General features: G+C 42.5%; 1 protein-coding gene across 1 annotated transcript; it reads right to left on the bottom strand.

Annotated features, from left to right (window-relative positions):
- Positions 1 to 46,175: 46,175 nt before the first annotated feature.
- Positions 46,176 to 268,431, bottom strand: LOC124722373. The gene is made up of 3 exons (XM_047247548.1): positions 268,333 to 268,431; positions 48,771 to 49,427; positions 46,176 to 48,737 (listed from the first exon to the last, which is right to left on the bottom strand). The coding sequence occupies exons 2-3, from the start codon at positions 49,401 to 49,403 to the stop codon at positions 46,176 to 46,178; spliced, it is 3,195 nt and encodes a 1,064-aa protein (XP_047103504.1). The 5' UTR covers positions 49,404 to 49,427; positions 268,333 to 268,431.
- Positions 268,432 to 288,358: the final 19,927 nt, after the last annotated feature.

Raw genomic sequence — 288,358 nt, 5'->3', positions numbered from 1 at the left:
TGTAATGAGTTGTACTCGCACAGCCTAACCTAAATGGTGTGAGAATGTCCAGACATATTTATGCTTTTGTGAAATATTACTTGGTATAAGAAAAACGGCAAGCGAAGTTAACGAAATTCGTTCAGGTCCTACCAAAATATAGCTCTAAAACATTACTGTATAACTGCTATACACCCATTGTCGCTATTCCAAATCAGACTGGGTACTCGGTCATTGTCTAACCTCCCGTTGCTTATCCTTCAACTCGTCCAGAAGAAATTCATTTCCCTTTATTAGTATTTGAATCATCCACTGCTGACTTCATTGCTACGAAGGAAAGGTGCCGGAAACAAACATCGTATTTGAAACAGACATGCTCCTCCATCGAGAAAAATTTATGATTTTGGAGACAGTTACTTCATGGGCTGTCTCAGGCTCCCAGTTTTAAAGAAAAGACTGCTTTTGATTGTAACGAAACCCGTACGCTAACGTCCATAAAATGAAATGTACCACATAAGTAACGCTAAATAATTACAGAATAGAAATATAGCGGAACTCTTTTGCCACTCACCTAGGCTAAGAAACATGGAAAAATATAGGAAATCGGCACACTGGACATAAACTGAATGTTTGGCAACTATAATGAAAGAGTATTAACAAACAATTCGAGACTGAAAAAATATTAGTCAAAAACTGAAAGAAATATACAAGCTAGAAGGTAAAGGATTATATACATTGCCAAACTTCTTAAAAAATGGAAGGCCAGCAAATGTTGGTCGTAGATTTGGACCGAATGTAGCAGAGGTGTTCATTGTTAAAAGAAATTAACCTACACCATTTTCGACCTTTGGCTCAACATTCTGTAGTTTTTGAAAATATCGAAATAGAATGTTTCGCTGTTGCGTAAGATCTAATGTGTGTAACCACTTAAAGAGTTGGTCCCGTGAGTTAATGGTGAACGTGCACTGTACCTTGCAGGACCAGATTAAAGTCCATTTGCCTAACTTGATCGAAATGTAAGACATGCCTTCTTTCGCAAACAACCAGGTTTTCAAACATCCCAAATAGTTTTATTCAGTCTGTATGGAGTAATACGGTTACCTTAACAAATTTCGCTTCATTGCGAAAAGTGCTCCAAATGAACGATCCGCATTCAAAGTTTTTCCACATTGCAAGGGAAAAAGTATTTATAATACTGAAATCTTTATTGTTTCGTGGAAAGGTTTATAATTGTTAAGAAAAAAATATTCTCTACGAAGAAGCAGACTGGAACCTGGCGTCGTGTTCTCGAATGATACACCCCATCGTCATGCCTCCCCAACGCCTCTCTCACCCATCCCATCTGACCATGTTCTTTGATCCCTTCTCAAACAGCTTCTCCATTTGACGAGTCTAGTTCCTTAACTCTCCAATTTACATTAAGAGCTCTTCTTGAAAACAAAACTCTTCTTCAAAAAACTGAAAAAGTCCTGGTCAAAAAACTAATAACTCACTTTTGTAATATAGAAATCTTCTTCGAAAAACTAAAGCTGCTCTTTGAAAAAAAAATTAAAGCTCTTCTTGGAATAGATTAAAACTCTCCGGTGGAAAAAATTACACTTTTATTTCAAATACTAGAAACTGTTCTTTAAAAAAAAGTATTTCCTCCCGAAAATTAAAAAACTTTGTCAAGAAATGCAACTGACTTTCGAAAAACATACAGCTCTTATTCGAGCAGTTTAAAACCATACGAGCAGTTGAAAAACGCAAAATTCTTCTTTGCACAACTGAAAATTCTTTTTCGAAAAGGTTAAATCTTTTCTCATTACAGCGGCTGTCAGACTGTTAGTGAGTAGGACAGGCAACACAGAAACCAGGAAGAGATGGGCCAAAAGCGGAAACAGTACAGATCATATTTTTTGGTGGAGAATATCTTTGCAGCTTAACTCACACCTGCGTCTACGATTGGCACATGAAGAAAACGACTATTAGAATCACAAAAAAGAGAAATTTCTTAAAAACGAAATATATGTTACAATCATAGGCCACGGGAAAGGAAATTAAGGACCTCGTGATAATTTCAAGGTGAAGAGAGGATGTGTTTCGTTTCACTGTAGGTAAACGTTTCTGCGTGGTCTGCAGAGGAAATTTTGAAAGAAATAGTTGGAAGTTGTATTTATTTTACCCCCGAGACTACTAGCACTAACAGTAACGGCAAGCTATTGAAATTGTGAAGATCTATGTTCTAGTGCATAGAGGTAACTATGAACGGTCAACCTGTAAACAAAGAAGACAGCGAATACGAGCAGCTGAGGGGTGGTCGATGGCGGCCGCGCCTCCAGTTGTACGCACGTCCCCAGGGCTCACGCATAAATTCCCCAGCCAGGGGGAGCGGACAATCGCCAATTCTCCCAGCTCTACTGAATTTCAATCAAACAATACATGCAAATCTTTTTTGTTTCTTTCCCTTCGTACAAGGGTCAGCGACGATCTCGCTCGCTGTTGCCGTTAGCAGGAAGCCACCGATTCTCCTCACGGTACCGTATTCACTGCCACATACTGGTGACGTCATTCTAATGGCATGACTTCTTGTTCGTACACAGATCGGAGGACCAGTTAAGTAACTATTCATTTCTGCTGTTGCGGGTTTTCGTATTCAACATTATGTATGAGTTGTCAGTAAAAAATTCAACTCAAGAATAACCAGCATGGGAAATGATTTTTGCATACAATGATGCAAGAGGACTAGAGGAGATGAAATCAGGATGGCAGAAATTAAGAGAATTTGGTAAAAACCTTTGTGATGCCATGAGACAATCAACTGTCATCGTAAGCTCATTTGAGATGACTACCGGAACGAAGGCTGCCACAAATAACGTGTTGTGTCGGTAGCTGGGCCGACACCGTGAAGTTGAGATGGCTGAAAAGGCAAGCTAGACTAACGCAGACGGGCGTGATGTACTGGAACAGGATACGTAAATTAATGTTAGGAAGAAAAGTACGGAGCAGGATTAATACTTATCTTTAATATCATTGTGGTACATCGATCTTGACGATACACAGGAGACTTTAAGTACAATCACTGTATGGCTAATGGCGCCTTGCTAGTTCGTAGCCATTAACTTAGCTGATGGCTATTCTGTCTCTCGGCTAATGAGAGAGAAAGGCTTCGTACATCTAGTCGGTAGCTAGGTTCTCGTACAACTGGGGCGAGTGCTCTCTCGTATCACGAGACCTGCCTTGGTGGTGGCGCTAGGTCTGCGATTACACAGTGGCGACACGCGGGTCCGACATGTACTAAATGGACCGCGGCCGATTTAAGCTACCACCTAGCAAGTGTGGTGTCTGGCGGTGACACCACATAACGTGTAACTAGATCCCTGTGTAGAGGAAGCGATGAGGAACACCAAAGAAAATTTGAATGCAGGGAATAAAAAGTGGCACGGTAAGAAGATGCCTACATGAGGTCTACTGGTAAAATAGGAATTCCTGGTACTTAGTGTTCGACGAATTTCCTTTGATGCTGTAACAAAACATCTGCCGATAGATATAGAGACAACATTGTACTGTGTGTGCAGTATGTGTATGAATGTCCAGTATATCGAAACAAAAGAAAATGAATAGCGCAGAAATATATTTTTTGGACACAATTTGGCCGGATGGCTTTAATAACTAACACCAGGATGAAAAAACTTATGACTGGAATTGGAATTGAAAAATTGCAATTCTCATGGTACGGTCACATGAGGGAGTCATCTGGGGAAAAGCTATCGCAGATGACGTAAAAATGGCGACCCGAGAAGAGAAAGAAATGCGAAACTCCAAGAAAAGGATGGAATAAAAGTTGCAATGTCGAGAAAAAGGTTACAAGAGGATGCGTGGCAGAATAGCAATATGTGCCGCTTAGGGTGTCGCTGATGGATAAAAGGCACCTCGTGAATAGATTGAGAGGATGGTGGCGCACACAGTCACCATCGAGTCAGATCGCTCAAGGCCTCAGGTAACACTGCTTATTCTCCGGAACTGGTCAATGGAAATAGTGCAGACAATGTCTCACTACTTTATCATTGTTCAGTTGGAGGGTTCTATGGAAAAAATAGCACATTTATCAGCCTTATACGGGTAGCAATATGTTAGCCAATCGAATTAGTAGCATCAGATGTGCATCTCATTATACTGCCTCTGTATATTGGTGTATTCGAGTCAAACGTTCCAGTTGTCAGTTGTGTTGTGCATGTATTCGCAAAAATGGTTTCGACATACATACGAGTCATTATCAGTTTTATTAAACGTTTCTGCCGAAGACAAGAGGGTGTTTTAATAAATATATACAAGTTTGGGCGAAACACGTCGCTGCCGGCAGGCGTAAAACGATGACAACAGCGCATGACGTCGAAACTTAAAGTATTTTATTACAATTTCAAGCTGCTGCGAGCATAAACAACTTAATAAAATTTAAAACAGCTCGTAGTTCTTTCTAAATCGGTTCTATGAATAAAAAAGTCACAACTGTAGCATTTGATTTCAATAAACATGTAATCGACAATTGCAGGAATCCGCCAACTCTGCCACTTCTTCCTACGCAAGACACGTTCATCGATGCCTAATTGTCAGGTGTATACACGTGTTAGTTAAAAAAAATGCATTACATAAAATCTACATTCAGTACCGGACTGCTAGTTTTCCCCGTCTACACCAATCACCAGTCACAGAATTTGGACTCTTTTCAATGTAAAATTTTAAATTATCGGTTCCACGAGCAGATTTCAGTATCAGGTATAATACAAAAAGGAAAATGTTTGCAGCTGTATGAGGACAGATATTTTTCGTGAAAGCCTTCTCGGATAATGAAGTTATGAAAGAAGATGTATTTTATACACTACTCTGAATGCTAAGGTGTATTAACTGCTGATTTTTTGACAGGAATTTTACAATCAACTAAATAGTTAAGCATTAACATTAACCATCTTTGGTAGACCAAGTCATTTCTATAGCTTCATAACGTTTTAACCAGAAAGAAAACACTCAGGGTAATCAGTGTTTCATTATCTTTATTAGTTAAGAAGCGATGAAATAAAAATAATGTATGTTTTCCTGTATCACAAATAAATTAGTTAACTCCTATTCCACTCTTTCAGTTTAAACAGAAGAATTCCGTTTAGTAACTTTCTGCAGTTTAATAGCAATAATATTCGATATCAGTAAATTCAACCACAGAAATAAATTAGCTATAATAAATAAAAGTATGTCTCAATGAATTAAATGTGTTTTGCAGAGTGATAGAGAGCATTACTACGGCCACGAGTACTTCAATTCAAAGTGAAGTACGTATTCATTAGTTTCCTTTTGCGTGAGTCCAAAGCTACAGTATACGTTTTGAAGACTGACATCATTTTGCCACCTTCGTCTGTTTAAACCCTTTAAAAGGTATTTTCCTGTACGTCATTGTTCACAAATGGATGATTAAGTAAAGAAACCGCTATTTCAAATATTTTAAACTTCCGAAGGTAACTAAATGGTTTTAATCTTCAAAAAATGAAATAATTACGTCATATACAAAGATGCCAGTCCACAGAGATTTATTTTCGTGGTGGAAAGTGAGAAGATATGTCCACAAAGATATCATTTCTCAGTTCTCGACGAATGGTTTCTCAAGTCTCATTATTTTCTTCGAACGTTTTTCATAAAAAAGTAGCCAAATTTTGGAATTTGTTTGGACAGCCGACCACTAAGCGATGCTAAATACTAAAGTAGCTACGTACGGAATAATATAGGCAAAAGCTGCATTTCCTTAAGGCAAAACGCCTACTATGATTTTCTTTGATGGAAAACATGTCACAATCTTCGCATCATAAGCTCCCACAAAAGACGTAGTTTTGGAGTATAGACTGGATGTTTCCATTTTACTGCACAATATTCGCAGACCCGAACTTGTGCTTTTCGTCATCGCTGGCAGCTCTTGGTGGAGACGACTACGTCAGTAGTCGAAATGACGTGCAAGGTAAAGGAATAATCAACTTAGCTGGATGCGTAATATGTATATTGCCAATTAACTACATCTAACATTTTCATAAACCTCTTACGTTTGTCTGGGTTTTCAGTATACAAAAATTCCCAAATAGCACGGAATTACAGTAGCCGTAAATCTGTGTAGCAACTGTAAACAGATGGACAGCAGACGAGTGAATTTAAATTATATCGTTCACCATTTGTCATGCCATTAGTCATCACTTCTTAACAATCGTTGAAGATGTTATTCGAGTGTTAGCAAGCGGTTGTTACGCCTAAAGTCAGCAATGCAACCAGCAGGGCAGATCTCGGAAGAGAGCTTCGCCGCACTGGTTGCGTCGCGCAGCGCTGCAAGGGGTTATTTACAAGCCTGAGAAGCTGTTTGCGGCGCGTAGGCTCACACAGACGCTTCAGAGTCAAGGGGGTGGTAGTAGTACCAGGGGAGTAAATTACGTGACATTTATCGGAGTTCAGCGTTCTGTCTCAACAGGGATGTCTTAAGACACGACTTGCTCTAATTTAACTAATTCACTCAAAAAAAAAAAAAGAAAGAAAAAAAATTAAACTGTGCTGTGTGAAATGGTTTAGAGAAATTCGACGCAAAATTAAAAAAAAAAAGATCTTTTGTATTATTGGAGATCGGCTTAATGCTTGTCCAGTTGTGGAAGTCGTTCCATTTCGTTCCGTAATTCGGAGGTTCGAGAAGCAGGTAGTCAGTTCATGGTGACGTGCGACTCTTATTTCCCTGTCCGATACCACCCCATAGAAACAAATACATGTTTGGTACAGTATGGCTTCAAGAATAATATTGGAAAACCTTCACCAGGTTGATGTTGCTGTGGTAGTAGAAGATTGTTTACAGCTAGGGGTAGGCTGAAGCTCGTACAACGACGTGTTTGCTGTTAGCATCCTGCTCTGGTACATGTAGCTTTGTAGGCCGTGATTTCTTTAAGTCAGTCATCGATATGATGTCAAAATTGTGAGTAAATCTGTTTAAAGTTTATCGTTTCAATAATTTTGCAATGTTTGAACGTGAAACAGTCGGAGAATCAAGATACTAGTATGTACAATCCGTGAAGAATCGGCGTAGAAGCTTTTTTATACACGTAGAAACACTTTCGGTATGAGCTGCTCCACAGATGTAACGTAGTTCTTGAAATACATGTTGGAAAACATATTACAAAGGCGCTAAGCTCTTTATTGCACTTCCAGTTTCAATCTACAAGGCCATCATCAGTCCACAAACCATCACCTTAGCGTATGTATGATTAACCCATCGTGATTTAAATAGTGAGCGTTGTTTTTCAATTTTAAAGGCTGTAATATCTATTCAGATAAAAACAAAATACAAGTTGAATATTTCTGATGGCTGCCAATAAACAGATACTGTTAAAATGCAAAAGCCAACACAGTAACTCCTCATAGACGTCTCTTTTGTGGTCAAAACCTGGAAATTATCAACGAGCGAGATTCACATGTTAAATGCATTGTTATTTGGAATGTATTAGCTTAAACTCTAATCACACACTTGACATGGACGTCGCATTCTTCGATAGTTTCTCCTGTTTGACAACGAGAAAGAAATATTTGAGCAGTTACGCAAATTAAACTGTTGCTGTTTAGTCGTATTCGTCAAATTCTCTCTACTTGTAACTTTATTTCTGACATTACAAAGATGGAAATATAGATGCAGATTCTTCCTTATGAGTTTGAAAATTGAGACAAAATTGCCATTTTCGAAAGCTTTATTTATTATACATACATATGTTGAGGTGATACTTTTTGACCTCATGATTATAGTGTATAATGAAATTGGTAGCTCAGTAAAGAGATTCACTTAGCAGCTTTAGCTACGTTTTCCGAGATGCCTTTCATAAAATAACTCAGATAATTGTCCCGACAGGCACTACGCAGTCTCTTAATGAAGTAGTGTGGCATGGAACGCTTTGGAACCGAACTGAAAGTTGTGTACAAAATTGTAGATTTCAATGCCCACAGACTGAGTTTAACAGAAACCGTGCTACAGCTTTATTCAGCCGAGAGCGTATTCTGAGGAACTTGGTAAAGTTATTGCGAAGGCCGTTGTGAGACAGGGAGGGACAGGGAGGAATTAAAAGGCAGATCGTGGCGCTGCAGTATATTTTAAGCTATCTGTGGGCGGGAGATAAGAGGGCGGCAGAACGCCAGTATCGCTGCCAGTGATACCACTCGCTGCAGGCACCGCACGTCTGGCGTTTCCAGAACACAACCATTTTTTCAAAAATAGGCACACAGAAACTTTGGCGCCAAACCCGGCCGTGGAATCTTTATTGACTCATCTGTACGATTTCTCTAAATGCATAAATTGTAGTACAGGGAGTCATTCGCTATCTCAAAATTCATTCATTGATTTCTTTTCTATACAATACCCAAAATTATCTTGTAGAGGCGACAAGAGATTGATGTTGCGCGACACAGAGCAGTAGAACTTTACAACTGGTGCTTTGCAGCTTGAATATGTTGAAAGAAGATCGGTTTTTATATTATTACATCGACTTAAATGGCATGATGTCAATATTTATTTAGAGTCTTGCTGAACCGTATCGGGCATTAAGCCAATCTTCAACGGAATGACTTAAACTATTCCTGTTGAATAAGGTACGCATTTGTAATGCACTGTATGCAATGCGAGTATTTTAACCGTGTCGCTGAAGATGGCCTTAACATCCGATATTAGATCGGCAAGACAGTAATTTCATATTCATTCTGCGAAGATTTCGTCGACATTACTACACCATAAAATGAGCTTCGTAGAACAAAGTGTCTTATCATCTTCTTGCCAAGATACTTACAAAATAAAAGCTTTCACGTGTCTAAACACAGAAGGCACAGAAAAGCGACTGGGAATGTAAAGCCGAGTGGAGCGGGAGCATAAGGTGTGATGATTGGAAACATGGTTAAATAGAAAATGAAAGACAGACGAGTACCAGAGGATGAAGCGCAGCCTCTCAACTGAAAACTACGTGCTGAGAAAGGAACAAACGTTCACACAAAAAAAGTGAAAGACATGTTCTGAAACATACAGAACAATGGCTGTAAATGAAAATAAACACTGAAGGTACTAGGCATACGACCTGTGACATGTTAACGCGGAAGAATGAACGATCAGCTACACTGTAGTTGGGGCTGCACTTGACGTGGTACTTGACCAGCTGTCAGTAGCTCTGGAAGTTGAACAATTTAAATGTAAGGTAGAGACTCCAAGTGAGATCTAGTCTATATTGAACTTGTTAGTTCGTCGTGTAACACAAGGCTGAAGAGTAATTTCATCACGGAGAGAAATTGGTCGTAGTGATGTTCGTTCAAAAATGGACGTAAACTAACAATACAAGACTCTGCACAGCTGTTGCTGTCAAGAAAACCTGGTCATCTAAGTTATCGGTATAGGAATCGAAGCACGGCATCCAAATAAAGAGCAGTCAGTAACAGTATTACTGAATACATTGTACATGGCCATGAAAAAGAAAGGAGAACAACGAAAATAAACATCCACGGATTAACTTTCGCCTGCAATAGCTGCTACCTTGTAAACAGCTTGACAGGCGCGACGTGTACTTGCGTATGTCTCCAGGTGGTCCTTGTATGCATCGATGTAAAGACAGTCAACTCCCTTGGTACTGGCAAACATGGTGATATCAAAAACAAGAAATGGACTGCGCTAGTATATTTTCTCCTTTTCGATACGTGGCGTGCTGCTCTTCTGGATACCATTGACAACGTGACATGACGCGAGTCACAAACTGATTCAGATATCTCGGAATATTTCGAAACACTTCTATAGCAGACCTCCAAGTGTTAGTGCTACCCATTTAACTTTCGGTATTTTGCCGAATGAGAGAGAGCATATAAATGGGTGGTGATGTTCTGAAGATCGAATGAAAAAGTAGAGCTACTTTTAAACACACTTATAGTCAACTAAGATGCAAAATTCTTGCTATCATTGGACCGAGTAAACACTTGTGTCTATTCATTCTAGCAAACGAAGAAAGAATTTTCAGAGGTTCCGTCTTTCCAAAACGTGGCATGCATTCCGTTTTCTTTTCATCGGTAAGGTCGGGCTATACTTTGCGGCGAAGACGAAATTTTTGACGAAGACGAATGAAGTCCACGCAAGGCTTTATTAAGCGCTCAGCTCAGAAATGCTCATATTGACTGCGGGACTTGTCAAGAGAGACCAGGAGAGACAATAAGACGTTTCCATACCACCTTTCTTCTTTATTACATTTGAGAGAAAGGTATCACGTTTGTGGAATTTGTAATAAAATCCGAGATTACAGTGTGAAAACATTTATCTGTGATCTGTATGTGGAGCTAGTTAACTTCAGGTACCGGCATAGTTTAAATATGCCATACTATTTTTTTACTGCATTGTCGTGTGTTGTACGGAACTGTGAGCGAAAGAACATCAATCTAATTAGTTCATCCATACGTGAACAATTTCATACTTACGTCCATACTTAAGACAGAAGCGCGTTACTAGGTTGTTCAAAAACAGTTCATTTACGTTATGAGTTATTAAGGGACCTTCAAAGCGATCACTATGTAATAACTGACAGTCGTTATAAGAGACACTGACTTGGAGCAAAATACGTAACTATCGACACCACATATGGTGCCAAGATGCAGAACAATGCGAACTATTTTGTAGAGCAAAGACATACTGAAAATGTTAAAAAAAATTTTAAACGATATTGCTTCTCTCTTTTACCTCGTTTCTCATTCATCTGTATTCAGTACTTTCTTGACTTCTCATGACGGCTATTGTTGACCTTTGTCAACATGTATGCTTGCTAAATGTTGATTTACATAAACTTTCAGTGTCTAGCTTCAGAATTATCTTTGTGCATTTCTAATTTGTGTTTTACTGTACTAAGGTGAACTTACTCTGCAATCCTCTATTGTATCTGTTGTTTTCATTGTTTTTTCTTCAACTTATCTCTTCGACAGTAATGTCAGTATGTTTCTGCATTCTGAAAACCGATTCCTGACGTCATTACAACAGAACATTCACTGTTGAGAATTTCATTACTAAATACGAAAAACGGACGACGTTCAAAAGCCGAAGTATTGGAGAGTGCTCCTACTCTAACAGATGGAACGTGTGCGCTTGATCTCTCAGGATTAGGATATCTGTGTGGGGGCTGAAAAATAAAATGTTGGAAGCTGCCTTCTGTCTCTGTCGTTTGTGTAGCACGTCGTACTTTTGTGACTCGTTATCTCATCCCTTAACCGTTTGTGCTAGATGAAACGACAGAAGTTAACAGAGGTTTCACTATAAATTTAAGTAAAAACTCTTCTTAAAACTGAATATATTGCGTTCTTTTAGTTTCCTCTTATATGTGAGAATATAAAAAGTGCAAATGCTATAAACATTCTTCCTCGGAATCTAATAGTCACAAGCTAACAGTAACTTGGGAACTGTCCTCTTCCAGAACTGTTCTGTCACAATCTAACAGTAACTTGGGAACGGTCCTCTTCCAGAACTGTTCTGTTGTATGACTTCTTGAGAAGGGAAGGAAGGGAAGGGAGAAAGGGAGGAAGATTGGGTTTAATATGCCGTCGACATCGAGATCATTAGAGACGGACCACAAGATCGGATTGTGTCAAGGATGGGGAAGGAAATAGGCCGCGCTCTAATCTGGGTGAGAGAACACTGGTTTGAACCGTCGTCCTCCCGAGTGCGCGTCCAGCGTCGTAACCACTGCACTACCTCGCTTACTGAGGATAAACTTGATATTTGGAAGAAATAGTGCAACGCTCAAAGGGTTTTTCACTGTATGACAACAACTACGGGAATCTACGGACGTAAACCTTCCGTTTTGTCAATTAAGAAGTGTAAAACAACCAAAACACAACAGCTTAGTGTTTAAAACTGATTTAAGCCAAGGAAGCTAATTAGATTGGAAAACAAGTATTATCAGCGTAAAATGTACGTATTAAACAATTTATGAACGGCAAATAGCGTGAAATATTTTCACTACTTGGATAAGATTGCTCTCTATGAAATAAGAATTACAAAACTCTTCCTGTACATCTAACTTCATCATGTAGTATAGAGTGCCATGAATTCTTATTGTACAAACGTCAGCAGCGTCTTGTCACGTTTGTAACAACTCTCTTTACTTGGAACCTCAGGAAATTCTGATTCACGAGAAATGTTGGCAAAAGAGTGCAGAGGCTCAAACTTCTAGGCACTTACTGAATAATGTAATCAAAACCAAAGTAATACTGAGAAGGTCCTCACCTATATCAGTTGGGATACACCAAATGCAACCAGAGGGCTAAAACCTCTGTGTTAAAAATGAATTAACTAAGGATGTAAATTTTTTATCAAGCTGTAAACCATCGGCACGAATGTAAAGACAAGATAACAACAATGAATATATAATTTTCTCGGTATTCAAGCAATGTCACTTTTGAGTTAAAACTCAAGATTTGGAAGATATTTATCATGTTCAAAGTGAGGAGGGACTGACTGCTCTGAAAGATGTACTCTTCTTGCATGGTAGCTATCTGGCTTACCACTTGTTGAGCGACGTCACCTGGGGCGGTATTTACATGAACGAACGTAGGAAGTAGGTAGTGTAGAAAAAACTGTTTCCGTGCCGACCTCCTCTTACTCTTCACCCCCCCCCCCTCCTCCCAGGCAAGTGATGGCATCCCATCAGGGAAGATATACCACTACTATATAAGAAGCACATATCAGCCTCAGCAAACCGTCATCTCCTGATGATGAAGGTGTTGAATATCTCCGAAAGCTCGAGTTTTATACTAAACTTGACGCGTAATGAACACCGAGAACATTTAGTGCGTAGATGCTGCTGTGAAGACAACAACAATATAACGTAAGTGTAACGAACATCACATACAAAGGAACATTCATAAATGATATTAATGAAAGTTCGCGGGTATGTAGAGAGGTTAAAGTAATGTAATACGTATTTTTTCATTTTTGTCCAATTTCACTTTTCAGGGGTAAAACAAACCCCGAAAGGTAACTCGGCGTATTAGGTTTAGAGGGAATATATTCTAAACCATGATATATAAAATATGTGTTTCATATAAAAGTTGAAATGTAATTAACGTTCTTGAAAACTGTATAATAAAATACCGTAATAATTTGAAATTTTTGCATAATACCCCACCACCATTCATTAATTTTGAAAAATGAAAACTTTTGTTACAATATAAATTAAAGGAGCCTTCACGCCACACATATTCACCTGTAATGACGCTGGTTTCTGAAGCACCATTTTTGGAAAATAAGCTGTACACAGTGAAATGTCTAAGCATTTTCAACATCTCCAACTGAATCATCTACACGTTCATTATTATTCTAATTATTTATTTCAATAATTATTGATTTATGTATTGAAATGTTATTCCACGTTTTACGTTCGCATTTGTTGCTTACCGTTTCATCTATGTGTATTTTGTTAACTGAAAATATTAAGTAACACATTAACATGATAAAAATTCATTACAATAATGACAGTCTATAAAGAAATACTTAAAACGTAACGTTTTTTACACCAAGCACATAGAATGAACGATATTTCTTCACATAATACATACGACGTGAAACACAATGTAAAACAAAATTTAAGTACACTTGAATATTTGACGAAGAGAGTTGATTATGTTCTACTGTCTGTAGTTTGATTATATTGTTTGTCGAGTGGAGACTGACATCACAGTCATTCAGCAGGACTAGATCTAAACATCTTCTCACAAAGTTCTTCCAGCCGTAAATGGCCAAAGGATATATGTGTCCCATCGAGGTACGATGCTCAAAATGGTTCCTTCACATTGATGAGCCAAAGAATCTTACGTAAATACAGATTTTTCTCTCACACTAAGAAAGAAATATTCTTTCAAATACGTTTTCACTTGATCAGACGTTAATTTATCAGTTTTAGATGCCGTCACAAGAGTATTTGGGGCTTCATAAAAATATTCTCGAATTCTCAGTCCAAAGACCCCCTATCTGTTTCTTTTATAACTGTAAAAATGGCGTTGGTCAGTGTGACAAAATGGTTTTAAGCGTCGTACCTCAGGACAAGGAACTTGTCCATCTGGTGATCCTAAAAGGCGCGATGGCACAGGTACAGGCGTGGGACGTATGCGTCTTTCGACGTTGAAAGGACTTTGAGAGATTTTCAGATCTAGTTCTCCTGAATGATTATTATGTTAATCTCCACTTGAGAAACAATATAATCAAACCATAGTCACTAACACATAATCAATTCTCCTCGCCAGGCTTTTCCAATGTACTGAAATACGCTTTGTACAAATCAGGATATTTAGATGATCACTGTTAGAGAATCTGAATTTTGTTTTATATTGCGCTGTCTACCATATGTTTTATCTGAAAAATTTCGTTCATTTTATGTACATGGAGCAAAAAACTTTATGTTTCAAGCATTTCTTTATACATTGTCACTATTGTAATGATTTTGTATCATAATAATGAGTTATTATTATTTTCAGTTAACGAAATACACATATGTGAAATCGTAAACTAAAAAAGTGAATATAAAACGTAAAATAATAATTTAAACAATAAGTAAAATAAACTGTCAGAATATAATGGATGTTTAGATATTTTAAATGAGTATGTCGAAAACCCTCCGGCAGCACGTTGTGTGCAGCTTATTTTTCAAAAACGGTATTTCAGAAACTAGCTTTATTACAAGTATGTGGAGGTGGCATGACGTTGTAACATAAGTTTTCATTTTTCAAAATTAACGAATAGTGGTGGGGTATTTTGCAAAATATAAAATTATTACGATATTTGGTTACACAGTTTACAAGAACGTTAATTACATTCAAACTTTTGCGTGAAACACATTTTTTATATATCATGGTTTCGAAAATATTCCCTTTAAAACTAATGTTACGAATCACCTTTCGGGGTGTGTTTTACCCCTTAAAATTGAAATTAGGCAAAAACAAGAAAATACGTATTCCATTATTTTGATCCCTCTACATACTCGAAAAGTTTAATCAAAATCGCTTATTTACATCTATAAATGTTCCATTGTTAGGTGGAATCACACGTTGTATAGGACATTATTTTCTATACCTGTTTTAAATGCATCACATTTTTCGACCGTTGCACTTAGACGCAAACGAGTCATGCGGCACTGGAACAACGACATCGACTGTGGTTCAGAGAATCTGGGAACTGGCAGCTTGTTCGCAGAATCTGCGGGTGATTGTGCAATTGGCACGCACCGGCGGTTTTCGGAGATCGGGAATCGATGGGCGGCCGACTTGCGGGTCTCCGTGTGCGTGAGTCATGGCCCGACGCACCTGCCAGACATCACATCGGCCCCTCCCTCGCTGCAGCCCCCTACCCAAGGAAGAAACTGTGGTGCTATGCAAAGACTGGAACGCACAGGTGGCATGATCTCCTTCACTGATAAATTAATGGAAGTTCCATCTTACACGTTAATAATCGAAAGAGATTCTAAAAGAGATAGATCAACATCTACAGTCTCTGATGTTTATACTGAATTGTATGTGACTACTCCCTGTTGCATCTCAATGAAACTACCGTCAGTAAAATATTTTGTAGATGTCATGTCATACAGCTAACAAATGCTTTTTGAAAGACACCTTTCCATTCCGATCTTCTGGGAAACATTCATCATGACAAACGTAGGTGTATCAGAATTATAAGGAATTACAACTCCAATACAGCAACCAGCCAAAAGTATGGAATCAGAAGTTTATTCACATATAAACACTACCGGCTTCGAATTTTTAAAAATCCCTCGTCAGATAGTTCTTACAAGATTTATTGCTACAGCGTCATTTTGTGTTCGTCAATTGTTTGATGCTCTTAAGATAAACCAAAAGATTTTTTAAAATTATTCAGTAGATGTATGATAATTTCAGAAAGCATAAAGAAATGACCTTATAGTTAATTAGCTTGTAACTTAGACAAGATTTCCGCATTGGATGTTTCTGAACAACGCAATAGAATTTTTCGACAAATGAGCGCTCAGGAGCAAGTCTTTCCTCTGTGTTTACAGAAATTTAAGGAATTTATTTTTGTTTATCATAGATTACCATACATTTAACCAGCACAAAGCGAGGTCCCAGCATGAGAGCTTGTAATAATCATATAATAACGAATTTGTAAAAAACCGACATAGTTTTTATATCATACTTTCAACTGGTGGCGGTACCCAAGTTATAACCCTTATGAGACTTCTTACTTATCTTGAACCTGAATCTGTGTTTTACTATCTACATACTAGACATGTTATGAAAATTCATTCTTTGACAACAGACATGTTGTTAGGGATGAAACCACACTTGAACACACATACAGAAGTGACATCGACGTACAAGAAACGAATTTGACGTATGTTAACATACTTGAACAAAAACCTGTTTATTATTTTCGACAGACGTAGGCAATATGCCTACTCCTATGGAAAATTTTTACCAGTTTTTGTTCAAATAAACTTACATACGGAATATTAGTTCTTCATAGTTGATACGCTTTAAGTGAATACCTAAACATGTTTTTATTATTCGACATCATAACTCTGTAAAACATAATGTATTTCCGAAACATAACTAGTAAGTGAATAATAACACACTGTCGCATCTTAAAGGCATTTTCTTCTCTGCCATATCCCAGAATACTGACCATTCATTCTGTGATACTCTGTGTATAACGCTAGAAAGTGTATTGAATTTGCTTTGATTTTTTTTTTTTTGTTCTTGTCTTTGAATTTAACCAAATATATAACACGCAGTAACGTAAAATAGGCTCTTTGCGTTAGTACTTTCTTCTGCTGACCCCCTTAATTTTTCTTTTTACATGAACTGATAGCGGTAATGAACTGTTGTGGCTAAAAGACTACGACACCTATGCTCTGTTATTTCAGTAGCGAATGGAGACTGTACAAATTATTATTACTGTTCAACAGCGAAACTATTTCCGCGGTCGAGGCCCTGAAGACCACCGTGCCACTATACGTCAGTGGCGTCATTTGAATGCGGTATGGTGGGCAATGTGGTCGGTGCACGGCTTCCCCAGCCGGTGTCAGCTTTCCGAACCTAGGGATCATAGCTCCGCATTCAAGTAGCTCCTCACTTGACCTCAAGAGACTAAGTGCAACCTGTTTTAATTCTCCATTTAAGGAAAACTCCTGAGCAGTCGAGGAAATTGAGCACTACTTCTCGACATAGCTGCCCTCACGCTGACGCATCTATTCCCCGTCACCTTCGCTTGTTTATGTTTTCGACATAATGAGGTCGGAGAGGAGCTGCTTCAGAGATGGTAACTGACAGCTCTCAGAATTCTACAAGCGCCCTTCCATAATAACAGCATCAGCTGTGCTATAGCGATTTCCACGTAATTTCACTAGACAGCGAATTAACAACGGACACTTCACTGATCAACGAAAAGAGCGTAAAACAATACAAAACTTCAATCGAACACTAAGAATCGGAGTAACCAAAATATGACCTAAATAAGCGCGTTTCGTACTTGTACCAAGTAATTCGGGTTTTTTGTGATATTTCTGTTATGAGCAAAAGATGTGGCTCAAGGCATATTTATCCGCCTAATGTTTCGTCTTCCAGTGCTGGAGACACCATCGGAGGCCGTAACAATTCATAACACTTAGACGTGACCTGTTTTGTTGCTAAAGAGACAGTATTGGTGTGTCTCAAAGATATAAGTGAGACAATGTCAATAATTTGCTCAATATAACTAAAGGTACCGACGAAATTATTAAGTTAATGAAGAAGAAGAAAATTTTACTTCCGGCCATAATTTATATCTAGCCAAGAACGGATTTTAGATTTTCTAGATGACCATTTTCATCAGTTAACTGCCTCAGCAGCCGGTAACCAGTCTGAGACCAAACAAAAGTAGTTGCAAAATACCAATACAAGCGGCTTTTTGTGGGTTCTGAAGAAACTCACTGATGGTATTTTTGCTAACCGATGACGATGGCATTTCAGCGTTTTCTGTTACATATATATGTGGCGGATCTGATACGCTGTGTAGCGAAATCGCTCCAAACTTAATACAGGAAGATTTAAGGTACTTCACTCTGGTCAGTATGTGAAAAACTTATGAAGCTACTTCCATAACAAAATTTATTGGTACTTCCATCACAGTAGCGATAAAAAAACACCATGAAAAAAAACTAATTCATATATTTCGATGAAAAACTACTCCCTTAATGCAATTGTCTTACAGAAATACTGATGCGTTTCCACCCTCCCTTCCCCTTCCAACATATTCCCTCGAGTGTAGTACAAAATGTATACAGCTTCTTCTGACACTGGAAACGCTGTTGACAGATTAAGTGTTTCTGTTCTATGCTATCGACATTGGACGTACTGGCGATACTCTCCAGCAACAAGTAACAGATTTAATGAGAAGCGCAGCTTAGGGCAGCAACTGAACGAGTACCACTTACATTTCTCGGTGCCTGGCTTACGACAACAGCGCGTTTAATGCTTCTCCTGGAGAAGTGTTTCGGAGACCTTCAGGCGCTTTCTGAGAATTTTTCCAGCGAGCGGAAGTGCTGCAGGATTTAACGAGTTGTTTTTGCTCGGGTATTACGCACTGATAAAGCGGCTTATAACGTCTTTTCGAAGTAAAAGAACTTCATGCGAGATGTTCGGAGAAGCAGCTATAAAATAATTACGTGATTGGAGATTCTGCACTTTAGAAAATTATTATAAAAAAGCAGCATTTTGTGTCCAGCTATCTGTACTTTTGTAATGTTTTAGAGAATTTACATTTTCCAATATACATCAACGCGCTTTTGTCCTTTCTTATCTGATAGAAAGCCAAATCTTTAAAAATGTTTTAAGTACAACAAATATCCGAAGTACATCGTCTACGGTACTCTGGAAGTTCATTCAAAAGAGTTTTTCATATAGAGGATACAGAATTAGTTCCCTGTTGCTACCCTCTAAGACACTATTTGAAGTGATGACACTACTTTCTTGATTTAATATTTAATATTTACTGTAAAAACCCTTATAAGCGATATATGTGCTTGTCCCACAGTTGCTAGCGCGACCATTTAATAGTGTTAAGATTTGTGATGTGCATCTCTATATGAATCAGAACAAAGGAAACGATAAGGATCTAGCACACAGTTGACACTTTCTTCTTGATAGCCGATAACAGAATACACAAAGATTTCGGTGTGGAATTTGCCAGTGACTAAACGTCATTCAGATACATCAACAGCAAACATTACAGCTTAAAATTAACAGCCGCAACAGTGTGAAAACTATGCTGGGATCTGTTTTTCAACGCCATCATCAGACAACTGTCAGTCGTCGCCAAAAGCGGCGATGTTCACAAAAACAAGCTGCGAAACTACACAGAAACTTAAATCACTTTAGAGAAATTATATATTAATTTATCATCAGCGAACTATGAGTAATGTCCGGCGAGAACTAAGCGCATTCAGTGTGGATGCGAAAATGACGAAAGTAACGTCTGAGAGGTACACGTAGGAAGACTACATGAGACCACGTACGATTTAATTTACACAGATTTGGCACTACACTCAAAAAGTGGCAAATGAATCCACGTGCCCTTCTAAGCAATATTTGGAAAACCATTTGTGGGAAAGATGGTATAATCAAAACAATAAACATCTGTGTTTTTCATTGTTATGCATGAAATTATTCCTGCACGGAGACTTCATCATTATGAAGGACTAGACCATTTATGATTTATTCTTTCCTGAAAACTCTTGCCCTAACAATCCCCTCTTCTTTACTGTAGCAATTTTTTACCCTATTTTGGCTTAACGCCGAGCATTGTCTTTGCAACTCTGACTCCATGCAATTTTGTCAGTTGTTCTTTCCAGTTTTTTTTTTTTCACTCATTCAGGTTACATACCTCTAGGTCTCGTCTGAAATACTTATTTGTCTTGCTGTCCAGTAATGTGTATCCCTTCAATTCTACAAGCTATCTCGTCGCTAAGCTCCCAGTTCTTCTGACCTGTTGCTTTGTTGTCCGATGTTTACATCAATTAACGCGACATTCACGCTACCATTCCTTTGTCCACAGGAGATTTCACTAACAAAAATTTTATGTTGGACCCCCAGGGACTGTATTTAGACAGAGAAGAAAAATTAACTTTAGCGTTGCTTTTAACTAAACGTAACTCTGTTAGCATGACACTTTTCGAGATTTTGTACTTCAAAAATGTAATTAACGGAAATATACGTGGTGATTTTTTCGACTGTGTACAAACTCTGGGGATTGATCAATGAGAGGATACAGAACAAAAAATGCCTACTGAACTGTCCAGATATACATGGTTTCCATGCTAGAGACCATTTATTCAATCATACTTCGCTACAGAGACTGTGGTCTAATACGCTCTGTACCATGCAGCCACAGTTACAGTATACATGATTTCCTTCCTAGAAGGTGGTACTGTTCCTCAAACGTCATACCCTATCTCCCTCTCCTGCCATAGTCATTTGTAGTGTTGTGTCCGATTCATTTCTATTGCTGACTCACCTTTTAGTGTATGTTATACGGCGTTGTAGACAGTGGTCCCGTATTAGAATCGAGGGCTTGTTGACATCGTGTTCACTTACGGAAAGGCAAGTGGCAACGAGCGGCGGGGTAGCAAGGTTGTATGAGGAGGGCTTTCCCCGCCAACAACCACAGAATTCAATGTTTGCAACAGTGTTTCGCCGTGCCAACAACCACAGAATTCAATGTTTGCAACAGTGTTTCGCCGTTGGTGTGAGGCATGCGCCATTTCAGGAAGCAAGAAATCACCAAGGACGTACCCGAAATGTTCGGACACCAGGACTGGCGGAAGATGTGACGAACGCTGTGGAAGGCGACCGGCGTGCCAGTATCAGGCAGTTGGCCGCCAGTACAGGGTGAGCCAGACGATTGTGTGGAACATTCTCGACGACAACTGTCACTACCCTTATCACTTGTGCGTGTAAAGAGCTTACTAGCGACAGACTTTCCACACCGGGAGCACTTTTATCACTGGTTTCTTCACCAGGCAACCACGATTCCGGGATTAGCGTCAGGCGTCCTATTCTCAGATGAGGCCACCTTTACGTGGAGTGGTACCTTCAACAGCGCACTCCTTTCATAACAATCATTTGTATGATAGTATGCAGATCCCCATGGTATTATGACAGCGAATCATCAGCATCGGTGCAGCCAGAATGTGTGGACCGGGTGAATTGGCGATGGAATTTTTTGGCTACTCTTCCTTCCACGTGGCCTATCAGGCCGGAACTGTCGGCTATTTTTGCGGATGACTTTGCCTCCCCTGCTGGAAGAAGTGCCATTGATGATTCGAAGGGTTATGTGTCTGCTACACGATGGTGCTCCAGCCCACTTCGCACTTAACGTCCGGACGCACCTCAATCGTGCCTTCCCTGGTCGATGGATCGGACGAGGGGGTCCAGTTGCATGGCTTGCTCGTTCACCGGATCTCAGCCCGTGCGATTTCTGGCTATGGAACCATCTCAAAAGCATCGTGTATGCGGAGTCCATTCCAGATGTGGAGACCCTGGAGCAGCGTATTCCTGCTGCCTTTGACAGTGTTCGGATGCAACCTGGCCGATGTGAACGTGTGAGACAGAACATGCTACATCGCGTACACGCATGCGTTGAAGCACATTGAAACCATTTTCAGCACATACTGTAACTATGGTTGCAAAACGGCGCGTATTAGACCGCAGTCCCTATAACAATGCGTGATTGAATAAATAGTCTCTAGCATGGAAACAATGCATTTCCGTACATAAGTTCGTTAGACCTTTTTTGTTCCGTGTCCTTTCGTCGATCAATTCCCATAGTTTATACATGGTGTAGAAAACACCCTGTGTATTTGAAGTAATACAAAAATATATTTCCATTTACATTATGTTATCGGTATCGGACTTATATACTGTAGCTCTGTCCTCAGATGTCCAAATGGGCGCCCATATCAGTCGATCATGGAGCACTTCGAGCAACTAAGAGCGCATACACGCAGGTGATCCATTGTGCAAACCAATTTTAGACGCAGACAGTTCGAGGAGACAGAAGCAATATTCGTACTGATCTAGACACACAATAATCTGTCTAACAGAAACATCTGAAACAAGTGAATCATCTATTGACAGAATTAGCTTGAGCAGTGGATATTCCCTCTAGATGTTATTTTAGCTACTCTAAGTATTCCACGGTTGTTTAATGAGGACAGCCGTATGGATGAAGTAATGTTACACCGAAACCTAGAACGTAGTGTAAATATGAACATCTAAACAATGACAGTATTCTAAACATATATTACTAGCAAATATAGCTGAATACCCGATATGTATACCTGGAAAGATGGACATATATGAAAAACGTTATGGTTAATATTTGATGAGTGTTTTGGCGTTCATAAGCAGAAAGTTAGAATAGGCTGAAACAAAAATTATTAACGAGCTGGAAATGTGTTGGTACATCACAGTATTGTTTCAGCCTTCTCGAAAACTTAACAACAGACACCTGAGAGAACATCATACAGGAACTGAAGCCTACTAATGAAGCATGATACAGTACAGAATGGTGGGTATAAGACATGGAAACCTGTTGTGGAAATGAGACTGATTACTGTACACTGAAGTATGTCTTGGGTATTAGTAGATAGATAGTAGTATAGAGCGACAGTAATTAGCAGAAATGCTCGCCAAGCCGGAGGAGACGCGTTTGACAGACGGCGGGAACACGCGGGTAGGGGCGGCTCGTGCTTCCCGCCCCCGCACACACATGTGACGTCACTCTAACGATCTGCGCGAGGGGTGCGGAGGCGGGAGCGGAATTCTCTGGCACAGCGTCCGGCTCTGTCTCCGTTTCTCCTCTCTTCGCGTCGCGTCCGGTGCCTCCACTGGATTTCCTCTCGCCGTATCTTCTCGTACGAAAATTTCCGCGCAGCACGCGCGCTGAGTGGATAAGCAGTTTGGCGACGCGCTCATGTCGCCTTGTACCAGAGCCCGTCGTACTACTGCACATCCCTCGTCACGAGCAAAAGACTCGCTACTTTCTCTGCTTGAAGCTGTGGCTTCTATTCTCTCTTGTGCTGCATGGGCTGATACAAAAGATTTTGCGTGACACGTCTTTTGAATCGAGCTCGTCGAGTCTCGGACACAATCATCGGAACAGAAATATTCACACGTTTCTCTTCACCATTTTAACCTATTTTAACCTTAGTTATGCTTGCTCTAGGAACTGAAATAATTCCAGAAAAGAAATCAGCACTGAGTGATCTTTTTTTTTTTTTTTGGTAGATAAAGTCACTAGTAAACTTCAATGTAGTGCTCGTTCGGGTAGTTTAATACTGTATGTATCACGTACACTCATATGAATTTTATTTTATCCATTAGAGTTGGTCGGTGAAGCCAGCGACTGTAATAATAACAGTTTCGTTTCATCATAAATAACTATTGCCGCTGCCAGTCAAGATTTTCTTTTATTTACTGTCTATAGGGCGAGTTTCGGGACATAATTTCCATTACGAAGTGTGTTTTTCGTTTACTGTGGCATTTATGCGTGCTATTTGCGATGTGTAAGCTTCTGCATTATTATGATGCCTTTACTGTCACACACCGGTGAACCAGAACTCCATCGAAAAACTTTCAGAAGTGGTAGAACGGACCAGACCAAGAAAAAAAAGTGTTTAGTAAATATTGGCACTTAACAGCTGTGAACACTTGTTCATCTTAGCTAGTGTGAAATATTTCTTCTCCTGAACAAGTGCTCGTAACTCTTAAGATATGCTCTTTGGAGTACATGTTTACAGACCATTTTTCTTGTTTTTGTCCATATTACCTTCTCTGAGAATATGGAAAGCAAAGAGCCTGCAGTAGAAGAGATATGCTTCACAGTATCGAAGATAGACAAGTGATCATAGCTCCTAAGTTACACATATTAGAGTCCATGCTTACTAGACTTTTTTTCTTGTTTTGGTCTTACATTTTCCGATGGAGTTTTGGTTCACCCTGTATAAGCACTAGGGCTGTTGATGAAACATCCATATATCTATATTTCTTCCAAAAGTTATCGATATATGTCGCAGATATTTCTTCGTCTGATATATCTATATATCGACATAAAACGAGTAGTCTCGAGTGCCGATATTTTTATTTTACATTATATTTTTTCTCAATTTTCGAAAAATATTTGAAGTTGTTCTTTTCAAATTCGTTGCAGTAGGACATAATTTTACTTTCATTGTGTGAAGGAGTCTTACAACTTTTTGAGCTTTCATCGTGTCCAGTCTTTCTCTTTGACTGTGTGAAGCAAATATATGTCGCACAGAAGAAGAACTCCGATTGCATGGCGGAGGGGGGGGGGAGGGGGGGAGGACGGTGGGAGGAGGGCGGTGTGAATGGAATAACAGGATTTCCGATGTGAAGAAAAGCACATCAGTTGCGTTAAAAAACAATTTTTAACGCATCTAGTGAGTTATCTGTTCACATCGACATTCTTCAAAAACACCTGTTGAAAATGATGAACAAAAATCTAAATGACGAAATTGGTCTTTGTGGTGGGCGGAGATGCGTGAGGGGAAATCCTGAAGTAATCGGCGCTCGGCGCTACCAACAGAAACTCCAACGTTCAGCTCCACCACGCTACAACCGCTAGGTCGCTGGCGTTTGCAGAAATGGAAAAACATGGAAGTCGACCTGAAGTGTTCCGGACAAAGCCGATGTGTGACGAAACCGGACGATGGATCCATCAGACACCTTTTATCGTGCCACTTACATGCAGTTAACATTGTTAGCAAAGTAGTTACGCCAAGCGTGGAAGTGCGTCAGTGTCCTTTCAGTTCTTGACCTAAAGGGGATAGGCACGCGGCTAGCTTGTCGATTTACAAAATAACTAATAATAAATCTATACGTAAATATACGTCTTCACAATTGGCAGTATATTTACGATGTGCAGCAGATATTTTTATAGGCAGGTACGTCCATATTTTTCCGCCGATATATCGTTACTTTTCCCGATATATTGATAGCCGAAAATGGTATATTTTTAAATATCGATATATCACCTTCCCGATATTTTTAAAAATATCAACAGTCATAATAAAATCGTGCAAATTATAATGAATGATTGATAATTTTCTGTAGATAAGGTCGAATTTGGGAAAAAAATTTACTTGCAGTACGGACTTATTGTTGTCCTCTCATACAAAAGCTTACAGATATTATACATCACTTAGACAATTGACAGTCCACAGTACGCGTCGAAAACTGAAACATACAATTACAAATAGCCGTAGGGGCATTGTTGTGACTGTTTGTTAGTGTATGTTTCTGTTTTGTATACATTTGTGACTGTTTGTTATAGCACGTTCCTGTTTTTAGCGTGTACTGTGAGCTGTAAATTGTATAAGTGATGTGTGAACTTGTATATAAGAGGACAACAATATTATAGAAAAGGTAACAGAATAATGCAGATGTACAAGCAGCGCAGATATTACACATAAATACCATAATACACTAAAAAAGAACTTAATAATTAGAATTAATAAATAAAACTTAATACGTTCACTGATGGCGATGGTGTGCTGCATGTATATCTGTGTGTAGGCTGTTCGCCCCTATTCCTCTGTATGTACGGATGGATATATAAGTAACCAAATACAGTGGCGTCTCCCCGTATGTCCTGGCGCACTGGAAGTAGTATAGTTCGTATGTTTCTTTTGTAATGGAGAAAACTAAAAATGGATGTAAAGTATCAAACATATGCTGTAACCGGAAGTAAAGATAAATAAGTTGCAGTGAAGGCGCAAAATGGATGATATACAGAAATACTTGGTTACAGTAGCTTTACATAAGCAAATTTGGACAAGTTATATGGTTAACAGAGATGTACCGTCTAAGTTGGAGACCGGGGATATTTAAGATGCCCTGTATTGGGGCAAAATACAAATTACACACATTCCTTCCACTCTACTGGCCAGAATTTTCCTTTTGACTTCGAGCTATAACGCAAGTTCTCTAACTCGAAATAGAAGCCCGTAAGGGAATCACACACCAGTCAATGAAACCGCAATTCAGCCCAGTGGTGACGTTGACTGCTTAATCTCAGCTAAATTTCGTAATTATTTATGTCTGGATACTGTTTCGCATGGATATTGTTCTCAACTAGGGACTTCTTCAAAACTTACGTTCCTGTTGGTACCATAGGTTTCAGTTACGTGAACAAAATCGCACTCGGATAGCTTAAAAATTTGTATAAAATTAACTATTACGTCAATATAGCATAAATCACAAAAGCAAGACTGCGTCTAACAAATACTGATTAGCGACACAAACAGTCGGGTAAGCATGGACGTAAAAAGAGCTGGATAGGGTACAAAAATCTTGGTGTAGACCTTGAGGGGCAAAAATAGTCAAGACCCTACAGGATTTTCCGATAATCAGTCCTACATGTCTCAAGTTTAAGAAAATGTTTGCTCTCTGGTCGCAGTAAGAGCGAAAATCATTACTGCCAGGGAACTTCTTCTGCGCTGAAGATATTTTGAAAGAGGTCAATGAGATGAGAAACCTCATAGCAACGATCCAAAAAATTAACGGAAATGTTTTTGAACACTGACTGAGGCACAATATCTGTTCAACAGACATGATGAGAGAAAAACTATTGGAAAAGAAAACCAAGGAGGGTCAAGGAAGAAAAGAGTCGATGGTCTATTGGAAGCAACCAAATACAGAAGTTGTCGAGAAATGAAGAAGAGAGCACGGGGGAAAATTGTTGTAGGAGAGGGGATATCCTTTAGAAGAAGATAATGACCTTATCCTACTAACATTTCCGTTAAAATTGTCATTATGAATGTACTGAATCCAGTAAATCTACCTGGGTAGTCTTTTCCCTTCAGTTCATCAATCAACTTTATGGTTTTCTCACTTAAATTCTCATTTTTATTTTTCCCCTTTAGGTGGTATACTTCTGATTGAAACTGACATTACCGCTTAATGCTTGACAAAGCATCCACGTTTCCACTAAATTGCTTCTGTTGTTCAGAAAAGCCTCGTACACTGTTCCTATCCACTATATACTTTCGATACACCTCTGCCGCAACTTTTAATTTAACTTTATAAGTGATACGTTGTATTCCAGTATTAGATGCTTATTAAAACAGGCTGTCAATGTGTACCCAAAAAAGTGTTTGCAGACATATTATACTGTATTTCGTCAAGGAAAGCTCAGTTTCATTTCTTTTTATGTGTTTGTTATTCCCAGTTGTACGACCTAAATTGGGGCAATGTAAATAAAATAGTATACTAAGAATCTAAAGCGAGAAAATCGAGTTTATCAGACACGTAGTAGGATACAAAAGACGCAAATGAAATCAAAATATAGAAATAACTGCAGAATATGGGACTAATTCCTCCAAATGTTAATAAAAAATTACAGAAGAATATAGAAGGACCATATCAATAGGATGCAGATTGGTTCATTAGCAAAAGTACTATACAAATACAAAAAATAAGACAGTGTAGGAGAATCCAAAACCGTACTGAAGGAATTAGATAAATTTCTATAAGTAGTAGTAACAGATTAAGCCTAAGGAGTGCAGAAAAAGTAAATAATCCACTTGAACAAGTCCTTTACTCAAATTTCCCATCTCACATGTGCTTCGGAAGAGACAATGAAATTGTCGAAGGAGTGAGCAGGAATCAAACTATCTCTGAAACAATAATATAGGCATTGAGAGAAACTGATATTTTAAGTAATTAGATCACAAGAAACTCTAACGAAAGGTTCTGGAACATGTTGCGTTTGCAAACTTGCCGAAAACAAACTTCAGGCAACAATCATGATAATGTTAAATAATGTCAAAACAGGTGATTTCCTAGATCACCACCTAAACAGCGATTTGAAACAAGAGTGAAATACGAAGCCACTGTCGAAACAAAAACTTCGTGAATAAGTGATACTGGATACTTCACGTAGAAATGAAGAAGGAAAGAATGGTGCCTAATGCAGTAACATCTTATCGATCCAACAGGACAAAAGTTGTAGGTAGACTGTGCGAGCGAAGACTGGCTCATGAAAGTAGACAACGTGGAAGCTTGATCCTGGATGCTAGATGATAATGTAGAGGAAAGCAGAAGTTGGATAATACGAACAAAAGTTGATGACAATGGCATAGTTGCCTGTACTTACGGATGGAGTCTAGTTACACAAGAAAGTGCAGTCAGTGGGATGGATAATGATAGATTACCAAAAATACTACTAAAATAATAAACAACAAGACAATGAAGTGACCCAGTGCCTGCTTGAAGGATTTAAACAAATTTCTATAAGTAGACCTAACATGCGAAGCCTAACACGCGTAAAGCAAAAGATGAAAGATCTGAGAAAATCTCGCACATCAAGTATTTGTGACGTCAAATACGCCACGAAATAGACACAGATATAATCGACAATGTGAATGGGAACCAAACTATCACCGAAACATAACATAAACATCGAAAGTAATACAAGTTATATGTACCTAAGTACAAACACTTTTGCAAGGTTCTGGAATATGGATGATTTTCCAGTTTTCTAGGAATGAAACTGAGGCAACAGCAATGTGATTCCTAAGGTAAAGAGACACAGTGTTTTAAGTAACACTCGAAGTAACGACCTAAAGGAAGTACTAAACGTGGAGCCACTGCAGAGAAAGCAAAAGCAGACCAGTATGTAGGCTACATCAGGTACGAAGGATGGAGGAAAGAAGACTGCCTAAAGCAATATCGGCGTATCGATCCAATTGGAAAAGAACTGCAGGTAGGTCGTGCGAGTGTTTGACTGACTCATGAAACTAGACAAGGTGAAAACTTAATCTTAAATTTTATACGACTAGGAAGAAGGAGTGGACGAACTGGATAAGACGAACAGGACAAGATGAGAATGGAATGATTTTCTAGAAAATTTCTTGGGAATGTAGTTGCGTCGGGATTGCTAGTGGTAAGCGAGGCAGATGGCAGCGGGCTGGGGAGCAGCGCTGCCCAAGATGGTGGCTATTGGTCATCCGTCGGCGGCGCGGCGCGGCGGGCGCGGGGCTGGGATGGGGATGTTCTTATCGATTGGGCGAGCGCCCAGTCAAGTTATGAGCGGAAGCTGGTAGAGCCTCCCTCGCAGCTCTTTAAAAGAAAGCCAGCCGAGGGGAGCTGCGAGCTACGAGCTGGACAGCGCTGACCGCCATCTTGCATCCGCCACAGCTCACACACCAGCTCGATATCCCACGTGTTCGCCTCCGATAAATGCGCGAGCCTGCCGCTGTCCACAGAGAGGCATCTCATTTCATCAGCCTCCAACTCTAGTCCGCATTGTCCACTGTCCGCGCTGTTCCACGCGCCACATGCGCATACATCGTATTACCCAAATAAGGAAATCGAAACGATGCTTTTGGGAAATGGTAGCCCGTGAATATGTAACTGTTTACCATATGGACAGTATTTGAAACTTTTTGCTCTAACGAGATACCAAAGGGACTGTATTTTTTTTACATGTTATAGCTTAGTCAATGAAGAGTACAGTGACATGACACGTTACATTATTTGTGAAGCCTTACTCCAGAATGTGTAAAATACGAGAGCGATATTTGTTGCCACTGTGCAAGTATAACTCATTTATGCTACGCTTAGTTATAAAACTGCGCAGTACGAGCACGCTTCATCCTCAAATTATGCACGTTTCGTCACTATTTGTGTCAAATCTGTGCGTTCCTCTGTTACCTTAAGTTTCACAAAACGAAAATCGTTCATTCAGAACAAACATATTTAATCCCCTTTGCACCTAATATAACCAGAGAACCATCACACGGTTTACTCGAACAGTTACCGGTGTCAAACGAAATCTAATCAACTTCAGATCCGATGTTGCTTCACGAAAAGCCACATAACACCTAGCTTCCTATCCTGCAACACCGGATCGGAACATGACTGTGTACTACGTTTGGAACCGGGACTTGTTGGAGTGGAAACTGTGACTGACATCTAGTACAAAATTAAAAAATAATTATTTCAATCAGGACGTTCTTCGAAACAACAATACTGTGGCAACTGCCTCTGTTAGCGTTTTGGGTTAGCATGCAGGAGGTCGAGGGTTCGATTCTGCGTCGAGTCTTATTTGTTTCTATTTGCTGTTGTGTTTCAGTACTATAGTTTAGTAAATAAAGCGTTATGAATTCTAAATGTACAACAATAATCTCGACCCTTACACACTCCCATTTGCTGAAAATCTTGATTTGTATATTTACTGGCAGTTTTTGAAATATTAAGGCTGTATGCGCTATGTGCGACCCCAGTCCTCAACAACGTTTATAGGTGAAAATTAAGAAACGTTAGCATAGGACGCCAATCTCTTAGTAGTCACTATATTTCGATCTGAGTCTCCATTATTCGCATTTAAGGATGTCAAATCTAAACAATAACATCTTATTTGTGCCCCAAACTAATTTTGAATAATCTCTATTGTAGTGTTAAAAACATACACAGAGTGAATAAAAATTCGTGCACTCGGACTTGCAGCGCGATTCCTCACATACTTGCAATACAAAATTGCCACTCACAAAATGTCATCCTGCTCATATTTCGGGCAGCAAATGGACGTTAAACATTGGCAATCTGGCAACTCTGTAATCACGTATACGGTAACTGCCTCTGTTAGCGTTTTGGGTTAGCATGCAGGAGGTCGAGGGTTCGATTCTGTGTAGAGCCTTATTTGTTTCTATTTGCTAAACGTAGTCTGCATGGTACGGTATCTGGCGTCTTAATCGTCATACAGCGATTACAATTGGTCTTCTACAAAACATTTGTAATTACGCACTATGAAAATAGAAATGGAAATACAACTGTTTTCATAGGTCATCTTTTAAAGAAGCCTTTTGAACGTCATGGACGCGAATTGTTCACGTCACTGGCTCTACTAGATTCTAAACCTGTTTCCTGCGTGCCCTCCCCCCAATGATCCCATTAAAATTAATTGCAAAGCAAGCAACTAGCCCTACTGGTAACGTAACGCCCTAACAAAATGTAATGGACCTGAACTGGTATTAATCTATGGGACCATTGGGGAGTGTACACACATAACAATTTTAGAATCCAGTAGATGCAGTGTTGTGGAGCAATTCGCATCCACGTCATACAAAATGTTTATTTAAAAGCTGACCAATGAAAACGACTGTATTTCCATTTCTGTGTTCATAGTACGTAACTGCAATTACTTTGTAGGAGAACCACTGTAATCGCTGTATGACGATTAAGACACCAGATACCATACCACGCAGACTACTTTTAGTAAATAAAACAAATAAGCCTCTACCCAGAATCGAAACGCTATACAGTGCACCAACTGCACAGCATTAGTGCTATCTCCTGACAGATATAGTTACTGTGCAATTCATTACAGTGTTGCTAGAATGCCAATCTTTAACGTCCATTTACTGACCGAAATATGCGCAGGACGAAATTTTGTGATAGAAGTTATTGTAGTGCCAGCAGGTGAGGAATCACGCTGCGAAGTCCGACAGCGCGAATTTTTCTTCACTAAGTATATTTGAGAAACTGTTACAGTCCACTCGTAACAGAAACTTCTAAATTTGTATCTGTGCGTGACATAATTACTATTTCTTCTGTTTCCAGTGCCAGAAGAGATCACAATATCTTGAAGTTTATTTTGTAGTATAAATAATCAAGAAAGTATGTAAATCTCAGCTGTGGTCTTGTATGTCAAAGAGGCTTGTTAAATGTCCTGAATAAAACATTAATGGTTTGTTCCAGATCTTTTCATATCTGCTAAATATTGAGCTCAATGAGCTCCATGAAAGAATTACAATTTTGATCTCCTCGGCTTTTCGTCTAGCAACATTGGCTCCTATCCGTCATCAGGCGTGCAGAAACGTCAGCAAGCCTACTTTGATTAAAAGCCACTAAGCTTTAGCATGTTTCCTATTTTTGACATATTATCATAGTTAAACAGTGATGGAGTCTTCTTAACAACAACCTAATTACACGCTGAATAGTATTCGTGTCAATATGATGCAGCTGTAAGTGCAAATGCATTTCAGACCAATGAAGAGTTAGAATAATTTTGGCATGTTTTATCAATAACAAATATTAAAGCGCCTGTTCTCGATTATTTTAGTAATCGTAACATCAGGTTAATAACAGACGTTGGAACGAGTGTTACTGTTCGTTTTCAGTGAAAGTAAATGGAAACGCTTGTGTCTTAATGTTCATGATTAGTGGAATTTCTTTTAGAAGATCTGCAGTTAAACTTTAGTTTTCCAACTCATAGAGTCTCGTTAAAGTTTTGGAAAAAAAATTATACCGTTTTAGTAGATCTTTTAAGAGTCTCACACAGAGAAAGATGAGCTCTACGACTGAACAACATGTTCCGGGTTCTTTAGCTTTTCAAACTGTAGAGTTCCTTCTTACCGGCTCATCAGGTGTCCAATACTCACGTTTTTCGTGTTCAACGGTTTAATTATCGATCTTAATCATCAATGTTTCTCCTTTCTGTTGGTAATTCAGAGCATGAATGGACCATTTGAACGATTAAGAAATTTTTCATAAATTCATTCTTTATTTTTTCCACTATTCCTACCTAGCAGTAATTTCATTTCTAATGTTGAAACCTGATAATGAGTAATTCATTGTTTGCTTTAGCAGCATACCTGCAACATTAATATTTTTCTTTGAGTCGTTTCCACTATTGCCTTTTTTTCTTTCAAAACCGACTTTATTCCTAAGATACAGTTACAAAACTATTCTGATTATCACTAAATTCATTTACAATTTTGTATTCTTTTTAAAAAGCTGTAACTCCGTGCTTCTTTTGTCTATTACTTGTTTTACATGCAAGTACCACTGATAACTACTAGAAAACACGTTGTTTCAATATTTTATACATATGATCTCAAGTTTACATTGTTCGAACATCTATCTTCTTCAGAATCCAGATATTTTAATTGTTTGCTATTAAAGCATATGCTTTCCAACCTACTGAGTTAATCATTGAACAATTTTTTATTTCTTCACTTCTCTCAAACATGTTAACAGCGCCTAATGCTCACATGGCTGTGATTTTTTGGCTAGGGTAATAAATGCGTGTAAAAATCCACGTATTTCTAATTCCAAAATATCAACCTACTCTTAACTTTTGCAATATTATGCCTTAATAACTGAAAAACTCAGAGGTCAAAAGATGATTCGATGACTTTTAACTCCAGTTTTATTTTTCAAACTTATGTTCGCTGATTACGCCAGTAAATTAATAAAAGAAATCAATTTCCTAATTGTGACAGGAATCATTGTGGATTTTTGTGGTAAAGCCATCTTGATCGCTTAATACATTTCTCTGTTTATAACGAGGTTTGCACTACTGTCATCATCTGATTTACGATTAAGATTAGAAGAACAGAAGAATGAGAAGTGTTTGTTAGGTATCAACTCGACTCAAAGTTTACAGAAATACAAGTGGTAATCGAACGTTGGGGCTAGTTTGAGACACTTTTCGCAGATTTTTTTTAGATGGTATACATATAAAATGACAGACAATCTTAAAAGTACAACTATTCTAAGATAATTTGTAAAACACGATTCAAATTAATTCACTTCGTCGAGATATGTCGAAAATTTGCTGAATTCGAGGGAGCAGTTACAAAATTCCACACTGTTGGTAGTTTCATTTCATACAACCCCAGGTTATTCTGTCACTGTTCTTTCTAAAAACATCAGTTTCTGTTTCGAATGGATAGAAAGTATAAACACGACTGCATACAGTAACGACTACCGTGCAGCACATTCACAAATATTAAAAGGCGATGGTAGAGAGTGTTTGCTCTCGGCTATTAGGCTGTCTATATAAATGCAGAGAGCTGGACTCTGCGTCAAATGAAGCAAAGATTCGCAATGGCGAATAGTTGATACATGTGTTTCCAGGGCCTGTGTGACAGCAGTTCAATTATTGAGCATCCGTTGTAGCAATTAAAGGGCAGATATACTCAAGATGACATCAGACCATCACCGTTGTCTTCCAATTTCGCTAGAGGATATTAATTTCGGGAATTTCGTGTTTTCGCTTGAATTACCACGCAATTAGACCCGAGTACAGAAGTTAAAATAGCCAAAAAAGTCATTGAGGTATTTGGACAACTCTCAACAGAAAATGGCCTGCTCAACCTCCGTTGCTGAGCAAATTATTTTAGGAAAAGAGCGCGCTAATGCCGAACGATGAATCATTTACTGAAGCTTTGGTAAAATGCCTTCTCCCTTACTGGATCTAAGTACCACATCTGTATTGAAGCGGAAAATCCTAAAAATCCAGTGGCCCATTTTACCGATGTTCTCACATTGCAACCTTCTTTTTTAGACCTTAGTACGTTACTTACAAAAAACTATTTTTAATGAAAGACACTTTGTGGATAGTTTTGTGAGATGAAGACAATTTGACCGGATAATGAACGAATTTTACTAAGAGTATCTGTTTAAACGGACGTTATATACATATGTAGTTTTTCTTCAATTATCGATTTATTTAGTTAGGAACCTTTGCACTAAGGCCGCAAATATCTAATCTGTGCCGCTTAAATATCAGCAGCTACATCTGATCTCATCTGCTGAAAATGGTCGCTTTGAATCATGACAACGAATGACGCCAAGGCTATTGCTAATTACTCAAAATGTTAAGTCATATTAATACAGAGAAAACGACGAAATACATTGGAAAGATAATAATACGACAGGGATAGAGATGTTTCGTATAGCTGTAGAAAAATATCACGCACAGGATTTGTGATACATTTAATTCTAAGTACAAGGTTTTGAGTCTAAAACCGTTTAAGTGTCCAGCGTACGCGGTCAAATTATGTATGCACGTGAACTTATTTCATCATTTATTACATTATATTACAGGCAGCAGGCCGAAGCTGCCCAGTAATGTAATGCGATACACGCTACAATACAGCTCATCTGTATTAAGAATTTGACAGCTCCCGCTGGACATTTAAATGGTTATTCAGAAACGTTGTCGAGGCTCTGGACAGTTGGAAATTAATGCACAATATTTAATTTCTGAGAACATATCCATATTAATAGCCTGCGAACCGGAAATCTGTACGATTTGATTCGCTAGTTTCGATAAAGCACTGTACCACCGACTCTGGTGTACAAACCTTAACGACGAAAATAAATTTTGCATGATGTGTCACTCCCAAGTAACACAATTCGATGAAATCTGGACATATGTTGAAAGAATATGTACAGTTCAGTACACTACAGAAGGTAACTTAAAGAAATACATAGTGAGACGAACACATAACGGGTGGCAGTGCGCGCTCTGCAGCGTTCTGGCCACAGGGTTGGTAAGGAGTTCTTATGGCAAGGTGTTCTAGTGATCCACCAGCGTGGTTGTCACTGCCAGATGGTAGTTGGTGCATGTGGTCATGCAGCAATACGTCTCCCCAACGCGTCCCATACGTGTCCTATGGGATTTATGTCGGGGGAACTGACTGGCCAATCCATTCGCCGAATATGATCTCGTACAGGAGCTTTTTCTGCGCTGTTCTATGCGGTCGCGCATTGTTATCCATAAGAATGAGGGCTGAATTTACCTCTGAAAAGACGCACATTGGGAAGGAGTACAGCGTCACAATAACGTGGACCTGTCAGTGTACCGTCTTCAAACATTTGGAGGTCAGTATTCCCATGCAACATTGTGCATCCCCGCCCCATAATATCTGTGCCACCAAAACGATCATGTTCCTGGCTACCTCACAAGTTCTCACCTCTCGCCATATGAGTGGACGTCTAGCACTGTTTAACATGATCGTTTTGGCAGTCCAAGTGTTATGGTGTGGGGAGGCATAATACTTTGAACACGGTACACTCACTGGTCAATCTGATTGTGACACTGTACTCTTTCCCCATGTGCGTCTTTTTGAGGTGCAGTCGACCTTCACTCCATTCTTATGGATGACGTGTGCGGCCGACTCTAACAGCGTAAGGTGGAAGAGCTCTTAGAACGAGAGGATATTCTGCGAATAGACTGGCTTGCCCGTTTCCCCGACTGAAACGCCACCGAACACGTATGGGATGCGTTGGGATATCGTATTGCAGTACGTCCGCATGCACCAACGACAATCCACCAGTTACCAATCTCGCTGACGGTGGAATGGAACGCCCTGCCACAAAAACTCCTTACCGATCTTGTGGTCAGTATGGGAGTATGTTGCGAAGCATGCATTTCTGTTCATGGTAATCATACATCCTATTAAGAACCAAGTCCCGCCTTTTGTAATGTCCGGGAGACCATCACGAATCGCGGGAACTTCAGTGTAATTATTGGCTTCAAATAAAAGTGCCATATCTCTTCGCCTCATTGCGCATTTCTTTCAGTTATCTTCTGTACTATACTGTAGGAATTCTTTGTATGTACTGACCCAGATTCTGTGGGCTATGTTACTTGGCAGTGACACATCATGCGGAAGTTACTTTCACCCTCAAGTTTTTTATGCCAGTCTATTTAGTTAAGGATACAGCTGATTACGTATCAGTAGAAACATAAAGGTTACACACACACAAGCATTTGTGAATGAAGCTCTTGTGAAATGCAGTGACGATCTTTATCACAACAAAACGTGGTTTTTCTCTAGTGTTCTGTTCCTTCGAGAGGTTTTTCCATCATACTCATTCAGGCACGCACGTAAAAGACAATAGTACGAGAAGACTGCGATCTGAGCAAACGTGTAAGCAGTGAAAAAATAATGTTCAGAGCAGGAATGTGGTGGCGACCTAAATAGCCTACACAAAACAGCATCGGATATCTGAAGAAACAGCAACGTCCAATATGCCACTAGCTCGCTCTGCTGTATTGTCCTAGAATTCCATTTGATGTCATAGGCGGGGACTTAGGTAGAGGATCGATTACGAGTAGTTCGATTCTTTACATTGATTTGAGTTCAAGGATTCGCTTTAGATGCATTTAATCATATATACACTCACACTGACTCAGTTCCTCAACATCCACGCTAACTTCATTGAAATAAGACTTCGTTCTTATCTTCTCGTCTTTCAGTAACGAATATATCTGTTGATTCTTATTTAGCGTCCAGCTGTCAATTCGTATGATTCAGAATCGCCAATATACGTTCCAGTCGTAACTGGCAAAAATTAATTTACTAATTTATTTTTGACTGTTACCACTGTTCCAGAACGTCCGCGCTATGAAGGCAACAAATTATGAAGTATCTCTTAGGGATTAAAAATGTAAACAGTGAATATTTCCAACTACTGCTTTTTCCCATTAACGCTTACTATGCTATCGTCAGAAAACAAACTGACTACCGTAGTCGAAGTCGATAGAATACCGGTGAGTAACTGTGTGAAGTAACTGGGGCAATTGAAAGAGGTGTTGAAGTAACAAAATAAAAAGAGTAAAAGTTATCCTTGATAGTAAGAAAATAACAACTGAAAAGTCACTGAATTAAACGCGGAGGAAAATAATTTTTTTTCCAAGTCCTCGGAATTAGTAAACATTTTGCGTATATTCAGCATCCGGCTGTGGATAATCAAAGTTAAGATTGTACCTCTGTCCTCCTAAGCTATACGCAAACTCCCCACGTACTGCCCAACACTTCCATACAGCCTGTCACACATATTCAGCAACTTTGCTTCGTTATTTTGTTTGTACATACAGTATAAACTCTCTCTCTCTCTCTCTCTCTCTCTCTCTCTCTCTCTCTCTCTCTCTCTCTGTCTCTCTCCGCAGCTATGCATTACCCCCAGTAAACCTCTCGTGAATTCTGAAACATCGAATAATAGGCATTTCTTTAAGAAAAGTTTAGCTACAGCAATGTTTGTATAATCGTGCCTATCACAACCGCGTTTCCCCTACATTCATTCCAGTACATAGGTTTACATTTTTTTGGCGTTGTTTTGATTACATCGCCAAATACAACTTTTATTCTGTATGTTTTCTAACATTTTTGTTTTGTTTTTTTGCCTGTTCTGTCTGTTTTCAGAAGTTTTCCCCCACGTTATCCGCTTTACAGTGTCGTCCATGTAAGCTGATGATCAGTTAACAGGAAAAATAAACATGGTACAATATTCGCCGTTAACATTTTTCACACTTAAATATCAAATTGTAACGACGTGTAGTAGTTCTTTTTTGTTAAACGTTACTTTTTTTTACAGATAACTGAGCATTGCTGAGCGTTTAAATAGATCTCGATACGTTTGTTGACGTGCAGAGTTTCTGGAGGGGAGGAATTAATCTGTGTTTACTATCAGAGAGCAGTATACTGTGGGTGTCCTGGATGGAACTGCGTCGTACGCTGATGGGAACATTGTTCACCGTTTCAAATCGTATGACACAGCAAAGGCCGAGGATGGGTTACGCTGAGTTCAGAGCATCGTGCATCCTTTTATTTTTCATGCAAGTACCGGCTGTATGCCATCATGGAGGGATGTCAGCGAAATTTTTTAAACGAAGAGAATGAAGTGTCACATCGAAACCTTGATTCGGCTCGTGAGGCATATTAGGATGGCTCGGTTGGACGCACACTCTTCGCACGGACAGAGATGTGAATTCGACTTATGGGCCCAAAACTCGTTCTGTACTAAAATTCAAGATTCTGTTCCGTTCTACAAAGCGGCTTCGAGAATGTTACTTACAATCACTGCATTACTGCATTCAGTAAATAGTATTTAGCACAATGTTGCAGATGTAATATCACTGAGACGAGTAGAATAGAACAAATAAATATAAATGTTGGTAAAGTTCGTGTACGCTGTAAGTCGGTTCCATTCTGTTGTGAAGAAACTATCAGTAGGTGGTTTCCAAGGAATTTTTCTTGAAGATATTCGTAAATATGTTGCATTCGTTTTTGGAAAGAAGGCTTCATGGCATCCGTAAATTTTTCATCCAAAGGCATGAATATCAGACTGCTCCTATCTCCTGACTCTATCAACCGGTGGTCGGCATAGCCTTTTTGTCGTTGCAGATAAATACTATTAGATTGTCGAATGGAAGTTGATCGCATATTTACATGACTTCAGTTCACTGATTTCTGGACACCATGCAGTAGTAACCACATCATGCGACTTCACAAATAATACATTACATGCAGTTATGATAAGTGGTCCAAAATTTAAATACAGAGTTCTCACTGTCATTTTTTGACATCCAGAGCTTTATACAACTGAACTCAAAATGCATTAAAAAAATAACAACTCATTATAAGTGCGTTGAGTCCGAAGTAAACTAGGCACCCTTAATAACACCTCATAAACTGTTCAGTATTAGGACTAATGATATCGGCAAGTCGTACTACGCAGAGCAGAACTATTTTTCTGTATGTTCATTGGTCATTACGGTTTCAGTAACAGGTACAGGCCGGGGTGTACTACCAGTGGGTCGTGCTACATTTTCCCACCGCTCGGCATGTACCATCGGCGATTCACGCTCAGCTCTACCAAATACGCTACCAGCAATACACTAAGTATGATATATTATCTAACAGCCAGGTGAAACGAACAGGTACGAATACAACAATTTAGTGTGACCTTTCAACGAGAGAGCTTTCTCAAGGAATTAGCTGTCACATAATTTGTGATTAATTCCGTGTAAAATTATTTTATGTGCACTCTCGTTGTATTAAAAGAATAGACTTTGAAAATAAAAGGTTAACATACTGAAATAGAATAATAGGACTTGTGAATTTGGCCTCTGCCCCATGGGAAGAAACAGGAAAAGCACCGCCGCCAGACGCAGGAAAGCATGAATACGCACCCCGCCCCCAAGCGAGAAACACAACTCTCAGTGTCGGGTGAACGTGTTAATCGATATCACTGAGCTGTAGAATTAAAGGATCACTTTTTCAAAACCCCGTAAATCCCACCCATTGCAACGCTTAAGTTTGAAATTTGGCTCGAAGGTGTGTAAACGTTCCTCTGTAATGGTGCAAAAGCGTGGCGCACTGCAACGTCGCCCTCGGACTCGACGACGTTTCAGACAGCAGGGTGTCGACAAATGCGAAAAAAAGATCTCAGCTCAGAAGTTCATGTGACGTGTAAGCTGGGTTAATGATATCACATTGACACCAGATTTCACCGTAAGTCTGCTCAATGCTATAGTGGACGTATCGCACTACGGGAAGGTCGTCGCATCCTCTCTTACCCACATTTCACGCTTTCTTTTGTGCGCCTCTGTGATGGAGGTCAGAACCGTGAGGCCCAGCGTTTCAATAGCCCAGTTTTCCTATCAGTGGCGGAGGAAAGCATTCCACACGCACCACCCCTCAGAACCGACACTAAAAGGCCTCAGGATGTGACATGAAGTGCGACAATCAAATCACTCCTTTCACTGGAGTGTTGATTCCCACACATGTCACGATCGAAAACGATAGTTCGCAGTGCGATGAGCAACAGAAAAAACCTTTGACACTGCTGACACTATCGGGCGTTTCAGCCCTTCTGTAAGGACACTATGGGGCTGCATCCCCATTGAACGTGAGCACACCAATTTAGAGTGCAGCGCACAGCTATTTTTGGTGTCATGTACAGGTTTGAACCACCAGGGACCTTTCAAAATCATTCGACGAAGTCTGAAAGTAACCTGAAGCAGAAAAGGGTGCTTATGCTTTTCCAGCGCTCCTACATTTTGTCCTACAGTGACGCGATCACAGGGGGATGCGAAATTGATACATGCGTGAATAAAATGGCAAGGGGTGCCTCTAAGCCCCCAGTTTGGCAAACCCTCAGAGGCACCCGCCCACCTTCATTGAGAATTTTAAAAATGTACCTGTACTGACAGAACCCATGGCAAAGTCCTAGGCGCTTGCAGACCGGCAACCTCTTCGGCACTCTCCGATGCCAGATGGCCTATTATAAGGCGTTAGAGCAGTAGCCTGGTGGCGAAAGAGCGGTAGCGAAGCCTGTCTGCAGGAGCCTGGGACTCTCGTCGCTGGTAGTGCCTGTACAGGTACATTTTTAAAATTCTCAATAAAAGTGGGCGGGCACCACTGAGGGTTTGCCAAATGGCGGGGGTTTATGGCCACCAGTCACCGTTTTATTCATGCGTTGTTAGTTAATGTCGCATCTTCCTTTGATCACACCGCAGAAGGACACAAAGTAGGAGAAATGAATAGGTATAAGCAACCTTTTCTCCTTCAATTCGCTATCAAATTTCACCGAATGGCTCTAAATGGTCACTAGTGGTTCCAGCCTGTGCACCAGAACGAAACATGCCGTCGCGCTGCGCTCCAAATGGATGCAATCACTTTCGATGGGGATGCAGTCTCACAATATCTTTAGTGAAGGTTTGAAACGCACGAGGGTCTCAGCAATGTCAAAGGGTGTGACGAACGTCTTCCTGCTGCTTATCACACTGTGAGCTGTGTTTTTCGATCGCCCTTCATGCTGAGAGGCAGTGTGTCTGGAATGTTTTCCCCGGCCACTGATAGGAAAACCGCGTGATTGCAACGCTGGGCGTCACGGTTCTGACTGCCATCGAAGAAGCGACAAAATAAGGGGTGAAATGTGGGTAACAGGGGTTGTGACGAAGTTCCCATCGTGTGGCACGCCCAGTATGGCACTGGGAAGACTTATGGTAAAATTTGGTGCCAATGCGAGATCAATAACCTCCCTTAAACGTGACATGAACTTCTGAGCCGTGATCTTTCTTTCGCATATGTCGACACCTTACTGTTCGAAGTGTCGCCGAGGCAGAAGGTGACGTTGCATGGCGGCACGCCGTTGCATCATTACAGGGGAAGGTTGTATGCACCTTGGAGCCAAATTTCAAACTCAAGCATCGCAATGGGTGGGAAATACAGTGCTTCGCAAAAGTGATTCTTTGATAATGTTGAGCAGTGTAACTAAGCAACCATCATTACAAATGATGAAAATGTGATAAAGAGCTATTTCAATAATAGTTCGAGTTTTACAAAAATCCAGAGAAATTAACTAAATATGGAAGTCCAGACCGCCGATACAACACTAGTTGCGCACCGCTACATGATGCTGGACTATGGTCGCGTAAGATCTTGGTAGGGATCGGGCCAATAGTATCTTGTTTAAGGCACTACCAACCCCAGCAAGTAATTTTGATAGCCATTACCGAATGCCTTGTGTACTCCACTTTGCTTTGTGTTGTGTGTTGCTCACTTTCTCTTTTTTAATCACAGGGTTTGAGTACGACACTTACGATCTCCAGAACAATGGGCGATTACTACCTCTATGAGTCAATTCTTTCACAGAAGCAGAAAGCAGTGGTATAGGTTGCTAACCGCCACCACTCCCCTCGCCCCGCTAGTCGAATATCTCGTTTGTTCATGTCCACGATCAACAGTCACGTTAAAGTGATCACGCTATAACTGAGACTACTGAGTAGCAGCAGTCTCGACCTTCATGTTCACCACGTTGGCAGACCCATTTTGCAAAAAGTGATATAACAAATAACTTTCATATCATTTACTATACCCTGAACAGTGAGACCGTCCTACCTGTACCTGATAGGACAGTTTCTCAAAGTGGCAGTGTGACGAATTTGAATATTGTACTTGGAGAAATGAGAAAATGAGGGCTATGCACAAGTTTCCCAAGTACAACAATCAATGGATCTAAGGGTGAACAAGAAGGAACCATCTAACATGAATGAAATTATAGAACGACAGCAAGTCCAGATTTTAAACTGTATGTCAATTAATATTTCAGTGTTATCAATTCGTACTTGCTTGTCAGCACAATTCAGTATATGTATTGCATATAATTTAGTATTAGATTTGAAGTAGAGGAAACCTGCACGGAATTAGGAAGACTAGATTAGTACAGAGAGATTTTATTTCTTTTCTTGGATAACTAAAGTTCTATTTCGAAAAAAAAGTACATATTACAGTTTTCGTCCTATAATGCTGGATACTGCAAGCATATATTGATCTTAACAAAAGTTTCAAATAAATTAAAATAACAGTAGTAGAACAAAGAAAATCAAGCAAATTATATGTTGTAAATAATAAATAGTAAATAACAAACAGCAAATAATAAATTTTAAATAATGATTTGTAAATAATAAATCGTAAATAATAAACTGTAAATAATAAGTTTAAAGTAACGAACTGAAAATTAAAAAATATGTCGAGACTTGAGGATTCCGAGTAAGTGAGATATAATCACTTAGGTTAGAACACCCGACAAAGGACTAGCAAGACTCGAAGTCCTTCCGAGACAGCCACGAATCTTTGAACCTGTCTAGAAAAAACTGCGTTTTTAGTTTCCTTTCTTTGGTTGATGGCGGCTTTATACTAATTTCAGTTTATTTTATCTTGTGTGCTGTGTCTTGCATTTTCTGTTACACTACTCTTTTCCAGGGTTCTCGAACGTTGATAAAAATTATATACTTCTATTTAAAGACATACAACTGATTCAATTCCTGGAAAAAGAAAAACAAGAAATTGATATACTGTGGAGTAGCTTTGCCCACTACAACTTACCACAGAACTTGTTTCTATATCGCGAACCATTTGTGAAATATTTCGTGTGGCATTCTCCTGTGAGATGGCAATGCAGCAAGGAGTATGAAAAGCATGTTGTTATCTGTCTGGCGATACAAATAAACCTTCGAAATACTGTGTTTTTGTTGCGTGCTGGAGTACGCGCCGTCTAGATCCCTTATCTAGTTGCAGCACGTTGCTAGCAAAATATGAGTTTACAGTGTGCAACAAGCAGTTGGAACACGTATAGATTTCTACAAACTTTCCATATCTACATAAAAGAACATCTAAACCTCTGTCGTGCAGAAAAACCTTAACAAGCTCCATTAAAAACTCTTTTTTCCCTCCCTGCCTACCACGACGACTTGTATAACTTCCTAGAAGCAGCGCTAATCAACGATTCGTAAATAAATCCAAATTTCTGTGGCTATCTTTTTAGTTAAAGGCACACACACTCATACAAAGATAATAAATATCGACTTTGTACTCTCGAGATCAGGAACTTTCGACATTTTTTGTTTAGGAATTACGTGGCTCGGATAAACGTTACAGTACCTCGGGAGCGGCGAACGGTGCAACTTGGACGTACAGTTCAGCAGCAAACAACAATAGCCTATACAGCAGGGTCTTGGCGGAAAAACACCAACTATTCTACATCACACACTCAGGTTAAAGACTTAGACCCAATTTAAATATAAGAATGAAGTAAACTTACACATTATATAAATAATACATTAGGCTATTTGTTTTTACACAAGTAGGCTATAAATTCTTCCCTGAATGTAGTGTGGGCGGAGGCTCGCCCCCGCCGCCGTGAGGTATGACGACCTGTAACATTACAAATGCCGGCGCCACTCCCACGCCTTGTATTCCTCTCGTCTATCCAAAATTCCTACAATTTTGAGCTGGCCGGGTAATGCCACTGACTCCTTCATCCGGTCCCCAGCGCGCAGAGAAGATCTAATAGGAACTTGAGAAACATCACCTTATAATTTTACAATTCAACAACTTTTTTTAAATTTTTGTATGCGATTCTTCCCCTACGCGCTGCGCTACCGGAAAAGAAAGGACCTAGACTCTCAGTCTTGTCAACGAAAGCGGCTCGCACGGTGTCAGAGTGAACCAGGAAATTCCAACCGTAGCGGAAAAAAAGTCACTTACGAACGTCGGTCGTAGGAGAAAAAGTAGGTAAAGTAAATTTCAGGACCGTAATGAAGGCTAAAATATCGACCTCGGCTGCACAGCAAGGTTTATTTAAAATTTGCTGTACTGGATCGGAATCGGAATCCTTACCCATCTCCAGGGACACAACTGTTTAAAGGTACATATTCATACATACAGTGTCTAATACAAGATTATCGGCACCATCGTAGTGTCTTTGAAGTTTCGCGTCTGAAAGTATGGTTTCGACACTTAAGCAGCCTAGAATCAATGTAGTACAGGCAATCTTTCGATGTGAACCAATCTTACAACAACGTCTGTTTGGCCTCAGTTGTTCTATTGACTTTCTTGTGGTAGGCCAGCTTATTAATGATGTCAGACACATACTGCAATTTATGTGCTCGCGACTGACTGTAGTAAATGTATTCGACACGAATTACGTGTGCAAACCATAATTACAGGTTATTAAAGTTTCATCATGCACGATTAAAACTACTTTGGTAGTAACTGTGTTTATGTTATATTTATTTTATACGCTGAACTTAGATACCAGACACGTTGAAACTAGGTAATTTGTAGTTCACTATGCTTCGAATTCCAGTGGATATGTCTGCTCGAGGTCCAGTTTCCAGTATTTTCTCTGGCTATCGTAGTTGAGTAGTGGTGGTTGCGTAACTAACTCATTACCATCGTGTAATGTATAACATCGTATGCGTTATACAAGGTGGTCAGAAACAGTCTGGAAAGCTTGTAAGTGTCTTGTAGTGTAAGTTGTGCTGAGGAATAACTGTTAAGAAAAAAATACGGTGCTCCGTTTCCGAGTTAACTGGCATTGAAGCTAGCGAATCAGAACGTGGAGTGCGCAAACGTAAGCAGCCCGCCAGAGACGATGTCATCAAACCTGTGCTTCGTTTGGTTTGCTAATGCCGAAAAAAGGAGGAATACAAAAATTCAACACGGGACAGTGGTAAGAATTGAAACCGAGCCAAAGGCTGCCCCGTGCGCTAAACTGACAATAATTGTATCTGGCGGGCCGCTTGAATTTGCCCGGGCAACGGCCTGATTGGCTAACTTCAATCGTAATTAACTCGGAAACGGTGCAACGTATTGAAGTTTTTTCTTGACGATTGTTTCTCAGCACGATCTGCCCTGCAAAACCCTTACAAACTTTTCATACCGTTTCTGACCTCCTCGTGTAGGTTGTAAAACAGCAGAACTGTTTATTAGTAGTGCAAACCTCTGTAGCAAGTACAGGTAGAGTCCCATTACGTACGTAAACATCTTAAAAATATGTTGCGTGTGGGTAACGTTGTGATTCGAAACCAGATCGGCGTAAAAAATTTTAAAGAAATTGTACTACGCAGCCGTTGTCGATATTTAAGACACGACGAGGTTACCGAAATTCGTGCGAGCTGCGGAGCACCGTGTGTATAAAAGATTTAAGGAAAAGTAAATCACAGTTGTAGCTTTCCTCCGAGGGGAACCGGGAGTGGCAGGCTAAGCCGGCGTCAGCGTGAAGGAAACGGTGAGCGGCTCGGAGAGGCGCTCCTTGACGGGCAGGAACACCACCGACGGCACGAACTTGGCGGCGTGCACGCGCACGCTGTGCAGCGGCTCCTCCAGCAGGAAGGGCTGCATGATGAAAGGTGCGCCCTCGGGGCCCTGCGGCGGCGCAGGCACGGCGTAGGACGCCGGCACCCGCGCAGCCGGCCCGCCCGCGCCCGCCTCGGGCTCGCGGTGGCTGCGGCGCACGTGTCTCTTGAGTGCCACGGCGCTGTCCGCCCGGAAGTCGCACTGCGCGCACCGCAGCTTGCCGTCCGCAGCGTCGCCAGCAGGCGCGCCGTGCTTCTTCTGGACGTGCGCCAGGTACAGCTCTCGAGTCTTGAAGCCGCGTGAGCACTGCGGGCACCGGAACTTCGTCTTGGCTTCGGCGTCGGCCGCGTCTCCGTCCGGCTGCTCGGGCTGCAGAGGCTGCACGGGTGGGAACGGCCTGGGCGCGGGGAAGGCGGCGGGCGCGAACGGATTGACCAGCCCTCCGAACTGGTGGGACAGGAGGTGCGTGTGCAGAGGCTCGCCCTGCAGCTCCTGCAGGCAGATGGGGCAGTGCTGCGGCGCCTTCCCGGGTTCCGGGTCGGGCTGCACGGTGGGGCCGGCCACGTGCGTGCGCTCGTGCACGAATAGTAGCGCCAGCACTGGCGTGCTGAAAGGGCAGTACGAGCAGTGGTATTCGGGCGAGTCGCTACCGGCGAATAGGTTGGACAGCACGTGACTGGCGACGGGCTCGGCCGCCTGCGACGCCCAGCTGGTGGGGATTTTGAGCGCGGGCGGCCGCTGTTGCTGCTGCTGTAGGGTCGGCTGCTCCGACGCTTTGGTCTGCTTAGCCCTGTAGCGCGACTCCAGCTCCTTCCACTTCTCGGCACCCGCGTCGCCGTGGTCGTTCACGAGGTGCGCGCGTAGCCACTTAGTGCTCCTGAAGCGCCGGCTGCAAACGGGACACGCCTCCGTGAAGTGGCTGAAGTACCGGTGGCTGAAGTCCTTCAGGTCACTCGGCTTGAGCGCGTGGTCGCCGTCGGGCGCGTACGTCGGCAGCGGCGCCGACGACGCCGCCGTCGACGAGGTCGCCGCCGTCGAGGCGCTGTCCTCCACGATCCCGTGAGTGTTCTGCTTGTGCACGCGCAGGAAGTACTTGCTGCACAGCTCCTTGTTGCAGATGTCGCAGACGACGCCACCGATCTGAGCGCCGTTCTCGATCTCGATGCCGTGCATGCGTTGCATGTGCGTTTTCATAAAGTACTTATTGCACAGCTCCTTGTTGCAGATCTCGCAGTAGCTGCTAGTGGGTGTGAGAGAGACCCTCTTCTCCGGTGCCGACGGCTGCGGCTGCTGTGCCACCTGGACGGCGTCCTTGGCCGGAGACTCTCGCGAATCGGTTTCTTCCTTGACGACACTCTGGGCCGGCGCGGCGATCGGCGGCGACGGCGCTGCCGGTGTCGAGTGGCACTCGTCGTCGTGCTGCTTGAGTAGGAAAGTCGTAAAGAAGTCCTTCTTGCACGGATGGCAAAAGGTGGGGGGTGCCGGCAGTGGCGATCCCTCCGCACTGCCGGCACTGTCCCGCTCCTTGTCTCCGGAAAGTACGCCGTGCTCCGTTATCATGTGAGCCCTGTGCGAATACACGTTCTCCGACTCCTTGTAACAGATATGGCAAGTCTTGACGGAGTCGACGTCGAGGGTGTTGAGCTGTAGGATCATAGTCTGGAGCTTCTGCAAGTCTTCGCTTATGTTGTCCTTGTTGTCGGAGAACGCGCGGTCCCCGTCGGCGTCGGCCGGCACGCCGCCGCTGTCGGTGGGTACGGTGGTGAGAGGTGTGCTCTGCCTGTTACTGCCGCCCTCGCCCTCCTGCTGTTCGGATTTCAACTCCGCGGGTGTTTCGCGCTTCTCGGCGTCCGAGTGCATGTAGGCTCTGTGCACTGTCATGAGGTAGCAGCTCTGGAATCGCCGGCCGCAGACGTCGCACTCGGCCTCTGCGCCGTCGGCCTGTTCCGAGAGCGAGTCGCTTTGCTCGTTGACGATCAAGTTGAGTGGCGAGGCCTGAGGGCCGCCCCACGCACCCGGTGCGGCTGCCGATCCGCTGCCGTCTTTGGACGGTTCGGAATCCGCGACGACGATGCCGTGTCGCTTGAGCTTGTGCGTCCGCAAGAAATACTTGTTGCAGTACTCTTTGCAGCAGATCTCGCAGAAGGCCTCGGCGTTGATGACGCCCAGCTTGCGCAGGTTGTCGACGGAGAGCGGCGGCTGGTGTCCGGCCGCGGCCGTGTCGGGCTGCTCGCGCGGCTCGTCCGCCGGCTGCTCGGCCAGCAGCTCCAGCAGGTCCTGCGCGGCGGGCGCGGGCAGCGACAGGTCGGTGGCGGACGCCGCGTCCGCGTCTCCCGGCTTCTTGGCCGCGGCCGCGTCTCCTGCGTCGTCCGCGATGCCGTGCACCTTGGCCTTGTGCCGCCGCAGGAAGTACTTGTTGCTGAAGCGCTTGTGGCACACGTCGCACGGCACCCGCGCTTCCGGGGACTTGGCGGCCACGCCCAGGTGCACGTGTGCTACTGACGCCTGCCCCGGCGTCAGGTGCGGAGGTGGCATCTGCTGTTGCTGAGGCGGCATCTGCTGTTGCTGAGACTGCGCCGGAGGCGGTGGTGGCGGGGGTGGTGGCGGCGGGGGTGGCGGGAGCGCCGCCTTGGCCGCAGGAGGAGCGCCGTCCGTGTAGATGCCGTGCTTGTTCGCTTTGTGCGTCTTGAGGAAGTACTTGTTGCAGAACTCCTTGTTGCACTGCTCGCAGTACGCGTCAGGGTTGAAGATGCGCACGGGCGCGGCCGCGGGCAGCAGAGGTGGGCCCGCCGCGAAAGCGAACGGGAAGAAGGCGGACACGTCCGGCCAGGCAGGGGCCACAGGGACGGCGGGGCCGGAGGGGGTGGGGCCCACAGACGGCGCGGAGGCGACGGGGGCGGGCGCGGCTGCGGGCGCGCACAGGTCTAGCGGGGGTGGCAGCGCCACGGCGGCGTCGGCGTCGGCGTCGGCGTCGGCCTCGTCCTCGCTGGTCGACGGTGTCGCCGAGGCGGCGTCCCATCGCAGCGGCGTCGTCTGCTTGCGGCGCTTCTTGGCGTGGCGCTGCTCGCCGTCCTGCTCGTGCTCCGGCGCCAGCCGCCGCTTGCCGCCCTCTTCCTGCTCGCTCGAAGACATCCTCTCTTACACTTGCGCCCACTCCTGCAACACAGCCACGCGACACACCCCCATTACAAACTCTTCTTCAAATAAACTCGTTTGGCTGGTGACAGCTCCAGACGACATCCGTGAGCTTTGGGCTTAGGTGGCAAAACGGAATTTAAATCAAGCATCGTGTCAGTATCTAAAGTTCTGCTGGTAGAAGAAGGAAAAGTTAACTTTGCATCACAAATCTGGAACACTGGAACGGTCGAAATGTTTGAAATATGAGATCGTTATCTTTTAACACCGAGATGCGACATTAACTCGAATTGTTTCTACGAACCTTCTGCCAAATACTTAAGTATAAACTGCAAAGTAATCGTGTCCATGTACAAGCAGATGTAATGCACAGTAATATGGCGGGAGGCCCTATTTGTCACAGAACTCCTTGCTACGAGTAAAAATGCTCTGATCGGTAAATTGAAATATGAGAAAAACAGATCTCTACAAAAATTTCACGTTCTGTCAAATAAAACTGTCTGTTCAGAAGACGACACAGCCGTGATCTCTACACACGCGTGCCGAAGACGTCACAGGCACATTTCGTAGTAGAAGGATAATTTTCAGATACTATTAACTGTGCTTTAACGCAACAAGATAAGTTTTCAGAGCAGTAAAACGGTAAATCGTGGAAACAGAACGGGCTTTTAGTACTGTGATATGTATGAAACGAAAAGGGAAAAGAATGGTAAAAGTCCCACCAAAGATGGCGTGTTATATTTCAGGGTGTTTGCTTCAGAGCGGACATATAGTTCCATGTTTGGTAAGCAATTAGGTTTCCTTTTGAACAGTTCTCGGGTATCCGACCGGGTAGCGTCGTAACTTCTCCACAATATTTCGGCAGACGTACACGCTGCCATCTTCAGGTGGTTCCTGACGAATGCTGTGCTGTTCCCCTCGGCGCCCTATATATACTAGCCGTTACCCCCTCCACCGTTCCTCTTCTGGTATCTTCGGTGCGGCCGGCGAGGCAGCTACTGGAGGTGGAGGGGGAAGCGGCGCCTGGGTCTGAACTGGGGTCTGCAGTCTCCCTGCTGCCGCCGTCGGGGGCGGTCCTCGATCTCTGGGACCGCATCTTTCTCTCCAGGCTGAGTGCACGGCTCCAAGCCTGACTAAGTTGAAGGCCGCTGTCTTTATTAATTAGAGAGTCCTGTAATCGGATTTCGATGGCCTCTTTAGTAATGCAGTCCCAGAAGTAGGAGGATTAACAGGGTATTTTTGTTTTTTTCATAGTCCATAGTATGGCCAGTCTTTATACAATGATCAGCCACGGCTGATTTAGTGGCCTGGCGTAATTCGGTATGGCGCTTGTGTTCGCGGCACCTCTCTTCTACAGTGCGGACTGCCTCCCCAATGTATGATTTTCTGCACTGACAGGGAACTTGATAAACGCCTGGTTTTCGAAGGCCTAGGTCATCTTTCACTGAACCCAGTAGATTAAAAGTTTTTGCAGTGGGTCGGAATACACATTTCACATTGTGTTTCCCCAGGAGTCTACCGATTTTTCTTGAGGTGTTTCCGACAAACGGAATGCACGCCAATGACTTCTGTTCTTCTGTCTCTTCTTCTTGTTCTCTTGGCAAAGTCTGAGTGCGTGTCTTGTTTGCTTCTGGTTGTACCCATTTTTCCGAAATGTTGTCTCGAGGTGCTGCAGTTCTGCTGGAAGGCTCTCCTGATCGCAGATCGATCGTGCCCTGTGAACAAGTGTGCGCAAAACGCCTTCACTCTGGGAGTTGTGGTGGCAACTGAAGGCATTTAGGTACAAATCGGTGTCTGTAGGTTTTCTGTATACACTGTGTCCCAGCTTGTCGTCAGGTTTCCGTTTCAGCAGGACGTCAAGGAACGGTAGGGCACCATCCTGCTCCACCTCCATCGTGAACTGTATGTTGGGGTGCAGCGAGTTGAGGTGTTGAAGAAATTCATTTAAGCTGTCCCGTCCATGTGGCCAAACAACGAACGTGTCATCCACGAAGCGGAAGTAACAAGTTGGTTTTTGTTTGGCTTGTTCTAGTGCCTTCTCTTCGAAATTCTTCATAAAAAACTTGGCTACAACCGGTGAAAGCGGGCATCCCATGACGACGCCATCTGTCTGTTCATAATAATTTCCGTCGAACAGGAAGCATGTTGAGGTGAGCACGAACTCGAAGAGCCTTGTTAGGTTGTTGTCGAATTTCTTGCTTATCAGATCGATGGAGTCTTTCAGTGGTATCCTAGTGAAGAGGGACACTACGTCGAAGCTCACTAACAAGTCGCTCTCCTGGAGCCGAAGTTCTTGTATACGTTGCACAAAGTGGATGGAATTGCGGACGTGGTGTTCGCATTTTCCCACAAATGGACTGCGGAGACCCGTCAGGTGTTGGGCCAGTTCATAGGTTGCTGCTCCTATGTTTCTGACTATTAGACGCATAGTGTTCCACCCTTGTGGACCTTTGGTAGCCCATACAGTCGTGGCGGTGCAGCCGCTCGTGGTCGAAGTTTCTTGACAGTTTTTCCATCGAAGGTATTGCGAAGAAGTTCAACGGTTCTTCTTTGAAGGCGACTTGTCGGGTCTCCTTCTATCCTTCTGTACGCTGCGTCATCGAGAAGTTCGTACATTTTTCTCTCATATTCTGAGTGCAGGAGCAGTACTGTAGCATTGCCTTTGTCAGCAGGCAAGACCACCAACTCAGGATCGCTGCGTAACTCGCGGATGGCCGCTCTCTCCGCCTTCGAGATGTTCTGTTTCAGTGGTGCGGCCCTGGTGAGCGCACGGCACGTCTCATGACGTATTTCTTCTGCTTCATTGGCTGGCAGAGTATAGGTGGCCTGCTCCACACTGCTTATAATGTCCACAATCGGTAGAGGTGTCGGGGTCGGGACGAAGTTGAATCCTTTCTCGAGCACCGACATTGCTGCGTCACTGATCGTTCTTCCTGTAAGGTTGATGACAGTAGCTTAGGTGGTTCTTGCGTAGTCGTCTGTCGTGCTACAAGGCGTTCAAACTTCGATGTCTGCTTACTGGTAGCTTTTCTTCGTACGCCGTCTGCTTGTGTCCCAGTGACAGCGTCAGCCCATTCCCATGATATAGGAGATAGAACTGAAGATATCCTGAGATGGACATCCAGCAGTTTCTTCGAAGTGTCATCCAGGCAGCGGCGAGTGTAATGAATTCTCTCTCTTACCAGCGCTAAGCTGGCTCGTCTCATGATGCGCCTGGCCGCTGCAGTCCTTATGTGGTAAGTTATCTCGGCGAAAGGCGGCACGGCAGTACCGTCTCGGCATCTAAGCAGGAACGCAAGTGAGCACAGCAGTCGCTCCTTCTTGTTCCGCAGCTTGTCCAGCATCTTCATCTGTTGAAGCATTTCCTCCCCGTAGAGGTACTTGATATGCGGTCTGAAGTTTTCCTGGCGTTTTAGGTTTCATATTTGTGAAAGTGTCAATAATATGTTTTACTGCACAGATCAAACGACAGTGCCACGGACGAAGACGGACAAACATAGAATAAGGACTATTAGTCACCGAAGTGTCACAAAAATAATTATTTATTGGACAGTAATATTAGAGTGTAAGGGAGATGTTAAAATAGAGGACTGTACACGCTGTCGTGTAGAGTAACCTAAATTCTTTTATATCTTCTCATCTTTCTATCTTGTTACTTTTAAACATTTCCGTTTCTCGAACAGTTTTATGATTAGAAGCATTTAAATCCGCAGAAGCATTTAAATCCGCAACATGGTTAACACTTCCTTAAAATAATAATAAATCAAATAAGCTCTATATTACGTACATGTACAATATAATATGGTGAAAACACGCTCTGTCTTAGTCACTAGGTGGTAGGTCGTCTGTAAATGACAGCAAATAAATAAATAAATAAGTATCTAAGGTAGAAAGTATTTTTTTAAAGAATTATTCGTGTTCCAACTCTCATTACGTGAAGTATAAATATGTACCAAACATCTCGATCGTAACTTTAACATTAACATGGATACAGTTCCCGGTATGCTACTCTTGCGTTCGATCTCATAGATATGTAACTAAAAACCTAGTGCCCTTCGATTAAATTTAAAAATAATATTTTTATCACAGTGCCCGTTCCTTCAAGCTGTGGAGACAAACAATAAACCTTTAAACTGAACTTTTGGTCTGTTTCTACTCGTTCTCTGATTATGTGTAATGGCTAACCTCCATGTCACGAATGCTGTATATACCATGTAAGTGCGCACCAGCGAAGCCATGCACAATGTGCAGTTCTTTGCGATTTTAATATTATCTTCGTACGCAATCTATACAAAACAATATGTCTTCGGTGTACGTAGAAGAGGAAACTACATAGCTATGTCAAATGCGCGTCCATCACATATACACTTTCGCATCCGACCGATATTCCCTCAGACTTAAGGTGAATCCCTGAATATGAAGCTGTTCTTATAAACTGCTTGGCCTGTTAATAACTACGCCATTTGAAAACAGTCGACGGAAGATGCTAACTTTTTATCACCTCGCCCAGGAAGAGAGGATACTTAGCAAACCAACTTGATTCAATGATGCTTATGCAATTTTACCTGAATTGTGAAGAGGTGAACTGCTGAACACTAGAAATGCACAAGAAATCATCTAAAACCCTAGAAGCCATACGTACCATAATATCACATAAAGTGAAGCAGTTGTGAATTCGATGACTAATTTAAACAAGAAACTGCTTTGCCTGCATCTTGCCTGTGATTTGCATGGTGCAGAACCAGAGTCATTTGGGACATTGAATGGCAGTCTTTCTGTGGGTTCAACGACGAATTTAGCTTCTGTTTGTGACTGACAATTTAACGCCAACGTGTCCGTAGACTATCTGATATAACGCCCCAGGAAGCAACAATGCTCGAGACCCATACCTCTTCAGCTCCTGGAATCATTATTAGTTTCTCTATTTATTTTTTAAAAAAATATAATGTACAAATTGAATATAAATCTCAACCGTTACTTTCACGCCTTGTAATACACGACATTAACACTACACATGACGTTTGCCAAAACAGTGACGTACACAAAACTCACTGCTCTAACTGTAAGGTGAGCTACATCGGGTAAACCGAAAGAAATATCAAAACACGATTTAAGGAATGCACGGAATTAAAAAGATAAGCCAAAGGTAGCAAATACACATTCGCAAATCAACTTACACAAGACAATCACAAGACACACAATATTGAAAACAACCTTGTAATCCTTCATGCAATGAAGAAGGGCTACTTTATGGACATATATGCACATTTATAAATTTACTTTGAAAGACAGCAGCCATTCATTTCTCCTATTGCGAATTCTCCTTACGATCGCCGTATAGTAACACTTCCACATAGACAATACCATCGTCAGTGATCATTCCGACAGAACTGCCGACCGTATTTGCTGAATTGCTGATGCATACTGAAAACAATAGCGCTCCGTTTATTTCCTTGAGGCACACTCGAAGTGCCTTTCGTTACTCTTAAACATTCAATATTCATTACAACGTATAGGATTCTACTAATCAAAAACTTATCGAGTCAGTCGCAAACCTGTGAAAATACACTGCACGATCGTTTTCTGTGTTATTATTCGACAGTGTGGTGAAGTGTTGAAAACTTTGGTTTTGGCTCTGAGCACTATGGGACTTAACATCGGAGGTCATCAGTCTCCTAGAAGTTAGAACTATTTAAACCTAACTAACCTAAGGACATCACACACATCCATGCCCGAGGCAAAATTCGAACCTACGACCGTAGCGGTCGCGCGGTTCCAGACTGAAGCGCCTAGAACCGCTCGGCCACTCTGGCCGGCTGTTGAAAACCTTTCAAATATACAGCAAAATGTATGGAATTGATACACACAGTAACAGTTGACTCTCAACATAAAAAAAAATGTAACGTCTATGCATAAATTGGCAGAAAGACAGTATTCTAGAATTGCAAGATCGCGCAACAGTCACTGCAAGAGTCACATCCATTAAATACGCATACGAAGCGATTTCAAGTGGAAAGACCACTTGCAGTTAATCGCAGGTGCCAGACAGATTCAACGGAAGAATTCTTAAGAAATGTAGTCCACCCACAGAAGTGTTAGCACACACAAACCTCGTTCGACCAGTACTCCAATTTTGCTCATCAGTCTGGGATCCGTATCAGATAGGATTCATAGAGGAAGTACAGATAATAGAAAGAAAAGCTGAACGATACAGGTGAATTTACCAAGTGCGGAGGCGCCACGGAGACGTTCAGTCAACCCCAGCACAGAGATTACAAGAGAGGCGTCTGCGTTGTAAGGGTTCTGCTTTATTTTTCCACTACATTTTTTTCCTCAAACTCATCAGATATGGCGCAGTACTGTTGAAGGATAGAAAGTCAGAAGTATTCGAGTATTTTACGAAGCTAACAAAGACAGAGCGGCGAATGTCACTAAGATAAAAACAACTGTTTTTGGAGGAAAACCTGAGAGCCAAGTACGAAGATAAAGCTTTTATGTTATTACGAGGACGTGCTGAAAAGTAATGCCTCTGAGTTTTTTATTCTGTTCTCAATATCGGTTGAGGTATTACGAGTTATACAGATTACTGGCTCGACTTTCCCGCTTCCCTGAAGCAAGATACAACCATCTGCCGCTAGAGAGTTCCGAACAGTAGCGTGTAGCATGGCGGTGTGCTACGTAACTACTTCGGTGCCTCAGTAACAGCATGTTATGATCGAGGTTCTAGCCGCAGAATCCGTCTCCAATTGAAATCCACAGAAAAATGAAAGCTGTGTACGATGATGATTGTATCGACATCAGAAACGTGCGACATTGCGTTGTTCGTGCTCGTAATGAAGGAAATGGTGTCGGTGACCTCAACGTGTGTGACGAAGCTTGCAGTGTTTCCAAAACTTAAGAAACAACTATGATTAATTTGATAGTGATGAAACGGTGCAACCAGAGGTGAGGTTGTGTCTCCGTCAACAAAATAGAATGATGGTATCAACAAACTGGTCTCTCGTTGGCAGAAATGTGTTCGTCGCTAAGGTGATTATGCTGAAAAACAAATATGTAGCCATGTAGAATGTAAATAAATTTTGTTTTATTTAAAAAGATTTAAGAGTTTTCACATAAAAAATTCGGAGGCATTATTTTTCCGTACCCCTTCGTATATATATTCTTATAGGGTTGTATTTATAACTAAATAAGAGTAACTTTGATTTTGTAAAAAAAGTAAATACTAAGTTTTTGTACTACTCTGAACCACACAAGAATCTAAAGTTCGAAGGTTAGAAGTTTAATAGTGGCAACTATTTATTTACAGCTCGTACAAAATAGATACGTGTTTCAAAGTTTTATTGACCTTCAAAGTAGTCACCAGCATTGTTTATAACCCGTTGCCGGCGATTTTAAAGTCGTAGGATACTCTTAGCAGTGCCAGTTGTGTTGAGACTTCGAACTCCGGCCGCGGTGGCCGAGCGGTTCTAGGTGCTACAGTCTGGAACCGCGCGACCGCTACGGTCGCAGGTTCGAATCCTGCTTCGGGCATGGAAGTGTGTGATGTCCTTAGGTTAGTTAGGTTTAAGTAGTTCTAAGTTCTAGGGGACTGATGACCTTAGATGTTAAGTCCCATAGTGCTCAGAGCCATTTGAACCATTTTTGACACTTCGAACGTCGCGGTCTATTGCCCGACGAATTTGTAGCAGTTCTGAAGTGAATGCCGTGAAGTGTTTCCTTTAGTTTAGAAATCGAGTTGAACTAACGAAGGCTTAAGTCAGGTGAGTGCAGTACGTGGTATAGCACATAGCAACCCCATCAGTCAAACAAATCAGTAACAGCTTGCACTGTACGTGCTTGAGCATTGTCCTGCAAAATGATGGTCAGGTCCTGCAGAAAGTGTCATCACTTCTGCCTCTATGCTGTTCATTTTTGGAACACATCCTACGACAAGATTAGAGACAAAAGTGATGACACTTTCTGCAGGAAATGACCATCATTTTGCAGGACAATGCTCAAGCACGTACAGTGCAAGCTGTCACTGATTTGCCGGCCGGTGTGGCCGAGCGGTTCTAGGCGCTTCAGTCTGGAACCGCGGGACCGCTACGGTCGCAGGTTCGAATCCTGCCTCGGGCATGGAAGTGTGTGATGTTCTTAGGTTAGTTAGGTTTAAGTAGTTCTAAGTTCTAGGGGACTGATGACCCTAGATGTTAAGTCCCATAGTGCTCAGAGCCATTTGAACCATTTTTGTTACTGATTTCTTTAAATGATGGGGCTGCTAAGTGCTATACCACCTACTGCACTCCCCGGACTTAAGCCCTCGTAAGTTCATCTCGCTTTCTAAACTGAAGGAAACACTTCACGGCATTTTCTTCAGAACTGCTACAAAGTCGTCGGGCAGTAGACCGCGCCGCTCGAACTGTCAACACAACTGGCACTGCTAAGAGTATCCTACGACTTCCACATCGCCGGCAACGTGTTATACACAATCCTGGTGACTACTTTGAATGTCAACAAAACTTTGAAACCCGTATCTATCTTGTACGAGCTGTAAATAAATAGTTGCCACCATTAAAGTTCAAACCCCCGTACTAACGTAAATAAGTAGTGTGAGAGCGTTTCTTGGTGGGGTAGCGAGTGAAGGAAGAGAAGCGAGAGTGGGTCCTTCATGAGGCAGAAGCAGGCAATCAGGAAGGCAGTAGCAGCCACGAAATGTTCTCCAGCGCGGCCCGGCGAAGGGGACCCGGCATCCGCCTCAACTGCTGTATCTGCTGCCGTTTTGGAGACTCCGTCCACGACTGCGGACTACTTCACCTAGCAACGTCTAAACTGCATACATTAGATGGGTACTACTCTCCAAAGTAAAGATTTTCAGCGCCACGTAAATTAAGGGGCCTCCACCATCACATCTACCATTTTAGTTTCAAAGACTTGGTGTATGAACATTTATTAACTGATCTTAACGTTGTAGCGATGGTTCAGAATTGTATTTACGTAAGCTATCATATTTTCCTGATATATATCATTCATAAAAGATGTATAAAGTAATCACTTTTATCAGAGCAGGTAGGAAGCTGCCTCCCATCGTCTTGCTGAAATAATTGCTGTGAAAACATGGCAGGTAAGTGAACTTTCAGCCCACCTAGAACTGTGTCCAGCATAATTGCAAACAACAGACTGAACTATCTCAAGTAAATTTCGCTCGATTAATTCTGTCACTGATCTGGCTTGGTGCTGGAACATCAACTACTAATTTCCCTCAGTTATATTTCAGTACTGAAATTAATAAGAGACTACTATTTTTCATCTAATTCATGGACTTCGGGTCTTATATTTGATAGTTGTCTTTCAGCGTTGTTGGCCAATGCGTTGTGTTCAGTGTGCAGGTTGATGTGGAGTAGTGGTACGAATTCAGCAAGTTATACTTTGCGACGTGTCCGCTAGACTATATACCACTATTACGAACAATAGCACGAACAAACTGCTGCTGAATATCATGCCGTGTCCTTACTTGCAACGCTCCCAGTAATATACCAATACACACAAACACAGTAAACATACATGAGCACAAACCATTTCAGATGAGAATAGCTCGAGTTTCTACCGAGACCTTCTCACTTGAAATAGATAGAAATAGGCCATTATCAGCCAACGTGCTACTTAGACTATATTACACATCCAAATACAGTATATCACTTCCCTTTACATACTGCAAATTATTATCACCACACTTATAGTATCACTTTTTTTTATTTTTTTATTTTTCTTAGACATTTGCATTATATAAATTATATTCTCATCAACTAAGCAGAAACAAATTATATAGAACTATATTAACAACTGTTAAGCATTCAATTTGCTGTAACCGTAGAGAAATTTTTTTATGTTACGTTCTTCATATTATTTAAAAAAGCATTAACAACTGTATACCAATAAGACTGTAACAATGAGACGTCTTTTCTGTTAGATTTAGAAGCATCCGACCCACCTTACATGTCAAGGCGGTGGGTTACTCTGTACTGTTAACTAACTAACTAAATAAATAAATAAATGTGAGGAAGAGCAGGTTAAGGGAAGAGAGTTAAAGCAGATGAACTCGAGGGTCTGCCAAAGATCAGGGGCAGAGAGCTTCTGTACTGCTTTTACAACCCCAGCGCAGCGGGAACAGAGAGCGCCGCCTGGTCACATGGATCGCGCTTTTTTGTCGTCAGTAACGTCTGCTTTCAACATGAAAATGTTATAATACAGAATCTGCCCGGTACCCTAACTGAAACGAAGTCCAGTAGCCAAAAACTTGTTACGAAATGAAGGAAGCGGCAGTTTTTAGGACAACTAGTGCTTGGTGCATTATAGATCGCAATTAAAATATCCCACGCGTTAGCGAACGTTGAAACACCGCTGCTTAGTTTGCTGTAATTCTAAGACCATATATTACCAGAAGAGTTAATCAACATATTGCTTGCTTTTACACATATCCTGCGAAAAGACAATGAAAGGAGCATTAGAGAGATGCGGGCTCACAGGATACTTACAAACAATCGTTCTTCTGGTGGATCACTTTCGACCGAAAAAAGAAAGGGAAAAAGTGGAAATGGTACCCCAAGAACCCACCGCCACACATCCGAACGTGGATTGTTGCATGTAGAGTATAAATGTAGATGCAGATATAGAATACAGGGAGACAGAGTGTACCTGAATGAATTTTCTCTCTACAGTGGAGTGTGTAAAATTTCCTAGCAGATTAAAACTTTGTGCTGGACCGAGACTCGAACTCCGAACCCTTGCATTTCGTGGGCAAGTGCTCTCCCAGCTGAGCTACCTAAGCACGACTCAGAATCCGTCCTCACAGCTTTAATTCACAGATGTACTCCTGCATACCTTGCGGGACTAGCACTCCTGGAACAAAGGATAATACGGAAACATGGTTTAGCAACAGTCTGGGGGTTTGTTTTCCCAATGAATTTTCACTCTGTAGCGACGTTTTCGCTGAATTTAAACTTCCCGGTAGTTTAAAACGATGAGCCGAACTGGAACTGTAACCTTTGCATAAGGTACTGACGGAAGTAAAGCTGTGGCGGCTGGTAGGGAGTCGCCCTTGGGTAGCTTATTCGGCAGAGCACTTGCCCGCGGGAGGTGAAGGTCCCAGGTTCGAGTCCCAGTCCAGCACACAGTTTTAAATTGCCAGGAAGTTTCATCATGTACCTGTTCACTTGCCTCTACTATTTGCGTGATATAGTGTGTGAATAAAGCGGATTATGTTTCACCCAAGTCGTTTTTCTAAACCAGCGTTTAATATTTGATTGGAAGTTGCTTTTTTTTCGGGATCGACATGATTTTTGAACTTAAAATATGCCTTCAGATTCAGGAACAGACGGAGGTAAGCGATATTGGTCTGTAATTCTGACGAGAAATATCTTACTCTTTGCATATTTTCGACAAATGTTAACATGCAATAGTTAAACGTAGAACTTCGGAATTACTAAAAATTATTCATTTCTGTAGCTTAAGTATTCTCAGATACCTGACAATGAATTTTGCCACTTTATTCGCCTAATAATTAGTTCAATTAAAGCTATAGCATAACTGATATGTGCAGCAAGTCGCCTTGGGATCACTTCAGAAGAAGAATTGTTTCTGCGGGATTTCTCCAAGTATTCGTACTCAAAGTTTGACCGTGAAGAAATCAGCATCCTTGCGACTTCTAGCACGATATGTAAGACTTGTCTAGCTCACGTGGTCTAGCGGCGTTCAAGTGCCCCGATCCAGAATGCGAAGGTGCCTTTTACAGTTTGATGACTTCACCCCCACGTACTCCACCAGTTATTCCGTTCGCCAAAGCTACATTTATTTATTTATTTAGCAGTACAGAGTAGCCCACCACCTTGAAATGTAAGGCTGGTCGGATGCTTCTAAATCCATCATCAAAGAATTCTTATTATTACAGTTTATTGGTATACAGTCGTTAATGCTTTTTTCAAAATAATACAAATGACGTAATATATAAAAATTTTCGCTAAAGGTACAGAGAATTGAATGCTTAATAGTACTCTCCATCCAACAAAACACTCGTTTGTAACCTAATTATTCAAGACTTCATATCACCCGCATTGCGAGATATCGTGGCTGAGGCGGTGTATAATGAGGTGACAAAAGTCATGGCATAGCGATATGCTCATTTACAGATGGCAGTGGTACGACGTACACATGGTATAAAAGGATAGTGCATCGGCGGAGCTGTCATTTGTACTCAGGTGACTCATGTAAAAAAGGTTTCCGACGTGATTATGGCCCCAAGATGGGAATTAACAGACTTTGACGACGGAATGGTAACTGGAGCTAGATTCATGGGACATTCCATTTCAAAAATTGTTAAGGGTAGAAGAAAGGAGCCCCCTCGAAGACTACGATAGCAATGACCAAGCCAAATAAGGTATAAAGAAAAGCAATCGGGCGTACCCTGGGCAACGTCACAAAATGAAAAACCTAACGGCTGATCCTTTCACACCATAAACATCCAAATCTGAGCCCTTTTCAGGGCTACAGTTAACCGTTATATCTGTTAACATAGAAGGCATAACAGCAGCCAAAGAAGAGCTGTTGCAAGATCTATGCAGTCCTGTACTGTGAGTACAGCAGACACACAGGTGTTGCGACATGCGCAGACCAAACAGAAACGGAATGCGCCTCGCCATTGAAAGACCGCATAATAAATATGGAAGTGCTATTTTTGTTCATCCGGACATTCAGATCCTATCCACAGCAATTACCGAGAAAAATGATATCGAAATTCTCACTGTAGAAAAAGAAAATTGTACCATTTCATCCTTTTACAAACCATCCAGTGCTGAATTTATGGTTCATCCAATTTTCATAATAAAAGAGAGCAGATTGTGATTGGTGATACCAGCCATAATAATGTGTGGGGCTATGGTCATGAAAGTGAGAATGGGGCGGCAGTATAAGAATGGGCAGATCAAAATCAGTTGTATTTAATCTACGATGCAAAATTACCAGCATCATTGAAAAGCGGCAGGTGGAAGCGAGGCGATAATCCGGACCTCATAATTAGTAGCAACAGTATCAGCCAACAATGTGTAAAATCTGTAGAGCCCTCAATACCCAATTCACAATACATCCCAATAACTAGTCACATATTTTCTGCTGTTGTATCTCTCAAAGTACCTTTTCGAAGAAGGTTTAATTTTAGAAAAGCAGACTGGTCGAGATTTGCAGAATTGCTCGACGTCGAAGGGACTTCTGTAGAACCAGCACCAGAACATTATGACACCTTCACCACTGGGAACCTACTAGTATGTTGATGATAGTATGGTCAAGAGTTGAGTTACAACATTGGTGCACTCCAAAACACCTAGGAGTGACGCTGGACATATCTCTTACTTTCAAAAGACACTGGATGAACTGCAAGTTGAAAGATTTCACCAGGAACAACCTGTTAAGAAAATTGGCTGGGTCACAGTGGGGCAGTCAACCTTAAACCATCCGAACCTCTGCACTTGCATGAGCCTATTTCGCAGCAGAGTACGCTTGTCCTAATTGATACATTTCATCATATGCCAAAAGAGGTAGACGTAGCTCTCAACACCTGCAGAATTGTAGCAGGTTGTTTGAAATCTACTCCTGTCGAATGGGCTTACCACCTTGCAGGAATAGCACCAACTCCCATTCGAAGAGAAATTGCAGCGAATAAGGAACGAACAAAAGTGGAACAATAATAAAACCCATCCACTATATGGCCATAAACCGCATTTGCAGCGATTGAAGTTCACAGAAGAGTTTCCTTAGACAATCAAAGATACTTACTACCACTGTTGAAAATGTCAGGGAGCAACTTTGGAGGGATAAGACTTCCCTTTCCCTGGTTGGAAAAGAGTTTCTGAAACTCTGCCTCTAGGACATGAGGAGAAATAGATGACATAGAAATCTTTGAATAGGCTGAGATCAGGAGTGGGTAGATTAAGATTCAATCTGGCAAGATGGGGCTGCAGTACAGGAAACGATATTAAGTGTGATTGTGGAGAAGTTCAAACTGTCCAGCACATGCAGCAGTGTCGACTGTGTCCAGCTTCCTGTATTGCAGAAGAGCGCAGAAAATGGACTCGAATTAGCCAAGTTTTGATCAATTACTATATGACATGTTAACTGTGCACCTATGTACGTTTCTGACACTAGAATAATAATAATCGATATTCCAAGCCCCATGGCGTCAAGGATGCGCCGAGGATAAAAAAATTCAGACATTATCTCTCACCACGGGCAAGGCATTGGCCAATGGCCTTCACTTAACGACCGAGAGCGGTGGTGTTTGCGCAAAGTTGTCTGTGCTAACAACAAGCAACACTGCGTGAAATAACCGCAGAAATCAATGTGGGACGTACGACTAACGTGTCCGTCAGGACAGCGCGGTGAAGTTTGGCGTTAATAGGCTATGGCTTCAGATGACCGACGACAGTGTCGTGGCAAATAGCTCGAAATTGTCAGCAGACTCTCTCGTGGGATCGTGACCTTGTTGGTTGGATCGTTGACGACTGGAAAACTGTGGCCTAGTCAGATGAGTCCCGACTTCGGAGCTGATGGAAAGGTTCGAGTGTGGCGCAGACCTCACAAAGCCACAGACCCAAGTTGTCAACAAGGTACTATGCAAACCGGTGGTGGATCCATAATGGTGCAGACTGTGTTTACGTATAATGTACTGGGCCCTTTGGTCAAAATCAAACGATCATGGACTGGAAATGGTTGTTTCCTGCTACTTGGACACCATTTTTTAGCACTTCAACAATGGAATTTTTATGGTTGACAATGATCCATGTAATGGCGATTAGTTTGAAGAGCATTCTGGAGAGTTCGGCAGAATGATTTGGCCATCCAGATCGCCCGACATGTATCTCATCGTACATTTATGGAACACATTCGAGAGGTCAGTTCGTGTACAGACTCCTGCACCGATAACACTTTCGAAATTACGTACTGCTATAGAGGCAGTTTGGCTCAATATTTCCGCAGGGATCTTCCAACGACTTGTTGAATCCATGAAATGTGGAGTTGTTGCACTACTCCGGGCATAAGTAGGTCCGACACGATATTAGGTGGTATCTCATGACTTCTGTCGTCGCACTGTGATTTTGACTAGAAATCTATGGCTTTAGAGTGTTGTACGTCATGGGTCCTAGGATTTTTTTTCTGACACTTAATGTTGTTTTCCCGTCTGACAACACAAGAAGAAAAATCAACTTTCATCAAATTTCAGATCCCTCGTGGAAGTATAGGTCCCAGTAAGACACCCTGGATTATCTGATATCTATATCTGTAAAAGACAGGGTTAAACAACCATCAATAAGAAAATGCATATTAAAGCATTGTACTGACCATCACAACCTGCATTTTGGTGAAAATTGTACTTTATAATATACATCTGTGTGATGGAACTTAATAGGTACGAAAGTGCGAGTTTACTGTCAATAGATCGACAAGATCTAATAATTTAGTTTTTCAAATATTCTTCGGTAGCGGTCTACATTTTGGAAAGCGACACTGGGGAAAATGTAGAGAACATTGTAAAATAATGAAACCCTTGTCCAAACAGGGGCAGATGTTAGATAGGTTATCAAACGACACGAGTGAAGTTTATGCGTTGACTACCGGGATACCAGCTCGTTCTGAGTGTCACGAAAAGCGATAAAGCAAGTTAAGCAGGCGTTTCATGTGTACTGATTTTTTTTTCCTTTCGAATAATTATAAAGTACGTTACCAAGCAAGGTATGTTCTGCGTGTACGCTTATACTTTTCAGCAGTTAACTATCCAAAATGAAACTGGAGATATTAATTTTCATGTTTTATTTTCAGATTATATGGACGTTTTAAATTTAAAAAAGAAATTTATGTTTAACACACTGACAATTACGAGGTTATTAGAGATAGAGCATTAGCTCGGACTGGTGATAGCTATTGAAAGAAGTGGAGCGTGAGTTTGTTTAAAGGACCACCCCTGAGCTAAAGGCGTATTTTCAGTCCATGGTACATAGGATTACTAATATTCTATTAGAAAGCCACGAGGTAGATAAAGAATTGGAAAATTTGCGACGAATAGTCGAAACAACGGTTTCAAACCACAAGTAGTGGATCCCTTGCAGAACCCCTCTATACATTCCTTCCACGTTTCAGCTTTCCCTTCTCTGCTTTGTACTGGCTTCCCATCTGAGCTCTTGGTACACGTGAGATGGAGAGGCGACTCCAGAAGGGCAGCCATAGTGTCATGGCGTATAGTTTGCAGAATACCTGTCGTAATCTGATGGAGAAGCAACTTGTGTGTCCCAACGTCAATGTGAGGGAGCGATGGTTACAGTCATTTTTTATTTTCAGATTATGTGACGTTTTAAATTTAAAAAAGAAATTAATATTCAACGCTCTGATAATTTCGAGGTCATTAGAGATGGAGCATTAGCTCGGACTGGTGACAGGTACTGAAAGAAATGGAGCGTGAGTTTGGTTAAAGGACCACCCCTTAAATCTGTTCTTGCAGAACTGGAGAATTTTGGCTTTAACACTGGGTTATGTCTCGCTGCTGCGAAGTAATGCTAACATGACGCTGTGAACGGGTGTGAATATTCATTTAGGTATTTTACAAAGCTGAATTGACTTTTACCGACAAAGCTCTTTGGTGATACTCATATTAAATTCTTCACACATGCGTAAATAGTGGGAAGAGACAGCGATATTGTGAAAAATCAAACTTTTTCGCGCACAATCAGTTGTCCAGCAACACGCCACTGATTGGATGATAATCGTAAACAGACATGCGTTTTGAGGCAGGCAGCCAAATAAACGTCATCTTATACTTACATTTTTGCTGGTAACGTTGCAGCCAATATCGAGGACTAAATAACGTTTGAGAGCAAATAAGCGCTAATTTACTTCTTGAACAGGTAGTCCATTTCAGTATCTGAAGATGCATGCGTGACATACAAACAAATGGCTGAATAGTGAGCACTTCACAGCTATCGCGACTTTACACTGATGGTCTCAAAGATGAAATAGCGAGCTTCTATCGCGCATATAACTAAGCACTACTCTACCCCGGCCGAAAACTGAGCAAGGCGAGTTGCTGCGCATATTTGTGACAGACGTCGGAAAGTCAATCGACGAAAATTCAGACTAGAATTGTGAAGCTACCGTAGCCTACGGTAAAATATCGTAAGTAAGCGCAGAATAAGGTAGTTCTCCTAGAAGCTTTGGTCAGTCAGAATCTCAATCGCATTACTTGTAGGTTAGGTGTGTTGCATATGTGCTGGGCGTTACCTCATTTCGATCGGTTTGTGTGCGTATGCGGTGTCTTACTAGATTCCCCTAGAATCCGGAAGCAGTAAACCGTCTGGAAACTAAATGAGAATATATAAAGGGCCGTGTAGCCCACGGTACATTACTTTCTAAATAGTTATCCTCCTGTTTGTTACTTAAAAACAAACAATATTTATAGTAAAATTGAAATTGTCAATGTTTAATTCAGCTGTTATTTGAAAATAGTTGATCCGTAATGTGAGACAGAGGTATGTTGTAAAAGTTAAAAAAAGCAATACATATTTATCATATAGCACTAGGCAACGCAATTTCCACAAAAACGGTAAAATTAAGAAAAACGCAAAACAAAAACATGTCAAACACCGCTTCAACACTTCATCGAGCTTATATAAAACATGCTTCTTTTATTTGTAAACAAATTTCGCGCTTGTCAATAATAACAGAAAACTCTGGTCTTTGATCATTATGAAGGTATTAATTATATAGATTTTTTGTGTTTATGGGTGTAAACTGTACGTGCATCAAAAGTACAATGGACTAACACTGAACGATGTGAGTGTCCACTTAAGTGCAAAACAAACAAACAAAACAAAAAGCAAAGAGAAGTCGTCGCCTATCAGTTCCATTCCTACATATTCATTTATGTTTCTTTCCCTACCAGTGCTATCAATACTACCGGTAATCCTACCATTCACTGCGTCATTTATGTACTGTCCCAAAACTACCGAACCGTAATTTTGCTAGAGCACAGCACTAACTCAGACCAAAATTGCTTTAGAACCAAAGACTAAAATAACAACATGTTATCTAAATCAAAACCTTCAATCCCATTGCTTAAGTATCTGCTAGTCATATTGGGACCAATTCCTTGACCACCAAATCCCAAAACAGAAGGGGCCGTTCTCAGTAGCTACAGGGTACTAACTTACGATGCAACATTTCTTTCATCCACTGATAGTGAATGCATGAGAGTGAAACCATACATGGATGACGTAGCAGACATGACTTTGCAGGAGATGATCCGTAGATGTTTTTCATTCAATTACACCCCTGAGCAAATAGTTAGGGAAATCAACCCAGTAGTGCGATATACCTCGTTTTGCTTTGATGAATGCAGTCACGCGAGGTAGTGTGGTCACCCCGGAACACGTTAGGGAGGCAAACTGAGCCACAACTGTTCATCCGTGGCTCACACCTTGTGGTGATTGGTCCGAGCAGCAGTAAATCGCAGTCATCTCGCTGGATACCACCCTAAATTTGATCCATACAGCTGAGGTCAGAAGATACACAAAATTCTCATGTCTGTCCAACGTTCCTCAAACAATTTTCATGCGACTGAGTAGAGGTGTAATAGTGCACATACATTTAGAGGAGACAAGTCACTTGTAAGGTGTTGTAAACAAGTAAACGGATGCATATAATCGGGAACGAAAAGGTTTATGTACCACTCCTCAATGAGAATTGATGGCCATCATATGATTGCCCGAAGTCTATTTGGTGTGAAGAGTCCCCGTGCAACATTATATCCTCCACCTGCGCGTACCAACATGTACGACGGCTCATCAACCCAGCTAACTTTTACACAAGTTTTGAGACCCTACTTTTTTTTAATTTATTTATTGAGTTATTAAAATTGGCTGGATTAGGGCCGCCAGGCCTTCTCTTACACCTAACCAGGCATTCAATATATTTTACTTTATATTAATGAAAACAAGTATAACTTACATATAATACATAACTCATCATTGATAAGCTACTATGACAAGCACAGCAGAAAAAGATTCTCGTACTAATCCATGACAGACACAACAATAAAGACAAAATACAGGCAGGTAGATTTAAGAGGGAAAAAGAAGAACGTGGTAAGAAAGAGCAATGAGATAGAAGAAAAGAAAGTGACGTGACTCCTGAGAAATAAGAGTAATTAGGACAGGAATGGGAGCATTCGTTTATATTCTTTACTGTTTGACAGAGGGGAATCTGACCACAAATGTTAAATTTTGGGGACAAGTTATGTGGTTAACAGAAGGAAGTGCTTCAGCGCGTTCCTAAAATCATCAGTCAGTGAAGTGTGCAGAGAGCGTTGTGTACCATGTACCAGAAGCGGTCAGCAGAACTCAGGAGTCCATAAATGCTAGGACACTAGGCAAATGAGGCACAGAGTTTCGATCACGATGACGTAACAGATACTTTAAACGATGTTTGATATGTTTTTGTTTCGTGTTTTTTTTTAATTTTACTTTTTTTGAGGAATTGCTTTTTCTAGTGCTATATGATAAATCTGTATCGCAAGGTACTGGAGTTCATGCATGCAAAGGATCTAATAAAATACACTGACGGAAAAAGTTGCAGGAAGGAGATGTACGACATAAACGAAAGTTGGTAGGTGTGTTTCTACAGCTGAAAGGTGATGTCTATTCAAAATTCGCGCCAGTACCATACGAGTGGAGCTAGTAGCGCCACTATGAGAATGTAAATCAGATTCGTTTTAAATACACGCTGTAACGGTCGCGAGCGTTATTTACCTTTGAGATTGGACGTTAGTGGATGTTAGTCAAGAACGATTTTAAGGCGATAAAAACGCCATTAGCGACACCTCATCGAGTTTGAACGAGCTCGTGTATTAGGGGTAGGAGAAGGTAAATGTTCCTTCTGCGATATTGCAGAAAGACTTGGCAGGAACGTGGTCACTATACATGACTGCTGGCTGCTATGGTCACAAGAATGTACGGTTGCAAGAAGACCGGGTTCCGGATGGACACGTGGCCCTACAGACAGGGAAGGCCATCGTGTTCGGCATCTGCAGCAGCAATAAAATGGCTCTAAGCACTATGGGACTTAACATCTGAGGTCATCAGTCCCCTAGACTTAGAACTACTTAAACCTAACTAACCTAAGGACATCGCATACTTCCATGCCCGAGGCAGGATTCGAACCTGCGAGCGTAGCAGACGCGTGGTTCCGGACTGAAGCGCCTAGAACCGCTCGGCCACAGGAGACGGCTTGCAGCAGCAATATGAGTGGCAGTTGCACCACGGTGACCTGCACCAGGCGAACGGTCTACCCGACGGGAGGCCCTAGCCACACGACATTTCCATTTACCACGGTGACAGGACGGACTTTTAAAAAGCGATTAATTCAAGGACAGCTCTGAACCGGATGTTCTCTAGGATGTGTTGCACTGACCCCAAACCACCACTATTTGCGACTTCAATGGTGTCAAGCTGGCACTCATTGGAGGGCAGGATGGAGGTCTGTTGTGTTTTCTGATGAAAGCTGGTTCTGCATCGATGCCAGTGATGGTCGATGGCCATGTGTTGGTAGACAAATTGGACCTGCACCTGGAGTTATGGTCTGGGCTGCGCCATTGGTTATTAATGTACTAGCATTTCACATTTCCAATGGCATATCTCACACTTACACTAACCTATGATCTTGCAGTTTTAATCACTGAAATGTGTTACCTAGACAAATGTATCCCCGAAATTTCATAACTCTACATTCCTAACACGAATTCTCTACAGACGAATTGAAAAACTGGTAGAAGCCGACCTCGGGGAAGATCAGTTTGGATTCCGTAGAAACATTGGAACACGTGAGGCAATACTGACCTTACGACTTATCTTAGAAGAAAGTTTAAGGAAAGGCAAATCTACGTTTCTAGCATTTGTAGACTTAGAGAAAGCTTTTGACAATGTTGACTGGAATACTCTCTTTCAAATTCTAACGGTGGCAGGGGTAAAATACAGGGAGCGAAAGGCTATTTACAATTTGTACAGAAACCAGGTGGCAGTTATAAGAATGGAGGGGCATGAAAGGAAAGCAGTGTTTGGGAAGGGAGTGAGACAGGGTTGTAGCCTCTCCCCGACGTTATTAAATCTGTATATTGAGCAAGCAGTAAAGGAAACAAAAGAAAAATTCGGAGTAGGTATTAAAATCCTGGGGGAAGAAATAAAATCTTTGAGGTTCGCCGATGACATTGTAATTCTGTCAGACAGCAAAGGACTTGGAAGAGCAGTTGAACGGAATGGACAGTGTCTTGAAAGGAGGATATAAGATGAACATCAACAGAAGCAAAACGAGGATAATGGAATGTAGTCGAATTAAGTCGGGTGATGCTGAGGGAATTAGATTAGGAAATGAGACACTTAAAGTAGTAAAGCAGATTTGCTATTTGGGGAGTAAAATAACTGATGATCTTCGAAGTAGAGAGTATATAAAATGTATACTGGAAATGGCAAGGAAGGCGTTTCTGAAGAAGAGAAATTTGTTTACATAGAGTATAGATTTAAGTGTCAGGAAGTCGTTTCTGAAAGCATTTGTATGGAGTGTAGCCATGTATGGAAGTGAAACATGGACGATAAATAGTTTGGACAAGAAGAGAATAGAAGCTTTCGAAATGTGGTGCTACAGAAGAATGCTGAAGATTGGATGGGTAGATCACATAACTAATGAGGTATTGAATAGAACTGGGGAGAAGAGGAGTTTGTGGCACAACTTGACTAGAAGAAGGGACCGGTTGGTAGGACATGTTCTGAAGCATCAAGGGATCACAAATTTAACATTGGAGGGCAGCGTGGAGGGTAAAAATCGTAGAGGGAGACCAAGAGATGAATACAGTAAACAGATTCAGGAGGATGTAGGTTGCAGTAGGTACTGCGAGATGAAGAAGCTTGGAGAGCTGTATCAAACCAGTCTCAGGACTGAAGACCACAACAAAAACTTTTTTTTTCCGTCAGTGAGTATATAGGGTTTGGTAGTCATGTAACTTGTCTGTCGACAACCATTCTAACTGGACGTGTGAGGCACTGATAGGTCAAACTGACGGACTTTTAGATGTACTGCAGTTGTAATAAAATGATGACTACTTTACCCACATCGAGAAGGTCGTTCTCGAGGGTGTCGCGCTTCATGGGTTGTTATTCACTGCATTGAATTGGCGGCTTATTTATTCCACCGCTGCTCATCTATCCGCGTTTACAATACGCGGCCGCTGTCATCTAAGCGTTGTTGTTCACAGAAGGTGACTGACGACTGCGATTTTCCCCGAACTGTGTCTGCTCGAACTCTGAAATGGAGTGTTCCACGCACTGGCATGCACGATCTAGGCGTGAAAAAATGTGCCAATATTGCGCGTCTTGTCCATCATGAACATTCCAGAGTCAGATGATACATTTACTTCAGCTTGCTATTGTCAGTTATAGAACAAAAGCCCTTGCTACTTGCATTGGAATAACGTGCCACAGGTTATTATAGCAAAAATAATTTTAAGTGTGAATTTATTATCTGATTTCAGCGACAGTATAATTTTCGTTCATATCACTGGTAAAATTCAGCTTCCACTTTGAATTTACCGATATGTGACATGTTTTGCAGTTTATGAGGAGGTATATGAGTTTTGCAAGGAACTGATTACACTGTAGCGTTCAAGTGAACCCTGAAATCAATGACATACTGTATGAAGCTCTGCAGTTTCCACGATGGTTGGATTTGCAAAAGTTCACTGATAATTTACGCTGATGAATGTAAAAGACAATTTAAATCAGAGTAGCCAATTTTTAGTTCCCAAAATATTTCATATTTATAGAAGAATCAATAGCTATAAAAGATGGAATTAATTTCGTGAGTCATGTACGATAACTCAATCTATTAATTACAATTGATTATAAGAGGATATTATAGTCAATATTCCAATACTAAAACAGCACCGTCGTACAAGAAAGTGTAAAATAATTGCAAAGGACGGGTAGTATTTCCGGCATGTCGCCGCTGTATGAAACATGTGAGAGCTGTTTAGCAGCCTGGGGAGTGATATTAGGGTAATCAATGATTTGTGGGTTCGAATTTCAATTGGGTATTTTGTTTTTTTTTCTATTTTTTTCTTTCAGTTACAATATCTACATCATTTAAATATAAAATTCATCAAATAGATACTAATTAGCACACATCTAATCACTTTTAAGGAATATACACGTTTTCGTGTTTCTAATTACGTATCACATGCAAAATTCCAGTTTTCATTGCAAATATGAATTCTTAATTATGTATTTTACACCAGATGATTATAATTAAACTGATGGTTTTCCTAGTTCAGGATATATACATCGCAGGACGCTGAAACATCGTAGGAGTATTCCCATTGGTGCGCTCCTGGAGTATGCTGAAAATGTATAGTTCTAGTTTTTGCCACCAGGTCAAAATATGGCGCTATAAGCAGTCAGAATGTGAAATTTTTCCTGTTTTGACGTCAGTATGTTGTTTGTCGCTTGGTGTCGCGTGTTGATTTCTTTTGTGAAGTGACTGGTGACGTAAAGGGTTAAAAAGGTTGAAATTTTCTGTGCGAACACAATGGCCATTGAGAAGAAAGGCCGTGCACTGCGGGTAAAGTTGCTTTATCGGAACGGCAGCAAGAGCAGTGCTGCATTACGGGAAGTCGACGACAGAAACAGCTGCAAAAATGCCGCATACCAATTAATGAGCTAAAGAATATGATCAAGGAATTTTAAGAGGAGGAGGGGGAGGAGGAGGAGATTAGTGTTTAACGTCCCACCGACAACGAGGTCATTAAGGACGGAGCACAAGCTGGGATAAGGGAAGGATGGGGAAGGAAATAGGCCGTGTCCTTTCAAAGGAACCATCCCGGCATTTGCTTGAAGCTATTTAGGGAAGTCATGGAAATCCTAGGCCAAGATGGCCGGACGGGGGTGTCAATCGTCATCCCCCCGAATGAAATTTGAAGAAATAGGTGAATGAGATGGTGCAGCAGAGAGAGGGAAGCGTCCTACCCATGACAGTTGTTGATGAAGATTCTGTAGCTATAGCCGACCGTGTAGTACAAGCTGAAGCCTCAGATTCTGAAACAAGTGATCGAGCTATGTCACCAGAATTGCCTCTCACCTGATCAACAGTTGAAAAGATTTTGCGGCGCATTTTACACTGATATCCCTACAAGATTCAGAATCTGCACCAAATGAAGCCCCAAGATAGACTACAATGCCGTGACTTTGCGATTTCTTCTTTGACACACGTGGAAATGTATAACATGTGGCCAGGAAATATTCTCTGGACGGACGAGGGACATTTTAGTCTCTATGGTGCTGTTAACGCACAGAACTGTCACATATGAGTTCTACTCCGCCATATTTTGTGCAGGAACATCAACTGCACTCAGCGCATGTGACTGCGCAGTGTGATTTGACGAGCTCCTTCATTCTCAAGCCGTTTTTCTTCGAGGAGATTATATCTTGCGGGCCAGTTAGGTGTACGTGCAGTGACATCTGCACATTATCAGGACCTCATTGTGCAACACGTGACTCCAGCTTTGCAAGAACACAACTGTGCCGCCACCTCATTTTCATGCGAGATGGGGTGACATCGCATGACGCTTGCAAATTGAAAGAATTGTTTCGAGAACCTTCAGTAACGACCGCTACATCTCTAGGCAGTTCCAAGATGTATGACCTTCCAGATACCCCGACTTAAATCCGTGTGTTCTCTGGTTGTGTGGAGATCTGAAAGATCATATCCACCAGGGATGTATCCGGACTCCTCTTGACCTCAAAGATAGCATACGACGACATCACTTTGATTACACCGGATATACTGCGAGCAACTGTCGGTCATGCTGTTTTACGGATGCAGCATGCTGTTGAGTCGGGAGACCATAGTGAGCACATGTTGTAACTTGTGACGATATCCTAAATAAGCGTGTCAGAACCAAAGCTGCCATGTGTGTGATCTTTCCTCTCTATTTCCTACACACACACCACATTCTGACTGCTTACAGCGCCGTATTTTCACCTGGAGACAGAAAGTGGAAAAATGAGAATGAGCACGGGGCATTGTTGGCCGGAAGGCCCCACCCCGAGAAATTCGACTGCCGAGTGCAAGTCTTATGTCAGTCGACGCCACATTGGGCTACTTGCGTGCCGCTGATAAGGACAACCCAACACCTCGCCCACAAGCAGATAAAATCTCCAAGCCGGCCTAGATTCGAACCCGGGCCCCCCGCATAGGAGGCAAACACATAACCACTCAGCCAAGTAGGCGGACAGGAAATTTTAGTTTTTCAGCATATTCTGCGAGCGCACTGATTAATGAATTTACCTACGATGTTTAAGCGACCTGCGATGCATACAGCCCAGATTGCAGCACTCTGAACATCGTCTGTGTAATATTAACCACACAGAGTAGAAGAGTGTTAATGAATGTATGATGTTTTTCCTTCAAATAATCTTTATTAACAATCTTTTATGTCATATTGATAATTAAGAGTTTATATTTGCAGTGAAATCTGGAATTTTCCGTGTGATATGTAGTTACGTAGAAACAAGATGATTTGCAATTTTCATAAAAATGGTTATTATTAGATACGTTAATTAGCACATATTTGACGAATTTTATATTTGAATGGCGAAGGTTCTCGAATTAAACGAAAAAAAATTGAACGAAAAGAATAGACCAAAGCAAAATTAGAACCAGCGAACCATTGATTAGCCGATTACTATTCTCCAACGCTATCAAGTGAGCCCTCCATTTACTAGGGAATTTTTGAGAGTTGCTTCTAACTACTTTTGGTGACTGATATTTGAGTTCTGAACTGCACTTACTATAAACATAAATTTCTCCCTATAAGAACTGTGGAGAGCTATTTTAGCACTACAAAGTTTTGGTATTTCTGAGCTTCTGTGACCTTTCTTTGGAACCTTCCTAACACTTAATGTGGGATGGTCGTCTCGAAAATAATGAAGCCCTCGAAATAATGTAGCCAGTCGTACTCTGCCGCCCCCTACATCTTTCTCTATTAAGGGAACTCCCTATCTAGCAGTACATTACATCGATCCGACTAGTCTTTGCCAAGATTTCCGGGTCACCAGTCTGCATGATGTCGGAGGTTTCTGTGATTAGCCTCGATGCAGAGTATTTCTTGGTGCGATGTATCTTTTCCCTGCCGTAGCAAGTGACTATTATTTTCTTTAACACATTATCTTGCTGCCGCCATACTCTATCTGTTTAACTGCCCAAGATTGCCCTTATATTTCAGCGTCACTTTCTATCTACAACAGAAGGTGATGTTACAGAAATACCCGACAATTTAAGTTACGGAAAAAACTTGACACTTGACGTAGTCTCTCTCAGTTAAATTAGTCCCAAATAGTACCATCAGCAGATATAGAAATTCTCTTTAAATTTTTAATAACTTCTTTCATTGCTAACCTAAAAACACAAGCAGATCTGGAATGACGTGGATGCAGACTCTGCTTCATGACTTGCAAAATATTATATTACGACCTTTCGAGATTTATTGAGCTTACCTGTACCCGTTAGATGATGTTTCTCGATTTATACAGTTAAATTCGAATATATCTGATGTTTCACAAACCGTTCACAGAGAACTGTCATGCGGAGTAGTAGGTCCAACACTAGAACGAAAGGTAACATGTAGTCTTCAGCTACTAATCATTCAAATGAAAGCCCACGACGAACACACTACTAACCGGGTGAAGAGAAACATTGAATCTGTTGACTATCTTGCATGCCTAAAAACCCCTCATCTGTCACATTCTCGCCTACGCAAATGTTGCATGTATCTCCGCCCCTCCCAGTTTTCCCGTAATTTCAAATTCTTGAGCGCCATGCTTTCCGTCCTGCCTTCCATAACTGTGTACCATCCCCCACGTGTATCCTGCGCCAGCTTATGAAGTTTCCGCGTATCCTCTAGCAACTGGAATGCCAGTGCTATGTCTTCCACAAAATCGAATACCAACACCCCAACTTTGGCCTACTGCCGCACCTTAATTACTACTTCCCATCTTTATTACATATCCACCGATTTCATATCCTTTCCCAGGGTAATTTAACCAACTTTCGTCCCCTCCCACCACCCTCTCAACTCCAGACTATGAAATATCAGAATATCCGGGCTCTACTCATCCTATCAACTACAAGCTAAATAATACATCTTCAACTGGCCACCCTATTACGATGTAGATGTGCTCCCGCCATCTACCACACGCAATCGGACCCACGTAGCATGCCGCCCAGCTCAGTGTGGAACGTTGGCCAGTGTAGGTGCGTACTGAAACAGTGCAGTTCTGTCGTATGCAAAGCGTTGCGGCTGTCCACCGCGCAATGCGTCGAAGAAGCTGCCGTTTCTGTGTTCCAGACAAAAAGACAATAGCCAGATGGATAAAAAAATGGCGTGAGGTGAGTTCTGTCAACAATGCGAGTCATAGTAGACCTGAAATAACAGTTCGACCGTCGGAAAACTAGACGAGTTCGGGCGCATCTGCAATGAAGCCCTCAGCGACCTGTCTGCCATCAGATCTAGCTAAGCCGCGACCAATGAACAGTACATAAATGACCGATAACGATCAGTGGGACGCAGAATATCGGAACGAGCACTGTACCACATTTTGCACTAGTTCCCAAAAAGAAAACTTATGGCTGCTTGAAAATACGTTGCAGACGCAGCACCTGCAACAGTCTAGGAATTCGTGCGCCGTGAGCTACTCTTCTTTTTACCGACGCCCCTACTCTTGTGATAGGTACGGGGCTCTTATTCCCACAGTAATTCTTTCCGCTCACTGCGTGATGTGTGTATCAAGTTTGGTTGGTATCGGTCCAGCGGTTTCGGAGGAGAAGTGGAATATACGTACATTTTTTGTACAACACATAAAGGGTGATTCAGCTGTCCTTTTATGCAAACATCAATGTTCTAGATGGTCTTCATAAAGACCGCACGAGATTTTCACATTCTCTCGCTTGCTACGTGCAAACTATTAGTCCAACAGAAAAATGATTAGGACCTTTTTCTAGGTTATTTAACGTCGTTACATTCTGTACTGGAATACTTTTTCGATGGAGACCATGGTTTTTGAGTTATTCAATAAAAACGTACATACCTCCGTTCCACACTCAACACTCACTAGTCAGCATTTCTTGTGTGTTGTTCGTCCTACTGCCGGTATACAAAAATTTCCGACTACATGAATTATTCCCGATAATCGACCTTTTTTCTTCTCTGTTGTTTGAGCTATTACGCCACCAATATAATCGGCAACTTCGTTAACATTATTAATTTAAACGTGCCTATGAGGGTAATGAACGGAAACGACTTTTGTAAACGTTACGCTAAAACTAATTACATTGACAGTTCGATCCAAACTTAACTCTTACAAGCACAGCTGCTTCATAGTCAGAGGGCCTGACGTACACGATGATGTAATTGTTTAGTTTTTGCTGTTAAAATTCACAAAACTGTTAGGTAAAATTTACACAAACGTCAGTTTTACAGCGTGAAAGTACTCAACTAAGCCGATGGCGTAATAAGGCCAGTCAGTGAAGACCAGATAAGGTCGAATGTGGGAAATAATTCTTGCAGTCGCAAATTTTTGGACAGTTGCAGCAGGGAGTGCCATGAACAACACACTAGAAATCCTGACCGATGGGGGCAGAGTGTGTAATTTGGGGTGCACTTGAAGGCTACTGTTCTATGTTTCCCTCGAATAACTCGAAAACTACGGCCTCTAGTGAAATGCACCCAAGTACGAATTTAACTGCATTAAATTTCCTACAGAAAGGTCCTCTAAGACTAATAGTTTGAGTGTAGCATGCTAGAGAATATGAAAACGTAATTTGGGGTTTGTGAGGGTCAGGTAAAACTTTGCGGGTTGCATAAAACGACTACGGTAGTGGCAGTGAAACCAATCCGTATACACATATAAAGTGAGGGAACAAATATTCCAACACCAAGAAGGAATTGTGTAACGTGAACGAAAGTTGTTAGATGTGTTTCCACACATGAAAGCTGACATCTGTCCAGATTTCGCGCCAGCTGCATAACGGTGACGCTAGTAACGCCACCATGAGAGTGCAAATCCGGTTTGCTTCAAATATGCGCTGTAGCGGTCGTGAGCGTTAGTTACCTTTGAGATAGAAGGTAGTGAGTTGATGTTAGTCAAGAATGCTTTCAAGACGACGAAGACGCCATTATCAACATTCCACAGAGTTTAAAGAGGATCGCGTTATAGGGCTACGAGGAGGTGGATGTGGTCACGGGAAAGTATGGTCGCCATAGGCCACACTGCGTTACCTACTATAGTACCTCTTCCTTTTCTTGTTCCAGTGACGGCTCCAGCCCAAAATTTCTCTACGTAACTGCAATCCTATCCACCAACTAACACCTCCGGAGGACCACGTTGCACTACCGAGGAGGAAAACTGTAGTGTTCAGCGTGTGGCTGTGGCATATCGTACCGCGACTGTAGCGATAATTCAAGCTGTAGTTGGCAGCACAGTGACACAACGAACTGTTACAAATGATTGAAGCGATTTCATAAATTCACTGTAGCTCCATTCATTGACATATGGTCACGACACACTACAGATACGTAGAAAAACTCATAAAGTTTTGTTCGGCTGAAGCCGCACTTCAGGTTTCTGCCGCCAGAGCGCTCGAGAGCGCAGTGAGACAAAATGGCGACAGGAGCCGAGAAAGCGTATGTCGTGCTTGAAATGCACTCACATCAGTCAGTCATAACAGTGCAACGACACTTCAGGACGAAGTTCAACAAAGATCCACCAACTGCTAACTTCATTCGCCGATGGTATGCGCAGTTTAAAGCTTCTGGATGCCTCTCTAAGGGGAAATCAACGGGTCGGCCTGCAGTGAGCGAAGAAACGGTTGAACGCGTGCGGGCAAGTTTCACGCGTAGCCCGCGGAAGTCGACGAATAAAGCAAGCAGGGAGCTATTTACATCTTTCAACAGGATGGTGCTCCACCGCACTTCCATCATGATGTTCGGCATTTCTTAAACAGGAGATTGGAAAACCGATGGATCGGTCACGGTGGAGATCATGATCAGCAATTCATGTCATGGCCTCCACGCTCTCCCGAATTAACCCCATGCGATTTCTTTCTGTGGGGTTATGTGAAAGATTCAGTGTTTAAACCTCCTCTACCAAGAAACGTGCCAGAACTGCGAGCTCGCATCAACGATGCTTTCGAACTCATTGATGGGGACATGCTGCGCCGAGTATGGGAGGAACTTGATTATCGGCTTGATGTCTGCCGAATCACTAAAGGGGCACATATCGAACATTTGTGAATGCCGAAAAAAACTTTTTGAGTTTTTGTATGTGTGTGCAAAGCATTGTGAAAATATCTCAAATAATACAGTTATTGTAGAGCTGTGAAAACGTTTCAATCATTTGTAATAACCCTATATATATATATATATATATATATATATATATATATATATATATATATGTGTGTGTGTGTGTGTGTGTGTGTGTGTGTGTGTGTTGTGTGTGTCTGTCCTTTTACTGCTTTTACTGTTTCACACTATCTTGAACAACGTAAAATATGTATTTGTAAACTATAATTATGTAAGCCATACCCTAAATAAATAAACATTACAAATCTCTCACACGTTTTTGCAGAAGGTTTGAAACTGGATTCAAAGTTTCGTACTTATAAACTACAAGTAACTAGGAGATAAAGTGAGCAGACACAATTTCTGCCAAAGATTACTGCACGCAATCGACCAACGTGGCACAGTTTTGACAAATCTTGTAATGTCAGATGAGGCAAACTTTCATCTGAATGGGTTTTGTTAATAAACAAAACTTACGATATTACTTGGACACAAACCTGCAGCTCATTCATGAAAAGGTCCAGAGTAGCCCAAAGGTCTTCGTCTGGTGTGCTTCCAGACTGTCCATTGGTATCGTTCGGCCATATTCTTTTGAAGGCAACAGCGGCCGCACAGTGAGTGTCGATTCCAGCTGTATGCGGCCAAAGGTATACGACTGCGATTAACAATTTCTTCATTTCACAGCTGTAGGAACATTATTTTCAGGAAACTGAGGCTACAGCCCCCGCGGCGTGTAATTCAAGAACTATACTGGGGCGTCATTTTCATAATCTATTTCTCTCACAATTCGGCAAGATCACGTGATCTTTCAGCTTCTGATTTTCTTTATTTTATTTTTTTGATTTGCTTTTTTTTCTTTTTTGTGGCGTTATCTCAAAAACAGTGTTTTCACGGCAATTCCACAATACTGATGAGTTGAACGCTGAAATCCGCAAAGAGAAGAGGCCATTGCTCAAGAAATGGTTGAGATCGAAATGAGAAGCTTTCGCGAACGTCTTCAGCAATGCATCGCGAATGATGGAAGTCATTTGTGTGTGCACATTTAAGAAATAAACGTCTGCTTGTCTTTTCAGTGTTCAAATGTGTGTGAATTCCTAAGGCACCAAACTGGTCCCTAGCCTTACATACTACTTAAACTAACTTATGTGAAGAACAACACACACACCCATGCCCGAGGGAGGAATCGAACCTCCGGCGGAGTGGCCAGAGTGGCCGAGCGGTTCTAGGCGCTCCAGTCTGGAACCGCGCGACCGCTACGGTCGCAGGTCTGAATCCTGCCTCTGGCATGGATGTGTGTGATGTCATTAGGTTAGTTAGGTTTAACTAGTTCTAAGTTCTAGGGGACTGATGACCTCAGATGTTAAGTCCCATAGTGCTTAGAGCCATTTGAACCATTCTTTTCAGTGAAGGCGATGCGTGTAGAACAGTTATCTGTCATTTATAGCGCTGTAAGCATACGATAAACATTGTAATAAACAAATGTAAATGTGCTGTACCCCATGGGCCCATCCTGCGTTGCCTACAATATTATCTCTTCCTTTTCCTGTCCCATTAACGGCTCCAGCCCAAGCTTTCTCTACGTAACTATAATCCTACCCACCAACTATCACCTATATTCTGTCTCCAGTGCCCATCGCACATCTTTTCACATCACAACATCTTCTCTTCATTCTCATCTGCATCCAAATCCCTTACACAGAGAATGTTGCTAACTGTATTCATCAAAGTCTGGAGGGTGAGAAATGGCCACTGCCAGCCTGCTCCCCGTTGTGGCGGAATGTGAATAACGGATGTGGAAATCAGAATATATGTGATAATACTTCTTTCGAAAGGAAGCTTGTCGTAATGTGACTTATTGTGAAACACAAACGTATATACTTTTAAATAACAGAGAATATATCTCGAAACGACGTAAAGATGCGAAATTTCCTGCTTTAAACAAATTTTAATCTCCCGGCCGTTTATTTAAGTTTTAAAACTATTTTACAGATGGGTGAAGCGTTTTCATTTAGTGTATCATGCTAAACATGCATGATCTGAAAAGATTATATAAATTCGTCTGCAAGGTGTATGTAAGCACAATTATCGGATGCAACTTTTTTGTGTTTGAGGTGAGGGATCTTGTGCTTTCCGTCTCCTCTTTTTCTTCCTTTCCTTCAGTGATTGTCGCGCAAGGGGAAAAATGGTTCAAATGGCTCTGAGCACTATGGGACTTAACATCTGTGGTCATCAGTCCCCTAGAACTTAGAACTACTTAAACCTAACTAACCTAAAGACATCGTACACATCCATGCCCGAGGCAGGATTCGAACTTGCGACCGTAGCAGTCGCGCGGTTCCGGACTGCGCGCCTAGAACCGCTAGACCAACGCGGCCGGCCGCAGGAGGAAAGTCTCATAATGATGAGTACTGCACTTAACTGTCTGTTATTTGTAAATCAGTTAATTTTAATTCTGTGGTGTGAAACTCTGGCTGTCGAGCAACAAACAGTTACCAAAACAGCTATATTTTGTATGCGATCTGTCTTTGAATCATGTAAACTTTAGTCGTTAACCTGGAGCACGGATTTGGCTCACAAGGTTCCGTGCTGCTCGTTAAACAACAGTAGTAGGTCATAAAGCTTCTCATCTGGTCGTGATATGATATGAGTTGACATACCAACCGTAGAGCTAACTAACTCACTCACGTCTCATCACTTGTGGCTCTAGAGCACAAGCACAGTTTGAATCGCGACAGTTATTTACATTAAAACTACCGATAATGATAACATTTAGTAGGCAAATTTCGTTTGAATACCATATACGGGAGAGCGTATTCAGCACAAGTAGTTTTTTTATCGCCAGTGACTTGATAAGTATTAAGTGTATCCCATAAATTTAACACCCATCTGAATTTTTCCTCCTATTTTTTTTTTTTTTCAGCACTACTCCCAATTTCTTGGATGAGGATTCCTGAGCCCTACCTGCGGACCTTAGGCGTAGGAAGCCCCAAAGCAACAGAGATGGATAGAAGGGTGAGACAGGGCGGCAGGGAGGTGAGCGAAATTTATGTCGTGTGCTTCTCCGACACCCTTCCAGATAGTTCAAAGGTCGCTACGCTGGTAGCTACAAAAAAAGAACACCGGACCTGGAATTTACGTCCATTGACTGAGATGGTCAAGAATCTGCCTGAAATAGCGAATATTTAGAATAGGCATGGTCATATCGTTAACCACAGGTTTCACGACTGAAGTTTGTGACAGGGAATTCACGTAACCCCGTTTGCAATTTTTGTTATAGAACTGGTTAAAACTAAAACTCTAATATAGTTTTTGTTGGTTGATCATGTTACCACAGTCGAACAGACGCTGCTCTGCGATAATTATTAACAATAAATTGCGTTAGTAACTATGTGCGTGTTGTAATTACTTGAAAAAAGAAGCCTTCGATTATTTGTAAACTAGATAGGCTATTGTAATTCTCTCCATCCACCAAGCTGCTGTGATATAATCGACTGCTTCTGACCAAAAGCTCTTGGTTTCCTTAACTTAAAGTTTCACATATTAATAATTACTTCTGGAGCAGCATAACGTGTACACTTTGGACCACAAAATCAGAGTGTGTGAATTTTTTTTTATTATTTTCATTTAAGTCATTTTTACATGTAATTATCCAGTCAATTTCAATCACATAATTCATGTTTTGCTTTTGGTTTCGTTTTTAGATATTGTGCCCAACGTTGCCAACATTTATTGACAGTAAGAGCCACCATTGTTTCGCAGAGAGATAATACCACCAAACTTAATTCGAAAACATGGTTTCAGAAACAGTCTATTGAAGTAACAGAACTGTGTCAACAGAAGCAGGAGCTCAGATACATTCGCAATAAATCTATCATAAACAGTGAAACAGTGCGTAATGTAAATACAGTCCATACAGTTGTGAAAACGTGGAAACTGCTACCACGAGCAACAAAACGATCTATTATATTAAAAAATCAGCTGTACTACAGAAGACAGACAGCGATATGGACAACAACATGTACTATGAAGTAAAGTTAAGGGAAACTCACTGATGGTGCAACGTCACCGTTCAGTTAAAATAAAAACAAATTTTAAGAAGGGGCAAGGCAAGAACAGATCATATATTAAACGAAACAGATAGATTGGCTTTGTTAGTGGAATTAACCAAATTCAAAGTAAGTAAATACCACATCACCAAATACTAACAATGCGGAGAATGGACAAAATACGTCTTACCAAATTAGCATTAACCTATACACCAGCCGGTAGAAGAAACAGACCGAGGTTTTGTAACGATATAAGAGATTTGACACTTCACCTTGTACTGCTCTGAAATTACTTTAGTATCTTTTGAGTGAGTGGTTTCCCTGAACTTAAATAAGTGTTTCTGTTAATTTATTTAATAAACAAAAAACAAAAAGTTACGAAGAGCACATGCCATCCTGCAGATTACAGTTCTTCTGTGAGCAACCGTATGTGTGCCAACTGGTGACAAGATACAGCGCTACAAAAATAGGCATCACCTGCTGTGCGTAGCCAGTAGATGACTTAGAACAACAATGCCAAGTGAAATGTATTGGTGGTGACTGAATGTTGGAAGCAAATGTACCTTGACAGCAATATTAGGTTACAGCCTTCTGCATGGAAAAAAATCACGTAATCATCTTAGCGGGGGAATTTAAGGTGGTAAATCACACGAATAATATAGTAGCACTTAAATTAAATTTTAAAATATCGTCTCGCCAGTTTAAACGCACTTTTCAGTTACCTACGTTACCTTACACATTTTACGAGCACGTCTTGGAGTACTTCATTTTAGCTGGCGCTGTTCATAACGCATCTCTTGTCATAACTTTCTTGTGTACACTTTCGTTTTCATTAGTGCCACTCAGACTGAAAGCTAATAGAGCAAGATACCGATACCTTGATAGCATGTCGATGAGCTCGATCACTGAATATTATATTAAGTAACAGCACGTGCTGAAAAGTGATGCCTTCGAATTTTTTATTCTGTTCTCAATATTGGCTGTGGTGTTACATGTCTTGCAAATCACTTTGTCGGCTTTCCTGCTTTGCTGTCACAAGTAGCAGCCCTCTGACGCCAGCGAGCTCCGAATTTTAGCGTGCAACATAGCGGTATATAACGGAACTGTGACGTCGCGTGAGAAACAGCGTGCTGTAATGTAGTTTCTGAAAGCATGAATTCGAGAAGTTCGTCCACACATGGAGCAAACTCTCCGACAGCATGACAATATCAGACCACACACGAGCGCTGTGACTTCTGCAACAATCCGACGCCTCTGGTTTTTGGTTCAGTGTCATCGATCATCTCCCATACAGTCCCGACTTGGCCACATCCGATTTTCATCTGTTTCGAAAACTTGGAGAACACCTTCGAGGACTTCACTTTGACAGTGATGAAGCGGTGCAAGTAGAGGTGACACTGAGGTTCCGTCACCAAGTCAAACATACTACAGCAGTTTGCTTAAGAGCCATTACTGACGTCGAGGGGCGGCACCTCGGCCCGCATATTACGATATTATTATTAATAGGTAACACACATAAATTAGTACGTTTTGCGCCCCTCGTAGATTAGCTATAGTAAGAGCGCGTTAAGGGGGGTAGGACGTCAAACGAGCCGACTTGGAACTTTAGAGGCACCACAGGACATTTTAATTTCCACTGTCTATACTTTTACAAGTAAATACATAAAACTTTGTCAGCATGACCAGGAAGGATTCAGGATTCACACTCGTAGCAGCGGAAGCTCAAAAACATAACAAAATAATTTTTTTACATGTGAAATTTCATCATTTTTTCACTTACTATTGGCTGCATTTGTTGCTATAGGTACACTTTTCTTCATAAGTAAGAGAGACTGTTTGATGAATTTTGCACAGCAAACAAACCATACTTACAGGTGTCTCAAACTTTAGAATCTATTTAATTTATGAAAAAATGAATGAGCTGTTACGTTTTAAACTTTATGTTTAGAAAAAAATCAAATTTTGTAGTTAATTATCTCAATTTTTACCACAGTTTTTAATAGATTTGGAAAATTCTGGAGTTTCATACACCTGTAAGTATGGTTTGTATGTTGTGCAAAATTCATTAAAGAATCTCTCTTACTTGTGAAGAAAAATGTACCTATAGCAACAAACGCATCCAACAGTAAGTGAGAAAATGATGAAATTTCATATCTAAAAAAAATTATTTTGTTATGTTTTTGCACTTCCACTGCTATGAGTGTGAATCCTGAATCATTCCTGGTCATGCTGACAAAGTTTTATGAATTCATTTCTAAAAGTATAGACAGTAGGGAAAAAAAATGTCCTGTGGTGCCTCTCCTGCTCCAAGTCGGCCCGTTTGACGTCCTACCCCCCTTAAGATGGCCGGCAAGTTCAAAGCACTGATCGTTATGAGGCGGCGCCACTCGGAGCGCTTCGTGTCGACTGTCCTCTGTTTCAGATTCCTGCCACCCTAAGCGACTCCACATTTGTGACAATGTAATTACCTGATAAAGTCTTGTTATTTTGTCTGCGTAAGCCGTTGATTAACTACTTGTACTTACACTTAAAGGCATTATGCAATACGCGATATGGTCACAAATGTTTACTAAATGTTGTGTATGTCAGTTTCCTTCTACTCACTGCGTTGAATTACAACAACAGTCTTCAGGCCACAAGAGGCCCATCGGGACCATCCGACCGCCGTGTCATCCTCATTGAGGATACGGATAGGAGGAGCGTGTGGTCAGCACACCGCTCTCCCGGTCGTTATGAAGGTATTCTTTGACCTATTCGGTCGAATAGCTCCTCAAATGGCATCGAGAGGCTGAGTGCACCCCGAAAAATGGCAACAGCGCATGGCGGCCAGGATGGTCACCCATCCAAGTGCCCGCCACGCCCAACAGCGCTTAACTTCGGTGCTCTCACTGGAACCAGTGTATTCACTGCGGCAAGGCCGTTGCCTGACTTACAACAGCTTTAATTTAATTCCATGCTACAATGAAGCACCGTATGTCCGTAGCTCGTGGTCGTGCGGTTGCGTTCTCGCTTCCCACGCCCGGGTTCCCGGGTTCGAGTCCCGGCGGGGTCAGGGATTTTCTCCGCCTCGTGATGACTGGGTTTTGTGTGATGTCCTTAGGTTAGTTAGATTTAACTAGTTCTAAGTTCTAGGGGACTGATGACCATAGATGTTAAGTCCCATAGTGCTCAGAGCCATTTGAACCATTTTGAAGCACCGTACTTGACAGATAACCGTCACTGTAATCGTCTTCACGAATCTAAGTTACTTCCGAATCAACATTTATACCGTAGAAGCCGATTGGTACGAGTCGAGTACGCCCGTGACGTACCAGTGGTGGAAGACAAACAATAAAACAATCCCTTTCGCATATCCTATAAATTCGCTTTGGCCGCTCTACTTACCCCTCTATCACTGAAGCAAACGGCGAACTGTACTTATGTCACGGATGAATTCACCGACATCAATGAAAATTAAGCACATCTTAAAATATTACTCTCTCCGCAAGGATTTTTGTTTGTCACTCAGCATGAAATCTACACTTTTAAGAAACTCTTAACGTTAGGATAGTTGACGTTTTTGGATTCTGCTGTTAGTTGCTAGATGCATATTATTACAAAATACGGCTGAGAGCCACGGGCTGCACGAATACTTCATTCGCGCTGCATGCGCGGTTTGATGACCACTGTTTTACAGTGACGGTATAAAGAAGCTGGTATTTGGTTGGGAGAAATGTGTTCGTCGCCAGGGTGAATACTTTGAGAAATATATATGTAGACATAGAGAATAAAGATGTGGAATGTCAATAAGATTAGTTTTATTTAAAAAGCTTTAAGAGTTTCGCATAAAAATTTGGGAGACATTACTTTCCAGCACGCCCTCGTATTCATTTCGTAAAGATTGACTCCTGTCTTCGAGCTCCTCTTAGGGCTTCATTGCACAACAAGAATCGATTAATCACTCCACTATGAAACTGGGGTCTAATCGTCTTTCATTTGATAAGTGAAAATTAAATTTTAGTAGGAAAGCCGGCGACACACGTGGAAATATGTAAGTGAAAACGTAATTTTTCGGTCGATTTTAAAGAGTCATAGATAACAACCGCTATTTTCGTGAACAGTTTGCTGTGCACTGTTTAAAGATATAACCTCTCTCTATTTATTGGTAGATATTGGTTGTTTCCTGGTCAGTTGTTTCGTTGAAATAATGGCGGATGTAGATTGTTGCGGATGTACATTGCGTTGAAACGAATGTAAAATGCAAAAAGAAGAAATGCAGTCTCTGCTGTCGTATTATATAAAATGTTGTGACACATATGTTACTTCTTTGTGCTCGTAATGAAACATAAAACGTTAATACCTCTGTTTGATTTATTTAGTTTCTATTCTCGTGCACCGTGTTCTCGTTGATGTTATGTTAGCATAAATCTCAGCTACTATTTTGCCTCTGATTGTCGTCGTGCGTACTTCAGAGTTTCTGTCTGATGGGTAACAAACGTGCTGCCATTCGTCGTCGTTCTCTCGTGTTAGACGGTCGTCTTGATACAATTTTTGTTGTCTTTTATTTGCGTCAAACCATACATCATTTACTGAAGTGTAGGATGTCCATAGTCTTCTATGCTCGCCCGTATTTTCAGGCCTAAGCAGAGCAGAGCGCGTTTTTTCCGTATCACAATCAGTAAAGAGAAATTCTGAATTTTTCGGCACACTCTAAAGTACGGTGAAACGAAGTTCAAGAGGATATCGAGGAATTTCAAGCTTTTTTTTCCCCCAGAAAAAGAATTCTTTCAGGCGACAGAAGTTTGTATTGAGCGAGTGTGCAGAGACTCCACGACTTCCGTCGTTTCAAACCGTAACAGGCATTTTGGAAAGTTGAAAATTGTGATGGAAGTCTTCCCTAATATGAGTTATGGCGTGTTATTCGGAAACTCAACTACAGATACAAAACGACCAGCAAAAAGCCCATGCTGATGTTAAATAAGCGAGTACCAGAGAAGAGAGATGAGTTCTCCCCGGAAATAAAACATTTGCAAAAGACTGCGTGGAGGATTTATAACACTGATGAGACTTAGTGTGTTAACAGGAACAAAAAATACTTTATGCAAATGGAGAGATGCAGAGAAAGTGTACAAGAACGGAGTGGCTGGAAAGATGAAATTCGAATATCACTCAGCTCTGGAAAGAGAATAATAATGCGCTACGTTCGCAACGAAAATGGGTTCGTGCAGAATGATGACTTCTGATTTATTGGGCAAAAGGCGGTGCAGACTCAGAGACGCTAGAAAATATGAAGGGTGGTTCAGGAACGTTCTCGGAAATTTAGTTACCCTGTAAATCTGACTTTGTTATATATCAGGCTAAATATGGATATCGCAAAAACATGGAACCAGGTTTCTACAACTGAATGGCTGGAAAAGAAGAGCGTAGACACTCCGTTTAATTTGTGGAATTCCAACACTGCTTAGGCGCAAGGACCAGCAACTTTATTCAATCTTACTTTTTGTTTAATTTTCTGTGTTAGTTGCGTTCACATTTTAGTAAATGGTGACTACTTTGAACGCATGTGTTCATTTTCAACAATTACCTATTTTAAAATTACATCTTTTTTCAATACGCAAATCACAAAATATTTAATTACATAAAAAGTTTTCTTGCATGATTCATTACAATGGTTATAACATACCGTTATTGGACGTCTTACTTGAAATTCACTAAAGAAGACCTATTGGAAAACGCAAGAATGCAAGAACAAAGGAAGATTAGGGTTTAACGTCCCGTCGACATCGAGGCCATTAGAGACAGAGCACAAACTCGAAATATATCACGGATGGGCAAGGGAGTCGGCTATGCCCTTTCAAATGAATCAGCCATGTATCTGCCTGGGGAGATTTAGGGAACGGAAAACCTTATTTAACGTGGGTTCATCACTTGGAACCGTAAAGAAAACGGCAATCCATGTAGTGTCACCACATCACCTCTCCTCCTAAGAAAAAGTTCAAATCCACACCATCTGCCACTCAAATCATGACGTCATCGTCTGGAACTCTGAAGGGGTTATTCTGTTTGATGTCCACCCTCATGGTGCAACGATCAACTCGGAAGTATATTGCGCTACCCTCAAGAAACTGAAGCATGTTCGTCACCACAAAAATGCAAACGAATTCTCCTTTTCAACGACAGCGCAAGGCCTCACAGAAGTCTGCGCACCCGAGAGCAGTTCACTAAACTTCACTGGACCGTTCTTCCTAATCTATCCCACAGCGCGGATCTCACGCGTTTCGACATCCATCTGCTTTGCCAAATGAAGAAAGCACTCCGCGGGAAGCAGTTCTTGGATGATGAGGAGATTATGCTGAAAAATATGGTTTTGGAACCAAAAGAGCGGTGTATTGAAATCTTGAATAAAACCAATCTGCTTTCAGAAAAAAGGATTGCATTACTTAGTGAATGCCCCTGGGTGTTACATTTCTATGGTTGCCTGAGCCGCGCTGCGGAATCGACTCGATTGAACTTAGCCGGACATAATATAAGGAACAACGAAGCGAAAGAGAACAGTATTTTTTAAGACAAACGATACTCCACCGCTGTGCCACCTCGCTCTCCAACGTGTCTGGAGAAGTCAGTGAGTCATGTGCACAAACTCGAAAACGTGCACAAATAGATCGTTGTCGATTCAAGCAAAAAATAATATTGCAGTGATATCTCGGTTAATAGCGAAAACGATTAAGGTGGTGCTATATAATTCTGTCCTTTAAAATGTATTCCAGCATATCATAGTTTGATTTCTCATTTGCTGTTACAAACACACAACACATTTCATAGTTCATTTATTGAGAGATCCTTGCCTGTAGAAGGTTCATTGAAAAATTTTCTATGTTACTGTTCCTTAACAGCTTAGATGCTTGTTCTGTAGATGTAACGGCCACTGAACGTTGCATTGCTGTACTGAGAATCTAAAACAAAGTTGCCATTCTTCGCGGTGGAAACAGCGCTTATCTTGGATCACAACGGTGGCTGGGAACTGGTATAACTGTGTCCGGAAACAGCTTCGCATAGAACTCACGTACTAAAAGTATGTGCTTTACAAACTCATAGCTCATAAACATATTAATTATTCACCTATAATTTCATGTGACACAGCCAATCAAGATTGAAGCTTAACAGCCCTGTTTACTCCACCGTAATAACCTTAATGGTAAGCTCAAACGCAGCGTCTTGCGTCTACCACTATTGCGATGAAGTGGCTTACAAAAAAATAAGGAACATTTTCTGTTAAACATTTTTAAATTTTGCACAGAAACTGTTCACGTAAGTAAAGTCTGGATACCGCTACACTTCAAACCTGACACTCTCAAAGACAGGCTCGAAAAATCACACTTTCTCGTAAATGTTTTCACTACTCCCTTTACAACAAAGAATAGTACTCACATAGTGGACAGTTATACAATGCCCGAAACGCTTAACAACGGTCATCATGGGAAGCAGCCGGAAGAGGAACTCTAAGAGAGGGAACAGTCATTACGAAATGGACAATTTATATTTGACCTCTGATGTGTGCAGGTGACCGGCGCTTTGAAACAACTCTCTTGGAGCCAAAGTAAGTTTCCCACTACAAGTGACAACCGACATTATAAATTTCTATACACGTGATCAGTGTAAGAAGACTTCCTTTGATAACAGACTCAATTACATTACGAAATCGTGATACACATATCGCATCGGTCTATGTGCAACATTATTCTTCTCTTTTTATGCTACCGCAGACAGTCAGCTCAACGCTGCAACCTCATTTGATAGATAAATCGTCTGTTTGCACTAACGGTCATTCATCTGAGCCGTACGTGCCAGCTTCAAGCAGCTGTATCTGCGAGCCCATCAGAATCGAGAACATTTTAGCTCTATGTTGTCCACACAGGCGCCGCCCGTAATACCTGTGAGGCTGTGATACTCATTCCTGGAGCTCCTAACACAAACAGTCAGTAAAACTGGTGCAAAGCAGTCATAAGTCACTGGCTATACTTAATGTATACATGCAACTGCATGGCCCTCAACATCAAAAAGTTCTCGTTAATGCACTTATTACACATGTCATGATACTTAAACAAAGCGAAAATTAACTGCTTTTTAAATATTTTTACTGACGTGTATATATTTTCCGTGTACTATTAGTCAAGAGAGAGTAGAAACAGCAGAATAATTTTTTTCACTTTATGTCGTGTTTTCAGTTCTGCATGCAGTACGTATATGACTTGAATCTCGAACACATGTGTAATGCTTTTCTGTAACATGTAAAATTCTGAAAGCCATCTCTAAGGCTGTTAGTTATATCAACTTTATTCTCTGTAAAAGAAGCAAGAAAGTAGAAGATAGTGGACAATCGGATTGTACTCATTCAGCTCAAGCTTCATAGAAGTTAAGACATGTACCAGTAATGTAAAATTATAATAAGGTCTAGAGTGGGTCCACACAAAATGGACTGTGTAAGAAATAGTATTAATGGACTGATAAGAGACAGCATACTGTACCTATAAGCAGGCAGGATTCAAGTCGCATACCTTTGATGTTAACTATATGATACAACAAAAATAATATAGCGTGCAGTTATGATGGGCATTATTAATGTAATAGAGTTGTTTTAGTTCCTCTAATTTCGAAAATTCCTTTTGTTTGCAGTAAATTAACAGTGTGAAATGGCGAAGAACGCTCGGGACTGTGACATATGCATGATTTTACATAAACCACAATGCTTCTCTTTAGTGGGACATTGATATTACTGTTTATATTTTAACTTTAAAGAATAGATGCAAATGTATGTATTAATCTTATGATACAGAAGTTCCGCATATGACGGACACCATATTCAAAATTAAATAATGGAGCGAACTCCTATGCGCGGCGTTAGAACTGCTTTCCATCACGTAGAGCAGCTGTTTGCAGGAAAGAGGTAGGAAATAAAAATCTTTAGTCTTCAAAAATTTCACGCTCTGACATCCAATCAAATTTTAAGACGCCTTCGAAAGCAGACAAACTAAATTAAACTGTGGGTTAATTAAAAACTGTGTTGCAAGCGAAATCAATCAACTGCTAAGTTCGTGTACAGTGAACAAGATTAGCATGTTTCTTTTTTAAATTTTTTTTCGAAGTCTCACTCGCAGCCACTTTACGTTTAATGAGACTGGGAATTAAGGAAAGTAAACTATTAAAAACAATTCACCCTGTTATCGACATATTCACAGCACTAAGTAAAATTGTCAGACTCAAGTATTGCCATAGGCAAGTGATAGGCACATCATTGAATTTATTATCTTCCTATCTGCGTTGTGTCTTTTGTGTTGTCGTCTACAGTTGTGTGCCGGTGTTATATGTGGTCGTCTTTAGATTCAGCATCCTTTACCAGAGTCTCTTTGATTTATGGCGCGACTGCTACGGTCGCAGGTTCGAATCCCGCCTCGGGCATGGATATGTGTGATGTCCTTAGGTTAGTTAGGTTTAAGTAGTTCTAAGTTCTAGGGGACTGATGACCACAGCTGTTAAGTCCCATAGTTCTCAGAGCCATTTGAACCATTTTTTTTATTTACGAATTTAAAACGGTAAGTCTTATTGTTAGCGCATCTCTACCTACAACGGATAATGAACAAGAATTTCAGGTAGGTGAAACATTACACGTGAAAATGGAAGTAAGACACGCAACATTTTTAAGTGCAGCTTCGCCAGCAGAAAATGTCAACATACATTCACAACATGACGGTGGACCATTAGTACTACACTCCTGGAAATTGAAATAAGAACACCGTGAATTCATTGTCCCAGGAAGGGAAAACTTTATTGACACATTCCTGGGGTCAGATACATCACATGATCACACTGACAGAACCACAGGCACATAGACACAGGCAACAGAGCATGCACAATGTCGGCACTAGTACAGTGTATATCCACCTTTCGCAGCAATGCAGGCTGCTATTCTCCCATGGAGACGATCGTAGAGATGCTGTATGTAGTCCTGTGGAACGGCTTGCCATCCCATTTCCACCTGGCGCCTCAGTTGGACCAGCGTTCGTGCTGGACGTGCAGACCGCGTGAGACGACGCTTCATCCAGTCCCAAACATGCTCAATGGGGGACAGATCCGGAGATCTTGCTGGCCAGGGTAGTTGACTTACACCTTCTAGAGCACGTTGGGTGGCACGGGATACATGCGGACGTGCATTGTCCTGTTGGAACAGCAAGTTCCCTTGCCGGTCTAGGAATGGTAGAACGATGGGTTCGATGACGGTTTGGATGTACCGTGCACTATTCAGTGTCCCCTCGACGATCACCAGTGGTGTACGGCCAGTGTAGGAGATCGCTCCCCACACCATGATGCCGGGTGTTGGCCCTGTGTGCCTCGGTCGTATGCAGTCCTGATTGTGGCGCTCACCTGCACGGCGCCAAACACGCATACGACCATCATTGGCACCAAGGCAGAAGCGACTCTCATCGCTGAAGACGACACGTCTCCATTCGTCCCTCCATTCACGCCTGTCGCGGCACCACTGGAGGCGGGCTGCACGATGTTGGGGCGTGAGCGGAAGACGGCCTAACGGTGTGCGGGACCGTAGCCCAGCTTCATGGAGACGGTTGCGAATGGTCCTCGCCGATACCCCAGGAGCAACAGTGTCCCTAATTTGCTGGGAAGTGGCGGTGCGGTCCCCTACGGCACTGCGTAGGATCCTACGGTCTTGGCGTGCATCCGTGCGTCGCTGCGGTCCGGTCCCAGGTCGACGGGCACGTGCACCTTCCGCCGACCACTGGCGACAACATCGATGTACTGTGGAGACCTCACGCCCCACGTGTTGAGCAATTCGGCGGTACGTCCACCCGGCCTCCCGCATGCCCACTATACGTCCTCGCTCAAAGTCCATCAACTGCACATACGGTTCACGTCCACGCTGTCGCGGCATGCTACCAGTGTTAAAGACTGCGATGGAGCTCCGTATGCCACGGCAAACTGGCTGACACTGACGGCGGCGGCGCACAAATGCTGCGCAGCTAGCGCCATTCGACGGCCAACACCGCGGTTCCTGGTGTGTCCACTGTGCCGTGCGTGTGATCATTGCTTGTACAGCCCTCTCGCAGTGTCCGGAGCAAGTATGGTGGGTCTGACACACCGGTGTCAATGTGTTCTTTTTTCCATTTCCAGGAGTGTATTTGTAGAAAGTAAGACAGAAAACTTATGCCTCATGTACGGTATACTGCAAGGAAAGCTGCTTTTTACTGAAAGTGAATCCTTGAGCAAACAAACTATCAACATTATGACACTGCGAAGGCGCCCGCAAATTGTGAACTTGCATATAGTAACATGTGAAATGCAATAATGTGTAACTTTAGCAGTTCGCATCCCTCGGGAATATATGGGGTAAATCGTATTGGTGATGGAACGGGTCACTACATAATCCACAGAAAGCTGGCAACAAAATTTAAAAACAGGGCAAATGTACCGATTTAAAAATTTAAAAAAAGTGCAAATAGATTTACAGCAGCATTAACACCAAGTAAAGCTCTACGGTACGAGGCTGTAAATTTCTGGAAAGAAACTCTCGTACACAATCAACAGAGTGTAGCACAAAGGGGTGTCTCGACTAATTTGAATATGTGGAATTTATCACTCAATTTGCTTTTTCTGTTTTATTGCAGGCCTACTGAAAGGATTAGCGTTCACTCAGTGAATGTGGCAGTTCATTTTCATTGAATCCATATTATTAACCATATTTCCAATGAGGAAATATACAGGTAGAGATGTAAGAGGCGCATTTCAAGAAGCTTGAATAACGGGTTGCACGACATTCGAAAATTGGTACCACAGATCGTAATGTGTTCACTGTAGAAGTTTCAACCAGATGAGGATAAAATCAGCCCACTGTCCCCAGGCGAAAGGATATTAATATAATGAGAACCACGAATATTTGTTGACACTGCCACAACCGCTTTTTCGTCCAATCTGTACACCACACCACCTTCATCTGAGTTCTGTGAAAGAACAACTGAAGCTAAACTGTTTTCGCACTGCAGTAATCATGTGCAAACCGAATAGCAACATACTGAAAACGTACAGCTCTTATAATAACAGGTGCCGCGCGACCAGTAAAAGATTTCCTCTCATAATAGTAGCAAATTGTCCTATGATTTACTCCAGTGGCATATAACCCGTAGTAGTACTTTAATATACGAAAAATTCTCTCAATTTTCGTTTCCAGAATAACGATACTAATATACAGCACGAGTAACCTAAGCACTTAACTTCAAATATTTCCGAAATAGTTTCAGATTTGTTTTTCAGCCAGAAGAATTATAATAAAGTCCTCATTAAGAAACTTATAATATGGAGAACTCGGTATCAGCATCATCTGTTAAAGTGGAACAGCGGTAACTTTTGCTGCTAATATCGTAGGTCTGAAAGGGAGAAATTCAACGACTTTCGCTCTCCGAAATCTAACAATTAATTTTGGAAAGATTGCAGAATTTAGGACGTACGAGTTCTTTGTTCAAACTAATTACGGTCTTATGCGGAAGTAGGTGATTTTGTTTCTCAATAGGTAAATAATTCTTCCATATTTTCTCGTAAGTGAGGACTCTCTTACGAGTAACTTAGTTGAAAACGCAATTACAATAAAATATAAATCTTAAACTGTTTCAAAAACATTTAAGGTTAACATATTACGTTTGTAATATGTTCTCAACCATCTATCTATATACCGTTCACCACTGAAAATCAACTAAGTGTAGTAACAAGTTTACAGGCGCGCATCATTTTATAGAATTCCCCATTAGACAGGAATCCGCAATCAACAAGCGAATATCAAACATCAGCACCTTTATTTACCAAGACGAGGCTACAACAATGACATAAGTTTAGCTGTAGAGGGTACGAAGTAATGCGGCATGCTAGGAAAGACGGACATGAGTTACATCATTAAAAAAAAAAAGTTATATACTGCACAAACCAGTCAGTCAAGATCTGAAAAATATCGATTTCCAAACCACAGCAGCCAACATACCCACATGAAAGGCAGAAAATAAATAGTGTAGTTCTACACGGATACTTATTTACGTGACTGTGGCGTAGAAAATCAACTAAAACTGTTCAGTAGGATAAAGGCACCCTTGCGACGTTGTTGCTATGCATTTAATGAGACGGAGGACCAAATGTATGGTTCTGAATAAAGCTTGGCTCGTAGAAGTCGTAGGGACGAGTCGTACACCGTCTGCTTTACGCCCTGTTTCTGTAGTAGCAAATAATTTACTAAACGGTGGACCTGCGATCGAATAAGTGAGGCTGGACATTTTATGCTAATTATAAATTAATGAACATAAACAAACAAAGGGACATTTGTAATAAACATAGGCAACACAGCAGGTGTAATTCTACACTCCTGGAAATGGAAAAAAGAACACATTGACACCGGTGTGTCAGACCCACCATACTTGCTCCGGACACTGCGAGAGGGCTGTACAAGCAATGATCACACGCACGGCACAGCGGACACAACAGGAACCGCGGTGTTGGCCGTCGAATGGCGCTAGCTGCGCAGCATTTGTGCACCGCCGCCGTCAGTGTCAGCCAGTTTGCCGTGGCATACGGAGCTCCATCGCAGTCTTTAACACTGGTAGCATGCCGCGACAGCGTGGACGTGAACCGTATGTGCAGTTGACGGACTTTGAGCGAGGGCGTATAGTGGGCATGCGGGAGGCCGGGTGGACGTACCGCCGAATTGCTCAACACGTGGGGCGTGAGGTCTCCACAGTACATCGATGTTGTCGCCAGTGGTCGGCGGAAGGTGCACGTGCCCGTCGACCTGGGACCGGACCGCAGCGACGCACGGATGCACGCCAAGACCGTAGGAACCTACGCAGTGCCGTAGGGGACCGCACCGCCACTTCCCAGCAAATTAGGGACACTGTTGCTCCTGGGGTATCGGCGAGGACCATTCGCAACCGTCTCCATGAAGCTGGGCTACGGTCCCGCACACCGTTAGGCCGTCTTCCGCTCACGCCCCAACATCGTGCAGCCCGCCTCCAGTGGTGTCGCGACAGGCGTGAATGGAGGGACGAATGGAGACGTGTCGTCTTCAGCGATGAGAGTCGCTTCTGCCTTGGTGCCAATGATGGTCGTATGCGTGTTTGGCGCCGTGCAGGTGAGCGCCACAATCAGGACTGCATACGACCGAGGCACACAGGGCCAACACCCGGCATCATGGTGTGGGGAGCGATCTCCTACACTGGCCGTACACCACTGGTGATCGTCGAGAGGACACTGAATAGTGCACGGTATATCCAAACCGTCATCGAACCCATCGTTCTACCATTCCTAGACCGGCAAGGCAACTTGCTGTTCCAACAGGACAATGCACGTCCGCATGTATCCCGTGCCACCCAACGTGCTCTAGAAGGTATAAGTCAACTACCCTGGCCAGCAATATCTCCGGGTCTGTCCCCCATTGAGCATGTTTGGGACTGGATGAAGCGTCGTCTCACGCGGTCTGCACATCCAGCACGAACGCTGGTCCAACTGAGGCGCCAGGTGGAAATGGCATGGCAAGCCGTTCCACAGGACTACATCTAGCATCTCTATGATCGTCTCCATGGGAGAATAGCAGCCTGCATTGCTACGAAAGGTGGATATACACTGTACTAGTGCCGACATTGTGCATGCTCTGTTGCCTGTGTCTATGTGCCTGTGGTTCTGTCAGTGTGATCATGTGATGCATCTGACCCCAGGAATGTGTCAATAAAGTTTCCCCTTCCTGGGACAATGAATTCACGGTGTTCTTATTTCAATTTCCAGGAGTGTAAGAACAGATGGTTTATTCAGTGAGGTGCAAACTCCTACTGAGTAGTGATCCTACAAGCAGTTTTTACGTAAATAAAGTTAATCATTGATATATACACAGCAAAAAAAGTTTTTGCATCACCTCGGTTCCGAGAGTTCCGGAACATGTACAGAAAACTTTTTATTGCTCATGAAAGCCACACATTGCATGTCGTACGACCATAGAGCGAGACATTCAGAGATGATGGTCCACTGTACACACCGGTACGTCTAATACCCAGTAGCACGCCCTCTTGCATTGATGCGTGCCTGTATTCGTCGTGGCATACTATCCGCAAGTTCATCAACGCACTGTTGGTCCAAATTGTCCCACTCCTCAACGGCGATTCGGCGTAGATCACTCAGAGTGGTTGGTGGGTCACGTCGTCTATAAACAGCCATTTTCAATCTATCCCAGGCATGTTCGATAGGGTTCACGTCTGGAGATCACGCTGGCCACTCTAGTCGAGCGATGTCGTTATCCTGACGAAAGTCATTCACAAGATGTGCACGATGGAGGCACAAATTGTCGTCCATGAAGACGAATGCCTCGCCAATATGCTGCCGATATGGTGGCACTATCAGTCAGAGGATGGTATTCACGTATCGTATAGCCGTTACGGCGCTTTCCATGACCACCAGCGGCGTACGTTGGCCCCACATAATGCCACCCCAAAACAGAAGGAAACCTCCACCTTGCTGCACTCGCTGAACGGTGTGTCTAAGGCGTTCAGCCTGACCCGGTTACCTCCAAACACGTCTCTGACGATTGTCTGGTTGAAAGCATATGCGACACCCATCGGTGAAGAGACCATGATGCCAATCCTCAGCGATCCATTCGGCACAAAACCCCAGACGCCATTTTTCAATAAGGCAATGCACCACCACATGTTGTTGCTGGAACACTGGCCTCCTTGTCGTCGCAGGATGTCAGCCTTTTGCCCTGGCATGCCATATAACCAGACTTGTCGCCCATCGAAAATGTGTGGGATAAAGATCTGACTGAAACGCTAATGATTTCTGTAGAACATACTAATGTACATTTCCTGTGAATATGAACTTCCTGTCCCTAGTCGTTCATGGTGGTTTTTTTTTTTCAGAACATGAATGCATGTTTATGAGAACAGTTTGTAACTATTTATCAAAAGTATTGCATCCGCTGATTGACTTAATGCTCTTGCATTTACAGTACTAGTCTTCCTCAATTCAGGTTGTTAACTTTTGTGCTATGTGTGTCTTTTGCCAGCCATATACACTACTTAGGGTACAACTACTTGCGGTCCAGCGCGGCTGACCTGTGGCCGCCTGTAAATGCCATGCCAGGAAAACCCGGTCGCTCGCTCGCGCTAATCTTCACATTATCTGTTGGCCCTCAGCGAAAACTGTTTCAGACCGTCTAGCTTTCTATTCATATTTACTCGGACTGAAAACTCACTTACCTCTATGTTGTGTTCCACTACAGTCTCGGGATTCTCCCAAAACTCGTTAAGTTACAGTCTCGACCGCTCAGCAAATAATAACTGCTTTTTAAGTTTAGTTCCAGCCAAGGGCTTTTCCCTAGACTATTTACGTTATACCCTCTGTTTCACCTGGAGGAATAGCGTCATAAGTAGCAAATGAAAAGTACAGCACCCAAGACTGGACAGAGCCAAAAGGGCAAAATGCTGCCGAAATGTCGACTCCGAAACTAAGAACTCTGAAGCAGTTAGTTAAGAGAGAAAGTAAAATTTTGTGAAAGATTTACTGGATTACATGGCTCAGGAATAATGTATGATTCAAAAATATATTCAGTGCCAGTTAATGGTAAATAGCTGAAGTTCTAGGGATATATTTTCAGAATAAACGCAATATCGAATGGACGGTAGAATACAGTAATCTAGAACGCCAACTTACAAAATACTATGTGAGTGAAAATTTATCAGTGAGAGAAGAAAAATAGGTGTCTCGGAGAACAAAGTCCGTGTTAAGAATGATTCTGGATGGTTAATCAAGGGCTATGTGCGTTTGTAGCAGCATTTTGACTCAGAAAACGAAGGACGTATCATTCAGACGAATCGATGTGCTCAGTAAATCGGGTAGAACGTATAAGGCGAGATGCGAAGAAAATACGCTAAGGTAACAAAAGTCAAAGAATATCTCCTAATATCGTGTCGAACCTCTTTTTGTCTGGTGTAGTGCAGCGACTCAGCAAGTCGTTGGAACTCTCCCTCGGAAATAATGAGCCACGCTGCCACTACAACCGTCCATAATTGCGAAGGAGTTGGCTGTGCAGGATTTAGTGCACGAACTGACCTCTCTAATATGTCAGATAAATGCTCGACAGGATTCGTGTCGGACGATGTGGGTGGGCAAATCATTCGAACGAACTATAGTGAAAAATTGCGGCCCGGTGACAGGGCGCACTGTCATCCATAAGAATTCCACATATTTTTAGGAACGTGAAGTCCATGAATGGCTGCAAATGGTCTCCAAGTGACCAAATATAACCATTTCAAGTCAATTATTAGTTCATATGGACCAGAAGATTCCTTCCATTCCTCGTAAACACAGCCCATACCATTATGGAGTCACCACCAGCCTGCACAGTGCCTTTTTGAAAACTTGGGTCCATGGATTCATAGGGTCTATACCACACTGGAACCCTACCATCAGCTCTTACGAACTGTAAACGGGAGTCATCTGACCAGACCACGGTTTTCCAGTCGTTTACGATCCAACCGATATGGTCACGATCCCAGGAGAGGTGCTGCAGGCGATGTTGTGCTGTTAGCAATGACACTCGCATCGATCGTGGGCTGCTATAGCCCATTAACGCCAAATTTCGCCGCGCTGTCCTAATGGATAAGATCATTGCACGTACCATATTGATTTCTGCGGGTATTTCACCCAGTGTTGCTTGACTGTTAACACTGACAACTCCACGCAAATGCCGCTGTTCTCGGTCGTTAAGTGAAGGCCGTCGGCTACTGCGTTGTCCATGGTGAGAGGTAATGCCTGAAATATGGTATTCTGAAACTCTCTTGACGCTGTGGATCTTGGAATATTGAATTCGCAACAGTCCATGCGTCTATCTCCAACTACCATTCCGCGTTCAACGTCTGGTAACTACCGTCGTGCGGACATAATCACATCGGAAACCTTTTCACATGAATGACCTGAGTACAAATGAGTGCTCCGCCATTCCACTGTCATTTTACACCTTGTATACGCGATACTAACGTCATCTGTAAATGTGCATATCGCTGTGCCATTACTTTTGTCACCTTAACGTATAGACATGGGCCTGGAATTAATTGAACATTCAGTGGCTCGCGAAATCTTTTAGCGATACAAACCTACTTTCTTGAATACAATGGATGCGTGCCGAGGTGCGACAATTTATCTATCAACGTACCTTACTTGACGGGAGAGTACATTGTTAGTCTCTACCCTTCAAAGAGTGAACACATTTTGTGTCTTTGTGATATACTGGGCGACAGTTTTGACAGGTATCTTGCGTTTTTCAAATATTAGTTTTAACTCCTGTTCATGTTTCGCATAATCCATATTAGCTAATTTTTGTCATTTTTTTAACGCTATACGTTCGATAGCGCGTCTAGTTACAATGTATCTGTGGGTTATAACGCAAGCTCCTCTGTTCCATTTTGGCAGGTGATCGTACTGATCAGTGTTTGTGTGTTTATATTAACAAGTGCATGTTATAAATGTTTTCCCAAAGGAAATATTCAATGTAAACAATTAAGAAGACATAAATGAAATTCGACAGACAATAACTGAAATTTCTGCCACAGTAACAGTAGTGAAATTTCTGGTAGTCAAGTTAGTCAAACAAGAACCTAAGAGCGAGGTTTGATTACGCACTTAAATGTTGAGGATGAAATCTATGATATCGATACTCCAAAACAAATAGAAGAAAAAATAGAAGACTGCAACATCGAAGTGAGTGATACAGACTCAAGCACCAATGAGGAAGATAGACAGTAGTTCTATGAATCCATGTGAAACATCTTGCACAAATCAGAGGAAAGCTGCTAAACAGAATCTGCTTGACAAGCTTCAAGAGTCGTAGGTAAAGCCAAAAATATAATGAACTTTTATAAACCTATAAATGTTTGTTACACGACTGCTTAACGGGACTGATTGTGAAATTCAATAATTACTCTCATGTCACGAGTACAATAGCAATTGATGCATCCGTGTTTTCTTCTGTACTTAGTAGGATTGTATATGGCAGAAACAGGGCATCTTGAGGATTTGCGAACGCAGACACGTTCGGTATTGAAATTTCAGTTTAAGTGAGTCCCAAAAGGTTCAGAGACTAGATCAGTAAGAAGGAAGATAGATTTGTGGTCTACTGATTTTGTCTATGTTTTACAACTTTGTGTAAAACTATCAGTCTTGCTACTCTCTCGATGCAAATGTCACACTTGACGAACAACTTGAAGTTTTTAGGCATAGATACTCCTTTATCCAATACACTTCATCAAATTTCTGTAAGTCATCATCATCATCATCATCCCAAGTCGTTCCACCTTATTCGACAGGTTGGGAAACGAGACTTCTCCACAAATTACGGTTCTTGTCTCCCTCTTCGACGTTGTCGTAGGTATGTCCTCTTTGTTGGATGTCAGACTTCACCTGAAATTGTTTTGTCTTTTAGTCTGGCAACTTGAGCCAATTTAGGATTTCCTCATTTCGGATTCTATCCCACCGTGCCGAGAACGGAACAACTGCTGACGAAGTGATAATAAAATGTGTCTATTTTATTTAGATTCGTTCTTTATAACAATACTGTCGCCCGGCACGAAGCGCGTGCCGACACACTCCAAACGAGTTGCTTCCGCGTCAAAGTATATGTCGACGTACCGCAAAAGAGTGGTTTCCACGTCACAGATCACTGCCACCGTGTACATCCGCCCGAAAGATACAATTGTCATTTCGTATCAAAGATTCGTACAGTGGAGGTAAACTTTCGTGGTACTTACAAGCACAAAAATTGTTTTAAAATGAATATGCCTGTTCCGATTAAAAGAGGCTTCGTAGGTTGCCAGAGTCAGAGGTCGATTTATGAAACTCCCCATTTCATAAAATAAAATTCTTGTGTTGCTGATGAGGGCACAGAGCTTTTTTGTTGATCAACATAACACGCTGTGCCGGCCGGCCAGCTTGCTCCCTTCCAACCCCGCTCTCCAGTGCACAATCTTGCGCTACACAGCATAACAACTATTTATTTTATCTGCTTACTAACCATCAAATGCGCAAATCTGCACACAGTTACTTGAAAAATATTATAAAAATGATAAGGGTGACGTTCAAGAGTACTGTTATCTACAGAAAATATTTTTTTTTAAATAAGAATTTGAATAATATGTTATTGTTGCTGTTGTGGTCTTCAGTCCTGAGAATGGTTTGATGCATCTCTCCACGCTACTCAATCCTGTGCAAGCTTCTTCATCTCCCAGTACCTTCTGCAACCTACATCCTTCTGAATCTGTTTAGTGTATTCATCTCTTGGTCTTCCTCTACGATTTTTACCCTCCACGCTGCCCTCCAATACTAAATTGGTGATCCCTTGATGCCTCAGAACATGTCCTACCAACCGATCCCTTCTTCTAGTCAAGTTGTGCCACAAACTACTCTTCTCCCCAATCCTATTCAATACCTCCTCATTACTTATATGATCTACCCAACCAATCTTCAGCATTCTTCTGTAGCACCACATTTCGAAAGCTTCTATTCTCTTCTTGTCTAAACTATTTATCGTCCATGTTTCACTTCCATACATGGCTACACTCCATACAAGTACTTTCAGAAACGACTTCCTGACACTTAAATCTATACTCGATGTTAACAAATTTCTCTTCTTCAGAAACGCTTTCCTTGCCATTTCCAGTCTACATTTTATATACTCTCTACTTCGAAGATCATCAGTTATTTTACTCCCCAAATAGCAAATCTCCTTTACTACTTTAAGTGTCTCATTTCCTAATCTAATGCCCTCAGCATCACCCGACTTAAATCGACTACATTCCATTATCCTCGTTTTTCTTTTGTTGATGTTCATCTTATATCCTCCTTTCAAGACATCCATTCCGTTCGACTGCTTTACTAAGTCCTTTGCTGTATCTGACAGAATTAAAATGTCATTGGCGAACCTCAAAGTTTTTATTTCTTCTCCATGGATTTTAATACCTACTCCGAATTTTTCTTTTGTTTCCTTCACTGCTTGCTCAATATACAGATTGAATAACATCGGGAAGAGGCTACAGCCCTGTCTCACTCCCTTCCCAACCACTGCTTCCCTTTCATGCTCCTCGACTCTTATAACTGCCATCTGTTTTCTGTACAAATTATAAATAGCCTTTCGATCCCTGTACTTTACCCCTGCCACCTTTAGAATTTGAAAGAGAGTATTCCAGTCAACATTGTCAAAAGCTTTAACTAAGTCTACAAATGCTAGAAACGTAGGTTTGCCTTTCCTTAATCTAGCTTCTAAGATAAGTCGTAGGGTCAGTTTGAATAATTTATACTTTTAAAAAATTTTTGGTGGTCAAGGTTTTCAGCTTCCGCGATCCGGAACTGTGCCGCGGCCCGCCATTCGCAGACCGTGTCCTATCACAACTATGGATTTGTGGCTGAAACAGGGATTCCTTTTTTTGAATATTCCTATTCCAACTCTGATAAAAAGACAAGTACAAACATATAAAGACTAAGCGACTTTGTCGTGTGTTTGACTGGTTGTTCGCATACAGGGGTGTTAATGAGTATGCACAACAACACTGATGTGCCTTCATCTAAGACGATTCCATTCTAGTAGGCCTAATTCCTTCAACTTTAGCTTACAGTAAAATTTGTGCTTCTAGAAGCAGGTTCATATCATATTACTTCCTAATTGGACGGAAGCAGGAGACTGGAATCGAAAAACGTGCTATAATTGTAGCTCTGCCCCAAGAAGGCTGTTCTAGTAGCACACTGCCAACAAAAGTTGGCGTAGCCTAATCTACAGTGATGTATAGATTGCAGCGTTTCACGCAAATTGGTGTCGCGTTTTGGAAGACCACGAGTAACATCATACGTAGAAGATTAGTTCATATGTGTTCAAAGTAAACGTCATGGGACTCGTACTACATCTAAAATTCGCAAGGAAGTAAACAGTATACCAGTTGCTCCAATAACTGCCTCAACAGTGCAACGCCGTCTTCGTGAACCAGGCTTCAAGGGGGTCATAGCGGCCAAAAAGCTTCGATTACGCAAAGAAAATAAAGTGAAAAGATCGCAGTGGGGACAGAAACATAAGGAATGGAGCGTGCAGCAATGGTCCAAGATGTTGCTAACGCCAAATCTAAGTTGGAAGAATTTGGAAGCCTTCGACGAATGTTTGTTTGTTGATCGACTTCATGGAGAACGTGTGAAGAGTCAGTGCGTTACGTCAACAGTAGATATTAGTGATATTATATGAGCATTTACCGTGTTCTTAACAGTTTCCGAGTAAACTAACGAAAACAGAGGGGAACAAGAAAAATACAGGTTTTAGTAAATGAAACATTGTGATCTAATGTTTTGTTTAAATGCGTACATTTCGTCACAACAGATGCTCAAAAACTCCACCGTCAATGCATTTTGTAGCTATTGTAGGCAGTTGCTGTGTTGCTGATCTGAGCTGTATCGTACAATCATTTACTTGAGCACACGCGTGTAAAACACCAGCTAGAAGTTCCACCTTTGTGTCCACTCTGCGCTCGCAGACTTCGCTCTTAAGCCAACCCCACGAACAGTAATCTAATGGAGTAAGATCAGGTGACATCGATGGCCAAGGACTGACCTCACTCGGACTAACGCCCTTCATTTTAAAAAAGCTGTATGTCGGACACGGTTAAAAGAATTGGCTTATCTTCATTTTAATTTTTTCTGAACAGAATCACCAATTCTATCACCCCTCAAAGCATGTACCTTTCATCCTGTCTCACCCTGTGTCAGTCATTTTTTCTTCTCTCAATACAGCCGGCCGCGGTGGTCCAGCGGTTCTAGGCGCTCAGTTCGGAACCGCGCGACCGCTACGGTCACAGGTTCGAATCCTGCCTCGGGCATGGATGTGTGTGATGTCCTTAGGTTAGCTAGGTTTAAGTAGTTCTAAGTTCTAGGGGACTGATGACCACAGATGTTAAGTCCCATAGCGCTCAGAGCCATTTGAACCATTTTTTTCTCTCAACACAGGCCTAAGACTCTAACAGAACAGTGTGGCGTTAATAGTAGTACTAAGTACCCTCCGCCTCTCACTGCACAGTGACTTTCAGCTTACATATATAGATGCAAGTTTCGCGTCCGTTGCTTGAGCTCTTTTTTTTTAAAAAAAAAATTTCACATCTCGTGTTCCTTGCACACTAGCTGTCATGGTTAGGGGACACGTGTCAGAAAGCAGTGCATCCGGCTGATCCTCTTTTCTCCAAATGACGGAGAGGAATGCTGTTCGTACCATATGAGTTTATTTTTCTTAAAAATACGAAGTTATAAATAAGTCTTGTAACTTCATTTATATTACTAATCCAGTAAATACCACGGAATAACTTTTCATGGAACTGCATGGGCATCTCTACACTTGGTTCATACTTAAATGCGTCCACAATTCACTCGACTCACTCAACTGATAAACGGAAGCGCATCATTCCCAGCTAAACAGCAATAAAAATGTCAGCTGAGCGAAGCAATGGGTAAATACGCGTAAAATTTTCACGGAAATATGAGTACTATTTACACGAATGGCGTAGAACTGAGTTCCGGAGAACATCGAGAGTACGCCAGACGTTCTGCCGTTCATCATCCGACAAATCTTCATTCGTGACTGCGTGAGGAATAAGGAAAGCCCGCTCTGGCACGAAATCTATTATCATCCATAATAAGGCGCTAACCCTGTTGCAGAAGAGGGCACCAGTAAAGCACATTTTTCAGCTCCACTGCTTAATGCACATGCAGACGCGAACTCGAATTAATAAATGTATGTACATGTCTGCGTTGAATTTAATTCTGGATGCATAGTGAGTCAGCTTCCTGTCAGACTTCGCCGGAGAAGCTTCTTGAGTATATAGTGCCCTTGCTTGCCAGCAATAGAAAAATAATGGACAATGGCTATTAGCGCTACGTAACGAGGCAATCCTCGTTGAAGATCAAACTGCGCTGCACGTATACATATACGTGTAAAATGTGTACGTAATACGAGTAAAATTTTTATGTAATACTCTTCCATATTACGTTTATTGTGAAATTATTCGTTACGGCAAGATATTTACAGTATTTATTCGCCCCTATTGAAGCCATGCTGGAAACTAAACTGTAGTTACGTCACCACAAAGAGTATACAGTTGATTGCACTATACTCGCCTTCTAAAGAAAATAGTTTCCTATGAGATATGACATGAGGTTTGAACTGAAGCCGAGGGCACTAACGCAAGCCTGTGCGTTGGTGCCCGACTCTAAGGTAAGTCGGTTTGAATTCTGGTGGTGTATTTGGCCAGCAAGGGAATGAACGGTGGTTGAGTGAAGTTCATGTTCATCAGTCTTGGCGCCAATGTCCTAGATTAAATTCCAAACCTCTCCACAATGTCTCATGAAGCGAGGGCATGTGACACAGTTAATGGAGATCCATCAGTCGGATGGGTACTTTAAGCTCGACGGCCACCTCGGTGGTATTGTAGAGGAGTGGGCTATGTCCCGGCTCTGTTTACCAACCTCTCTCGCTTCTCTCATCTTCATGCAACGCTACACAATACACCAGTCAGTTACTTTCACCTAGACTGAACATATACTCACACAATACACCTCTCTCATTGCCGCAGGGAAAGGAGCCAGTGTGCTTGGAGAAAGAACACCCTTTCCGACAGGCGGCTGAACCCGCCCTCAGGGATATCGCAGCCAACAGTGCCATTCGACATTCACATGTTTTTATTGAAGTACTAACTGGTGTGCTCCAGGGGAGTGTACTAAGACAGTTGCTGTTCATGTTACACACTCGTAATTTAGTGGATAGTACTAGATTCAGTCTTAGGCCTTTAAATGATGACATTCTATTCTATAAACGTCTAGTAACGTACAGCTAAATATTGGAACAATATCAACCTGGTCCAAAGGCTGGAAAATTGCTCTTAATGTACAGAAATGCAAAGTTGCACACTTCTCGAAACGAAAAATCGTAGTATCCTTAGACTACTGGGTTGAAGAGTCACATATAGTGTCAATCATCCCACGCCCGGGTTCCCGGGTTCGATTCCCGGCGGGGTCAGGGATTTTCTCTGCCTCGTGATGACTGGGTGTTGTGTGCTGTCCTTAGGTTAGTTAGGTTTAAGTAGTTCTAAGTTCTAGGGGACTGATGACCATAGATGTTAAGTCCCATAGTGCGCAGAGCCAGTGTCAATCACGCTGTACACATGTTTGGGAGTAACAAACAGAACGAACACATAGGCTCAGTTATAGGTGAAACAAATCACATCCTGCGATTCCGTGGTTGGATACGGGGAAACCGTAGTTTGGGTACAAAACACACTGTATACAAAATACTTGTACTGCCCAGATTTGAGTACTTCAAACGTATGGGACCCATATCAGGTGCCTACAAAACACATTTTATACAAAATACTTGTACTGCCCATACTTGAATACTTCAAATGTATGGGACCCATATCAGGTAAAATTAACAGGCGAGATGAAGTGTGTACAAAGAAGGGTGGTGAATGGTCACAGGCCCGTTTTACTGGCGGAAGAGACTAACAGAAATGTTGAAAATTTTAAATGGCACGCACTGACGGAAAGGCGCTGTTCATATGGCCGCAAACTGCATAGAAAACTTCAAGCAGCGTCTTTCGGCTGATAATATAGGGCCATTTTTCAGCTCCTTACATACGCTGGTTCTACTGAGACGACTGACAAGAGTGAGAAATAAATGAGACCATCCAACGTCTTAGTCATGAAAATGCTTACTTCATGTTCTAGTTACATAAGCCAGAAGAAACTGACAACTGGCTGATTGATTGATATAACAATGCACAGACGATGGTCTTAGACTCGTGAAATTTGGAGGGCATATTCATTTTGAAAGATAGGCGCCCACTGAGAAAGGGTGTTACTAAATTCGGCCCATGAGGAGATGAGATGTTTTTCGGAGAAGCAACACCTCATGTTAACCTAAATAACTGGTTCTATAAATACTAAATTTTGAGGAAATATTTATTACGTAAGGTCGGCGGCCCCTAAGTAATAGCTTCGGAAAAAATCAAAGTTTAAGAAAATGGCTCTGAGCACTATGGGACTTAACATCTGTGGTCATCAGTCCCCTAGAACTTAGAAATACTTAAACCTAACTAACCTAAGGACATCACACACATCCATGCCCGAGGCAGGATTCGAACTTGCGACCGTAGCAGTCGCGCGGTTCCGGACTGAGCGCCTAGAACCGCAAGCAAAGTTTAAGACAATGTAATTGATATTGAAAGGTTTTTTGACATACCACTGCCCGATCTAAACTACAGAAATTCCGATATGAGCTGATACATTTGCAATCATTACTATGTCACAACACAGATAATCAAGGATACTGCATGAGTAGCTCCAAAAATATATTGCAATAATTTACAGAACGGTATTGGTGAAGTTTAAAGAACAACTATTCGTGACAGACTGTAAAACGACTGTACTACCTCCACAGCACATTTGGAAAGGCCACAAGAACATAAAAGAAATTATGTTGTAAACAGATCAATATAGACAGTCATTTATCCAATCGCTAGTGAAACAGTAACTATTTTTGGCTCTTCGACTCACAATTCAAAATCTTTGGGAAACTGAACGGACACCTATATGGCATTCGCCCACCTTGAAAAAGTTTCCGACTAGACTGAATGGAAATAATTAGACAGACATGTGGCGGCCATCATCAGGAAGTAAATATTAATTGGGGTATAAAGCACGACTGTTCACTCTCATTTGTCCCTTATAATACGTGCAGCCACACAACTACGGATGTAATCAGAGAAAAGTTAAGGGAACCTACTAGAGCCATGGTTCGAAGAAAGAATATTGTCAAATTGCTGCTTGTAAATGCTGTTTTATGTGAAAGCGAACAACTATAAACCGTGGTCGTTGCCGTGGAGAACACTCCTGTTGCATAGTTCGATACTGCTGTACAGCAAAATATTATTAGAGTTAAGAATATAATTCTGGAGCTGCTTGAGCTGTGTGGAACTACATCCAGGCATAGCGCTCCTGCCCGTTACACAATGGTTGCGTGACGAGTCTAAACACTTGAGGGAGCTAGAACACAAATATACAAGGAGCACATTGCCACAGACTGTGTGAAAGAGCGTCAGGAATGCCTGATTCAGCACCATGACCCCACTGCAAAGGCCGGCGAATGTGGCCGAGCGGTTCTAGACTCTTCAGTCTGAAACTGCGCGACCGCTACGGGCGCAGGTTCGAATCCTTCCTCGGACATGGATGTGTGTAATGTCCTTAGGTTAGTTAGATTTAAGTAGTTCTAAGTTATAGGGGACTGATGACCTCAGAAGTTAAGTCTCATAGTGCTCAGAGCCATTTGAACCACTGCAAAGGAGGCGTAACGATATTCCGCTAACGGAAAAGCGTGAAGTAAATACACGCAAAAACTACACAACAAGGCCTTTCAGTCTGCAAACCTTGCAGAAAAGAACGCTATGAACCTCTGAAACTAAACATGAGTTCAGCAGAGAACGCTGACAGGCTCTAAAAACTGGCGCAGTGCGTGTACCGCCTTTATGCTGGTACCGCCCCTCCGGCTGTCCTCTGTGTTGCTGCTAAGACTTCCGCCTTCTCGCCATCACGACAACCGTCATCAGGAGTATGCAGATTTGTGTGGGCAATCCCAAACCCAGGTGCGCTCAACGAGAGTGCTGGGGCTTCGCTGAGACTTCCTCCTTCTCGCCATCACAACAACAGTCATCAGGAGTATGCAGATTTCTGGGGGAAATCCCAAGCCCAGCTGCGCTCAACGAGGACGCTGGGGTTTCGCCTGACATCTACAGCCACGCTAGGCTATGGGAACACGCTGGTCGCCGCCCCGACCTACACAATACCGCCGAAGTACCGCTGCACATACCAACGGCTACGACCGCAGGGTCCACTACGCCATCGCCATTCAGCACGCTCCTGCTATGCGGATGTAGCACGGCTGCTATCAGACCGGGTCGAGGACGAGGCAATCACTGTAAATGGTTCAAAGGGCTCTAAGCACTATGGGACTTAACATCTGAGGACATCAGTCCCCTAAACTTAGAACTACTTAAACCTAAATAACCTAAGGACATCACACACACCCATGCCCGTGGCAGGATTCGAACCTGCGACCGTAGCAGCAGCGCGGTTCCGGACTAAATCGCCTAGAACCCCTCGACACAGCGGCCGGCAATCACTGTAAAACTCTCAGCAATAAACTGATATTAATTTAATGCTATCTCCTGGACGCTTCTCCCCTCGACCATCCTGAACCCTCGTAGGGGGTCACATTCAGAGAACCCCCACAGAATGAGAAAAAGTAAGTCGAAAAAAGCCTGTAACAAACACAACGTCAAGGCAACTGCATCACTGAATAAGCAGAATCTGGAGAATGTACAAAGAGGAAAGGAGACAGCTTGAACGATTCGAAATGTGATGTCTCAGAAGCTTGCTCAAAATCCCATGGACAGCTGAAATGTCAAATGAAGCAGTCATCCAGAGAACTGAAGAAATGTAAGGGCTGTGCGACATGATTAAGAAGAGAAGAAGTCTGGATGGGGTAATATTCTGAGCCTTGAAAGTCTCCTCCAAGCCATATTGGAAGACTTAATAGGTTTTAGAAATACAAGAGGCAGATCTAGAACAACGTAAGCAGCCAGTAAATGTAGAACTTCTACTGTGGAACATTCGTGGAATTAAAAAGGATGGCCAATGATCATGTTTGAAGAGCTTTTACAAATCAGTACCAGGATTGAGATGTTAAAGAAAGACGCTAAACAGCAAAATGATGTAACTATCTGATCAAAAGTATCAGGACACTTCTACTTAATGTGGGATTAGGCACTAAATGTCACGAGAGGTGAACCCGCTTGTAGAAAAGAAGTCAGGGAGTACTGCGCTGTCAGTACAGAAGCGGTAATAGCAGAATCGATCGGTCGGGAGAGCTCAGTGACTTCGAACATAGACTGGTCACCGGTTGTCACCTAAGTAACAAACTATCAGGGACATTTAAACCCTTCTAAAGCTGCGCAAGTCGACTGTTCCTGATTTAACTGTGAAATGGAAACGTGAAGGAATAACCTCAGCTAAACAGAGACCAGGCGGACCTCATGTACTGACCGACAAGCACCGTCGAGCATTGCGAAGGGTGGTTGTAAAAATCGCATCAAATAAGTGGAAGGAGTAGGAGTCACCCGTCAATTCCCAAGTGCTACTAGCAGTCCAGCTAGCACATTGACTGCACGTAGGGAGCTAAAAAGAATTGGGTAAGATAGTCGAGCAACTTCTCTTCTATAGTTAATGCTAAGCGACGCTTCAAGCGGTATAACGAGCGACGCCACTGGGCTATAGATGACTGGAAACGAGTCATATGGAGTGACGAATCACTTGTGACAATCCGATGGAAGGGTTTGTGTTTGGCGAATGCCCGAACGTTATCAAAAATGGTTCAAATGGTTCTGAGCACTATGGGACTTAACATCTGAGGTCATCAGTCCCCTAGACTTAGAACTACTTAAACCTAACTAACCTAAGGACATCACACACATCCATGCCCGTGGCAGGTTTCGAACCTGCGACCGTAACAGCAGTGCGGTTCCGGACTAAAGAGCCTAGAACCGCTCGACACAGCGGCCGGCAATCACTGTAAAACTCTCAGAAATAAACTGATGTTAATTGAATGCTATCTCATGGACGCTTCTCCCCTCGACCATCCTGAACCCTCGTAGGGGGTCACATTCAGAGAACCCCCACAGTACTGATAACCTTAGCTGTTTAGTCCCCCTTAAACATCCCAACCACCACCACCACCACCAGTATGAGAAAAAGTAAGTCGAAAAAAGCATGTAACAAACACAACGTGAAGGCAACTGTATCACTGAATAAGCAGAATCTGGAGAATGTACAAAGAGGAAAGGAGACAGCTTGAACGATTCGAAATGTGATGTCTCAGAAGCTTGCTCAAAATGCTATGGACAGCTGAGATGTCAAATGAAGCAGTCTTCCAGAGAACTGAAGAAATGTAAGGGCTGTGCGACATGATTAAGAAGAGAAGAAGTCAGGATGGGGTAATATTCTGAGCTCTGAAAGTCTCCTCCAAGCCATATTGGAAGATTTAATAGGTTTTAGAAATACAAGAGCAGATTTAGAACAACATAAGCAGCCAGTAAATGTAGAACTTCTACTGTGGAACATCCGTGGAATTGAAAAGGGGCCAATGATCATGTTTGAAGAGCTTTTGCAAATCAGTACCAGGATTGAGAAGTTTAAGAAAGATGCGAGACCACAAAAGGATGTAACTATCTGATCAAAAGAATCAGGACACTTGTACATAATGTGGAATTGGGCACTAGATGTCACGAGAGCCGGCCGGTGTGGCCGAGAGATTCTAGGCGCTTCAGTGTGGAACCGCGCGACCATTACGGTCGCAGGTTTGAATCCTGCCTCGGGCATGGATGTGTGTGATGTCCTTAGGTTGGTTAGGTTTAAGTAGTTCTAAGTTCTAGGGGACTGATGACCTCAGAAGTTAAGTCCCATACTGCTCAGAGCCATTTGAACCATTTTTTTTTGGTGTCACCGGAGGTGAACCCGCTCGTATAAAAGAAAGCAGGGTGCACTGCGCTGTCAGTAGCGACTTCGAACGTAGACTGGTCACTGGATGTCACTTAAGTAACAAATCCATCAGGGACATTTCAGCCCTTCTAAAGCTGTGCAAGTCGACTGTTCCTGATGTAACTTTGAAATGGAAACGTGAAGGAACAACCTCAGCTAAACCGAGACCAGTCGGACCTCATGTACTGACCGACAAGCACCGTCGAGCATTGCGAAGGATGGTTGTAAGAATCGCATGAAATGAGTGGAAGGAGTCGTCCGTCAATTCCAAAGAGCTACTAGCATTCCAGCCAGCACAGTGATTGCACGTAGGGAGTTAAAAAGAGTTGGGTAGAATGGTAGAGCAGCTTCTCTTCTACAGTCAATGCTAAGCGGTGTAACGAGCGACGCCACTGGCCTGTAGATGACTGGAAACGAGTCATATGGAGTGACGAATCACTTGTGACAATCCGATGGAAGGGTCTGTGTTGGGCGAATGCCCGAACGTTATCTGTCATCATGTTTAGCATCAGCAATAAAGCAGAGAAGAGGTGATTTTATAGCATGGTTGGGGGCGGTTCGAGGTTAGGATTTGAACCCCCAACAGATTTTAAGTATTTTTCTAAATGCGTAAGCATACGAACACATTTTACAGTACCGTGTACTGCTTGCAGTAGAGGAGCAGTTCGGAGACGACTGTTGTTTATGTCAACATGACTATGCACCCTGTGAGAAAGTATCCGTGAGGCAGTGGTTTGCGGACAACAACGTTCTTGAAATGGACTAGTTTGCCCACATTTCCGACCTCAACACAATGGAACACCATTACGATGAGTTATAATGTCGACTTCGCTCCAGTTTCCAGCGAGCAACGTGGCATTCTTTCAGGTTTCGACCCTTGACGAAGAATGGGCTGCCATTCCTCCACGGACATTCAGACATCTCATTGAAAGTGTCATCAGTAGAGTTCAAGCCGTCATAAAATATCCGCTGACAGATGTCCGGATAATTTTGATCAGATAGTGTGTAAGTAGTGAATGTGTAATTGCCCACCTCCATGTAATACACAATGACTTGCAAAGTATTTATGTGTATACAGGCTGAAACAAGAACACATAGCTAAATTGTGATGCAAAAAGAGACAGACAGAGTTGCAACTAAAACGTTCATTGGGAACGTTAGTTCGGATCAACGGATATTTTACTTGATAAACACTGGTTGGTTTGAGAATTGGCATAGCCCGAAACGCGTCACCAGCTAAATAAACGTCCAATTTAGTTGCAACTCTGGATGTCTCTTTTTGCATCCGTATCTAAAAATGAGTTGCTGTTCCACTACACACAGCACGCTGAGTTATGCAATTATAGCTAAACTTTCAGCACATATTCCTCGCACAAATAAGAAGGAAATACGTTATACCGACATGAGTCAGGAAATGTTTCATTAACAGGTTTACAAATCTTCGAAGGACGTTGATCATGAGAAAAAACACAAGAACCAAACTTTCCAATATACCACGTAACTCTTTCATAGGTGAAATGTTCGAAATACTCTATGTTAGCATTGATGCATCAGTCCTCTTTGTTGGAGTCCGTCGGAATCTATATAGCAACGGTGACAGATAGACGGGAAGAAGGTAACCTGTATATTGCCGGTAGTTAATTTATTTACAGGAGCTGTAGGAAAAAAGAGTTCTAATATGCAATAATACGGTTGCGAACCAACGTCCGTACAACATGTTTTCGTTTTGTAGATGTGTTTCATGCGTTCTGGAAGATCGACCTTACCTTTTTTGTTACACATTTCCATTATTATGAGTACGTTCTATTCAGTGTGATCCCGAACTTCCGTGATCCGTAAACCGAGCTGGTGCAGTGGTTAGCACAGAGGACTCCCATTCGGGAGAACAACGCTTCAAATCCCCGTCCGCCCACCCGCATTTATTTTTTTCGTAATTTTCCTAAATCGTTCCAGGCCATAATGGTTCCTTAGAAACGACACGGCCGATTTTCTTTGCTATCCTTGAAACAGTCCGAGCTTGTGCTCAGTCTCTAATGATCTCGTTGTCGACGGGTCGTTAAACCGAAATCTTCCTATTTTCCTCCCTCCTTTCCTTCCTTCGTTCATTCCTTCCTCCCACCGAGATAATTTCTGAAACTGTTCTGGGATATTTTCTGAGTATGTTGTGTAAGGGACACGTGGTCTCTGGTGGCTCGTTACCCAGTAATTGCAGTTTGTTTGATTTGTTACTCCCATTTACCTTTATAAAAGTATTACAATGGAAACATCTGCACAATAGGGCAAATATCGACAACATGCCCTGTGTGCACTGTTTGGAATAAATCCGTTCCCTTCGCCCAGGAACGTCCTGTTGACAACAGTAACGACCACTTTACTCTTCCCCCTCAACCTTGCGTTCAGTACTGCTCGGTTCTCTCACGAGTTTGTTCAGCCTGAAAGATTTTTTCTGTGTTTTGCGTTATACGTCTTGATGATTGCATGCTACAGGCTTTTTGAATGCTGTGAAAGTACAGGGTGTATTAAAAGCTATCATTCGATTTAAAAATATCATAACTATTAGGTTAAATGGTTCAAATGGCTCTAAGCACTATGGGATTTAACTTCTGAGGTCATCAGTCCTCTAGAACTTAGAACTACTTAAACCAAACTAACCTAAGGACATCACACTCATCCATGCCCGAGACAGGATTCGAACCTGCGACCGTAGCGGTCGCGCGGTTCCATACTGTAGCGCCTAGAACCGCGCGGCCACTCCGGCCGGCAACTATTAGGTTATTTGAGATACGTGGGGTTCGGACATGAAGTTGTACAATATGAGAGGGGCTCTCCAAAATTTAGTTTGTTTTTTGCAGTTTCACGTGGAAAAGGTGTACGGTCCATTATTCTTCTCCGAGAACAATGTTACAGGGAGCACATATCTCGATATGTTTGGGAACTTTCTTTTCCCGCAGTTGGAAACTGATTCAAACGACTTCATTTACCAACAGAATAGGGAATCGCCACTCTGGTATCTGAAAGTGCGGGAATTTTTAAACCAAAGGATTACTGAACGATGGATCGGTCGCACTGGACCAAATGATTCAGCCTTACATTTTGGCCTACAAGGTCACCGGATTGACTGGGTATGTTTATTTCTTGTGGGGGTTTATAAAAGACTGTTTATGTGCCTCCGTTACCAACAACAATGAATGAACTGATGAATCACATAACAGAAGCTGTGGAAACTGTAACACAAGACATACGCGCTGCAAGGTGGGAACAGTTTGAATACCGCATCGACATATGCCGTGCATCTCAAGTGGGGCATATTGAACACCTATGAAAAGGAATGAAAAAAACTTTTTGAATTTTCCGTTCATCAAAAAGAAACAAAATTCATTGCTTATGTTTATTAGTTTCAGAAATATAGACATGCCAAATCGGATACACCCTATATTTTCGTGTAAACAAAAGTAATTGATGTACCAGCCGGCCGAGGTGGTCGAGCGGTTCTAGGCGGTTCGGTCTGGAACCTCGTGACCGCTAAGGTCGCAGGTTCGAATCCTGCCTCGGGCATGGTTGTGTGTGATGTCCTTAGGTTAGGTAGGTTTAAGTAGTTCTAAGTTCTAGGGGACTGATGACCTCAGCTGTTAAGTCCCATAGTGCTTAGAGCCATTTGAACCAAGTGGTGTAACAAACCGAATAAATTACAATTACGTTGTTACGTTTCAGGGTGATTACAAGCAGTCAGGAAAGCCTGTAAACGTGTCGCAGAGGAGGTTGTGCGGAGAAATATCAGGTCGTTGCACGCTCTAAAGTGCGGTGATGCACAGAAATCTGTGGGTCTGTGAGTTGTACTCGTTGAAATGCTCATTACCGGTTAAGATGTTCCTTTTTCGGAAGTGATGAATTTAAGCTAACTGAGCAAACGCTACGTTTGTTTGGATTGAGGAAACCAAACGAGGGACACGTTTGGCGAGACCGCCTGTGGCAGGCTGCTTGAATTTGCGAGCGCGACGACCTGATTGGCTAATTTCAATGCTAAATAACTCTGAAAGCACGCAATGTAGCTAATTTTTTCTTAACAATTATTGCTCAGCATAGTCTCACCTGCAACACCCTCACATGCTTTCAGACTGTCTCTAACCACGCTGTGTAAGGAGTCATCGATAACCACGGCTAACATAGATTCTGGTCTCCGAAATTTTTTCGGTGGTTTTAGAGTTCATTCCATATGTAGATATACCTAGACACACACATCCAGTTTTACCCTTACAGCGAGCATTAACAACGTTCGAGTCACGTGACCCAAACTTCAACGACAATTTCAAATTTTGCTTAATCTCTTTCTGTGGCGCAGTGTTAGAAATGAAAGCCTGCTTCTAAAATCTCATGGATCCCGCGAAAGAGTTGCCAGTGTATTAAATGTCATTAGGAGATAATCGAAACAACGACTCCAAAGAAAATCTGAAAGTAGAATGTAGCAACTGATTTGTAAGCAGATAAGCAACTCGGTTCACAAATATTCGTATAATTTTGTCTACAGTAAAAGGAACAAACCTTTCTTTCTGACCGGTGTAGATCGACTTTAAGCGACGGAGCAATATTTTACAAAGGATTAGGCATCAATTTAGAAGCAGTGCGTGAGTGGTGGCCGGTAACTTTATCGGCCATCGGAGGTAATGTAGTTCTTTGCGATGCCGCGAGATTTACGAGCGATATACATGAGCAGCAGCTGGCCGCTGTCCGGCCCCTAATGGCTTTCTCTCGTGCCGGCTCTCCCACTTTAAAATACGAGTACGACGCCAAAGGTCGCCCTCTACCGTCCAAATGCGCATCGGCACAGCGTACACCCCCAACATCTGCCTGCAACGTATTCCAGGAATGCCGCCCGTAATCGTATCTAGCAGCTGCACTGAGGCACACCGAGTGAGCGGAGCGACGGGTTGATGCCTGGAACGAAGTCAAGTGTACTCCCGTGGGCACAGCGTTTCACCGTGTTCCTGGAAGTTTCTTCGGACTGCTGGTTATGATTTTCTTGTTGTCACCACCAGTTTTCAGTCAAGCAAAGCATTTGTGCATTTTCCACGTTCTTTTTAGAGCACAACGAGAAGCCACGGGGTTGCGCTAGAGGTCTGGACGTCTACAATCGATAGTCAAATTTCACTTTAAGAAAATCAAGCTGAGACTATGGAACTTGGTGACTGTATGGGCCTTCTCTACACACTCACCATTCAATGCAACGGGTTTTTTTTCACCGACAGGTGTCTAGATAGAGACATTGGTTGCAGAGTCCTGAATTTTGGTTATTCAGAAAACGTTGTACCTCAAAAATCACCTGGTCGTCATTCTGAAAATGCCTCCTATGCACTCTTTCTCCATCCGAGAGAGAGGACGAACTAAATGGTGCCATATCGTGATGGGATGCAGGGGAAGGAGGGTGCGATGCACACATAGTTAACCAAAGACGCAGCATGTCTGACTGTGTCCTGCGCAGAACAAGCTGGCGCACGGTGCAAAAACACCCCCTTGGACAGCATCCCGCCACGATCCATTTAGATGTCCTTCCGTAACCTCGTCTAGAGGTTTCGGTACTATTCTCCCGTGATGGTACGCCCCTTACGAACATAATCAACTTAGAACACAGCATGGTAGCTCCAAAAAACACTCAAAATCGCCTTTCCCGATGATGGTTGTATCTTCTCCTTTTTCGGTGGTGGTGAATCCTCTTGCTTAAACTGCTTGCGTTGCTCGTTTGTCTCGGATTCATAGCGGTACATCCAGCACTCGTCCATAGTGATTACGCGACTAAAGAGGTCATCTGACACAGCTGCAAGCATTTCCGTTTCTGCCTCGGTGCTGCGGGCTTTTTGAATGGGTGTGAGCAGCCGCAGAAACCAGCGGGCAGAGACCTTTGCCGTGAGTTAAAGCTTTTCCGGTGGATCTAATATTCCATCATTCTTCGGTAGTGCATCCAGGATTTGTTAACAGTTGTACCAATATTTCGGCTAACAACCTTTCAACCATTCTCAAGGCGAGTCGCTTGCAAGATTTTGAACTCACTTTACACTGTGGAGTAAGCGCGCATGTGCCAAAGGCAATGCTGTTGGTAACAAGAGCGTCAGTGATGTATAAAATTTAACGCCTCTAAGAGTAAAACAAAGCAAGCACAGAGTCAGCGAATCCACAGTGCTTAAGAAGTATTTGCTTGATTATTACGGATTTCCTATGTTGTAATGCCAGGCACTCAAGATATACAACAATATTTCCTTTGAAAGCGCAGACGTGAAAAGAGGGGTTTCCGTTACTTGTCGAGCTGGTGACCCTCGTCTCGCTTGAGCAGGTTGTCTGCTAATTATATTTCCACAGCTTCCTTGAGCACTGAATCCCAGTAGGATGAGACTGTAGCCAATATCTTGACTATCCCGTAGTCCATGGAGTGACTAGTGGAAATACACGTACAATGTTCAGCCACAGCAGGTTTGTTTGCTGTGGTAGGCGAGAGTATCACTGATATCCAGCCCAACAAATCTTCCGTGGCTGAACATTGTAGGAGTATTTCCACTGGTCACGCCACGGACTACGGGAAAGTCAAGATAGTGGCTACATCCTCATCCTACTAGGATTCGGTGATCAAGAAAGCTGCGGAAATACATTTAGCAGACAACCTGCGCAACCAAGACGAGGGTTTCCAGACCGACAAATCACAGGAAACACTCATTTTGTGTCTGCGGTTTGAAAGGAAATATTCTTCGAGGTCTTCACTGCCTGGCATCACAACATATGCCTTCCATTATAATCAACAGAATATTTCGTAATCACTGTGGTTTCGCTGACTGAGCTTGCTTTGTTTTACTCTTAGAAGCGTTAGATTTTATACCTTGACTGATGGTCTCGTTACCACCAGTATTACCTTTGCCACAAGTGCGCTTCTCCATAGCATAAAGAGCATTAAAAATTTTGCAAGGGATTAACCTTGAGAACAGCTGAAAAACTGACAGCAGAAACACAGGTACATGAGTTAAAAATATCCTGGATGTGCTAAAAACAAAAAAAAAAACGAAGGAAATCTGTAGAATAATTACCTTTGCCATGTTCAAGGTGTCGTGCAAGATTCTGGAATCTGATCCACGCCTGATTTTCCCTTCGAGCGCTGGGACCTCCATTGGTTTCGGGATTACCGGTTCATCATAGAGAGATGGTCTGCCAATTCGCTTTTCATTATGTAGACTTGTTTTTGCTCATTGGAAACGTCAGCACTACAAAACCACTCTATCATATGATTCTGCATTGTTGCTGGACACTTGCACCAACTCTGTTCCCCTTCAGATGCCGAAAACGAATTATCGCACTACACAACACGTTATGAATGGGCTGCGCCACGTAACTTTGGCTCGTACAGCGGCGTGCTACGGCATTGTGGCAAGCGGATTCCAATTTGTGCCAGGACTGCTGAGACGTACCTGTAAAAATAAAAAATGGCTTACATAACTTCAATTTTTTTGAGATGATAATCGAAACTTTATTGATTACCTTTCGCAAACCTGCGACTCGCCTCCTGCTTCTGTATGTTGCACGGAATTATAGGCGAGTCCATGTCCATGCGCGAAAGCGCGTTCGATGCTGCACGAATATCGTCGGCAGGAACTAAATCCTTCTTCAGTCACACGTGTTGATGATGTTCGGTTTTCAACTGCACTGCACGGTCATCAGCGCACAATGTCCCAGTTTTTACACAGTCCAAATTTTTCATAGTTCAATCTACACGCTGTCACGATTGATGATGATAAAATGATGAGGAAAACACAAACACCCGGTCCCCAGACAGAGAAAATCCTCAACCCGGCCAGGAATCGAAGTCACGCGTGTGCTTTCAGAAAGAACGGAAATGGAATACAAGAACAGTTACACGTGCGTCGAGGGTCGACGGACCTCATCTAGCAGTGTCCATTCACCGCTCTGGAATCTGAAGATGACTCTTTCATAGAGTCGACACCGGTCACTCACTCCAATAAAAAATATTTTAACAAGATTGCGATCAACACTGTTTTAAATTTTAATTTTAACAGTCTACACATCTGTACTTATCAGCCTCATCGTCACGCCGACGAAGTGGTTTCGAAAAAAGCAGGCATAATACGGCTACTTGATTCAGAGACTACGTGAGCGTTTTTATTTCATTTTGCTCCACATTGCAGTTGCGTAACAGTGTATACACTCATATTCACAATGCGGCGTAGAAACGTATCTTAATTTTGTAATGAATAATCTCATTATAAAGTTCACTTGCTTCATATTTTATCATTGAAGTTTGACGATTATACTGGAAAATGTCGTGTAGGTGCTGTTTTATACATAATTTCAACTTACTTGGTTCATATTTTATAATTGAAGTTTGACGCTTATACTGGAAAATGTAGTGTAGGTGGTGTTTGATATATAATTTCAACTTGTCTTACATAAATAGACATTTTTTTGTGACAAACTGGCTACCTTAATGGTTGCTGTACGTAGGCACATTCACAACGGCCTTGTGCAGTGATTAATGCTTCGTAGTGCGAGAGCGTGCTGATAAGTAATGCCTTCCGATTTTTTATATCAAAACCCTTAAAGATTTTTAAATAAAACAAACGTTATTAACATTCTTCGTCTTTATTATGCATGTATACATGTTTATTTCTCAGTATAGTCACCTAGGCGACGAACACGCTTCTCACGAGACCATTTTGTTGATACCGTCAATGTAGAATGTTTGATCTTACCTCTGCTTGCACGCTTCAATACTATCAGACTGAAGTCGTCGAAGATATTCTTTAAATTTTGGAAACAGAGGAAAATCGGGTGGCTCCAACTCGGGACAGTATGGAGAACGATCGATGAGAGTGAACCCAAGGCGTCGGATTGTTGCCGATGTCGCAGCGCTCGTGTGTGGTCTGGCATTATCATGCTGAAGGAGAGCTTTCCTCCATGTGTGGGCGAACACTTCGAATTCAAAACTTGATTGCAGCACGCTGTTTCTCGCACACCGACATAGTTACGTTACACACTACCATGTTACACGCTACAGTTCGGAGCCCTCTACCGACAGAAGGCTGTAAATATGTAGACATGAAGAATAAGGATGCAGAACGTTTGTTTTATTTACAAAGTTTTAAAACTTTTCACATAAAAAAATTACGAGGCATTAGTTTTCAGCACGCCCTCGTAATATCTTTTCGATAGATTCTTTCACCAGAACTTTTTCTGAGCTTTATGTGGCATTCGGCGATAATTAATTTTGTTTTAGCGCAGTGAAGGTGGTCCTTACCCTTGAAGAGCGACAGTGCCATGTCCAAGCGAGAAACCTGTACCGGAGTAGCTAGAGCATGAATTCGTCTCGTTTATTGTTTTGACACTCGACTTCCTGGATAGGCAGAATTTCTGTAGGTGTCGTCTTGTGTGCTTTCTTAAAAGACGGAAAAGTTGCGCATTGATATCCAGTAGGGTTAAATGTTTTGTTACTAGACAAATTAGGTCAATAATAATGGGTTCCGATCAGACTGTTTTTGACAGACTTCTGAACACCAAAGTGGTGGATGTCAGAGGAGACTCACGTTTCATCTTTAAATGATACCATTAACACGTTGTTGACGTGAATCACTTAAAGAAGTCTATACTGTCATTTCAGCGCTTAAGTTGCGTTTCAGTCGGAGCAATCGTAGGTTCAGATCGTTACACACAATGCTCCTACCCATTCAGACCGGTAGCTAAACTTAATGTCTTTAGCGTCTCTTGTGGCTAATATATTTAATTCCGGGATGCTTAAAGTGCGATTCAAAGCAAGCAGCTTCTACAAACCTTGTCACTGATGATGCTAAAAAAAATTAAAACAATACGCGTATGGCATGGTAAAATTCGTTTTATTCAGTTTGACATAAACGGGTATAACCTGAGAATTATCAGCGTAATATTATGCGCAACTGAATATGACGAGACAACAAAACTTGGAGAGTTGTGCTGTACATACACGCAAAATACAATATAAAAGAAATATTTGTTCGTTTTGCTGCAGCCGATACTAACATAAACGAAGCATTATGTTTCCCTTTTCTTCAAAACTGAAAGATTAAATACGAATCCGTTGGAACTCAACTCTGTAAGCACTACTGCCATGAATGGACCGCCTAACTGCGAATAGTACTAAACAGAACCACTATTTGGTCTACAGAAATAGTAGCAAGTAAGTCTTACTTAACATAGTTCAAATGGTTCAAATGGTCCTAAGCACTATGGGACTTAATATCTGATGTCATCAGTCCCCTAGACTTAGAACTACTTAAACCTAACTAACCTAAGGACATCACACACATCCATGCCCGAGGCAGGATTCGAACCTGCGACCGTTGCTTAACATAGTTCAGAAATATACGCTGCTGTTGGTAGAGAAAATGGTTGCACCCACATAAAATCATCCATCTGCTGTAAACTCTGAGCACCATAAAGTAAATGATATTGTTTTATTGTCTTCGGATCCAGAAGAATTTCAGCAAAGGATGGAGGAACTGAAAAAATGAAGTGTGGGAGTAGGCCTGAGGGTTAGTTACAGTAAGAGCAAAATAACTTACAGATAGTATGAAAGTAGGAAAACAGCAAAGATTAATGAAGAAGTTATGAAACAGTTGACGATTTTGAACACTAAAGATAACTGAAACCAAGATGCGTATGGACACTTTATTTCTTTAACTGATGAGTATAAATGGCTTGGAGTTCATTTAGGAAACTGAATACTGTATGCAGAAGTAACTGCCCATAACGCATTCAAGGAAGAGTATACAAACACCGTATAGTGCGAGTACTACAAGTGAAACATGAACATTAAATGCGAAAAACTTCAAAACCTGAGGGTCGCTCTGCGAGCTGTAGAAGTGTGCGATTTTGGCATAGCAAGAAGGGACGTAATAGTGACTCTTACGAAACTGATATAAGGATGGACCAGGAATGCAGAAGGACGATATTATTGAAGATACTGAAACGAAATTCTGTGTTATATTTCTCGCAGAGAAAGTGCAAATGGAAGATGGATTGATGACATAAAAAAGAAGCGTAAAACTGAGATCGTAATGTATGGAGAAGCCTGGAAGAGGCTTATATCCAACACAGGATGATAACTTAAAAGTTGATTCAAAACCAAAAAAATATGACGTGGCGTCTATACCCCATAGGAAGGGATGGAAAGCACACCACACAAAAAATGAGTCACTACCAGCAGACACGAATCGAATAGCGTGTAACACCGTCTGTGGCCTTGATAATCGCCTCAGTTCGAATAGGACGAATCCACAAGTGTCTTCACTACGACGCATCGAACTTGAAGCAACTCATAGATGTCAGATCCTGTAGAGCTACCAGACTGTAAGGATGTTGGTCGCTACATTTCGTTCGCTGTTCTAAATAGCCCAGACACTTCCTATGAGTTTAAAATCGGGTGATTTAGCGAGCTAGTGAAGGTGCGATAAGGTGTCTAAGTGTTCGTCAAACTATGAACATATACTTGGAGTCCTCTGAATTAGTGACTCGTCGCACTGTTCTACACGCTTCCAGTCAAATACTGTCGAGCTTCTGTGTTGTTTGGCTAACTGAAAATGTGGAGCTCTATGTGCCTGTGTTAGCAATGGCCCTTAGCGAAGTTCCGGCTTCATGTGCCCATTGTATGCTACTACCTTCGCAATGTTCGGTCGGAAACTACACAGTCTAGTCATTTAAGTGTGATCACCACCTACGTTCGACGTCAACGTACAAATACCACTCACAGACGGCAGGTGGCAGAGCCAAGAGTGGAGGCATTTGCAAAACGGCTAAGCTTGTAAACCGTTGGCGTGCAGACGTGGTTAAAGTATACCGTGCATGACAAAATGGCGTTGTCCAAAACAGGCTTCGAAGCAACTGTGGTGACCACGGACCACAAATGACAGGGGTGATCGACGGCTGCGGACATGTGTAGGGAAGAACAAACGGTCAGCTGTTATGCAACTGACCGCCATGACATGAACCAAGGGGTACTCCTCAACAACCGTTCAGCGAACGTTGCTGCGTATGGGCCTCTGCAGCAGGCGCCTGGTTCATGCACCCATGCTGACTGCTGTTCATCGGTGACGTACACAACTGGACCCCCACTGAATGGCAACAGTTGACCCTTTCAAATGAATCAGGTTTTATGCTCCATAGTACAGATGGCCGTTGGCGTGTACTGCGTGAAATGTCTGAAAGCAAACACCCTGAAACATACGTCGGAGGGGTCCGGGCCGAAGGAGGGAGCGTTATGGCCTGGGAAATGTTTTCGTGACATTCCCCGGTTTGTCTTGTCATTCTGGAAGGCACAATAGAGCAACACAAGTACGCATCTATCCTTGGAGAACATGTCCGCCACTGCATACACTTCGTTTTTCCTCGGCACAATGGCAACTACCAGCTAGGAGATGCAACGTGTCACACAGATAGTAGTGTACGTGCGGGATTCAAAGAGCGAAATGATAAGTTAACCGAGCTCCGCCGGCTACCAAACTCTCCGGATTTAAACCCAATCGAAAATCTGTAGGACCACCTCAATCGGGCTGTTGGCGCCATGGATACTCAACCGAGAAACCTAGCGCAGCTGGCCACGGCACTGGAGTCGGCATGGCTGCACATCTCTGTCGGTACCTTCCAGAACCTCACTCACTCTCCTTCCGCTCTTTCTTCACCAAACGGTCCGCATTGCAAAAGTTGGTTATTCTGGGGGGGGGGGGGGGGGGGGTTGTTTGGCGACGGAGACCAGACAGCGAGGTTATCGGTCTCATCGGATTAGGGAAGGACGGGGAAGGACGTCGGCCGTGCCCTTTGAAAGGAACCATCCCGGCATTTGCCTGGAGCGATTTAGGGAAATCACGGAATACCTAAATCAGGATGGCCGGACGCGGGATTGAACCGTCGTCCTCCCGAATGCGAGTCCAGTGTCTAACCACTGCGGGTTATTCTGGTTTTTGACAGCTGAACACATTAAGCTGTCTAGACCTGTGTTTTCTAACAAGAGCAATTCCTATCGAGTTTGAAAACGATTTTCATTGAGAAAATCTAAGACTTAGCTCCGGTCCACTGCGGGGAACTTCACTAACGGCGCGGTTATGAGCATGCCGAACCCGATAGCTCCTTTCTGTCAATCTGTCACTTCCCTCTTATCGCGCTGATTCCACACAATCGACTGGTACATACACACTACTCCACTATGTTAGTGGTGCAGGATCGCATGATTGTCTGGTACCAGCTCTACGCCATCTATATTAGCGCTCCAAAGCGACCAATGAGATCTTTCAAGCGTCTGACTAATATTTTGTCCTGTTGAGCTTATTGTAGGTCTCTGGTGAGGGCCACTAACGCAGGATGGAGCAGCGGAGCTCGACGATAAAGTGGCCAATTCGAATCCTGGTGGTGGAAGAAATTTTCATAGCCATTATTTAGCCAACATGGGGAGGAGACCTGAGAGCACATAGTTCCCGATCACAAAACTTAACGACAGAGCTCTGGATGCCATATCCAGCTTCTCCGCAGAGTCTCATGAAGCGAGGCAATGTGAAAGTATTGATACAAATCCAATCGCCGGATACAGATACGAAGCTTGGCAATGTTCAAATGTGTGTGAATTCTTAAGGGACCAAACTGCAGAGGTCATCGGATCCCTAGACTTACACACTACGTAAACTAACTGAAACTAACCTATGCTAAGAACAACACACACACACATGCCCGAGGGAGGACTCGAACCTCCGGCGGGAGGGACCGCGTAGTTAGTGACATGGCGCCTCTAACCGCGCGGCCACTCCGCGCGGCGCCGGCCGCGGTGGTCTAACGGTTCTAGGCGCTCAGTCCGGAACCGCGCGACCGCTACGGTCGCAGGTTCGAATCCTGCCGTGGGCATGGATGTGTGTGATGTCCTTAGGCTAGTTAGGTTTAAGTAGTTCTAAGTTCTAGGGGACTGATGACCATAGATGTTAAGTCCCACAGTGCTCAGAGCCATTCACTCCGCGCGGCACTTGGCAATGCCCTTGGCATTATTCAAGATTGTTCAAAAATGGTTCAAGAGGAGTAGGCTATGTGCTAGTACCACACTGCTTCCCCCCCCCTCTTTCTCTCTCTCCGCCATCATAATAATTCATGCAAAATCTCGATATTACACTTTACACATATACATCACAGTCACCTTCACTTGGGATCAAGGATGGTGTCCAATGAAAGCATACGAGAACACATTCCAGACTTAAGAAACATTCCAACCAAATGCGTCAGTTAACATTTACCTAAGACTACCAGCTTTTTCTTAATTTTTTGAAACATTTTCGATAGTGACAAAATATTTAAGAACAAGAACAAACACTTATTGTTCAACAATTACAAATTGCGTGCGTGTTGTTCTCCCAAAATAATTGCTTAGGATTTAATCCCTGCTAACGTTGTTGTAAGAGTCGAAGAACATGAAAATGAAGAAAAAAAACCTAGCGCATATTTGAGGGAATGCGAAATCTGCTGACAAACGCAATTAATGCTCTCAGCCTAGAGTTTATCCATCTAAATCCTACTATTTAATTCTGTAAAAAACACTAGTTATGAATCCACACTCCGAAACCGATCATAGGATGTCATTAGTTTAAAGTCGAATGTCGGTACATTATTTGTGAGGATATAGCACATTCTTTGGAGAAGACTTGCTCTTCCCCTTAACTGACCTCGTGCTCTTTGGAAACGCGAGTTAGGAGAGTCTCAGAGAGCATTTGCAGCCGCATCTCATTCGTCCCCGTGACGCAGCTAAGCGGTGTGTTGAAGCTATTGAGAAGCGCTTGGCTCACTTTAGCTGACTGGCGCGTTTGAAAGGGAACGGCTGGACATTTGTAGTGGGGCTGTTGCCCTCCGCTGGGCAAGGGCCGTACGACGGCATTTGTGCGCAGCGAGTCACATTGCCCATTTCCCTAAACTGTCGATCCCATCTCCGCGCTGGTCTCTCTGAAGTCCTGTAGCTTCCGGCATTTTCCGTGGCCGAGTCTCTGTCCGCTTATGGATAGCTACGGTCGTCACCCTCGAGTCGACTGTCTACAGTGACGCCAATTTTGCAGGAAACAAACCATCTTTGAAACAGAAAGAAGAGCAACCACCCGAAGACTTCAAGATAGGAAGTACAAATTTACCACATAATCATTTGGAATCTTCCGTGTAGCAAACAGTGTGGAGTGAAAGGAAGATAGCGCATGTAATTCCTGCTTACAGAAAGGGTAGAGTAAGACATGCACAGAATTACAGACCAATACCACTAACGACCACCTGGTGTAGTATCCTAAAGGATATTGTAAGCTTGAACAGTATGACGTTCGAAGAGGAAAAGTTGTTCCTCCATCTATCTGAATTACAATGCAACCCACTGTGGAGTGTGTGACGTACGGTACTTCCCAATGCATCTGTTATTAGGGCTTCTACCCGTTCCATTCACGTGTGGAGTGCGGGAAGAATGACTTTTTAAATACCTCTGTGTGCGCTGTAATGTTGAATCTTGTCCTCGTACTGCCTACTAGAACTATTGGTAGGAGGTTGTAGAATAATTCTAGATTAGTCTCTTAAATCTAGTTTTTGAAACTTAATAAATAGACTTTCTTTTGATAGTTTGCGTCTATCTTTAAGCGTCTGCCAGTTCAGTTTCTTAAGCATATCTGTGACACTCTCCCATATATCAAACATACCTGTGACCATTAGTGCTGCCCTTTTCCGTATAGATGCGGTATGCTTTCGGACAATCAGTACGGATTCAGTAGACACCATACCGATAACCGTTCGTCGCGATCATTGAGTAAACACTTTCGTCCGCGTCGTGACTTTGCGAATGAAGTTTTTCCGCTTTCCCTATAAGTGGTATAAATCTTCTATCCGGTGCCTCTTGAAACACCAAACACTTTGGCACCCTTACTTACGGTAGCACCCACCATACGTGCACCCACAATTGTGGCTCCGACATAATGCACTCACAACAACATATAACATAGTTCTGACCACAACTGACACTTTCAACGTATTGAAGACACTGAATAGGTTCCTTTCGTGGTCAAATACAACAGCGCAACCTGCAGGGCTAGAATCTACATTACTGTTCGTGGATGCATCTGTCGCGGTTTTTTCATGTTTTTGCCCAACTGCTGTATGTCTCAATAAATTTGTGACTAATAAAACCCAGTTTAAATCAGTTATGTCTCAAGAAAGCGTAACAGGACCCTAAAACGATGTAGGTATAGTACAACTGGAAGATTGTTCGCAGACGGTGCTATTGTCTACGTACCTTGGATGATAGTAAGGAAACGTGGATTAACTTTGACAAAATTTACGCATGTTTTAATGAATGGTACCTCTCTTTAAATATCGACAGATGCAAGATAATACCGTTAACAAAGGAAAGAAACCGAGTTTCCCATTACGAGCTTCTTACCATGTCACATCGTTTAAATTCCAGGTTTAATACAAAAAGGCTCAAGGTGAAATTGAAACATTTACGTAAAATCTTTAGTAGGAAAGATAAGACTGCAGTGCTTAATTCTGTCACTTGCGTAAAATGCCGAAAATACACGTGTCACTGAGTTTAAAAAGCTAACAGCGCCATCAATTGACTATCTGGTGTAAAACGAAACTAACAGTATGGTTTTACGGTTTCTTTACAAGCATAGAATGTCTAGATTTAGAATTGATTGCTGTACGCATATTTCACCAGTGTCTCTAGCGAATTTCGACCTCCAGTTTCCTTTCACGCAGCTCAACGTTTATGATGTCACATCTCCTGAACTATGTGCCTACAATGATATACTTCTGCATGTACATTCAGTGGCATATGTGAACACTGACTGCAAAATCTGTCACGAATACAGATAATAGTAAAGAAATAATAAATTAGAACATCATAACAGATGCGACATTTATACTGCATGAACAGCGAAAATGTAGTAACCGATTTTTTTTTCCTTTCTTTATTTGGTGGAGACTGTCAGAAAGATAAAGGTTCTTAAGGATTTGAATTTATGTGTGAGGTTCGTTGCAAAGCACTGAGTGCTCTCATTCGCAAATACTGGATGAATATAGTGTGGTTGACTGGGCGTCTTGAGCTACGCCCCTTTTCCACCCTCACCACCACCCCTTTTGTTCAAAATATAGCCTATATGGTGCCCCGAGCCACATTCAAGCTACCAGTGAAAACCCCCATGAAAATTCGCCTAGTAGGTTTGGAGATTAGCATGTTCAAACAGTCAGACACGACGGTTGCTGATAAAACTTTTAATCAAGGTATCTTTTCAATTTTTCGTGATCTGATTTTGATGAAAACTTCCACAGGTTGCCTAAGGCTACCCTGAAGTTACCAGTGATAACCCCATAAAAATCCGTCTTTTGGAGACTAACGCGTTCAAAGACAGACCCGACAATTTTGTTATTGGTACAGATGTAGATGTTGAAACTGACAACTGAATTAACTTGTGGCTGTCAGTGTTCACAGATTCCACTGGATATACATACAGAATTACTACCAAACTAACAGATGAGACAGTGATGACGATTGAGAAGGCGAATAAAAGAGTATCAGATTTTTAAAAAGACGTGCGCGCCAGATAAGTATACACGAAGAAGCCCTAGTACTGCCGATTCATTGTACCACACGCCATTAAAATGACGATCAACTATAACGAAAAATAACCCTATCGTTCCATAAACCACTAAGTAACAAGAGAAATTATAGAAGGAGCAGTCATTTCCTGTGCTATCCTCAGTAAATACATGCCACAAGAGAAAGTGGAAACTGACTCCAGAAGACTTACAAGCCGCAATAGATTTTCTTGGCTGATGCACTATTGATGAAACATGGAACTTATAACAGATTAACTCAGTCCTTATGTAGCATATATGCTACGTTCATTTTTTTCTAGATCAGGAAATAAACTAAAGCTCGTTGTGTCTGATTGTAGCACACACTTCAGATCACGTGTTTTCAGCGCATCAGTTGCTTTCATTTCTATATGCTCCCAGTAGGCGGGAGCATCTGCTAAAAAAAGCTGTTTATCGCAGTGTCAGCATGTCCTCAATAAATAAAGGCAATTTGTTTGTTTTTAATTATTTTGAGCTATAATGTGTTTAGGACAGGCTATAATACGCTAATATATCCTACACTATCGAATAAGTGATTATTTATTTCATTTCAACAAAAGAAAGACTTTTTTACGATGCAGCAATGCGACTTTATTCGGCAACGACCTTACTTTCACATTCGAGTGGCATTTTTTCATAGTTTTTATGTGTCTAATATTGAGTTTTGTGATTATTACACATATTTCAGTTTTTCCTAACAAACGTTATTCATTTTAAACATGGTACAAAATTGTAGTGCATTAAACAATTTTTTAATTTAGTATTTTAATTTTATTTTGTAACAGAACAATGCATTGACCACCAAACGTTTTATTCATAATGTCTAAGCTCACTACTGACGAGGTTATGGAAAACTGCGCCAAGGTATAAGGAAAAAAGTAACAGAAGTTGTAAGAAAGAGCTGCCTACCTGCGTTATTCACAAGCAAGTAACTAGTTTACATAAAGAAGTAGTTGAGCATGAGATGCGAACTGCCAGCCTAGCGATAAGGAGGCGCGATCCAGGTGGGTAGTTCTTCGCGCTCTCCGACGCTCGTGGGGTGCTGGGCATTCAAACAGCGTTCCAGGCGTCCCCAGACTCGCCAGTGCACAGCTCTTGCTTAAACGAACAATTGTCGTTTTGCTACCAGAACGGTCAAACATTTCAAGCAACTAATAAATTACTTTTTGTTCTAAAATTTTACACGTGTTCTCTTACACTTTCCAGTAGAACTGTGAAGTTATAGTTTTAGGTGCTAACTCACTAGGCCGGCCGCGGTGGCCATGCGGTTCTAGGCGCTGTAGTCCGGAACCGCGCGACTTCTACGGTCGCAGGTTCGAATCCTGCCTCGGGCATGGATGTGTGTGATGTCCTTAGGTTAGTTAGGTTTAAGTATTTCTAAGTTCTAGGGGACTGATGACCTGAGATGTTAAGTCCCATAGTGCTCAGAGCCATCTGAACCATTTTTGCTATCTCACTAGAAGGAGGTACATTAGTGTAGATAACACCTAGATCAAAGTAACGTATTAAGACTGAATTTCGGCACAAGAAAGAGACAGTTTAGGACAGTAATTGTGGTTATTTTAAATACTCTGATGTGTTCGTACTAAGACAAAATATGCATTTAAGCCAGTAAGGCAGAAGAAAAAGTCATACCAGTTGGATATAATTAAAGTGCAGCTACTCAAAGAGGTGCGATGTGGCTGTAATTATCGTACAACAGCGACACTTGGTTGATACTCTAATGTGTTAACGCGGAACCAATTAACTCTGGAAAAAAATTATTTCCAGTTTTGGCCACCAGGTGCAAAACTAGTGCTGTGAATGCAAGAAAGACGTGTAACAATGTTTCCATATGTAATCTATAAGAAACTGGACGAGGCCAGAAAAGGTCAAACAAGTGAGAAAAGTATAATGTTGATTTTACAAATAACCACCACTTACACAGTTTGTTCAATATGAGCACCGGAGACGTTGACGAGATGCTATACAGCGCCAGACTTGCACCTCGTGAACAAAATTAGAACTGCTTTTTTTCGGTGAAAATCGGTTCCACATTAACGCATTAGCGTATTTACTGAGTTCCACTGTCATACGGTAATTACAGCCCACACTGGACCACCGTGACTGGCTGCATTGTAATTAAAATCCTAGGCTGAAAATATTCCAAGTAAGCTACAACCGTCTGAAGAGAAACGAAACTATGAACAATGAAAACATGTTGTGAACAGGATAAGGCCCAACTCAAACACTCCACTGGACGAGTGAAGCGATATAAAAGTTGACGACGTTAGTTTGAGAATGTTCCGGTAATGATTCGCGGCGCTGTGTAACGAGAGGGCACCGTTATATCACTCCACCACATCGCTTCTACACGTACCTTTACGTCCACACTCTAGAAACCACTGTGAAATATATGGCGGAATGTATTTCTCATTATATCGCGTATCTGGGTGCCTTCCCGTTCCATTCGCATACAGAGCTCGGGAGAAATCAGTGCTCAGATTCTCTGAATCTGTGACCATGCATCCTATCCTTCCTTGAGTACGCTGAATATCACCTGTTCGTCCTTTTGTCATTGGTTTCACATACCTGTAGTATTCTAGAATGGTTCGCACAATAGTTTTGTACCTAATCTCCATTGCATACTGATTACACTTGACCAGTTCCCTACCGATGAACCGAAGTCTGACGTCTGTTTTACCTATGATAAGGCCTATTTGAATAATACACTTCATATTCTTACGAATTTTCACACCCACTTCTGTGTATAAGTTGAGTGATTCCAATTGTGGCACTCTCTCAGTTGGACTTACAGCAGCAGGCTCTGCGAAATGTAACAGATCGAAAAAAATGACTGCAGGTAAACAGATGAAGAATAAACACATGATTTTTATATAGCAAACATAGCCTGCCAGATGGCTGAGGGGTTGACGTGCTACTTCCCGGGCATAAGAAAGCGCGGCAGATCGTCATCGAATCCGTCCGGCGGATTCCGACGGTGCCCGATGTGCCGGGCAGCCTGAATGTAGATAAAATGTTTTCTGGTTTGTAGACCCGTCAGGTGGTTTTAAGGCGGTTTCCTACTTTCAGCTAGGTGAATACTGGGCTGGCACCGATTCTAAATTCAGATCCTCGCTACGAAAACATTTAGTAAACGTTCTCACACTTGAGCGCGAAATTTACTCCACGCAAGGTCGCATGGAATACACACATTCATTCCGATGAGAGTGGTGGCGTCAGGAAGGGCATCCGACCACCAACCGTCACTAACATTGCCACAACTCATAACACACTGCCGGCCGAAGTGGCCGTGCGGTTAAAGGCGCTGCAGTCTGGAACCGCGAGACCGCTACGTCGCAGGTTCGAATCCTGCCTCGGGCATGGATGTTTGTGATGTCCTTAGGTTAGTTAGGTTTAACTAGTTCTAAGTTCTAGGGGACTAATGACCTCAGCAGTTGAGTCCCATAGTGCTCAGAGCCATTTGAACCATTTGAACCATAACACACTGCCGACCCCGTAGAGAAACGTGAAAAGCAAAAGGGGGAGGAAGGGGCGAGAAGAAAAATAAGAAGAAGAGGATAACGATGATACAGCAACACTAGTTTCGAAATGTCTGATATCATGTAACCGAGAAACTATGTTCAAGGGTGAACATTGGTGTATCGTTACTCGCAAAGGAATACTCTCTCCTTTATCAATGATAAAAGCTCCAACAGTAGTGAAAATTATTTATTTATAATAAGAACAAGACAACCCTGTTTCAGGACATGTGTCCCATCTTCAGGTGCATATTAAAATGTGAGTTCACAAAGGATGCATAACTGAGATTAAAACAGCTTAAAACACTACATCCCTGGTACATGTCATGCAACATGATAGCCTGTTCCGTCCTCGATCTACCATAAAGCCTCTCACAGAGCAAGACAACGGTCCGGGCTTAGGGGCGCGCCACGCATGGATCCCCATGAGGACAGACACGCGGTCTTTCAAACACGGTTTTCCGTAGACACCAATGAGAACCATACGAAGCACAATCCCAGCCCTCTCCTTCGCTGTATGGTCAAGAAATTCTTGATGAAGAATGCCTTGTTATAGAATGTAAACATTATATATACACTGAAGCGCCAAAGAAACTGGTATAGACATGTGTATTCAAATACAGAGAGATGTAAACAGGCAGAATGTGGCGCTGTGGTCGGCAACGCCTATGTAAGACAATAAGAGTCTGGCGCAGTTGTTAGATCGGCTACTGCTGCTACAGTGGGAGTTATCAAGATATAAGTGAGATGGAAAGTGCGTTACAGTCGGCGCACGTGCGGTGTGACACAGTATTTCCGAGGCAGCGATGAAGTGGGAATTTTCCTGTACGGTCATTTCACGAGTGTACCGTGAATATCAGGAATCCGGTAAAATACCAAATATCCGACATTGCTGCGGCCGGAAAAAATCCTGCAAGAACGCGACTAACGACGACTGAAGAGAATCGTTCATGTGACGGAAGTGCAGCCGTTCTGCAAATTGTTGCAGATTTCAGTGCTAGGCCATCAACAAGTGTCAGCGTACGAACTATTCAATGGAACGTTATCGATATGGGCTTTTAGAGCCGAAAGCCCACTCGTGTAATCTTGATGACGGCACAACACGATGCTTTACACCTCGCCTGAGCCAGTCAACAGCCATACTGGACTGTTGACGACTGGAAACATGTTGCCTGGCCAGACAGGTCTCGTTTCAAATTGTATCAAGCGGATGGACGTGTGCTGTTATGGAGACAACCTCATGAATCAATGGACACTGCATGTCAGCAAGGGGCTGTTCAAGCTGGTGGAAACACTATAATGGTGTGAGGCGTGTGCAGTTGGAGTGATGTGTGACCCCTGATAGGCTTAGATACGACTCTGACAGGTGACACGTACGTAAGCATCCTGTCTGATCACCAGCATCCATTCATGTTCATAGTGCATTCCGAAGGACTTGCGCAATTCCAGCAGGGCAGTGCAACAACCTACACGTCCAGAATTGCCACAGAGTGGCTCTAGGAACACTCTTCTAAGTTTAAACACTTCCGGTGGCCACCAGGCTCCCAAGATATGAACATTATTGAGCATATCTGGGATGCCTTGCAACGTGCTGTTCAGAAGAGATCTACATTCCCTCATACTCTTACGGATTTATGGACAGCCCTGCAGGATTTATCGTGTCAGTTCCCTCCAGCACTACTTCAGACATTAGTCGAATCCATATGACGTCGTGGTGCGGCACTTCTTCGTGCTCGCCGGGGCCCTACACGATATGAGGCAGGTGTACTAGTTTCTTTGGCTCTTCGGTGTAAAACACAACGCAATTGAAATTAGTCTTGGTGATAATACTTTTTGAGTCCTATTTCCTTTTTTCCGTTTCCTACGTTTTTCACGAGAGACTATACGCATACCTAATTAAATTAGACGAAAAATACACCATAACTGTGCCCAGTAATCGAGATTCTTCGCGAGAGCATTAAACTTGTCTAGGATTGTTCCTATAAACCTTACTCCGCCACGTACGTCTCCATTTCTTGATTTATATGGTTGTTCCCCCCGAAAACGCTCCCATCAGACTATGCCCTTTACTTGGTGGTTGCAACTGATTCGAGTTGTCAATAATAGATCATGTAGTCAAACTATATAATTTTCACTGTTTCAGTTTATGTTTTACTAACACTTATATCGATGATGCATTTCAGCAATATGCTGCCATCATCAGGTGCATCACAGTTACATCGTCTTTAATCTCAGATGCGATGAGGCTTATTTTCTGCGTATGCCAATGAGGCGATGCACGGAAATTTAATCCTGTACAGAAACATACATTTATTTCATGTATACTTTAAGTGAGTTGTATGTTTAATTCATTTCATTTATATCTTTATTTACATTTTTGCTGGAAATTTATTGATTTGGCGCACACAACACGGTAATGAACACCACAGCATCACTAAACACTTCCACATTAAGTCGTGGTGTTGTGTCCATTACTATGCTCTGTGTGCCAAACAAATAAATTGTAAGTAGGCTGTTTATGTGTTTGTATGCTGGCAGCGCTACGTAGCGCTCTGCATTAATAACTCTGACAGCGCTGTGCACACTCTGTAAGAGACTCTGTGGCTGGTCGGACTTGCAGTTGGAGGTTAATCGCAAGCAGTGGTGGCAGCTGGAGGTGAACAGCCAATAGTGATGGAGGTTGGAAGTGAGTAGTTAGCACTGATGGAGGTTAGAGGTTTGAAGTACTGGCGCGAGCGGACGATCTGGACGTGTCCGACTTGGAAATTGAATACTATTCATGATTATATAATTTTTGGAACTAGATGTCACACACGATTATATATTTTATTGAACTGGATGTCACATTATTAAGGTAAAAATACATTGTTTGCTTTGCCACAAAATCTTTCCTTTGGTAACCACATGCCAATCATTAGTTTGAGCCTACAGTAGTTAGAATCTTTTATTTAGCTGGCTGTATTGGTGTTTGCTGCATTGCTGTAGTTCGTGTAATGAAGATTTTCTATAAGGTAAGTGACTTACGATATGTATGGGTTATTGTTAGGATTTCTTATACTTCAGGTCTATTCTTTTGTATTAATTATTTGAAGTCAGGTTATCATTTTAAAGCAGTCAGATCGCGTTACCGTTGAATATTGTGAGTAATTAATGAACAGAATAAGTTTGAGTTCTATCTGTCAGGGCAAGTTTGTGGGTCAGTTCTGAGATGATAAAGAATAGTAAAGAGACAGTATAGTCAAAGTCACTCAGCAGTTTAAGCAGGTTTACTTGCATTCAGTTTCACTCAGCAGTTTCAGAATCAAATAATGTAGAAGTTTTGCATTCTCAGTTACCGCAATTTAAGTAAAAACAATCTTTATTAAGAATTTTCACCCAGCAGTTTAAGTAAAAATTTAATTAAGAAGTTTCAAAATTGCCAGCAGACATGTAAGTAAAGACATCAGTGAAATGATACAAACGTACAACTCACTTAAGGTGTACACTAAAATACACTCTAACACCAAATGGACGCACCAAGAAGAAATTATTCGAATGGGGTGGAATTTGGTAAATGCGATGTACAGACAAACAAATGATAACAATTTCAGAAAAACTGAATGAATTTTTCAAGAGTAACTGAGCAGGTCAATAAAGCGTTGGTCCACCTCTGGCCCTTGAGCAAGCAGTTACTCGGCTTGGTATTGACTGATAGAGTTGTTGGATGTTTTTCTCAGGGATATCGTGAGAAATTCTGTCCAATTGATACATTAGATCCTCAAAATCTTGAGATGGTTGGAGGGCCCTGCACACGATGCTCCAAACGTTCTCAACTGGGGAGAGATCCGGCGTCCTTGCGTCCATGCTGACCAAGGCAGAGTATGCAAGCACGACGACAAGCAAGAAAAACTCCCACCGTGTGCGGGCGGGCATTATCTTGCTGAAATGTAATGGCTTACAATGAAGGGCAATAAAACGAGATGTAAAATATCGTCGACGTATCGCTGTGCAGTAAGCGTCCCGCGGATGACAACCAAAGGGGTCCTGAAATGAAATGAAATGGCAGCCCAAACCATCTCACCTGGTTGTTGGGCCGTTTGTGTGGCAACAGTCATGTTGGCTCTCTAAAGCTTTTCGGAGAATCTTCTGATACGTCTTCGACTTGAAATCTCATTGACTGGAGCAGAATTGTCTTCAGTGATGAGTCCCTCATTGAACGAAGCTCCGATAACCAAAGGACACGTGTCTGGAGACACCTTGAACAGCGGTGAGACACCAACCTGACTGTCGCCCGCCATACGGCCCGACAACCAGGAGTAATGGTCTGGGGTGCCATTTCTTTTTATAGTAGGATCCCTCTGGTTGTATTCCGTGGCTTCATATGAGTACTATAAACGATATTTTCAAAGATGTTACCGTGGTAAAGATGTTCGGTTACCGATGCTGTTGGGGTTTATGGGCATAGTAAAATATGCCCTTGCTAGTGAAGTAAGGTTAATTTAAAAACCGAAGAGAATTAAAATTATTTAGAAGAATTACTAATATAGCATTCTAGTGAATGGTTAGTATTATTCATACAAAGATAATATGTAAACAGTACCAATCACTGTGTGCAGTATATTTACACAAAAAATACGTTTTTTATTATAGTGATAAAGCTAAGTTTGAACGTTAAATATATAGCTGCAGCTTACATTATAAATAGTAATGTAATTATTATAATGTAATAATTGTAGTCTGTATTACACATATCAAAAAAAGATTTGCATTACCCCACTTCCCAGAAGTCCTGAAGATAGACGTTGACTGTGGATATCGTATCACACACACAGCCCCTTTGACTGTTCACAGACGTCACTTAACCCGCCCAAAGATGTAAACAACCATGCATGAGCAGCTCCTATTAGACGGAGGGGGCCGGCCGCGGTGGTCTAGCGGTTCTGGCGCTGCAGTCCGGAACCGCGGGACTGCTACAGTCGCAGGTTCGAATCCTGCCTCGGGCATGGGTGTGTGTGATGTCCTTAGGTTAGTTAGGTTTAAGAAGTTCTAAGTTCTAGGGGACTTATGACCTAAGATGTTGAGTCCCATAGTGCTCAGAGCCATTTAGACGGAGGGGTCCGACAGCCGATCAGTTCCAATCATTCCACCAGGAAGGAGGTACACGGCTCGTATTGTCTGTAGTTCAACCCTGCCTAGACGGTCAATTCCGCGGTTCGCTCGCATCCGCATTGTTACTTTGTACCAGGAAGGGCTCTCAACAAGGGAAGTGTCCAGGCGTCTCGGAGTGAACCAAAGCGATGTAGTTCGGACATGTAGGAAATACAGAGAGAGAGGAACTGTCGATGACATGCCTCGCTCAGGCCTCCCAAGGCCTACTACTGCAGTGGATGATTATTACCTACGGATTATGGCTCGGAGGATCCCTGACAGCAACGCCACCATGTTGAATAATGCTTTTCGTGCAGCCACAGGACGTCGTGTTACGACTCAAACTGTGCGCAATACACTGCATGATGCGCAACTTCACTCCCGACGTCCATGGCGAGGTCCACCTTTTCAACCACGACACCATACAGCGCGGTACGGATGGGCCCAACAACATGCCGAATGGACCGTTCAGAATTGGTATCACGTTCTCTTCACCGATGAGTGTCGCATATGTCTGCAAACAGACAACCGTCGGAGACGTGTTTGGAGGCAACCCGGTCAGGCTGAATCCCTTAGACACACTGTCCAGTGAGTGTAGCAAGGTGGACATTTCCTGCTGTTTTGGGGTGGCATTATATGGGGCCGACGTACGCCGCTGGTGGTCATGGAAGACGCCGTAACGGCTGTACGGTACGTGAATGCCATCCTCCGACCGATAGTGCAACCACATCGGCAGCATATTGGCTTGGCGAGTCATTCGTCTTCATGGACGACAATTCGCGCCCTATCGCGCACATCTTGTGAATGTCTTCCTTCAGGTTAACGACATCGCTCGACTAGAGGGGCCAGCATGTTCTCCAGACATGAACCCTATCGAACATGGCTGGGATAGATTTAAAAGGGCTGTTTATGGACGACGTGACCCACAAATCACTCTGAGGGATCTACGCCGAATCGCCGTTGAGGACTGGGACAATCTGGACCAACAGTGCCTTGATGAACTTTTGGATAGTATGCCACGACGAATACAGACCTGCATCAATGCAAGAGGACGTGCTACTGGGTATTAAATGTACCGGTGTATACAGAAATCTGCACCACCACCTCTGATGGTCTCGCTGTATGGTGGTACAACATGCAATGTATGGTTTTCATGAGCAATAAAATGGGCGAAAATGATGTTTATATTGATCTCTATTCCAATTTTCTGTACAGGTTCCGGAACTCTGGGAACTGAGGTGATGCAAAACTTTGTTTGATGTGTGTATAATAATATAATGTTATAATCATAATTATTATAATATAATTATATCAATATGTATAATGTAAAATGGAACTATAGATGCAGTATTCAAACTTAGCTTCATCACTATAACAGAAAAAATATGTTATTATGCTTATGTACTGCAAACACTGTTTGGTACTGTGTATATATTATATTTCTATGGGTAATGCTAACCATTCAATTGAATGCTGTATTAGAAATTCTTGTAAATAACTCCGCTTCTTTTTTTCGGTTTTTAAATTAATCTCGTTGCACTAGCAAAGACACGTTTTGCCATGCCCATATACCCTCACAGCATCGGTAACCGAACATCTTTGTCACCGTAACATCTCGGAAAATATCGCTTGTGTTACTCATGTGAAGCTAGATCACACTTTATAATCATTTATCGCGTGTGCTACCATCAGACAGAGAATGTTGTGGTGTAAAGAATTTTCCAGTGAATTGAACAGTACTCACGTATTGCTCACCTACAAACGAGTCAATTTTAAAATTCATAAGGAAAACACAGGGCGATTTCTTCACACAGAATCACACAACACGTAAGTTTTCACTACCTCATCATGTTTTACTAACTTTAAAACCTTTTCATGAATGTTTTTTATAGATGTCAAAAGATCTACATCTCTCGCAAATTTCGCCACATTTTAAGGTACTCTCTGTCTATCTTAGAGCAGCAAACCAATAACGGATACGAAACGAGGCCGCAGCAATAAAGCTAAAAATTTATAACTACCATCTGAAGATGGGCTTGTAAGAAATCCGAAATCGCTCATGGTTCGATTCAAATAAACCTTTTTAAACCATACTTGTGGATGGTTGCTGTTTAAATTATGCGCCTTATAGCGCAATCGCTGACTTTAAACAATTCCATACAACATGGATAAATATATGGAAAAGATATCAGGTATTTTCGGCTGTTTAAACACGTTCCATTACAGTTACTTGTATTAAGAGGCAGTTACTAATTTTCGCACTAACCACTAATTACGCGCACGTCTCTCGGCATTTCGTAACAATTTTATAAGGATTTATGCCTCTGTATACAACTGAACCGTCTGCGAAGACCCCAAGAGATGTGTCAACTTTACCTGCCCGATCATTTATATGACTTTATAATGATGACTTTTCGATGTATACAGAAACCTCGCCTCCGGAAGGAAAAAAAATTTTCAGTCGTGAATACCACTTCCATTTTCCTTCCGTGTCAACGGGTTTAGATAATAATTAACGCCAAAGATTTTTGTTTATAGAAACGATATTCGGAAACCGCCTGCGGAAATATCAGGCAGCTGTCTGAGGGTATCGGAAAAGTAGTCGCGCTGGAGACGTCCTGGTTCGTGTTAGCAATACCCGGCGGATGAGTTTCTGTGGCACAGCACTGTCTGTTTTCTCGCTGCGCCGCCTTTCTACAGAATGATATCCACGAAGCTCACGTACAAGGAAAAGCACGTTACATTCACGCATCCGACGATATCTCCGCTTCAAGAACGACGCACTGAGTTTTGTATACAGGAAGTTCCCAATCCAGCCATATACCATAAGGGTGAGTTTTGTTTCTCGTACGACGGTGTGAAACTAATTCAAAGGAACACCAACAGTGCAGAAACACGGCGTCGGTCACGCTACATGCAGCCTTCTGGATCTCGCATATGCATATCCTTAACACAGTTCAAAGAGTGTCTCTATAATACTGCAAGGAATTTCTGAGCAGAATTCAAGGATGTGACTTGAATTTTAAAACTACCGTAGGCTACGGTAAACTACTGTCAGTAAGCGTATCGAGAGAGGTGGCGCTCTAGTTAGCACACTGGACTCGCATTCGGGAGGACGACAGTTCAAACCCCCATCCGGCCATCCTGATTTAGGTTTTCCGTGATTTCCCTAAATCGCTCCAGGAATATGACGCAATGGTTCCTTTTAAAAGGGCACGACAGATATTTTTCCTCATCCTTGACACAATCCGAGCTTGTGGCCCGTTTCTAGTGACCCCGATGTCGACGAGACGTTAAACACCATCTTCCTTCGTAAGTAAGCATAGAATACGGTAGTTTTCCAAGTAGCCTTGGTCAGTCAAAATCGCAAATGCCTTGTCTATAGGTTAGGTGTGTTGCATACCTATCGGGTGTTACATTAAAACGATCGCGTTGTTCGTGTGTGCGGTAAGTGTCTTACTAAGTTCCACTAGAAACTGAAACTGGTGAACCGTCTAGAAACTGAATGAGGATATATAAAGGACTACGTAACCTTGGGGACATTTTGGTTGTACATAGTTATCCTGCTGTCTGTCATTTAAAAATAAACAGTTTTTATAACAACATCGAAATTGTCAATGTATAATTCAGGTTTCATTCAAAAAATGTTGATTTGTAACGTGAAACAGAGGAATGTTGTGGCAAAAACAAAAGTAATACAGATTTATCATATAGCCTTAAAAGAACGAAATTTCTTCAATAAAGGTGAAATTTAAAAAAACACAAAACAAAAACATATCAAACATAGATTCCGTTCTCTGTCGAGCTTATATAAGGCATGTTTCTGTTATTCATAAACATCTTTCACACTTATCACTACAAGCAGGAAATTCTTGTCTTTGATCATGATGAAGAAAATTCTGTTGAGTACAAAATAGCAACAATAATTATATTTTAAGTTTGTGCATGTAAACTGTACGTACATCACTAGTAATTACTTTGGTTACATAAAAGTTCAGACGTAGCACCAGCAGCTAATTTTTATTATTTATAAAATAAAATTCATATTTTGTAAGGATATAAAATACACAATGTAATAATACTTAACGATGTGTGGTTCTAATTATGTGCAAAACAAACAAACAAAAAACGAAGAAGTCGTTGGCTCTCATTTACGTTTCTTTGTCTACCAATGCTACCAATACTACCGGTTATGCTACCATTCACTACGTTATTTATGTACTGTACCAAAACTACATAAGCGTAGACGGTGGAGCGCAACCAACCTTAGATGTGACATAATAAAACCGTTAATATAAAATTTGAAAATTTTTGGTTTCTCGCTGTCACAGTTTCGTCCCTCATTTAAGCAGTAATTAGGGACACTGTATGAAATTTGATGAAACGGTGATAGCTGCCAACACTTCCGGTTTTTGGAACAGTGTCTATTAAGAGGCAATTGAAATTAGGTTGACGGATAATTTAATTTACAGAGACAATGAATTTCCTCTTAGCAGGACGTGGAATCCTGTCTATCCCGCATCAAAAAAACGTTCTTTGGAGCGACCAGTCCGAGTGTTCGAAAATCGTCCCTGAGTGCAATATACAGTTGCCGGCTGTGTTGTACTAAGGGCAGCGCCACCTGCCCTGTCTTGGAGGGCAGCAACCGTGATGGACGATAAGGTGGCCTATATACGTCGATTTGCAGCCTGGCGTCAGTTCTCAGCTGGACTCACCAGCAGAAGCAGCATTCTACTGATGATGGCGAACAGTTGGATCGCTGAAATATCGAATCGAGTTGAATTTAGGATCCAGCAGCAAAACCGAAGAGACTCTCAAGATTAAGGAGAACTAGTCCCGACACTGACGGACGGACAAGTGAAGTTTAAACATTACTGGGACAAGTGTGTGATAATAAAAATCTTATTAAAAGCTAGCTCGGCTATATTTAGAACTGACCTTGTGTATCACGGATGGAGCCAAGGCGGCATCTCATCAGGGACAAACATGCTTGTACAAAGAGTAACGTTATGCGCCCTTCAAAAAACGAGTTACATTCCATACGCAACAAGACCGGCAGGTGGCGCTGCATACGAGAATAGAAGTCGCTGCAAATATCGACGCTCACAGCGGAGCAAATGGTATCCTTAGGCGCCTCTAAAGCCGGCTCAAGATAGATGCGGCACTAACAAACAGCTCAAACGTCTACCAAGAAAAACATTAGCTCTTCTGACCAAAATATATAACAGTTGTCTACTGAACTACTGCTTCCCAACAAAATGGAAATTATCAAGTATTGTTCTTATCTCTAAACCTAACGAAGACATCTCACGAACAGAAAACCATTGGCCAATCAGCCTGCAAAGTGTACGCAAAGTGTTTGAAAGATTAATCAAGGAACGAATCCAAGAACATGTCGTCAACAATGAATCCACAAGAACAGAAAACTATAAAAGACAGGACAATGATCTTTATGCGTCGATTTTGAAGATCAGACACCAAAAGACAACGAGCCGGAATACCACAATGTTCTGTCTTATCGCCGATGTTACACACAATTTACGTTAATGACATACCGGCCATCAGTAAGCTGGCACAGTAAGCCGATGATATGGCCTTCCTTACTAACAGACGACATCATAGAGCTAACATAAACAGAATGCAAGCTCATCTTAGTAACAACAAATTTAAATTAACACGCCATGGACAAATAATTTTTATTCCATACTCATGTACAAGATCTGTGGCACAAGTGGTCAAGGATGGCAAAACAACTACTCCCCATAATTATAAGCTTTGAGCTTCCTACCCACAGTAATACCAAGTTATACCAAGCTAAGTACAAATCAAATCTATTGCTTGATAGCTCTTCCTGGTTTCTGGCCAGCGACACCCGAAGGAGAAAAATTCAGGTCGTGCAGAACAATTGTCTCAGGTGGATGCTGAGGGAATACATATTCACACATATTTACATTCAGGAATCAACGTGGAAACTATAAAGCTGATAATTCGAAAGCGAACCTCCACAATCCACCAACGACTAGATAAACTTATAAACACATCCACGACGTGGGATTCATCCACGTAGCTCCTTGGCACAGATGTAAAACACTTCATTAACTGGTACAGCCCGACTAAATACAAAAAATAGGGAACTTACACATCGGATAACATAGGGGCAGACTTACGGACCTCCTTGGCCCCTAAAGGCAGCGTAAAGAGAATAATAAAAGAGAAAAGAGGATTAAAACCCAAACACACACACACACACAAACACACACACACACACACACACACACACATACACTCACTCACTAAAGCATTTCCGACAGAAGACACAGAGAAGACACTCCCAACCAAGGAAGCCTACCATAGACACCTGCGCTACAGTCATCACTAATTACAATCAGTTACTCAGAACCAAAGAAAACACCATTGTAATTCCAACCAAGAAGTTAAGTATTTGTTTTTTCAGATTTGACTGCATTTATTCAATTATTTATTGCAAACATAAAGACCTGTTACCTGATATTTTAGAATAGGTCGTACATATTACAGTTTTCGTTGATCATCTTATTTGTAGATTTTTGTTTTGTTTTTATGTGAACATTTGAAAAGAAACAGTAGTTTCTTAAAAACAATAATTTGAGCTTGAAATATAAAAATTGTTGTTTTAAGAAGAATGTAAAAAGACAGTAGGATAGAGGACAGATTTGTTAGTGCCATTTGTTAGTGACTGCCAGTGAATACCTCGGGATGGTGTCTTCGAGCTGTTGATCGCCTGATATAATAAAATACATGTTAATATTATAAATAAAAGTGTCTGATTTTAGCCATGGATCTCTTTGTCGTGGTGTTTGTAGAAAAAATGTCTATCTTGCATCTGCCGCCTACAGCTAAGACACAACAACCACCAGTCACGACATAGTTTATGTTCTAGCTGAATTTTAGGATGTTTCAAATTTTCACTTCAAACACACATTAAAGAAGACGAAAAGCAGTCCTCAGTCCAAAGATTGCTTTGGACGCCACAATGTCTTATTAGGCACGGTCCTATTGGAGGTAGTACGCCACTGCCTTCCTCCACCCTTTGAGCTGACTTACTCATCCAATTATAGGAGGTCCTACAGTTTAACTTTAACTCCGAACCATCGTGCTACTTGAATTTTTCATTTTTACAAGTCAGTGATAAACTCGAAAGAAGTTGTAAGTTACAGAAAAACATCTTAAGATATACTGGAGACAGAATCCTGAACCTCTGGACTTTCAGTCTAGCACCACTCACTGAGCCTCCGAGCCACATTTAACGAACAGAAAATAAACGAGATAATGTCGAGTATTACGTCATGTTGACGTTGATATTGTTAGTAGCGGAGCACAAGCTCGGATTGAACAAAAATGGAAAAGAAAATCTGGCGTGCTCTTTCCAAAGGAACCGTCTCGATATCTTGATTACGATTCAGGAAAACCATGGATAATCTACATGTATAGGGCCAGAGAGTGATTTAAGCCGTGCTCCTCCCCTCTGCCAGTACAGTGACGCATACACTGTGCCTCTGCTCGTTTATTGGCAAAGGTATTGCCACGTCATACAGCACAGAAAAAATGGGTTGGTGGAGAAGGAGTGGGATAAAACTAAAATTTCTGACTTTTTTCTGATCCCACAATATCTCCTCCTACTTGTTTTGGGTATCTCGGTAACGTATAGGCAACCAATTAATGGCACTTGTAGCAATAGATTTTTCACGTCTCCTTATTCACTTTTAATAGCTTATCTGTATGGTTATACATTAGTTTTTACTACATTTATTTTTATTTTCGTGTCTATGCTGGCAGATACATTGGTGTCGTTTCTGTAGTGTTGATTCTCTTGATTTATTTCATTTAATAATAGTATTACTTACGCCGTGAGATTATCTGGTACGAACAATGGTAATTGATATTCTTCTCTCTTTACTTTTTAAAGCAGCCAGAACTCGAATTTTGAAATGTTTAAAATGAAAGCAACCTCTGCCGTTGATTGGCCTAATGAACTGTATACACGAAAGCACTGCCTACTTTCTCTTGAACTGCCCGATAATATAGATAAAGTTAGTTTCGGTATATATCTATTTATTGTTTCGTTTGTAGTTTTAGGAATTGTGTGATACGACGTGAAGAGGTATGTCGATAGTAATCACTTGGATAGTTAATCCAACTATATAAATATTTAGGGATCAGTTCTGGAATGATAACATTAAATAGAGTACTTTCGAAATAATTTTAATTCATTAAACAATATTTTACGCAAAATTAATTGGCTCGAGGGTATTATTTCTACATTCCGTTGTAGTGCTGCACATTACTACGAACTTGAACAACAATGTTGTAGATTCAGACTATTTCCTCCACATCAATAAAACTCTCCTGCAACTCGTTTGTTGGTATCCTCTCGCACCGAACGACGTGGGCCACTCAGCGAAGCAATAATCCAGCCACAATACTTCCAGACTCTGACAGGCACACGTTGAATGAAGGTTACTGAATATTTTTTTCACTTAGTGCTGTTTTTGCCATCGCGTTTTTCTTTCTTTCAATTTTGCGTTCAGGAGCAGTGAGTCTGCAGTTATAATCCTCAAGCCATTTTACCATGAGGGACGGAGTAAATTCCAGTACCAATATCTCTCCCCCTCCTCCCTCCCTCCCTCCCTCCCTCCCTTTTTCATTCGAGAACGGTGCGAGCGTATAATTACTGCCGGTAAACCTGTTTATGAGTCCTAATTTCTGTGATTTTCTCGTTGTGGTCATTTCGCGAGACATATATGGAAAGTAATGTGCGCTCTCCGAATTTCAACAGTAAATCTCTTCAACAGTAAATCTCTCCGTGGTGCTCAACACCTCTCTTGCATCTAAAGTTGGAGCAGCCCCGTATAGCTTTCGCGCCTTTTTTTTTCAGTGTGTTCGTCTGCCGTGTTTCAAAGAATTTCTGTCAATATTTCACGTCTGTAACTCATTCATATACGCGAGTGAGCTCATTCTCTCACGCTGAATGTTGCAATGTTAGGTCTCCAGCTTCTGCCACTAAGCTCGACTCGGGGGAGGGGGAGGGGGGGGGGGGAGAAGACAGACATGACCCACCGCAATACGACTCGTATTTGGCAGGTCGCTTGTGTACAACCTCAAATGGAGGCCGCCAAGATGTTTTGACACAAAATCCTTCCGGTTTTAAGAAAACCGTCCATAAAGTTCATGACACGCAATCGACTCAAAAGTGACTGGATCGATAGATGATTGAAAATTGAGAATTTTTAATCATCATATATGAGATTCGCAAACGCATATTGTCCTCGAAATCGAGGAAAGAAATTGTTACGACTGCCGCGTATGTAACCATAAGGTAAACGCTAGTTAACAAAATAGCCGCTGGCTTAGCGATCAAGACTTGGGGAGCTGAGAACATGTATTCGATTCTAAGATATATTCTGCAATCTTTTTATTTGTATTTTTTTCTGTATCGAAATTGATAGGAATACGAGTGTTAATAAGGTACTCAGTAGGATACACAGACAAGCTAAGAAAATGAATTTCCCAAACAACTTGTATTAGTAAGTAATTAAAAATTTAAGCCTCGTTGCACGAAAGCAGTACCGAGCAATACTGGTGCGAATTCGTCACGAAGGCCCACAGACTGCCGACAGCGTGATGCTTATTTACAGCGAGGCGCGGTGTAAAACTTTATTTGGAGGTTTCAAAATTGCTTCTGGAACCCCAGACAATCGTGTGGATGTAATAACGATTCGTAGCATAATTACTGATTAACTTTTAGCTCCGGTTTTTCTGTCGATGCTATCGTATGCGTGGTATGAATTAAAATGAATTCCCGAGAGTGAAATTCTTTTGAATATAAACCAAGTCTTCTTTCCTCCAAATGTTCGGAACTATGTACTTCCGTGAAGATTTCATTCATTAAATGTTCTTGATGTCGCGAGTAAATTAGCTTCGAATGATCGTGTGACAAGTACCACCCATGCAGCTGTTCGAAGGAAAGCAATGATACGTAACAGAGTGAGTGGAATATTCATTCTAAGCCAACCACGATTAAAAATTTAATTCACGCCAATCCAAGTAATTTGAGAAATTTATTTGGTTACCTTGTTATTATTCCTTATTGGTTACTTTATCAAACCTCCTATTCCGACTAATTTCGATTCAGAAAAAATACAAATGAAAAAAAAACAGTAGTCTGCATTTTGGAATCGAACACGGGTTCTTCTCTAGCCTTGGTCGCTACACCAGCGACGCTTCCGTTGAACAGCGTTCAAATTACGGGCACATAAGCGACAGTCGTAACAGTTTCTTTTGCGGACTTCACATATGATAAAGGAAAGGTTCAATTTTGAATTCTCTGTCATGTCGACCCCGTCATTTCTGAATCGATTGCGCAACATGAACTTAGGGATGGTTTTCTCAAAAGCAGCATGGCTAGGCGTTGCACCAAAATATCTTAGTCTTTCATTTTAAGCTGTACGCTCACTCTACCGTCGTGTTGCGGCAACTTACTGCGTAGCATAATCTCATGGATAGTGTCATGAAATTTTTTTCTATTATATATCTAAAGTTTATAATAAGAGATGCCCTTAAACAGGAACTGTTTTCCTTGTTATATGTATGGATCCAACAATAATCAATAGTGACGTGAAGTTTCATTGTCTTCATTACGGTGCCTTTTTACGTTGTTCAAGTAACTGTTAAAAAATCAAGGTGCGTAGCATCTGTAAATGCTTAAATTAGTTAAGTAAAATTGTATTGTATATTACATTTATTTATTATATGGAAGTAAAATAATACGTTGAAATAAATATGAATACATGTTGCCGAATGGAAGCACCGCAGTTCGTCAGTGGTAGGGCCCCTCGCGACCAGGCGTTCTCCAATTGAAAGTCCCCTCACACAGTTTCAGCACGTATTAACTGGTTTGCAACATTAGTAATAGAAGCGGTTGCACAAGACAGCAGGGTCACTGGGATGCAGCGCTGTGCCTGCCGTGTGTTGGCTCAGCTGCGCGCCAACTGCGCTGTCCCGCTCTACACCAGCACTGCGAGCTGCCACCGTCAACCGCTCGCATTAATGACTGCGCACGACCAGGCTCGTTAGTTTTCCCCGCGTTAGAAGCACTCTGTGTCATTCACTTTGGCAGATATTTGAGTATATATCGACTGAGTCCAGAATACAAACAGTGGCTTACGCTTAGCTAGGTACCGTCGGCGACGGTGTGATTAGAGACGGATCGCGAGACCGGATTGTGGAAAGGTGAGGTAGATGTCAGCGTTATCCGTTCGCAAGTGTTCAGCCCATCATTTGTTATAACTGAGTTAGGGGAACAACAGAAAACTTAATTCCTGGCAGTTCGAGTATTAATTTTATACTAAAGTCTGTTCATGAAAGCGTAGCATAATTTCCATGTTTCTCCTTATGTGCTAAATTAGCTCTTTTGTGTTGAAGGAAAGATTAAAAAAACATAAGTAATCAATGATTTGCAATAATGACACTACTTGTGTCCTAATATTATCGATACATCGATGCTATTTGAAGAAGATACCAAATATCGTATTGAATTTGGTATTGGCATAACCATACTGCACTATGTTACAACCGCACATCACCTAGCCTGGTGGCAGAAGTATTGTCTTCTTTAATGTGCTTGTTACATAAGTGCGTCCGATGAGCTGTCAGAGAGAATAAGGTAATAATGTTCGTTAGGCCACGTATAATGATGCATCTCCATAAAGCCAAAGGAAATCGTAAACATATACAGGATTAAAAGCGGAGCAGACGTATTTTAAATGACAAAGTTCTTGCTATGACAGCAATGCTACCTTATTCACTTGCAGTTGAAGCCCGTTTACTCAGTGTGTAGAAATGACGAAGGTTTTCAACTAAGTAATTGTCTTGATCTGCTGCGTTTCGAAAGTAGTCATAATAATAACACTCACAGGGAAAAAAGAGCAGGTATTGGATGATTCGCCACCATTGGTCATTCACTGGAATTATCTTTCATTTCAGAGGATGCTTTTGCATTGAAAGGATCAGCCGGTACTTTTTACCGTAGCTTGTTTCGCTGAACAATGGTCCGTGTGAAAAACTATGAACAGGGTCAGAACAGAGGCTGCAAGTTCAAAAAACAATTACCAGACATGGGATTATTCTGTACTAGCCCATTGTGACTGGAGCTTAACAAACTAGGTAGCAAGTTTCTTATTTGGCCTTCTGCGTGGATACGCTATTCAGCCGTCAATCATATAAAAAACACTGATTTTTATAACATATAAATGTACAAAGTATTTAAAGACAGCAAAACATTTCACTATACGGAGCACTTATACCAGTATGGAGTATGTCCTGCAAGATATAACACTGATCACGTAATATCTGCCAGCTCTGAAGCCGTTGTGAATGACAAATACTGGAATAAAGTATCTTAAATTGTCATCTTTGTCTTCACATTGAGATATGGTGCACAAATAAATCAGGCACATAACAATTCGCACAAAGGCGTTTCATACATTCTTTTCGCACCTCATACATGAGTGGAAACAGAGGAAGCTTTAATACGTTGTTCAACAGAAAGCACGCTGTGCGACGCTCTTGTAAGTGATTCGAAGAGTGTGTATGTAAACCTAGATGCAAACGTCGACGGAACGTTACAATGTGACATTTGTTTCTTAAACCTGCATTTAGCCGAGAGCATGCTGATCGTTACTCAGGGAGCGCCACTGACTCTGGTTCGGGATACAAACATCTGCCTGTTGCTCAGACAGAGTGAGATGATTAAGAGTTTATCATACTAGTTCAAACAGAAGAGTAATTCATCTCGAAATTCATTGGCACATTTCAGTAACTTTTCGCATTCCATTTGCTGGGGGGTGTCTGTCTACAAATTAGACTGCAAAATGACAGTTAATGACTGCTTCGTCTTTGTGAAGAACTGCGCTTTTAATTAGTGCCAACAGTCTGACGTGGCGAGGTGTTACGAGCTCTAAGCAATGCATAAAAGTCAACAAACGGCTGCTATTTTCCCTAAAAAAATATACTTTTACTGCGGAATAATGTCTAATTCTGTATTATATACGAACACGACCCTCACTGTAATTACATATAAAAATGATTGTGTAAACCGACAATTTCACTTCGGTCACGTAAATCAGTAAAGAGAACGGAATCAGCAGAAAGTACGACACCTTTAATAAAACATACTTCCTGGATGTTGCATTTGACCTGAATCTATAAGACAGAGAATTCACCATTTCGCTGTGTTCCTAGACTAACTGTGATGTGATCTGATACAATGCCAGCCCACTGGTATCATTTAAAATATAGCCACTGACTGGCCTGCCGTGTTATAAAGTATGATGAAGGTCCAGGTGTACCGATAAATAACTGCACTGCGTAACGTAACCGTGAAGTAAATGACATGCTCCACAAAAACATGTTATCCAATCGCGGAGTAAGTAATACGATTGCCGTTATTAATAGCCACAAACTACGTACATTTGGTAACAGAATAGCAGAATCTACACACTCAAATATACTTTGAGATCGTTACAAAATACTAAACTCTTTTTGTTTGCAGTCACAGTCCAGGACTCGACCGCGATCCCCCATTTTTCATGAGAAGTCGCCTTACCATTACACTATTTTTTTAATTTCTAACAGATCTGTGTTTTTCTAGGAATTTTACAGCTCATGATCACAAGGTATTCACACACACTAAGCCATAGACCTCCCCACCGAGGTATTTCCTCATAATGTTAATAAAGTAGAGACCAAAAATGTTCAGCGTTACACCTAACGCAAGAACTTTCCAGAATGCTTATGAATGAGAATCACGATCTTGGTGACAGAGCGTTATCATCGAAGTTTTTGATATCAATACTTGTGTCCGTATCAAGCGATGACACCTGGACAGAAAATACCGACAAACTTCTCTTCATAGCATAAGTACAAGTGTTTTCGCCGTGTGGATGAAACGTGAATCCAATTTCCAGAAACTGTTAGTATGAGGGTCGTACAAAAATTTAAAGTAGTTACCTCACTGTTCCTGGTGTTTAAAGCTGTGTATTGTTCTCCAGTGGACTCAACGATTGCTCGTGATGCTTGATCCATTGATTTCTGACCCAGAATGAATCTTCCATGGGAACGTTTCACTGCTATCGACGGAATATGACTATGAGGATTGTCTTCGCTATCGTCTTACATTTTAGCGAGTACATAAGTTTTAATTGCCCCTTTTGTCTTCTGTTGCGTAACCTAGTTGACCCCATGACAAATTTTGCTGAAAATAATATTTCACTTCATAATTCTCTTGCAGGCACAATAAATTAGAGATCATCAAGTCTTTTGAATTCGCGTAACATACGAGTAAATTAATTTTTAATCTTAAAACAAACTTTACCTTCAGTTAGCGATTCTGCACAGTCGGGACAACAATTAAAAGACTTCTAGGTGAGGAAATATGATCACTGTTTCCTATATTTTCTTCTTGAATGAGCGAGCATTTTGTCAGCAGCAGGCTGTGTAGAACGGTTCATTACACAATGTTATTCTCATAGGAGGTCGCAACCTATATCAACAGTCAACAGTAGGAGAGAAAATTACTAATAACAATTATTTTATATTAATAGTAAAATTATTTTCTGTTAATCACTCGTCCTACAAATTATTTTAAAATGCTAACGCCAGTCGTAACACCCTAAGGATGAGGAGCACGCACTCACTAAAAGAAACACGCTCTTTTGGAACATGCAAGTACTTCGCCTGTCGCTACACAAATTCTCTACGTGATTCGATGTTAAAAATATGGAAACATTGCGCGAAATGCATGCTTGAACACAAAAACAGATAGATGTTTGCCCACCCTGCAGGTTGCCCTGCTATATTTGACCACGAACGGCACCTGTGCAATGCCCTCAATACGTTTCAAGTATCAGCCATGATCGTAACAATGTTCTTTGTAGTTGTGAGTGCATTATATCACAGTTAAGTGAATTCGAATATAGGAAAATTGTTTTTGCTCGTATGGTTGGTGCTTCAGTAACCAAGGCAGTCCACGTGTTTAGTGTTTCAAGAGGCGCCGTATCGAAGATTTGTACCACATGCAAGGAAAGTGGAAAAACATCATTCGCTACACCACATCGCTGACGAAAGTGCGCTTTAAGTGATCGTGACGGACGGTCATTGAAGAGGATTGAGACGAACAATAAGCGGACCACAACTGCAAAAGTCACCTCGTCGTCAATGTTACGGTCGACCACATCTGACCACCGCTTCACATCTGCGCCTGCCACCTGAGAACAAATAAAAGACTCTTTGCAACATTCTGTGTCTTCCAGGATATCAAAGACCTTTTAGAATAACTGTTGGCCAGTTTGGCTCAGGGGAGGATTCAAGCAGGCCGTAGTGGCACAGCGGTTCTAGGCGCTTCAGTCTGGAACCGCGCAACCGCTACGGTCGCAGGTTCGAATCCTGTCTCGAGCATGGATGTGTGTGGTGTCCTTAGGTTAGTTAGGTTTAAATAGTTCTAAATTCTAGGGGACCGATGACCTTAAGTGTTATAGTGCTCAGACCCACTTGATTTGGAGGATTCAATGGCTGTATGACATTTTTCCCAACGGAATCAGTGCAGCTATCCAAGCCAGAAGGGGTGCAACGTCATGCTTGTAAATGGGTTCTTACTGCCAAGCTCTTTCTAAATTTGATTCGATATTGGAATCGCTGAAATAACATCACATATACTCTGAACCCGTGAAGTTTCACTTCGTATCCTCTTTCCCTTTAGGGTGCCTCACTCTTTTTTTGTCAAGCAGTGTAAAATGCAACCTGTGAACTTCAAATCTCCAGCACACCTGTTTAGAACTCATTGGCAGGACTGTGATCTGACATGATTATCTTGTAGAGTGGGAGTATGCATATAATATGTATAAACTAACTACACGTGCATAACCGAGCACGTAAGAGCCTTCACCAGCTCCAATTCGGACACTTGTTTCAGAGTCACCCACTACATTTGTTACTCCTTATCTGGCGTGCGAACTGTGCAGGATCTACAGTGAATGACTCTTTGTCTGCTAGTCGTTGAAACAAATCCGCAAACTTTTTTTTTCAAATGCAGCACGATGTTGATGATGTCATTAAGTGTAAATGGTACACCCCTGTCAATTAACGCCGTTAGCTGCTCCGTAGCAGAACACCATCTCTGCAATTTCCTGAGACGAATAACGTGTCTCCATTTCACAGTCTGCTTTGCTCACGGAATTACTAATTTTTTCTAACTCCAGGAAACTCCCAAAACAATGTCGATGGAATGACTGAAGTAGGGAACAGATGTGGGAATTATGCCTGTCGACAACGTCACAGTTGGAGGACTAGGTACGGAGTCAAGTAAGCAAGCAATGACTGCTAATAATAAGCCTACAACACTGACTACTGACTTATCTCGGCACAAGTAAAAAGGTCCACATCTCAAGCAGTACAGAGTGGGCAAAATACAACTAGCCCACAAAATACACTTCCAGAAAAAAAATTAGTTCACCTGGAAAGATGTTGATTTTGATCGGATAACGACATATGCTGCCTGCGGTGTAGTAGATGTACTGATAATGGTTTCAACGTCGTCCACCAAAGATAGCGTAGTGGCATAGCTACCAGAGTGCCACCTGTATCTAACCTTTAGTGGGAAATACTCACAGCTGGAAGGCTCAGTGTGGTGCAAACATGAGAAGCAAGCAGGAAATCATGCCACGTAAATGAACTCGTGCTTCTTACAGCCAACTGAGCTAGTCTGAAAGGGGTCAGATTGTGACCTTCCGAGTGGTGGGGTGGTCTTTTCGGAGAATTGCCACACTAGTTGGACATACTGCATCAGTTGTACAATTGCAGGGCGAGATGGAATTCCAAAACCACTCATAAATGAAGCAAATACCCGTAACAGGAACACGAGGCGCCGAACCCATAAAGCACTGACTCCGGAGCAATAGAAGTGTGTCAATGGATCTGATGAGTCTTGTTTTACGCTGTTCCCAAATTCTGCCCGAGTTTACGTCTCAAGAGTGGAACATGATGGGGGTTCGATGATGAGTTGGGCGCCCATCAGTGGTCACATGAACGTTCACATACCTATGGACTAGGTTCTCGACGTCCATGCGGCACACATGCCAGGCAGGATCGTCATATTGTAAGGGCAGCAGTGGTACATCGAACAGCTACCACATCACAGATGAGAGGGCTTGTGAGCCCAGACATGTCTACACAAATTGTTGCAAGCAAGTTATTAGGGGTGAGACTACAGTCACGCTCACCTCTAGCTCGTCCGTTACTCCAGCCACAGCATCGAGGTGCACGGCTCGACTGGTGCCGTCAGAGGACCACGTCGAAGATGGAATGGCGCGCCGTGGTCTTCAGCGATGAAAGCAGATTCTGCCTGTATGCAAGTGATGGTCGTTTGCGTAGATATGGTGAGAGCTGTCTCGTAGAGCACATTTGTCCGAGACACACAGTCCTATCCAAGGCATTTTGGTCTAGGGTGCGATAAGCTACGTCTCTCGTTCACCATTGGTGTTTCTGGAGGGGTCGCTAACCAGCGCTCGGTACGTTTAGAATGTTGTTAGACCCGTTCTTTTGACATTCTTGTAACAGAGATGTGATGTGTTTCTCCAGCAGGGTAATGCTTGTCCACACAATGTCCATGAAACTCAACGTGCCGCGCGCTCTAGCGTGCCTTGTCACGGTCCGCGTGGCTGCCCCCGTCGGAGGTTCGAGTCCTCCCTCGGGCATGAGTATCTGTGTTGTCCTTAGCGTAAGTTAGTTTAAGTTAGATTAAGTAGTTTATAAGATTAGGGACCGATGACCTCAGCACTTTGGTCCCATAGTCTCTTACCACAAATTTCCAATTTCCAAACTCAATGGACTCTGCAAGACGTGCATCAACTCCCCGGCACGATCTCCGGACTTGTCTCCAATAGAACACATGTGGAATTTGATGAGACGAGAAGTGACTCATCAGACTCGTCAACGAACAACTCGTGCAGAATAACGTGAACAGGTTGAGCAGGAGTGGCATAACGTATTCCAGGACGATATTCGGTATCTGTGCGATCGACTAGATGCCAGGGTCAGGGCCTTCATTCGCCCGTGGAGGCCACACCATGTGCTATTATGGGTGTTACAGCATGGGTCGATACCTGATACCTCAGAACAGCTTGTCGCCTTTTTCTGTAAATGTGACCATTTCATGTACTCCATATGCACTGTTGCAACAATAACTCTTGAGTTAATTGGAAACCTGTAAAAGGGTGTGCTAATTTTTTTCGGTAGTGTATTTAGTATGTCTTAAGATTGCAACCCAACGTACGTCATCCGCACTAAGGAGGGATATTTTAAGTTGGGTTCCATATCTTATGGCACACGAGATATTTTCTGGGCTAGTTTTACATTGGTCACTGTGTATTTCTTATGGGTTGGGTTGTTTTGGGGAAGGAGACCAGACAGAGAGGTCATCGGTCTCATCGGATTAGGGAAGGACGGGGAAGGAAGTCGGCCTTGCCCTTTCAAAGGAACCATCCCGGCATTTGCCTGGAGCGATTTAGGGAAATCACGGAAAACCTAAATCAGGATGGTCGGACGCGGGATTGAACCGTCGTCCTCCAGAATGCGAGCCCAGTGTGCTAGCCACTGCGCCACCTCGCTTATGGATAAGTGTTTATGTCACTCTTTTTCGTTATATTGACTTGTGCTCGTGTAAGAAAATGGGACATTTTTAGAATACTATGTCTGCATCTAAAGACACTCTTAAAGTCATTGCGTAGGTTGTTTACCAACGTCGCTCTCTAGCTTAGTGCCATTTTGGGCGGACGGATCACCATCAACGGTGGCAGACACCAGCATTCTTCGACAGAATGCGAAAAGACTGGCGTTCAACGCAGGATATTGGCACACTACAACATACTCTTCCGTAGGTGTCAACATACTGGTGTCACGAGTTTCGTCTACCACCACGATTCGAAACACGTGCCTCCGCGTTGAGCGCCACCGCACCGACGACGTAAACTTTAGTCTGAAGGCGACCAAACATTTCCACCTCTTCAGGAACATTACTCATGTAGCGAGCACTTCGCATTTTACAGTTTTGGAATGTAAAGCACGGTTAAAGTTTATTATGCCGTGGACTGCTTTGCTCTTGGATTTGTTAAAATAACGATGTCGGCATTTGCCTGAAGTGATCAACATTAAAGTCCTTACAGGTGGCTAGATATACATCGAGCGTGCTTGATACGTTCTAAAATCGCTTGGGCCACCAGTGACTTTCGGGTTGACGGATAAGTCTGGCTTATCTTCCATTACAAGCGCTGAAGAATGGTTCAAATGGCTCTAAGCACTATGGGACTTAAGATCTGAAGTCATCAGTCCCCTAGACTTAGAACTAATTAAACCTAATCAACCTAAGGACATCACACACATCCATGCCCGAGGCAGGATTCAAACCTGCGACCGTAGCAGCAGCGCGGTTCCGGGCTGAAGCGCCTAGAACCGCTCGGCCACAGCGGCCGGCGGCGCTGAAGAACAAAGCGATTACGTGACTGCTATGTTTCAGCGTATCTTATGAAAAGAATGTCAGTTGTATTGTACACTTCAGTAGAAGGGCGTGGTACGCACTGGCCATCATAGTAACAGACACTGGTAATCCGAACATTGTGTACGCAGGTTTTGAAACCCAAATCAACGCCAGTGCGTCGTGCTATGGATTCTACAAACTTTTCGTGCATTTCTGGAAGTAGATGACAAACATATCGCATAGTAAGAATGTCTTTCAATCCAGAATGAGATTTTCACTCTGCATCGGAGTGTGCGCTGATATAAAACTTCCTGGCAGATTAAAACTGTGTGCCCGGCCGAGACTCGAACTCAGGGACCTTTGCCTTTTGCGGGCAAGTGCTCTACCATCTGAGCTACCGAAGCTCGACTCACGCCCCGACCTCACAGCTTTACTTCTGCCAGTATCTCGTCTCCTACCTTCCAAACTTTACAGAAGCTCTCCTGCGAACCTTGCAGAACTAGCGCTCCTGAAAAAAAAGGATACTGCGGAGACATCGCTTAGCCACAGCCTGGGGGATGTTTCCAGAGTGAAATTTTCACTCTGCAGCGGAGTGTGCGCTGATATGAAACTTCCTGGCAGATTAAAACTGTGTGCCTGACCGAGACTCGAACTCGAGACCTTTCAGTCTTTTCAGTTACTCAGAGTGACACAAATACTTCATTAACGTGTTCTTAATATCACGCAAGAAGTGGAAACACGTACGCTTTGTGAACAGGTATAGTTTATGTGGATATGTGTCCGCACTGGAATAACAGCTGTGGTGTAACTTGTCACTTAGGCTCAAGTGGTATGTGTTGCAGAACGTCTACAGTACTGACGAATGAAGATCTGTACCATGAACGTATTTATTTATTTTTAGTTTGAATTGTGAGACTTGTATACCGTTTGGGAGTTTCAACCTGTATGTGCATTTAATATAGCGCGGATGGTCGCCGCGTTTCTGCAGGACGGGGTGACGAGAGAAGTTTTTGTTACACGTTACGATTTATTACATGCAGTCGCGTCGCAGCTCGGAGATGCGCCGCGTGGCGTAGTGCAACGATTACCTTCACAGTCGGTATCACGTCACGTAAACAAGAGATGAAGCTGAGCTGTCATTCTGAAAAGAATGTAATATCGTAACTCATATTGTATACAAACATTATATGAGTTGAGTAGTGTGATGGATCAATATAATCTTGTGCTAGAAGAAATGCCTGGTAGAAAGTTAAAGACGCATATGAGCAACTTCAGTTTTTCAGTACAAATATAGTTGCAGCGAAGACGAAGTCATCCATCAGAATAACTACACTGTTTGTCAGAGTGGTAATTCAAGAAATTTAAATTCAGAATTTTAGGGTATCGTAGATCTTAAACTGAACTCCTACATATTTTCTACATACTGAGCACCTCACATGCAACGGACAACAGAAGAGACTAACAAAAGAAATGAGGTAAATTCCACAAAAAATTATTTAACCTGGCACGAAATTAAATCAAGCGTATTATTAAAAAGACGAGTTTTTCAACAGTGGAAAAGCTGGTGTAATACACCAGTAATTACAGAAGCCTAAATTACAGACGGATGTTCCCAGGCTTGCTACACTCAAAGGACACATACGAGATACAGCATCGTCAGTAAGGATGACATTCAGATATAGCTCATTTCCCAGCTATCTGCAACGAATCGAGGCATTATATTATGAGTCTAATGTAACATCTGATGGAGACTTAAAAGAATTTGCATTTTTTTCTGCGGGCAGTACAATCAAAACTTTCACTGAAATCCAGCCTACGGCTGCCGAGAGATAGGGATTATAAGTTATTCACAAAGACGCCAAAGAGTAAAAAGTATTAGCTTAACACATGTGTAGATTTAACACATTTATTTCAACATACCTTGTCGTATAATCACTAAAAAGAAAAATGTCTAATAAAATTGTGAAAATAATTGTTTTAAAACGAAGTCGGCCGTAGAACCAGTGCGTTCAAATGTCAAATGAAATGAAACAAAATGGATAAACATTTTATCTGTGATAATACAATACTCTGCTGTTAATCGTGACGCAGGTTTCCACCTATGCAAGGGCGGTGAGCCTTCAGCACCCACGCGTTTGGACATTGGTGGTTTTTCAGCAATTCGGCCACTTTCTAAGAGTTCTAAAATCGCTGCAGCGTGTAAACATCGGATGATACTAGCTTTTTCCGTAATATTCGTTTTGACCATGGACTCATTGCTATTTATTTTTTGCCAGAGTCACATCAATCAGTTCTGTGCTCACTGTATCACTCTGTATCGCTTGCATCTGCTTTCTGCCTTTCGTAAACCACCACGTGTCTTCCACTGCACTTCAGAGCACTCATTCCAACGGGCTGTTAAAAATGCTAGTTGCACAATGTAATATAAAGGGCAACTTCCCTCAACCTGCAGACTGGTTTCAACACCGCAGTGCTGTATTCCCTCTTCCAGTAGTTATAACAGAATGAATCTGATGTTTGTAACATATGGAACATTAAACGAATAGTTGACAGTGAACACACAGACATTCAAATAGTCCCTGCACTCAGGACATCATTGCTAATCACTAGGCAAATGTGTGTCCCACTTCATTTAGGATATTCGCAGAGCACAAAAGTTGGTATCAGTTTTTACTTTTCGAGAGGAAGCCAGAACTACCAGCCCAAGTTCAGAAAAAAGTCATATACTTCAAAGTACGGCTGACGTACAGTTTTCGGAAGATAAGGAAAATCATCATCATTATTTTCTTTTGGGTTGAGCCCAAAGCCTTAATAAATTTGAAAAAGGACATTATTCCCGTGTACCAGTATGCATGTACTCGATTTTTTAACGAAACGAGTGTTACTATAGATGCAATTGATAATGAACAGTGCCCGAAACTAGAGGTGAAAATAAAATATTTTAAATACGGCCTGGTGGAACAACATACTTCAAAATCATCATCATTCCAAATCTCCGTGAAGTAACATATATAAAATGGACGTCGAGATATTTATTACAAGGAGTGAACTCTCCACAGCCCTTGACAAGATACTTTCGATATTCGGTTTGTGTGACCTCCGGCCACCATATCAGTAACGCAGTAGCTCAATAAATCGAAGCTAGAGCCTACATATTTAACTACGAAATGGAATGCCATAGCCAACTCCAAAACAGATGGTGAGGTCAAAAAATTTCGAGGCCACCTAATGATAGTAATAAACAATCTAGATGTCTTTCACTTTGGCGATGACAGAGTAGTAGGCGCTCAATGAATTTTGGAGATAGTTCGGAAACTTGTTTTAACATTTCTCCTCAAGGCAAAAACAATTTTGTCTGAGTCCTTCTTGATTCAGACACTATTTTGTCATTTAATAAATCAAGTCTCGTGCAAGAGTTCCCTGTGATATAAAATTTGTAACTTAGCACGATAGCAAAATCAATTCATTTCGAATAATGTATGTTTAATTTATAACTGTCATAATAAACAAAAAAAACAGTTGAAGTTTTAAATTGATATGTTGTTACTCATTTCACTCATTCTATTTCGATATCTTATAAGTTACTTGCAAGCAACGGTGAATTTAATTGAGTTAATGCATCTTAATTAGTAACGTCTTTTAGCTGTGGCAAAGAAAAATGTTACTGCGTTTCAGTGTCAGTCAACGACATTCTGATATCCTTCCGTTAAAAATGGCTTCAATGACTTATTTATTTATTTTCTTATAAAGACTTGACCTCCTACTATTTCTAAAGTGGATCATGCAATATTTGCAATACATTGAAAATTCGCTACACAGTAATGCTGTTATAATTCTTAGTTCTAATAACGAAATATAATTTTTTAGTTTATGCGGTACAACTTAACATCAAATATATAAGAAGTCCTAGTTAATAATGAAGAAACTGCAATCAGAATAACTAATAAAACAAAAATGAGTTTGTTAAAATGCTTTGAATGTTTTCAATTACATGTTTTTTTGTGGCCGCTGGTTTTAAAGTTTCCAATTACGTGTCAGCAAAATAAATATTGTAGAATGTTTCACAGGTGTCATGTGGTTTTTTATTCATAATACTATCAAACTATTAGTTACGAATATATAGTGTGTTCGGAAAGTCTCTATGCGCTGTACCACGATGTAGATTACGTTGAAACTTCAAAATACAATTAGCAGAACAAAAACTGACAGAGCCGACTGTTTTTTACTTCGTTCTACTGTTGCGCACATTTAAGAGTTTGGTTCAGTTGATGGAAGCTATTGAATGCGATGAGTAGCATTTAGATGCTCTGTTAGTTTTTAAATTGTGGTACTTTCAACTGAGGAACTGGAAGATTACCTGAACAAAACAAACATAAGTTGTTGCATATTTCTATAAACAGAGTGATTCAGCTAAAATTTGCCCCACAGATATTGCCGAAATGGGAAATGCTATTGATGTGCGGTTTCCACGGAATGGATTGGAAGTCAGGGACTCGTACTGTTATCCAGTCAACAGATTGTAATAATAAATTGTGCAAACATGTGCTTTTTAAATGGAACAATGCCTATTGACATTAAGAGACTAAAAATAGGCTAAATTAGAATGTCAGTGGTGTTTGTTGCAGAATTCCAGTTCGAGTCGTTTACAAGAAATTGTATTCTGGAAAGTTTCCACACCGACACTTGTTTATGATATCCAACCTGCGTAATTGCTAGGTACGATGTTGTTATATTTTCTTGCAATGTGCTTGTGTGTTCCTTGAGTGCACTGTGACTTGCTAGTCCGTTAGTGTGTGGCGGTCCAGGCAGTACGTCGTGAGTGGGCGGGGAGATTTACCATTGCAGAGAAAGCCGACATGCACATGGTGTATGGAGAGTGTAGGAAAAATGCAGTTCGTTCTTGTATGGTGTACGCTGGAAGATATACCAATAGACGTCAGCCATCTTCGAAGTTATTTATCAGTCTCTTCAACTAGTTACGTGAAAGTGGTAGTGTGACACACAGACAACGTAACACAAGGAAACAAGTGACGCTAGAAGAGGGGAAATTAATGTTCTTGCTGCTGTTGCAGTTGACCCGCACTTAGCTCCAGCGCAAGTGTATGTTTGCACAAGAATATAATTTTTAAGTATTATTACGATCTGTTGATTGGCTAATAATACGAGCCCCTGACTACAATTCCTTTTGTGAAAACCACAATCAATAGCACTTTCCATTGTCGCAATATTTGCGGTGTAAGTTCCAGGTCATTCATCCTGTATATACAACAGAGCCCAGAAAAATCATTGCGCAAGTTGGCACAAGAAAAAGATAACGGGCTTGCAACCGCGCATAAGGCGGTTAGGCAGACACTGAAATTGTTCCCGTCTAAAGTGGCAGCAGTACAAGAAATTGAAGATGAGGAACATGAAAAGCGAGCCCGGTACTGCAAATGGTTTACAACTTTTATTGAGAGGCATACCACTGATATTCTTGATGTCACCTTCTACGCAGCGAGGCCTGGTTCCACCTCTCTGATCATGTTAAAAATCAGAACACACGATTATGGTCAGCAAAGAATCCTCGTGCTGTACTTTAAACAGCTTTGCGCGTTCGGAAAGTTGGAGTGTCGGTAGAAACACCCATAGGGCGCATTACTGAACCGTGAATAGTGAACTTTATTATTTAATGATCCACGATTTTATTTCCCAGCTAAAGGAAGGTGAAGTCAGTTGCTCGTGGTTTCAACACGGCGGCGCTACTGCGCAAACAGCTAACAAGACTATTCGTCATCTCGAAGGGTTTTTTGCGGAACCTGTCGTCTCAAAAAACCTATGTCCTCCTCGCAGGCCGGATCTTACTCCACCAGACATTCTTCTTCGGGAGCAGCAAGATCTGTAGTGTATCGCAGTCAACGACGTACGCTTCGAGACTTAAAAATTGAAATAACTGCGTATGTGAGAAGCATATCACGATCAGAGCTGCAGAAAGCGTTTTCCATTAAAATTAAGCTCGTTCTGATTCTCATAGGTGTCCGTGGACGTCGTTTCCGACATTATGTTGTAACAAAATATTGAAAAACACAGCCCTCAGTCGCGAACACAATTAATTTGTAATCTAGGTTTCGGTGTCACAAGGGACACCTTCTTCGTACAAAATTAAAACTAAATGTTACAGCATAAAGTACCAAAAAATACGAAAGCTGCGGTCATACCTGACAGTGTCAGATAGAATTAAAATAAAATGCAACAGAGGTGCAAGCCACTAGGGGCTGCTATGTGTCTTCTGCTACAGTCAACACAAAACATGACAACCATGTTAAAAACCTTAAAAACCTTAAAAACTTTATTATGTTGTAACCTGTGGTCAAACAAGTATTCTCGTCGCCCATCGGGTACATAATAGTGTAGTTAGTGATTTATAATGTAAGAAGTATAACATTACTTTGATACGGTATTATTTATTATTACTGTTTGTAAAAATGTGATTTCTTATGTTGCATGACGAAAAAGGGAATGCTGCAGTACGATGCGAGCAGCGTCTTCGTCGCTGCAGTCTGAGACAGTAAAGCCGACCGCTACTACAGTCACAGCGAAGGCCAACGATGTGAAGAAGACCCTGCCGCCTAGTGTTACATCCCTCTGATCCTCGTTAAGAATTAAATAAAATAATTTAATTACCTAAGAAGATGAAAATCGAAAGTGTAATACCAATTTATACCTCATGTATAATGGATTTGTCCATATTTTGAGTCAAACTGTTAGCGTCTGAGATAAGTCAACTGTGTATGTTACGGCTGAAGCAAAACCTGAGAAATTGCAAAACTTATTTCTCTGACAGTTCAGTCCTGAAGTATTAATGGATTTATAAATTTGTGGGTGAAATCAGAGATTCAGTGTTACTGGATGTTAAACTGAATGTACCAGATTATCTTTCCCAAGTTTGAGTTTCTACAATTGCGTAATCATTAGACCTGGGATAAATTATAACTTGCAACAAAAGGCCACCGAGACAAACAAAATATCTGTTTTATCGGCAATACCCAGCAATTTTAATAGAAGAAAAGAGCGCAATTTTCTCCAATTTGGCCTCTCTCGACAAAACAACTTGCTGACTGAATTGAAATTGTATTTAACTGAACATAATTAAGATTTTATCTTCGTGTTACGCCCTGGTTACAAGAATTCCGATCACGGTCTGATAGGTTAACAGAGAGGAAGTCTTGAATACCCAAGCTTCATTCATAGGATCCACGGACTGCAGCAGCGCAGACTGGAGAGCAACTTTCCGAACACCCTGTATTTATACTGACTTCAGTGCTCGTGAAAGGAAACTGTTCAGTATAAGAGTTATTGGAAACTAATCACTTTGCAACGTACATGTACACCTACGTATATTCGGCAAGTCACCGTAACGTGCGTGATAGGAGGTTAATTCTGGTACCGCAATGATGTCCCTCTTTCCCAGTTCACGAATGACGCGTAGGAGGAACGACTGTGGCAAAGCGTCCGTGTGAGCTCTAATTTCGCTGATTTTCCGTCACGACCATTTCGCGATATGTGTGTGGAAGGAACGTTGGACATTTCTTAGAACGTACTCTGCCAGAATTTTAACAATATATTCTCCGTGATGAACAATGCCTCCCATATAATGTCTGTCACTGGATCTCCGTAACGTTCTTGCGGCTACTTAGCACACCAGTGATGGAAAGTGCCGCTCATCTTTGGATCACTGCTATCTCCTCCATTAATCCTACAGACTAACAAACACAAGCAAAACTTAACAACTTCTCGAACGAATCTTATGTAAGCCTCTTCATTCCTGGATGAATTACATATACTTACTGTCATCTATCCAATGAATCTCAGACTAACATTTACTTTTCCTACAGCTAGTTTTATGTGATCGTTACAGTTTACCCCGCTCCGAACGTTTACCGCTAGATATTAAAAGGTTTTGCCGGCCGCGGTGGTCTCGCGGTTCTAGGCGCTACAGTCTGGAACCGCGCGACTGCTACGGTCGCAGGTTCGAATCCTGCCTCGGGCATGGATGTGTGTGATGTCCTTAGGTTAGTTAGGTTTAAGTAGTTCTAAGTTCTAGGGGACTGATGACCACAGAAGTTAAGTCCCATAGCGCTCGGAGCCATTTGAACCATTTGATTAAAAGGTTTTTATTGTTTCAGTAATTTATCGTCAACAGTGCAAACGATCTGTAATCTTTGCACCTATTTATGCACATTTGTTTACATTGAAGGTCAACTACCAGTTCTCTGTAAGTCTTTCTGAAGTTTGCTTTAGTTTTCTGGCGTAGCCACTTTTCTATACATGACTCCGTCGTCCACTAATAGTACAACGAAGCAGCCCAATAAAACAGTTCTAGTTGGCCGTGGATTTTCTTTCTGCGGCCTGTCTAAACAAATCAAAAAAACAATGGATAATCCTTACTATAATCTTTAGTAAAATTTCGACTGCTCATCGGATTTAGTTACTTCACTGTCCACAGGAGGTCAGACACCCTCGAATAACAGCCCTCTTTGACATTTCCGACGCAGTGTACAGATAAAGCTGCGCCTTGCGAGAGTGAAACACAATACTGACGTCACGAATGTACCACAGGAAAGGAGGTTAGATATTTAGTGGTGTGAGGGGAAGTAACCCACGTTTTGAGATTCAGGACTTCGGAAAATTTTAGAATTTTTTAGATTATGGGGTAGTGGCAACGAACGGAACGGCGCAGAAACCGCCAGATGGCAGTCTCAGTTGGCGCTCGAGCGCGGAAAATGCCTGCTGCCACCGATAAAATGATTTTATTGTCGCGCGACTACTTCCTTTGAAAAATGGATGCTAACTACGAGACTACGCGCTGAAGTGCATATAAACAGCTCGGGCGATGACTGACAGTACAACACGGTACTATATAGTTTTGCTTTTTGTGCGCGTTTCGAGCCATCAATTTTGAGGCTCTGTTGGTAGTTACGGTCATAAGCGTTTTTTTTTTTTTAAATATATATGAGTTCTGGAACTCCACCCCTCTCATCACGAGAGTTTCACAACGTAGTAATATATTACATCTGTACGTTGCATATTGTTACATCCTGCTAAAGTGTGTAATAGGCATAGCATCGCGCCAGATCATTTCGAAGTAGGTTACTGCTGGATCGTACCGGCTTCGCGTGTTGTTCATCCGGCTGCCGTGTGTGAGAGAGATAGGGTGAATAAACTTCGCACAGCTTGGAAGAAGTTGCCGAAAATGACCGACACTACCATGCCTAATGACACAACCGCCTATGCAGCTTCCATAGTCACGCGGATATCCCACAGCTGTGCATAAGGCCGGTTAGTTGTAGTGAGCAGAAGCCCAATTTATTCCTCTAAGCCTCGCTCTGTGTTCTGACGTAGCTAACTGACACGTTTATTTAGTCGCGTGGAAGGGGTCATGTGCCTGTCGTGTCGCCCTCGGCGAATGCAAGCGAGACCGAACTGTTTAAATAGGGAATGAAGGAAAACGAGTGCTGCTCATTTGACTTCGCCATGCGGATGCAGTGCTTTAGTTTGGAGCATCCCTTGTAATGTTTCCGGTTCGGTGTTCAGGCACTTCATAGCCAGAAGTCGCGGCAGCTTCTTATGTCAACTCGCAATATTTCTACAGCACGAACTACTTACATCTACATCTACATAATTACTCTGCAATTCACATTTAAGTGCTTGTCAGAGGGTTTATCGAACCATAATCATACTATCTCTCTACCATTCCACTCCCAAACAGCGCGCGGGAAAAACGAACACCTAAACCTTTCTGTTCGAGCTCTGATTTCTCTTATTTTATTTTGAAGATCATTCCTACCTATGTAGGTTGGACTCAACAAAATATTTTCCCATTCGGAAGAGAAAGTTGGTGACTGAAATTTCGTAAATAGATCTCGCCGCGACGAAAAACGTCTGATGTTTATCCCCAAGACTTCAGTAAACGTGTTGTGCATGCGTACAGGATACTTTCCCCTTACCGTGGTCCTCACCCCTCTGACAGCAGGCGTCTCGTGTGAGGCGGTGTAAAATACAAGGACGGAAAAAAATTGCAACTTCTTGCGTCCGTACATTCTCGGGACCACCGCTGCCAGCATTCTCGTACAGTGGCTTAAGTCCTGCTAAGTCTTTCTGCAATTTCGCAGAATAAACATCGAAATTCCCATTCACGCTTAAGCCCATTGGACTGAGGAGGAAGGCGTGCTGGGGTAGTCTGTGTAGCTGTCCAAAGTCAATGTGCCAGGATGATGTAGTGGTTAGCACATCTGCCTATTGAGTAGCAGGCTCGGGTTCGAATCCCAATGTTGGTACAAATTTTCATTCATCGTTTCGGTCTGCATACACTCCTGGAAATGGAAAAAAGAACACATTGGCACCGGTGTGTCAGACCCACCATACTTGCTCCGGACACTGCGAGAGGGCTGTACAAGCAATGATCACACGCACGGCACAGCGGACACAACAGGAACCGCGGTGTTGGCCGTCGAATGGCGCTAGCTGCGCAGCATTTGTGCACCGCCGCCGTCAGTGTCAGCCAGTTTGCCGTGGCATACGGAGCTCCATCGCAGTCTTTAACACTGGTAGCATGCCGCGACAGCGTGGACGTGAACCGTATGTGCAGTTGACGGACTTTGAGCGAGGGCGTATAGTGGGCATGCGGGAGGCCGGGTGGACGTACCGCCGAATTGCTCAACACGTGGGGCGTGAGGTCTCCACAGTACATCGATGTTGTCGCCAGTGGTCGGCGGAAGGTGCACGTGCCCGTCGACCTGGGACCGGACCGCAGCGACGCACGGATGCACGCCAAGACCGTAGGAACCTACGCAGTGCCGTAGGGGACCGCACCGCCACTTCCCAGCAAATTAGGGACACTGTTGCTCCTGGGGTATCGGCGAGGACCATTCGCAACCGTCTCCATGAAGCTGGGCTACGGTCCCGCACACCGTTAGGCCGTCTTCCGCTCACGCCCCAACATCGTGCAGCCCGCCTCCAGTGGTGTCGCGACAGGCGTGAATGGAGGGACGAATGGAGACGTGTCGTCTTCAGCGATGAGAGTCGCTTCTGCCTTGGTGCCAATGATGGTCGTATGCGTGTTTGGCGCCGTGCAGGTGAGCGCCACAATCAGGACTGCATACGACCGAGGCACACAGGGCCAACACCCGGCATCATGGTGTGGGGAGCGATCTCCTACACTGGCCGTACACCACTGGTGATCGTCGAGGGGACACTGAATAGTGCACGGTACATCCAAACCGTCATCGAACCCATCGTTCTACCATTCCTAGACCGGCAAGGCAACTTGCTGTTCCAACAGGACAATGCACGTCCGCATATATCCCGTGCCACCCAACGTGCTCTAGAAGGTGTAAGTCAACTACCCTGGGACTGGATGAAGCGTCGTCTCACGCGGTCTGCACGTCCAGCACGAACGCTGGTCCAACTGAGGCGCCAGGTGGAAATGGCATGGCAAGCCGTTCCACAGGACTACATCCAGCATCTCTACGATCGTCTCCATGGGAGAATAGCAGCCTGCATTGCTGCGAAAGGTGGATATACACTGTACTAGTGCCGACATTGTGCATGCTCTGTTGCCTATGTCTATGTGCCTGTGGTTCTGTCAGTGTGATCATGTGATGTATCTGACCCCAGGAATGTGTCAATAAAGTTTCCCCTTCCTGGGACAATGAATTCACGGTGTTCTTATTTCAATTTCCAGGAGTGTATATACATCACCTTGGAAACGTTTGAACCACTCAGAAACTCACGTACATGACAAATTGTCTTCTCCACACACTTCTTTTAGTAAAAGACAGGTTTCAATAGCAATTTTTTCACCTTTAATGTGAAACTTGGAGACAATTCGTTTCTCTATTATTACAGTTACCATCTTTCGGCGAAACAAAATAACTGCTCCTACACAAACAAAGACCATGGTCTCACAGATTTGTCTACAGACAGGAGAGATGTCGCATTCGGCTGGGAAGGCTTCATAGCTATTGGTCGTTCATGTTTGGCGCATGGGTACGTACTTTGTGACATCATCAGTGCTGTTATTTTATAGTCACAAAAGACGAAACGAAGCAGAACTTCATTTCAGTAAAAATATGTTTCACATGCTAAGGCGTTCTCAGAGATGACGGGGCAATCATGTAAATTCTGTTAGATGACAAAGACGAATTCACAGGCTGACACCGTTACATAACAGGAGAATTTCAAAGACGATTGAAGCATATGCTTATGTAATCCACGACGTATGTAGCAGGGGTGCGTTTACCACAGAAGCTGGGGCCAACTGCTACAAAGGAACAGGCTTAAGTTTTGTGCTTCCTATAAATGGTTAGCAATCTATGTTTCTTTTCTGTCTCTCGGAAATTTGTTTAAATCATGCTTTCGGAACAGGTTACAGAAGGACTTATTCTTTCTGGGACAAGGTAGTAAATTGCAGAAGAACTGCACTTTCTGGTCGGACATTTTTTAAGTATGAAATGGCAAGTGCGGTATTGGAAGATAACCTGTGATAACAGTGTAATGTATACACTACAGTAACCCTACATTCCATCCCCTCGCGACACCGAGATTTAATATTTAGCGTTGCTATCTGCGTAAACCCCCCATGAACCATGGACCTTGTCGTTGGTGGGGAGGCTTGCGTGCCTCAGCGATACAGATGGCCGTAGCGTAGGTGCAACCACAACGGAGGGGTATCTGTTGAGAGGCCAGACAAACGTGTGGTTCCTGAAGAGGGGCAGCAGCCTTTTCAGTAGTTGCAAGGGCAAAGGTCTGGATGATTGACTGATCTGGCCTTGTAACACTAACCAAAACGGCCTTGCTGTGCTGGTACTGCGAACGGCTGAAAGCAAGGGGAAACTACGGCCGTAATTTTTCCCGAGGGCATGCAGCTTTACTGTATGGATAATGATGATGGCGTCCTCTTTGGTAAAATATTCCAGAGGTAAAATAGTCCCCCATTCGGATCTCCGGGCGGGGACTACTCAAGAGGACGTCGTTATCAGGAGAAAGAAAACTGGCGTTCTACGGATCGGAGCGTGGAATGTCAGATCCCTTAATCTGGCAGGTAGGTTAGAAAATTTGAAAAGGGAAATGGATAGGTTAAAGTTAGATATAGTGGGAATTAGTGAAGTTCGGTGGCAGGAGGAACAAGAGTTTTGGTCAGGTGAATACAGGGTTATAAATACAAAATCAAATAGGGGTAACGCAGGAGTAGATTTAATAACGAATAAAAAAATAGGATTCCGGGTAAGCTACTACAAACAGCATAATGAACGCATTATTGTGGCCAAGATAGACACGAAGCCCACGCCTACTACAGTAGTACAAGTTTATATGCCAACTAGCTCTGCAGATGATGAAGAAATTGAAGAAATGTATGATGAGATAAAAGAAATTATTCAAGTAGTGAATGGAGACGAAAATTTAATAGTCATGGGTGACTGGAATTCGAGAGTAGGCAACGGGAGAGAAGGAAACATAGTAGATGAATATGGATTGGTGGTAAGAAATGAAAGAGGAAGCCGTCTGGTAGAATTTTGCACAGAGCATAACTTAATCATAGCTAACACTTGGTTCAAGAATCATAAAAGACGGTTGTATACATGGAAGAATCCTGGAGATACTAGAAGGTATCAGATAGATTATATAATTGTAAGACAGAGATTTAGGAACCAGGTTTTAAATTGTAAGACATTTCCAGGAGCAGATGTGGACTCTGACCACAATCTACTGGTTATGAACTGCAGATTAAAACTGAAGAAACTGCAAAAAGGTGGGAATTTAAGGAGATGGGACCTGGATAAACTGACTAAACCGGAGGTTGTAGAGAGTTTCAGGGAGAGCATAAGGGAACAATTGGCAGGAATTGGGGAAAGAAATACAATAGAAGAAGAATGGGTAGCTCTGAGAGATAAAGTAGTGAAGGCAGCAGAGGATCAAGTAGGTAAAAAGACGAGGGCTAGTAGAAATCCTTGGGTAACAGAAGAAATATTGAATTTAATTGATGAAAGGAGAAAATATAAAAATGCAGTAAATGAAGCAGGCAAAAAGGATCACAAACGTCTCAAAAATGAGATCGACAGGAAGTGCAAAATGGCTAAACAGGGATGGCTAGAGGACAAATGTAAGGATGTAGAGGCTTATCTCACTAGGGGTAAGATAGATACTGCCTACAGGAAAATTAAAGAGACCGTTGGAGATAAGAGAACCACTTGTATGAATATCAAGAGCTCAGATGGAAACCCAGTTCTAAGCAAAGAAGGGAAAGCAGAAAGGTGGAAGGAGTATATAGAGGGTCTATAGAAGGGCAATGTACTTGAGGACAATATTATGGAAATGGAAGAGGATGTAGATCAAGATGAAATGGGACATATCATACTGCGTGAAGAGTTTGACAGAGCACTGAAAGAGCTGAGTCGAAACAAGGCCCCGGGAATAGACAACATTCCATTAGAACTACTGACGGCCTTGGGAGAGCCAGTCATGACTAAAATCTACCATATGATGAGCAAGATGTATGAGACAGGGGAAATACCCTCAGACTTCAAGAAGAATATAATAATTCCAATCCCAAAGAAAGCAGATGTTGACAGATGTGGAAACAACCGAACTATCAGTTTAATAAGTCACGGCTGCAAAATACCGACACTAATTCTTTACAGACGAATGGAAAAACTGGTAGAAGCCGACCTCGGGGAAGATCAGTTTGGATTCCGTAGAAACATTGGAACACGTGAGGCAATACTCACCTTACGACTTATCTTAGAAGAAAGATTAAGGAAAGGCAAACCTACGTTTCTAGCATTTGTAGACTTAGAGAAAGCCTTTGACAATGTTGACTGGAATACTCTCTTTCAAATTCTAAAAGTGGCAGGGGTAAAATATAAGGAGCGAAAGGCTATTTACAATTTGTACAGAAATCAGATAGCAATTATAAGAGTCGAGGGACATGAAAGGGAAGCAGTGGTTGGGAAGGGAGTGAGACAGGGTTGTAGCCTCTCCCCGATGTTATTCAACTGTATATTGAGCAAGCAGTAAAGGAAATAAAAGAAAAATTCGGAGTAGGTATTATAATCCATGGAGAAGAAATAAAAACGTTGAGGTTCGCCGATGACAATGTAATTCTGTCAGAGACAGCAAAGAACTTGGAAGAGCAGTTGAACGGAATGGACAGTGTCTTGAAAGGAGGATATAAGATGAATATCAACAAAAGCAAAACGAGGATTATGGAATGTAGTCGAATTAAGTCGGGTGATGCTGAGGGAATTAGATTAGGAAATGAGACACTTAAAGTAGTAAAGGACTTTTGCTATTTGGGGAGCAAAATAACTGATGATGGTCGAAGTAGAGAGGATATAAAATGTAGACTGGCAATGGCAAGGAAAGCATTTCTAAAGAAGAGAAATTTGTTAACGTCGAGTATAGATTTAAGTGTCAGGAAGTCGTTTCTGAAAGTATTTGTATGGAGTGTAGCCATGTATGGAAGTGAAACATGGACGATAAATAGTTTGGACAAGAAGAGAATAGAAGCTTTCGAAATATGGTGCTACAGAAGAATGCTGAACATTCGATGGGTAGTTCACAAAACTAATGTGGAGGTACTGAATAGAAATGGGGAGAAGAGGAGCTTGTGGCACAAATTGACAAGAAGAAGGGACCGGTTGGTAGGACATGTTCTGAGGCATCAAGGGATCACAAATTTAGCATTGGAGGGCAGCGTGGAGGGTAAAAATTGTCAAGGGAGACCAAGAGATGAATACACTAAGCAGATTCAGAAGGATGTAGGTTGCAGTAGGTACAGGGAGATGAAGAAGCTTGCACAGGATAGAGTAGCATGGAGAGCTGCATCAAACCAGTCTCAGGACTGAAGACTACAACAACAACAATTTGCGTATGTCTAGTTTCCCGGTGAAGTCTCCAGTGAACAAAAGATCCATAGCTGAGGCCACTAATGTACACTTTTGCAGTGGTACTCGACTCGTAGCTAGCTGATTCGAATTCTAGTGAGGGAAGAAATTTTCGCCACCAGTATTTGGCCTGCAAGCAGAGAACAGATGCTGATATGGAGATCCTGATCACAAAACTTTACGCCAATGTCCTAAATCAAAATCAAAATGTCTCCGCAATGTGTCATGAAGTGCAGTCAGTTTACAATGTTGAAGGCTATCGTATCGGACCGCGGGGAAGTAAATCTCGACGGTGCTATCGAGTCAAGTTGGCAATGCGCCGGCACCGTGCTATACGTCCTGCTTTTCCTAGATCTATAAGAACGCATCCACAAGACACAAGGTACACACTTGACGCTTTGCAGCAGGTCAGAGGATGGTGGCGGAAAACACTGCGCACTAGTACGATGTCAACGATGACAAATCAGAATTCCTGCATCTGCCCCCAACACTGCGTTTGATGAAATCAAAATAATATGTTTAGGAGAATTATTTGAAAAAAACATTATTTTCGCATTAGTGCTGGATGAGGAACAGTTTTCCTGAAATAAATCGTATGCGTCATTTCTTTAGGAGTGTACGAATGCCTGTGGTTGAGTAACAGACGAAAGAACTTTGAAGCTGACGAAATTTGTCTTTTTTTAATTTTTGCAAATATTGCTTTTTATGGATGAATGTGCAAAGAAAGGTAGATTTCTTAAAAATCCACTGTTGTAACTCTATATCCCATGAGATCGCAACGTCAAATTCCTTAATAGGAAGGGACTTACGCATTAAGCTGATCAAGCAGGGTTAGGTAATGGTTACGACTTTGCAGTCACATTCAGGAGGTTTAGAGAAAGACATGCGACAGCCTATGCCCCACGTTATTCAATCCTTACATACGGCAAGCAGTAAAATATTCCATGGAGAAATTTGGAAAAATAGTTCAAGCTCAGGGAGAATGTTCCGACGACATGGTAATTTAGTCAGACAGCAACGGATTTGGAAAATCAAATGAATGGAATGACTAATGTCATAAAAAGAGGCAGAAAGATGAATATCAATAAAAGTAAAGTAAAACAAGGAAATCGGTGCATATACATATAAAGTCAGGTGTTGAAGTGGGAACTGAATTAGAAAGAAATATACTAAAAGTAGTAAACGAGGTTCGCTATTTGTGAAGGAAAGTAATAAACGACGGCAGATCTAAAGGCGGTGTAAATACGGCTGCATGATGGCAACAAAAGATTTTCTGAAAAAAATAAGTGTCACCCATCGACTGCAAATTTAAGTATTAGGGCAGTTCCTAGCCCGGTTGGGCAATGATAAGAGATTTAACTCTCATTCCGGAGGACCACGATTCTAATACCAGACGGGCCATCTAGGGTCAGATTTTCATTGATCTTTCTAAATCGCTTAAGGCAAATGCCAAGCAGCACCCTTCGAACGGATGCAGCCGATTTCGTTCCCCAACCTACTCGTGTCCTCTGTGTCTAATGATTTCGTCGACAGGACATTAAATCACAACATTTATTCTATATCTGACAGTATTTTTCTGGACTGTAGCAGTATGTAGAAGCGACTATAAACAGTACAGACAAGAAGAGAACAGAATATTTTCAAACTTAGTGCTACAGTAGAACGCCGAAGACTATATAGGTAGATCACATAAATAATGAAGAAGTACTGAATCAAAAGGGAAATGAAAGAGATTTATGGCAAAATTTGCGTAAATAAAGTAGTAGATTAGTAGGATACGCCTTAAGCCGTAAATATTCAGTCTGGTAATGGAGGGAAGTGTGAGTGGTTGCATTTTAAAAAACGGCTCTGAACACTATGGGACTTAACAGCTATGGTCATCAGTCCCCTAGAACTTAGAATTACTTAAACCTAACTAAGCTAAGGACAGCACACAACACCCAGCCATCACGAGGCAGAGAAAATCCCTAACCCCGCCGGGAATCGAACCCGGGAACCCAGGCGTGGGAAGCGAGAACGCTACCGCACGACCACGAGAGGTTGCATTTTAGAGGTGAGCCGTGGCTTCAATACAGTATGCCGATTCATACAGGGTCCAGTCACATTAATGTTACCACTGCCTATATTCGACGTCAACGTGCAATAACCACTTACAGACGGCAGATGGCAGCACTAGCAGTGGAGGGTATATAAAGCGTGCCAGCTGAGGAGCTGGAGTGGCGGTGAGGGGGTGGAGGGGGGAGGGACGCCGAAAGCAGTGCGGTCGTGGCCGTAAGGTGGAAACTGAGTGATTTATTTGACGTCCAAAAGGGCATGATCATTGGTTAGCTTTCGGGCTATTGGTGAAGGTATTTTCGAAACGGCTAAGTTCATAAACTGTTCGCTTGTCGCCATGGTTAAAGTATACTGTGCATGGCAAAATTTCGCTGTCAAAACCGGCGCTGAGATAACTTTTGTACAGCAGGGCCGCAGATGACGGGGGTGAACGACGGCTGCGGAGATTTGTACAGGTCAACAGACGCAAAACTGTTGAACAACTGTCCACCCAGATGAACCAAGGGACTACCGACAGTGTCTCCTCAACGATCGTTCAGCGAACTGCTGCGCATGGGCCTCCATGGCTCATATACCCAAGCTGACTGCTGTTCATCAGCAACGGCGGCTCAAATGTGCACGCCAGTATCGTCACTGGATGTCCATCAGGTGGCGAAAGATGGTCTTTTCGGATGAAACTCGTTTTGTGCTCCATCGGACAGATGGCTATTGTCGCATATGGTGTTAAATGTCTGAAAGCAAACTGCCGTCAACAACCGTCTGTAGGGCCCAGGCCGGTGAGGGAGCGTTATGTTCTGGGTTATGTTTTAATGTTTTCGTGGCGTTCCCTCGGTGACCTCGTTAATCTGGGAGACACTGTGGATCGACTTAAGTATACATCTATCCTTGGCGAACGTCTCCACCCCCGCATGCAGTTTGTACTACCCCGGCACGATGGCATCTACCAGCAGGAAATCGAATGCGCCATACATCTCGCAGTGTACGTGCGCGGTTCGAAGAGCACCAGGATGAAATTACCGTTCTCCCGTTGCCACCAAACTCTCTGGATTTAAACTCACTCGAGAATCTGTGAGATCACCTCGACTAGGCTGTACGCGGCATGGGTCCTCAACTAAGAGAGCTAGCGCAACTGGGCACAGCACTTGAGCCCGCATGGCTCCTCATCCCTGTCGGCACCTTGCAGAAGCTCGCTGCGGTCCGCGCTGCAGAAGGTACTAATTCACGCTTTTGACAGGTGGCCACATTGTAACTGGACAGAGTAGTAAGCATCATTGATATTATTGCTGACTGTATATTTATAGCCGGCCGTTGTGGCCGAGCGGTTCTAGCGCTACAGTCTGGAACCGCACGACCGCTACGGTCGCAGGTTCGAATCCTGCCTCGGGCATGGATGTATGTGATGTCCTTAGGTTAGTAAGGTTTAAGTAGTTCTAAGTTATAGGGGACTGATGACCTCAGAAGTTAAGTCTCATAGTGCTCAGAGCCATTTGAACCATTTTTTTTTTTTTTTGTATATTTATAAACATGCGCAGTCGGTTCAGTGACTGCCAAGGCTGTATTTTTCCACAAAAAATAAGTGGTGCTATCACTCCAAAAAAATGTGGCACACCGAAATTTCTTGTTCAAGCAGTATTCTTGTCTAGCGGTTGGCTTTAGTCTGTTTCGAGTACATGAAACATACTAAGGAATGTAAGTTTCTATTTATTTACTCATGCATCTATTTCACCTGGCAAAATTAGAGACTTCTGGTCCTCTCTTACATCAAACCTGACATCCTTAGTAAGCAAGCGCTACAATATGAACGGTACAGGAGACGTATATAATGGCAAGAACGATAACGATGATGATAATAATGATAACACGATACGAATAGTAGTGAATATGAAAAATTTAAGCCGCGCGGGATTAGCCGAGCGGTCTGGGCGCTGCAGTCATGGACTGTGTGGCTGGTCCCGGCGGAGGTTCAAGTCCTCCCTCGGGCATGGGTGTGTGTGTTTGTCCTTAGGATAATTTAAGTTAAGTAATGTGTAAGCTTAGGGACTGATGACCTTAGCAGTTAAGTCCCATAAGATTTCACACACATTTGAACATTTTTTTGAAAAATTTAAGAAAATCAGTATTGTATTGTATGTTAACTGGGGGCCTAGAAACGACGGAGAGCCGCAGCCGCAGTGATGCACAACCCCACGACGACTACCACAGTCCACTTCACCCCTCCGCCGCCCTACACCGAACCACTCTTTCAGGGTTATTGTGCGGTTCGGCCCCCAGTGCACCCCCCCCCCCCCTCCCTACACCCACCCCACGCCCCCAGGGAACGTCTCACACCAGACGAGTGTAAACACTATGTTTGCGTGGTAAAGCAGTGGTGGTGTACGCGTACGTGGAGAACTTGTTTGTGCAGCAATCGCCGCCATAGTGTAGCTGAGGCGAAATAAGAGGAAACAGCCCGCATTCGCCGAGGCAGATGGAAAACCGCCTAAAAACCATCCACAGACTGACCGGTTCACCGGAGCTCGATACAAGTCCGCCGGGCGGATTCGTGCTGGGGACCAGGCGCTTCTTCCCAATCCGGAAAGCCGTGCGTTAGACCGCAAGGGTAACCGGGAGAGCAAATCAGTCATACTAACACTGTGATAGGCATTACCTTATTTCGTTGTTGTTGAGTGTAATAAAATCTAACATATGTTCATTCTTTGTCATTGTTTTCCAAACTACGATACCATTCTTGTGTGACTGTTGTTGGACAAATGAAGGGTAACAGTACTCAGACATCCCTAGTATTCACCTGGACTGACCACAATAGAATCCAATCCCTTCATTCTTATCCTAAAACACAAAATTTTGAGAATTTTTTGTAGATACAACGAAGTGTGTCGCCAGTTCTGGAGAACATTCAAGTTGAAGCTATTCTCAAGGTGTTGAAAACTTTATACCATGGTACTTTTTTAACATTTTTTGTATTTTATTTCGATGCAGCCCCGGAACTTATTAAAACTACTGTGAATAACTAAACTGCAGCAAAAAGCTGTGTTTTCAACGTGACGTTGTTTATGTTCTCCGTTAATTCAGAAAACTTTACCTCCGGTACTTAAGAAGCAAAGCCAATATCGAAACATTGTTCAACAAAGGTGATTTGATTTGCTGTTGCAATCATGAATATCTCTTATAATCCGCACAACGCTCTTCAACTATCCTGACACTCTTCTCGGTATATAACAACCTGTAGCTTCCAGGAATCTAATAGACCCCTTTATTGCATAGAACTTATAATACACCCTCTTTACACGGAGCCCAAAACAGCCCTGATCTTTGAGGGAGGTAGAGAAAATCACTGAACACCATGTTTCTTCAAGACATGGACAGGTTTACCAGGCCGCACTGGTATCAGTTATTCAGACACCGCAGACGCCACGAGAAAGTTCATATGGAAGAAACCAAATTACGGCCTTTACTGGAAAATACCTCAAAAAACCAAAAAATTTACATTAATATAGAACAACCCCGTCTATTTAATTGTTTTGACTACGAACTCTCTTATGAAAATGTTCTATGTAAAAACAGAAAAGAAAAAAAAACAGTAAAAGCGAGGAAATATATGTGGAACGACATAACGATATGTATGTATTTGACAATGAAACAAAAAATATGAATTGAAAACAAACGACATAAAGGATTCATTGGAGCTTTAGCAATCATGTTTCTTTGAATAGCGAAATTATTTAGGAGTTCAGGCAGACTTGGAAACAGTCATACTAGAAAAGAGATGGAAATGTGTAGCCTAAGAAAACACCAGGAGAAATTAGAATGAGGACTTAACAAGAATGAGAAGCGAAAAGCTATCTCTGAAACTGAAAACTTATAAACTATGACGACAGTGAAGAGTGAGTAGCACAAGGAAATGATATATACCGTCAAAAGCAAGAGTTTATAGCCTCAATTGAAGAAGATGATGAGTAAAGTTTCCGCTAGAAATTAACTCTCAATCTTTTGGTAATACTCTTTGATCAGTAGAGGCTATGGAATCGATGGTGGCTGCAGATCAAATACTTCTCGTTCGTGACTGTGACAAATTTCTCCAGGTAGTAGTTCATAATTTATGAACAGTCACCTCAGTAGGGCTTACAAATTTTACTAGCGAGTGCCGTCAGGCACTGCGCTAAGTCAACTAAGGCGAAACTTTCTGTAATAAAGAGACGACAGTACGAACACGGACAAAAATAAAGGAAATAGATACGGGTAATAGGAAAAGAATGTTCGGAGCAAAAGCTAGTCGCGTTTAGGGCCCCACGTGTAGCAGTGTACTATTAACAAGCGTAGGCGCATTAGGGAGGACAGAGGATAAGTTAGATCATCGTCGCCGTATTTCTTCCCGATCTATTCGCTCATGTTTAGCCTTACACAGGGGTCTACTTTCCCATATCTCATCATGTGGTACTTACACGATTTTCTCATATTAATAAAAGAAAATCTAGGCTTTGGTACATGTATCTATTTTCATTTTACGATACATCGTAATGATGTTCATTGAGTCCATTTGAAATCAAATTAAGATAAATAGTATTTAAATGTAACTGCATGTTGTGTATATAGAACAGAGAAAATATTTAATTTGATATTAAAAATAAGTGTGAAATTCTTTACCATTACAGAACGTATAACGTTAGAAATAAACTTCGTTTCCCAAATGAGAAGCAGTTTCAAAAAAAGACACTTACTTTCCTTGGTTTTAAGTTTAGCTTTTACTCCCTTTAATTATTTTATACAACTAGGCAAGTTACCAAAGATTTTGAGACTAAGATTACTCATTTTTCTAAGATACGTCAGTTGTAGTGGACAGTAATAAAGATATATTTCTTTTAGTACTGTAATTATGAACATCATTACTCCTTCTGAAATGTGATGTACCATTGCATTATTTACAACAATTTTCATCCGATAATACAGGTACTGTAATTTGTTGATGACTAGTTTTGAAACCAAGCTTCACTTAAAAATTATTACCGGAGTCTTAATTGCATGAATCGTCGAGAAGTAATTCAATGGAACAGTTATGACTAGTTCATAGGTAACATATCTGAAATGTAACGTCCACTGTTCAAAGTGCCGTCAATGCGAACAAGAGGTGACCGAAAGGCATAGCCAATGGCACCCCATACCATCACGCTGGGTGATACGCCAGTATGACGATGACGAAGACCCGCTTCCAATGTGCGTTGACCGCGATGTCGCCAAACACGGATGCGACCATCACGATGCTGTAAACAGAACTTGGATTGTTCCGAAAAAATGACGTTTTGCCATTCGTGCACCCTGGTTCGTAGTTGAGTACACAATCGCAGGCGCTCCTGTCTGTGATGCAGTGTCAAGGGTAACCGCAGCCATGGTCTCCGAGCTGATAGTCCATGCTGCTGCAAACGTCGTCGAACTGTTGGTGCAGATGGTTGTTGTCTTGCAAACGTCCCCATCTGTTGACTCAGGGATCGAGACGTGGCTGCACGATCCGTTACAGCCATGCGGATAAGATGCCTGTCATCTAGACTGCTAGTGATACGAGGCCGTTGGGATCCAGCACGGCGTTCCGTATTACCCTCCTGAACCCACCGATTCCATATTCTGCTAACAGTCATTGGATCTCGACCAACGCGAGCAGTAATGTCGCGATACGATAAACCGCAATCGCGATAGGCTACAATCCGTCCTTTATCAAAGTCGGAAACGTGATGGTACGCATTTCTCCTCCTTACACGAAGCATTACAACAACGTTTCACAAGGTAACGCCGGTCAACTGCTGTTTGTGTATGAGAAATCGGTTGGAAGCTTTCCTCATGTCAGCACTTTGCAGGTGTCGCCACCGGCACCAACCTTGTGTGAAAGCTCTGAAAGCTAATTTTTTGCATATCACAGCATCTTATTCCTGTCGGTTAAATTTCGCGTCTGTAGCACGTCATCTTAGTGGTGTAGCAATTTTAATGGCCAGTAGTGTATAATGTAAGTTGATTGCAACTTTTAATATAATTTATTGTTATGATATGTGTGTTTCTGCAGTATTTGTACACAACAAACGAAATATTCATTTCCGCCCTTAGTTCCTTATCTCAAAGTGCTCAGTTTAGAATCGCCTATCATCTGTATAATGTTGACCGTTTAGGTTTTAGACATCCTGTATGGATGCAGATGCTATCTATTCCTATATTGAAACTCATTCCGCCGCTGTTGATGGTGAACCATTTTATGCGCAACGGTTGTAGGGGTGCATTGTTTCGAGAGCAGAGCAGCAGAAGAAACAAATGATGTGGCCCTGCTTGCGATGGCGTACGGCATATCGGCCTCGCCTGCGTCAGCGGATATTAGCGGACGTCAGCGCGCCTGACTGATGCTCCATCCACGGAAAATTCTGCTGCAGGAAACAAGTCTTCCGGTGCTAACCCGGACGTCGCCAGTAGGCGTTACGCAATATTCGGCAGCCTCCGGTACCCAGAAAAAGGAAAATGGGTTACACTAATTAGGGGGAGCTATACCTGGCTCTTCTCGGAGTGTGTGCCGTTTCCGCTCTCCTGCTACCGGGCAAATTCAATTACTGTTGACGTTCCTGTCCGTTACGTCACACTCCTGCCATGCGGCAGATCAATTCTTACCGTTACGTATATCAATGTTTCTTTCCATTCCATTTACACAAGAAGCGAGGGAAAAATGGTCTCGTCCATATATATCTGTGAACTATTCTTCGTTATTTCTTTTTATCTTCCCAGAAGTCTTCAACCTCTCATTACTGGTCTGTCATCTACGGATGTCCTTTTCTCTCTCTCTCTCTCTCTCTCTCTCTCTTTCTCTCTCTCTTCGGTCTGTTGCTTTGACGCGAATTTCCTCTGTCTCTATGTACAGCGTGTAGTTGCCAATATGTCAACGGTGACTCGCCATAGTACTTTGGATTTTCGTTTATGAAGTGAACTTCTTCTTTTTTTTCTATCCGTCCGTTTTTCGCATGCGTCCGTAAAACTTCCGATGTCTTTTTCGTGCAATAGGACTAATTCTTTGCGCTCAGGAAATGCAGTCTTTATTAGTTTCTGCTCATCCAGATACCGACTTGGATGTTGGTCGGACTACTGTTCCATTACGTCGATGGTACAAAAACTGGTGTTTATGATAAACTCTCAACTGCACAGGATGCTTTCCTCAGAAAGACTGGCGAAGATTGGTTTTTATAGAAAGGGATTTTTGTGAGAAGTATTCCAGATGTTTGTTTAAGCGTTACGCAATTTTTCTGCACTTGTTTTCTTCGTCACCTGTCATAGCCAGCGTTACCGTTAAAGTGTCTTACTGCCAAGAGCGTTTAACCTGAGTAATGTGACAATATCTCGTTGTGGCGTTTCCCAGATCTGAGTGTGTACAGTCCATGTAATGTAAGATATTTGGAAAACAGTCAACCTAGGGTGTGTCTGGCTTCAGTGGTAGTCACAGAGACAAACGGCAGTAAAATAATTATTAATAAATATTAACATGCCTTTGTTTGGCCACATTTTAACACAAAACGATTAATTTAATATCGGAGAAGACACAAATGCACAGCGGAAGCTTTCGGAAGCGGGAGAGAGACTGGTGTCTCGGCTTACAAAACGCCACCTCCTACCTCCACACACACACACACACACACACTCACACACACACACAGAGAGAGAGAGAGAGAGAGAGAGAGACTGGCAGATGGGGAGAGACTAAAGTAGTACAATCTGTCTATGGTTGCGCCGTGTTTCCCATTCCGAAGACGTAACCACAGTTTTTCTTCGGTAACAAAATACGAGACCGTGATTCGCCAGTAGCAAATCATACAGACAGCTCGCTAGACATGCCTCAGAGGTGAAAATCGCGCAACATATCTACGAATTTGTGTTAGGTTATACACTTCGAAGTGACTTGTACACAATACGGAAGCGGTCGTAGAAATGTGAAAGCCGCGAATTTACGGGCGGTAGAGAAGAGTGCGGGTGTGGTAATGATGAGGCGCTCCGTAGAGTCTAGGGCCGTTTGGCGAAGGATTCCCCTGCAAGCCGATCGATAGGAGATATCGGCAACGCTTCAGATAAGACTGACGTCTGCTGCGGTTGGCGGCGTTAGAGCGCCGGTGACAGCCGTAACGAGATTGGCGCCACTTTAAATCCTGACCTCATTGCGAGGTTTCGAATAAAAAGGCACGGCGGGCTGTAACCTGGTGGTACAGAGACGAGCGCTAAGATTCTGCGACCACCCGTACCAGAAGCTAGCTGCGCTCCCACAGCTACCAGTCACCCTCTATTTAATATCCAGTTGACTGCGCTCCGTCCTACGAAGAGATGGTTTCTGAGGTGTTTCAAGTATGGATATGGCCTTTTGCTACGTGATCGTGCCATTCGACGAAGATTTTTATCCTTCGAGACGCATTTATCAGGTATATTTGGTTTTCACTAGTAACGCACTCGCAGGGCCATGTATCGTTGATGTGTCCGGTATGTGCTGTAGTCTGTTGAGAACAACATGAACGACGTGCAACAAACGCAATATTCTGCATTTAAATTACATTATACATTTTCATTGTGTAACTCGCAAATCAACATGTTTGCACCAATGTAAATAGCAGTAAAAACATTGTAGGAAGAAGGAAAAAAAAGCGAACTGTTTATGCAGCTGTTCAGAAAGAACATTACTTAATTTTAAAAACGCTGTTGTTAGGGAAGGAATGCTTGTAGGGACGCTCCGATACCAGTTCCGATACGGTATTTTCCATTGATACTAAGACTTACAACTGTGTTCATACGTTAATAAAATCGCAACAAAAGATATAGTACCAGCTGTACTGCAAGGTATTAGTTGATTTTTTTGTGTATTTTAATCTTTTAATTAATAATAAAAGAACTTATTTTGAATAAAAGACGAAATGTGGAAATTATGCTGAGTTTCCATGAATCACTGTAATAAAATCAAACACATAGGATGCAGTAAAGGACAGATATTCCTAATTCAAAGAAAAATATAGGTTTTGAAGTAAATTTTCTTTACTTCCATTACGTTCACATACAGGAAATTTGAGTACACACACCACTTTCCAAGGTAATGGGGACAGAAAAAAATGCTTCAAATGACTCTGAGCACTATGGGACTTAACAGCCATGGTCATCAGTCCCCTAGAACTTAGAACTACTTAAACCTAACTAACCTAAGGACATCACACAACACCCAGTCATCACGAATGGTGACAAACATAATATTACTGGTAGAAGTCGCAGAAATCTGGTTTGTTTATAAATGACTGCACATGTTATGCAGCTTTCACTAGCTCACTTGTGCTTCTGGATAATATATGTATATTGCATACACTATAATTATCACGGATAGAAACGAACGATTGTTACTTTCTCCTCCATGTCACTGCATAGTTCCGATACCGATAATCTGATATTCTTTCCGAGACTGTGAAATCGTCGAATATGTTATATTGGTAGCTTGCCCACTGCAATGGTAAAGGTTGCTTGTGGCATTAGTAGTTTTAAATGATTTGTGTTGCTTGCTAGAGTAGATTCCATAACCAGCGGAATCCAACCAAACGAGGTCTCCTTTGTACTGCTCAGGTACAATTGACCCCCACTTGCACCTTCCTCTCTGTGCCCTGTCGCACAACATACACATCCAGCACTCTGCATACGGCATGTACAACAACATCAGCAAAACTAACAAAAATCTCAAGGTCGCAACCGTGGGGGTTGCGACACTTGTGAGGAGCGACAGTTGTGAGGAGCTAAATTTGTGAGGAGACCCGGCCGAAGAGGTAGCGGGCGGTCTACAGGGACACCAAACCGATAGCACACCGCAGTTCAGTATTGCATCGTCACATCACTGCCGTTACACAGGAGTACAAAACGATCGCTGCAACGTATCAGGCAAAAAGCATAGGATCTACACAAGGTCCGACCGATGCTGCAGGAATATTTCTGCAAGATCATCATTTGCTAATGAATGATGGGAGCAAATTTTTACTTGCAGATGACGTCAGAGGACCAAATGATAGGATATTGGTGTTCGCCAGCGAAAGGGCAAAATCCTGTTTAACAGACTGCAATTCGTTATTTGTCGATGGAATATTCAAAAGCTCCAGCAAGCAGTTTGGACAGTTATTTATTGTTCATGCGGATATTTCTAGTTCTGAGGAGCAAACAAACACAGTTCCAACCGTGTACGCCTTGCTTCCCAATAAAAAGCGAGAAACGTGCGATCGCTTTTTCACAGCTGTTGCGAGCAACGTACCTGGATGGTATCCTACAGCTATCATGATGGATTTTGAAGCTGCAATCATCCAATCAGTAACACATTTATTTCCTGATGAAACGATTAATGGCTGCAGCTAAAATTTCAATCAGTGCTTGTGGAGGCAAGTGCAGAATTGCAGCCTTGTTGCTGCCTACAAGGAAAACGAAGAAATTCGTTTTCACATAAGATTGTGTTCCGCTTTGGCTCACATTCCCCTGGACATGTTAGATGATGAGTTAATATGCATTCAGGAGAGCATGTCATATAATGAAAAACTGCAGGATTTTTACGACTATTTTGTTGAACAATGGCTGGATAATGAAGACATGCCAAGAGATATATGAAACTGCGCAGGAAGACGTTACCGCACCAACAATGTTTCAGAAAGATGGAATCGGAGGATAAATACATCAATTTCGAAGGTTCATCCAAATTTTTACTCCTTAGTAAAAATTCTCAGAGAAGACGCAGAATATCGTGGGCACCGACTAGTTTTAAATCTAGATGGGAAAAGGAGAAAGAAGTCCGCAATTAAGACAGATGAGATAGTTTCTGAGACCATTAAAAGACTCCAAGTTAACGGCAGTATAAAACCATTTCTTACTTGCATGGCTTATGCACAGAAATTACAATGAAAAGGATATGGCTGACGCTACAGCAACACTTGTAAATATTGAAAAGGGGTTCAGTTCACGCCAATAGCCCTATTGTAAAAATTATAAATAAATAATCATCCTTTACTGTAAATAAATATAGTGCGGCATGAAGAGAGACTACCTCCTCGTGGTGTTCCCTGGAAACGACACAAAGTCGGCTAAATTTCTCTTGCAAATTGTAAAAGATTCACTAATGCTGTCTGAAAAGTCATTGCTTTTCTAACAATCGCAACCAGCATTTTTGTGTAGAGAATTTTAGAAACAATGTCTGTTTCAGTGGACGATGAATACATCTTGTTTCTATACATAAATTGCATTCCTTAACGCTAATTGCTAGCAGGACTCACATCAGACCTCAGTACACTTCCCTGCATGGTACGGAAAAATTGAGGTTTATTTCGAAATAATTAAAGAAAAAGTTTATACCGAGAACCAAATTCTTTAGTTGGCTCCTCTTAATACACGGTAAAAGGTTGCCACTCCTATCATATCAAATTTTGGGTGAGGGGTTTAAAGATGGAAAAAAATTTCAGTTCCTATAGTTTCTGTAAAATACATCGTTAACTATGAGGTTGAGCGAAAGTTAACCCCTATGTAAGATTTATCAGAACAAAAATTCCAATGAAAAAGGTCTTACGCGTAACTGTGCTGCAACTAATGGTTGACATGATATCGTGGGGGCAAAATCAGCTCCGATTTCTAATTTGACTAAGGCCACTCTTCCTTGGCCAAAAAAATTCTGAAATAATGTAACCTGGCTGCACTGGAGGAGTGTGAATGTCCCTCGGCAGCTGCCCAGGCCGGCACAAGCCGAGCGCTCAGTCACATTAAGCGGCTGCAGGTAGTGGCCGAGCAGGTAGTGGCGCAGCATTTGCGACACACCCTGTGGCGGTCCCTTAGCATCAGGGATTTCTCACAAGTGTCGCCACATTCTAGTTTCTCACAAGTGTCGCTTCTCACAAGTGTCTACAACTACGCCACCGGCTACCCAACCCGGAATAAACTAAGCTAAGTCAGGATAGGTTTTTTACCACGATGTTCACACCTCAACGCCAGAACATTATTGACTTACTTTTCAGAAGCACTATTTATATCTCACGCTAATTATTTAAACTAAAACAGCTAGGCCACGATTTTTTTTCTAGGTAGGAAAAAGCAACGCCAGTGCCCCAGGATAACTTACGTACAACTGCTAACCAGCTCACGAGTGCTGAGGAAGAAATCATATATGTCTGCCGCCCACGAGTGCCTAGGACGAAGTTCCCTTTTTGAGCGGTATCGACTTCAGCTCGTACAACGAATGTTTGTGTCAGCCGACTAGGGTCCTGTAACTCCCTCCACGATACTTTAACTTTTAATATCATTTTATAGTAATTGAGACTATGAAAAATGATTAACGTTTCCAGATAACTTTGTTGGAGACAGACCCTCTTTACCTATATGTCTCGAATTGAGGAATTAGTACACTACTGGCCATTAAAATTGCTACACCACGAGGATGACGTGCTACAGACGCGAAATTTAACCGACAGGAATAAGATGCTGTGATATGCAAAAAATTAGCTTTCAGAGCTTTCACACAAGGTTGGTGCCGGTGGCGACACCTGCAAAGTGCTGACATGAGGAAAGCTTCCAACCGATTTCTCATACACAAACAGCAGTTGACCGGCGTTGCCTTGTGAAACGTTGTTGTAATGCTTCGTGTAAGGAGGAGAAATGCGTACCATCACGTTTCCGACTTTGATAAAGGACGGATTGTAGCCTATCGCGATTGCGGTTTATCGTATCGCGACATTACTGCTCGCGTTGGTCGAGATCCAATGACTGTTAGCAGAATATGGAATTGGTGGGTTCAGGAGGGTAATACGGAACGCCGTGCTGGATCCCAACGGCCTCGTATCACTAGCAGTGTAGATGACAGGCATCTTATCCGCATGGCTGTAACGGATCGTGCAGCCACGTCTCGATCCCTGAGTCAACAGATGGGGACGTTTGCAAGACAACAACCATCTGCACCAACAGTTCGACGACGTTTGCAGCAGCATGGACTATCAGCTTGGAGACCATGGCTGCGGTTACCCTTGACGCTGCATCACAGACAGTAGCGCTTGCGATGGTGTACTCAACGACGAACCTGGGTGCATGAATGGCAAAACGTCATTTTTTCGGGTGAATCCTGTTTCCAGCATCATGATGGTCGCATCCGTGTTTGGCGGATCGCGGTGAACGCACATTGGAAACGTGTATTCGTCATAGCCATACTGGCGTATCACCCGGTGTGATGGTATGGGGTGCCACTGGTTATACGTCTCGGTCACCTCTTGTTCGCATTGACGGCCCTTTGAACAGTGGACGTTCCATTTCAGATGTGTTACGACCCGTGGCTCTACCCTTCATTCGACCCCTGCGAAACCCTACATTTCAGCAGAATAACGCACGACCGCGTGTTGCAGATCCTGTGCGGGCCTTTCTGGATGTAGACAATGTTCGACTGCTGCCCTGGCCAGCACATTCTCCAGATCTCTCACCAATTGAAAACGTCTGGTCAATGGTGGCCGAGCAACTGGCTCGTCACAATACGCCAGTCACTACTATTGATGAACTGTGGTATCGTGTTGAAGCTGCATGGGCAGCTGTACCCGTACACGCCATCCAAGTTCTGTTTGACTCAATGCCCAGGCGTATCAAGTCCGTTATTACGGCCAGAAGTGGTTGTTCTGGGTACTGATTTCTCAGGATCTATGCTCCCAAATTGCGTGAAAATGTAATCACATTTCAGTCCTAGTATAATATATTTGTCCAATGAATACCCGTTTATCATCTGCATTTCTTGTTGGTGTAGCAATTTTAATGGCCAGTAGTGTAATACGTGTATGAGGATTGGCGATCATCACTATGAACAACGGCTGTGACAAACGCTTTTGAAAACAGTGTATACATCAAATATAAATTTTTGAACTGGGAAGAATGTTAGATTTTTGAGGGAAAATAAAACAGAACCACACAATATATCCAAGTTTTCTCCGCACACATTATCTGAGCAACGCGCTCACTCAAAGTACTATCTCCTTACGTCTTCGTGGTAATAGCACCCTTGTAGCATGGAGATCAGTTCCAACAAAACGAGCACAAAAATCTCGCCTCGGGCTTCCTTTTGCTGCTGCCTGTGACAAAGGCGCATTCCGAGCGCCTTCAAAATACACATCGGAACCACATCTGAGGGCAAAGCAGTAAAATTCAGTAAGCAGCGGGAGACCGCAATCGATGCACCTTTGACGGCGAGCGGACTCGGGAAAACGATCGCGCCACTTCTCGCACGCCACCGTGCAGGAGAGGCACACGAGCTGAATACGGTCACTGCCACAAAATATCCACTTCCTACTAAAATAATCGTTCAAATAAATGACGAATTAGTCAACACTCCCCTCATTAGCAAGTGGCGAACCTCTGCGGTACGGGCTTCACGAAACGATGAGGAAATCTGTTTTGGAAGTGCAGCTGAAGTCACACGCTGTCGCCGCCACTGCTGCAGATTGCAGTAAGGTTTTTCGACGTATCTTCCACTACCTTCAGCAACGCCGGACATATTTGTCAGTACACACTAACTGTTGGAAGTTCGCCGTCCGCAGTGGCCGAGCGGTTCTAGGCGCCACAGTCTGGAACCGCGCGACCGCTATGGTCGCAGGTTCGAATCCTGCCTCCGGCATGGACGTGTGTGGTGTCCTTAGGTTAGTTAGTTTTAAGTAGTTCTAAGTTCTAGGGGACTGATGACCACAGCAGTTAAGTCCCATAGTGCTGACCGAGCGAGGTGGCGCAGTGGTTAGCACACTGGACTCGCATTCGGGAGGACGACGGTTCAATCCCGTCTCCGGCCATCCTGATTTAGGTTTTCCGTGATTTCCATAAAATCGTTTCAGGCAAATGCCGGGATGGTTCCTTTGAAAGGGCACGGCCGATTTCCTTCCCAATCCTTCCCTAACCCGAGCTTGCGCTCCGTCTCTAATGACCTCGTTGTCGACGAGACGTTAAACACTACCCACCACCACCACCCATAGTGCTCAGAACCATTTGAACCATTTGTTAGAAGTTCGATGGTGTGCGGACTGTCCGAATGTCATCTTTTTCGACTAATCTCGCTTCTGATTCATGAACCTTTGTTGCCGAATACATCTTTGACGATTTGGTGACTAACGACACAAATTATGCTTTCTGTATATTTCTGTATTGGTCAAGTTTCCTGTGCCATAAGCTTAACAGCAATCATAGCCAATTAGTGATCCTGTTTTATTTGCACTCATCCTTTGAAAAAAACTGTGAAGTGGATGGCTTAGGATATTTTCCTTTAGATTTTAGGGTTTCTCCGTGTTCCATTCGCGTATGGAGCGCGGGAAGGCCGATTGCTTGAATGACTCTACAAGTTATGTAATTACTCGTCTATCGTTTTTTTCTACGGGAGCGATATGTACGGGCTGCAGTATATTTCTCGATTGCTCAGTTAACAATGATTATTGAAATTTTGCAAATATGCTTTAGTGAGATAGTTACCGTCTATTTTCGACGTGTGCCTTTTCAGATTTCTCAATGACGTTCACCTCTGTGTCAAAGAAGCCAGTGATATTCGTGTCGCCTTTCTTTGTTTGCGTTGAACATTCCCTGTTAGTTCTATTTGGTGTCGGTCCGACACACTTGAGCAGTATTCTAGGATGAGCCGCATGAGTGTGCTGCATGCAGTCTGATTTGTTGGCTGAAAGCGTTTCGTAATTATCCCTCCAATGAATCAATGTGTGCCACGTGCTTCATTTACGACTGAGACTATGTTATATTTCATTTCACTCATAATTTATATGATTTGTCTGATACCAATTGTGAATCAGTTATGGTGTAGGGCCGGCCGGTGTGACCGAACGGTTCTAGGCGCTTCAGACTGGAACCGCGCGACCGCTACGGTCGCAGGTTCGAATCGTGCCTCGGGCATCGATGTGTGTGATGTCCGTAGGTTCGTTAGGTTTAAGTAGTTCTTAGGGGACTGATTACCTCAGATGTTGACTCCCATAGTGCTCAGAGCCATTTTTTTAGTTATGGTGTAGTCATAACACACTACATGTTTCCACTTTGAGGAGTACAGAGTTTTACGTTTCATGACGGGTCTCCCATTCCTGAAGGGCACATACGACATAGTTTACTAGCACAGACAATGCATTTATTGTAATACTAACTATCATCGTAGTGTGTCAGCTTCTTTTCCAAACTTAGTTCTTCTTTTTCATCGGTCGAAAAAATATTCATCTGTCTTCATTCAGTCTCCCTAGACTGGTGTAGATCCGCCATTGTCTTACCAGACTTATTAAGGAGCTCAATAGCTTTTAAGGATGAAACTGGGTACCAACGTGATAATCGGGTGATGACGTGGTTTACCGCTCGTCAGATATTCAATTCCTGCCAATGAAGAGTGATGCAACAGTCCAGCTGAAAAGCGTAGACAAAGCGAAACTGGGCATCGGGAAAGACATAGTTTCCGTTTCTGGATCAGGATATAACATATCCTAACAAGAATGATACTTTTTCGTGAACATTCCATGCCCTGTTGCCTCAAAACGTCTTACTCTGTTAACACGGGAGTTATAACGCAATAATAACAAAATACTGATTTTTTTAACCACGAATATGACGCTTCCCGCCGTTATCACAACAAATCGTACCACTAACGATTCGTTCTCTAGCCAGTCGACGTACTGGTGCTTAGAAACAGCATATATTTATCGGTGTAAGGTATAACAAACCTCACCGAATATGGTCTTCAACTGAACACGACTCATATAATATGACGTCTTGCTTTCTGCGGCCTCACTATTTCCGTCTGTGTCGTAAAGAGCACTCTTGCTTCCTACTGGTTCCACGTTACGTGACGCGAAATATCGCAGAACGTGAAATAGCAGGAAGTGACGTCATAGTTTTCATGAGCACCACGTCATTCCCCCGAATACTTACCAATACTGTCAACAGAGCTAAGTTTTTTCACAGAAATCTAAACAGGTTTCAGTGACATCAACTGACTACCAGACTCCATGAAAAAGGAAATCTGTTTATGGGGACTAGGAAAAATCGTAAATCATAAAAACATAAATTCGAAAATTTTTGTTGTGCGAATAATGTCAAATAACTTGTGCTTGCTAAAATATCCAGGACTGACGTCAACTTTGTTTTCTTGATTTACAAAGAGCAGGAAAAAACCTTGTAGGCTTGCGACTGGTGGTAACAGATGCTCCATATGGCGCGAGGCTGGTTTAATTGCTGTGGTGCTGTTGGCACAGATGTCTGAAATTTGCAGAAGAAGGTGCAACAGTAATGTACACATTTCCACAATTTATTTTCGAAGTTCCTTGTATTGCGAAGTATCCAATGTGTGTGCATAATGTTCTACACCGTAGTAATAAAAAGACGTGGTTAACTAGGAGTTGGTTCAAATGCCTCTGAGCACTATGGGACTTAACTTCTGAGGTCATCAGTCCCCTAGAACTTAGAACTACTTAAACCTAGTTAACCTAAGGACATCACATATATCCATGTCCGAGGCAGGATTCGCACCTGCGAGCGTAGCGGTCGCGCGGTTCCAGACTGTAGCGCCTAGAACCGCTCGGCCACCCTGGCCGACTAAACGAGGAGTTTTACCTTTTAAATATCGACGGCTTTCTCGAAGTGCACAGACCACCAGTTAGAATACTGAAGTAAGCAAATGCATTACTTTTCTCTGAACTAATAATTCTGGCCATTTTCCATTATAATGTTTTTTGTTTTTTTTTATTTTTTACTTGCTTTCCCAGCGTTTTCCAACTGACATTATACGATAAAAGAAACGATGTCAGAACGTTAGTCAGTGAACTTTAATTCCATCTCTTTTCCTGCAGTTTGAATATAGCGAAGTTTATTAACAATGCCAACAATTACCCTGTACTTTACTTGTGGTCATAGATCGGTCAAGAGTTACGTCTCATAAAATTACCTGGATAGGCAGGGTAAGTAAAAGTCTACAATTACATTCACATGGTACTGTTATGGGGAAGATCTTCCTTCTGTAGGCCATCGATTAAACAAGCTCTTTGTGATTTCTCCCATCATAACCTAATAAGAGCTATAGGGCCATACAGTTAATTAATTCTCCGAACATTTAGCGATTTATTCTTATTAAAACAATTATATTAAGTTGCAAATAGTTTTTTGTGGAGGGCAGTCGCAGCAGAAGTAATCCATGTTTCTGAAATAAACTGCTTTTAGATGTATATGACCATTTCTTTTCATGTGCAGGAGTACGATCGGTTTCATAATATCACATCACATCTTCAGGTGTACATTTCCAAGTAAGAAACATACAATCGCCATTATTCTAAAAAACACCGGATACCTATCCTAACGCTCTATGTTCTGTGACACCCAGTATGAAATACTCACACGTCAGTAATACATTAAGCCAGTGAACGGGACCGCGGGGGACTCAACCTTCTCAAAACAAAATACTGTTGCCTGCAACAAACAGAACGTCATAGATCAAATTGACCAGTCAAAAAACTGATATGTCAAAAGCGCGTTTACCTATGATAAGAAAATCAAAATAAGAAAACAAAAAAGGTAAAAAATCCTAGCTAGAATGCCCACGATTAAGAAAACCGCCTCGCCGTACAGGACCACACTGCTTACAGTCAACGTTCTCACGTGTGTTACACACATAGCGGGGAAGTTATTTTCGCTCGTATGCAAATATCATAGGAATGACTGAGGCCCCCGTTACACAGCACAGCCTTATAAACTAATGTGTAACGAGGGCCTCAGTCATTCCCATGATATTTGGATACGGCGAAAATGTTTGTAACTCCCTCGCTACGTGTGTGGTAGCGCCAGTACCCACTGTGACACACATTATACGTTGACTATAAGCAGTGTGGTCCTGCACGGCGAGGCGGTTAGTGGGTTGTTGTCCGCTGCTTCCTGGTATGAAGTGAGTTTTGTTAGTCATGAGCTTTCTTGTTCGGACTTTTTACCGTTCTTGTTTTCTTATTTTGCTCTTTTCATTATAAGTAAACGCGCTTTTAACATATCAGTTTTTCAGCTTGTCAATTTCACCTATGATGCCCTGCTTGTTGCAGGTAACAGAACTTTATTTTGAGGAAACTGAGTTCCCCGCCTTCCCTTACGATGTGGTCAATGTTTTACTGACGTGTGAGTTTCTCATATTGGTTGTCATGGACTACAGATTATTAGGATGTGTATCCGGTTCTTTATCATAATGTCAACTGTATGTTTCTTACTCGCAGATGTACACCTGAAGATGTGATTGGATATCACGAAAACTGTCGTGCTCCTGTAAATAAAAAGAAAAGTTCATATACAGCTGAAAGCTGTTTATTTCTGAAATATATCATAGTTAGGTTTCTGGTAAGGAGATAGGTATCTCTGAACGTTCATACTTGACGGCTAGTTACCCAAATCTTTACCGCATGGTGGAATAACTGGAGAAATATAGTACTTGTGGATGCACGCTCTATCCGTGTACATGTAACTGAATGTGTAGGTTAATAAATATTATTGTCTTACTACTGTTTAGTTGAGTAAAAACATAGAATAACAGACCTACTAATTTCTACTTGCAGGTATTACTAATTCTGGGGATCATTTAGCTTTCAGATCTCATTTAGGTTTATGTAACTTTATTACGGATTGAAATGGATGATTCTGAAAACAATGGTCAAAAACAAGTTGTTCAGTAGTAAGATCGTTATGTCGGCTGGAGTGTTCACGTGGGAATTAATACCAGCTTGTGGGAAGTGACAGGAACATCTCGTGCGACTGTGCATCATTTGAGATTCGTCTGTGAAGTCATCGCCGCTACCACCCAGCAAGCTCTTGACTAGCATCAGAGCCTCCTGTACTCGGAAGATACAGTGCCATCTCCTGTCACAGAAGACATGCTCTGCTTCCTTCTACATCCTTCCTCATTCTAGGTTTTTGCTCCGTCCCCAATGACCTCATCGTCGACGGGACGCTAAACCCTAATGTTGCTTGCTTGTTTTGTGTCAATTCTCTTTTGAAGTTTGGCAATATCCTACCAATGAGTCGTAGCCTGCCATTTGTTTCACCTACAAATAAGCCTATTTGGTCGTCACACTTCACATCTCTAGCCTTCTTTACTCTCAAATATTTGTACGACATGAGTGATTCTAGTTGTTACTCATTAAACATATAGTAGGATACCACACTTTTACTTTTTATGGAGTGTAAAACTTTTCATTTTCCTCTATTAAGAGCTAGTTGCCAGTCGATACAACAGGCTGATATTTTGTCGAGATCTGTTTGGTCATTACCGCAATTTCTACGCTATAGTTTTTTCATACAGTTGCACCACCTTCGAGAACAATGAGATTACAGCTCATACTGTCTACTGAGTCATATACGGGTAACATTAAAATGTGCGATATTCAAACTCACACGAAGGCTTACCAACAACGCTCCTTCGACACTCGCTTGAAGCGCATTCGATATTACTTCAGTGTGTGTAGGTGACGCTGCATCAACGACGATGTTCTGCTCTCTGACTGTCAGAAAATTTTCACCAAAGTCGTAAACATAGTTACATATTCGACAGGAACGTATAATACTTAAACCTTTCGAAAATCTAGAAACACCTAATCAATATGTTTTCCTGATTAAGGGTACTTTTGTATCACAAGATGAGATCTACTCCTATTTGAAATGGTGGATGGAGCGCAGACAACATGGCTGCGCATTTTAGTGTGAGCTTTTACTACTCTAGTTGGACCTCGATGGTCTCTCTGAGAGAAATGCATCAGCGCAGATACACAGAGGCGTCATTGGTAATTATACACATCTTTACACCGATACAATAGGAGAGGCTTTCGAACCACAAGTAAACTGCAGAGCACCATTCGTTTCTTCTCCCACTCGAATATCATCAGCAGCAAACAATTTATTGTACGTAGAGTAGAGATCATAAATGAGTTCAATACGCTCGCTTTAAACTCGCCAGCGAGTTCTGTGACGTCATTTCCGAACTCACCATCTGCGTGTGTCTGTAGACTCGACCCGTGAGTCTCCGCCGCAGCCCACTCGTCACGTGAGTCTTTTGTCGGGTACATGCGGCCTCGACTACTCGGACAGAAGAGCGAGTACACGAGTTTGCGAGAATAACCACGGATTCGCTACATATGCAACCGTTTTGAAGGAAATTACTGCCATTAAACTGTACGTTACTGTGTACTTATTTCACACAATCATGATTTCGGCTTTATAGCCATTCTCAAGTGCAAGCTGAAATGTCACAAAATGTCCGACCTGCCTCATTAAAAGAAGCAAGTTATATACCAATGCCCGCCCGGTTGGCCGTGCCGTGCGGTCTAACGCACGGGTTTCCGTGCGGGAAGGAGCGCCTGGTCCCCGGCTCGACTCCGCCCGGCGGATTTGTGTCGAGGTCCGGTGAACCGGCCAGTTTGCGGATGGTTTTTAGGCGGTTTTCCATCTGCCTCGGCGAATTCGGACTGGTTCCCCTTATTCCGCCTCAGTTACACTACGTCGGCGATTGCTGCGCAAACAAGTTCTCCACGTACGCGTACACCACCATTACTCTACCACGCAAACATAGGGGTTACATTCGTCTGGTGTGAAACGTTCCCTGGGGGGTCCACCGGGGTCCGAACCGCACAATAACCCTGGGTTCGGTGTGGGGCAGCGGAGGGGTGAAGTGGACTGCGGTAGTCGTCGTGGGGTTGTGGACCACTGCGGCTGAGGCGGGGATGGAGCCACTCCGTCGTTTCTAGGTCCCCAGTTAACATACAATACAATATACACCAATATAACGACCGACTGGTTAGCAGTGAATATTGTTCTGTTTATGCATAAATTTATACACATATAACTTTTTCGAAGAATGCTGTAAATTTTATTTTAATATTTAATATCTATTCAGAGAATGTCTAACAATTACGCTAACATACACACACTTTCCAGGCGTTACCAAGTCTGTAACGATAGTATCAGGAAGCACGGCAAAAGGATGAAGTGCAGTCTCTTAATGGTGATTAATCATTAAAATAAATTACGGAAATGAATGATAAGCTACATAGTTTGCTGGTGGCCCATTAAAGCAAATTGCCATGACCAAATGAACACAGAAATAGCGAGCATTTCTGTCGCACGGATATGACAGTGACGCTGTTCTGCGCCGCATTTTTGTTTCACGTAGCACGTGTGTTTTCTCATGGTGGAGGTGGAATACACAAGAATACAACCATTTTGTTTGCACTCGAAGAAATTTGTACGTCCTTCGTCCAAAGCGTGGATTACAGCGTGAAACTTATTCTAGATATCACTCTTCCTTCAGTTGAACACATCTGAAGTTGTGAGCTTTGTATCAATTTTCGTCTTACACCCTCCACAGTCTCACAAAACACAGCTTCGTTAAAGGCCATCAGATCCTGACAATCGGTCATTTCGGTATTTCAAGTCACTTTTCAACAGCAAGATCGTGTATTCCTCCTCCGTATTAGAAATAGGTCACGATTAACTTCATACTCCTGCAGTCTTCAGTAAGACACAACGAGTCGACTAGTAGGAAGCGACCGCGTCGCCATAATTCTCATACTCTTCAAATTCCCGGAATTACAGCGGCAATGCAGAAGGACCGTCAGCATTGATGTAACAAGCGCGCCTTGATTAGCGAAGTATGGAACACGAACAAGCATGTGCCGACACACAATCAGACGGGGAGAGGGGGCGACCAGTGAGGCTGTGAATGGGCTGCCTTAGACTTGTACTCGCTCCGTTTCTGATTTCTGAGAGGGCGCACACAGAAAGAAATCGGGTTACCTGCGCGCGGGCCCAGCCCGAGGCGGCTTGACCCAGCGTAGAAAATATCCCCTTGTTATCTAATGAGGCAGCACCGTCTGGGACCAAACAATTTTATTTCTACCCTTCAGTTATCTTTGACAAATCAAAGAATACAACAAATAGCATAACACCTTTCCGTTCCTATCCCCGTACAGAGTGAGCGAGTGAATCTTCTTATTACGAATATCTTTTAAGTCATGAGTGATACTGACTCTGACAAATAGTTCGCAAGATTCTGTAAGTCCTTAGTGTGTTCGCAGCTTCAGTGTTACGAAAGAGTTTTAGTGGGTCATTTATATTCTGCAGCAAAAACGCAGCATTGTTCTATAAGAAAAAACAAATTTGATGCCTGTGTGTCTGTAGATAAAAAGGTTACAAAAACACGATAGTCATTACTTTATGAACCGCTTAGGACAACTCATTAAGGTTAAAATAGATTATACATATATGTATTATATCTTTGCCCCATTAAATGATAGTTATGGCGAAGAAGTTCACTACTACACTCTGAATAGGCATAGGAACAAAAGCATGGCATGCTATTTGCTGCGAATTATTCTTGTATTTCTCAGATGAAGAACAGGGAGGAAATCCTTTGGTAAGTTTCTATTCCAGTTGTTCACTATTAAAAGTACGATAGGTTACAGGATTACGCCAAACATACAGTTCTTCTGGACAGTGTGGTGAGTCGCCATGTTTCTTTCTGTTCTTCCACTAAAATAGTGGTCACCTCGAACTTCCAACATAGGCTACTTACAGCATGTTTCGATGCTCTTGCTAGGATAGTTTCTACTCTCAGTAATCTTCCTCAGACAGTCCTTGCCGTGTTGGGAGTTGCTTTCAACGAGGAATTGCATCCAATTTATGTGAAGCTCATGCTGTCAGCATCACACATGGTGTGGTACTCTATTGATGCTCTGCTCAATAATGATGTATTGGAGTGGTAAGACTTTGAACTCGAACCAACAATGCAAATTCAGGCTTTCTGAGGTTTTATCATGTCTCTTAATGCAAATACAAGGACTGTTGTTTTATAAAAGACACAGCCAATTTCCTTTCCCTCTTCTCCTAGTTCGAGCTTGAGGTCTGTCACTATTGACTGCTTTATCGACGAGACATTAATATTCCTTCCGCACTAGAAATACTGGTACTATAGCAAACTCCTCTATCTACCGATATAAGCAGATTGTAAGTTCAAAAATTATTTGTTTGTAACTTTGTCTTCAGTTTTGTTTATGCTGTGTCATGTACTCTACAATTTGTGTATCTTGCATAACACTCGAATCATAATTTTTTAAGTCAGTTATCGTAATTGTTTTGGGTTTGTTTCTATACCTTCCCAACAAATGTTTTATTTCTGGGTTCAATCATTCGCTCTGCAGTGTAGTGCAAGTGTTTTCAATCTTCCTCACAGATGAAAACTGTGTCGACCATGGATTCAAACCTTGAATCTAATCAAGGTTTCTGACTATAGATTCCAGTCCTGGTCCAGCATTACACCGTATTTATAAAATAGACCTTGCAAGTCAAAAGCAAACGAAATCGCAGAAATAATTAACTTCAGAATTCATCATCTTGCAGAGAAATAAACACCCTCAAGCGCTATCATCTTTGAGACGTATCGTAAGAACAAAGCCATAAACTACAGTTTTCAGGTCGTATGAAGTACCAGCTCGGTATTTGATATAAGCAGAAGTACCCTTTTACCTGACCACTCAATGTAATTACTTTACTTTTGTTCCCGGTCTCATGTTATTGATCTTGAGGCACCCTGACTTTGTCTACTTGTTACCAAACCATTAAGTCATAATTTTTTATAGGTGGTGGTGCCAGGAATTAAGGAGTTCATCTAATAAACAACAAGGTATTCAAAATCTATCCATTTGTTGAAACTAACTTTTGTCTAGCAGTATTGGTTGATAATTAAAAAAAATTGGGCTTTTCGTCCCGTCGGCGACGAAGTCACTAGAAACTGAGGACAAACTCGTACTGGAGAAGAAAACCAGCTGTGTACTTTCCAAAAGAACCATCCTTGCACTTGCCTAGGGAAACCACGGAAAACATAAATCTGAATGAACCTACGGCTGCTTTAACAGCCTGGCTCCGAAATGGGAATCCATTATCTTCACCACTGCGCCATCATTCTCGGTGGTATTTGTTAGTAGCATTGGGCGCCAGCTATTGTGGAACTCTTCATCTTTCCGTCAAAGAAAAATCATTCTTAGATTGCTCGAAATCATGGTACGTGAAATTTTCTACAGCCATATATTCTAAGAAGGTTTAGTCAATGCAGTATTGTATCAGGAAATCCACTCACAAAGAGTTTCACTGCACTGATTACTTACTAGAGCATGCTAAATTATAACGCCTTGGGCGTTCCTGGGGTTCATGTTTGGCGCCTTAGCACATGGTCGAAAACAGGGCATGTCGGGAGAATATTGTAACTCCTGGCCTTTCACTGAGAACGCTTGGCTAAATGCATCCAAAAGGATTCGCGCTGCCGTTTAGTGGCCCGACGCTCTGTATTACGTCCCACCTGTGGCGCTCTGCAAGGTGAGGCGCTCGATTACTGTCCTGCTCTTCAACGAGACTTTGCTTTCGCCACCACAGCTACGTACACCGTTTGCTGCAATAAAAAAGTATCTATACAAAGATTATAAAGTAATCGGGATCGAAACATTTTAAAACGTTCATGGAGGTACACTCTCTCTCTGAAACTAAATGAAAGGCAGTTTGTTTTTTGCCACACGCATTTCGGTTCTTTTATTTATGAAGCATCGTCAGTTGCCTGTAACACAGGTTTATTTTTATATACACAATTAACGCATTATGTAGTAGTTACATATATGTTACTATGTTACGTTATCTCACGTTATTCCCGTGCATTTTAAATCAGAAACAACTTTCGCAGCAGAAGTTTCATGAGGTTTAGTTATCGTTTCGTGTTACTTGTGATTTTCATTGTTGCAAAAGTGCGAGCGAAATAACGCCATTTGGAGTATGGGGACCGAGTAAACCCATCTCCAGAACCTTATCGTCATGAGAATACCAACGAGATATACAGCGTAGCTCAAAGTCTACGGGCAGCTGCTGAACAACATTGCTTTATGTCGCGATATGACTCTGTGTGTGTGTGTGTGTGTGTGTGTGTGTGTGTGTGTGTGTGTGTGTATGTGTGTGTGTCTGTGTGTGTGTTTGTGTGTGTGCGTATGTATGTGTTACTTAACGTAGCACAGGGAATTTACATACAAACAGCCAAGTTCACATTTAGAAAGTACAAGTAGAGAAGATTTTCTTAGAATAATATCAGAAAAGTATGTTGTGTCCATCTAAAATAGTCTTTCATTGGATTGACGGCAGAAATAAGGAACATAAAGCTATTAATTTTGTTAAAGAGCGAGTTAAAAAGATTATAGTATCGGCCAGTTTACCGTGGCTTAAGACGACAATAAAAAGGGAAGATGGTTTGGTTTCCAGAGCAGGAAGAAACTAGAATATCAATATTTTGTCGTTTTCTGGAATGCCAGTCAGTACCTCTGGAGCAACGTATCTGCAGTAAAATATCTCCATTTATATATCGCACGAAACTGAGATACGTGTACCACCAACATCACGATGTTAACTTGAGTTTCTGCGAAGTAAGCTGAGAACAACTTGTGGTCAAACAGCTACAACATAAATGCAGTTGTGGAGAAGTCAGATGACAAATTGAGGTGTGTTGGACGAATGCAAAGGGAAAAGTTATCGATCATCGAAGCACGTCACTCACAAAACTGCCGTCCAGCCGGAACATGAATAAATTAATGGATACACGCATCAGCACCTAAGATGCTGTTTATTTTACTTCAAGACAGGTGCCGAACTATTTTTAGTTGATCTGAAATTGATATTTGAAATGCATGATACAATGGATATTTAAGCCCTTTACATAGCATAACATTAAAGACTTGAAGTTTACGTATGTACATTATAAGCATAGAAAAATGAAAAGATAAAGAAAAAAAACCGAAAAATATTGAATATATTGTGCTGTGGTGAAGCAACGTCAGATAATTGCAAAATTAAGTAGGATAGATTTAAAAGTGGCGTGCCCAATAATATCGTGGGGAAAATGGTCGTGTCATCATTATAAAAACGGTACATTGTGATACATTAAAAGTACTGTCGTAATTTGGCATTAAAAGGAGCTATATTTAGACATAGGAATTTTGAATAGAGCTTTACTAATGAGAAAGTAAGAGAAGTTGCTTCGATTTAATTATGCTTTCCTTTTGCTGGCAGCTATCCTCGTCTACTATGGTGTCTACTTTTCCAGGATTTGTCAATTTTTTTATTGTTTTACTTTGTGGCTCGATGCTCTTCCTGGCGCCACAGTCGTCAAGGAAACCCAAGGGAAGGAAGTCGCGAGCGCCATCTGTTTCTGAGTCGTGTAAACATGGTCCTTCGTGTTATCGTATTTTAAGTGCTTATGTATCATATTCTCTGACGCGGAACTTGGTAAACCGCACAGCATTTGCCTAAAGGAGCATGAGAAACCACCTAAAAGCCACATTCAGGCTGGCCTATACGTACTTCAAACGGCATTCGAAAACTCCTGAAACAACGATTAAAGTAATATAACACTCATTAATGATGGCGTTGAAACTTTTCGCAAAAATACGAGAGAAATGTACTCTGATTAAAAAGGAAGGTAGTTGGGATCAGCGAATGCGCTGTAAACTGCGCCAGAGCAGGCTTTCACGCAAGGCTCCGTCGTTATGTGCTGCAACAAATAGGTCCACGCTACAAAGCTGAAACGTATTTCTTCTTGGCCCTACTTGACGCGACTCAGACACAAGGTCCGCTACAATTGTTGTAAAGGGAACTTACAGCGTATCAGAAGGGGTTTGGAAAAACTACTTCAGATATGTGTATATGATCATGTTTAAGTGAACAGCTTTTGTGAAACAAACAATTAAGAGCATTGATACAAAGAAACAGCCTGTGTACACTACAACAGCGGATTCCAACTACATTGTCTTTAAATTTAGTATATTTCTCGCATATTCATGCGAAAACTTTGAACACCAACATTAACAAGCGCAAAATCACTGTTTTCAAATGCCATTAAAAATATAACGTTCCACTTTTAAAATAAATCTTCAGCATTTCGGATGATATAAGAGTTAATATATTGTGAACACAACAAAATACGAACCCATCTGCATGCTGTCATTTGCCGGAAACATCCTTTTGGTATCTTTAACTGTTCACGAAATAAAATGGAGAAAATTTTTAGTATATGGCATTTACATTCTATATGAACTTTAAGACTAAAGTTCTTCCGGATCCATTTCCTATTTAATGCGACGCGCCGATCAATTAGGGACAAGACTGCCGGATTCTGGTATTCAAGTCGTCACGTTTTTATAGACCCTCGGTCGACGGATCTTTCTGAATTCAGAAATCAGTGACGCATTCCACTGCATCACATTCAGGGTAAATAGAAATACTGAGAATCTCACTCCCGAAAAATTTTCGTTCTTTTAATTCTATTGATGTTTTCTGCTAACGTCTTTATTCCTCTTCCTCTTCTCAGCTTCGTACTAAGCCTTGCCCGTGATATATACTTATAAATATTAGCTTCAATAATTTCATCTGATGTTTAAACGTCCTGTACAATTTGGTCCTATAGGTTTGCATTTGTACCGTAATTTTGTTAATCTACCATTCTTAATCCTATTCTTACGGCTTTTCATTTTCTAACGGCTTCTTCTTTGTACTGGTAACGTTTACAACGAAATCTGGAACGCTGCTACAGCCTTAGCATCGACCGGAATATAATTACCGTGCTTCATAGGAGTTGAGAAGATATTTTCGGAGTCGTACCATCGTGCGTATGCATTTTGGTTCAAAAGCAGACTGCATTAATAATTCAACGTCTAAATCGACGTTGTTATTTCTGGAATAGAAGCGGAGAGAATGTCCTAATTCTGTGCTGTACGCCATCAGTGTACTAAGTTTGAGTGAAAGGAGGTCTCAAGGGGAAATACGTGCGTATGAATAGCCGGTCAACATTCCCTGAAAACTCAAAGCTATACTATACAGAAGTACTGTCCTCTTTATGAAGAAAGACCATAACAGACAAGAATAGTCATTTAGCCGCCCTGTACTATACAAATTGAAATACATGCCGTATTGACAATTTAGCAAGAGCGCAAAAATTTTAGGAAACTACGTGGACCCAAGCGTTGCACTGATTGGCTATATCGGATACTTCAGTCTTGTCCGACAGACATGACTCGACTACTGTAATTAGACTTCTTTTTACAAGCACAACATTTCAACATAGACAACGTTACGCTTTAAATAATTTTTTTTCTCCACATACATAAGAAATAATGAAAAAACTAAAAACCTGAATACACTATATTGATGTTCCACAATAATATTTATTGAACAGCTCGTTATGAACCGGCTTTCGGATTTCTAGGCCATCTTCAGATAACTTAGTACTAAACAGATCCACACATCATCAGCGAGAGTTCATAGCTGTACAAAGATTGATTTTCAGTGACAAGTGACATTTTAAAACTATATATCGATACAAAATCACAAGCGTAATGCAATTCGCAAAGAAGTTCTCAACAAATAAATCTTATATTACTTTACACTCAAAGATTAAAAGTAAAAGAATGTATAACACAAAACGTTGTATAAGTGAGTAATTCCACAGACTACTGTTATATGGACAAATTGGTGAGTGTGATTAAGAGGTTAACCGTCCATATAACAGTAGTTTGTGCCATTACTCACATGTACGATGTTTTTGGCTTATACATTCCTTTACTTTTAATATCTAAATACAAAGTAATATAAGATTTAGTTGTTCGGAACTTCTTTACGAGTTACATTATGCTTGTGGTTCTGTATCGATACATAGTCATAATATGTCACATATCTTTGAAAAACAATTTAATAAAGAGAATACAAATAGTTATGTTGCACCATTAAATTAATGTAGAAAGGGGATTTACCTCGGCTGGTGAGAATTCTTAATGGAATTCCACAAAGCTCAGTTTTAGGTCCATAACTGCTTCCCGTATATGGAAATGACAGTACGGTTAACCTGTATGAGATACAGTGTGCACGGCCGTGGTGTGGAAAGCAGTACGGCGGCTGTTAGAACTGCCCCTCCAAAGGGCAGACGGCAGCTCGGGACTTGCCGGGCGTTGCCTCTGCAATGGACGACTGCCGTGCCGTGTGGAATGGGTAAACATTGCCGCCTCACGTCTTTCAGGAATGCAACGGCTCAGCTTTCACAGCGAGTAGTTTGAATCATTCGTCCGTTTTTCTGTTCCTCTCTTCTTTTTTTCCTTTCGTAATTTTTTGCTGCAGTTCTACACCTGACATTAAGCGATTAATGTCTCTAGTGAAAGAGCGGCCATGTTAGCGGGTAAAAACTTTGGAAAATTACGAGGACAAGATTCATATGAACAAGGCGTGGATCTCTATGGCCAAGGAACTGAATGAAATGTTTCATTATATGAACTAGAAGGAAACAAATGAATACATCTACGTCTGCATACAGCATCTAATCAAAAGTCCCCAGACACCATATTTGTGGACATTAATATGGGACTTGTCCACACTTCACCTTTATCATGGCTTGAACTTTGCAGCGGACACTTTCAATGAGGTGGCAATATCTTTGGAGAATGGCAGCTCATTCTTCCTCAAGAACCGAAACCAGGGAAGGCAGTGATGTTGGATGCTGTGGCCTGGAGAATAGTCGAAGTTCTGATTCGTCCAAAAAGCGCTCCATTGGGATCAGGTCGGAACACTGGGCAGGTCAGTGCATTTCAGGGATGTTATAGTCTCTAACCCACCGCGTCACAGACGCAGTTTTATGACTGGGTGCACTGTCATGCTGAAACAATCAGTCATCATCCCCGAACTGTTCCTCTCCTTATGCTGTAAACTGTACTGTAAACTGTGCTCATATATTTCTGCATTTAGCGTTTCCTTGAACGCTAGAAGGAGGCGACACCTCAACCTCGAAAAACTCCCACATATCGTAATACCGTCTCCTCCTTATTTCACTGTTGGTACTGCACATGATGGGACGTAATGTTCTCCAGACATTCTGCAAACCCAAGTCCTTCCATCGGGGTGTCACAGGCTGTAGCGTGATTCGTCACTCCAAACTACTGGTTTCCAGTCATCCACTGTGCATTGGCGTCGCTCTTAACATCACCTCAAGTGTCTTAACAGTAACTACAGAAACGTGTAGCTTAAGAGGAGCTCCTTGAGCACTGTTCCCCATTTTTTCTTAAATTCCCTACTCTCAGTCATTGTGCTAACAGTACTACTGGTAACACTCTGGAACTCATGAGTTATTCCTTCCGTTGATTTCATGCAATTTTTTACAACTCTGCAATGCTCGATGGTCCCTGTCCGTCAGTACGCGATAACTGCCTGTCGTGGTTTAGCTATGTTTGTTCCTTCGCGTTTCCTCTTCACAATCACATCACCAACGATCGACTTGGGCAGCGTTAGGAGGGTTTAAATGTTCCTTATGGAGTTATTACTCAGGTGACATCCAGCGACTAGTCCACTTTAGAAGTCAGTAAGCTCTTCCGGCCGACCCATTCTGCTATTACTGCTTCTGTACTGACAGCACAATACACACCTCCTCGTTTTATACTGGCGAATCCGCCTCCGTATCCAGTAATCAACACACTGGACTCGCATTCGGGAGGACGACGGTTCAATCCCGCGTCCGGCCATCCTGATTTGGATTTTCCGTGATTTCCCTAAATCGTTCCAGACAAATGCCGGGATGGTTCCTTAGAAAGGGCACGGCCGACTTCCTTCCCCGTCCTTCCTTAATCCGATGAGACCGATGACCTCGCTGTTTGGGCTCTTCCCCCAAACAATCCAATCCAATCCAGTAGTCAATTCCCCATTGCATACGAGTGTCCGGATACCTTTGACCACTATCATCCGTCTACCGCCTTTTCCCTGTCAATTCGAAAATGGAGAGCGGAAAAAACTGTTGTTGGTAAATATCTCTAATTCCTCCGACCATCTCGTCGTTGTCAATCCGCGAGACGTGTGCTGGAGGGCCCGCATCTCGTGGTCGTGCGGTAGCGTTCTCGCTTCCCACGCCCGGGTTCCCGGGTTCGATTCCCGGCGGGGTCAGAGATTTTCTCTGCCTTGTGATGGCTGGGTGTTGTGTGATGTCCTTAGGTTAGTTAGGTTTAAGTAGTTCCAAGTTCTAGGGGACTGATGACCATAGATGTTAAGTCCCATAGTGCTCAGAGCCATTTTTTTTTTGTGCTGGAGGAAGCACTGTAATACGTCGTCCGACTGTTCTTCGCACGTACGCTCTTGTAATTTCAACAGGAAACCACTCCTCGATGCACAAAGCTTGTTTTAAAAGTAGGGCACGCGCGTGTGGATTTTAGCGACGGGCTGCGGATATTTCCCACGAATTCTTGAACACTTGCAACATCCGCCAATGCGTCAGTGGAGACACTACCTTGAAACCGTTCCCCGCAGTGCAGTTCTCGGAACCGGAGATCCGGCCTCCCCAGGTGGACGCGCACACTTGCGCATTTCTGCGACGGATCACGTTCAGGGAGTCTCTGAGTTTCCCTGCGATTCTCAGGGGCGCAGCACGTTCTTCTTGCTTGCAGTATGATCACACTGAATACAACTGTAGCGCGAAAGACACTATGGAAAATGACCCATGTACGTTACACGAACAAGACTACAAGAAATTGGGCGTGCGAAGAGTTGGTTCAGACATTTCTAGACGATATTCTAATTGTAGACCATAGTGTAATGAAAACTAAGCTACAAAATGTGAGTGAAAATTTCAGGAAAGAACTCAGAAAGATTGAGGACTCGGAAAGAAACAGAAAAAGGAAGGGATGACTTGTGTAAACCAATAAAAAGTTTGTTGTGCTTTGTTCATTATTATATTACGCATTACTGTGTAAATTCCATTGTTTTACAAGTATTACGGCTTATTTTTCTTCACAAGGAATCAAGAACGTCTTCTTCCTAGGATATTAAATCTTCACGTTTCTCAGACGAGCGCCAAAAATTCGGATATCAAATCTCTGTCGTGGTGAAACGCCTTCACGTATTAATGTGTCTTGTTTAAAACTCGGTAGAACACCCGGAAGCACACCATTAATGAATAAAAGACAGTTTGCTGTACCAGATGCTTTACAGAGTACTAACAACAATGAAATGTAGGCCAACTCACTTAAATGTCCGTCGAAATTACACGGACTCATTGTTAACTAGTTCTTGTTGTTAGGTTCAGTATCTCATACTCAATAAGACACATATGTCTTTAAGGTTGTATTTCGGCAATAGATTTTTAATTCATTTTGTGTCATTTTTCCTTCGATAAATTCACTGACGAAAAAAAAATCGCAACACGAAGAAGGAGTTGTACGACGTAAACGGAAGTTGGTAGACGTGTTTCTACATCTGAAAGACGATGTCTGATCAGATTTCACGTCAGTCGCATAAGACTGGCGCTAGTAGGGTACTATATGGAAGCAAATCAGGTTTGCTTTAAATAAACGCTGTAACGGTTGTGAGCGTTAGTTACTTGTGAGATTGGACGTAGTGAGTTGATGCTTGTCATGACTGCCTTTAAGGCGATAAAGACGCCTCTGTCAACACCTCACTGAGTTTCAACGAGATCGCGTAAAAGGATTTCAAGAAGCTAATATTCCCTCTGCAACATTGCACCTAGCAGCGATGGTTACGAGAATGTACAGTCGTAAGAAGACCGGGCTCCAACGGCGACCTGGCACTACCGACAATGAATATCATCGTACTCGACGTATGGCTCTGGCGTTTCGTACTGCATCTGCAGCCGTGATCTGCACAGCAGTTGACATCACAATGACACAGCTGACTGTTACAAATCGGATACTTCAAGGACAGCTACAAGCCACACGCCCTGTAGCTTGCATTCCATTTACCCCAAACCACCGCCATTTGCGACTTCAGTGGTGTCACTCAGAGTGGAGGTCAGCTGTGTTTTTTGAAGAAAGCTGGTTCTGCCTCGGTGCCAGTAATGGCCGTTTGTTGGTTACGAGGAGACCAGCTGAGGGCCTGCAACCAACCTGTCTGCTTACTGAACACACTGGACCTACACTTGCAGTTATGGTCTAAAGTGCGATTTCGTATGACAGCAAAAGCACTCTCGTGGTTATTTCACGCACCCTGACTGCAAATTCGTACATCAGTCTGGTGATTCGATCTGTTGTGCTGTCATTCAATACTGAATTTGCGGCTATAACTATAACATATCGTCGATGCGTCAACCAAAAAACGGTGCCCAGTTCTTGGAGAAAAGCACAGGTCACACCTATCTACAAGAAGTGTAGTAGAAGTTATCCACAAAACTACCGTCCAGTATGGTTGACATCGATTTATTGTAGAATCTTAGAACATATTCTGGGCTCAAATATGATGAGGTATCTTGAACAAAATGATTCCCTCAGGGATTCCGAAAACATCGATAATGTGAAACCCAACTCGCACATTTCCTACGTGACAAACGAAAAACTTTGGATAATGGCAGGTCAGGTAGCTGCAGTATTTCTTGATTTCCGAGAAGCATTTGACACAGTGTCACGCCTACTGATATTGTCAAAACTATCACATGGGGTATCAAGTGATTTCCGTGACTCGATTGATGACATTTTGGTAGGGAGAACGCAGCATGTTGTCTTGAATATAGTGTCATCGTCGGATGTAGAAGTAACTTCAGGCGTGTTGGGACCCTAGTTGTTCATGTTGTACATTAGTGACCTTGCAAACAATATTAATAGTAACCTCAGACTTCTTGCAGGAGATGCAGTTGTCTGTAATGAAATCCTATGTGAAATAAGCTGCATAAATATTCAGTCAGCTCTTGATAAGATTTCAGAGTGGTACAAAGACTGGCAACTTGCTTTAAACGTTCAGAAATGTAAAACTGTGCACTTCACAAATGAAAAATCGTAGAAACTGTGAGTATAGTATCAGTGAGTCACTGATGGAATGGGACAACTCAATCAAATACCTGGTTGTAACACTTTTTAGGAATATGAAATGGAATGACCACACATGCTCAGTCGTGAGTAATGCAGGTAGTAGACTTCGTTTCATTAATGGAATACTGGGCAAATGCAATCAGTCTATAAAGAAGATGGTTTACAAATCACTCGTGCGACCGGTTCTAGAATATTGCTCAGGTATGTGGGACCAGTACCAAACAGCACTAACAGGCGATACTGAACATGTACAGAGAAGGACAGCATGAATGGTCACGGGTTTGTCTGATCTGTGGGAGAGAGTCACAGAGATACTAAAGGAACTGAACTGGAAGACTCATGGTGATAGACGTGAACTATCCCGAGAAAGTCTATTGACAAAGTTTCAAGAACTGGCTTTAAATGATGACTCTATGAATATACTACAGTCCCCTACGTATCGCTTACATAGGGATCGTGCAGATAAGATTAGAATAATTACTACACGCACAGAGGCATTCCGACAATCACTCTTCTCGCGCTCCACACGTGAATGGAATGGAAAGAAACCCTAATAACTGGTACAGTGGAACGTACCCCTCTGCCATGCACTTCATGGTGGTTTGCTTAATATGGATGTAGACGTAGAACAGCATTCCAAGGGATGTTTTCCAACAGGATAATGCTTGTTCACATACCGCTGTTGTAACCAAACATGCTCTACAAAGTGTCGACATGCTGCCTTGGCCTGCTCGATCACCAGATATGTCTCCAGTAGAGCACATATCATCGGACGACAACTCTAGCCTCATCCATAAACAGCATTCACCGTCCCTGTGTTGACCGACCAAGTGCAACAGACATAGAACTCTGTCCCACGAACTGATATCCGGCGCCTGTACAACACAATTTATGCACATTTGCATGCTTGCATTAAATATTGGGGGCGTTACACCGGTTATTAACGTACCAGTATTCCACATTAGCAATAGCTTTTTTTGCGCTTACATTAATCTGTAATCTTGCAATGTTAATCACTTACATATGTTACGTAGATAAATATATACCCGAAATTTCTTTACTCTTCACTAACGTATATTTCATTACACTATTCAATCAACTCCCTTTTCTCTTCTTTCTCCAATGACTTTAACAGTTCCGCAGGAATCTCATCAATTCCCATTGCCTTTCCATTTTTCATTTCCTTCATAGATTCTTCAATCCCACTAGTTAGTATTGCATTTCCTTTGTCACCATCTTCTATCCCAAGGTCTTCCTCACCTGGTCGGCTGTCTGCACGGTACAACCATTCTATATATTATTCCCATCTTCTCATTTTACCGTCTGCTGCCTCTACTTCCTTTAGTCCATTGTTGTTTCTCTTTTCCCTGAATGTCAAATCCATTGTTTCTTTGTACATCAAATCATATTTTCCTTCTTTCTCTAATTTCTCCGTCAGCCATTTCTCCTTTGCTTTTTCTGTCTCCCTTCTTAATTCATTATTTAATCACCTGTAGTTGCGCTTCCCATCTTTTGTGTTTACAGTTTTCCATTTCCTATGATCATCCGTCTTGGTTATCATATTTGGTGTTACCCACTCTTTCTTTACGTTTTTCCTCTCCTTGACTCCAAGTGTTTCCTTAGCTGCCTTTTTTATCCCATTTTTAAAACGATCCCATCTTCCTTCTGTGCATTTTTTCCTGTCCTTTCATCATGATCAGTAGGTCGTTATTCAGGCTTTTGACAGATGGTGCGGAGACCAGGACATTGAGGAAGGAAGATGAAAGAAGACTGGGGGCACTAGAGATGTGGATATGGAGAAGAATGGAAAAAGTGAAATGGGAAGATCGAGTAAGGAATGAAGAAGTATTAAGAAGAGTTGGAGAAGACAGAAACATGCTGAAAGTTATCAGAAAGAGAAAACGGAACTGGATTGGACATTGTTTCAGGAGGGACTGTTTATTGAAGGAAGGAATAGAACTAATGGTGGAGGGAAAAAGGGAAGAGGAAAAAGAAGATAGCAAATGCTGGACAATATCAAAGGAGGTAAATATTCAGAAATGAAAAGACTGGATATGGTCAGACAAAAGTGGAAGAGGCAGAATACCATACTACTACCACTACTTCACTAATTATTTTTTGGTGTTGCGACTTTTTTCCGTCAATGTATATGAGTACATAGCGCAGAAACTGCCGGCGACTACTCGATGTTTCTTCCTATTATCACTAATTTCCTCTCAATTACACATATGAGTTTACGATTTTCAAAATCCGAAAATGTATTACAAGCCAATAATGCCTAAAATCGCCGCGCTGTGCAACGTATTTCGTGTGAGACACAGTCGCAGCAGCTGAAATGGGTCGCTGTGTCTTCTGTGCTTTTGAGCATGCACCGGAAGTCCTGGGTCCGCGCCTGTCGTTTGAGTTTGTTGAACATCAGCGTAACGCTCTCACGCCTATTATCTCACGAGGAACGTGCAGCTCTTCCTGGCATCTGCTGTTTCTACCCCTGGTTTGATGTGGTCGCTTTGCCTTTGGTCGCTCATTACTGTTAATCGTAGTCATTTTACGGTAGTTATTGTTTCCAGAAATTCATGATCAATTGTATTACTGAACATCAATGGATCTCTTCGGTCTTTTATGCGCATCACGTTACATTTGTTTACATTCAGTCCCTGCACGAAACGTCAATTGTCTACAGGTTTTCTTCGCATTTCACTTCGGTCTGTTAGTGTCGCAAACTTCATACAGCCAAGAGCAACGGCCGCGAACAGTTTTGAGAGCTTCCGATGTTATCCACTTGATCATTTATATATTTTGAAAACAGTAGCGACCCTAAACACTTGGGATGCTCCCGAAAGCTCGTATTTTATCCACTAAAAGACAGTGCTAAATTGCATCGAATGCCTGCCGGCAGTCAAGGAACACGGCGTCAACCTGGGCGCCGTTGGTTACGGTACTTTGGATCTCGTAGACGAGCAGAGCGTATTGGGTTTCTCATGACCTATGTTTGCGCAATCCGTGAAGATCTTTATAGAGTACATTTTCGTTCCTAATTAGGTCAGAATTCACGAACATAAACGTGTACCACAGTTCTACAACAGATTGACGTCAGGGGTTGGAAAGTTGTTCGGTCATTTAAAATACACGGGCCAGTCACATAATGTGACCACCTCCTACGCTCGACGTCAGGGTCCAATAACCACTCACAAATGGCAAGTGGATGCACTAGAAACGGAGGGCGTATAGGGACGCGGGAAACCGTACAGTTGTTGTCATATTGCGGAAATGGAGCGATTTGTCTGACGTCCAAAATGTCATAATCATTGGCTTTCAGGCCAAGGATGAAAGCCTTTCCGAAATGGCGAAGTCTGTAAACCGTTCGCGTACCACCGTGTTAAAGTATAACGTGCATGGCAAAACATCGTTATCCAAATCCGACGCCGTGCACCACGGGCCATAGTTGACACGGGTGAACGACGGCTGCGAAGATGTGTACGGGCAAACTGACCACGCAGATGAACTAAGGTGCTACGAACAGTGTCTCCTCAATGATCGATCAGCGAACGTTGCTGCGTATGGGCCTCCACAGCACGTGCCTGCTTCATGCAGCCACGCTCACTGCTGTTCATCGGCGACGAAGACTGGAAATTGCACTCCACTACTGCAACTGGGCGTCCATTGAGTGGCGATAGGTGAGCTTTACAGATGAATGGCGTTCTATACTCCGTCGGAGAGATGGCCGTTGGCCTGGCCGTTGGCCTGTCTGGCATGAAACGTCTGAAAGCAAACACATTGCAACTACTATCAGAAGGGTCCATGCTTCAGAACGCAGCGCTATGGCCTGAGAAATGTTTTCACGGCATTCCATCTACATCTACATCCATACTCCGCAAGCCCCCTGACGATCTGTGGCGGAGGGTACCTTGAGTACCTCTATCGGTTCTCCCTTCTATTCCAGTCTCGTATTGTTCGTGGAAAGAAGGATTGTCGGTATGCCTCTGTGTGGGCCCTAATCTCTCTGATTTTATCCTCATGGTCTCTTCGCGAGATATACGTAGGAGGGAGCAATATACTGCTTGACTCCTCGGTGAAGGTATATTCTCGAAACTTCAACAAAAGCCCGTACCGAGATACTGAGCGTCTCTCCTGCAGAGTCTTCCACTGGAGTTTATCTATCATCTTCGTAACGCTTTCGCGATTACTAAATGATCCTGTAATGAAGCGCGCTGCTCTCCGTTGGATCTTCTCTATCTCTTCTATCAACCCTATCTGGTACGGATTCCACACTGCTGAGCAGTATTCAAGCGGTGGGCGAACAAGCGTACTGTAACCTACATCCTTTGTTTTCGGATTGCATTTCCTTAGGATTCTTCCAACGAATCTCAGTCTGGCATCTGCTTTACCGACGATCAACTTTATATGATCATTCCATTTTAAATCACTCTTAATGTGTACTCCCAGATAATTTATGGAATTAACTGCTTCCAGTTGCTGACCTGCTATATTGTAACTAAATGATAAGGGATCTTTCTTTCTATGTATTCGCAGAACATTACACTTGTCTACATTGAGATTCAATTGCCATTCCCTGCACCATGCGTCAGTTCGTTGCAGATCCTCCTGCATTTAGGTACAATTTTCCATTATTACAATCGCTCGATATACCACAGCATCATCCGCAAAAAGCCTCCGTGAACTTCTGATGTCATCCACAAGGTCATTTATGTATATTGTGAATAGCAACGGTCCTACGACACTCCCCTGCGGCACACCTGAAATCACTCTTACTTCGGAAGACTTCTCTCCATTGAGAATGACATGCTGCGTTCTGTTATCTAGGAACTCTTCAATCCAGTCACACAATTGGTTGCCTGCTTGGTCGCGTCTTTATACCTGTCCTTGGGGACCATGTTTACCACCACATTTAGTGTTTTGGTTCAAATGGCTCTAAGCGCTATGGGACTTAACAGCTGAGGTCATCAGTCCCCTGGACTTAGAACTACTTAAACCGAACTAACCTAAGGAAATCACACACATCCATGCCCGAGGCAGGATTCGAACCTGCGACCGTAGCAGCAGCGCGGTTCCGGACTGAAGTGCCTAGAACCGCTCGGCCACAGCGGCCGGCTACGCTGTGTTTTCCTCGGCACGATGACATCTACCACCATGACAATGCAACGTGGCATATAGCCCGCTGTGTATGTGCGTGGCTCGAAGAACACCACGATGAGTATGCCATACACAACTTTCCACCAAACTCCTCGGATTTAAAATCAATGGAGAAGCTTCGCCTCGCGCGAGCTTTTGGCGCCATGAATCCTCAACCGAGAAACATAGCGCAGCTGGCCACGGCACTGGAGTCGGCATGGCTGGAACTTTCAGAACCTCACTGACTCTCTTCCTGCACTCTTGCAGTGGTCCGCGCTCCAGTTGGTCCTTATTCAGGCTTTTGACAGGTGGTGACATTAATGTGACTGGATAGTGTATTTTATTGCATAATTTTAGAAAGGATTAAATAAAGTAACAACTTTCTTTCCAAAAACTATATTTTTCAAAAGTGAAAAGATAACGTGAAGAAGTAGTCCCTCATAATGTTTCTCACATTATTTGCTGATATTCTTCGACCTCCCGAATTCGGTCGCTTTTAAATTAATTGGGTTAATCCTCTCTGCTCTGCTTCTTATTCAAATGTATAAACGACGCTAGTACTTGTTCTCTTTTCAGTTCGCCGAAACAGTGCTGCGAGACTGGTCAGTAATGAAATTAAGGAAGTTGCGGCCAATTGTACCTTTCTGTGTCACGTGGCGGCACAGATTAGACAGTGCTAGACGTGTGCCAAACGGTTCTCTCCCTACACAAGCTTGGGCTAGCGACCCCCGCTACACGAGGGGCCTGAATGACAAGTCACCGATAGGGGTACGTACGGGCTTGCGGAGAACATCTTGAGGGTGGAAATAAGGCCGCGTGAAACAGTAGAGCGATGTGAGGACGGTACCAAGAGAATCGGCTGCTGAGGTTTGGTTCGCCGAATGGGCGTTAGGTGTGGCGTGTGGGGGAGGCGGGGGCGAGGGTGCCGGCGGCGATCGGCGAGCGGCGATCGGCGAGCGTGGAGTGTGTCGCGGGTCCAGCCGCTGTGGCCGGACAGATCGAAGGGAGGCGTAGGCGTGCGAACATGGCCGCCGGCCGCTGCCGCTGCCGCCGCGACTGCGTTTTCAAGTGGATATCCCCTGCTGCACCTGCTGCGTCTATGCCTGCACTAGCACTTCGCGAGGCTCTGTGTAGTGTTATTCCCAAGTGGCGTAAAGAAAGAAGAAGGTTAGCTCTTGCGTGTTATCGATGACGAGGATATTTTAGGTCGAGCACTAGCAGTACTTCTACACTAACAAGGGGAGGCCGCCAATTGTGAAATTCAGATTCGATTCATACTGCGCATAATAAAAGCTCATGGCCAGAGGTGTAATGTGGCAAAGCACCAAGACGCACTTCTCAGCCGTTGTCGAGAAAATCGACAGTTAAAAGAAACCGTTGCGTTGAAATACTCTCTACGATTAACAACTTTCTACAGCGTCGTGGTGCAGCGGTAAGCGCTCGGGTTCGTAATCCGAAGGTCACCGGATCGAATCTCGCGCCATGCAATTTTTTTTATTATTAGATTTGTGTAATTCAAATATATATATATATATATATATATATATATATATATATATATATATATATATATATCAATCAACTATTAATGAATTGCTTATGCATGTTGGTGAAGGCGGATCGCTCTCCAATTGTACCGCCTCCATGTTTCCGTTTGTTTAACAGGGTGTACCAAAGCTCTCCCGTCCGCACTGATTTTCGACGATGTTATAAGTTGCGCTAGGGACCGCATCTACCTTCTTTCGAAGTTAGCAGGCAACTACGCTGTTATGCGGCGGCTCGTTTCGGCCCATTCAACGTCTGTTCTTCAAGTGTAACGAGCGAGTAACGGGGTTTATATTTCATACCTGCCACAGCAAATTTGTGTTCGTGGGGTCTCTATTCTAATTCGAACGTTTGACTTACGCTATACGTATTCGTTTCGGAATATCGTTTCTACGTCTTCCGTTAACTATACGTGGTTAACATTATGAAGACAATTAATAACATTTGTGAAATACAACTTTGTTTGCGGAAAACATAATGATGTTCGAAGTCGCCAGTTTTACCACGACAAACGACTTTCAACAACTTATTATATCCATAATTGTTGCAACTGATTGCCGGGAATTTTATATATATATATATATATATATATATATATATATATATATATATATATATTACAAAAAACAAACACTAAAAAAAAAGGGTGCATAGCGCGACATTCGATCCGGCGACCTTCGGATTATGAACCCGAGCGCTTACCGCTGCGCCACGACACCGCAGAAAACTATTAATCGTAGAGAGTATTTCACCGCAGCGGTTTCTTTTAACTGTCGATTTTCTCGACAACGGCTGAGAAGTGCATCTTGGTGCTTTGCCACATTACACCTCTGGCCATGAGCTTTTATTATGCGCAGTATGAATCGAATCTGAATTTCACAATTGGCGGCCTCCCCTTGTAAGTGGTAACAGAAGGCGGAAAGAAAATAGTCCGTCGACTTATCCAAGAATCTATCTTACCATCGTCTGAAATGATTTTGAAAAACAAACTAAATTGCTCAAGTCTAAGATCACTAAATTTTGCAAATGATCACGTAATAACAAAAGAAATTGATGACAATTTTCAGGTAGCACTACATCGTCTAGGCCAAATATGTACAGAATATAGTCTTAAAACATCGTTACGTAATACGAAAATTATGGCTATCAATGTCAAAGGTTGTAATTAACAATTTAATTGGGGTTGTGTCGGGAAAGGAGACCAGACAGCGAGGTCATCGGTCTCATCAGATTAGGGAAGGACGGGGAAGGAAGTCGGGCGTGTCCTTTGAAAGGAACCATCCCGGCATTTGCCTGGAGCGATTTAGGGAAATCACGGAAAACCTAAATCAGGATGGCCGGACGCGGGACTGAACCGTCGTCCTCCCGAATGCGAGTCCAGTGTGCTAGCCACTGCGCCACTTCGCTCGGTTAACAATTTAATAATTCAAGAAGTGTCATCTTAAACATAAAGGGTGATTCGCCGTAAAACTTGCACCCCGAATACTGCGGAAATGGAAAGTGCTACTGATGTGCAGTTTTAACAGAATGGATAGATAGTCTTTCATTATTATTAGCCAATAAACAGATTGTAATAATACTTAGTGTTTTTTTGTGCGAATATAAACTTTTTAAAACTAAAAGTAGGGTGAGTTAGAATGTCAGTGGTGTTTTCTGTAGGGTCCTACTGCGAGTCGTTTACGAGATATCGTATTTCGAAAAGCTTCCACACCGACATTTGTTTGTGCCACTCAACGAGCGTAGTTGCTAGGTTGGATCTTCTTACATTTGCTTACAGTGTGCTTGTGTGTTCCGTGAGTGCACTGCGACTTGCTAGTCACTTAGTGTGTTACAGTCCAAGCAGTAGGCCGTGTGTGGACGATGGGATTTACCAGTGCAGAAAATGCCGATATGCACTTGGTGTACGGAGAGGTAGGAAGAATGCAGTTCGTTCTTGTATGACGCATGCTGCAAGATGACCCAATAGAGGTCAACCACCTCAGCAGTTATTTATCAACCTCTTCAATCAGTTACATGAAGGTGGTAATGTGACACCCAGACAACTAGCAAGTGACGACAGAAGGGAGGGAAATTAACATTCTTGCTGCTGTTGCACTTGATCCGCACGTTAGCTCCCGCGCAATCACACGAGGAAGTGGCATGAGTCAGGAAAGTGTCCCACGCATTCAAAAAATGGTTCAAATGGCTCTGAGCACTATGGGCCTTAACATCTGTGGTCATCAGTCCCCTAGAACTTAGAACTACTTAAACCTAACTAACCTAAGGACATCACACACATCCATGCCCGAGGCAGGATTCGAACCTGCGGCCGTAGCGGTCACGCGGTTCCAGACTGAAGCGCCTAGAACCGCACGGCCACACCGGCCGGCGTCCCACGCATTCTCCGTCGACACAGATTCCATCCCTATCACATCTTTCTCCATCAAGAGCTGCATGGAAACGATTATGACAGTCGTCTTAACTTCTGTACATGGACATTAATATTGAACCCTCCAGATGTATCATATGTCTCGTTTAATGATGATGCCACATTTACCAATCTTGGCCAGGTAAACCGCAAAACATGCATTTTTGGTCCGTTTACAATCCCCGTTGGCTTCGTCAGGTGGAACATCAGCGTCCATGGAGTGTAAACGTGTGGCGCGAGATAGCGAACCATCATCTCATAGGCCCGTTTTTCAAAGACGGAACACTGAACGCGTACAAGTATCACAGCCTCCTAACAGACCATCGTCCACAGATGCTGGCAGACGTTACTCTGCAGACTAGGAGGAACCTGTGGTACCAACGTATCCAAATCGTCGTATTGGACGCAGAGGACCTGTACCTTTGCTGGCGCGTTCCCCAGATTTGACGCCTGTAGACTTTTATCTGTGGGGTAAGATGAGAAACGGTGTCTGCAAGGACATTCCAACTACATCCGACGATATGCAACGATGTATCACTGCAGCCTGCTCGGATATCTCGCCCGAAATGCTAGCACGTGTGCAGCAGTCGTTCCATACCAGACTGGAAGCGTGTGTTGCCACTGCCGGCGGTTATTTTGAACACGACCTGCGATGGTTAACTGTCTTGTTACTGCTTATAATCCACATAACTACTCTGTGCATTTGTGTTGTTCTTCAGTGTGTGCTACCACAGATATTGCACAAGGGTCGGTATGGAAACTTTTCAAAATACTATATCTCGTAAACGAATCGCACTAAAATCCTGCAACAAATACCAATGATATTTTAATTTACCCTACTTTTTGACTGTTAATGTCAATAGGCATTGTTCCGTTTAAAAAGTGTATGTTTGCACAATATATACACTTTCTAAGTATTATTACGATTTGTCTATTGGCTAACAGTACGAGACCGTAACTACCAATCCATTCTGCGAAAACCGAACGTCAATAGCACATTCGGTTTCTGCAATATTTTCGGTGCAAGTATTAGGTGATTCACCCTGTATATGGGCTGTGGCCGCGCGGGGTAGCCGCGCGATCTTTTGCGCATTGCCACGGTTCGCATGGCTCCCCCCCGTCGGAGGCCCGAGTCCTCCCTCGGGCATGGGTATGTGTGTTGTCCTTAGCGTACAGTAGTTTGTTAGATTAAGCCGTGTGTAAGGCTAAGGACCGATGACCTCAGCAGTTTGGTCCCATAGGAACGTACCACAAAAAAATGTGGGCTATAACACGCGTAATGATTACCAATATGACTCTGCCACATAATTCATTGTTTAAATGTTAAGGAGGAAATGGCGTCGGACACGTCGGACGTGGAGGTCGACCAGGAAGTTGTATCCATTTCGTCGGACGAAGATGACGACCCGGTTTCGCCGTGCACGACCGAGGCGTTGGATACGCCGTCGGAACATTCTGACTAGGCCGTATTTTGGTCGAATGTGCAAGTGGCGTACAGAGTATACACAATCTAATACGGGACCAATTGTTCACAAGAAATGAATCTGTATAATTAATATACTGAGTACGTTCCGCCCAACGACGAAGACGCACATTAAATGACAAAGCGGAGTCATTACAGTTAGATATAGGATTATGTGGGACGATAAACGAAACACTGAACTATTAGAACCGAAAAGATGCAAATATTAAACTCTATAAAACTTTCTCGATACCGTCACTAAGGTACGGAACCGAGATTTGGACATATAAAAAGAAAGACGACTGCAAAACCGAATCAGCAGAGATGACATTCCTGACGAGACTGAAGAGTTCCACAAGAAGAGACCGAAATAGAAATGAAAGCATTCGTAATGAGTTAGACGTACATTTTAATGACGAGAGAATAACTGAATACATATTAGAATGAGAGAAAAAAGATATCCCAAGAAGATACTGAACTACGATCAGAAAGATAGAAGAGACAGGTCGCGGACATAAACGTTGTGAAGAAGGGAGAGCCAGATGTCTAGTCTCTGTATGTAAATCTCCACATACCAGTCCATTGTATTCACCATAGCTTCACATACTCGCGAATGGAAAAGGAAAGCAAAGTTCGGCGTTCTTGCCCTGATGGGCAAATCAGCACCGACTGACCGTCTATCATCCTCTGCCAAGGGCCACATTGGATGCGGTATGGAGCTGCGTGGTGTCAGCACACCTTTCTCCCGGCTTTTTTTTATTTTTGAGCCGCAACCTCTCATTCAAGTAACTCTTCAGTCGGTCCCACGGGGCTTAGTGCTCCGCCTCGCCATGTACCATAGAGTGGCTTATCGAGTGTGTAGCCGGCAGCTGTGGTCGAGCGGTTCTAGGCGCTTCAGTCCGGAACCGCGCTACTGCTACGGTCGCAGGTTCGAATCCTGCCTCGGGCATGAATCTGTGTAATGTCCTTAGGTCAGTTAGGTTTAATTAGTTCTAAGTATAGGGGACTGATGATCTCAGATGTTAAGTCTCATAGTACTTAGAGCCATATGAACCATTTCGAGTGTGTATTCTGATGAGCCAAAACATTATGACCACTGCCTACCCCGACACTGAATGCCTCCTGGTGGTGTTGCGGGCACGTGACACAGTAAGGAAAGAATGAAATCGAAAGAGAGACGAATGGGCAGTCATTATAGCGAAAATACGGGCCGCAGATTCGGAAATCCACTGATAGAAGCGGTTTTGTCAAAGGGCACATCGTTGTGGCACTGCGTCTGGAAACGAGAAGCTCTGAAACGGCGAAGCTGGTTGCCTGTTGGCGTACTACTGTCGTGATCACCTATGGAAAGTGGTTGAAGGTTGGTGAAATAACGAGTAGGCTGTATGGTATTGGACGGCCACGTCTCATCACCAAAAGTAGAGGTCTGAGGGTCCCACATTGTGCAATCGTGGATAGGCAGCGATCTGTGACAGATCTGACCACAGAGTACAGTGCTGGTGCAGACACAAGTGTTTCGGCGCACAATGTACAAAGGCCGTTGTTGAATATGTAGCTCCACATCACACGAGCCCTAGTAGACTCAAAGACATCGTCATTTATGATTGCAGTGGTCGCAACATCATTGAGTTTTCATCGTGGATCCATTGAAACGTGTCGTCTGTCGAATGAACTGCATTCCTTGTTACAACAGGTTGATGGTTGGCTCCTTACACGCAGTCATCCGGGCGTATGGCTACACAATGCAGGCCGGTGAGGGCAGAATTATGCAATGGGATACACTAAGTTGGTCTTCCATGGGATCTGTGGTGGTGATCGAAGGCATCATGACAGCAGCGAACCACCTGAACATTGTTGCGGACGACCTGCATCCCTCCATGCTTGAAGTCTCTCCCTACGGCTATGATATCTTCCAGCAGGATAGCTGCCCGTGTTGCAACGTCAGAATCGTGATACAATGGTTTGAGGACCATTATAGTGAACTCTCTTTGATATCTTGGTCAGTAAATGTGCTTGATCTGTACCCACTGGAAAACATATCGGGCGCCAGCTGTTTGCCCGTAAACCACCATCCCGTAATTTGCGGGAATTGCTAGACCTGAGCGAAGACATTTAGCGCCACATGCTTCCGTAATACTGTCCAGTCCAAGCAGAATCTCTGTTGTTCTACGTTTGCAAAGTAGAACAAGTCGCTTTTAAACAGGTGATCGTAGTGTTTTGGCTCATCGGTGTATGTAAATGTCGGTAGACGTAGTGTTCACGGTACCAGTCCCTCCATCAAGGAAAAATCCCTTGCAATACCGGGAATCGAACCCGGATCCTCCGCATATAATTCCAGACACGCTGGCCACTGAGCTACGAAGGTGGAAATTGGCGAAAGAAGTGTGTGAATAACAACCGCGTAGGCGCCATAATCTCCCTAAATCGTACCTTTCAGAACCTTCTAAAAAATACAATATGTGATCAGAAACGTAATTCCACAGTACGTCGCATCGTTGCCCCCCTCGTAGTATTAGTTTACTGTAGCTCTCAGCAGCAACGCAAATCGGTGGATAAAGGCCCACATGACTACAGCTAGATAGAGAACGGGTGAGCGCAACTACAAGCCTCAATTTGTTGTCGAATTATGAAGAATGAAGACTTCGTATCAAATATCACTCACAATCAATAAGTACTTTCAGCTTCGGGATCGTGAGAAGTAAGTCGCAGCGTCTATGGCCCGCAGACAAGTAAGAAGCAACCTTTACTTTTTCCCTATCTACATACTGGATGTTTCACAGTTCCTATTACATGCGTCCAGGGGTTGCAGGAGGGACTTAATACAGTTTTGGTAAGGAAGCGATGTCCGGAAATGTATCGCTAAGAAATAAAATAAGTTTGAAGATCGGCTCATTTTCAAATATCTTGCTTCACGGTACGCACACAAAATGAGAAGAGGACGCTGTCATCACTCCCTGTTGTAATTATGACTTCACGTACCATTTTCGTCTGACTACAGGTTGCCAGAAACCTATACGTTCGCAACTGCTCCACGGACGCACCACACTCTCAGCTTTGTAGGGGAGTCCCTCATCCCGCAGAAGAGAACCCGACGACGAGTGCTCGGAACATTGCACATGCCATGGTCTCTTGCAGAGCGCATAGGTCAGAGAACATTGTCTCCGCCGAGTGCTTATCGTGAAGCGGGAGACTTGAAAATGATCCAATCTTCAAACTTATTTGACAGCCAAATGGTGAATTTCCGAACATGGTTTCCCTGTCAAAACTTTATATACTAAGTTTCCTCTACAACTTCTAGAAGCCTGTAATAGAAAATCGTGGAACTCCCTTTTAAGTGACCTAGTAGGTAACGTCGGCATTTCTCTGGTGGTATTCGCAGACAATGCAGATATTGCATAAAACCTCATCTTACGACATTATTGTGATACACAGGTAAATAATCAGATGATCAATGCTTACTCCAAACACAGACAACTGGTCCTCAATAGGGAAGAAGAGGAACATGTGTTTGACGTCCCGTCTCAAAACAATAACTGCAATCGAGACAAAGAGGTAGAGGTGCATAAACAAACCACGGATAACATAAAGGACAGACAGATATATAACCACAGGCAGGAAGTAACAAATTATAATAAGACTGAACTGAGCAACATACAGGATGAACGAGTACATAATCGTAATTGAGAAGCAGCAAATTACAGAATGCTTGGCCGGCCGCGGTGGCCGAGCGATTCTAGTCGCTTCAGTCCGGAACCTCGTGACTGCTACGGTCGCAGGTTCGGATCCTGCCTCGGGCATGAATGTGTGTGATGTCCTTAGGTTAGTTAGGTTTAAGTAGTTCTAAGTTCTAGGGGACTGATGATTTCAGATGTTAAGTCCCATAGTACTCACAGACATTTGAACCATTTTTGAACAGAAAGCTTGAATTGAACTTAAAGCTCAGTACGCTGGAGCAAAGGGATATCCTGCAAACTACACAAAGATTAGTTATACGACTATCACATGAGGAGCGTTGTTTCATTTCCTTCCCTACAACGGAGCAGACGGGTAGGATCATCCTTTGGAAGAAAAACTTGCCCACTGATAGGAATGAGATTGCCTACCTTAAAGTTCTCGATATTGAGAAAATGTGCAAAGACCTTGTTAAGGCTCACGGGAGGGTTTACTTTGACGCACAGCAGATGAACGTGACGTGCTACGTGTCATTGAAGTGAAGATCTCGCTGCTCAATGCTATGAGGAGTATAATTATGAGTACCGAACTTCCCAAGCTAGTATGCCCAGAACTCCCACTCGATTCAGCCATACACACACATGATTCAACAGATAGCACTGTAATAAAGAGGGAAGAACTTGATCATTGCAGCCGACATAAATGCCAGATCCACCTTGTGGTACTGTAGTCGGACTGATGACTGATGTCAGATAGTTAACGACACACTAAGTATGAGCAACCTACGCATTATCAATAAAGAAGGAAAACAACTTGTATATGAAGGAAATACAGGCGACCTACTTCCAAATTCATGTATTTTTTAAAGTAAGTATCATTGCTGCAGTTAAATAAAAGATAATATCAAAGAACAGACAAAAGAACTCCACGCAGTCCCACCTCCACGCTGCATCTGCAAAAGTGCCTGCGACGTCAACTAAATTCTACTGTGCGGTGGGAGCGGCGGGCGCTCGCTGAGAGGTCTGTGTAGAGCATTACGACCTGCATAAAGTAATAACATGACAGGCCCTAAAAGTGCCTTAAGGTCTCCGAGTACTACCGCATGGATGCAGGACTTTATCACAGGCTTTCTGGAAGTCGGGAAACAGGACATCAACCCGGGCTCCATTGTTTATTGCCATTTCGTAAAAGAAAAAGATGAATTGATTTTAGATGTTGCTCCAAAGCACTATTAGGCGACTGAGTTCGACTGGTCTCGCACATAAATTAGCTCCGGCTTAGCTTCGAAAGAGTTCTCCAAATCTCTCTGCGGATCTCAAAACAAGAAAATGCGATATAATGCGTATAAACACACATAACGACTTTACATTAAGCGAGTTTCAAACTGTCTTTCGTCTGTCACTTAAATCAGATAAAGGAGTCAATTATCTTAATCAAGCAATACTCGTTCGACGGATTTCTCAGTATTGTTCGTTAGTGTGGGACTCTTACGAAGATTGATTAACGAAAGACAAAGATATGATTTACCGATTCAGATACAAGAATTATGTGAGTTTCACGAGTTCCTTCACTCAACACGAGAGCATCACAGAAAGATTCAAAAATTTGCCAGTGTGCATACGTAACAAGCAGTAGTTCTGCATCTTAAAGAAGTTTACTGTTAACCTTCAGTGAGTGAATATTCAGACACTAGTCAAGAAACGTATTATTTCCTTCAATTCGCATCTTGCTGTTGGCATTGACGATGAAACTAGAGATATTCTGGTTAACAAAATGATGAAATGGTTCAAATGGCTCTAAGCACTATGGGACTTAACATCATCCAAAATGATGAGTCAATAATCTTTCTCTCACGCCATCTGCGAATGTAATGAAGATGGGGAAAATAATACTAATACACTGAGTTCCCTTTGCTACGTATTGTTCAGCAGCTTTAGAAATACACATGTTGCTGGAGAGTGACGACTCTCTCTAAATCGATCCCATAGGCTTTAGCAAGAATTCAGGACGCCCTGCCAAGACTGTATTTAAGATCGTTGAGTCTAAAGCATATACAGCGTTTCCAAAATTACGACTCTGTTTCACTTCGTTTGCGACTGAAACGTACCGCGTATTTTGCGACCAGCGCCTTTACGCAGTTAGGCAGCTAACCCCAAACTTAAAAAATGAAACATAATGCTCGTAAACAGACGAAAAGATCCTATGTCGCTTGTTTTCCGAGATCGGCAATCAGTCAGTGATTTCAGTCATAAGCTTCAAGGATCCCGGACTTTTTGTAGGGTATAATGTATGTCGAACGACCACATAAATCTACTCATCTTTACTGGATGAATCTTAGTCAACAATAATTCACGAACGAAAGAGTTTATCAATCCCCCTTGGACCCGTCCTTGAGTATTGTTCGTCAGTTTCAGATCCTTACCAAGTTTTATTAAAATAAGGCATAAAAGAAAGATTCAAAGGAGAGCTGCACGCTTCGTTATGATTTTCTTTTTTAGTCGGTAGACAGACGCATAAGGAACTACAGCGGGATACATTACAAGAGAGCCTTTATTCACAATCTTCTCGGCGTCCTCGCTCCAGTTTATAAAAAATATAATTTGTGGCGCTGGTCGGTCGAGGCACGAGTCATTTACGTAAGCGTTGTTTCCAGCCATCTGTTGGCATAGCGGAAAGAGTGCAGAATGGTAATCCAAGAGTAGTGGGTTCAAGTCACTATCCAGAAACTTATTTTATTTTCAATTTTATACGTTACAGGCACTGAAAATAAACCGAAATAATGGTCAGTATATTGTGTTCATTAATATTTTCTTACAATGCATGAAAAGGAAAAAAAAAAACAGAAAATTTGGGGTTGGCATCGTGCAGTTTTAAAATGATTCCCCACAAATGCACTACGCTAAAGCAGCCCTGCTGTGTATATTTGTATCGTCAGATAAGGTATTTGATCAACAAACTCGAGCCCACGACCATTGTATTACTGTTCTGTACTCTTCCCGCTGCGCCAACTACTGCCTGGGAACCACGCTAACATGAATGACTCACCTCGCCTAATCCGCGCCCATTCCGTTTGCCCATCTGGAGCTACCACTTGTGTCACTTACATTTTTGACAAACACTTGCATATGCCATAAATTTGGATGAAATCAGTGATGACGAATATGCATGGTCCCCTTGTGAGTCAAGAAACACTACTTGGTCCAACACGTATATCGTGTAATAACACGGCGCTAAAAGCAGTGACCTCGAAAGTGGCCTACTCATTGGACGTCACCTTCGTAACAGATACATCAGGGACATTTCAGCCCTTCTAAAGCTGCCCATTTCGACTGTTGTTGATGTGTCTGTGAACTGTAAATACGAAGGAGGAATCACAACTAAACAAAGGCCAGATCTCCGGATCATAGGGAGGTGTACCGACAACCTTTCCTCTAGTGTACCGTCCGCGGTTGGAATACGATACGGAAGAGAGGGGATGTGGGGGTGGGGGTGGAACTGGTGTACTCTATTCCATCCGCCAAACAACGTACAAGTCGCCTGCGGAATCAGGTGTACATATGGCGTATGGCATTTGCCTGAAGATACACTGCCTGACAAAAAGTTAAGCACCCATTACATACCCTATTGGGCCTAGTAACATCAGTAATGCACTCTGGTGGCCATTCTACCTGTCAGAGACAACTGTAACTAATCATTTATATAGCCGGCGATGGTGTGCACGTGTACGAAGTTATACCGACATCCGACCATGTCTACTGGATGCTTCATTTTCTTGTCAAGCAGTGTATTTCGAGTTCTGCATATCTTGTATTTCAACTAATGACGTGGCTTGACAGTATACGAGAAAACGTCGCTCTCAACACAGAAAAATCATATCTGTGCAACTACTCAACACAGCATTGTTTTAAAACTCATTTTCTGTACCTCGAACCCGATTCTGCAACGTTCATCCTCAAAATTTCAGAAAATTATAGTCCTTTCCAACTTCAAAAGACCTCCAGCCACAATAGCTGTCTCTTCCACATACTTATCTGCAGTACACTGTAGTTAACCCAGCATACTTTCGCTTTTCTCTCTCTCTCTCTCTCTCTCTCTCTCTCTCTCTCTCTCCATCTTCCTCTCTCCCCCCTCTTCCCTCCCAACAGAGTCCTCTGTCAAAAGAGTCTTCTTTTTAGTAATGGTTAACGTCACTGTCACTGTTATTTAAATAGTCTCATCTGTCACTATCCCTTTTGTTTCTAATTATATTAAACGTGACACCAAAACTGTTCAATTGTGAGGGTGTGCTGATAAGCAATGCCTCTGAATTTTTTATGTGAATACTCTTAAAGTTTTTTTTAAGTAAACAAACGTCATTGACATTCTGCATCTTCATTCTTCATGTCTACACATTTTTTTCTCAACATAGTCACCCTGATGACGAACAGATTTCTCCCAACGAGAGACCAGTTTGTCGATACCGACACTGTAGAATGTTTGACTTTGCTGACGGAGCCACAATCTCACATCTGCTTCAACTTGTCATTATGAAATTGAAGTCCTCTAAGGTGTTCTTTAAGTTTTGTAAACAGATGAAAATCGGATGGAGCCAAGTCGGGGCCGTATGGAGGTTGCTCGATGAAAGTGAACCCATGGTGTTCGATTGTCGCAGGCGTTACAGCACTCGTGTGTGGTCTGGCATTGTCATGCCGAAGGAGAGTGTGCTCCGTGTGTGGACGAACTCTTCGAATTTGAAACGCTCTACAATTTGGAGCCCTCTAGTGTAGACAGCTGCAAATATGTAGACACGAAGAATAAAGATTTAGAATGTTTATAACGTTTGTTTTATTTAAAAAACCTTAAGAGTTCTCACATAAGAATTTGGAGGCATTAATTTCAGCAAGCACTCCTAATTAATATTATAGTTATTAATAATGTCTGCTGTTATTTTTATTAATTAGTGTTACTGTTGTCACGGGCTGTGTGGCTGGTCCCGGCGGAGGTTCGAGTCCTCCCTCAGGCATGGGTGTGTGTGTTTGTCCTTAGGATAATTTAGGTTAAGTAGTGTGTAAGCTTAGGGACTGATGACCTTAGCAGTTAAGTCCCATAAGATTTCACACACATTTGAACATTTTGTTACTGTTATTATTATTATTTATGTTAGTAATTATAAACATATTAACTTCTAAGGAGAAAACTCAAACTTAAGTGTGCAAACAATTTGAGAAAGTTTTGTGATAGTTTCTGAAATGTATAGTTCCTGATCCGGTGTAAGAGAACGCCCTATGGCCTTCATTTAGCCAATATAAATAGAAATAACAAACGATTAAAATTAAATAAATGTTTAATTTTTGAAATAAATTAATCGCATTCTTTGGAATATACCACAACTGATATTTCAGTTGTCCGTCTGCAACTACGCCTTAATCGTGGTAAGACAAGTCCTATAGCACACAAAGACAGAAATTGTTTGCTAGCTCCATGCAGCGCCAGCATAAACGAAAAGGGGGTAAGCTGTATCAACACTGTACTCGCACCGGGTGACTGAGTGTTAAAAACTGGTTGTCCCCCATAAATCGTTCAGCAAATGTTTGACACCCATTCATTCTCTTGCTAAAAGTGATTTAGACGTTCACTTTCTGTTGTTTCACGAAACTTAAACCGTATTAAATACTGTGCTTAAAAACCGTACGATAAATAAAATAAATTCGTATTAAGTAATTTCAAATTTACTGACTTACTCAATAACGTGAAGTTTGTTTGGAGATAGTAACTACCTTAACGGTTTTTTATTCTGGGAGTACGTGCTGGTAACTGTTTTGTTTTCAACTTACAGCAAAGTCAAAACATAAAGACTTCCGCTGGGACAAGTAGTTATAATGCAATAACTGTACTTTTTATGTATGTTGTAAGACGTCGTGGTCTCCTGACCTTCATTGCTTACATATTCCGCCCCCATAATCATATTCTACACATCAAGACGCTTCATTCGAACCCAACTCGATAAGATAAAGTCAATGTTGTACAAATTCGTGTAAACGATATGCAAATAACTAGTAAATTGCAAGTGCGCACCGTGGTTGAAATCCTCGAGGCTGGCGTACACACAGACATTCAAGACACGATGGTCAGAAAAGCTTTTAGAGGAGGCCGGTCCCTTCAAAGGACGAGTCAACCTGTCTACGTCGGCCGGAGACCACCCGTAGAGCAGACAGCGTTTGCCCGAGTGAAAGGGAGAACGACCCCATGTTCGGCTTAAAAGCAAATTACAATACATTGTGTGGGAGTGCCCAGCCTACGCATTCTTCAAAAACATAGCGCACAGTTTCAGAGGTTTTCACAGGGAGACAGCAAACTCCAAATGCCAATGCTACAGATTTCCGGATTGTTTGCCTTAAACGAAACGTCATTCTCCCGTTTTAGAAGAGCAATGCTGATTGGCAGACGATATTCCTGACGCCTTGAGCTGAAGGAGTAATGGAAGAGACCGAAAGATATACCCCTTCATGTCTGGCGTGGAGAGGGGCCGTTCCGTTGTCGCTCTTGAAGCTAGAACACCTAACGATAGCGTGTGCGCTCGTACGTGTACTCAAAGAGCGAGGAACAAGTCTCTCCTCAGTACTTCACTGAGAGAGCACCTCTGTCGAGAGCGAATCGGAGTGCGACTCTATATTGAGTCCTTGCGATTAAACGTTGTTCACTGTGTTGGCCGCCACACTTATTGTGCGGTGTGAACGGTCAGAGTTATAGTTAAACGCCTACGAGCGAATTTTTGAGTAGCATCGCGGTGGACTGGTTATCTGACCGGTGTCCCACGCCAATAGTTAGACTAGGGGCGAATAGGAGTCCTTGACTTCATCAAGGCGTAGGGAGAGTTTGACTGGCGATGGTCAATCCAGACAGAACGAGAGTTATCTTATTTGTCAGCAGCGAGCAGCGCAGGCAGCAGTCATTGCAGCTTACGGTATTGTGCGCTACAGCTCTTGCGAGCCCCATATTTCCTCCACAACAGTACACTTCACTGCATTTCACATGTGACAGCCTTGAGCATACCTAGCAACATTCTAACGGATAATTATTCAAGTTGAGTAGGCGCGGCTCTCAGCCATTCTGCCAAGTCAATAACAATCTTAAACTTTGTACAGATATTTCATTAGCGAATCCTATCCTTGAGAGGTAACTTCACATTCCGAAAAGAACCCGGAAATAACTTGTTCAGTTCATAACTAAAAGTGTCATTGTGATTTCTCAGAATTTTTGCAAAAAAATAATAATTTTCGTTAGTTTCATGTTTTTCTTACACTAACTAGCATTACTCCAGTACCAAAGTATCCCGCTAGTTACGTGTGAATTTTTGTGTCATTTCCTTACAGCGGACGACACCAGAAGGTATTTATTGCTGAAAGTTTTTCAGGCATTTCTCTTTAGAACGTTAGGAGCGTCTGTCTGACCTCGGTAGTAGTGCGAGAGTGGAAGTTGCACCTTGCAGGAGCCATAGGGTAAAGGGTACATCCCAGATTAATCCGTTGCGTAGAACGACAGAATAGTACCCACACGCTCACAATGTCTACTATTTACTTTGTACGCAAAGGTCCACGCTCAGTGATATATTAACTGAGCTTAGGCGCTGAACGTGCTAGGAGAGAAAAACTGGAACGTCTGCATCGTATGAACTGACCGGCTTGTTTATTGTCTTCTCAGGAAGCAGTATTTGCTTTGACATTTATCGGATTGGCGGAGAATGCGATATGCAGAGGAGTTACCATTGCCCCAGTATCAGTATCAGTAGAATACAGACAGTTTAAAATTTCGTAGTCTTCGTAAGCTTAGCAGAATTAATCTTCGGACGCAAGATTAGCCTGTGTTCGTTGCGAGCTGCGGAGGTGCGCCGTACCACGACACATGTAAGGTTGTCCTACGTGCTTCTATCTTGGAACAGTAGTCATGTCTCAAAAATCCCATTTTTTATTCTTTGTTTTGTACTAACTCTTAAGCCGGCCGCGGTGGTCTCGCGGTTAAGGCGCTCAGTCCGGAACCGCGCGACTGCTACGGTCGCAGGTTCGAATCCTGCCTCGGGCATGGCTGTGTGTGATGTCCTTAGGATAGTTAGGTTTAAGTAGTTCTAAGGTCTAGGGGACTGATGACCTCAGAAGTTAAGTCTCATAGTGCTCAGAGCCATTTTGAACCATCGAAATTAGTTACACTTTGTTGTGCGATAGCGTGCTAACTCTAATTGTGGCCACAATTTCTTCAGTGTAGCAGTTAATTTTGTGTACAATAGTGTATCATCTCCAAATTGAACGTTTTTGCTATTGAGAAATGCTGCTTTATTTTCATTATACACATACAACTTCGTATTTTGAAATAGGACTGCAATGAATTTTTTTTAATCTCATAGATCCTACTTTCTTTGGTTACATTTCGAGCTGTAACACTACTGCACTTAATTTCCCACAATGTCTCTCCACTCCACATTAATTTCCATGAGATGTTAGTTTTTCAAGCCAAATTTCGTCTCGAGCACTTTCTTGTTATCGCATTATTGCAGGGTTTCGTTTTCTTTTTTGCCTATAAATTAATCTTGAGCAACGAAGGAGTAATTATAACTTTCGGGAAATGGGGCGAAGCGACTTCTTTGATTTCAAACTAGTGTATTCTCACTTCGGTGTAAAGGAAACATTCCAAGATGTGTGCGGAGATTTCTTAAACCTAAATGAGATTTGCATCTTGAAATTTGTGGAACACGAGCCTAACTTTGTTTATTTCAAATATTTCTACGCTCAAGAAAAATTCCCGCAGATTAGCATAAGTCGAAATTTATTCGCTACCTGCGAACTCTTTAACATCTGTTGTATTAGGTATAGATGTACTACCTCCTAGCGATATGTGAAAATTTGTGCCGGACGGGGACTCGAACCCGGATTTCCCGCTTATTGCGAGCGGTCCCTATGCTTTTAACTCCCTAAGTACAGTCACTGTACTACACTCCTGGAAATGGAAAAAGGAACACATTGACACCGGTGTGTCAGACCCACCATACTTGCTCCGGACACTGCGAGAGGGCTGTACAAGCAAGGATCACACGCACGGCACAGCGGACACACCAGGAACCGCGGTGTTGGCCGTCGAATGCCGCTAGCTGCGCAGCATTTGTGCACCGCCGCCGTCATTGTCAGCCAGTTTGCCGTGGCATACGGAGCTCCATCGCAGTCTTTAACACTGGTAGCATGCCGCGACAGCGTGGACGTGAACCGTATGTGCAGTTGACGGACTTTGAGCGAGGGCGTATAGTGGGCATGCGGGAGGCCGGGTGGACGTACCGCCGAATTGCTCAACACGTGGGGCGTGAGGTCTCCACAGTACATCGATGTTGTCGCCAGTGGTCGGCGGAAGGTGCACGTGCCCGTCGACCTGGGACCGGACCGCAGCGACGCACGGATGCACGCCAAGACCGTAGGATCCTACGCAGTGCCGTAGGGGACCGCACCGCCACTTCCCAGCAAATTAGGGACACTGTTGCTCCTGGGGTATCGGCGAGGACCATTCGCAACCGTCTCCATGAAGCTGCGCTACGGTCCCGCACACCGTTAGGCCGTCTTCCGCTCACGCCCCAACATCGTGCAGCCCGCCTCCAGTGGTGTCGCGACAGGCGTGAATGGAGGGACGAATGGAGACGTGTCGTCTTCAGCGATGAGAGTCGCTTCTGCCTTGGTGCCAGTGATGGTCGTATGCGTGTTTGGCGCCGTGCAGGTGAGCGCCACAATCAGGACTGCATACGACCGAGGCACACAGGGCCAACACCCGGCATCATGGTGTGGGGAGCGATCTCCTACACTGGCCGTACACCACTGGTGATCGTCGAGGGGACACTGAATAGTGCACGGTACATCCAAACCGTCATCGAACCCATCGTTCTACCATTCCTAGACCGGCAAGGGAACTTGCTGTTCCAACAGGACAATGTACGTCCGCATGTATCCCGTGCCACCCAACGTGCTCTAGAAGGTGTAAGTCAACTACCCTGGCCAGCAAGATCTCCGGATCTGTCCCCCATTGAGCATGTTTGGGACTGGATGAAGCGTCGTCTCACGCGGTCTGCACGTCCAGCACGAACGCTGGTCCAACTGAGGCGCCACGTGGAAATGGCATGGCAAGCCGTTCCACAGGACTACATCCAGCATCTCTACGATCGTCTCCATGGGAGAATAGCAGCCTGCATTGCTGCGAAAGGTGGATATACACTGTACTAGTGCCGACATTGTGCATGCTCTGTTGCCTGTGTCTATGTGCCTGTGGTTCTGTCAGTGTGATCATGTGATGTATCTGACCCCAGGAATGTGTCAATAAAGTTTCCCCTTCCTGGGACAATGAATTCACGGTGTTCTTATTTCAATTTCCAGGAGTGTAGTTGCACTCCTAGTATCACATTGGAGTTCCCGAGTGATTCCTTCCTCTGCTTTCACGCGGTTTTATACAACCACCCTCCGTAAGGCTCGAAGCTACCTGTCCGTCAGTAGATGAAGTCTGCCTGGTCTTTGTTTAATTGTGATTCTTCCTTCGCATTTACACTTCACAGTCGTATCAACAACAACCGAACTGGGCAGCTTTAGAAGGGCTGAAATGTGTCTGATGTATTCGTTACTTATTCGTCGTCGAATGCCTAGTCACCGAGCAAAGTGGCGCAGTGGTCAGCACACAGAACTCGCCTTCGGGAGGACAACGGTTCAAATCTGCGTCTGACGATCTTGATTTAGGTTTTACGTGATTTCCCTAAACAGCTTCAGGCAAATGCCTGGATGGTTCCTTTGAAACGGCACGGCCGAATTCCTTCCTCATCCTTCCATAATCCGATGGGACCGATAACCTCGCTGGCTAGTCCTCCCTCCCAAATCAACCAACCAACCAACCAATGACTAGTCCACGTTCGAGGTCACTAATCTCTCCTGACCAATCCATTCTGCTTCTCTAATGACAATACAATACTCTCCGCCTCTTTTTATACTCGTCAGTTTGCCTCCCGTGACATGTCGTGGTCAGTTCTGCACAACATAGTGGTGCCCGGTACGTCTGATAAGTTGGCGTACATGTAGCTTTATGACCAGATGTTTGGGCTCATACTTACAGATGAAGAGGTTTTACCTCCATCAGTGAGTAGAACAGGTATGGAGCAAAATGATACTACTGCACTGTATGGTGGCTACCTGATCAGAAGGAATCGGACACTTCTTTGTAATGCGTAATTGGTAACTAAATGGCACGAGAGACCCATCTGCCAGTATAAAACCAATCAGGCAATAATGTGTTGTCAGAAGAGGCAGTAACAGCAAAATGGGTGGGTCAGGAGAGCTCAGTTGTTTCGAACGTGAACTAGTCATTGAATTTCGCTGGAGTAACGAATTCTTCAGGAACGTTTAAACCCTTCTCTAGGTGCCCAAGTCGTCTGTTGATGACGCAGTTGTGAAACAGAAATGTGAAGGAACAATCACATTTAAACCAAGCTCTGGAGGGAGAAAAATCTGCCATTCCTGCCCATACATTTTGCACCTTATTGAAAGTGTCCCCAGCGGAGTTCAAGACATCACAAAGGCGCAGTGTGGACACACTATATATTGATATCCACTAATAGGTGTCCGGATACTTCTGATCGTATATTGTATGTCTGTGTGGATATAAACACACATGTGGTGATCGAGGTTGTGTATCCCTCTGCGTGGAAATGGTTCTGGATAATTTGTTTTCTCGTTGGATGGTATTGTTTTATAGCACTGATAGAATGAGTTCTCCGGTGCGCTATGGCCCTATGCTATGGCTGCCACAGGTCGCCGCAGTTGACTGCGACCACGTCATGAACTCGCTGTTGCGTACAGCAACTGAGACGGGCAGGGGAACTTTTCTCGGAATAGAGGTTGTCACGTTACTCTCCTGAGATGGTGGTACGCAATAAGCCCAGTGCCTTGACGCTTTCGGAGAATGAACGCCCCATGACTCGGGCTGTTGCTACCTGACCGTTACAAACGCGCCACAACTGTGCATCTCGCTCGTCCTGCTCCTCGCTGTCACATTAGTGACCGAAAACAGGTCTGGCGACGCCCCAGACACGTAGAAAGCCCAACCACTTCATTTCCCAAGGCGGCAAGAGAGCTGCCACTGCAACACTGTAGCTGCCTCCACTTCAGTGTCTCATGGGTGTCAGTTCTTCTACTATGTAGGGAGGGATATCCGCTCTGAATTCTCAGCTCTGAAATAGGTTACTCTAATGGTGAAGTTGGGTAATTCGCTGGACCAGAGGCATGGAAGTTCACCAATGACATTCCCATTCAAGAGTGAAAAGGAATTAGCAACAGGAATTCGGAACTTTCATCTTAGATGACTTCTTAAGGAAGTCCGACTATGAACTGTGGAGAACTTTTTTTTCTTAGACCCATCGCAATATCACGATGTGACGTTATATCCAGGCTATAAAGCAAAGCCTGAAAAACAGTTCCATTTATTGCCTCATGTTTGGGTACCTTCAGGGCACCAGTAGGAAATAAAAGCGTGTAAGAGGGTCACTGCAACCGCTGATTTTCGTGATGTGATTGGAGTACATTTTTTGCGCAAATTTCCGACATAGGTGTCATTTAAGTATTTTATAGCAGTATATTTTACGTAAAATTTTGACCACAATTAACACAACAAAAAGAAATTATTGTGTATTTCGAATCCTGTCGTGCTCTAAGGACAGAGTAAACGAAGTAGAGGTATCGAGGAAGGACTGTTCTTCACATTCAAGATTCTGAAGTTGCCTTCATGGAGATGGAGAAAATTAAGTAAAATTAATTGTGCTCTAAAATACATTTCATCACCTCAAATAGTCTCATAATCTTGTGTTCTGACATGTTCTCAGAGGATAACAACGGTACCAGTGTGAAACCTCAGTCACGGCAGAAAGCAAATATCCCGACCTACAAGTTTTTTTTCCGGTCGTCATGAATAAGTGAATACAACTTCTTGTTAGCTGCGAGGTGAAGTATATGAATTCTGAGGTATTCTCGGCTGATTTATTGACAACATGTGTTTGGGTCTTAACATCACTGTACATTACTAGGCATGATTCTGTTGGAGGTGGTATACCCTTGCCTTCCTCCATTCTCTGAGTGAGTCCCGGACATCTGAATTTGTAGACTGGCACATACCAACTTTTATATGATTATTCATTTCTGCCTATCAGTTATAAATTAAAGGAAATAAACGTCCCTCTTGTCGAAAGGATTGTCCTCATTCATGACGTCTATCCGCAGTTTACTGGATTTCGCTTGGTGCAATACGGTAACCTCTCATGACGTTATAAAACCCACTAAGTCACAGTACCGTAGATGTGTGTTCAGTCTAAGCTTCTAATTCATACGAGTTCACCGTATGTTTCTTGTTATCATGTGCCAACTTGACTGTTTTGTATATTTAGAAGACTGATGTTCTCGGAGGTGTGAGCTTATGTGTGCTCGCTGCCTGGGCACCAACCTTGCTGTGAGGTATTATTGGTATTGTGCCAGTGTTTACAGCAGAGCTATGCACTTTCAAGGTATATCATAGTGCCAGATCCAAAACCTTGATAAAACTGAAATATACGTCGCGGATTAAGATATTTCGTAAAGGTACCAGCCCTTACGGTATTCATGCCATGTTTTACAGAGAATACTCTGCGGATTTAGGCAGCGAATAGTCCCGCGTCACTGGAAAAGAGCACAGAGGACTCCTGTTTACTAAAAGGGTAAAAGAATGTCCGCACATAAATGCAATATGGTGCAAAACTTAGGAAGGAAAGTAACTTTCACGTTATGTGTCACTGAAAGTAATACAGCACGATGAAATCTGGACCACACTTAGAAAGAACGGCTACAGTATCCCTATAGTACAGAAGGTGACAAAGAAGTACGCAATGAAACTAACAGATGAGGCCCTTTACTCAAAGACGATAATTACACTGAAGTCACCACAATTCACGATGGTCCATTGGATATTAAAAAGGTGGGACATGCCTCTTATTAGGGCGTGTGACCACCATGGACGGCAGTGCATGCTCTGCAATGTGCTCCCATGCTGGCCACAAGGTTGATAACCGGTTCCGTTGGTAGTGTGCTCCATTACAGAACAGCGCAGTGGACAACTGCTGGATGTCATTGTTGCCTGCAAACTTGCTGTTATACATCTCCCCAACGCTCGGTGGGACTACAATCAGGGAACGGACAGCCCAGTCCATTCGCGGAATATCTTCTCTTTCCAAGAGCTGCTCCATCTAAAATGTGTGCGGTCTCGTATTGTCATCCATTAAAATGAAGTCGGGGCCGAATGCACTCGTGAAAAGACGCATTACAATAACGTTGACCGGTGAGTGTACCGTGTTCAAAGATTTCTACATCTACATACATACTCCGCTAGCCACCACGCGGTGTGTGGCGGAGGTCACTATTCGCGCTAAAGTCATATCCCCCCCCCCCTCCCCCGCCTGTTCCACTCGCGGATCGCGCGAGGGAAAAACGACTGTCTACACGCCTCAATACGAGTTCTAATTTCCCTTATCTTTGAGAAAACTGAAATATACGTCTGTTGGAGAACAGTACGCTGGTGCAACATTATGCCTCCCTGTACCATATGATCTGGACCATCAAAACGGTCGTATTCGAGAATGTTCCTAGGTGCATTACGTTTATCCATCTTTCGCCATATGAGGGTACGCATAGAATCACCACTCAGACTGAATCTGCTGTCATCCGAGAATAGCACTCACTTTTGGCCCGGTCCCTATGCTGTTGGCACCATCGCAAACAGTGCCGCCGTTGTGCGTTTGTCAACGGAACACGGCGTACTGAACATCGGCCAGTGACCACCCCCATGCAGTCGCCGTGCCACGTGAAGCGTGAAATTTCGTGTATCGCAGTCCCGCTAAATGTGGTTGAATTACACCCACTGTTTGGCGTGATTACCTTTTTGCCTGTGGTACAATTAGCTGCCATCTGCTATTGCAGTTGACCGTGGTCGAGAACCTCTTCTCCTTCGGGCAGTAGTGCCTGTGGTTCGGAACACTCTCAGTGCATGTGAAACAATGTTGTGAGCAATACCAAACTCCTAGGCTACAATCGTCACACTTCGTTCTTCTTCCAGTTTCCCGATGCTTCTTCCCCGTCTGAAGTCATCCGAATCTTGTCTCCGGGTCATACTGTAATGCAGAACACCTCCACAGTTGATCGTAACCGGTCGCTGATTAATACACTACGTCCTTTCCCGTTCCTTCAACTGTCTGGTGTTGCGGGGCTAGCCCCATTTGGTCCTATAGTGACGCTGACCTCACGCCATGCGATGTCCAACTTTCTGTGGACTACTGGAAGACCTCTGGAAACATAGGAAAAGTTTATGTTGGAATGCCTGGACGATCAGTAAACACCAGGATCACAGAACAAAACTGGCATTGCAGGTTGGGGCAGATGGAGAAGCAGGCCGTGACAGAGCACAAACAGTGTGAGACCGACCACATAGTAAAATTAGCCGACACGGAAGTTCTGGCTGTAGGGAAGAGCTATCACACCCTCTCGTTCAGAGAAACTATAGAAATACGCAAACATGAGAATAGCTTCAACAAGAAATAAGAAAGCCTCATGGTGAACAGATCCTGGATTCCCGTGCTGCAGCGAACGATCCTTGCACGTAGCAAGAGAAGAACCGCACCGGAAATGACCACTGAAAAGCCCTTCTGCGTTGGTGCGCCAGGTACATATAATTTGCAGCCGCGAGCTCAGCTCCAGTCCACCAACAGCAATGAAGAGTGAAGATTTGACGATGCCAGCAACTTGTGCTGGCGGAACGTCAGAAAAATCATTGAACAAACGTCGGCCGAAGAACTTGGGACAGAAGCCAACAGGCAGTTTATGTGTTGAGGTAGAGTAACACACAGCGCGCAAATTGCCCAGACTGTATTCATCCAATATTTGAGAATGAGAGCATTCAGCGACTTTACACATAATTTCAAATCATTACGAAACTTTTCCCACTGAACACCGCGAAAAATGATGAAACATGCTATCTATGCAAAAAAACTGCAGCATGAGATATTATGTTTTAATTTATTACCCTTTTAGCACAAACTCTATTCGAACCATATATTGCAGAACGTATCCGCATATGCTACTAACTGTACCTGCAACATTATATCATTATACGACTCATAGTTTGGGAGATACGAGGTTTTATACATGGAGTTCGATTCTTTAAATAATCGCGGACATGGCTTTACTGGTAATTTTGAAACTGGTTCGAACGCATGCAAGTGCATAAAATTTAAAGTTGAATATTTTGAGAAACAGTAAATGAGTTGCACGGAAAAAGTTTTTCAATCTTTTTGGTATAAAAATTAAAAGGCGGCTCTCGTAATACGAAAACTGAATGGGAGACTGATTTCCTGCAAGGGATCTGGGAAAGTGCAGTACGTCTGCAAAGGAAACAGCATACAAGACGCTAGGATGACCAATTCGCCGGCCGTGGTGGCCGAGCGGCTCTAGGCGTTCAGTCCGGAACCGCGCGACTGCTACGGTCGCAGGTTCGAATCCTGCCTCGGGCATGGATGTGTGTGATGTCCTTAGGTTAGTTAGGTTTAAGTAGTTCTAAGTTCTAGGGGACTTACGACCGCAGCCGTTGAGTCCCATAGTGCTCAGAGCCATTTTTGATGACCAATTCTAGAATATTGTTAGAGGGCTGGGAGGCCTCATTAAGTAGGCGTGACAGCGCATATCGAACGAATGTGTGTACGCTTCGGAAGTATCGTAACAGGTCGGTGTACATCATATGAAACTGTACCACAGATGCTACGGGAACTTAAGTGACAAGCTGTGGCAGGAAGACCGCCTTGTTCTCGCGTAACCTGTTGGGTAAATTAGAAAACTGGTAGTGACACAATTCTGTTGCAATCATCATATATCGCACACATTGTTCAGGAGAATATGGTAGGTAGGATTAGTCCACATACAGAGGCATACAGTCATTCTACTCGCTCAGTCCCCGAATAGAGTGGGACGGAAAATTGATAACATTGTACGAAGTGCCCTCTGCCACCTACTATAATGTGGCTCTAGATGCAAACGTAGATATCCTTGTTTTGGCTGACTCCCTAATTATTCTGCCCCTGGAATTTCGAGTCTGCGCTAGGGTAGTGGTCTTGCCCTATCTCATTTCTTGTTTCTATTCCAGGTGACCTTCTGCGGAAGCTCATTTGGTTAGCTGTTTAAGTCCATGTGTAGTTCTTGTTCCTTGCACTTCTTGCCTACTGCTTCGGTGGTCTCTCTAACATATAACACGCATTATTAGCACGGAATTCGGTACCCACTCGATTTACGGAGGCCCAGATAACCTTCCACATTACGAAGCATACCTTATCTTTGCTTGTGAGAGTAAAATTCATTGGATGTTGCCGAGCGAGGTGGCGCAGTGGTTAGCACACTGGACTCGCATTCGGGAGGACGAAGGTTCAACCCCCGTGTCCGGTCATCCTGATTTACGTTTGCTGTGATTTCCCTAAATCACCTCAGGCAAATACCGTCATGGTACCTTTGAAAGAACACAGCCGATTTCCTTGCACATCCTCGAATAAATGCGAGCTTGTGCTCAGTCTCTAAAGACCTTGATGTCGACAGTACGTTAAACCCTAATCTTCATTCCTTCAAGGGATGTTGTTTTTAACACCTGCTCAAACAACTCTAATTAAGATGCATGTATTAATAAAGGAAATAAGATTCTAGTAAGTAAATTTTTAACGAAATATTTTACTATAAAAACCTTTCACGATCTGGAAGGTATCACTCGTAAAGTAAGGTGTACTTAGAGTCTTCTAGTTCGCTTTCAGAGTCATGTTCCTGTTTAAATTAATGCCAGGTTCGTATGTATACATCACCAATATTACCACAATGTAATTTAATATTTCTAATTAACAAAAGGGAAGAAGTGATTCAATAACACCAGTCACCTCCGTCATGCATCAACCAAAAAGATAGTAACGTAAAACTGTGCAACAAAAGACAACTATTAGCCGCTGGTGGAATGTGTCACATCGTTGATAAACTGCAACAAACTTTTGGAGAGACTAGAAGCCTCCATCCTAACAAATATAGATGAAATTTAACGTAGTAGCATTGCGTTCAAAAACAAAAAAGCAACTTAGTTTAATTCACACACCTCAGTGGCCAGAAACAATGCTATCGACAGTTGCAGAAGAGCTCTGGCCCTTCAGATAGTGGCATCTCAACCAGAAAAAAGAAAGAAGAAATTTGAGGAATATGTTAGGACCATAGAAAGCTATGTATGAGATATCGGGACGGAAAAAATGTCGAACTATAGGAGAATGCCAATGATATTATTGATACCATACAGGAACGCAAATTGAAGGGTTTTAGTGAGAATATGCATAATATGAAAAATATGTTTATCGAAAGATCTTCTTGGGATTAAAAGTAAACACAGAGAAATTACAAAAAAATGGTTCAAATGGCTCTGAGCACTATGGGACTTAACATCTGAGGTCATCAGTCCCCTAGAACTTAGGACTACTTAAACCTAACTAACCTAAGGACATCACACACATCCATGCCCGAGGCAGGATTCGAACCTGCGACCGTAGCAGTCCCGCGGTTCCGGACTGAGCGCCTAGAACCGCTAGACCACCGCGGCCGGCGCAGAGAAATTATAGCAGCCTCAGAAAGACGTACAAGAGGTTAGTGTAACATGAGAAATGAGGCTAACACAATGAGGCAGAAACAACTGACATCACGGAATTTCTGTCACATATCAACATCATCCGAGTAGAGCAAAATAAGAACTGAATGAAGAAGAAATTTGGGAAAGAATAAAGAGAGCGGCCTAACAAACATTAAGTTTCACTCGGTTCACATACTGCCAAAGTCGACCGCAGAAGAATTATGCTGTTGGGATATCCAATGAACAACTGTGTTCCACTCGCAGCCCACATTTCGTCCACTCAACTGTCGAAAATCTCCCGCGAACAGCAAAGAATTACGTTGGTTTTTCTGTTTATCTTCGACAAATAGGTACTTCGATTTACAAGTTGAATTATTAACAACAGCTAGCTTTGCAGCAAAGCGACTGTGTACTTAGGTACGGCTGGGAAAACACCTCCGAAGCTGCTGTGAAGTATTCTTCCAGAACACGCGTTGAAACTTGTTGCACCAGTACGCGCTTTAGCGACGGTCGAGTAAACAGTGCGGCGCAGAACACGTCCAGTTGCGGCGTAAGCAGAGAATTCTGAGAATGTCCTCCTACAAAGAAATGTCAATTGTCTCACGTCTTCATTGGGTACGCACTGATTACAATAAAAGGACGGAGCTCTATGGAATGTCCGACCATACACGATAACTATAATGTCCAACCAAATGGCACTGGTAACTGGAAAATGTTCATTTGTATTCCGCAAATCACAGTATATTATGTGGCGGACTGTATATAATGTACCAGCGCTACCCCCCCTCCCCCCGCCCCCAAGTATCTTATTCCATTCCATTCATTCTAAGCGGATGGAATGCGGGAAGAATTCTCAGCAGTCGTCTGAATGTTCCTACAATTCTATAATTTTACCATCGTGGTCATTATGACTTATGTATATTGCAGGAAATAATGCGTTTGTTGACTCATGCTGAAACGGGGTCTTGGAATTTTGTGAGAAATTTATTTTTATTTTCATTTATCGTATGGCAGAGTATCACATGAATTAATTACATATAAATAGGCTACAATACAAACATTAAGTACTGATATAAAACACACAGGTCAAAAGAAAAAAGAATAGATATAAAAATATATAAAACCACAAAATATACGGAACCACAACTACAGACGCATGCCGCATGCCGCCTTTTTGGTGGCATGCAGGGATTGCAAGAGGTCACCAGCGAAGGCTGTCAGTGGACAATCTCCAACTTTTTTTTTTAACATTTCCCACTGCAGTTTGTTGAGTATTTCTGTGGCACACCTACACTGTCTAAACAAATTAATGACGAATTGCGCCCCTGTTCTTGGAATCCTTCTTTCTTTCCGTAAATCAGAGTTGGAAGGATCCCAAACTGAGGAACAATGCTCATGAATTGGTCGAATAAGGGTTTTGTAAGCCACCTACTTCGATCCTTAGAATTATTTTATTAAATCTGATTCCAGTACGTGACCTTAACCATGGCTAGATTTACATGGGTGTCACTCCTTAGATAGCTCCGGAGAGAAACTCCTAGATTGCTAGATAGGAACTGATTCTAGTAACTGATCGCCGCACGCATAGGCAAACGATATGGTATATTATCGTCTATTTACTCGCATTACATTACATTACTTTATGTTCAGAGTCAGGTGCCAATCTTCGCACCAGTCGCTGATCATACGAAAGTCTCTCTGTATTCTCTGTATTTCGTAACATGTTTCTAAAGATGTCACATTCCCGTACAGAAGTTCGTCGTCTGCGAACAGCCTTCTAAATCTACATACGCTGTTCTCCATTTCATTTATGCATATCATGAACAGCACTATATCGACTTGCACCACACTCTATCTTTGCTTCTGACGAGATGGATCCGTTTTAAGATGTTCAATCTAATTACGTATTCTTGCAGGTAGTTTCTTTTGGAGTTGAAACGAAAGAAAGAAAGATCATAAAGTAGCTCTTTCACAGCTACACAGACCTCTTTCTTCACTTAGTCACAACTAGTTTCAAGGCCGAAACCTGATTATCAGCCTCTCACGCTGGTGGTGCAGACAATCTGTCACCCCGCATACACCTACATCTACATGACTGTTCTGTAATTCACGCTTAAGTGCCTGACAGAGAGTGCTTCGGACCACTTTCGCACTACGTATTTCTCCACCGTTCTACTCTCTAACAGCGAGTGGGGACAATGAACACTTAATCTTTTAGTACGAGCTCTGATTTCTATTATTTTATTACGATGATCATTGCTCCCTATGCAGGCCAGCGACAAAAAATGTTTTCACACCCAGAGGAGAAAGTTTGCGTCTTAAATTTCGTGAAAAGATCTCGCGCGAACGAAAACGCCTTTGTTTTAATGACTGACACCCGAACTCGCTTGTGATATCCGTGACACACTCTCCCCTATTTCGCGATAACATAAAACGGGCTGCGCTTCATTGAAATTTTTAGATATCCTCTGTCAGTGCTATCTGGTAAGAATATCAATACCACATAACAACACCCTAGCGGAGACCAAATTTAAGTTGTTCGTAATTGTGATTCCCAAGCATTTAGTTGAATTGACAGCCTTTAAACTTGGGACACATCATGTAACCGAAATTTCGCGGATTTCTTTCCGTACTCTTGTGGATGGCGTCACACTTTTTCTTATTCCGAGACAACTGCCGCTTTTCACACCATACAGATATCGCGTCTAAGTCATTCTGCAATTGGTTTTGATCTTCTAATGACTTTGCTAGACAGTAAATGACTGTATCATCTGCAAACAATCTGATCTCTCCTCATTATTCTGCAGTCAGACTACATACACTCAGAAAAAAATGGAGAAGATTATCGAGAAAGTTTAGAGTTTCATACATAAATTGAGCATGGATGGAAGAGGTTTGTTGGTTGATTTGGGGGAGGGGACCAAACATAGCGGTCATCGGTATCATCGGATTAGGGAAGGACAAACAAGGAAGTCGGCCGTGCCCTTTCTGAAGAATCATCTCGGCATTTGCCTAAAGCGATTGAGAAAAATCATGGAAAACCTAAATTAGGATGGCCGGACGCGGGGTTGATCCATCGTCCTCCCGAATGCGAGTCCAGTGTGCTAACCACTGCGCCATCTCGCTCGGTGATGGCAGAGGAAATCAACAATAGCTTACTCAAAGGAAACATGCCTGCATTAAGTGTTTTAGGGAAACGATATGAAATTCAAACCTGGATGTCAGGACAGGGATTTGAGCCCCCCTCCTCCAGAAATCGAATTTAGTGCTTGCGGCGCCTCGCTCCGTGCTAGACTTGTATACTAAGTACTGGAATAACTTGTCAAGATAATATCCCATCACAACACTCTTGACTGAATACAGTAGTGTTCGTAGTAACACCGGAAAATACAGATTTGAAATACCGTGAGCGCTGAGATCGTTGTCGACAGACTGCAAGCCTGGAAAAGGCTTGGCGAAAGAGTTCTTTCACGTCTACTTTGAAGGAATCACTTAGAACTCGTGTGAAGTAATTTTCACAAATCTAAAGCAGGCTGATCTGACTGTGACTTAATATCAGTCTTGTCCTTAATACAAGAAAATTGTTTTCCAACATACAGCATTGTGTTTTTAAGTTCACTCTAGCAAGAAGATAACCACACAATGAAAACTTACACCTTTATCAACGGAAGTTAGGGTGACAATGGAAATGAATTGAAACAGTTAATTCATTTTCCGCTCTCTACTTTGAACAGGGATTCAGAAGTTGTGTCTTTCTCTTGAACTGTGTTACACCAGAGGTTATAGTTGACCATCGTGCAGAAGTAACGCATATACAGAAGTCGGATGAGTCAGTTGACGTATACTACTCGTATTACATGAAAATCTTTTTTCCAATTATATCATCAATTATGAGATCTAGTTACAATGTTTTCTCTTCATTTGTAAGGACAATACAAACGAATGTCACCTATTGAGCCGTGTATCCACTCGTGTTACACCTTGTGTTTAAATTGCATTGGTTTTCCTTTTCTTTCCCTGACATGTTTGTTTGATATGTTGTCTGTCATTAAGTGGCTGCTTGGTTGTCTTTTCTCTCTGCTATCGATATCTGCCTTTTTGCGCCCGGGAAACTGCTATGGAGGAAGTGAGATCTTTGACCGGTGGAAACTTCGTGTTGTGGCGCGGAAGTAGGGGCGTGCACTCAGAGAGTCTGGTGGACACAGCAGGGCAGTGTTGTAGAATTTTGGAACACGTATTATGTTCGAGTATAATGACTTATCTGGACACTTGAAATCTACTCTGTAGGAATCAGCATGGGTTTCGAAAAACACGATCGTGTCAAACCCAACTCGCGCTATTCGTCCACGAGACTCAGAGGGCCATAGACACGGGTTCCCAGGTAGATGACGTGTTTCTTGACTTCCGCAAGGCGTTCGATACAGTTCCCCACAGTCGTTTAATGAACAAAGTAAGAGCATATGGACTATCAGACCAATTGTGTGATTGGATTGAAGAGTTCCTAGATAACAGAACGCAGCATGTCATTCTCAATGGAGAGAAGTCTTCCGCAGTAAGAGTGATTTCAGGTGTGCCGCAGGGGAGTGCCGTAGGACCGTTGCTACTCACAATATACATAAATGACCTTGTGGATGACGTCGGAAGTTCACTGAAGCTTTTTGCGGATGATGCTGTGGTATATCGAGACGTTGTAACAATGGAAAATTGTACTCATTGCAGGAGGATCTGCAGCGAATTGACGCATGGTGCAGGCAATGGCAATTGAATCTCTATGTAGACAAGTGTAATGTGCTGTGAATACATAGAAAGAAAGATTTCTTATCATTTAGCTACAATATAGCAGGTCAGCAACTGGAAGCAGTTAATTCCATAAATTATCTGGGAGTACGCATTAGGGGTGATTTATAATGGAATGATCATATAAAGTTGATCGTCGGTAAAGCAGATGCCAGACTGAGATTCATTGGGAGAATCCTAAGGAAATGCAATCCGAAAACAAAGGAAGTAGGTTACAGTACGCTTGTTCGCCCACTGATTGAATATTGCTCAGCAGTGTGGGATCCGTACCAGATAGGGTTGATAGAAGAGATAGAGAAGATCCATCGGAGAGCAGCGCGCTTCGTTACAGGAGCATTTAGTAATCGCGAAAGCGTTACGGAGATGATAGATAAACTCCAGTGGAAGACTCTGCAGGAGAGACGCTCAGTAGCTCGGTACGGGCTTTTGTTGAAGTTTCGAGAACATACTTTCACCGAGGAGTCAAGCAGAATATTGCTCCCTCCTACGTATATCTCGCGAAGAGACCATGAGGATAAAATCAGAGAGATTAGAGGCCACACAGAGGCATACCGACAATCCTTCTTTCCACGAACAATACGAGACTGGAATAGAAGGGAGAACCGATACAGGTACTCAAGGTTCCCTCCGCCACACACCGTCAGGTGGCTTGCGGAGTATGGATGTAGAAGTAGATGTAGATGTAGATGTGGCTCGCCAGCGCGGACCAGGCGTGGTCAGTTGTACCGAGTCGCGACGTGATGTATGTCGGTTGTGTGTAACGAGCGGGCGAGTTGACGGACGAGCTCCCCGCGGGTTGGTTGTATACAGAATCGCCCCACCAGTAGTTGCTGTTCATTTCACCTTGGTGGGACGTTAACAAGCTTCTTTAAGTCCTGCGTTTCAACACTGGAGTTTGAAAAGGAGACACCTAGCATGAAGGGGCGGTCACTACGCGTCAACGTTGCAGAGAAGATGTGAACTCCGGTGACAGAGCGTGTTGTCGCGTGACCATGGCGTGTTGGGTACACTGGCGACGCGTGCGCGGTCGGATGTGTTGATCCTTGCCATCGGAGGTCGTGTACTGCCTGTTCGAGCATAATTGCAAGTTAAGTTAGTGGAAGGTTTAATCATTAAGAAATAAGTTTGCGTAACCAGTGTCTCTTCTGCCTTGTGGCCTCCGGCGATTGGGTTTCCTGTCCCCGACACCGGTGTAATTGAAGACAGTGATCTTTCCTCCTCCTCTCGTTACTGCCCAATGGGAGGTGTAGTTTTGGCAGTTTGTTTCGCTATTCTGTCGTGTTATGAGTAAATTCATGCTTTTTGTTGGTTGATCATGTGGTCGCTCATTCAGGACTGTGTGGTGTAATGTTTCCTTGCACGAGGTTAGCTCTAATTCTGACAGCAAATTAAGCCATCTTATTACTAGTTTTCGCTGGCTAAAAGTCAGTGCAGTGACCAGCCTGAGAGTGGCAATTGTGTTTACGGGCGTATTTAAATTGGTCAGTATTCTGCAAAGCCTGAGCATCCCTGAGTCGGTGATTTGTGGCCGCCTTACACGGGTCCGTCATATCTGTTATGTTCTAATGATATTCCAGGACACTTTTGTTTAAAAACTTTTTTTAAATTCCTCCATTACTTTATTGCCGTTAATCGTGTGTTTGCTGAGACATTTTTTTTTAATGGTGGCGTTGGTGGCTTCACTACCTTACCGTACTTTATTAACAAAATTCTGTATTTACTTTTGTAGCCAGTTTATTAATGTTCTTTAAACTTTTTAAACTGTATTGCTATAAATTACTTGATTGCCGTTAGCGGCGTGTTTTGAAAGGCTGTTATTGCCGTACTGCTAGCTGCTAAGTGTTCTTTTAAAAAAGAATTTTTTTTAAATCGTGGTATTGCTATAAATTACTTGATTCGAAAAAAAGAGAGTTGAACCTTCAAAACTAATTAAGTTTTAAATAAATACTTTTATAGTGGCTGCCTGGAGAAAATTTTTATCAAGTTTCCAAAATTGTTCTTCATTCTTCCTTACTGTTACCGTGCTTTCTGTAATGATATAGCCGGCCGCGGTGGTCTAGCGGTTCTAGGCGCTCAGTCCGGAATCGCGCGACTGCTGCGGTCGCAGGTTCGAATCCTACCTCGGGCATGGATGTATGTGATGTCCTTAGGTTAGTTAGGTTTAAGTACTTCTAAGTTCTAGGGGACTGATGACCACAGATGTTCAGTCCCATAGTGCTCAGAGCCATTTTTGTAATGATATATTTACTTTCATCTCCCATAAACATGGGATTCGTGAGTAATGAACTGATGGCAATGTTAGTAAGACTAACATTTAGGTATTATTTGTGTTACTATAACTGTATCCACTGTATCTGTTATTTTGAGTATTAGTACTGGTAGTAGTAATAGTAGTGGTAGCAGTAGTAGAAGATTTAGTGTATTAGTAGGCACTAATATTATTTGTTTCGTTATCCGGCCATCTAAGGATCACGAAAAACGTACAACCATTATGACAGGTGAAACGTTCCTCTCGTCCGGCCTCGAAGCTTCCATGGCGTCGCGTGAAGTTAAACCCGCGGCCGCAGTTTGAATGCACGTGCTCTTGGCAACTGGCAGCAGATGAGACCAATGGCATGATGTACTGCTTCGCGGATTTAATCAGAAAGATTTTTGGCGGACTCTGATTAATTGTTTACTGTGCCACAGTATCCAAGGGCCGGCCGGTGTGGCCGTGCGGTTCTAAGCGCGTCGGTTTGGAACCGCGTGACCGCTACGGTCGCAGGTTCGAATCCTGCCTCGGGCATGGATGTGTGTGATGTCCTTAGGTTAGTTAGGTTTAAGTAGTTCTAAGTTCTAGGGGACTGATGACCTCAGTAGTTAAGTCCCATAGTGCTCAGAGCCGTTTGAACCGTTTTTGAACAGTATCCAATCAGATAACATAATGGTCGCCAGTCTCGCTTTGATTAACAAGACAGGGTTAAATTTCACAACTCAACAGTCAGAAATTAAAAACCCTATTGTTACCAGACTACATTCAGATAAGAATCATACATACGACCACTGAAGTGGAAAGATTTGCCGCTAACAGTTGAATAAATCTCTTTCAACTGGCTGCTAGCAACTGCCGTTGATAATTATCGTACCAACCGAACGGGAACATAGGTTAATGTAAGTATGGAAAAGGTCATTCAAGAAACATCGCTTTATGATTTCCAGGGATGCAAATGAAGTTTATTAGTATCGAATAAACCTGTCCGTCACTTTTGCTGTAACCACTACTTTCAGCTAGCCCCTTGCGTACCGTTCAAATGCACACTGATGACGCCTGAACACTCGCAGAGCGCAACTGGAAAATATCTAAGTGGAAACCGCCCTTCGATTTCTGTTTTCCGTATTGCACTAACAAGGGGCCCGAGCCTACTGGTCATCACCGATTTCCTCCAAATTTATGGTATATGCACCGCTTGACTAGAAATTAAAGTGAGAAAAGTGGGAGACCCAGATGACCAAGCGTTTAGGCGCGGGCCGGGTTAGGCATGACCCATTTATTTTAAGGTTGTTTCCAGGCAGAAGTTGGCGCAGCGGAGAGAGTACAGACTGATAATTCAAGGGTGGTGGGTTCTGGTCACTATCCTGAAACTAATTTTTATTTTCAGTTTTTACGTTACTCACACTACAAATAAATCGAAATAATGATAAATATACTGCTTTTGTTAATACTTTCGTAAAAGGCGCGGAAAGGAAAGGCAAAGAAAAACATGGGATTGCAAATAAATGTTTGAGAAAGGATTGTACTTCAGAGTCCATGAGAACTCTGCAAATAACATTTCAAAACGGGATGGTAATAAAAGCGTAAAAGAGTTCGTGCTCCGTTAGTTTCATTTGGGCGTTCGAGCAGCCTTCGGCAGCTAACACAACCCTGCGATGTCTCTCTTTATCGTCAGGTATCTGTTTTCGCACTGACAGAGAAAAGAAATCACATCCAGAGAAGACTGCGTCAAAGTACATTCCATTGTACATCACCAGCTATTGTCGCCAATATTTAGTGAAATGATGCGTTACGCGTATTTTACTGCCAACCTGTGCAATGAGGTAAAACATTTCACGAATGCAACCCAAGTTTTTTCTATAGAAATTTTAGAGCACCATGTAACTGTAGCAATGCGGCGTTTATCACGTGTGCAAGATGACGTAAAAATTTCCGCTGTCCTTGTTTTTACGGTGGATATCGTCCCACCACAAGGAAATCAACTGTCAAATAATAAATGTACCTAATTTCAGATACGAAGTTATGGTGTACGCTTTCTAATCGTCTCCTGGAAATTGATTTGCAACCCCAGGCTTTCCTGTGCCTCTTTTTTTCATGGATTTCATAGAAATATTAATAAATACAATATACTGAGCGTTATTTCGGTTTATTTGCAGTGAGTAACCTAAAAATTGAAAATGAGAAGTTTCAGGAAAGTTGATCGAAACAATAACCCCCGGATTACCACTCTGTACTGTTTCTGGAGCTCCCACGTTCATTTCTGGTCAGACCGAGCGTATACCATATACTTGTGCGAAATCGATGATGATGATGATGATGATGATGAATAGGCGTTATCCCCTTATAATTTACTTGGTTGATCACGAAAACTCACGATTCTGTTTTGTGATACACACCATTAAGACACCAGTATCGTCCCAGAGGGGACACCAACCCACCGCTCCACTAAATTCTTTAAAACATCAATCACAAATCAGCAGCAAAAAGTAGTGGTTGCCTTTGGCCATACCACTGCTCCCACATACAGCGTTCCTGTAATGCGTTGCCCTGAGGGACATCAAGAACCCTTTCTGTAACAGCCGCCAATGGGAAATATGGTGTCCATGTAAATCCGCCATGCAGGCTCCAGAAGACCCATTTAGAAGGATTGGGGAAGTGCCATCGGCTCCAGCCTGAAGTAAACCCCCTTCCCCTTCTAGCCGGATACTGGCACAGGCAACTACGATACCGAACGGCCAGCAGGCATAAGCGGCTAACAAATGATATGTTACTCAGCCTGTTTTCATTTATTGTTTATTCTTATACGTTAGACGTTTTTCTTCAATTCAAAATGTCCAGCATGTTTTTTATTTGATCATTTGGCACCACTTGATCGTCTGCCGTTCGGGAAAGTCGGTACAACATATTTCGCTTTTGTGGGTCTTCGGACTGCATGCCTTTTTTAACACCCATGTATCGGGATATATTTGTTTACGGTGTCGAGTTAAAGATGTATTTCAATAATTTGGAATCAATCATTCGTCGTATGTAGTCTTAAAAGAGAACTCTCCGTTTGCGCATTGCGTTGGTATTTTTTCTATTTTAGAACATATTAATATTATTATTATTATTTCACATTACTGAAATAGAATTTTCTATTCACAATGTAACTATACGCGTAAAGATAACTTCCAAAAAATGCGTGGAGAGGATTTGATGAGCGTAAACTTGTAAGGTGAAATACATTTAAAAAATATAAATATAAATATGGTTTTTGCTTGTTTTCTTGAGTTCACCCTGTGTATAACTATAGGTAAACTATTATTAGTGGAGCATGTGGGAATTTGATTCCTTAGCGCGATCAAACAAGATTCATTCTGTAGGGAAACTAATTTATCAGATTTTCTAGGCTCGACCAAGCTTTGCGCGCATGTTACTCTGTTACTGATGAGTAGGCTAATAACTTATTGGCTAGTAACCATCCGGCGGATAGCATAGGCACAGCCAGAATTTCATTTCTGCGGGGGTGGGGTTCCTGTTCCAACGAACAAAGTGTAATAGAAGACTATATATATAATATATAAGAGAGCCATCAAATGTCTTCCCAGCAAGTGGTATAATTTCAAATGATAAGTATAGCTCACATTATCATGAATCCAGAAAGCTATACTTAGGAAATTTGTCAAATTTTTTAAAAAATTGTAGAGAATTTTTAATGTGTAGACTGCATTTACAAAAGAAAAAAAAATAAGATGACTAGCTAGTTCAGGATGTAAATAACACCCATCTGCAGACCATGATCACATTAAATGCAGCTTGTACACCAGCTGGATTTATTAGTATTAATCATCACGCAGTGACATGCATTTGTGCCCAAAGCAACATCAATAAGAAATTTGGTGCTAACAGTAATAACAAAACTGCATCTGGCTGTACACCAGACAGACTGGTTGTACCAGTGCAGATCACATCAATCATTAACTTGCAATTGTACGAAGTTTTTTCGCTGTTCTTGCATTTCATACAATGTGATTTGTAATGGTACAATTAATTTGTTCGACTTGAGTGTACAGTCCAGGCTCCGTTTTGTTGTTACTGTTAGCATCAAATTTCTAATTCATGTCGTTTTCCACACAAATGCATGTCACTTCATGACGATTATTACTGGTACATCCTGTTTGTATTCAACCTGCATTTTATATAATGATGATCTGAAGACGGTTGTTACAAATAAAACTAACTAGTCATCATACTTTAGTGTCCTTATGTAAAACTATCGAGGCATTAAGATCTTCGTAAAAAATATTTAAATTTTAACAAATAATCAGTTAGTGAACGGGGAAAGCTGCACAGTGTCCGTCACGAAGAGGAGACTAGTACACTGAAAAGAATTTTCATATTGCTCAATCCCGAAAACACATGCACGGCTTCCACATCGTAGGCCCATCGATCGTATGCTATGGTAGAAGTAAGCAAGTAAGTTCAATGTTTTATGTACCTTCGATAGCTAAGGTCATTAGAGACGGAGCTTTGCCCCGATTTCTTATTACTGGATTTTTTGTTACAGGAAGCGAAGGAAGGGGCGTGGCCTTTGCAGGGAATTATCTCGGCATTCGCCTAGAGTGAACAGGGAAAGCACGGAAAACCCAAATCTCGATGGCTGGCTCTGTTGTTGAACTCGGGTCTCCCCAGTGCGAATCTAGTGCGTTAGCCACAGCGCCTTCTCTCTTAGCGCTATGATGGGAATGACAGACGAAACTGTAAGGTATCAGGAAAGCACAGCATAGGTACGTTTATTTTCAAATGTGGTGCTCATTAATTTTAATGGTTGTAAAATGAAATTAAGCACCCTGTAATAATTCTGGGTCGCTAAGATTGGTAATGGGCGGACTTTTGCCGACACATACATCGACTGATTTCAACTACAGCTTGCAAAAACTTTCTCGGCAGTTTCAGCCCATTTTTCTGATCACAACTTGTCGATAGATGTAATTCCGTTTGTTCTGTTTTCGGTCCCTGCCAACCTTAGCCATTAACTTAAAAATTGTGTTAGAGCAGGATTCATTTAGTTTCATTCTCATTACTACAAACAAGCATCACCTTTGAATGTGAAAGTAGCTATAATGAGCTTTCATGAACCATTGTTACTTCCATACCATTGACGAAACGTCAGAAATTGCTAGCTTTACACCTTTCGATAAACACTTGTTCCGTTGGCTTAAAACGTGCAATGTATGAGAAATCGCTAATTTGAGGAAAAAAATTCTAGAAAAGTTCTAGAGCATTAAAATATGTTTTCAAAAAGTCAAGGAAACTGTCGAAAAGCCTTGTTGTTTAGTGAATACCACCATTTATCAGTTTTGTGGAACTCACATGGTTAATGACAGTCAATTTTTTACTTTGCATTCAATGGTTTTTCCAGCATTCACTCTTGTTGTTTCATTTATCAGTACAATCATTCTCTGATTTTTATTGCTCCGCTGTTGAAAACATGTACTTTCTGCCGGATCTTTCATTGACCACTGCTTAATTTGGCAGTTGAGTAGGCATCATCCGTCAGCTAACCGTTATTTAGTTTCGTCCGTGGTTGGAAATCTGTGCAACGTCTGAATGTTTAACTTGTGAAAGTTTATGGACGGGATGGCTCTGACGTGGTGAAGGAAAAATGCATACAAACGTTTATTGAGAGGATTAAGACGAGAAAGTGTGGTAAACGTGTTTTGGTAAACTATACCGTTATGATTTTCATTAGAAGTGCAGGAAATGTTATAAGAAGGATCATTATGCTAGAACGGATACAGTGGGAAATGAATCTCACATTTATCGATCTTCAGTTCGAAAATTTTACCTTAAAACAAACTATTTATTCTGTAGGGAAGACGCATCACGGATTACGTGTAAATCACACTTCCTCTGCCAGGCACTTGAGTGTGATTTGCAGAGTATCCATGTAGATGTAGATGAAGAACCAGATTTTTAAAAAAAAAATATTCTTCACGACATTACAAAGACATCTTCAAAATCGATAATATAAATGGTGGCAAAACGATATAACGTTTGCGAAACTCGAGTAAAATATCGAGTAGGACATATTAAAGATTCTGTTACTGTAGGTAGATGCCATGGTGATTGTGCGAAAAGGCGTTTCAAACTGATACTGAAATTCACAGTAGCTTTGGACGACCTAACGTTGATGAGGTATCTGCCAGGGTGAATTTGATTTGTGAGCATTTGGAAGCGAATGAAAATGAATGACAGTTCGCACTCTTGAGACAATACGAAGAATTATAGTGGACCCAAACATCGGGTCGAAACAAAAATTCCTGTTCTAAAAGTTCTATTAAATTCCTCATTCGTTAGAAAAATAAATGTGCGCAAGAAAATCATGATGTTTTCGAAACACAGGATATTCCGTCTTATTTGAAAGGTCTTATGAGGCCAGAATCAAAGACCAACAAGAGAAACGAACTGAATGGTTGAAACTGTAATTCTGGAGGACATTACAAAGCGAGTTTATGAAATGGAGACATATCTTCCTTGATACGCGCTCTTGGATTAGGTTGAAAGTGACGTCCAGAGTCTTCTTAGAATTATCATTCGTCCAAAGAAAGGCTGTTCGAAAGCTGCAAGACCGAGATCCTTTGTCTCTAATTCACAACCAAGTGTTGATAAAATGTACATAAAAATATGGATGAAGAGATCTTTTAGATATAGTGTCAGCTTTTGAACTAACCTTACAATGATACAGTTTGAAGTATCCAGTATGCAAAAGCCATACAAACTCTAAAGACAATTCCTTTATCCAGTTTCTATTCAACAATGTGGACGTCCATATTGACAAAATTAATAACAAACATAACCAGTACACGTGTCAAACTTTTTGTCCTTTGTGTAATGTGATTCTGTTGATTTCATCGTTTTCAAAACTAATGAAAAGTAAGTGTTTCCCCTCAAATTAATAAATGGTGATACTTATTTACCAGCTGTATTTTTCGTCACTTTCTTAGACTTTTGGAAACCCACTTTGAGGCTCTACAAATTTTCTCTTATACAATTTTATCTCAAACTGGTCAATTCTCTGATACTGTATCTATTACGTAAATGTAGAAAAGCAAAACGTAAATACCGAAGGGATTATCTTATTGTGCACACTATCTGTTCCTCTCTCCTACGAAACATTACTTAAAACAAGCTTTAAAAAATGTTTACCGCAGTAATAACTACAATTTCCGCGGTTCCAAGGAAGCACGACGACGTCGGTAGTCCAAAGCTGATGTCGTATGAGCAAATGTTCTCTCTCTGCGTCGAACCTCAGGGTAGCCCTCACACGGGGACAGTGCTACCTGGACTTTCCACGACTTCAGAAGAACCACATTCCTTTCAGGATCAGTCCGCACATTGGTGCCAATATTGTCGCCAACGCTGGCTCATCGCGTCGTACTCCCCTCGCGCACGACGCCACGTTGGCAATAGACGCGGTTTGAAAAAGCGGTAATTTTAAAATAAAGATTACATTGCAAGATCACGCCTCCCCAATCCACACTCCAACGCCCTTTATGCATTGCAATATATGTATGTATTGGTTTTAATTTATGTATGAAGCACAAGTAAAACTCCTGAGCCCGTCAGGATATATCCATCCTATCAGATAGTTATTTACTTACAGCTTTAGTAATATCAGTTTACATTAACTAAAGCAATACGAAACCAGATTATAAACATCAGTACAGTCGCAATAATGACTTTCTCGTCAACAGGGCCCATACTTTCTTATTACAAAATGAACGACGCTGCGGCACGACAGTCTGTCGTCGTTTCCTGCCCTGTATGTAAAAGAGATATTGAACTATCAAAGCCAAAGAATTTCCCGTGCTACAGAAGAGCGTTAAAAAAGTCTAGACAGACTGCAAGCTCATGAATTAAATTCTATGCTGTTTTTTGGCTGTGGAAAGTGGCGCGGCTTCAGTCCCGTCGGGCAGGAAAGCGTTAAACACTGTCTCCAACAAAACAGACTGGGGGTGGTGTAGCCTCGATCTGCAGATCTAGATACATTTTTTGCTTAGTAGGTAGCACATATGATCAAAAACTGTCAGAGCGACATCTAAAAGTATACCGGCCCTAGGTAAAGTACAGCTGCTATGTCAACACTCGTATTTATAGTCCATGACAGTTCTTCTCCACTTTAAAATGTTTCTTTATAGTGATGTTCAATGACACTGTTGGTAAAAGGAGAGAAACATTTCAAAAGATACAAACGCTCTAGGTGGCACTTTTATTCGACGGGATATGTACTTAACGAACGGTGTCCGATCTAGTGAATAACACTGTAGGCACAGGATGATGGTAAGAATTGATGTGTACGGACGTGGCAAAAACACTTTCGGAAAAACGTCGGTCTGTACTACTACAAAAGCTTTGTTTGTTGTGTTTAGTCTGTTAGCCCTGCGTTTGGGTATGCCTATGGTCTTTTCATTTGGAAAATCTGCAACACTTTTGAATTTCCGGTTGACAAGACTGACTAGGCTTGCCACGCCCATGCTTGCAAACTTTCAGAGGTGGTTTTTGTCAGTTTCCAGTCTCTGTGATAGCGGTTTACAAGCTAGTTTTCAGCCTTTTAAAACTCTGCCTCAGGTTTCGCTTCACACTCTTGAATCAACAGCAACTCATAACGTGGATACCACTTGAGTTTAATTTAGACGTACGTTAACAATAAAGAGAACTTAAACAAATGGATTGTAAGTTTATCAGTAGCGATCTTCAATTTAAGTAGTTGAATTTTAAATACTGAAATAAAGATATAAAAGTCTTTTAGACTATCACGTGTTGTGTGGTATTTTTCTGCATTATTATTCTCCTCCTCCCGAACAGGCCATGAAGGCCCAACGGTACTGACCGGCCGCCGTGTCGTCCTCAGCTCATAAGCGTCGCTAGATGCGGATATGGAGGGGCATGTTGTTAGCACACCGCTCTCCCGGCCGTATGTCAGTTTCCGAGACCAGAGCCGCTACTCCCCAATCAAGTAGCTCCTCAGTTTGCCTCACGGCGGCTGAGTGCACCCCGCTTGCCAACAGCGCTCGACAGACCGCATAGTCACCCAGCCAAGTGCTAGCCCAACCCGACAGCGCTTCACTTCGGTGAGCTGACGCGAACTGGTGTTACTGCGGCAAGGCCGTTGGCGCATTACCATTAGTCAGAGCAATTTCAACCCTAAAATAAGTTTTATAAAATATCTCGTTTCAGTAAACAGCTTTTCTTTTCTTTTCCAGTACTTTTGTCCATGATGTCATACCGAGTAGTCTTAGTGCTGCAGTATGCTGAAAGAAAGAATTTGTCATTGTATCCAGAAGCCTGTGTTATTTAGAAGATATGGCTTTCGTCTATTAGGTTTGCAGCCCAATAATGGCGTTCTTACGAGAAATTAATTTCTAGTCGGCTCAATAATTTAAAAAAAAAATCAAAGATCGGGGAATATCTCAAATATGCTGGGTGTTTGACTTATATGTACAAAGGGGTGACCAGGGAACCGTAAAACAAGCACATAATCCCAATAAGAGCAGGTCTGGAAGCCAATAGTTTCTTCAATCCGACATATGCACAAGTACGGACATGCCAATGCTAGAACGCTGCTAACGTCTCTTTGAAGTCCCGTATGGTGAAAGGATGCTTTCTCAGTATATGCGTGTTGGTGCACCGGAACACTTGCATGTGGGTGTTCGGGAATACGTTGCACCAATCTTCGACAACATGTGTATCGGGCTTGGCTCGCCAATACCATGGAATCCCCCGACTTCTATCCTTTGGATTTTTTTGTGTGGGTGTATTTAAAAGGTTTGATGTATTCCATCACTGTTGATAGTGTGATGAACTCCGAAAACGCATCGTGGATGGTTATCAGTTTATTCGGAAGACGCCTGAGAATTCTGAATGTGCACGGGCATCGATGAGGGGACGTGCTAAAGTCTGCCTTCACAGGAACTGTGGCCTTGTGGAACATTTGTTGTAATGTGATCGTGCTAAAGTGCATATCTGCAGTTTTGATCCTACGGGAAATCTATTATAAGGTGTTCTCGTCAGTTGCATTACATCGTATTACCAAACCATTTGTTCCCGGGCCTACGAGGGCATGCTGAAAAGTAAAGCCGCCTAATTTTTGTATGAAAACTCTTAAAGCTTTTGAAATAAGACAAACTTTATTAACATTCTAAACGTTTATTCTTCATGCCTGCGTATTTGAAGCCCTCCGCCGCTAGAGGACCCCGAATTGTAGCGTGTAACATGGCGGTGTATAACGAAACTATGTCAGTGCATGAAAAACAGCATTCTGCAATCAAGTTTCGGATTCGAAGAGTTCGTCCACATATGAAGCATCCTTTCCTGCAGCGTGACAAAGCCAGACCACACAGGAGCACTGCGATATCTGCAATAATCCGACGGCTTGGTTTCACAGTCATCGACCATCCTCCATACAGTCCCGACTTGGCCCATACAACTTTCATCGTTTCCAAAACTTAAAGAACACCTTCGAGGACTTCACTTTAATAGTGATGAAGCGGAGCAAGCGGAGGTGAGGTTTTGGCTCAGTCAACAAAGTCAACCGTTCTAACGTGATGATATCAACAAACTGGTCTCACATTGGGAGCAATGTATTCGTCGCCAGAGTGATTATGTTGAGAAGTAAATACGTAGACAAGAAGAATAAATACGTAGAATATCAATTACGTTTGTTTTATTTAAAAATATTTGTGGGTATTCACATAAAAAATGCGGAGGCATTACTTTTCAGCACTCGCTCGTATGTTTATTTGCATTTTTTCATTGTCGCCTACTCATCCCTAAAGCATCGTGTATAGATGATGTTAGCGACAGTGTTGACTGCAATGCATTCCTGTAACATAAGGGAATATGAAACCAACATCGACGTAATTAATGAGACGTTGCCAAACGAAATTATTATAGAAATTTAGAAAATGGATCAACTGAAATGTATTGTCGGGGGAAAATTTTTCTGCAAGAATGAAGCATCCTGAATTTGATGCAGTTAAATGCTGCGTACTTCCCTAGCCTGAGAGACAATCCGATGATGATTTGATACAGCGTTCATCAGCTATACGGACAACAGTGCTACGAAATTCAGTTGTTGACTAGTATAACGATTTTTATTTCGTTCAAACTCGCTGCTAAATTTTCTTGCGATAGCTTTCTGAGAACAGATGACACAGATATTCTCCACCTGTTCAGTTATTATTCTCATTTTGAAAGTGCTGTACTGTACGAATCAAGCATGGTCAGTATTTCCGCTGATTGGACAGCAGCTGCACCATGGAATCAGCTAAACTTGAAGTGTCCAGCATCAAGTGAATACGCAAGAAATGTGGAACCGTGTGACAATGTGTCAATTAATCGAGATCTCAGGTATCATCTACCTCAAAGCAATAGAACGGTTGATTCAGCGTCAAGTTTGCTTTATACCCATCAGTCAAAAAACTGTTTAGGTGAATATTACTTTTTTTATTAACAGAGGACTGAATGATAGAAACCCCTCCTTAAAAAATCCATCGTTATTGTACTCTTCTATGTGAAAACGGTCTTGATGCAACTCTCCACGCTAGTCAATCCCGCGCTACTTTCATCATCTCTATATAACTACTGCAGCCTGTATTCATTTGAAAATTATTACTATATTCTAGGCTTCGCTCCCTTTACAATATATAAATGAAATCCCATTAGCAAATAAACAATTCCTATACCCACCAACCCCTTCGTTTAGTCAAGCTGTGCCATGAATCTTTTTTTCTCTCCAGTTCAACTCAACCCTTCTTCGTTAATTACGGAATATACTCGTCTATTCTTCTGCAGCCTTCTGTAGCAGCACATTTCTAGACTTTTCTTGCCTGAACTGTTTACTGCGCACGTTTCACTTTCGTAAAAAACTACACCCTAGAGAAATACCTTCCGTACTTACATTTTGCCGACACACTTTTCTTACTATTATCACGCTGCATTTTACACTCCCTCTGCTTCAACCATCGTCAATTATTTTATTACAGAAATAGCAAAACTCATCTACTAATTATACTGTTTCATTTGCTAATCTAATTCCCTTAACATCGCCCGATTTAATTCGACTACATTCCGTTCCCCTTTGTCTCCTTGATATTCCCATAACGTCCTATTTTCAAGACATTATTCATTTCGTTCAACTGATCTTTCAAGTTCTTTAGCGTCTCTAAGCTGACAGTTGCAATCTCATCGACTAACCTCAACGCTTTAATTTCTTCTGTCTGAACTTTAATCTCAGTTCTGGATCTCTAGTCGGTTACCTCTGCTGCTTGCTCAACGTATGCGTCGAACAACTTCGGAGGTTGGCTCCAACCTGCCTCAATCCCTTCTCAACCACTGCTTCCTTTTTATGCCCTTCAACTCTTCCACTGCAGCTTCATTTCCGCACAAGTTGCTGATAACCTTTAGCTCCTTGTATTTTATCTCTGCTTCCTTCAGAATTTCAAAGAGTATATTCCTGTCAACTTTATTAAGTCTACAAATGCTACAACTGTAGGTAGCCTTTCTGTTAGCGCTACATTTAGAAAGTTTATATTCTTTTCCTGTCTGCGCTGTTTATCGCCCACGTTTCACTTCTATGTAAGGCTACACTCCACATAAATGCTTTTAGAAAAGACTTCCTAACAGCTATATTCATAGAATAAGATTTTCACTCTGTAGCGGAATGTGCGCTGATGTGAAACTTTCTTGGCAAATTAAAACTGTGTGCCGAACCGAGACTCTAACTCGGGACCTTTGCCTTTCGCGGGGAAGTGCGGGGAAGAGCACTTGCCCGCGAAAGGCAACGGTCCCGAGTTCGAGTCTCGGTCCGGCACACAGTATTAATCTGCCAGGAAAGTTTCAGCTATATTCATATTCGATGTTTACAAAAAAACACAAATAAGTTAAGGATGAATTGATCACACATTAATGTTTCACTTAATGTAAAAGCATAAGTCATTGTATTAGTAAGTGGTACATTTCTGCGATACTTTACATAACATAATAAATTCCAAGAGGAACTTCGTAAAAGATGTGGGATCCACCTGGCAAAACGTTATTTTATTTTACGTTGACAGTGAGGGGTATTAATATTTCGAGTGGTGTAAAGCGTGTATTGTGTTTTAGAAAAGCATTTGCTGTTTATAAAATTATTTTTTCTTACTGTTATTAGTGTTTCAGGGTAGATCGCAAATATTTTTATTTCTTTATACTTCACACATAACTAGTTTTGCCCTTCAGCTAGCAACATATCTGTCAAAACTTAACAATATTTACTGTTAGAATCTGAAAAAATATAAAACTGCAACATATCGTAACAATAACTTTTTTTTTCATTTTAATCAATCTGATGATGACAAACGACCGAAAACTAAAAAATAAAAACATTTGAAATTTAGACTGAACTCATTATTAAATTGCCGACATAATCGCTGCCTCTTACGTAGACCTGGTATTGTCTTTAGATTCGCCTCCTTAGTTTGTTGTTGTCTGTTAGTCAACTGGCAACAGTGTAAAATGGCCCATACACCGTCGTATATGTGTGGAACGAACAATGTTTCGGACAGTATTCTTACGTGGATACATTTTAAAAAAATGTATTCAGTAACACTAAGACTTTCGTGAGTATTAAATCTTCTGCATGCGTGCATTGAAAGCCGCGGAAGGCTGGAAACGCGTGCTTGGCGTGCTAGCAACGGTGCACACTGTCTATGAGTTGGTGAGGCGCTGCGAAGCGCTGCCGGCGCCGCATCGCCAGTAAACAAACGTGGCGCCTGCCCACAGGTATTGCTACTTGTAACAGCCTCTCCAGTAAATGATCAGCACATAACAGACGACTTCACTTCCGTCAACACCAACACTTCCGAAGAACCGGCTTTCCAATTGTTGAGACCCAATCCTTCTTAAAATACTTTCAGCTTAAACCACCGACTGCCAGCGTGTATTTTCTAATTTGCCATGCTTGTGTCATACCTTGAGCAGAATTTTATTTTTACAGTTATTGAAGCTATCAGTTTATATAGCTTATTATCTAGCAGCCTATGAAAGGTTTTGTAAACACATTTCACACAAAACACAGTAGTCAAAGAATTCTTAAAAAATTAATGATCATTTTCATCTTGATGCAATAACATCATCATCAACAAGAACAACAGTAATAATAATAACAATAACAAAAATGTAGAAAAATTACTGTGATTACAAATGAGATACAGTATAATGTCCTACAACTGTGCCCTAAGATGTATTGAGTATAGAGGACTTCACCGAAGATACTGCGCCGGGCTCTGTAAGACTCGAAAGCAGCACTCCTTCCACAACCTGCTTGTAATTTATATTTTCTAAATGAATCCAAATATTTGAGTTGGACATCCCAGTTAATGGAAGATTCCATAAAGTGCGGTGTACTAAACGCTCAACTCTAAACATTGTTTTGTTCCTTGAACATACAATTTCCCATTTCCCTCACACCCATCGCGGATACAATATATTACTCTGTTTGGATTTTAAATTTTTTTCACGAGGCTGTTTTTTATTTCATCTTTGCATATTAAACTGAATTTGTCTTGTTTTGAGCAGCAGCCGTATCTGACAATTCTTAAGCGCTTCAGGTATCTCACTGCAGCCCCAGTCTTTTTTTTTATTTCGAAATTTTGTCACAATATTGCTTTATTTCTGATTTTGGCTGATTCCGAGCAATAGCCGTAATTGGCACAATTCGTGGGCGCGTCAGAACATCTCATCGCACAGTCTGCGGGCCGGAGCGGTCTAATAGTTAAGCGTGTGTCAGGTGTGTGTCATAGTGCATTTCCAGTTACTGGCATCTGCTGCCTAACACTGACTGTCAGCTGTCGATTGCCGCCAAAGACAGGCGAGCAAAACAGTCACATTATCAAAAGCCAGCCTCAAATTCTTACGCGAATCGCAATTGCCGAAATATGACAGAAATGAAGTGCGACATGGTTATGGATTCAGCTACAGGCGTATAGCGGCAGCGTGCGCATCGCAGCAGCATTAGCCACGGCGAGCGCGGCAGGCGGCAGGCGCCGGGCTGCGTGTACTCACGTCAGGAGCAGCGATGGTCATGCCGCGGGTCGCAGCTCGTCGGTTCGGCTCGGCCGCCACCACCAGACTGCCGCTGCCGCTGCTACCGCCTGCCGCCCACAATCCGCACACACAACCCAATTATCGATTGATACGCTCTCTCTCTGGCAGCGCGCGCTCCCGCTCTCGCTGCCGACTCGCGCACGCCCCGTCGGGGTGTCGATGGTGGGGGGAGTCGCGTGCGGGCTGTGAAGGGGGGGGAGGGGGAGGGGGAGGGGGAGGAGGGAGGAGCAGCGTGGGGGTAGTGCCGAGGCGTGGGGGTAGTGGGGGAGGGGAGGGAGGGGGCGCACATCTGCCCCCGGAGGGACGGCAGCCAGTACCGCCGCCGGCCGTCCAGCCAGCACCCTGCGCACTTCCCACAAAAATGTCATTCGCTGCATTGACACCGCTACGCGTTGTCATGATCGCACGGAAATATGGGGAGTTCGGCTAACGTGAGAATTTATGTTTCGGATGTATTTTCTGATGTTAATATTATTGTTGCTCAAATGGTTCAAATGGCTCTGAGCACTATGGGACTCAACTGCTGAGGTCATTAGTCCCCTAGAACTTAGAACTAGTTAAACCTAACTAACCTAAGGACATCACAAACATCCATGCCCGAGGCAGGATTCGAACCTGCGACCGTAGCGGTCTTGCGGTTCCAGACTGCAGCGCCTTTAACCGCACGGCCACTTCGGCCGGCCTATTGTTGCTGGAAGCTAGAATGTTCACACCGTCCTCTTACAGCTGTCCAGCTCACTGTAATCTTCTTTTCCCCCGAGATTAGGACTTAAAAAAATTGTTTTTGTCGTCTTGTCCTAAGAGACAGCAAAGGACTTGGAAGAGCAGTTGAACGAAATGGACAGTGTCTTGAAAGGAGGGTATAAGATGAACATCAACAAAAGCAAAACGAGGATAATGGAATGTAGTCGAATTAAGTCGGGTGATGCTGAGGGAATTAGATTAGGAAATGAGACACTTAAAGTAGTAAAGGAGTTTTGCTATTTGGGGAGCAAAATAACTGATGATGGTCGAAGTAGAGAAGATATAAAATGTAGACTGGCAATGGCAAGGAAGAAGAAAAATGTGTTAACATCGAGTATGGCTTTAAATGTCAGGAAGTCGTTTCTGAAAGTATTTGTATGGAGTGTAGCCATGTATGGAAGTGAAACGTGAACGATAAATAGTTTAGACAAGAAGAGAATAGAAGCTTTCGAAATGTGGTGCTATAGAAGAATACTGAAGATTAGATGGGTAGATCACATAACTAATGAGGAGGTACTGAATAGAATTGGGGAGACGAGGAGCTTGTGGCACAACTTGACTAGAAGAAGGGATCGGTTGGTAGGACATGTTCTGAGACATCGAGGGATCACCAATTTAGTACTGGAGGGCAGCGTGGAGGGTAAAAATCGTAGAGGGAGACCAAGAGATGAATACACTAAGCAGATTCAGAAGGACGTAGGCTGCAGTAGGTACTGGGAGATGAAGAAGCTTGCACAGGATAGAGTAGCATGGAGAGCTGCATCAAACCAGTCCCAGGACTGAAGACCACAACAACAATCCTAAGAATATGGTTTGGCAAGAAAACCACTTATAACAACGACCTACAGCAACAATAAGTTATTAACTTTTCAGCTGTGCTAAACATTGATCACTTAGCAAACGAAAGAAAATAACACCACTTAGTCAGTTTCAGTTATCTTCACGCCAGACTGAGATGCAGAGAAAGAATGCTCAGGAAATGTAGTCCACCCATGAAGAAAGAAGCTTATGACACTTGTACGGAGGTGGAATGTATTGACATTTCTATGGACCCCGGGAAACTTCAGGTAAAGGAACTCAGGACAGGGAGTTCCAGATGTAAAATACGCCAGCCTGTCCGTCGCTTCCTGCGACGTACTACTAGAAACGTCACTTCCTTCACCACGAATCCTATCCCCAAGTTAGTTCATTGACAGGCTCTTGAAGAGCGTGGCGTTCCAAAGGATTGGAAAAGGGCACAGGTAATCCCCGTTTTCAAGAAGGGTCGTCGAACAGATGTGCAGAACTGTAGTCCTATATCTCTAACGTCGATCAGTTGTAAAATTTTGGAACACGTATTATGTTCGAGTATAATGACTTTTCTGGAGACTAGAAATCTACTCTGTAGGAATCAGCATGGGTTTCGAAAAACACGATCGTGTGAAACCCAGCTCGCGCTATTCGTCCACGAGACTCAGAGGGCCATAGACACAGGTTCCCAGGTGGATGCCGTGTTTCTTGACTTCCGCAAGGCGTTCGATACGGTTCCCCACAGTCGTTTAATGAACAAAGTAAGAGCATATGGAATATCAGACCAATTGTGTGATTGGATTGAAGAGCTCCTAGATAACAGAAAGCATTATATCATTCGCAATAGAGAGAAGTCTTCCGAAGTAAGAGTGATTTCAGGTGTGCCGCAGGGGAGTGTCGTAGTACCGTTGCTATTTACAATATACATAAATAACCTTGTGGATAAAATCGGAAGTTCACTGAGGCTTTTTGCGGATGATGCTGTGGTATATCGAGAGGTTGTAACAATGGAAAATTGTACCGAAATACAGGAGGATCTGCAACGAATTGACGCATGGTGCAGGCAATGGCAATTGAATCCCAATGTAGAAAAGTGTAATGTGCTGCGAATGCATAGAAAGAAACATCCTTTATCATTTAGCTACAATATAGCAGGTCAGAAACTGGAAGCAGTTAATACCATAAATTATCTGGGAGTACGCATTAGGAGTGATTTAAAATGGAATGATCATATAAAAGGAAATGCAATCCGAAAACAAAGGAAGTAGGTTAAAGTACGCTCACTCGCCCACTGCTTGAATATTGCTCAGCAGTATGGGATCCGTACCAGATAGGGTTGGTAGAAGAGATAGAGAAGATCCAACGGAGAGCAGCGCGCTTCGTTACAGGATCATTTAGTAATCGCGAAAGCGTTACGGTGATGACAGATAAACTCCAGTGGAAGACTGCACGAGAGACGCTCAGTAGCTCGGTACGGGCTTTTGTTGAAGTTTCGAGAACATACCTTCACCGAGGAGTCAAGCAGTATATTGCTCCCTCCTACGTATATTTCGCGATGAGACCATGAGGATAAAATCAGAGAGATTAGAGCCCACACAGAAGCATACCGACAATCCTTCTTTCCACGAACAATACGAGACTGGAATAGAAGGGAGAACCGATAGCGGTACTCAAAGTACCCTCCGCCACACACCGTCAGGTGGCTTGCGGAGTATGGATGTAGATGTAGATGTTGTGGTGCGTGACTTTCCCCCACAGTTAACTACTACAGTTGATCTTATATTGGCAGATTCCGTATGGACATATGAAAATTGCACCCAGTGAAATTTCCACGCAATGAGAAATTTGTGAAATCCGCAACTACAATCCTGGAAGCTACCTGCACCTGGGCACGGCTTACCTGCTCGCCGAGTGTTCTCGTCACTCAGATACGCTCCCCCTTAGACACGGTTTACCTTCACTCCACCCCAGTGCCTGGCTACTTCGACATTCACTGTGTATTCCACTCTAATTTTCTTAATGTTTTGTTCGTGCGCCTTGTGCGCTAATGTGTTTACAGGTACAACATGGAAGTTTCAACGACGATCCACAGTAAGCCATGTGGCCAAATGGAGATTACTCATCTACAATAAAGCGAACCATTGCACACGGGACTGTGATTTGTCGCTGTTCAAAACATAGATCAATGTTTTGGTGTGGAATGCTTAACACCAAAGAGTGTACGGTGCTTAATTCAAACGAGCATCAATGTGGAGCAGCGGATGCTCCTTTCTTAGTAGTACGAAATACTGAATCAGGCGAAAAAGAGATCACGAGAGGAAGAGACTTCGATTTCTAAAATATATGCCGATGTGTCAGATGACTTGCACAATCGACAAGATGATTTTTTTACGGAAATTCTAGAACAGCAAGCAATGAAGAGCACATTACACAACCACCGGACCAATTCACACGGAAATCAGAAAGAACCAGAAAAAGGACAAGAAGTTGACCTTCAAGCAGGGGTACTAACTATGAATGACGGTGGCAGTTTTCTTTTAAGTGACGACTTAATTAGGGACAGGATCATAATTTTTAGTGAAAAAGCAGTAAGACAGGCTCCAAAGAGTAAACAAGACTTTTGTGGCTGCGACCTTCAAATGCTGTAGCAAGCGATTTTCTCAGATATACACTATTCTTACAGACTTTGAAAGTTCAAAGTATGAAACAAATATCTTTCCGGTAGCCTTTGCTTTCTTACCAAACAGAAGAAGAGAGACATACATACGTCGTTTCCAAAATGTTATCGATAATATACCAGAATGGGATTCAAAAAAATACCACCGTTGATTTCAAATCATCTGCGATTTCTCCAATAAAAATTGTGCTTCCATCGTCTGCAGTGCACGGCTGCCATTTCCACATGAAGAAATCTCTATAGAGGAAAGTGCAAGATTTGGGACTTACTTGCGAATACAGAGAAAATGGAGAAGTAAGGCTGCAAATTCGCCTGTGTGCTGCCCTGGAGTTCAAAAATGGTTCAAATGGCTCTGAGCACTATGGGACTTAACTGATGAGGTCATCAGTCCCTAGAACTTAGAACTACTTAAACCTAACCAACCTAAGGACATCACACACATCCATGCCCGAGGCAGGATTCGAACCTGCGATCGTAGCGGTCGCGCGGTTCCAGACTGTAGCGCCTAGAACCGCTCGGCCACTCCGGCCGGCCCCTGGAGTTCCTTCGATCTGAAAATATCTGCGATAGCTGGCTCCAGATACATTCACAAGCATCATATTTCGCCAAGCTTTCTCAGTTTTTCGACAGTTTTGTAGGTAGATCAAAGATGGTTGGAAAATGACGAAACCCCCATCAGTCTTTGGGGCTGTTACACACGGCACCAGCATACCACCAACGCTGTAGAAAACTGGCACAACAAAATTAATAAAAATGGAAATGCCGTGTGGCTAGGGCCTCCCGTCGTGGAGACCGTTCGCCTGGTGGAAGTCTTTCGAGTTGACCCCACTTCGGCGACTTGCGTGTCGATGGGGATGAAATGATGATGATAAGGACAACACAACACCCAGTCCCTGAGCGGAGAAAATCTCCGACCCAGCTGGGAATCGAACCCGGGCCGTTAGATATGACATTTCGTCGCGCTGACCACTCAGCTACCAGGGCGGACAACAAAATTAATAATTTTCTCGGAAAGCCGAATCTCAAAATTAAAGACGTGATCCAGAGTATGAAAACAGAAGGAGAGGACTTGGCAGGTGCATTTATGAGGTCGGGGCTAACTGTGGAAGGCAAACGAAAGTAAACGAACTACATGAAACTTCATGAAAGGTTGCAAAAAGTAGTAAAAGTGTACGGAGAGGATGGTGACATCAAGGCTTGTTTGAAAGCACTCTCCTACCACCAAAACGCTGAGTAAATTCATTGCCTTAGTGTTAGACGATGTATATAAAAGTGTACAGATTGTACAGGGTGTTTCAAAAATGACCGGTATATTTGAAACGGCAATAAAAACTAAACGAGCAGCGATAGAAATACACCGTTTGTTGCAATATGCTTAGGACAACAGTACATTTTCAGGCAGACAATCTTTCGAAATTACAGTAGTTACAATTTTCAACAACAGATGGCGCTGCGGTCTGGGAAACTCTATAGTACGAGATTTTCCACATATCCACCATGCGTAGCAATAATATGGCGTAGTCTCTGAATGAAATTACCCGAAACCTTTGACAACGTGTCTGGCGGAATGGCTTCACATGCAGATGAGATGTACTGCTTCAGCTGTTCAATTGTTTCTGGATTCTGGCGGTACACCTGGTCTTTCAAGTGTCCCCACAGAAAGAAGTCACAGGGGTTCATGTCTGGCGAATAGGGAGGCCAATCCACGCCGCCTCCTGTATGTTTCGGATAGCCCAAAGCAATCACACGATCATCGAAATATTCATTCAGGAAATTAAAGACGTCGGCCGTGCGATGTGGTCGGGCACCATCTTGCATAAACCACGAGGTGTTCGCAGTGTCGTCTAAGGCAGTTTGTACCGCCACAAATTCACGAAGAATGTCCAGATAGCGTGATGCAGTAATCGTTTCGGATCTGAAAAATGGGCCAATGATTCCTTTGGAAGAAATGGCGGCCCAGACCAGTACTTTTTGAGGATGCAGGGACGATGGGACTGCAACATAGGGCTTTTCGGTTCCCCATATGCGCCAGTTCTGTTTATTGACGAAGCCGTCCAGGTAAAAATAAGCTTCGTCAGTAAACCAAATGCTGCCCACATGCATATCGCCGTCATCAATCCTGTGCACTATATCGTTAGCGAATGTCTCTCATGCAGCAATGGTAGCGGCGTTTGAATTTTGTATGGATAGAGGTGTAAACTCTGGCGCATGACACGATACGTGGACGTTGGCGTCATTTGGACCGCAGCTGCAACACGGCGAACGGAAATCCGAGGCCGCTGTTGGATCACCTGCTGCACTAGCTGCGCGTTGCCCTCTGTGGTTGCCGTACGCAGTCTCCCTACCTTTCCAGCACGTTCATCCGTCACGTTCCCAGTCCGTCGAAATTTTTCAAACAGATCCTTTATTGTATCGCTTTTCGGTCCTTTGGTTACATTAAACCTCCGTTGAAAACTTCGTCTTGTTGCAACAACACTGTGTTCTAGGCGGTGGAATTCCAGCACCAGAAAAATCCTCTGTTCTAAGGAATAAACCATGTTGTCTACAGCACACTTGCACGTTGTGAACAGCACACGCTTACAGCAGAAAGACGACGTACAGAATGGCGCACCCACAGACTGCGTTGTCTTCTGTATCTTTCACATCACTTGCAGCGCCCTCTGTTGTTGAAAATTGTAACTACTGTAATTTCGAAAGTTTGTCCGCCTGAAAATGTACTGTTGTCCCAAGCATATGGCAACAAACGGTGTATTTCTATCGCTGCTCGTTTAGTTTTTATTGCTGTTTCAAATATACCGGTCATTTTTGAAATACCCTGTAAATAGTAACTTATAAAATTAAAACATAAAATATTGGTCTGCTTATAAGTTGATTTTAAGCACGCCTAAATGACATTTTACTTTTACCGAAAAAACCACTTTTGATGCATGGAGCGTCGTGGTTGACATAATTTATTATATTTTCTCTCTGACGAAATCACAGACTTCTTACTTATTACAGGTTTCGGCCAACGTCGTTCATCTCCAGTAACAATGGTAAACGTAAAACCAAACTACAAACATGTAATTTACAAAACGTATCTCTTCCTATTGACAGAAGCATACTTTAAAATAAACATAAAGTAAAATATGGCTCATGCACGTGGACGGTACACGTAATGTACAGTACATAAAATGCGTTGTCATATAAACCAAAAAGTCAGGATTATGCACTCATATAGGTGACCTAAGCTGTACATAGCTTCTTCTCCCACTCCTACCGTTACATTCACGCAGACTCTATACGTGACTTCAAAACAGGACGAGAATTGGCAAGCCGTCAGAAAACTAGAATCTATTGGGGCTACAACTTCACTTCCGCCATTTTTTCTCAAAGTTCCAGGCTTTATTGTGAGCATCTAAAAAAAATTTACTTTTCAAAGTATTGGCCATCGCTGGCCACCACTTTCGGACAGAATAAGAATCCCTCGGTGGAAGAACTTGGCGTCTTTCGAGAAGATCCATGCATCAATCCAATTTTGCAATTGTTCATATGACAGGAATCGCTGGGCAGCCAGGTCATGTGCCATTGAACTAAAAAGTCGTTAGTCAAAGGGAACAATGTCTGGAGAATACGGCGGGTGGGGTAGGACTTCCCATTTCAACGTTTCCAGCTATGTTTTGGCGGGTTTTGCGATATGGGGTCGATCACTGTCATACTGCAAAACCAAGTTTTCATGTATGTCGTTGTACTGTGCCTGTTTGCCTTTCAGTGCTCGGCTCAAACACGTCAATTACTTTCGATAATGATCTCCTGTGATTGTTCTCGTCGGTTGCAGTAGCATCGAAAGCTTTTTCTCTTCCACAACAATGCCGATCTTCAGCGTCATAATCACCGTTCTTGAAGCATGGAAACCATTTTCTGCAAAGTTCCGTCACTATCAGGCGTCTCATCATGGGTCTTGCCCAGCTGTTTTGAGTCTCAGCCGCAGATTTCTTCACATCAAAGCAGAAAATTAAAACCTCCCTCAAATGACGAGAATTGGGCTCGTAAGTTGACATATTCAGCCGAAAATAACTTTAAGATACAATCAAAAATAGACTAATATTCTGATGGATTTATGTCCTCAAATGCCTAAGTTTACTGTATGACACTTACGACCTACGACTAGCACCACTACTTTCAGCTAATGCCGTCTACTGCAAAACGGCGGAAGCAAAGTTGTAGACCTCATGTATTTCGGAAGAACGGACTTAAAATTGTGTGTAGAACAACACATAATCTTAAAGTTATGTCACTATCAGCCGTCTTCTTAAGTAATAGAACCCAGTACGTTGTCCTCGATGGCGAGTGTTCATCGGAGGTGAGGGTATCATCTGGAGTGCCCCAGGGAAGTGTGGTAGGTCCGCTATTGTTTTCTATCTACATAAGTGATCTTTTGTATAGGGTGGATAGCAATGTGCGGCTGTTTGCTGGGAAGTGTGGCAGGTCCGCTATTGTTTTCTATCTACATAAGTGATCTTTTAATAGGGTGGATAGCAATGTGCGGCTGTTTGCTGATGATGCTGTGGTGTACTGGAAGGTGTCGTCGTTGAGTGACTGTAGGAGGATACTAGATGACTTGGACAGGATATGTGATTGGTGTAAAGAATGGCAGCTAACTCTAAATATAGATAAATGTAAATTAGTGCAGATGAATAGGAACAAGAATCTCGTAATGTTTGAATACTCCATTAGCAGTGTAGCGCTGGACACGGTCACGTCGATTAAATATTTGGGCGTAACATTGCAGAGCGATATGAAGTGGGACAAGCATGTAATGGCAGTTGTGGGGAAGGCGGGTAGGCGTCTTCGGTTCATTGGTAGAATTTTGGAAAGATGTGGTTCATTTGTAAAGGAGACCGCTTATAAAACACTAATACGACCTATTCTTGAGTACTGCTCGATCGTTTGGGATCCCTATCAGGTCGGATTGAGGGAGGACATAGAAGCAATTCAGAGGCGGGCTACTTGATTTGTTACTGGTAGGTTTGGTCATCACGCGAGTGTTACGGAAATGCTTCAGGAACTCGGGTGGGAGTCTCTGGAGGAAAGGAGGCGTTCTTTTCGTGAATCGCTACTGAAGAAATTAAGAGAACAAGCATTTGAGGCTGACTGAAGTACAATTTTACTGCCGCCAACTTATATTTCGCAGACAGACCACAAAGATAAGATAAGAGAGATTAGGGCTCGTACAGAGGCATATAGACAGTCATTTTTCCCTCGTTCTGTTTGGGAGTGGAACAGGGAGAGAAGATGCTAGTTGTGATACGAGGTATCCTCCCCCACGCATCGTATGGTGGATTGCGGAGTATGTATGTAGATGTAGATGTAGAAGTGCGAATGCGTCACAGTTCCGCGTAAATGAAAGACAAATATGCAAATCCCGGGGTTCATTAAATAATCTGTCGTGATTGGAACAAGACCTACACTGGCCAGACAGGAAGGTCTTTCAACACGGTAGTAACAAAACTGCATTAGGTTTGCATCAGGACACCTAGAGACTTAGCATAAGTAATACTGAAAAGAAAACGGATGTGATGCACAAAACAGGAAACGAAAGCGACTCGACGTTGGAGATCTACGTTGCAAAAAGAAAGAAACAAAATTAATTTGCTTTTAATCGTTACTTTCAGACTTATGATGATCTGCTCGGCTGAGCCAGGTGCTGTGGTTAATTTCTGCTGGAGTTAGCTGGTGCCAGCAGTGAGGTGCTGACCGCCCAGTCCGAGACGCGTTGATTCCGTCATGCAAATGGCCAGCAACATAAACATCCTGCTGCCGGAAAAACAAGGCTATCAATTGTTATCATATCGTTCTGCAGTATACCATCTTTCATAGTGTATTACCCTGGATCTAGTTCTTTTCACTTTTGAATCTTGCCACTCCTACTTTAACAGTTCATCCTCTGTCCTAATATGGAAAACCATGTCACGCGTTGCCACTTCAAAAAATTGATTATTTGTTATTACGTAAGTTATTTTATGATACATACTCAATCGTTTTAATGTATATCTTACATCATACACTATTTTATAACGCTCGTATATCTTCCATTTGGCAACACTGGCTGATATGCAGAATTATAACTACGAACAAAATAGTTTTCCAAGTCAAATACGTGGTGAACGTGAATAAAACCGACAAACTGCAGGGACGGATTTCTGACTGGAAATGGAGGAGAAAAGGTCCTAAGAACGTGTGTCCGGAAACGCATCTTTATCCCGGTGATTACGCTGACGAATGGAAGTTCCTCTGACCACGTGCCGTGTGCTCCTTGAGGGTTGCAGGCTGAGAGATTGACGCAGCGTACTGCAAGCAGCAGAATCGTCGGGTATTCATGTCGGGAATAAGCTGAGATGGTATTTGCGTACGGCCAAGCAGATGGAAACGGTCGAGAGGCAGCACGGCTATACCAAAACGATTACCCTCACAGACACAAATCACATCACATCCTATCAAGCCCTTTTTGGGCGTTTGTGTGATCACGTATCCTTTCAGACAGACGAACGTGCAAGGAGGCGGTGGACTGTGCGTACACCTGATCTGGAGGACCGTGTTCTACAGAATATTGAGACGAACGCTGCTACGGACGCAGGTTCGAATCCTGCCTCGGGCATGGATGTGTGTGATGTCCTTAGGTTAGTTAGGTTTAAGTAGTTCTAAGTCTAGGGAACTGATGACCTCAGATGTTAAGTCCCATAGTGCTCAGAGCCATTTGAACCAGTTTGAACAATAATGTGTATCCTGCATGACAACCGCTACTATCCCTATCACTTGCAACAAGTGCAAGAATTATCAGCAGCGGATTTCCCTCTATGTGGATAGGATTTTATCGGTGGTTTTTGCACCAGCCCATCAAAATTGTGGGATTACTGTCATCAGTCCTCTTTATCGACAAAGCAACTTGTACTAGAAATCATAAGTCAATCCGTATAATCGTCATCTGTGGGCTACAGACAATCCTCGGGGAACGTTTGCGACGCCTCATCAGCGTCGGTTCAGTGATTCTTGGGTACCACATACTGGGACCGGTTATTATTCCACAACACGTCGATGGAGGAACGTACCTGGACTTCATGCCGAATTCTCTACCTGGGATGCTTGAGAATGTCCCTTTGGGAATACGACAAGTTATGTGTTTTCTGCTTGACGGAGCACCACTACACTTCCGCATTAGAGATCAGGGACACCTCAACATCATGTTCCCCAGACACTGGATCGGACGCGTAGGCCCTGTACCATGACCTGCTAGATCACCGGACTTAAATCCCCTGGATTTCTTACCCATGGGGGCATCTGAAAAGTGTTGTGTATGATGAACCAGTTCCTGATGTGCAGTCCCTTCAACAGCGTGCTCACGACGCATGTGACGCTATTCGGAGAGAGGCCGGAACGTGCGAAAGAATGCGGCAGTCCATGATGCGACGTGTGAACACATGCATTGCATGACATGGAGACCACTTTGAAAATATGTTGTGACGTGGATGCGATGCAGCTCTGTAATGTGTTCCGAAACGATTTGTCGTCGTTGTACGCACACCGTCCTCTCCAGACACTTGTTCATATGACCTTTTTACCTTCATTTCCAGTGAAGGATCTGTTCCTGCAGTTTGTCGGTATTAATGTTCACCCTGTATACGGCGTGCACACATGTAGCGCTAGGAGTGGCACGAGCAGCTATTTATTTCACCTATACAGACGTGTATATTCCTGGAATTCTAGTCAGTATGACAACGCATCTTACGTACATTACATGTACCATACACTAATCCACGGGCGTGGACTATATTTTGTTTTATGTTTATTCAAAGTATTATTTTTCAATTAGTAGGGATACTAATTTTAAAATCGGTAATTGTAATTTGGTTTTTATGTTTTCCATTGCAGTCTCCGAAGATATGGAAATAAGTAAAATCGTCAAACAGAAAAAATATTATCATTTCCGATTATAATAATTTTGGAATTACAGTTCATGTTCGGGCATACCCAGTCCTTTTCATAGGTACACCACGTGAAGGATCGCACTGCGGCTATATTGCCATAAAGCAAAGCCTTTGTCAACGAGCCTTAAGAGCCCTCGGCTCTTTTACCTTCCAGACAAGTTACGAAGATCGGACGGGAAGATTAGTGGAACTTTCCTCGACCTTTCCTCGGTGCTAATTTCACTGAGTGCAGTTTACAGGACACCGTTGCGTGTTCTAAGAATTGTGAAGATGTTCACAGAGACCACTAAAGGGAACCCTTCATTGATTTACAACGGGAATTGTTATATATACCACCAAAGAAGATGTAACTCACTGGCGTTGTGTAAACGTTATAAAGAATATTTGCATAGGACGGCTGTCCACTAAAAATAATACAGTTTTAGACTAGGGTAACTATGTTTGTATTCCAGATGAAGCAGCAAATGAAGTTCGAAGGCACAAGTGGAACAAAGCGTGCGAAAGAAACAGATTCTAAAATTTCATCAATGCACGTTAAAGAAGTAAGGCTTCAATCGAGGCTATGATTTAATAACATCTTTACCAGTGCATAGAAGTGCGAAAAAGTGACCACATCGCATTAGGAAAAAGTACATTCGACCTCAGCAAGATCCGTCCGATTCTGGAGAAATATTCTTTCAAAAAAATAATTTACGGTTGAATGATGGATTTTATTTGCAGTTGGCCAGAAGTAGGACGCTACGATACGAACTACATTCTACTTCTCGTGAAGGAACAGAGCGAGCCGATTCCGTAACCGCTGTTCAGCAGAGACTGTTATGCACCAATCTTACTCCCGGCGACCATCCAAGAGCACAGGTCTCTCCAGATGCGCGCACGTCGTGGAATTTAGCACCCCTTATCGGCGTATAGTAGATATGAGTGTGTTGTGATGATATAACAGATGGTTACGAAGAAGAAACGTGTGTTTTATGCATGATGGAGATCCAGACAGACGTAGTTTGAAGCATTTTACGTAAATCAACTGCGCTATCAATTCAGAAGTATTGTTCTAGTGTCTCGGGTCAGTACCGAGAAGGTATTGGTAAGACAGAAACGATCGTGGAACATAAACACATGCATTACTAAGACTACACGGTTCTGCTCTTAAACAAGCTATAACGCTAGAAAGGTGCGGTTTCCGATCTATTAGTCGTGTGGAATGCAACGCTGTTAATATTCCAATGTAAGAAATATATTCCCAGCGTATGACATACATTCTCACTGCAAGTTTCTCTACGATAAACTATGGTGAAAACAGTAAAGTGATTAAACTTCTGCCTTGCACGCCAAAGATTCTTTGTAACACATACACTACATAGGTTTCCAGAGGTGTATGACGCCTGCTGTTTACGAAGTTCAAGCTCGATTAAGGTTCAAAAATTATGATATGTTCACAACAGTCCTATAAAATCATCGTCGACAGCAGAAAATGCTCACTAAGAAACAGTAACTTCTTGCGAGGAAATAAACACGACGATCAGTAGCCCGGGGAGATGTAACAGTCTTATCGCAGTTTACCACCGCCCCTGGTAGCCTTCCTCTTCCACACAGAACTCAAATCCGATGTTAGATTGTATTGCTCATGTGCGGGGTAATATTGCCGTTTCGCCTTGACGCCACGTCTCCAGAATTCCTCCTCTCTCCATTATTAAGGTGTGCATATGTAGCATCAATCTACTCTCCTCCTCCAGAACACGCAATGTTATTGATTTTGCTCACTACTCATTTTATGGTATTTGTCCCTAATTTTATGTAGTATCAGTCAATTTCTGTAATGTTACTTGGTTTTCGAGATTTTACTTATTTCTTGGTATTACCCTCAATTTTTACGTATCTCACATCAATTTTTCGTGATCATACCAGGTTTTCCTCGAATTTTCCACATATTTTCCACAGTTTTCCATTTATATTGGTCATATTGCTGACACATCTAAGTGCTGTTTGATTTTCTACGAAAATATCTGCGCATCTTATACACCAACCTACTAAAAAATCGTAAGAATTGCCCTCTCACCGATAATCGACTTGCATGAATTTAGGATAGGACGAGCATGAAAAGTGCAGTAGCAGTCGCTTCGTGTCTATATGGAACTGAAGACTCGATTTACGTCGAAGACGTGGTCGACAAATGGACTGCTTCGCATACATCTTCGTTCGTCTAGAGGACGGTACCGAAATAGGTTTTCCATCGATGGACATGTTTCATCACACATGAGTGTGGTATGGAGATGTCTGATGTTAGTGATCGCAGGTAGACAGTGCTATAAGTCACACACAGAACACACAGCTGTATACGAGTCGATCACCGGTTATGCCACACAACTGATACAACCCAAGAGAACAACAGAAAAAATGGATAAATGCGTGATAATTAGCCTGCAGCAACATCTCACTCTCTCCCTCGCAACCGATGACTCCATTTGCTTTCTATCGTCCTTTAACGCAGATCCATGTCAATTTAGAGGCATATGGCTCTCTTTTCCAGGAAATCAGCAAAGACATCAGTCAACTTGCATGCATCACTATCACACCGATAGACATGCAGTAGAATGTTGTTAAAAAAAAACACATAGCAACTGTTTGTTAGATGACACCGCAAGACTGTGATTGACCGAGAGTACAGAGAAGCACTTTGTAAATACTGCTTGTAAGGGTTTAAAACACCTAATCAGTCCTGCATGGGGTCAAACACGCGATCCATTCTGTAGTTGTGTATTGTAGTCACCCCAGCTAGTAATACAACGCTCTTTAGCTAAGGACACTATTAAAATCTATAAGGTGGTTGCCAGTAACTTTGGGCTCACACTTAGGCTTGTGACCCGACATATATAAATTTAGTACTCTGCAATTGGTGGTCATCAGCATTAAACACTCTATTCCAACCGTTTTATCGCTGTCGACGAAAACTGACATTTTTCTTGTTCCTGGTGCTTCCATCTCAACTTTTTCTCGTATTCCTCTTTCTGTCACATACTCGTTTGCATGTGCAAGAATTTTCCTGCACCAAGCAGAAGACATGCAAGTACTCCCTCATTCCCCCTCAATCTCCCCGTATTTTCTACATCTACATCTGCATCCATACTCCGCAAGCCACCTGACGGTGTGTGGCGGAGGGAACCTTGAGTACCTCTATCGGTTCTCCCTTATATTCCAGTCTCGTATTGTTCGTGGAAAGAAGGATTGTCGGTATGCCTCTATGTGAGCTCTAATCTCTCTGATTTTATCCTATTGGTCTCTTCGCGAGATATGCGTAGGAGGGAGTAATATACTGCTTGACTCCTCGGTGAAGGTATGTTCTCGAAACTTCAACAAAAGCCCGTACCGAGCTACTGAGCGTCTCTCGTGCAAAGTCTTCCACTGGAGTTTATCTGTCATCTCCGTAACGCTTTCGCGATTACTAAATGATCCTGTAACGAAGCGCGCTGCTCTCCGTTGGATCTTCTCTATCTCTTCTACCAACCCTATCTGGTACGGATCCCACACTGCTGAGCAATATTCAAGCAGTGGGCGAGTGAGCGTACTTTAACCTACTTCCTTTGTTTTCGGATTGCATTTCCTTAGGATTTTTCCAATGAATCTCAGTCTGGCATCTGCTTTACTGAAGATCAACTTTATATGATCATTCAATTTTAAATCACTCCTAATGCGTACTCCCAGACAATTTATGGAATTAACTGCTTCCAGTTGCTGACCTGCTGTATTGTAGCTAAATGATAAGGGATCTTTCTTTCTACGTATTCACAGCACATTACACTTGTCTACATTGAGATTCAATTGCCATTCCCTGCACCATGCGTCAATTCGCTGCATATCCTCCTGCATTTCAGTACAATTTTCCATTGTTACAACCTCTCGATATACCACATCATCATCCGCAAAAAGCCTCAGTGAATTTCCGATGTCATCCACAAGGTCTTTTATTTATATTGTGAATAGCAACGGTCCTACGACACTCCCCTGCGGCGCACCTGAAATCACTCTCTCCATTGAGAATGACATGCTGCGTTCTGTTATCTAGGAACTCTTCAGTCCAATCACGGAATTGGTCTGATAGTCCATATGCTTTTACTTTGTTCATTAAACGATTGTGGGGAACTGTATCGAACGCCTTGCGGAAGTCAAGAATCACGGCATCAACCTGTGAACCCGTTTCTATGGCCCTCTGAGTCTCATGAACGAATAGCGCGAGCTGGGTTTCACACGATCGTCTTTTTCGGAACCCATGCTGATTCCTACAGAGTAGATTTCTAGTCTCCAGAAAAGTCATTATACTCGAACATAATACGTGTTCCAAAATTCTACTCCCGATCGACGTTAGATATATAGGTCTATAGGTCTGCACATCTGTTCGACGTCCCTTCTTGAAAACGGGGATGACCTATGCCCTTTTCCAATCCTTTGGAACGCTACGCTATTCTAGAGACCTACGGTGCACCGCTGCAAGATGGGGTGCAAGTTCCTTCGCGTTTTCTGTGTAAAATCGAACTGGTATCCCATCAGATCCAGCGGCCTTTCCTCTTTTGAGCGATTTTAATTGTTTCTCTATCCCTCTGTCGTCTATTTCGATATCTACCATTTTGTCATCTGTGCGACAATCTAGAGAAGGAATTACAGTGCAGTCTTCCTCTGTGAAACAGCTTTAAAAAAAGACATTTAGTATTTCGGCCGTTAGTCTGTCATCCTCTGTTTCAGTACCATTTTGGTCACAGAGTGTCTGGACATTTTGTTTTGATCCACCTAGCGCTTTGACATAAGACCAAAATTTCTTAGGATTTTCTGCCAAGTGAGTACGTAGAACTTTACTTTTGAATTTATTGAACGCCTCTCGCATAGCCCTCCTCACACTACATTTCGCTTCAAGTAATTTTTGTTTGTCTGCAGGGCTTTGGCTATGTTTATGTTTGCTGTGAAGTTACCTTTGCTTCCGCAGCAGTTTTATAACTCGTTTGTTGTACCACGGTGGCATTTTTCCATCTCTTACGATCTTACTTGGCACATACTCATCTAACGCATATTGTACGATGGTTCTGACCTTTGTCCATTGATCCTCAAAACTATCTGTACTTGAGACAAAAGTTTTGTGTTGAGCCGTCAGGTACTCTGAAATCTGCTTTTTGTCACTTTTGCTAAACAGAAAAATCTTCCTACCTTTTTTAATATTTCTATTTACGGCTGAAATCATCGATGCAGTAACCGCTTTATGATCGGTGATTCCCTGTTCGTTTGACGTATTTTCCCTCAGTTTATACGTATTTTCCGTCGTTTTTCGTAATTTTATCGGTTTTATGTCTCTTCTGCCCATGCGATCATGTCATCACTTCTCGTTCCGTATTATAAAATTGCTTGTAAACATAGTAAAGTTGTCAAGACGAAGCGCAAATGCACTATTTTTCTGGCCGGACCGCATAATAAAGCACTGTACTCAAAGGCATTCAGTCAGCTCCAACCACATATTCTACAGTTGCAGTGCGTTTGCTCTGTTTTTTGTATATCTGTGTCTGTGCATGTATCGTGGATAGCTCCCATGACCCAGAGTAGACCTGAGTTAATGTTCAAGTGTGAATCCGCCATACGTTATATCCGGATCGATGTTGGGATGCGGATCCACAATATGCCACGTCCAGGATAGGGGTTGAAAGTGGATCTGCCACGCGTTATGCACGTGACGAAACTTTACGCTGGTCTGTGGAAGCAATTTCGGTCACGAGCCACATATCCTCTATGCAACACGCAGACGGTATTTGTTTCCAATATATTGGAAGACAAGAACACGGTAATACATTACCGGGTTCTCTACCATGTGACGTTGGTGGAGTTTTTATAGTTCGTAATTTTTCTCTGTTGCATAGTACAAAATAACGAGGAGAGAGAGAATTTTTGGGTGACAGACATGAACACACCCTGAGAGATGCTGCTCTCTTTCCGAGTGCAGTGCACATATGTAGTTTAAGGGCGTACCACAATGCAGTAGCATGATGTGGGGTCTTCCCAATTTTCGCAATAAAAAACACCACTGTAACTCCTCATACTATCTTTTCTACTACCTCGTGTTGCATGAGAAAGCTTGGTTTGGTGCTGGCCTTACACATTGTACACGGTTGGCGGAGCTACGACAACAGTTTCCCATTGCCACCGAGTGGTCAAAACACTGTCCTGTCACATTAACTCAGCTCACCCTGTTTCTCCACGACATACAGAAGGTCTTAGATATAGCGGTCTCTGACTTAATTTCCGACTTAAATTGGAAAGATCATATGGACAGAGCTGCAGGGAGGGTGGGGCAGCGACTGAGGAGCAGTTACAAGATGCAGAGGAACATCTAAATAACCACGCTGGAGTTTTTGCTGCATGGGATCCTTAGCAGACACGTTCGAAAAAGGTGACCCATTTCCTGATACGAGAGTGACAAGAATGATTCACCAGAGGCCATAATCATTAAGAGACGTCTCCATAGGATCCACCGCAAGTAAGTGGTTGAATGGATAGACTTGATTGCAAATTGCAGGTAGCATTTCTGTCAGAAAGCATAGAGCTCTCAGCAATTCTTGTGTGTGCATGTAGAACCAAGACCGCTTTTTATGTGGGGCTACGGTAACATAGTCATTGTGATAGTGTTTTTAATAGCGCCGTCCTAACATGAAATGCATGTTGCCGGTGGTAGAATCCTTCTGCAGTCAGCTTCAAATGTCGGTTCTCAGTAGCGTCCCTCGAAAAGAACATCGTCTTCCCGCCAGAGATTTCCATTTGAACTACCTGGCGAGTGTAATTAGACTGCTGAAAAAAATTACACACCATGCAAAGTGACTCTCATGGTCAATTTAATTAATTAGTCTATCAATTTGATATCAATGACGTGCCGCCTGATGGGTGGAAGCGTTGGGTAGGGTAACATGGATATGATTCTTGATTTGGAGCGGTAATCAGGTTTTTTTTTTTTTCGTCGTGGCAATTTTTCTTAACGAAATTACAATCTGCCACATACACGGGGAGAGACGACCATCGTAATAAAATCACATGCATTAGTGAATTTATAAACTGATACGTTGTATGAACCTGACATTTACAATTTCTTTGTGCTGTTACCTGAAGAGAATTTGTACGTGGCGAGGCATTTCGCTACTTTAAGCGAGTTCGAAATTGAGGAGGTAGATCTTAGCATTCCGTCATGAGCCAAAAATGAGTTTAATATTCTAGTCCTGTGATGCATGACATAACAGATATCAAGCTGATTACAACAGATTTGTTTCTAACTGATGAGAAAATACTTAGGGGAAATGTAGCCTATACTAAACTGTTACAGCATTTTCACAACAAGTAACAATACTTCAGCAATGTGAAAAAGCGTGTATGACCTGATGTCTTCTGTCTTGTAAAATAACTTGTATAAAAGGGAAAAATCTACATTTCACGTGAGAAATTCGAGCTGTATGATAAATAACATCACTGTAACGGATTGGATAAAGTGGATTTTTTTAAACTGGGGTCTATTCCAGGATGGAACTGATTAGAACTACTGTATATATCCAAGCCGCAGCTGCTCGTTTTGCAGTGCACCACCAAGGGTGGTCACGAGGAGTCAGCAACCAGAAGTATCGGATTAGTTCAGCCTGTGCCGGGCAGTTGGGTACAAAGAATGCACCGCCTTTGTCTGTGGTAATGGAGGCTAGCGAAGTAACCAGTGTGCTGGGTGAGAGTGGATAGAAGTGGACGTGTGTTGCATGAGAGGAGAATCAAGATGACGGGTATTTCCACTCGATATACTGATAAC

This window comes from Schistocerca piceifrons, chromosome X (genome assembly GCF_021461385.2).
Source record: "Schistocerca piceifrons isolate TAMUIC-IGC-003096 chromosome X, iqSchPice1.1, whole genome shotgun sequence".
Lineage (NCBI taxonomy): Eukaryota > Metazoa > Arthropoda > Insecta > Orthoptera > Acrididae > Schistocerca > Schistocerca piceifrons.
This window is presented reverse-complemented; position numbering and strand designations above follow the sequence as displayed.

Excerpts from the sequence above, each read along its gene's own strand:
- LOC124722373 (XM_047247548.1), bottom strand. The coding sequence starts at position 49,403 with ATGTCTTCGAGCGAGCAGGAAGAGGGCGGCAAGCGGCGGCTGGCGCCG. Across the intron at positions 48,738-48,770 it reads TGACGCCGGGGCAGGCGTCA|TCCCCGGAAGCGCGGGTGCC; the intron begins GTAGCACACGTG and ends GTGGCCGCCAAG.